This window comes from Ziziphus jujuba, chromosome 7 (assembly GCF_031755915.1).
Source record: "Ziziphus jujuba cultivar Dongzao chromosome 7, ASM3175591v1".
In the NCBI taxonomy this organism is placed as follows: Eukaryota; Viridiplantae; Streptophyta; class Magnoliopsida; order Rosales; family Rhamnaceae; genus Ziziphus; species Ziziphus jujuba.
The window spans coordinates 3,353,244-3,570,505 of NC_083385.1; the positions used below are offsets into that span (position 1 = coordinate 3,353,244).

At 34.4% G+C, this 217,262-nt stretch overlaps 30 protein-coding genes, 4 long non-coding RNA genes, 2 other non-coding genes and 2 pseudogenes across 49 annotated transcripts; 17 read left to right on the forward strand and 21 right to left on the reverse strand.

Annotated features, from left to right (window-relative positions):
• Positions 1-24,353: 24,353 nt before the first annotated feature.
• On the forward strand, positions 24,354-28,113 carry LOC107424155 (mitochondrial adenine nucleotide transporter ADNT1). The gene is made up of 8 exons (XM_016033895.4): positions 24,354-24,801; positions 25,415-25,463; positions 25,659-25,822; positions 25,968-26,005; positions 26,414-26,526; positions 26,770-26,883; positions 27,152-27,496; positions 27,732-28,113. Exons 1-8 carry the CDS (start codon positions 24,635-24,637, stop codon positions 27,813-27,815), a joined length of 1,074 nt encoding a protein of 357 aa, XP_015889381.1. The 5' UTR covers positions 24,354-24,634; the 3' UTR covers positions 27,816-28,113.
• Positions 28,114-28,394: 281 nt separating this feature from the next.
• On the reverse strand, positions 28,395-30,485 carry LOC112492577 (uncharacterized). Its single transcript, XR_009639499.1, has 2 exons — positions 29,143-30,485; positions 28,395-29,011 (listed from the first exon to the last, which is right to left on the reverse strand). It is a non-coding gene; the product is annotated as an uncharacterized LOC112492577 (long non-coding RNA).
• Positions 30,486-30,667: 182 nt separating this feature from the next.
• Positions 30,668-36,050, forward strand: LOC107424156 (protein SUPPRESSOR OF PHYA-105 1). Of its 2 annotated transcripts, XM_048479914.2 has the most exons (8): positions 30,670-30,815; positions 31,601-33,001; positions 33,325-33,482; positions 33,614-34,442; positions 34,526-34,672; positions 34,840-35,157; positions 35,264-35,323; positions 35,422-36,050. In XM_048479914.2, the coding sequence occupies exons 2-8, from the start codon at positions 31,760-31,762 to the stop codon at positions 35,611-35,613; spliced, it is 2,946 nt and encodes a 981-aa protein (XP_048335871.2). In that variant the 5' UTR covers positions 30,670-30,815; positions 31,601-31,759; the 3' UTR covers positions 35,614-36,050. The 2 variants fall into 2 exon arrangements, with proteins under 2 accessions (XP_048335872.2, XP_048335871.2); XM_048479915.2 differs by lacking the exons at positions 35,264-35,323; positions 35,422-36,050 and having other exon boundaries at positions 30,668-30,815; positions 34,539-34,672; positions 34,840-35,126.
• LOC107424157 (uncharacterized) lies at positions 35,978-39,602 on the reverse strand. Of its 2 annotated transcripts, none has more exons than XM_060818661.1 (3): positions 39,280-39,602; positions 37,023-38,939; positions 35,978-36,851 (listed from the first exon to the last, which is right to left on the reverse strand). In XM_060818661.1, exons 2-3 carry the CDS (start codon positions 38,914-38,916, stop codon positions 36,703-36,705), a joined length of 2,043 nt encoding a protein of 680 aa, XP_060674644.1. In that variant the 5' UTR covers positions 38,917-38,939; positions 39,280-39,602; the 3' UTR covers positions 35,978-36,702. The 2 variants fall into 2 exon arrangements, with proteins under 2 accessions (XP_060674644.1, XP_048335873.2); XM_048479916.2 differs by having other exon boundaries at positions 39,255-39,602.
• Positions 39,603-43,605: 4,003 nt separating this feature from the next.
• On the forward strand, positions 43,606-44,246 carry LOC112492571 (uncharacterized). Its single transcript, XM_025076523.3, has one exon. The coding sequence runs from the start codon at positions 43,621-43,623 to the stop codon at positions 44,002-44,004; it is 384 nt and encodes a 127-aa protein (XP_024932291.3). The 5' UTR covers positions 43,606-43,620; the 3' UTR covers positions 44,005-44,246.
• Positions 44,247-44,948: 702 nt separating this feature from the next.
• On the forward strand, positions 44,949-49,996 carry LOC107424158 (tubulin gamma-1 chain). 4 transcript variants are annotated; one of them, XM_016033898.4, is made up of 12 exons: positions 44,949-45,376; positions 46,200-46,400; positions 46,648-46,759; positions 46,985-47,385; positions 47,567-47,620; positions 47,700-47,804; positions 48,145-48,219; positions 48,465-48,509; positions 48,657-48,785; positions 49,079-49,183; positions 49,266-49,340; positions 49,528-49,996. In XM_016033898.4, exons 1-11 carry the CDS (start codon positions 45,248-45,250, stop codon positions 49,332-49,334), a joined length of 1,425 nt encoding a protein of 474 aa, XP_015889384.1. In that variant the 5' UTR covers positions 44,949-45,247; the 3' UTR covers positions 49,335-49,340; positions 49,528-49,996. The 4 variants fall into 4 exon arrangements, with proteins under 4 accessions (XP_015889384.1, XP_015889385.1, XP_015889386.1 ...); XM_016033899.4 differs by having other exon boundaries at positions 49,688-49,996; XM_016033900.4 differs by having other exon boundaries at positions 49,734-49,996.
• Positions 49,997-51,663: 1,667 nt separating this feature from the next.
• Positions 51,664-52,739, forward strand: LOC107424161 (arabinogalactan protein 20). Its single transcript, XM_016033903.4, has 2 exons — positions 51,664-52,052; positions 52,451-52,739. The coding sequence occupies exons 1-2, from the start codon at positions 51,926-51,928 to the stop codon at positions 52,552-52,554; spliced, it is 231 nt and encodes a 76-aa protein (XP_015889389.2). The 5' UTR covers positions 51,664-51,925; the 3' UTR covers positions 52,555-52,739.
• A 186-nt stretch (positions 52,740-52,925) lies between these two features.
• On the reverse strand, positions 52,926-57,326 carry LOC107424160 (mitochondrial carrier protein MTM1). 3 transcript variants are annotated; one of them, XR_001582012.4, is made up of 11 exons: positions 56,725-57,326; positions 56,143-56,217; positions 55,702-55,827; positions 55,530-55,589; positions 55,227-55,397; positions 54,849-54,948; positions 54,453-54,544; positions 54,217-54,366; positions 53,921-54,064; positions 53,523-53,581; positions 53,254-53,323 (listed from the first exon to the last, which is right to left on the reverse strand). XR_001582012.4 is itself a non-coding variant. In XM_016033902.4 (10 exons), exons 1-10 carry the CDS (start codon positions 56,965-56,967, stop codon positions 53,188-53,190), a joined length of 1,212 nt encoding a protein of 403 aa, XP_015889388.3. In that variant the 5' UTR covers positions 56,968-57,319; the 3' UTR covers positions 52,926-53,187. The 3 variants fall into 3 exon arrangements, 1 of the variants encoding a protein (XP_015889388.3); XM_016033902.4 differs by lacking the exon at positions 53,921-54,064 and having other exon boundaries at positions 52,926-53,323; positions 56,725-57,319; XR_007242631.2 differs by lacking the exon at positions 53,921-54,064 and having other exon boundaries at positions 53,307-53,323; positions 54,120-54,366; positions 56,725-57,325.
• Positions 57,327-57,600: 274 nt separating this feature from the next.
• LOC107424146 (uncharacterized) lies at positions 57,601-58,799 on the reverse strand. Its single transcript, XM_016033886.4, has 2 exons — positions 58,409-58,799; positions 57,601-58,114 (listed from the first exon to the last, which is right to left on the reverse strand). The coding sequence occupies exons 1-2, from the start codon at positions 58,649-58,651 to the stop codon at positions 57,692-57,694; spliced, it is 666 nt and encodes a 221-aa protein (XP_015889372.3). The 5' UTR covers positions 58,652-58,799; the 3' UTR covers positions 57,601-57,691.
• Positions 58,800-59,863: 1,064 nt separating this feature from the next.
• On the forward strand, positions 59,864-65,353 carry LOC112489255 (uncharacterized). The gene is made up of 3 exons (XR_007242644.2): positions 59,864-60,218; positions 60,975-61,047; positions 64,497-65,353. It is a non-coding gene; the product is annotated as an uncharacterized LOC112489255 (long non-coding RNA).
• A 6,903-nt stretch (positions 65,354-72,256) lies between these two features.
• On the reverse strand, positions 72,257-74,130 carry LOC107423725 (ethylene-responsive transcription factor CRF4). Its single transcript, XM_016033340.4, has one exon. The coding sequence runs from the start codon at positions 73,661-73,663 to the stop codon at positions 72,674-72,676; it is 990 nt and encodes a 329-aa protein (XP_015888826.3). The 5' UTR covers positions 73,664-74,130; the 3' UTR covers positions 72,257-72,673.
• A 2,494-nt stretch (positions 74,131-76,624) lies between these two features.
• LOC107424154 (ubiquitin-conjugating enzyme E2-17 kDa) lies at positions 76,625-79,322 on the reverse strand. Its single transcript, XM_016033894.4, has 4 exons — positions 79,146-79,322; positions 78,069-78,196; positions 77,695-77,799; positions 76,625-76,977 (listed from the first exon to the last, which is right to left on the reverse strand). Exons 1-4 carry the CDS (start codon positions 79,213-79,215, stop codon positions 76,834-76,836), a joined length of 447 nt encoding a protein of 148 aa, XP_015889380.3. The 5' UTR covers positions 79,216-79,322; the 3' UTR covers positions 76,625-76,833.
• A 3,313-nt stretch (positions 79,323-82,635) lies between these two features.
• Positions 82,636-84,716, reverse strand: LOC107423718 (NDR1/HIN1-like protein 6). Its single transcript, XM_016033332.4, has 3 exons — positions 84,397-84,716; positions 83,526-84,285; positions 82,636-83,071 (listed from the first exon to the last, which is right to left on the reverse strand). The coding sequence occupies exons 2-3, from the start codon at positions 84,254-84,256 to the stop codon at positions 83,056-83,058; spliced, it is 747 nt and encodes a 248-aa protein (XP_015888818.1). The 5' UTR covers positions 84,257-84,285; positions 84,397-84,716; the 3' UTR covers positions 82,636-83,055.
• Positions 84,717-88,308: 3,592 nt separating this feature from the next.
• LOC107423721 (exosome complex component RRP41 homolog) lies at positions 88,309-91,167 on the forward strand. The gene is made up of 12 exons (XM_016033334.4): positions 88,309-88,486; positions 88,576-88,622; positions 88,759-88,819; positions 88,941-88,979; positions 89,120-89,187; positions 89,305-89,383; positions 89,521-89,557; positions 89,775-89,891; positions 90,054-90,139; positions 90,315-90,404; positions 90,523-90,588; positions 90,666-91,167. Exons 1-11 carry the CDS (start codon positions 88,433-88,435, stop codon positions 90,568-90,570), a joined length of 726 nt encoding a protein of 241 aa, XP_015888820.1. The 5' UTR covers positions 88,309-88,432; the 3' UTR covers positions 90,571-90,588; positions 90,666-91,167.
• A 711-nt stretch (positions 91,168-91,878) lies between these two features.
• Positions 91,879-91,950, forward strand: TRNAM-CAU (transfer RNA methionine (anticodon CAU)). Its single transcript has one exon. It is a non-coding gene; the product is annotated as a tRNA-Met (tRNA).
• Positions 91,951-92,271: 321 nt separating this feature from the next.
• On the reverse strand, positions 92,272-96,363 carry LOC107423734 (putative glucose-6-phosphate 1-epimerase). The gene is made up of 8 exons (XM_048479873.2): positions 94,972-96,363; positions 94,664-94,738; positions 94,059-94,115; positions 93,812-93,975; positions 93,476-93,610; positions 93,093-93,195; positions 92,876-92,975; positions 92,272-92,667 (listed from the first exon to the last, which is right to left on the reverse strand). The coding sequence occupies exons 1-8, from the start codon at positions 95,080-95,082 to the stop codon at positions 92,474-92,476; spliced, it is 939 nt and encodes a 312-aa protein (XP_048335830.1). The 5' UTR covers positions 95,083-96,363; the 3' UTR covers positions 92,272-92,473.
• A 2,056-nt stretch (positions 96,364-98,419) lies between these two features.
• LOC107423733 (common plant regulatory factor 1) lies at positions 98,420-104,969 on the reverse strand. Its single transcript, XM_016033348.4, has 13 exons — positions 104,700-104,969; positions 102,730-102,880; positions 102,437-102,499; positions 102,235-102,330; positions 102,029-102,106; positions 101,595-101,630; positions 101,343-101,503; positions 101,114-101,162; positions 100,942-100,990; positions 99,740-99,981; positions 99,554-99,631; positions 99,296-99,421; positions 98,420-99,204 (listed from the first exon to the last, which is right to left on the reverse strand). The coding sequence occupies exons 2-13, from the start codon at positions 102,790-102,792 to the stop codon at positions 98,962-98,964; spliced, it is 1,284 nt and encodes a 427-aa protein (XP_015888834.3). The 5' UTR covers positions 102,793-102,880; positions 104,700-104,969; the 3' UTR covers positions 98,420-98,961.
• Positions 104,970-110,587: 5,618 nt separating this feature from the next.
• Positions 110,588-113,822, forward strand: LOC107423694 (GDSL esterase/lipase At4g01130). 3 transcript variants are annotated; one of them, XM_025076094.3, is made up of 6 exons: positions 110,588-110,845; positions 111,036-111,255; positions 112,256-112,477; positions 112,591-112,748; positions 112,899-113,169; positions 113,279-113,822. In XM_025076094.3, exons 1-6 carry the CDS (start codon positions 110,834-110,836, stop codon positions 113,545-113,547), a joined length of 1,152 nt encoding a protein of 383 aa, XP_024931862.3. In that variant the 5' UTR covers positions 110,588-110,833; the 3' UTR covers positions 113,548-113,822. The 3 variants fall into 3 exon arrangements, with proteins under 3 accessions (XP_024931862.3, XP_048335834.2, XP_015888793.3); XM_016033307.4 differs by lacking the exon at positions 110,588-110,845 and having other exon boundaries at positions 110,902-111,255; XM_048479877.2 differs by lacking the exons at positions 110,588-110,845; positions 112,256-112,477 and having other exon boundaries at positions 110,900-111,255.
• A 611-nt stretch (positions 113,823-114,433) lies between these two features.
• On the reverse strand, positions 114,434-116,514 carry LOC107423697 (uncharacterized). The gene is made up of 2 exons (XM_048479878.2): positions 115,854-116,514; positions 114,434-115,574 (listed from the first exon to the last, which is right to left on the reverse strand). Exon 2 carries the CDS (start codon positions 115,572-115,574, stop codon positions 114,576-114,578), a length of 999 nt encoding a protein of 332 aa, XP_048335835.2. The 5' UTR covers positions 115,854-116,514; the 3' UTR covers positions 114,434-114,575.
• Positions 116,515-117,530: 1,016 nt separating this feature from the next.
• Positions 117,531-119,747, forward strand: LOC107423741 (protein CURVATURE THYLAKOID 1A, chloroplastic). The gene is made up of 5 exons (XM_016033357.4): positions 117,531-117,843; positions 118,611-118,702; positions 118,838-118,945; positions 119,049-119,120; positions 119,506-119,747. Exons 1-5 carry the CDS (start codon positions 117,696-117,698, stop codon positions 119,569-119,571), a joined length of 486 nt encoding a protein of 161 aa, XP_015888843.3. The 5' UTR covers positions 117,531-117,695; the 3' UTR covers positions 119,572-119,747.
• A 593-nt stretch (positions 119,748-120,340) lies between these two features.
• On the reverse strand, positions 120,341-121,276 carry LOC107423742 (eukaryotic translation initiation factor 1A). Its single transcript, XM_016033358.4, has one exon. The coding sequence runs from the start codon at positions 121,053-121,055 to the stop codon at positions 120,618-120,620; it is 438 nt and encodes a 145-aa protein (XP_015888844.1). The 5' UTR covers positions 121,056-121,276; the 3' UTR covers positions 120,341-120,617.
• Positions 121,277-122,104: 828 nt separating this feature from the next.
• On the reverse strand, positions 122,105-125,709 carry LOC107423740 (BTB/POZ domain-containing protein POB1). Its single transcript, XM_016033356.4, has 6 exons — positions 125,074-125,709; positions 123,946-124,074; positions 123,750-123,871; positions 123,600-123,663; positions 123,221-123,500; positions 122,105-123,007 (listed from the first exon to the last, which is right to left on the reverse strand). Exons 1-6 carry the CDS (start codon positions 125,321-125,323, stop codon positions 122,197-122,199), a joined length of 1,656 nt encoding a protein of 551 aa, XP_015888842.1. The 5' UTR covers positions 125,324-125,709; the 3' UTR covers positions 122,105-122,196.
• A 12,001-nt stretch (positions 125,710-137,710) lies between these two features.
• LOC107406866 (uncharacterized protein At5g41620) lies at positions 137,711-141,691 on the reverse strand. Its single transcript, XM_016014079.4, has 3 exons — positions 141,068-141,691; positions 140,568-140,693; positions 137,711-139,406 (listed from the first exon to the last, which is right to left on the reverse strand). The coding sequence occupies exons 1-3, from the start codon at positions 141,467-141,469 to the stop codon at positions 137,871-137,873; spliced, it is 2,064 nt and encodes a 687-aa protein (XP_015869565.3). The 5' UTR covers positions 141,470-141,691; the 3' UTR covers positions 137,711-137,870.
• On the reverse strand, positions 139,854-140,561 carry LOC132804518 (uncharacterized). Its single transcript, XR_009639702.1, has 2 exons — positions 140,303-140,561; positions 139,854-140,188 (listed from the first exon to the last, which is right to left on the reverse strand). It is a non-coding gene; the product is annotated as an uncharacterized LOC132804518 (long non-coding RNA).
• A 1,808-nt stretch (positions 141,692-143,499) lies between the features above and the next one.
• On the reverse strand, positions 143,500-147,538 carry LOC107406864 (phosphatidylinositol 4-phosphate 5-kinase 10). 4 transcript variants are annotated; one of them, XM_048479578.2, is made up of 9 exons: positions 146,984-147,538; positions 146,487-146,567; positions 145,952-146,102; positions 145,662-145,830; positions 145,463-145,579; positions 145,039-145,229; positions 144,792-144,883; positions 144,480-144,618; positions 143,500-144,080 (listed from the first exon to the last, which is right to left on the reverse strand). In XM_048479578.2, the coding sequence occupies exons 3-9, from the start codon at positions 146,092-146,094 to the stop codon at positions 143,783-143,785; spliced, it is 1,149 nt and encodes a 382-aa protein (XP_048335535.2). In that variant the 5' UTR covers positions 146,095-146,102; positions 146,487-146,567; positions 146,984-147,538; the 3' UTR covers positions 143,500-143,782. The 4 variants fall into 4 exon arrangements, with proteins under 4 accessions (XP_048335535.2, XP_048335536.2, XP_048335534.2 ...); XM_048479579.2 differs by lacking the exon at positions 146,984-147,538 and adding an exon at positions 146,769-146,971 and having other exon boundaries at positions 145,039-145,192; positions 145,471-145,579; XM_048479577.2 differs by lacking the exon at positions 146,984-147,538 and adding an exon at positions 146,769-146,970.
• Positions 147,539-148,457: 919 nt separating this feature from the next.
• LOC107406865 (F-box/kelch-repeat protein At3g61590) lies at positions 148,458-151,688 on the reverse strand. Its single transcript, XM_016014078.4, has 2 exons — positions 151,111-151,688; positions 148,458-149,894 (listed from the first exon to the last, which is right to left on the reverse strand). The coding sequence occupies exon 2, from the start codon at positions 149,869-149,871 to the stop codon at positions 148,654-148,656; it is 1,218 nt and encodes a 405-aa protein (XP_015869564.1). The 5' UTR covers positions 149,872-149,894; positions 151,111-151,688; the 3' UTR covers positions 148,458-148,653.
• A 6,343-nt stretch (positions 151,689-158,031) lies between these two features.
• Positions 158,032-159,596, reverse strand: LOC107423736 (uncharacterized). The gene has a single exon (XM_016033351.4). The coding sequence runs from the start codon at positions 159,269-159,271 to the stop codon at positions 158,477-158,479; it is 795 nt and encodes a 264-aa protein (XP_015888837.2). The 5' UTR covers positions 159,272-159,596; the 3' UTR covers positions 158,032-158,476.
• Positions 159,597-159,694: 98 nt separating this feature from the next.
• LOC107423735 (BAG family molecular chaperone regulator 6) lies at positions 159,695-164,856 on the reverse strand. The gene is made up of 3 exons (XM_016033350.4): positions 164,644-164,856; positions 161,979-164,017; positions 159,695-161,549 (listed from the first exon to the last, which is right to left on the reverse strand). Exons 2-3 carry the CDS (start codon positions 163,962-163,964, stop codon positions 159,837-159,839), a joined length of 3,699 nt encoding a protein of 1,232 aa, XP_015888836.3. The 5' UTR covers positions 163,965-164,017; positions 164,644-164,856; the 3' UTR covers positions 159,695-159,836.
• A 3,554-nt stretch (positions 164,857-168,410) lies between these two features.
• Positions 168,411-169,585, forward strand: LOC107423724 (acidic endochitinase-like). The gene has a single exon (XM_025076779.3). It carries the CDS (start codon positions 168,500-168,502, stop codon positions 169,397-169,399), a length of 900 nt encoding a protein of 299 aa, XP_024932547.3. The 5' UTR covers positions 168,411-168,499; the 3' UTR covers positions 169,400-169,585.
• A 1,223-nt stretch (positions 169,586-170,808) lies between these two features.
• On the forward strand, positions 170,809-171,899 carry LOC112492603 (basic endochitinase-like; annotated as a pseudogene).
• A 9,275-nt stretch (positions 171,900-181,174) lies between these two features.
• Positions 181,175-182,376, forward strand: LOC125423697 (uncharacterized). Its single transcript, XR_007242401.2, has 3 exons — positions 181,175-181,795; positions 181,906-181,971; positions 182,089-182,376. It is a non-coding gene; the product is annotated as an uncharacterized LOC125423697 (long non-coding RNA).
• Positions 182,377-185,979: 3,603 nt separating this feature from the next.
• LOC112492640 (acidic endochitinase-like) lies at positions 185,980-187,198 on the forward strand. The gene has a single exon (XM_048478573.2). It carries the CDS (start codon positions 186,046-186,048, stop codon positions 186,943-186,945), a length of 900 nt encoding a protein of 299 aa, XP_048334530.1. The 5' UTR covers positions 185,980-186,045; the 3' UTR covers positions 186,946-187,198.
• A 751-nt stretch (positions 187,199-187,949) lies between these two features.
• LOC107423703 (basic endochitinase-like) lies at positions 187,950-196,247 on the forward strand (annotated as a pseudogene).
• A 1,118-nt stretch (positions 196,248-197,365) lies between these two features.
• On the forward strand, positions 197,366-200,052 carry LOC107423729 (uncharacterized). Its single transcript, XM_016033345.4, has 9 exons — positions 197,366-197,798; positions 197,908-197,973; positions 198,110-198,215; positions 198,374-198,416; positions 198,700-198,772; positions 199,047-199,134; positions 199,358-199,414; positions 199,506-199,584; positions 199,809-200,052. Exons 1-9 carry the CDS (start codon positions 197,728-197,730, stop codon positions 199,820-199,822), a joined length of 597 nt encoding a protein of 198 aa, XP_015888831.2. The 5' UTR covers positions 197,366-197,727; the 3' UTR covers positions 199,823-200,052.
• Positions 200,053-200,582: 530 nt separating this feature from the next.
• Positions 200,583-208,302, reverse strand: LOC107423728 (uncharacterized). The gene is made up of 14 exons (XM_025076870.3): positions 207,334-208,302; positions 207,023-207,109; positions 206,558-206,667; positions 206,086-206,136; positions 205,643-205,814; positions 204,997-205,311; positions 204,716-204,919; positions 203,820-204,305; positions 203,481-203,690; positions 203,066-203,254; positions 201,903-202,066; positions 201,630-201,782; positions 201,460-201,538; positions 200,583-201,295 (listed from the first exon to the last, which is right to left on the reverse strand). Exons 1-14 carry the CDS (start codon positions 207,775-207,777, stop codon positions 200,852-200,854), a joined length of 3,108 nt encoding a protein of 1,035 aa, XP_024932638.3. The 5' UTR covers positions 207,778-208,302; the 3' UTR covers positions 200,583-200,851.
• A 1,406-nt stretch (positions 208,303-209,708) lies between these two features.
• On the forward strand, positions 209,709-209,780 carry TRNAG-UCC (transfer RNA glycine (anticodon UCC)). The gene has a single exon. It is a non-coding gene; the product is annotated as a tRNA-Gly (tRNA).
• A 338-nt stretch (positions 209,781-210,118) lies between these two features.
• On the reverse strand, positions 210,119-213,122 carry LOC107423737 (UDP-D-xylose:L-fucose alpha-1,3-D-xylosyltransferase MGP4). 2 transcript variants are annotated; one of them, XM_016033352.4, is made up of 4 exons: positions 212,135-213,081; positions 211,622-211,783; positions 210,767-210,982; positions 210,119-210,653 (listed from the first exon to the last, which is right to left on the reverse strand). In XM_016033352.4, the coding sequence occupies exons 1-4, from the start codon at positions 212,612-212,614 to the stop codon at positions 210,435-210,437; spliced, it is 1,077 nt and encodes a 358-aa protein (XP_015888838.3). In that variant the 5' UTR covers positions 212,615-213,081; the 3' UTR covers positions 210,119-210,434. The 2 variants fall into 2 exon arrangements, with proteins under 2 accessions (XP_015888838.3, XP_024932290.3); XM_025076522.3 differs by having other exon boundaries at positions 210,433-210,675; positions 210,716-210,982; positions 212,135-213,122.
• Positions 213,123-213,307: 185 nt separating this feature from the next.
• Positions 213,308-216,529, reverse strand: LOC107423738 (protein ABIL1). Its single transcript, XM_016033353.3, has 9 exons — positions 216,159-216,529; positions 215,313-215,395; positions 215,003-215,153; positions 214,821-214,920; positions 214,635-214,727; positions 214,407-214,491; positions 214,254-214,306; positions 214,059-214,159; positions 213,308-213,857 (listed from the first exon to the last, which is right to left on the reverse strand). The coding sequence occupies exons 1-9, from the start codon at positions 216,249-216,251 to the stop codon at positions 213,699-213,701; spliced, it is 918 nt and encodes a 305-aa protein (XP_015888839.2). The 5' UTR covers positions 216,252-216,529; the 3' UTR covers positions 213,308-213,698.
• Between the last annotated feature and the right edge of the window lie 733 nt (positions 216,530-217,262).

Here is a 217,262-nt window from a genome sequence, read left to right on the forward strand (position 1 = left end):
GGAGCGTTTGGGACCCATCCATATATATATACAAAGAGATATTCTATAGTAGAACCGTCCGTATGCGGACAGCCCAAAAAACAATATTTTTTGAAAAATTATTATTGATTTTACTATATATATACACAGTACATATATAAAATCATAATTTTTAATACAATTTGTATATGGATGCTTTGGTGATATTGCTTATATCTTTTGTGATTTGACTATCTTTGTTTAGATTTCTTTTCTTTTCTTTTCTCTTTTATAGATATATACTGCCTTTATTCACCCAAAAAAAAAAGATATATATACTGCCTTTATTGTTGTTTTATCAGTCACAAAAAAATTTTACATCCTAATAAGGAAAGAAAGATAATTTATTCATCAATGATATTAAAATTAAAATTGTCAAAAAAAATTGATAGTTAAATGTATTTAAGTATTTATAGTGTCGATTGACTAGTTTCATCCTTATATTAATGCATGCTTCTTTTATTTACTCATATATTATTCAAAGAGTTATTTTCATTGACAACGAAAAGGATATTAACATTCAAACTATGCGAATTTTTAGAAATATCACCCTTTATATAACTATTTCAAAGCTTCTACTTTTTCATCAATTGCATCCACTTAAGTATTTACAGTTTTTGAAACCTCGGTCACATGCATATATATATATATATATGTTTTTTTTCCTATACTATTTGCCTTCATTTTTCAAATTTCTGTTAATTTTTTTATCATATACTACTTCGTATTTGTTATTTTAAAACCATAAATTGTTTCCTCGCCCACATCTTAGTAGCTTTTTTATTTTCTTTTTATTGGTTATTTTATTAATAATAAAAAAAAATTGCATTATTAATTGTAGGCCTTCCTTAGGACAAATATTAATTATAAGCTGTGAAGCACTGCATTTCTCTTACCAGTTTGCCTCTTTTATTGTCGGCAGTACATTTCTTTCAGGAAAAATAAATAAATAAGGAGAAATTTTACCCTCTTTTTCTGGGAAGGAGAAATTTTACTCTCTTTTTCTGGGATAGAAATTCCTAAATTTAAATTTTAACAAGTGTTGTCGTTATAAAGTTACGCCATCGAGGAATTATATATTATTATCTTACATTTATATTATATATTATAATAATTTATCTTGTTACGTATGCGGCAGATTTGAGGTACTTTGGTCAACATAGATAATTGTGCATTTGTCTGTTGTTTAGTAATAAGATTAGTTTATTACCCAAAAAATATTGTAATAAAATTAAAGTTTTTCTTATAAGCATGCGAAATTTAATAATATATCTTGGTTATATAAACTGATTTTGACTTTCGTACTCATTTATGATTGTTACAGAGCAACAAATATCTTTTTTACACGCAACTTTTTAGGTATATATACAGTTTTAAAGGCAACAAAGTTAATTTTCTCTTATCTATAAGGTATTTTATGATACGAACAAAGATAACAAATACTTCAATTTAAGGAGAAAAAACAAAAAAAACGCAAATACTTCAAATTCGTAATTGGTATAACTGCTTCTTTTTTTGCCCCCCTATCTTAATAGCAAAAATTATCAGAAAAAGACTGCAGTAATAATGTATCCAGAACAGAACCAGACTGCTTCATGACAACAAAAATTTGCTCGCTAATTTATTCACACATTCATTCAAGGAAAAAGAACGCTAGAACACTCTTAAATCTTATCAAAATTTATTTTTACTTCGATAGAAACACACGCACACACACACACACACACACACACACACACACGCACACACACATATATATATATATATATATATTATATATAGCTTCCACTCACAGTCAGGATCGAACCTTGACAGAAGACTTGGCAAAAATGGCTATTGCCGTCTTGGCTGCGGCCTCGCCGTAATGTACACTCATACACTGTTTTAAAGATTTGAGAGGCTTTAATTTAATTTTTTTTTCCATAAATCCTTCAAGTGGCCCAATAAAGGTTTAAGAATTACGCAAAAAGAAAATTCATAGATTCATTATGAGATAGAGGATAAAAGCTATATAAAAAGGTATTATAGTGTTAGGCAGAAGCTAGAAGTGGTGGTATGTATTTGCTGTGGGATAATAATTATGTGTCCAGCTACCCTTATCATTTATTCTATATAAATATATAATAATTAAAGGGTTGACTGTACATCACATTGCATGTTCTAAATCCAAGAATTTTCTTTCCATGCATTACTCATTCGGTTTTGAAATAATAATTAAATAAAAACATTATTTGAATTACACCAATTTAAAAATAAATAAAAGAGTCTACCAATTTGACCAGCAAAAAAAAGTAGACCATTCAAATGTGGTACAGATTTACAACTGCTACTATTGTATATTCAAAGAGACAATAAAATAATTTAACAAAAAAAAAAATAATAATAATAAAATAAATAAATAAAAATGGAAGGAAGTATGTATGAGGACAGAGTCACATTTATTATTTGTCATATATCTGTCTTGATTTCTAAAGCTCTCTGATTCCTTATCCCGCTTCATTCCCTTTTGAAATTAATTCCTGTATTATTTAGAAAGCAAATTGGTATTTAATGAGAAGATGTAAAACTTTGGAAAACTTGTTTGTATATTATGTTGAATTGGGTCATATTAAACGATGGATGGATTTCATTTCACAGGCTTATATAGTGTGTTGATATACCCATAGGGCCATTACCATATACATTTATTTTTTTCGAAATTAACTTTCTAGATAGGTTACAAAAAATGGACCAAAATAATACCAGTGAAAATATTCCTTTTTCATTGTAAAATATTACTTATTTTATTGATGAACGTCTTTAATGAAATTTTTATATCATTTAATAATATAAATGATTTTCTAATAAAGTTTGCTATTCTATATTAAATTTTAAAAAATAAAAATAAAAAAATCAATACATAATTGAACACAACGAATAACTTTGTCTCATTAGTAATCATTAATACTAGTAACAAATTATAGTAAAACTCTTTTACAACAGCAAATATATCAAATAGAAGGTGGGGTTTTTGCCAGTCATCATGTAGCTGGTTTGAATGGTATTACTTATTATAGTAGTCCTTTCAGTAACTATTTGTCAGCTCTCTCTCTCTCTCTCTCTCTCTCTCTATATATATATATATATATATATAGAGAGAGAGAGAATATAATATGTACACCAAACTTCATGTCTCAAAAAATTAATGTACAAAAGGTGAGCGTTTTGTTTCTCATTAAAGGCAAACGACATTAGATTTCTGGCTGGCTACGGTGTTTGTGCTCGGTTTTGCAAGAATGTCAATCAGTTTGTTTGCTTAGTCGTTGGTCACATTTAGCAGGCTGAACCTATAAAAGTCTTTCCTTTTGCCTAACAGCGTGTAGGATGGACAATATAAGACAACTGACTTAGCACAGAGGAGGGATAAAATATTAAAATGAATATGAAAAGTATAATAATTTGATTAAAAAAAAAAAAAACTGTGTTTCATGAAATAAGCACTTATGAATAACTGAGGTCTTTGAGTTTTATCTTTTAGATTGCCAAGCTCTTGAGCTATCCAAATTTGAGATTTGGCATCTAATTAGTTGATCCACCAATAAAATTTATCGTTAGAGCACATGGTACCCAGCCAGCTATGGACATTTTGCGAAATCGGGCAATTTCATGGGAAAATGGACTATGAAATTTGATGCGGTTTTGTCATTTTCCATGTGTAATTGAGCACCAATCCAATAGGTCGGTGGCCAATAGCCTTCCTCAACAGTGTTATATATATATATATATAAAATAAAGTGTAAATAAGTAAAAAGTAAAAATATTTTCTAAAAAAGAGTGAAAAAGATGAAAAACGGTAAAGAAAGAAAAACAAAGTCTCCTTTGAGATGTCTCAAAATTTAGATGAAACTGATTTGGAGGATTAAATTTCTTAAGGAATCAGTTTTTTAAGTTTTGTATTATAAATTAAAAGTTAATACGCATTTTTTAAAAGTTTCATAATTAGATTTTTAAGAATTATCAAAATAACATATTTTTAGAATTTTTCTCATATTTTTTCTCTAAAATTTGAAAATATGATTTTTGAATCAATATTTTTTTTCATTTTTCAATAACTATCCTAAATGAAATTGACTTAGTTTCCAAACTATTTATAACTTATGTATGGAAGAATATGGAAATTTTTTGTAAATTATAATATATATATATATATATTAAGTTGTTATTTTTTTAAGAAAATTAAATTTTTTTTTTCTTATAGACAGGAGATCTAACTTTACCATTTACTAAATAGTGCCAAAAGTTAGAGATGCTATGCCAATCAAAAAGAGAAAGATAATAATAATTATTAATTAACAATCACATAGTAAAGATTTAGATTTGCTACCAGATGTCCCATTCCCATATTTTCAGCAAAATGTTAAACGTATGCCAAGTTTGCATAAAAAAATAAAATTGAAGGTGACCCTGATATGTGATAACCTCAATGCAGCAGATCTATTCTTTTGAAAACTCTTGATAAAGGCCCTTGCGGCAGCACATAAAGATTAAATTAATATCATAATATCAATTCAATTATAAAATTTCAAATAAAGTATCGTTTACTATTATTTTATCTGGCTAAAAAATAAAATTTATTGATAAAAAAAAAACAAAATTTATTAATTTTAATTGTTTTATATAATAATATCCAATCGTAATCAATGATATTTAAAAAACCTATATAATAAAACCTCAACTTTTATTCTTCTAATATTTACTGTTACAGAGGTTAGACAGAGAGTTACTTGACGATCAAGCAAATTCTATGTTTTTAATAATTTTTTTTTATTTTTTTATTTTTTGCTAGTGTGGCTGGCCCCCAGGCTTCCCCCAAGGCTCGATCCCGAGCACACACAGGCTGGGATTAATGGTATTAAAGCCAATTATAAAGTGTTTTTGTAGTGACAAACGAATATGCAGCTTTATTAGAGGCGTGCCGGGGGAACGAATTTTGCAACACCAACTTTTGTTTGGAACTAATAACAGGTTTTAGTAGTACAAGTCCACGAGGAAATTTACTGCCGACTCGTACTTGATGGGGAAAATTTTCAGCTCAATGCATGCCTTTTGTGATTATTTTTATTTTTTAATTGTTTTCCGATGTGATATAGATAATTAGTAAAGTAAAATATCATACGTCACCATCATTGTGTCAACTATCGGCTAATCACAAAGATAATGAACATCCTTTTTCCATCTTTTGCAACCTGTTTTCATTATTAAAAAAAAAAAGAAAGATAAATATTATTTTATTATTTATGATTATCGTTAATGCAACCCTATATTAATATGTGAATTAGTAATTTAAATAGCATCTGTCTAAAGAAATTTTATTTTTTTCAAACTAACGTTTTAAAATAAAAAATCAATATATTAATAATTATTATGTTGGCAAGAAGGGATCGAGTCTTGGAGGGAGGGGAGCCTCGGTGCTCAGCCACACTAGGAAAAAGAAAAAAAAAATATTATTATGTTGGCAAGAGTTCCACTGACGTGACAATTATTACCGATAAATAGCAAAACTTGTAAAATTGTGGTAAAAGATGTTAATTATAGTCCTGCTTTTCATAATCTCAAAACTTTTTCAAAATTTTCAAACTTATCGTTAAAGTGGACAATCAACAAATATTTTAAGTCCAACAGCAGCCAAAAGTAATATCTATATCTATATATATATATATATATATATATATATATATATATATATATATGAAACAGGTGGATCAAATGGACAAATGGCTTTTTCTGTCTAATTGTATGTTGAAAGTTGTTGTTGTTTTTTTTTTTTCTTTTCGTTTTATTTATTTATTTTACCTTGGGATAATGGCTCTTCTGTCTTATCGCTTTGATTTGTTTAATGTATTTGTTTATTTACGTTTTGAAATAGGAAGATTGAGTTTAGAAAATTAGTTGGCGGCTAGAGGTGCATGTAACTGGCCGGGGAAGAAGCTAGATTTTCTCCCACGTTACCATTTTGGTTTTATTAAAGAAAAAAGTGCAATTTAATTAGTTGCTAAAGATGTTAGATTGTCAAAATTCAAGTAACTTTTAATACTCAATGTATAAAATTCTATTTTTATTTTCACAAAATGAACATTTATATCTTTCAAAATAAACACTTATTTTATGATTTCAGTGCTTTCTAAAAATAATTACGATTATTATTCATTATTGTGACAATAATATATTTTTTTTCTTTACTGAAAGTATTGTTACAACAATACTTTAATCAACATTTAAAATCAAGCATTGTCACGTTTTTATTCATCTAATCTTTCTCATAATGTGGTATTTATATTTGTAAATTTGATCCATTGAAAATACATCTCCAGAACAGAAGATTCAAACCTCAATCTGTGTAAAAATTCCTCTTCCACCAAAAAGTTGTAATAAAAATAAAAAATAAAAAAAAAGTTTCTCATAATGTATGATTAGGCTTGATAAAAGAATCAAGAAACAATGAATATTTGTTTGAAAAGTGAAACTTCATTAGTTAGGCTATACAGTTATTTCTTCTATTCAGAACTGATGAATGACTGGTTGATTGGCCTCTTATTCTTAATTATATCATACTTATTATATTTTTTTTGGTCAAATAATTATATCATACATAGATCCACGTTTTGTATGCAGTGTAATGCATTGGCGTCCACACATTGTTGTTACGAGGTCGATGCCCATAAAAAAATGATCTTTTAAGTCATTTTCCAGTGGTAATACATTAAATTTTGAATATGAAACCCTAAGTTCAAAATAGTCAAAATATATAGGTCCAAGTTTGCTTCTGATTTTATGAATTTACGCTAGATTTTAAACTATACTTAATGTCTACCTTCGTTTTACGTTAAAGACTTTTGTTAATTATCTTACACGGCTCTATTTAGGGTAAAAAAATCATATATATTAGTTTTTGCTAACAAAAAATCTTATATATGTTGTAACATATAAATCATATCTTCTTAATTCAGCCTAATTAACAACAATATAGAGGATGGAATTTTTTCAATAAAAGTGTAGAAAAAAAAATCAAATTAATCTTTTACATTGTCATATGTGATGTTCTTATACGAGTAACCCTAATGCTTAAAATATATATATATATATATATATCTTTTACATTGTCATCAGAAAATATTACAAATTAATTTATATAATAACATAGTTTTATGTTTTTTTTTTTATATTGATTGACCAAACAATAAAAATGGGTTACTTTCTATCAGACACTGTCAAACTCAAAGTATACTTAGTACTTTAATTTAATCTTAAGAAAGACGGAAAATGGAAAATGATAGAATTAAGAGAGAAACCTTTGAGATTGATTGAATTGGTACACAGTTGACGTAAAAAGAGGTATGCTAGGTAAAAGGTGTAAATTAACGTAGAGGATGTGTGCATTGTGGGAATGGACCACACCACAGCGAGTGTCAATGGCAGGCACAGCATGCAGTCGCTCCTATCTTCTTTTCATATGTCATCTTCACAAAATCAATATTGGAAAATCTCTAAGAGAGATAAGTTTTCTGCCACCCACATTTCAAATCATGGGTCAACTTAAAGAATTAATGTGGGCGCTTGGTTTTTCTTTCTTCTTCTTTTTATTAATTACTAATTTTCTATCCATAATATTACACATAATGTTCTACAGCTCCAGACGCACTATGCTTATCATCAGTCATCAGCAACCAAATCCCTCCTGATTGGCTAACTTATTTTCTAAATTTACCCAGTTTTCAACAAATATTTGATGAATTTATATTTATAAGAAAGTATCTTATGTACAAGGTATATAGTTAGGCCGTATCACGTTCAATTTAGTGTTGGCCATGAAATTCTTTTTATATATTTATTTAATATTAAAATCTTGAATGATAAAATAAATCCATCCAACATGTAGTAACTAAATTGGAAAAAGATATCACCTAGCTGTAACATAAAAAAAGAAGAAAAAAAAAGTTTTTATCTTTATATACGTTGCCAACAAGGTTAACAAGAAGAGCCTAGTTGGTAAAAGAAAGCCTGGTTTGGAGGATATTCTTCAATGAAATAAAAGATTATTGAATCAGAAGGAAGGAGATTCCCTTTTTGGGTCTGAATTATCTTTTAGCTGGAAACTTGGCTTTTTCCTCCACTTTGGGTATTCCAAATTAAGAAGATTTTTATTGCTTTTTATTTTTTTATTGCTTTTTATTTTTTTATTTTTTTATTTTTTTTTGTGGCCAAATAAGATTTTTATTGCTTTTCGGCTATAAGGAAAAAGATGATGTATGCGCCTACGCAAATAAAGAAGAAGATTTTTTACGAAAAATAAAAAATAAAATAATTATGAGAAGAAGATTGAGATGGAGAGTCACTTTTAGACAAAGAGACTCCATCATCAGGCGCTAGCTGTAAGAAAGAAAGATATGCGATATTACTTTGTCTGCAAAAGAAAATAGCTCATTTTGGAATGTTGGAACACACATGGAATCTCAAATAGGAACCCCAAGAAAGAAAAAAAAAAAAAAAAAGTCGTTTTAATTCATTGCATTGCATTGTATGACTCAGAAATCCCTGCATTTTTCCTCTCCATCATTAATTGGCCCCTATGAAACAACCAGTCTATGTTCCTATACGAGAACTCCGTCACATCTCGAATGGATTTAAATTTACAGTGTTATTGCTCAATTCTAAGCACTTGGGATTCATTTTACGCTTTTTTTTTTTTTTTTTTTTTTTGGAGGCGAAAAAAAATAAATAATAAAAAGTGCTTTATTATAAATTAACTTTAATCGTTTAGCAAAGAAAGAGACATGCAATAGATAAATAAATTTGATTGAAAATAAAGTATTAAGCGGCCCTTGGTCCCGGAGTTATAGGTGGCACATACTGTTGATCAATTGGAAGAGTACTAGTCAATATGTTGGAAGCTTGAACCCCACAGATTGTATTGCTGCTCTATAGACGCATATGTATAAATGGTCCAGCCACTACCAAATTAGTTTGTGCAAGATACACCTTTGTCCTTACAAATCTCATCTACTTGCTCAAATAAAGTCAATTTCATTGCATTTTCTCCATTTAATTTAACAGTCTTTATTTATTCATTCATTTGTTAATTAATATTATTGACATAGGACTCTACTAGTCACTAGCTTAACATTGTAATTATTGTTATTGTTATTTTGAGGTAGGAAAAGCAACATTGAATATTAGTCCTATTTCAATTTTACGGCTTAATTTACTCGGCATTATTCTCAAGAAAAAATTATTATACAGAATTTTAAAGTTTTGCTGCTTTATTAATTAATTTCTACATCAATAGCAAACACTCCTCTAGGCCCTATAGCAGGTAACTTCGTCCAACAGTCTGAGAAGTTATTTCATCAAGGCCAGTCCTAATCATTCAATAATTAACTATGGCTTTCAGCTATTTTTGTAGGGATATTGCCCCACCGTCCAAATAACAAAGAAAGGATATATATATATATATATATATACATATATATGAAATTTCAAAAAAAAAATTATTGTAGCTTTGCAGCTACCTTCTGAATCCAATCAAAACTCTTGTCCTGGACTCTTGAAGAGGAGATGAGACAAAATTAGGCAATACTGAAAGTTTTGATCAGTTTGACGAAAAGGAAAATATCGAAATAAAAATGAGAAATTCTGAAGGATATGGGAGCAGAAAAGCCTAGTCTCTATGGACGGAATATAAGCATATAATATTTTGACCCATTCACCCAACCAAAAAAAAAAAAAAAAAAAAAAAAAAAAAGAAAGCTAAAAATTTTGAGCCACTTGCCGAAACCAAAAAGGCATGCCACTTTGTAAAGTGTTGTCCCTCTCAGCAGATTACGGATACATCGTCTTCTCCTATGACAAAAGTGCCTTCTCTATTATGTCTATGTGTCCATTCAATCCATTACCCAAAAAAAATATCATATATACACATACACACACACACACACACACGCGCGCAGTGCCCATTCAATCTAAATGGAGGTTCCACTTCGTATGTATTCTCGTTTTTTCTTTGTCAATTTCATATCAAATTAAATCAATTTTCCCTTTGCTTTATACATTTATGTCCTGTAAGCTTCGATTCACCAAATGCATTGGCAATTGGATTATGTTCTTTCCTTTTCTAATTCATTTTTCATTGAATTTAAAATCTTTATTTAAAAATCAAAAAAGAAAATTACGGGAAGAAAATGGACCCCTCACCCCCATCCCTAAACCACATGAATAAGAAAGTGAACCATACCTTAAATCAGTAAAACCCATGGAAAAAACTACTATGGTCCATGTGAATATTGGATTCTATACACATACTTTGTGGGCTAAATGGGGCCCCTGTTAATAAATAAATACATACATAACACGTGACTAACGTTTTGCCTAAAAATGTTTATGCTGTTCCTTTTCTTAAAGCCGATTCACTTTATAGTACCCGCCAAACCAAAGCGCTCAATCTCATTGGCAAAAGCCAAAGATGGGGTTGGGTTTAAATCCAAATCGGAATTAGTTACCATAACTATTTCATTACTCACAGCCACAGTCAGCTTTATTTATTTTTTATATTTTATTTTATTTTTTATCCCATAAAGCCTTCAACACTAAGCAAAGCTCTACCATTCTGAGTGTTTCTTTCACTGAAATTAGCTATATATCGATATATTACTAGTAATGGTTCACTTTTTCCCACTTCTGGTAGTGGTAGAGACTGGGTTAAATCAGAACTGTGGTTGAATTTAATATTCTATTATTATATTCATTACATTTTGAGAATTGAAATTAGAAAAAAGTTTGATCGATCACCCACCATAAATTAGTTGCTTTCAAAGGCATTATATTACATATATATATATATATATATATGTAATGACAATATTAAAGGTATAAATTTTTCCAATCACTACCGAATTTTATAGGTAATTTTCTTTTATAATATATGTTTTTCAAAAAATTTCTCTCCTGCAATGTAATAACACTCTTTCTATTTTCAATACTCAGCCGTACCTATAAAACTTTTAAATTAAAATAGCATCCTTTTTCTTTACGATCCGTTAATTTTTTCGAACTAATTAACCTAGGATTCTTCTCCAATAATGGGAGGCCAAGGCATGTTATATATGATTATTTTTTTATTTTATTTTTTTTGGGTAAATGCAAGCTATATGTGATTTGATAAATTAAGCTTCCATCCTAGCGCATGAAAAATGAACTAAAATAAACTATTTAATTACAATCCGATATGACGAATATTAATTATCATGTCTTTAACCCCTTTTTGATTTGTCTTTTCAATATAGACACCTATATATCTTCCCTTCTGTCATTTCAAACGAAGGAAAGCCCATGCACCCACTAGACAAGTGAATTTTATGAATAGATTAGTGTATGGAGCTTTTTGGAGGGCGGCTACACTTAATATGGTACTCAAAAGTATATTATGATTTAAGAAATGATTCCATTTTTTTTCTTTACATAGATAAGAAAGTCTGCTTTTCACTGCCTTCTCTTCTCCACAAAGAGTGCCATTCAGCCGGGAAAAGAAATAAAATAAAATCAAAAACAAAAAATTAATTGCCGACAATTTATAGTCACATTTTGCTCTTCTATTTGGGGGGGTTTGCATTGAATTTGCGTACGTAAATCATTCTGATAAGCTTAATAATATTAAAAGATGAGTTTTTATATTTTTGTCTTCTAGCAAATGTGGATCGATGTTCATTGTTATGTTTATTATTCCTTCATAGAACCCAAAATGAGATACGATTTTTATGTCGTTGTTAGACACATAACCAGCAACTATAAACTTGTTTTAAGGCCTTTGAAAAACAAAAAAATAAGCTTCTTAGTCTTACACATAGATTTATGATGCGCATGCAATTCAAAGCATTGCGATCACAAATTTGAAATTCTCATCTTTTCACTCATGACTATAAGATCAAATTAGTTCTTTTCCATGCTTATTATCATAAAGTTTGCATTATCCCTTTCGTCGTTTTCCTTATTTAGGATAGAAAAAGGTTCAATTTTTTTTTTTTTCCCATGGTGAAATTTTATGTACAGCCATATTCTAATTAAGTTTATTCGGTCGGTGTAGATAGAATTAATTCCCTTTAGTCCTTCATAAACTTGATGCAATCAATCATAGGCAGTTGAAAGAGAAACATGTGTGCTTCGTCACTTTCCATTGAGCTGAATTTTCTACTACTCATGCAACATTTATTTATTTTGATTTCCGAATATAGGGCATATATTTTATATCATACATCATAATCAACCAGATTCCAAAATGCCTTTCTTCAAGGTTTTCTACAGAAAGGTTAGTACTGTTATGTCCAAGGTAATTTGCTTTACAATTTATTTATTTATATATTTATATTCTTATGTGACATTTTTTTTTTTTTGGGGGGTAATAATTGTGACATTTTTCTTAGCGCTTGCAAAACTAGACTAGTGGCAGAAAGACCAGCCAATTATTCTTTCAAATGGAATAAGGAGACAAGCTTTTATGCTGCCATAAATAATATCGAAGGCGGACCCGTAAACTACACGAAACGATCAAACTTGATTTTGAATCCAAAATTACCCTTTGAAAAGGGAATATATATACAGCCCTCAACCATCAATTACTGTCCCACAAATTAAGACTCAGTAGTTATATCTTTGTATTTCTCTTAAGTTCTTTGTACGTTGCTTTTATTGGGTTTTTGGAAGCATAAGAAAGTGTCTTCGTAATAATATTAGGTTTTGAAATTTAAAGAATCCACAGAAAAAAACATGGTTACATATCAAAAAAACAAGGTTACGTATCGAAAATTGGTCGAAATTAAAACATGTACAAATATGTCAACTAATGAGACAGATATCCACAGGACCATAGGCAGCTGAGAAGATATGAAAAAAAACCTAAGGACCATACACTACGCGAAAATTGATATCTAGCGACACTTATTTAGCGACGCTATGAAACAAACATGTCTGAAAAAACAAAACCGCGACTCTGAGGTTAATGCGTCAGTAAAAATTCAATAAATATACGACGTACTATATAGATTGTGCGTCGCCTGTTCTCTCCTCCACTTTTTTTTTTTAGTTCTTTTAATTAATCTTAATTTAACAACAAATAATCCATAAAGATATTAGAGCAACATAACTGAGGTTGATTTTTTTTTTTTTTCGTTTTTGTTACACGTTTAACAGGCGACCCACAGGCGACGCACCAATAAGATTGTGCGTCGCCTGTTCTTTTTTTTTTTTCAATTTTTTTGTTTAAACATTTAAAAAAAAATCAAAATAGGACCATAACAAGAATTGAACCCAGGACCTCTTACACTCTCAAAAAATCACCACACCACTAGGCCAAATCACTTATATGTACTAATACAGCAAAAAGTGGCTAATATAGTGTTAGGCGACGCATTATTCAAACAATGCGTCGCCAAATACAAGAACAGGCGACGCATTCCTCAACAAATGCGTCGTCGCCTGTTTTTTTTTTTTTTTTCAATTTTTTTGTTTAAACATTTAAAAAAAATAAAATCAAAATAAGACCATAACAAGAATTGAACCCAGGACCTCATTCACTCTCAGAAAATCACCACACCACTAGGCCAAATCACTTATATGTAATAATACAACAAAAATTGGCTAATAGAGTGTTAGGCGACGCATTATTGAAACAATGCGTCGCCAAATACAGGCGACGTATTCCTCAACAAATGCGTCGCCTGTTCTTTTTTTTTTTTTTCAATTTTTTTGTTTAAAGATTTAAAAAAAATAAAATCAAAATAGGACCATAACAAGAATTGAACCCAAGACCTCATACACTCTCAGGAAATAACCACACCACTAGGCCAAATCACTTATATGTACTAATACAGCAAAAATTGGCTAATATAGTGTTAGGCGACGCATTATTCAAACAATGCGTCGCCAAATACAAGAACAGGCGACGCATTCCTCAACAAATGTGTCGCCTGTTCTTTTTTTTTTCAATTTTTTTGTTTAAACATTTAAAAAAAATAAAATCAAAATAAGACCATAACAAGAATTGAACCCAGGACCTCATTCACTCTCAGAAAATCACCACACCACTAGGCCAAATCACTTATATGTAATAATACAACAAAAATTGGCTAATAGAGTGTTAGGCGACGCATTATTGAAACAATGCGTCGCCAAATACAAGAACAGGCGACGTATTCCTCAACAAATGCGTCGCCTGTTCTTTTTTTTTTTTCAATTTTTTTGTTTAAACATTTAAAAAAAATAAAATCAAAATAAGACCACAACAAGAATTGAACCCAAGACCTCATATACTCTCAAAAAATAACCACACCACTAGGCCAAATCACTTATATGTACTAATACAGCAAAAATTTGCTAATATAGTGTTAGGCGACGCATTATTGAATCAATGCGTCGCCAAATACAAGAACAGGCGACGCATTCCTCAATAAATGCGTCGCCTGTTCTTTTTTTTTTTTCAATTTTTTTGTTTAAACATTTAAAAAAAATAAAATCAAAATAGGACCATAACAAGAATTGAACCCAGAACCTCTTACACTCTCAAACAATCACCACACCACTAGGCCAAATCACTTATATGTACTAATACAGCAAAAATTGGCTAATATAGTGTTAGGTGACGCATTATTGAATCAATGCGTCGCCAAATACAAGAACAGGCGACGCATTCCTCAACAAATGCGTCGCCTGTTCTTTTTTTTTTTCAATTTTTTTTTAAACATTTAAAAAAAAAAATCAAAATAGGACCATAACAACAATTGAACCCAGGACCTCTTACACTCTCAAGAAATCACCATACCACTAGGCCAAATCACTTATATGTACTAATACAGCAAAAATTGGCTAATATAGTGTTAGGCGACGCATTATTCAAACAATGCGTCGCCAAATACAAGAACAGGCGACGCATTCCTCAACAAATGCGTCGCCTGTTTTTTTTTTTTTTCAATTTTTTTGTTTAAACATTTAAAAAAAATAAAATCAAAATAAGACCATAACAAGAATTGAACCCAGAACCTCATTCACTCTCAGAAAATCACCACACCACTAGGCCAAATCACTTATATGTACTAATACAGCAAATATTTGCTAATATAGTGTTAGGCGACGCATTATTGAATCAATGCGTCGCCAAATACAAGAACAGGCGACGCATTCCTCAACAAATGCGTCGCCTGTTCTTTTTTTTTTTCAATTTTTTTGTTTAAACATTTAAAAAAAAATCAAAATAGGACCATAACAAGAATTGAACCCAGGACCTCTTACACTCTCAAAAAATCACCACACCACTAGGCCAAATCACTTATATGTACTAATACAGCAAAAAGTGGCTAATATAGTGTTAGGCGACGCATTATTCAAACAATGCGTCGCCAAATACAAGAACAGGCGACGCATTCCTCAACAAATGCGTCGCCTGTTTTTTTTTTTTTTTTCAATTTTTTTGTTTAAACATTTAAAAAAAATAAAATCAAAATAAGACCATAACAAGAATTGAACCCAGAACCTCATTCACTCTCAGAAAATCACCACACCACTAGGCCAAATCACTTATATGTAATAATACAACAAAAATTGGCTAATAGAGTGTTAGGCGACGCATTATTGAAACAATGCGTCGCCAAATACAAGAACAGGCGACGTATTCCTCAACAAATGCGTCGCCTGTTCTTTTTTTTTTTTCAATTTTTTTGTTTAAACATTTTAAAAAAATAAAATCAAAATAAGACCATAACAAGAATTGAACCCAGGACCTCATTCACTCTCAGAAAATCACCACACCACTAGGCCAAATCACTTATATATACTAATACAACAAAAATTTGCTAATAGAGTGTTAGGCGACGCATTATTGAAACAATGCGTCGCCAAATACAAGAACAGGCGACGTATTCCTCAACAAATGCGTCGCCTGTTCTTTTTTTTTTTTTCAATTTTTTTGTTTAAACATTTAAAAAAAATAAAATCAAAATAAGACCATAACAAGAATTGAACCCAGGACCTCATTCACTCTCAGAAAATCACCACACCACTAGGCCAAATCACTTATATATACTAATACAACAAAAATTGGCTAATAGAGTGTTAGGCGACGCATTATTGAAACAATGCGTCGCCAAATACAAGAACAGGCGACGTATTCCTCAACAAATGCGTCGCCTGTTCTTTTTTTTTTTCAATTTTTTTGTTTAAACATTTAAAAAAAATAAAATCAAAATAGGACCATAACAAGAATTCAACCCAAGACCTCATACACTCTCAGGAAATAACCACACCACTAGGCCAAATCACTTATATGTACTAATACAGCAAAAATTGGCTAATATAATGTTAGGCGACGCATTATTCAAACAATGCGTCGCCAAATACAAGAACAGGCGACGCATTCCTCAACAAATGCGTCGCCTGTTCCTTTTTTTTTTTTTTCAATTTTTTTGTTTAAACATTTAAAAAAAATAAAATCAAAATTGGACCATAACAAGAATTGAACCCATGACCTCATACACTCTCAGGAAATCACCACACCACTAGGCCAAATCACTTATATGTACTAATATAGCAAATATTGGCTAATATAGTGTTAGGCGACGCATTATTGAATCAATGCGTCGCCAAATACAAGAACAGGCGACGCATTCCTCAACAAATGCGTCGCCTATTCCTTTTTTTTTAAAAATTTTTTTTAAACATTTAAAAAAAATAAAATCAAAATAGGACCATAACAAGAATTGAACCCAAGACCTCCTACACTCTCAAGAAATCACCACACCACAGGCAATCCTTCTTGAAGAGAATACGTTGCCTATTCTCTCAATTAACAAAAACAAAAATTTTGAAAGACATGCAAATTTTATAATGAATAAAGGTGTACTTGAAAAACAGAAAAATAAACAGCAATCTTCGATATTTTGCTTCGCATTTTTAAGAAATATTTTCAGTTTTTATTTGTAGTTGAAAAATAAAAATATTAATCAAAGAAAAAAAATGCAATTGGGAGAAAAGGCGCGTTCTTGCCATTTTTTGAAAATTTTTGGCGCGTTTTTAAATTTTTACGCGCTCCTTTAAATCCATTTTTTCTTTTTTAAAACTACATCAAGTACACCACCTAATCGATATTAGATTTGGAAGCAATCTAAGAGAGACTTGAAGAGTGAGATATTCCAGGTTTCATTTTTCATTTGCCTACGTTGTCGTCGGCCGAGAAGCTAGATTTCTCTTTGTCGCCCTCGTGATTTTTTGGTTTTCTTCTTTCTTTATCTCCGTCGTTTAGGTGAGTTTCTTTTTTCTTAACATGAGGTGGGTTGTTTTTTTTTTTTTTTTTTTTCATTTTAACTGCAGCTTAGGTTCATTGGGTTTTATTAATCTTGCTTTTTTAGAAATTATGTTTGTGATATTGCTTGACATTATTTTGCTAAGTTCAACAAGTATTTTGTGTTGAAGATTAACTTGAATCAAGATGGTCTATTGTTTTAACTTCACCACAACATCGTACGGTTGTTGAAGAAGATGTTCTTGGAGATACAAAGATGGCTCACAATCCATTTGTCATATAGTTGCTAAGTGTCGATGAAAATGATAATGAGGATGAATGTGAGAGTGACTATGTTTGTAATGACTATGAGGGGAGAAATGTGATTCGTTAAATCTTAAGAACAATGGTAATATTTTTTAAATTTTCATTTATACTAAATTACAAATTTAATAATGATTAATATTTTATTTATTTTGCATAAGTGCATGCTAATAACTTTTTTAATGTTTCCATATGCAGTATGAGGATGTAATATCGTCAACAAGAGGTCAACTTCCATCTCAATGAATATGCATTCATGGAAGTTTAATTAATATTAAATTTGTTATGAAAAATACAATAGCTTACAAATTATGTAAAAATATATCAATGAGATGATATTTAATTTATTTGATAATTAATTTGTTATGACAAAATATTTATTTAAAATTTTTGTATTCTATTTATTTTGGATGAAGCTAGTTTTCATTTTTTTGTATTTTAATTATTTTTATATTTTTACTATTTTAATCACTTTTCACAAAATTTAAAAAAATTAAAAAAAAAAGAAGGGGCGACGCATTAAGAAATAATGCGTCGCTAAAAGTGTCGATCCGTCGTTAAATAGGCGACTCTATTAATGCGTCTCTAAATAGGCAATTCTACTAATGCGTCGCTAAATAGTCAACTCTATTAATGCGTCACTAAATGGGCGACTCTATTAATGCGTCGCTAAATAGTCACTTTATTAATGCGTCGCTAAATAGACGACTCTACTAATGCGTCGCTAAATAGGCGACACTAATAATGCGTCTCTAAATAGTCAATGCGTCGCTAAATAGGCGACTCTATTAATGCGTCGCTAAAAGTAAATATGAGTCGCTAAAAAGTCAAAGATAGGCGACTCTTATAATGCGTCGCTTGTTGTCTTATAGATTTAGCGACAAGACATTAGGCGACACCGTGCGATACGTCGTTATTTATTTTGTGCGACGCATTTATTGCGTCAGTTATCAACGCGATTCTAGTAGTGATAGGCAGCTGAAAAGATAAACTAGATATGAAAAAAAAGCTAACTAGCTTATTTAGTATTAATGGCTAGCCAGCTAATTTTTTTTTAGCAGCCAATTAAAAACTGACTACTATCGATGGAAAAATAAATAAATAAAAAAATAAAAATAAAAATAAAAGGTCAAAAAAGATATATATCATACAATGTAATGGAATGGAAAAATAAAATGCAAATGCAAAACCACCATTCTTCCCAAATCAAGCAGAATTTTGGTTAGTTTAAAGCATGTCATATTCATTAGGAGAAACCCATCGGAAATGTCACAGTCTTTCCTTTTCGATGGCTAGTCAAAATAGTAATAGAATTTAATGTTAGATTGCAATTCATGCACCTTTGCCTTTTTGGGTGCATTTATTCAGACAACATTGACGACACCTTTTTCTCAAAACCACATTATTGAAAGACTTGACTTATATGTATATGTATGTATATATATATATATATGTCAATTTAATCAAATAATCAAAACTGTACCTGGTAATTCATGTTTGTGGATCGTTTTTGTGTCAATCCGTTTAATAATAGTGTCAAAAATATCTAACCCGAACACGACCTATTTATTAATCATGTCAGATACCTAAAACACTAACCCGACTTGTTTATAAACAGGTCAACATGACATGACCTGTTTAACACGATTATTTTAATGGATCGTATTGACCTATTAACCCTAAAACTAACCTATTAATCTGTTAATCCGAAAATTAACCTATTAACTCGAAATTTTTTTTATTTTTTTTTATTTTTATGTTTTTGTTTTATTAAAGATGTATTTTTTGTTTTTAAAAAAATAGTAATAGAAAATTATTTTTATAAAATTTTTAATTTATAATTTTTTTAGTTATTAAATATTATATTAGTGATAAAATATTAATTTAAAATTAAATTTAAATGCATTGTAATAGGTGTATAATCGTGTCGGGTTGAAACTGACACGTTTAATAAATGGTTTGTAACGGATCAATTTCGAATTAAACAGGTCAATCCGAAAATGATACGATTAATATTCGTGTTAAACAGATTGATCCGATTATAATCCGAATTCATTTATAATAAACCAAAATCTATTTATTTCATATCGTTTTCGAATCGTGTCAATGTGCCATAACCCAAATTGCGATCTAATCAAAATCATTTTCATATTTCTTAGCTCTCCGTAGAAAAGAGTATGATAGAAAACAGTATGTGGAGCGGTGGTGTGGGGACAGAGTCACGGAGACAATCCTACAAAGTCTACTCTGCCTTTGTCATCCCGAATTTCAGTACCAATATCATTATCTCCACCAACTGTATATCATTAATTCACTGTATTCTGTATATGTAGTCTTTGTTAGTTGTTTTATAGAAATTTCCCAGTGGACCTGGTCGGTTTCGACCTGGTTGGTTTCAACTTTGAGTTGAGGCTAATGAAGAACATGTGATATAACATCTGCCAATATTCCGACCGCCAGTAGAATTTTGTGTGCCCAAATTAATGTCTCTTTTTAATTCCAATTAATTGTCTTTACTTAAACTCCAATTAATTTATCATTTATATTTGTTTTATTTTTTACAGCGGCTGGGCTTTATAGATCACCTAAGCCTAAATCCAACAACTAAATAACCTAAGCCTAAATCGAACAACTAAATAACCTTAGTATAAAATTAAGTGAAAAAGAAAATTCAAATTATTTACTCTCTCGTCAAATGAGTTTAAATCAATTGTTAGACCATTCATATTTAAGCTTTGAAATTATGAATTTCTTTTTAATTGTCAATCAATTTTCTACTTTCTTCCGTTTCTGCTACCAAAGTCGAACAACAGCGATGAAAAGTTAATCCTTCATTTGTTCTATTACCCGTCTACCAAAAACAGGAAAAAAACAAAATTGGTAAGTCAAAAAAAAAAAAAAAAGTTTTTGATAGCTTGTGATAAAAACAAACAACAAAGAAGGATTTCCATTAAATCATGCAGATTATGCTGTCGGATGTTCGTATTCCAGCAAATGATAAGAAAGTTGGATCGATCTAAGATGTAAAATTGTCTTTGAGGAATGCAACAATAAAACGTGGAATGAATCTTTGGAAATTAGTGATCTCCTTGTGTAGTGATTTCCATTAATTGGTTGAAACTTCAAGCAACCCCTTTAGCACAAAATGCAAAAACAGGAAGAAAAGAGAAAGCTCTTCGGCAATAATTGGGTTGAGCTTTTTTACACGTGCAAACGTTGAACCTGTAAGTTAAGAGGAGAGTAATTAAGAAAAGAATGTGGGTAAATTTAATGTATCTGGTACATAACTTTTTTTTTTTTTGGATAGAAATGTATCTGGTACATAACTGGTAAAGAAAGTAAAAAGAAAGCGATATAATTAAGTGATTAATTGTACCAGATCACCAAAGATTATGGTTAAAGCGATATAATTAAGTGATTAATTGTACCAGATCACCAAAGATTATGGTTAAGGTCCGTTCCATGTCTCATTGATAGTTACCTAACTCCCCATTTGCACTTTTTCACTGAGATAATATTTCATTTGTATTCAGATTAAAGATTCCTTGTCGTTTTCGCTTCAAGTTCAACTTTACATGGGTCCCCCGCAAGTTTACTGAACTCAAGCCACCTAATCTTGTGGTTAGTATAATATTAATGAAATTGAATTTGAAAGGTTTCTAGGCTTTTATTATTGTTATTATTTATTTGTTTAGGATGATTTTATAGAGTTTTATACATTTTCTAATAATGGATTGTCTACTTTGGCCTACCGAGAATACACTTAAGTTGAAACTAAGAATAGCCCCACAAATTCTCTATTTTATATTATATCTCAAAATGAATATTAATATACATTACCGATATGTTTGGGAAGTATCAAAGTTGAGAGAAAAAATAATTCTCAGTATTTAGTTTTTTGGGATTCAAATTTCTGAAAATTAAATTTTTTCTTGGTTTGTTTGGTAATTAATAGGAAAGTTGGAATTTATAAATAATTAAATTTAAGATTGTATAATAAATTTAGAATAAATATATATTTTAAAAAAATTTCAAAACTAATTTCTCTGAATTTTCAAAATGACATTTATATATGTGGGAAAGTTGTTGCTACATATTTTCCTACATTGGTGGAAATCTAATTCCCTGGATCCACACTTTTCCACCTTACAATAAATATCCAAACAAAAAAAAATTACACTTTTCTAAAAAAATTACACTTTTCTAAAAAAATTAAATTTTCACTAACTTTAATTTTATCCAAATATATTGTAAGGGAAAATATTACATAAATTTACTTAATTTGGTTTTTTACCAATCTTGTCATAAAATAGTGTCGTACATATATTTAAAAATAATTAAAAAAATCTATCATAATTATTAAATTATGGCATAAAAAATCACGACGACCCTATGGCTTGACTTAAAGATTACCTCGTATTCCTTATTATCTTTTAAGAAAATAATAAAGTTCCTGAAATCTTAATATTACTGGGGTCTAACCCGGTGTCGTTCCGAAGTTCCAAAGTCCCAGTCAAGGGGATAATTACAGGCCGGAGGCCCAATAAGCTGTGAGACTGGCCGAAACTATGCCATGGACATTTTTGGTAAGGCCTGGATTGGATATTTGGGCCTTACTTCTGATAGGCTAGGCCTTCCCAAGGTTCGGATATTGGGCCTGAAAAAAATAAGGCTCAGGCTCTAATAAATAATAAGAGAAGGTAATCAATATGGGTTTTCCCTTTTTCTTTTTTTCTTTTTTCTTTTTTTATTTTTTTTATTTTTTTTGGGTAAATTGTAATTTACAATATTTTCCTCTTTAACACGTTATCTTTTTTTTTTTTATTTGGCTGAGACGTGAGTGATAATAATAATAATAATAGAGACGCAACCCATGTTCTTTACTGAATTTCAAATCTATCACTTACATCATGCAACAGCATCAGGAAAGAAAAAAATATATAGAGCATTATTCTTTTTTTTTTTTTTAAAAAGAAAATGAAATAACCTTCCATTAGGTAGAATATCTTTCATTCATTATAAAAAGATATGCTAATATTGACTAAAGAACAAATGCATTTTAGATACGAACATCTGGATGCCTTTTTTTTACACGTTCAAACCGTATTTTACTGTCTAAGAAAATTAATTATAAAAGTGGAAACCTTTATTAAACAATTTTGCCTTCAACGTGGGTTTATACATGTATCATAATCATTCATTAGTCAAAAAATAAAAAATAAAAAATACATTAAAAAGTTATAAACTTTGTATTTATTCAACTTTTTAAATCTAGAAACATAACCTTTTTTGTTTTAAAGACCAGTATTATTTAAAAGGGATTTCACCCAAAAAAAAAAAAAAGCAAGTATTTTTTAAAAGAGAACATTTGGTAAATGATAACTTTATGTATTTATTTATTTTCACATTAAATAGTTGAGAAGCTCTTATTAATATATTATTATTATTATGCGAACTATGTGTCCCACCTTCCAGTCTTGGCTTCCCGCGACCACGAAACGTCGTCAGGTCAGGTCTTTAGGTTTCCGTTAGGGTCAGAAGCCACGAAAACATAAAAGGAAAGTGGATGTGGTTCCAAAATTTTCATACGTCAATAATAGAACCAACCCAACCTCCAACCGGCACAGCACTTTCTGTTCTCATACATTTTCGTAATTTCAGCTGTCCAACAGAGTAATCAACTGCTGCATTGACCACTTTTTGTACTGTGTACCTCTCTCCATTATACGAGTCAACATTCAACAATGTCCACTCTCGTTGGCCTCAAAATGGCGACCCAAAATTGGATTTCTCTTATAAATAATTGTTTTAGGAATTGATCATGATATTTTATATAGAAGCTATATATTTCAAGATCAATGTTAATTAACCAAATAAAACCTTTATATCATGGGATATCCCATATCTTATTACAATTTTTTCAAAGTTCTTAATCATGTGCAACACATGACTTTATTTATAATAGCTTTATTTAAAATTTAATTACAAGATTTTACTTAAACTTTGGTAAATTAATTTTCCAAGAAATGTTAATACAGGGTAGTATATATATGTGGATGTAACTATTCTTTGTATTTATAAAAATATTCACTATTTATTTGATTGTAGATGCAGAATATATAACCACATCTAGTTTTGTATAACACTTGTCCTAGATAAGAAAAGTTAGGAAAACACTTTTACATGGCTTTTTAACTTTTTTATTAATCGTGAAAGAAGTGTTTTATCATAGTTAAAAGACAATCATCAACCAACAAAGCCATTTTTTGGAATATGTGCTTTTTTTTTTTTTTGTATGTGCTTTTGATTACATTATTTGGAGCCATTATTATTCTTCCCCCCCTTTTTTTTTTAACTATACCAAAATATAAAAAATAAAAAACATTGAGAACATAAATCAAAATATATCAACTAATATAAATTCTTTATTTATTAATTTTTTTTTATGGTATAAATTCTTGACTATGAAAAGGTGAAAATTCACATGTTTGGCATGGCTGTGAATGCCGAGGATATTACTGCAAATAAAAGAAATATCTACTCGTCCTTGGTAAAGTCAATGCTGAGAGGGCTCTGATTGGGGTAGCCCTCCAAGTCCCTCGTGCACCATATAGCACTTGATTATTTCTCATAGGCCCACGTGTAAACCAAATAGAGCTACTGTCACTCCATTGCATAGCAGGTGCTAAAACCTTTCTGTGTCTCAGAGAGAGAGAGTGAGACTATAAATATAAATTTACACTAAGATCAACCAACGCCGTCACTTCTTGAGCTCGTGGTTTGCCCTTCACTTTCAGCTACCAAAGCCGTCACCACAAACGGTGCGACCGTTTGTTTGTGTGTTGTGTGTTGCATAGAGGATGAAGTAGACCCTCGCTTTCTCATAAACTCCCGGAGAATCTCACTGTACCGAATCGATCGCCGGCTAATTCCGTCGGGAACTTAGATCAACTGCGCCGACGATCTAGGGTTCCGGCGAGGATTTCTCTTGCTTTTAAAATGGCTTCCGAGGATGTGAAACCGAGCGAATCTGCCGTATCCAAGATCGTCAATTTGGCCGAGGAGGCCAAGCTGGCTAGAGCGAGAGAAAGCGTAGTGAAAACTCCAAACTACGCTATCCTTAGTATCTGCAAGTCTCTGGTGGCTGGTGGAGTCGCTGGTGGAGTGTAAGTTTCTATTTTCCCCATTTCTCGTGTTTGTTCTTTGCTGTGTAAATTTAATTTTACATTCAAAGGCACCGTTTTTTCTTCGAGGAAAAAAAAAATTCGGGCAAGAAAAAAGAAAAATTCAACTTTTTAGTTATTGGTCTGAGTGTGAAATTGATTATACGGTGAGTGACATCTGTATAATTTAGTGTTGTAGTAATTATAGATCATTAATAATAAAATTGGTGTTCCATTTCCATACGGAAGAACTGAATTATGAACAAACTGTGCAGTAGGAAATAAATATTCTTGTGGCCCGTTTGAATTTGTCTAGTGGTTGGAAGAGAAAACTGTAAAATCAAATAAATGTGTTAAATATTTGTACCGAGTTGTTGTAAATTTTTAAACAAGAATTAGGTGAGATCTCGAATGTTCCTCATTCGCGCTTTTGATTTGTTTTCTGAAAGTAACTCATAGTTATCTTCCTGTCGATGCTGTTTTTTAGTTACTTTTTTTATTTTATTTTATTTTATTTTCCTTGGTTACATCATGTAGAAGCGGAGTTGGAAGTTTTTAAAATCTCAAATAGTAAATTAGTAAATTTTAATCTTACAAATTTGAAATGTCGATGCAGATCACGCACAGCCGTTGCTCCACTGGAACGGTTGAAAATATTACTCCAGGTTTGTTTGCTTAATTAGTTTTAAATGTCTTCTATAACTACAAAATGTTTCATTTTGTTTATTCTATTATTGAGTAAATTGTCTGTAGCTGAATTCAGTTATTTATGCACAATGCATCCGCTTAGATGCATACTCTTGGACAAACATCTAGGTTTATGACATCTTGATCCATTGATTAGCTCCTTTTTTTTGCAGGTCCAGAATCCCCATAACATTAAATACAATGGAACAATTCAAGGCTTAAAATATATATGGAGAACTGAGGGGTTACGTGGATTATTTAAAGGAAATGGTACTAATTGTGCTCGTATTATCCCAAACTCAGCTGTCAAGTTCTTCAGCTATGAGGAAGCTTCTAAGTATGTTTCCTTCAAAATTCACTGTTGCATTTATTAATTTTATTGCAAATTCACACTCCTTGCATTTATTAATTTTATATTCTAACTTCTTGAATGTTCATTTTCTCCCTCCTTTCTGCTGATTATTTCTTGCTCCTTATGACAGGGCAATATTGTTGCTCTATCAACGGCAAACTGGCAATGGTATGTCCAGATTTACCCTTTTTTTTTTTTTTTTTTTTTCTATTTTTTTGTATATCAACAACTCTTTTATGTTGTCTTCTGATTTCATAGAACATTCGATTTTGAATTAAGGCAATAATCTTTTTGTTGGTTTCATATTGGCATTTCAAGACATCATGCTTTTTTATGCACATTTTTCAGGTTGCATATGGTAATCTGACAAAAGAAACCATACAACTGAAAGAAAATCTTAGCTTATGTTTCGTGATATCTGACTTCATTCACTAAATCTATCTAGCTTCTATGCATTTGGTCATTTAGTGATTTTACATGGGGACCTAAGTGGTGGAACGATGAATAATGCAATAGCAAAACTAGTGATTGTTTCTTTTGTAATTCTAACTTTCCTTTTACTCTTGTTTTCTGCAGATGATGCTCAGCTCACTCCTCTCTTACGACTTGGAGCTGGAGCATGTGCTGGAATTATTGCTATGTCTGCTACATACCCAATGGACATGGTCCGAGGAAGGCTAACGGTGCAGGTATATATTATGGTCCCTTATTCCTTTCGTTTTAAAGGAAGAAGTTGTTGCATCATTGGTCTCTACCATCTATCTTCATGATTGATGCTGCTGGAAATTGATTTGTGTTTCTAGAAAGAGCCCTGTAGAATAATATTTATAGTCATGAGATTCAAATTTCATTTTTGTGTGTGATGTAAATCTGCATGTTTCCTCTTGGATTTACCTTTTTTTTATTTTTTTATTTTTTTTAATAATCTACAGACGGAGAAGTCTCCATATCAGTATAGGGGAATGTTCCATGCTCTATCAACTGTGCTCAGGGAGGAGGGCCCACGAGCTCTCTACAAGGGCTGGCTTCCTTCTGTTATTGGAGTTGTAAGTATTTTATTTTATTTGTGTTATTGGAGATATCTGGGATAAAAAGGGTGGTAAACATCATATGGACCAAAAGTAATTTAATTTTGTTTTGAGCATATGCTCCTGTTTCATTGATCAATAGATGCATAATTCGTTATCATGATTTGTTTGGTACTTTTGATTGTTTGTTTGTTTGTTAGTTTTCTGATATAACCTTGGGATGGTTTCATATCTTTAGTTGCTTTACAAGGTAGGTGGACCTTATATCCTCCTTTATTTGATACAGATTCCATATGTTGGTCTCAATTTTGCTGTATATGAATCTCTCAAGGATTGGTTAATCAAAACTAGACCATTTGGGCTCATTCAAGATTCTGATTTGAATGTGCCAACACGGTTAGCTTGTGGAGCTGCTGCTGGAACTGTTGGGCAAACTGTCGCCTACCCTCTTGATGTTATTCGCCGAAGGATGCAGATGGTAGGATGGAGTAATGCTGCTTCTGTTATCACTGGGGATGGTAGAAGCAAAGCTCCACTTGAATATACTGGCATGATTGATGCCTTTAGGAAAACTGTTCGACATGAAGGCTTTGGGGCATTGTACAAGGGTTTGGTTCCCAATTCTGTCAAGGTCAGTCTTTTTTTCCAACTTCTCATTTTCCTTCTTTTTCTTTTTCCTTTTGCACGTGTGTCCGCGTGTCCATGCTCTGAAACCCCATATGATTGGATGTGCTGGAATTTTAGCATGTTGATTTTTGTCAACTTTGGTGATAAAGACATTTTTTCCTTGGGTTCAGTTCTCATAAAATACGAGGGGACATATCTGTGCCTGAAATAATGGCATTGTTTGATTTTGCTTCTTTCAGGTAGTTCCTTCCATTGCAATTGCATTTGTGGCATACGAGACGGTGAAGGACATTTTAGGAGTTGAGATCAGGATATCAGATTAAAGTAGGGTAAACTCCATGATATTTGTTTACATCTGTGGTATTTTTGTAGGCGAGGGGATAGAGAGATGGTAAACTAGGGGTAATTTTTTTCCTTTCTGTCTCTTCAGGTTAGAAGCATGATTGAGAGAGAGATGTGTTTATAAATTGCTTTTCCTTGTTTCCTGTTAAATGTTTCCTTGTGAACACATCGTAGATTGCAGCTCATTCATATGCTGTGCTAATAAGTATTTTGACAATGCAAGAAAATGCATTTGTATACCTTTCATAAGAGTTAAGAATGCGTTCCCTGTTTGCAATAGCATGTTACCCAATAAGTGAATTGTCACTTAGTCGATTTTTGAGACATTTTGGGCATGGACACATTTTAAGTTTGATATGTTGTAGCGGATAAATCTCCATGCTTAATGATTCAGTATGTTCTTTTATTACTCTGTTTAATAGGAACTCAATTAAGTTGGCAAGATGCATCTTGTTTATCTGAGCATGGAAAGTCAAAAAATTCTCTACGCACAATTTTATAGAAGTAGAAATATTCATCATGTTTATTTTGCCTTAGTTACATGGGAAATGCATTGATGATGATGATAATGTAAATGTCTATTTGATAGAGTTAAAAAGGCCATACCTTAATTTTACTAAAAATACAGTAATAGTACAATATTTATCATGACGAAAGTTGGAAATTTTTTTGTTCATCTCTGGCGATCCCTCTCCTCCGTGAATTCATGGCTGAGATTAACGCATTACATTCGTTTGCCATGCCTGAAGCTCAATATTCAAGTCAAAACTCTGATGTTGAAGAACAGAATGCATCTCTATCTATATTCCATGTAAATGTAGGCAAGAGACTAACCTGAAATCTTTTATACTTGTCTGGAGCTTGTGTGTTCTTCTTCCAACAAACTTGGTTTCATGTGTTTCTCGTCTTTTGGTGTGTAGTCTCGGTATGTAGGCTTTAGCTTCATGATGTTCTACTATTTGTTTCTGACTCCCGGACAAAGTTAGGCTTTCTTCAGTTGATGAGGAAAACAATGAGAAAAACACGATTAGGAGGTTCATATCGGTCAGAAAACATGTATCGAATACTTGATTGGCGCTGCATTCTTCATTCTGCTCCTTTTCTCCATTTTCCTGAATTTGCTCTACTTCATGCTCTGTTTCTTTAGCAGGTTCTCCCATTTTTGAAGTGGCTAAATCTGTCATCCATTCAGTTAATGCTTTAGGAAATGGGTATAAGAATTATGTTTATGTTCTGCATGACTTATAAAATGCTCTGCGTGAAAAACTAAAATACAAATACTTCTAATTTGAATGCCTGGAAACTTACAGAAACTAGTTTTTTAATCGAAAAAGCATTGCAGGAGGTAAGGAAAATAAATAAAATAATAATAATAATAATAATAATAATGCCGAGAATGATCTCTCGCCGGGAAATGGTTGATCTGTATATGAGAAACTTGAATTCAGAGCCTCATAGGTTTGAAACCTGCAGGGGGGTTTTCAAAGAATAACTTGATGTCTGTTTTAGCAATTGCATCGTATTCTACAGCCCATAATCTACCCGTTTAATCTATTTCTGGTCTAAAGAAACATTCGTTAACCAAAAAAAAATAAAATAAAAAAAAATAAAAAAAAAATTTAAAAAATGTGACGCTGGCTGGCTCAAAAATGAATAGAATCCATGTGGGATGAGAAATTGCATTGGCAATAATTTAGAGAGCGTGTGAGGCGGATGCAATGTTGAGGAAACAACCCTGCTTTTGCCGCAAATTAATCATCGTCCGTTGGTAAATTAGGTTTTCTATTCACTCATAATTTGGTGGGTTTTGCACATGAATCCTACCTATTTTTTTGGGCCAATAGGAAAGGACCCTTGAGTATAATCATAAATGGGCTGATGAGTTGGGTCAAACACAGCTAGCCCACTGGAACAACAGCAGCTTGCAACTTGCAAAGATGATGGAAATGGCCTGTGCACGTGCGAGTTAGCAATCACGACCTACTACGCTTGTTGTAGGCCACTCGTTCCTTTTGTAATCGTGGTGCGCTATCCTCCTCCAATCGGGAACAAACAGCAATGCGTACTGCCCTGGATCTTCAGCCAAATTACATAAATTGCCACCGATTTTACTGTTATCATTAAATCCATCCACCGGCTGCTGAGACTTGTGGGAAGAAGAGGTGGGCCCCGCCACCGAATTTCCTAGGGAAATAGTAGGCGGGCTCGTTCCTTTACGACGAAAGCGCCAACGTCGTTAGTCTTGATGTGTTGAACCTGGCTGGCCCTGACAATCGAAAAGTTTGGACAAGGATAGTTATCCATTTCAATGTTTGCCACGCGGCATCGATTTGGCGGTTATTATTCTACGTCTTTCTTATTTTATTTTATTTTTACTTTTTAATATTTAGGGGGTGGTTTTATTACACTTTGTTTCTATCAACCATATTGCTCAAACTAAAATAACCATATGGTAATTAGGAACAAGACAAGATCAATGGCATATTGGAATAATTGAAATGACCATGGTAATGATCCAAATTAAACTTGTAAAAATTAGTTTATAATTTTAATAGTAAGAAGAAATAGTGGATTAAAAAAATATTAAAAATACCAAAAACAAAAAAAGAAAAAGGTAAATGTTGAGGAATTAATGATGGAATTCCTCTAAACGATGTGGGACGTGTGGTGTGGAGGTTATAAAATCAGAGGCAAATTGTGTTTGACCGGACAAATTGACAAAAACTTATCAATCACGTAACATAATATTGATCACAAGTTTATTACATGTTATTTTTGTTAGTGGTGTGAGAACCGGGGACGAAGATATTTTGGCATAGCAAGCAACTTCCTGACTGACTCAGTGACTCAAAAATTTAGGCTCGCTCTCTCTTTTTCTAACATTATAAGGCCTTCTCCTCTTCTCTGTCTTCCATTTTCTCTGTCTCTCTCTACTATTCGTTATCTGCCATTTTCTCTCTCTGCTGCAATTCTTTCATTTGGTAAGTCCTTTCTTTGGTTCTTAATTTTCTTTGAGCTTAATTTTGATTGGTGGTGGCGGTGGTGGATGTGGATGTTTATATATATATATATATATATATATATATTTTTTTTTTTTTCCTCTGTGTGTGCTCGTTATGTTTTAGATGACGCGTTGTCTTTCTCATCTTTCAAACACTCTGTGAAAGCAAGGCCATCTTCTTGTTTTTGCCGCTAGCTAACTTTATTAAATTGTTAATACTGATGCTTATTATGATGTTAGCCCTCATGAACATATATATGTATATGTATATATATATATATATATATGAAAGATAACTGCTATACATAAATATTGTCCAAAAACTATGAAGATTAATATTGTCAACTTGGGGTTTCAGTGTGGATCATTGACACTGCCAAAAGCAAAATGTTTACACTCTAGAACGATTGAAGACTAATCATACATCATAAAAAAATTTTCGTCGACTCTCATTCTCTAACATTTTTCCAAAAAATTTTTGAGCATGCCATGCCTTTTCTGGGGTACAATATCTTCTTTGTAATTAATGGGTTCGCATGCATTGTACCGTTTTAAGTCTTAACTTCACTGTTTCTCCCAAATTGCCCAAGTAGAAAAAACACCAACTTGTAAAATTTAGAGACGTAAATTATGAGTTCTAAATTTTCTTATCTCCGGTTATGAATTCATCTATCTCCCTCCCATTTATGGTTTTAAAATTCATCTTTGGAGGGCCATTTTAGTTGCATGAATTGTGATAATTTGATGGTATGGATTATGAAACAGATGGTGGATTAATGGCTGCAAGTGTATTGGTAGGGAAAGAATCTTAAACAAAAGAACTCTGATCCTTCTCTGAAACATTTTGGGATCAGCATTGTCTCTGTATAGGCAAGGGACTTTTTGGTCAGAAAGCTTTCAATAATTACACTATTGTTTTCCAATATGATGAAGGATAAGGATTTAGTGAGATTTGTAACTTCTTTGGATGGATCTGAACCTCCCTGTACTAGCCTCTGTTCTATCAGTGACAGAAGGCCTGAGATTGAAGAGTTCAAAGTGGGAAAATATAGCCCAAACTTATCTTCTTCTATTAGTAGTCCAAACAGTTCTAGGCAGGGCCTTTGGCAATATCAATATGACTTACCAACTGGGTTTATCAGTAACGACTCAAAGAATGACGATTCTGAATCTCAGGAAAGGGAGCAGATTTTGTTGAGAATCAGAGAGGAGTTCACAAAAATGAATTCTGACACCAAGAGTTTGTTGAGTAAGCATGGTGGGAAGGAGGCAGATGAAATATCTGCGTATTCAAGAGTCAATAAAGGCAGGAACATCTTAACAAATAACAAACTGCATATTGGCAGAAAGCAATTGAAGACCGTGTCCACTACCTCTAGCCTTCGTCAGTTTCTTATAAATAAAACATTGAAGGGAAAGGAGATTGTTAGTAGATCTCAAGAAGCTGGCAATGGTTTTGGCAGTATAGTTATGGACCAAAATGATGAAAAACTGGGATGTCTTGCTGAGGTAGCTTGTGAAGCTCATGTAAAATCAGGTGCAGACAATGATCAAAGTTCCTCACATGAGATTGTTAGGTCTGATATAAAAAATGTTACTAAGGGGATCTGCCTGAGGGAATGGCTTAAACCTGGGTGTCGAAAAGTTGACAAAGTTGAAAGCCTGCTCCTATTTAGGCAGATTGTGCGGATGGTGGATTTCGCTCACTCTCAAGGTATTGTCTTGCAGGATTTGAGACCATCTTGCTTCATTTTGTTGCCATCAAATAGGATTAAATATACTGGTTCTTCAGCCATGGGGAAATTAAAGAGTGTCAAGCATCATGATTCGAACAAGAAAAGACCGCTGGAGCAGATTGCCTGTGACAACCATATTTTGAAAGGAAAGCAAATGAGGCCAAGTGAGTCTGTGAAATCTCTAAAATATCAACCTAGAAATGGGAATGAAAATGAATTTTGCATTCCTGGACAACAATATTCTGGGTACAATGAACTTCAGTTGCGAAAGCATGCCAGCATCGATAGTACATTGATTGCAAGACAACAGAAACCCATTTCTCCAACTTCACAGTTGGAAGAAAATTGGTATACTAGTCCAGAGGAGCTTAATGAGACAGGTTCAACATTTTCATCCAATATTTATGGCCTTGGGGTTCTTCTTTTTGAGGTGAGGATGTACTTTTGAACTGTTTCCCAAATTACTTGTTATGTTAAGTTTAGTTCTTAAGATGTTGGTTCTTGGCTTACAATTTAATTGTTTAACTTTATCAAAGTAATTTAACTTAAAAAAGTAGATTTCTCATTTGCATAATAGTCTGCGATCATTTTCCCTTTCTCTAAAAACCAAGAACCTATCACTCAGTTGCTCCTTTTTAACGGTTCAATTTGTTGTTATACTCAAATTAGTTATTTATTTTAACTTCTATATTTTAATCTTAGGAGTTGGAGTAGAAACTCTATTCCTCGACTAATGTGGGCTGTTTATATCAGTTGCTCTGCTGTTCTGTATCATGGGAAGTGCATTCTGCAGTGATGTTGGATTTGCGCAATAGGATTCTTCCACCAAATTTTCTTTCAGCAAATCCAAAAGAGGCTGGCTTTTGCATATGGCTTCTTCATCCTGAACCTTCAAATCGTCCAACAACAAGGTATGGAAAATTAAAGCAATTCAATTATCTACTGCCTTTCACTTTAATTGTTGGATGCAATGGTCTCGGCCAATGAAATGTATTTAAATGGAGGACAATTTTGAAGCTTGAGTTTTCTCATGTGTCAACAGAGAAATTCTACAGTCTGAATTCATTTGTGGGTCTGAAGAATTATATTCTAAGGAAGTCTTCTCAAAGTCTGCTGACAATATGGATGAAGAATCAGAGCAATTACGTAGTTTTCTAATTTCATTGAAAGAAAAAATGCTGATGCGTGCCTCTAAATTAGTTGAAGATATAGGGTGCTTAGAAGATGACATTAAGGAAGTTCAGAGAAGGCACTTGTCTGGGGCAGCATCATATTTTTCCACGGAAAACAGAAAAGAGGATGGTCTTTGCACCAGTTTTGATGCTTCTTCTCAATCATTTTCAGTTTCAGATAAGGATAAGGCAAGCTTGACGAGAAATATTGATCAGCTTGAAGATGCTTACTTCTCCATGAGATCCCAAATCCGTCTTACAGATACTGTTTCTGCAGCACGCTCTGATAAAGATGTGTTGAAGAACCGAAACAGGTGGTGTCATTTAAGGAATGAGAATGAAAGTCCAAGCCTGGAAAAGAGCTCGAATGATATTCTTGGAAACTTTTTTGAAGGCTTATGCAAGTTTGCTTGCTATAACCAGTTTAAAGTGTGTGGGACATTAAGAAACACAGATCTTTTCAACTCTACCAATGTCATTTGCTCTTTAGGTTTTGATCGCTATGAGGACCACATAGCTGTAGCTGGAGTGTCAAAGAAAATCAAAATTTTTGAGTTTGGTGCCCTTTCAAACGACTCTTCTGCTGATATCCATTATCCTGTGGTGGAGATGTCAAACAAATCTAAACTCAGTTGTGTATGCTGGAACCCCTACATAAAGAACTATCTAGCATCAACGGATTATGATGGAGTGGTTCAGGTACAGTGTTTGTTGTATTTAAGACCCTTACTCTACCTTTTCAGTGATTCTTATTGTTTAATAATAATATGGATGGATTTCAGATGTGGGATGCAGGTACGGGTGAAGGTTTCTCCCAATACAAAGAGCACAATAAGAGGGCTTGGTCTGTTGACTTTTCTCAAGCTGACCCAACAAAGTTTGCTAGTGGAAGTGATGACTGCTCTGTCAAACTTTGGAGCATTAATGATGTATTCTCTCTCTCTCTCTCTCTCTCTCTTTCTCCCTCTCTCTCTCACATGTCTCACAGATAGCTTAAGCATGCATGACCATGCAATTTTCATCACCTGAGATTTTCCTTGCATTCATTATATTTGCAACTACATGTTAATCAATCACTCTCTACAAATTTGTGCAGAAAAGTTCAATTGGCACCATCTGGAACCCAGCTAATGTGTGCTGTGTTCAATTCTCAAATTACTCTACCAATCTATTGGTTTTTGGATCTGCTGATTACAAGATATACGGCTATGATCTTCGGCACACTAGAATCCCTTGGTGCACATTAGCTGGACATGGAAAAGCTGTTAGCTATGTAAAATTTTTAGATGCAGAAACCCTTGTTTCTGCATCCACCGATAACACTCTAAAACTTTGGGATCTCAATAAAACACTTTCAACTGGGTTATCTTCCAATGCTTGTTACTTATCCTTTACTGGTCATACTAATGAAAAGGTTTCTTCTCTACTCTACAATCTAAAAATATACTCTTCTGGACATTAATAACATATGTATTTAGAAATATGTATATATTTTAACTGTTCTTCTCCTGCTTGCTCAGAATTTTGTGGGCTTATCTGTTTTGGATGGATACATAGCATGCGGTTCAGAAACTAATGAGGTTCCTACATTTGTTTAACATTTCAATTTCAACATAGCTTTTACTCATTTTTACTCTAATGTATTTTAATGACGTAATTATCTGTTCTATTATTTCAGGTGTATACTTATTATAGATCTCTACCAATGCCAGTTGCTTCACATAGGTTTGGATCAATAGATTCTGTTTCTGGAAATGAGATGGGTGATGATAGCGGACAGTTTGTTTCAAGTGTGTGTTGGAGAAGAAAGTCCAACATGGTTGTTGCTGCCAACTCTACTGGAAGTTTGAAACTGCTGCAGCTGATCTGATAAAAAGCTTTCTAAAACCATTCTTGGGATTGCTTCTGCCTGCTGTTGTCCTTTTCTGCTTGGGGTGGAAATGTGAATGGAAAACTGGAAATTTTGCTACTTTCTTGTTGGATTGAAAATGTGCAGTGGTAACAGAAATTATCCAGTTTGAGGATTATAGTGGAAAGAGGGTAGTAATGGAGATATGAAGGTGGCATTTTGGGCTTGGCTTTTTTGAGTTTTGACTTTGGTTACAAATCGGGATTTGGCAGGTGTTTTTTATTTTTTTTTTATTTTTTTTCTTCCTCCCTAATTCATTGTAGAGAAATTTTGGGGACAAATTGATATATTAATGTGTGCGAGAATTGGAAAGTTGAACCGCATAAAAAACTAACTGCTTTTAACTTTACATTTAAGAAGAATTTATTACCTCAGATCATTGTTTATCTGGATTACAATATCATGTGGCTATGCTTTGCCATCTATGTTTTAGGAGTAAATCAATATTTCACTGCTGAACTTTTTTATTTTTTATTTTAAATACAGATTTATTGTATATTGCAATTATATTGCTAACTATTTTGTAATTTGTACAAAGACTGCTGAATTTTAAGTTCCTGTGCAGCATTAACATAGCAATTAATCTCCATTGCTATAAGAAAATTGTGTCATTTTCTACATGGATTTGCATTTTACTTGGGTTCACTGGCTATGACTCATAACCTGTACTACCACATGATTACTTATCACCTGTCAGACAAGAAAAATGCTTGCAGTCTTACCCTGTGCTCATTTACATTGAAAAGAAACCTTCTCTGTATCTAAATTTTGTTAACAAAAGGAATGAATGTCATGTATGAATTAAACTGTAATTCTTCAGTCCAAGTAATGATACAGTGCATGTAGTCAGTCAGAACTAAACTAATCCTACACATTTTTCAACATAAAACTTGTGATTGGCTACATGAAAAATTGATCCTATGAGTGTGCTAGCTCTATCCTGGATTATCTTGCCCGTTACTATTTGATAAATCCATTCTCATTCTGTCTGAAATTCAGAGTGGAGCTGTATGTTTTTCTTTTTAAGCCAATTATTTGGTAAATCAAGGTTCATGAGATCTCTGAATCTGATGCATGACCAGATGATGTTCTTCGTATTCTTGGACTCATTGCCATTAGCTGGCTTTCTGAACTCATTCGCATACTACGCCCACAAGGCGACATTTGTGGAGGCCTTACTGATCGTCCTCTCGGTGTCCCTGTGGGTTCAAAGCCACAACATTCTATACATTATCATAGCCAAGTTAAAGCTTTTTAATGGAATTTGTGAAATATCTCTTGCTTCTTTCAGTTTTAAGAGTTGTCCTTTAAGTTGACATAGAGAATGAAGAAGAAATAGGATAGGCTTATTATAGAAGTTAGGAGCAAACCTGGTAGTTTGTTCAGTCTTGAATCTGGAGATCTCTTAATGGAAAGTTTTCTGTTCGTAACATCAAGTGATGCTAAAGACTTCCTTTCTGGTATTGGTGATGATGGGAATGGATCATCCACTGTAGTTATATGATCATCCCCGCAAACTGAAGCTCCATCACTTCCTGATTCTGAATTATCTTTTAGGCTTGCACTTATTTTTTCTTTTTCTAAAATTCTATAAACAAACATCTGAAATGGGATCTGCGATACCGATGATTGGCAAGATGGGAAATTCCTGAGAAGCCTTGACTCGATGTCACAGTAATCTACATGGGGGACGGGTGGATCAAGCTGAATATTATGATCCGGATTCATTGCTAGAAACCTCTTTATGTAACGAAGAATCCTACAGATAGATGTGAAGCTTGGCCTTTGATTTGGGTCAGTATGCCAGCATTTCTTTGTCAAATTGGTCACATATTTTGGTGACTGGAAAGTGAACAGCGGCCTCTCTCCTGCCCTGATGTTTCTGCTCATTTTGTCACCTTGGAGATGACTATCCTCAAAAGGGACTTTTCCGGTCAGAAGCTCAAAGCAAACCATCCCAAAGCTGTAAACATCTGACTTCTCTGTATACTTTGAGTTCTCAGCAGCTCCAGTTTGTTCTTGTTCCTCCAAAACTTCAGGAGAATACCAGATGAATGGAAGTGTTCCATTATGATTAGAAGGGCTTTTAGTGGTAAATCTCCTAATAGAATTTAAGCCAAAACCTGAAACTTTTGCATGCAAGTTTCCTTCTGAGGAAATACCTCTTGGTCTTACAAGTATGTTGGAAGGATTTAAATGACCATGGAAGATTTGCTTTGAGTGAAGATATTCCATCCCTCTTGCAATTTGAAGCATCAGATCAACCGCAACAGGAAGCGAAAACGGGATTTTTTTCCTTGGCCCGCAAATCTCTTTGTTGTAGCTGCTAAGATCTTTGTTCATTAGTTCAGTGATCAGAAAACACTCTTTCTTCTCCTCATCAGTAAAACCACAAAGATAGTGCATTATGTTTGGATGGGAAAGAGATAGCAACGAAGTGATCTCCTGCTGAAGGGTTTCGATGTCACCAAAGAAGTGTCTCAATACAAAGCTTTCACCTAACCATAGGATCTCTTTGTATTGGCTGCCACTCCCTAATCTTCGTCTCACATGGTAGTCCTTGGATCCCACAAGAATTGAACAGGGGAAGAGCCTCCCATTCAATGGCTCCAAGCCATCTAAGCTTTTGAAAAAGAGGTCTATGAGACGCTGCTCGTATTTCGTTGAGCCTGAGATTTTCTTTTCCCTGATTTTGTTAAGCAAAGTCCATCTATCTTCTTTCCAAACAGTGTCAATCCGGTTGCAGAAATCCTGAGTGATCAGGTACTGCTTCCCAAATCTCCACTGGAAAAGTTTCCAATCTCTGTACTCTCTCCTGTACTTGTTGGAGTAGACATGTTTCTTCTTTTGCATCACATCCTGATCCAATCCGGAGATTTCTCCAGCAGTTTCAATTGCCTCAATGACATTTGGCATGCAGCAAAGCAAGTTGTGAATATGGAACTCAACGCAATCCGAGTTCTGATAAAGAGTTATGGCTTTTGCCCACCAGTCCTTTGTTTCCAAGCATTGTCTAATATAGGTTTCTCCTTCTCTAAATATCCTGTAGAGGTCTCTCAATGGCTGCTCAAGAATTTTCCATTTCGTGTGCTTCTCTTCGAATCTGAGGTTATGTTCCATCTCTTCTGCTATTGATTCATATGCAAAGCAGAAGATATCGAACAGGAAAAAGCATTGTTTCTGATTGATTTGGATATTACCTCGAAATACCATTATAGCTTTTAAACTTCCTAACACCTCTCCAATATGTCGAAATTGCTCCATTTGGAGGATTTGACTTTAAAGATCTGAAAATGGGTATCTGAGTTTAAAAAGGATGTACTTATAACAAGAAAGCAATATTGAAACAAAGAATATGAAAATTCAATATAGAAAATTTATTGAAAAGACATTGGCTTAAGCTGCTATTGCTAACAGGAGATTGATGGACAATGAAAATGGGAATGACAATACATAAATATAAATGCGGGATTAAAAGAAACACAAATCTCTGCGTAATGCTATAGCCACCACCACTGCTGAGGATTGGTTGAATCCTCTAACACCCTTCCAAAATTTTCTTAGCTTCCAATTAAATAAATAAATAAATAAAAATTCGTTACCAGGTTTTCCAATAAGAGATCCTACCAAATCCTCATAGAACTCGATAAAATTAAGTGAAGCTCATGTATAAGTCAAAGTTGAAAAGAAAAAAAGAATGGAAAATTCATCACGGGTGGAAATAAACAAGTGGCAAAGGGGTGTAGGAGGTGGGAAAGTTGTGGTTGATGTTGATTAAGTTAATTTGGTTGTTCTATTTTAATTTTTTTTTGGGTAAATAATTGGATTGTTGTTAGGAAGTTTAGGGATGTGCTTGGGTTGGGTGTGCGATCCAACGCTTGTTAAGACATGGTTTTGATTAAATCAAATGACCCTTCATGTGCGCCTCTCTTTTAAGTGTTACCGTGACTTTCGATGTTTTGCCACTATATTTTGATAACTGTTGGCGTTGCTCAACGGTTTTAATGGATTTTCAATTCTCTTTTCCCCTTTTTTTCCAGCCTTACATATCTGCTTTTGTTAAAAAAATAATAATAATCATAATAATATTTATAGTTTAGCCTCTTATTTAGAATGGCCTAATGAATTTATTAGCTTTTAAATTTATTTCTGATAAAATATTATAAAGATTTAAATTGCTTTAAACATTAAAATTTTTAAAAATATTTTTTATTAATTTATATTTAATTATATTTTTTAAACTCGCTTATTAATATATAAGTTATATTAAAATATTAGTCAATTAAATAATATCATATATATATATATATATATACATTTAGTCTAAAACAAATCAATCCAATCGAAAGTGAACTAAATTTGATAATTCTAGAATTATTATATATAAAAAAATTTAAAAATAAAAGCTTACCTTCGTCTGCCTCTTTTGATGGGCTACGTCGAGATGGCCCGTGGAGTGCATAGAATTCTTCAGTTCAATAAATTCAATACAATAAAAGTAATAAAAATAAAAATTTAATTTAAAGGGAGGCTTATCTGATTTACAATGAATAAACAAAATTAAGAGCATGGAAGAGTATACTAATCATTAAATACAAGAGGTGTTAATAGAATTTTCATAAATTATTAATTATTATTATTATTTTAATTATTTAAGGGCGGTTCAAATGTGCAAAAGGATTTGACAAAATTTTAAAACAATTTTATAGGTGTTACATTTTAGTTTAAAGGGTTATCGCCTGAAGAATCTAACATTCTAGAGGTTCTCAATTATCCCATTATACCCACATAAATCTTAAAGGAGTCTTGCATTTTACAAGTCCATTTATATATATGTATATATATATATATATATTTTTTTTTTTTTTTGATAAATGTATATCTTTCCTAATGTAGTAAATTTATGTTTTTCTTATACAATATTATACATATAAGTATTTGGAAGATGAAAAAATATTATAAGAATTTGAAAGATGAAAGTCTAATATACGAAGCTAATTAAAAGAAAAGGCCTATCAGTTGCACTAGCTTGTGCCTTCTACATGTATTTTACTTCTTAAACCAAATGTATACATGGAGATAGTATTACTAAAGTTAATTTGTCCTCATCCAAGGAAGAACAGATGGATGGTCTTTATTTTTAGTTAAGTTTCCCTTTTTTTTTTTTTTTGGGTAAAGACTAATTTTTTTACTGCTGCTAGGTTAATTATTATTAATTTATTTTTACCAAGATGTATATTTTGTAACCAATTGGAAATTCGAACACTAAAAAATTGTGCGTGCTATATGTTTTAATTTTTGTTTTTCTGTGTTGAAATTTCGGTTAGTGATGATATGAGCATGACCTATATACTAATGAACCAGGAAAAAAAAAAAAAAAAAATCTGAAACTTGATGTACAGTGGGCATATAGTTATATTATGTATATATCAAGTGTTTGTTGGGGCATGCCTTGTGTGGTGTAGCATTAAAGGGGTCTGTTACGTCCGTGGAGTAGATTTTGGTGGGTCAAGTGGTGGTGGTTGTGGAGGAGACTTCAGTGGGCTTGTGAAATAATCATGCTCATCAGGGACAATATTATTGTTAAACTTGTTATCGTGGTACTTTATGATTGGTTGCTTCACGAGGCAGGGTACTACATTTAATTGCTTTGAATATGATTGGATTCGGGAGCATCATGTGAGCCTTATTGGTTCGTAAACCCACTAATTAACTCATAATAAGTAGCATAACTTTAATTTAGGTTAAGATACCATAATGGTCTTGAAGTCTACCTATAACCTCATATAATTGGGCAGTGGTAGTATGCATGGACAAAACCGGTTTCGTTAATGCGAATTAATGCAAAGGGGTCATAATCGGCTTAGGTGCATGTATGGTCCTGTCAAGATTAAATGTTGGCTTAGTTTTGTAGGTAAGAGCGTTTTTAAAAGCTTTGTCTTCTTTCTTTTTAATGAGTTAATCTGTGGAAAGACAAACTCGTTTTATATAAAACTTTTAATAAGGTAAATCATAATTGTTTTATAGGAAATACAAAACAAAAGAGTAATTATAGGATGTGTTATTAGAGTTTAATAAAAAAAAAATATTACTCTATTCTTTTAAAATTCTTCAAAATACTTTAAAATTATGCTTTTCTAAAATAAAAAACACAGAATTATCACAATTGAGGTTTCTAACTTGAATGAAAAATATGTGTGGCAAAAAAAAAAAAAAAAAAGAATTTTGAATTAAAAATGCATGTATGGCATTGGCTTTGCATCTATTTTCCGAATTCAAAATAGTTATAAACTATGCATCAAGATGGTGGAACCATTCATCACCTGCTTTCCCTTCTCCCAAAGTTGAATCAGAGATGGTTGAGAAACAAATTCTATGGGCCTTGGGGAGACAATAGGATCTTGCTTCTGGATTCAGTTGGTCTCTTAATGCTGGAATTTCCCTCCACCCACTCGAGGACAAAAGTATGAAATATTTAAGCAAACATATGTGGCTCAAATTTCTCATTTGTTTATTTCAATGTCATTCCGAAATTTTTTAGTGGTTTATTTTTGAGTAGGTGAACAATGCATTATTTATCAGCAATGATAAACTGACAGTGGCAAGAAATGTTCATGCATATGTATTGAATGCTCTCTCAAATGTGTATTTATGGATAAATACAATAGCTTTCCATGCCTGAGGATCTAGTATGACCAAATTGTGTGGATGATAACAAAGAAGGGAGCATATACTAAAATAAATGTACAAAATGGTTTTATTAAGCTTTTGCCATCCACATGATCTCCAATTTAGTCAGTTTAATATTAAAAGTTGCTATAGTAAAGAAAAATAATAAGACATAACTTAACATACATAATAAATCTATATTCTAATAGTTTAACTTTTTGAAATTAGTAGTAATTTAATATAATATTAGAATTTAAAATTTAAAATTTTTAATTTGAAATTCCTTTACCATTAATTGAAAACAAAACCTAGACAGAGCCTCTGCATATATTTCTTCTTTCTTAAAGTGCATTACTACTTCATGAGTGTGGACTTTTTTTCTTTTTTTTTTGGGGCGTTTTGGTGAGGAATAGTAATAAAACTATGGAATTATTCAAAAAACAAAATAATAAAACCATATAAGCCCCTCTGCTTTCTCTATTATCAAAATAAACCCCCATCTTGACCCGATTTAATTATGATTTTTATTTATTTTCTCTTGCCCTCCGGAGCCCCATAAGCTTCAATCCTTTTAGTAGCTTGTGGCAAGCATAGAAGGGTATGTGCTTATGCCTATTAAATGATATTTTGGCTGACAACATATATAATGAACCATTTTTTTCGACTTGTCATAGAAAATCTAATCACTTCCAACCAACAAATCTTTGATTTTTTTGTATATATATATATATATATATGTATCAACGTTTCTAAACGTCTAATAAGTTGGGATAGGTGTCCTCACTAGAGTAGGTTTGATGTTCCCAAGAAAAAATTAATCAAATTGATTAACTTTACAAGAATATTATATGATATTACATTTTAAATAATGTATTTGAGTTTTTAAATTTGTAGCTCGTTCTGTTAATATCGAAGGAGTTTTCAAGTAAATTATATTAATTACAAGGTAAGCATCGAAGAATTGCTCCATTTATGTTAATAAAAAAAAAAAAATGGTCCACATATGGTCCTTATATCTATTAAGAAATAGACATATAATGTTCATTTAATTCATATGAGTATGGCTTTGAAAGATACTTCAACCAACACTCATTTAATTATGCGATATTTTGGACGTCTGCCATCGTCATTTTTTAAATAAATATTTTCTTTAAGAACGAACTTATAATTTTGTGAAAGTTGAAGGACCACATGGCATTCAATATGGAAAAACTGAGTTACGTGGACTTCTCTCGTAATTTAACTTCGTTTTCTCAGTTAAGAAAATTAAATAATTAAAACATTTTACAAACCTCGACAATGTTTGCTCGCATTAACATTCCAAACAGAGTCTTTGGAAAAATCTCTATAAATAGCGAGGAAAGCTTGGGACAGAGACAGAGAGAAACAGAGATCAGGGAAAAGGAAAAATTAAAGAGCAGAGGAGGAGGAGGAATGGAGTCGGTTGCTAGGCCAGCAGAAGGCAAGATAGGAGGTGGAGGAGGGGCCAATGGGCCATATACAAGAGAGAGGTGCGGACACTTTCAGATGCCGCTGCACTATCCCAGGTACAGCCGAGCCGACTACGAGACCATGCCGGAGTGGAAGCTTGACTGTTTGCTTAACGAGTATGGACTTCCCATCACTGGTGATGTCCACCAGAAGAGGAAGTTTGCCATGGGAGCTTTCCTTTGGCGTTATTGATTATTTACTTCTTCTTCTTCTTCTTTTAATTATCTAACTTATGCTTAATTTTTACCTTTGTTTCTTTTAATGTACTAGTTTATTGTATATTTTATGTATCTGGCTATTATTTAGCGTGGTATAATGAATAATAGTTTAGTTCTGTTTCCCGTGGCCAGATTTTAGATTTTGGTTCTAATATATGTATGTGGATTATCGTGATGATGAATGAAAATCCGGTTTTCTACTCGTTGTAAATTAAAGTGTTTTTCTCTTGGAATGTGGGTTTCCAATTTCTGATGATAAATTTAGGTGGATCCGTACCTCGTGCAGTTGAATCAATTGAAGTTACAGATTTGTTGAGAGGTACTAAATGGAATAAAAGATCAATCATATACAATTTACATACACACACACAAAAAATAAAAAGAAGAAGACCATTCCTAAACAATATATGGGAGGGAATCTCGTTTCCCCCCCCCCCCCCTTTTGTGCACATTTACTATTCCTTTTTTTTTTAATTTTTTTTTTTTACCTCTTTTTGACTTTGTATTTTGTTGGATAGTGATTTTTTTTTTTATAGAAAATTGAAGTTACTACTAAATTTGGTAGTTCTACTTTTTCTTTCTTTATTTCTTTTTAAGTTTTTTTTTTTTTTTTTTCCTATAGCCGAAGAAAGTCATTATTGAAGGAAAAAAACAACTACCAAACCAAAGAGGAATCAACAAACATATGAGAAAACGAATCTGTACTAAAATTTAAAGGGAAAAAACAAAAAAATGCCTGATCCCAAAAGGGGAAAAGCCCATCATTAAAGCCTAATTAAGGAAATTAAGCCCAACATTTAGTACTATTCTAGCTTTCCAGCCCAACTTTGCTTTTTTAAAAGCCCATCATGGCCCAACATACCGTAGACATATTCCGCCTTTTTTATTTGCGTGGGTTGATAAATTGCGCATTACAGGATTAAAAATTAGGCACTTACCATAATTTGCCGGCACAAGCACTCCACCAGCAGTATAAAAGCCGCACCAAAGTCTACTCAGAACTCAAAAAAAGAAAATCCACAATTTTCGGGATTCATTTTCCTACACTTTCTCTTTGCTTCCCTCGCTTATCTCCCTGTTTTTTCAAAAAAGCCTCCGCGCCAGACGAAAAGAAAAGAAAACAACAATTCGAATTCGTCGCTTTTTACAATTGTTGCGATCCAATTGAACCCTAGGTTTCCCGAGGAAAAAAAAAAAAAAAGAAAAAGTGAGAGACAATGCCGAGGGAAATCATCACGCTGCAGGTCGGACAATGTGGGAACCAGATCGGAATGGAGTTCTGGAAGCAGCTTTGCCTCGAGCACGGAATCAGCAAAGATGGCATTCTCGAAGATTTCGCCACACAGGTCTGTCATTCACTCCTCCATATAGTCGGATGAGTCTGCATTCAAATGTTTTGGTTTAAATTGTGGAAGACGAAACTGATTTTTTTGTTACGGAGCCAAGCCGAGAGTCGTTTTCGGCTTATTAGAAGTGTGAGTGTGACAACCAGCATATATTTGAAATCAGCTTTAATCATGTAGGAATATATGTTTATATGCATATATATATATATATATATATATATCCATCGAAAATGAATTCTTTAGGTACGTTTGGCTGTTGAGTAAGTTTTTGGATCAGAGACGAATGAAATATTCAATTTCCTAAAAAGAGTTTGGTGTTTTAGGCTTACGGGAGGAATAATTTTCTTATGTTTTAGGTGTCAATCATTTTCAATTTCACTTTGCTTCGTTCTTAATTCTTACTGCTCCCTAACCTAACATCTATTTATAAGAGGTTTGCTTTAGGAAGTTTAAATCATTGCAGTCATTAACTACTTATCCTAACTTATTATTGTATTCTTAAATATGCTCAATCATTTTATTTTATTTTATAATTTTTTTTTCCTGTTTTATTGAGAAATTTGCTTCTATTCCCGTTATTCTTTCCCATCAGGCCTATGCATGAGATACCAAAATTAGGCCAATTCTAACTATAGAGGCGAAGAAACTCTAGAAATTAATTGATGAAGCGATAATCTGCGCCACTTGTGTCCTCAGTTGCAGCAAGGCAATGGCCATTAGGATGTAGTTGATGTATACAACCTTATAGACTGTTGGTTAGGAGTATTTTCTTTTGTTGTAAAATTAGATTTCATTTGGTACACTTCGAAATTGAAATGTGCAGGGAGGTGACCGCAAAGATGTGTTTTTCTATCAAGCTGATGATCAGCACTACATACCACGAGCTTTACTAATTGACTTGGAGCCCAGAGTGATTAATGGAATTCAAAACAGTGAATATCGGAATCTTTATAATCATGAGAACATATTTGTTTCAGATCATGGAGGTGGTGCAGGAAATAATTGGGCAAGTGGATACCATCAGGTACTGCTTAGATTTTCTGTGGTGTGTTTGGAAGTTGCTTATTTAATTAATGCAATGCCTTAGAATGCACTACCATTTGACAAGCTTGCTTTGCACATTAGTAACAACTCTTGGAAGCCACTCATGCACTACCAACAACTCATCTTTTGTGATGTCAAATTGCATGCTTTTATCATATTATTCTTGTGTAGCAAATGCATTTTGATTTTCTGCACTTGCAAATCATATAATGTATATTTGTTAACAGGGAAAGGGTGTTGAAGAAGATATAATGGACATGATTGATAGAGAAGCAGATGGAAGCGATAGTCTTGAGGGTTTTGTTTTGTGCCATTCAATTGCTGGCGGAACAGGCTCAGGTTTCTTTACTTCTCTAATGTTTTTTGCATCAACGCCAGGAAAATTTACTAAAATACAAAAATTTAATAAATCTTAGTTAGAATTTGGTTGTCATGTAATGCATTACTAACCTAAGTGTCATCTTTGCTATCTGCTCAAAATTTGGCTTTGTTATCATGTTGTACTTGGTATCATGTACATATTGCCTTCTTTGTGACTGCTTAGAAATGGCTTATGTAATGCAGGTATGGGTTCATATCTGTTGGAGACTCTGAATGATCGTTACAGCAAAAAACTTGTTCAGACATACAGTGTGTTTCCTAATCAGATGGAAACGAGTGATGTGGTGGTCCAACCCTACAACTCACTTTTAACTCTTAAGCGACTAACACTCAATGCTGATTGTGTTGTCGTTCTTGATAACACTGCATTAAATAGGATTGCTGTTGAGCGCCTTCATCTATCAAATCCCACCTTTGCTCAAACAAATTCTTTGGTTTCTACTGTCATGTCTGCCAGCACAACCACTCTTAGATATCCAGGATACATGAATAATGACTTGGTTGGTCTTCTTGCATCTTTAATTCCTACACCGAGATGCCATTTCCTAATGACGGGATATACACCACTTACGGTGGAGCGCCAGGTAAGTTTTAGCTATGCATGTTGAGTAATATTTATGTGTATATATGTATGGAGGTTGGGGTGGATATGGTGAGATGGGGGATAAATGATTTTGGAAGGAAAGTTGAATTTTCCTTTTTGGTGCTTATAAATGTATTGTTTAGCATTATCTAAATTTTAATGGAATATTTTGTTCATTTCAGGCCAATGTGATTCGTAAAACCACTGTGCTGGATGTTATGAGAAGGCTTCTGCAGGCAAGAGGCATTTCTTATAAATTTCAGTCAAAAATGGGCAGTTTTCTGACATTCTTTTATTCATTTTTTGGTTTTGTAGACAAAAAATATTATGGTTTCCTCTTATGCTCGAACGAAAGAAGCTAGTCAAGCAAAGTACATATCGATACTGAACATCATTCAGGGAGAAGTGGACCCCACTCAAGTATGGCAATGTTAATAATAGTGTAATTTTTATTGAAATTCTCGATTTAATATCTTGTACTTGATAACATGTGCAGAAGCAATGCTTGACTGGTTGATTTACTGGTTTGCTCCTCTTATGTTTTTATTTGTATCTGTTCTTCCATACTAACTTAGAAATCTGCATGTTCTTTCTTCCTGATTTATCAGATTTAGGTTATTGTAGAAATTAGAGTTTTTCATGTTTGTTTATATGGCAATAGCTTTTCTTTTCTTTTCTTTTCCTTTTTTAATGGTAAACTGGGAATTGCTGTTAATTCAATTCTTCTGCATTTTGATATTTCCCTTTTTTCTGTAATCAGGTTCACGAGAGTTTGCAGAGAATACGTGAAAGAAAACTTGTTAACTTTATTGAGTGGGGCCCTGCAAGTATTCAGGTTTTTTTTTTTCTTTTAACAGGTCCAAGTATTTGTCATATTCGTTCCTTCATATCAATCTTGTGCCCCAGAATTTGGGAATGTGACTTGACAGATAAAAGTAACAACCACAAAATCACCATAAGGCTTTCTAAAGATCGACAAGCTTTTAACTATCCACAGGACTTTCACCAATTATATAGGGTAATAAAAAATAATCCAGGGACTTTATTTTGTCTCTTACTTATTTTCAATGCTTTTTGTAGGTTGCTCTGTCTAGAAAGTCGCCATATGTTCAAACTGCCCATAGGGTAATTCTCTTATCCTCCATATGTTCAAGCTTTTGATGAATGAGAAATTTTTTTGTTTATCTTTTTATAATTGCAATTTCAGATTAATGACCTGTTAATTATAAAGATTATATTGAGAATTAATTTGTTTTGTTATGCTTCTTCTAGGTAAGTGGTCTTATGCTAGCAAGCCATACTAGTATCCGGCACCTTTTCAGTAAGTGTTTAAGCCAGTATGAGAAGTTGAGAAAGAAGCAAGCCTTTCTTGATAACTATCGGAAGTTCCCAATGTTCGCTGTAAGTTGCCAACCAGAAAAATATTCTATAGTTTCTTTTCAAATCTAATTTTTCTATTCCTAGACGCTGCCATAATGCTAGATTGTCTGTCTCTTAATATATATGCCATGTTTGCCAAGGAGTTATTTACTTGTTTAAGGAGTAGAATTTGGTTGTTTTTATACTCAATACCTTCATAACTAGTGTGTAAAATTGATGATGGATAAGACATTCTTTACAGGTTGTGCCAAAAATGCCTGCAGTATGTTTAACTTTTTGGTGACTTATTTCAATGAAATGTAAAACTTGGACAGGATAATGATCTTTCTGAATTTGACGAATCAAGAGATATCATTGAGAGTTTAGTTGATGAATACAAGGCCTGTGAGTCGCCAGATTACATTAAATGGGGAATGGAGGTGATTGCCCTACTTGATCTGAATCTGCCTACATTTGTTCATTTTCAATTTAGCATAACCATTAAATTATTTTCTTTTGCAGGATCCAGATCATGTTTTAACAGGGGAAGGCAATGCTAGTGGAACGGTGGACCCAAATTTGGCAGTTTAAACAAACGTAAGTAATAATCAACACTTCCCAGGAATTTTTCCATCTTTCAGAGGCGTTGGGTTTCATTTGTTAACAGGGGATTTTAAAAGCATATTTTAGGTGGGGGGTTGCCCAAACCTTGATTGATTCTTATGCATTCTGAAACCTTTTTCTTTTCCCTTCATATTCATTATGAATGGATTGGAAACTACAGGTTGCAGGTTAAAGCCCCAATGCCGAGGCTTTGTTATTGTTGATTGTTGATAAGATGTGTATTTTTCCTTGCAAATGGTTTGTAGGGTGATGTGTTGGGTGTTTTAATTGGCTAATTATAAGCTCTTCGTTTAACGTATAAGAACACCTCACTGTATCAGGTTTTGCTTTCCAATTTTAATATCGCTTGGTGTACCTGGAATCTAGGTAATCCAGGCCAGTCATGTGGCGTGCAGGATTATCATAGCCTTGGTCTCCATTCCTTGGCGTTAGGTAGTTGTTCTTTTTTATAATTTTTTTTTTTTTTTTTCAAGGAAAATCATGCTTACCACACCATGTGGTGGGCCAAATTTCAGAAACACCATGGTGCATGCCTGCATGGTGGCATGTTCTCTGATTGCTCATGATTGGTTTGAGATTTATTATGTTTGTATTTTCAATGGGTAAATATTTTATTAAATTATGGGTTACTTATCAGCAAGAAAAAAAAAATTCAATTATAGTTACTAACGCACTATGAGTTATGCAGAAAACCCTGGAACCAACCTAGACCGGTAAATAGATTTTTGGTTGTCACTAAAAAAAAAAAAAAAAGAAGGGAACATTATTGTTGCCCCTGTCCTTGACGAGTATCTTTTTGAATTTTGCTCTCTATGCATGGATGTTGTGAGTAATGAATCAACCTTTACTAAATTCTTTATGTCAAGCGTTTTCACCAACTGAATATGCCGTCAAAAAAATCCAGCAAGAACATTGTCAAAAGTCGTTGAGAGTTGAACGCTTTAGGCAATCTGACTGAATTATTTGAATTTGAATTTTGAATTTTTAAATTTCAAGTTGTGCCAAACGAAGTTTGCCTCTATCTGTCTGGATGATTGTGGGCCCAAAAATTTGATGACGAATGCAACTAGTAAAGCAATAACGGCTTCTTCTGCGCCTGGGATGCCTTATATGTACCACTGTTTGAGAACAGCACGAGTCCGTTCAAAGCAACGGAATTATGCATGGCTTAAGAAAAATGACTTTACAGAGTAATTACTGTGCAAATATTCTTGATTAATGTGAGATATTTCATTTGATTGGGTCAAAATGGCAAAAAGTAGTACTGGTATAATTTTTGGAAGATCTCTAAGACGCAAATATTTTATTGTTTTGTTGTTGTTTCGGTGTCAAATATGCGCAGCCTCCCGCTTGAAGCTTTGCCATATGAACTGAAAAGAGGCAATATTTCATTCTCATAAAAATATATATATATATATATATGTATATATAAAATAAACTAAAATAATTAACTGATAACGAGCTGGTAAATTGTTTCAAAATTTCCCTTTTTTTTTTTTAAATTCATATTGTTTGAAATTTGAACAAAATGAAAAATCATGATTCTGGAATATCCCACCTCAGTGAATAAAAACATCTTTTCCGTAATGGCTAAAAGATAAGTCAAAGCTTAAGGTTATGGCTTTTGAATTGAAAATATATTAGTCTGTCAATCTAGATTTGAACTTGAACAATCTTTTTTAGATTTTTTTTTATTTTTTATTTCAATTGAGATGGAGTATCCAAATCTAATTCAAAAAGTTTTTGTATAAATGAAAATTATATAGCAAGACTGTGATTATCTATGTGATAATAAATTATATGTCAAAAGTTAAACAGAATTAGAAGTCAGTATACAATACAATTATGTTCATGGACCATGCCCCAAAAGGTAAAGAAGAAGGTCTTTACCACATATAACGTTTTCTGCTTAAACCATCACAAAACGTGAGGAGAGAGAGAGAGAGAGAGAGATGTGTGTTAACCGTTAAACCCGTTGCGATAGCAGTAGCAGGGTGGGGCCCAGTTGAGTCGTAGAATCCGAAAGGTGAATGAATAAAATCCCAATTCCCACCTAAGACGACCATATGATGACTCAGCGACAACTTACATTGACAGACTGTCATGCCCGATAAGGAAACGCAGATACTACCACCACATGGGTGGCTTTGTAATCTCAACTTAAAAAGACCTCATCACCCACATTGTTTATACATAATTCCTCAGCTGTCCAGTCCCGCCGGTCTTTTTTTTTTTTTTTTTTTTTTTTTTATAAATTAATTAATTAATTAATTCCCATTTCTTTAACATACGCATACATAGGCACAGAGATGCCTTTTATATAAGAGAGACTCTCTCCTCCTCAAAAGCTCCCACGTTCACCTTCTCTTTCGCTTTTCTCTACCTCTCTTTTGTTGGGTTTTTGCTCAATTTAATTCTCTCTTTCTTGTTTTCATATTTTCTTTGTCTCTCTCTCTCTCTCTCTCTCTCTCTCTCTCTATATATATATATATATATTGTTTCCCCAAATACCACCACCATTTAGCTTCAATTGTTCAGAGATATACAACCAGAAAGAAATGGCAGCTGCTGCTTCGTTTACCAGGGTTTCACTTAGAGTATGGGCTTTCTTTGCTCTCCTTTTTGGCATTGCATTCCCGGCTCTTGTTCAAGCTCAATCTCCGGCTCCTGCCCCTGCTAGTGATGGTATTCCTCTCTCTCTCTCTCTCTCTCTCTCTCTGCTTCTGTTCATTTAGATCTGGCTTTACTCAAAGGCTGAGGCTTTTACTACAAGGACACATTTTCCTCACGAATTTTATTTCATTATTTATTCTTTTTTTTTATTTGTTATTTTCTTTCATTTATTTGCTTCATCATCATCTCAGTACACAAAGGCAACTGTTAAGACCTGATTTAGGGGATGAAGAACACCCAAGATCTGCTTTCCTTTTAAATTAGCTCTGATTATTTTCTTCCTTTTTAAAAAAAATGAAAAAAAAAAAAGGAGATTAAACGCTTAAGCAAAGATAGCGTGAATTGAATTTGCATGATGGTTTTGTTAGTTGTGTATGGGATTGATTTTCCTTTTAAATTGAAAAATTCAGGGACTTCAATTGACCAAGGGATTGCATACGTGCTGATGCTGGTGGCCCTCGTGCTTACTTACCTCATTCACCCACTCGACGCATCTTCCTACAACTTCTTTTAAGCTTTTGCTTTCCATGAATTTAGAAAAGCATGGATTGGGAACGGAATTCATTGCCTTATTTTGGATACAATTATCAGTGACCCAGAGGATAATTCTTTTTTTTTTCTTTTTTTTTTATAAATTCTGAGTTGGTGGTGATTTTGTATATGTTTTTGACAAATTGATTGGTGGTATTGTTGCTATTATTCGTTTGTCTCTCTATTGCTTTTTCTCCTTCTCATCTCACTTTCTTGGGGTTCTTTGCCAGTGCATTTTTAACTTTTGAAAGGTAGTTAGTTGGATTTAGAACTAATTATTTCAAAATTTGAAACATTTTTCTTCAAGTCCTTATCAGGCTGATCAATCTACAATACAAAATAATAATCATCAAGTTGGTAAATTTTCGCACCCAATTTGGTACCTTTTATTTAATTTTATTTGAATGAAAATTACGAACTTTACATGTGTAATCACAATTGTTTTTCTCGCAACAAAAACGAAATTAACAACAAGCAAACTGTAAAACAACGAGCTTGAAAAGGGAAACTAACAAAGACCTGTAGAGGCAAGAAATGTGTTGCTTTTTTGTTTGTTGGGGAAGAAAACTAGCTGACATTCACATGGAGTGAATGATATTGATTTATTCCAATGAAATTATTGATTAAGATGGGTATGATGGTGTAAAGCATATTTGACAACTTCATAGAAGGAGACAACTATTCCAACAGAAGGGCCAGCACGACCAACACGGGGCCCAATTCCTGTAAACAATCCTTTCATTCCTCCATCCCTGTTTCCAACCAAAGGATTTGGGAGCCATCAATGTCGATTCACTTCCTCACATGTATATATTTTGGACACTACTCTATCAATTTCATCAAACTGCTTTTCAATGAATATACAAAACTCTATGCGAAAAGTTTTGTTATGGATTCTAATTATATTAAGGAGCAAGGACTTTAAAATGTGATCAGGCTCTTGAATCTTACCTCCATATTTCTACCAGGGTCGATCTTGTCGTCATCTTGACCGCTCTTGATGGATCCTTCTGAAATAACATAAAGAAAAAAAAAAAAAAATTTGAAAATGCTTACAGAATCCAAATGGAAAGGGAGAAAAGGACTAAGACAAGCATGAACAGCGAACAATATTAGATTCAGATTCACACTCAAGATAATGAAATAGGAGCCACTGAAATGTTGGATTCGGTCCTCCCGCTACTCACATGCAATGCATAGGTGAACACCAAGTTTGCTAATTGATTGCTTCACTCTTCGCTCAAACAATTAATTTATATAATGGACCAAAACAAAACTATCAATTTATATTAAAAGTCTTCAAGTCTGGTATTTGAATTATGACATTTTTTAGTTTACATGAAAAGTACCATTATAGGTGTTTAAGATGTCCATAATACATCGGATGTTCGAATGGGTTTTTCAACAATTAGCTGTTCCGTTTCTTCGTATTCTTCACCACATAAAACTTTGTTGATGTGGTTTTTGTTTCTCCAATATTCTTTGTAGTATGACTGTATAAAAAGTGGATATATAATCAAAAAGAAAGGAGGGGGGGCGCGCAGATACCCTAAAAGTAAAAGCTTATGTATGTTGGTGGTGAAAAGTGAGAGTTGGGCCTCTGCCATGTAAAGTGGTAATCAATAACATAGTTTGGAGAAATAACCTCTATCTGCCTTCGAGTTCTTGCCACATCCAGCGGACATGTAAAAGCAGCTGCAAGGGTTCCTGCAGCAAAACCAGCAGAAAAATTTGCCCCAAAAATGATGGGAAGACTGGCTTTATCACCCACCATATCAAGAAATCTTCTCCTTATCTGCATAATGGAGGCAGGACAAGTAGAATCAAGTTGAGCATATAAACTGCAATCCAGTTGAATTGCTAGCAAATATGATATCTCACCGGCTCAAGAGTTGACCAGCATATCGCAGAGAAAGGAACGTCACGAGCAAGTTGTGCTCCAAGGCCAGTCCATAAGATGCGGTAGCTTTGTACTGTTGCAAAATAACAACATCAGCAAATTAGCCAAATGGTAGCCACTAGAACCAGGTCAATAAAAATATTAATTATCCATCCAATTCTGTCATTACAACATATTTAATCATATTCTCTTGATTGGCTTAGTTGATAAGCCACTCACTCCTACAACTAGGAGTTAATGGGTTCAAGACACCAGGGTGAGGGGGAAAATTATTGTAATAATATCCTCTTGGTCAACATAATCATCAAACGAAACTAATTTATGAGGAAAGGAGTAAAAAGGATATATCAATCAGGTAAATACCAAAGAGAGCTTACAGTTTTGAAGGAAGTTTGTGCTCTTGGCAGGGTCAACAACCCCAAGAAGTGTCTTAAAGACTCCTGGAGGTTTCACACCAATCTGAGTTTCTATAAATGCCTACAATAGAAAGAGGAAACCAGAATGAACATTTTAACCAAATAATGATTCTATATAATATCTAGAATTAACAGAATAGGTACCAGATCCTTAAACTGTAATTGATACTCAAAATTGAAATTCACGTCAAGCATGGTCTAATAATGGATATAATGGGAACATATCAGATTATAAACGAGGACACCATTAGACAACAGTAAGTATTTGCATGCATGTCAGTAGATATAATGGGAACATTTCAGATTGTAACCAGGACACCATTAGACAATATTAAGTACCTGCATGCGTGTCCTTGCCAGTTCAATCGGGTAACAAGTAAGACAAGCTAATGAACGTGCAACTGATCCTGCCACTAATGGGACGTATGGCGTCAAATTTGGAGCATTCTGAGTTGTGAAATCTTCCATCAAATTGCGAAAAATGTCATAGCAAGGTAAGTAGATTCCCACCTGATTGACAATAGAAGACAATGTCCATTAGCAGCAAAGCATCTGAAAATGAAGACAATATCTTGCATTAACCCAGTGCGTTGGCATTGAATGTAAGAGGAGATATAGAGATGGAGACAATCCATGACTCACAGTTGGTACAGCCAATGCTAAGCTTGCATTTGTTCCTCTCCACAGTCTTAAAAAGCCTTCCTGCACAAATATACTCCTTTGAAATCCCAAGTAAAAGTAATTTACATTCAATACTAAGACAATTGATTGCTTAACAGCATAAAGTTTAAACAGAGCTAATACATCAACAAACCTGACGTATGACTTTGTAGAAGACATCCACCGTTCCTTTATACTGGCTACATTCTGGACGACACACAGGTTCAAGGCCAAGATTTGAACGAACGCTTGATGCAGAAGATTGTAAATTTGGAAGAATCTAACAACAATCCAAATCCAAAAAGTAACGGGGTTTCATCTCAGCACACAGTAAAAGTACACACAAGCTTTTAAAGAAGCACTCTGTTAAATTTAAATAATGGCTTCAATAGCAGTAATCTTTCAACTTTTTAGAGATTGTCAAAATAGGACTTTTGGATTGAGATCGACAAATTTGTATTTAAAAGAAAGATTTAACACAGTGATCAATAGAAAGCTATGGTAAGGTATAAGTTCCCCACCGCCTTTCTTGGACAAAAACCAAGTTCAAAATCATTCAACAGATAAAAGGAAGCATAGAAAACAGCATACGTACTGTGTTTGCTTCGGAACATGCAGGATAACATAATCCTTGATAAGGAACTCCGGCAGCTTGTGCTTGTAACCGTGTCTGGATTTGAGACAATACAAAATGCATAGCAACAATTAATTCCCACGATTAAAAACTTGTTGAATTAACACAATAATCAAAAGGACTTACATCCCAAACGAATCAGATATTGTGCAACAAGGAAGAAACATAAAATTCATTTCAAGACCCAAAAAGAAAAAAAAATTAAATATAAAAAAAATGATAGAAGATATTTAAGGGAAGCGAAAAAAGAAAAAAGAAAAAAGAAAAGCTAAGTAAAAAGCCGAAAGAAGTGAATTAATGCTATAAGATAAAACCAACCACCCACATAATAATCAACATTATAGTTGGCAGAGAGATAAAAGAACTGTCAACCAGAAATGATAAACAACACAAGAAAAGGAAAATGATTAAACAAAAAGAAAGGACATTCAAACACGGAACCTCGAGACGACATTAACAACATCCCAAATACGAAGAAACTAACAATGGGTATGTTCCAATAAGTTCGGAAATTGAACATAAAAAACATAGGAGTAGGAAAACCTTGGCAACATCAAGGGGGTTGACGAGGATAGCAGAGAGAACAGCAGCACCAGCAGCAGAGAGAACTCTCCCTCCAAAACCCAAATTGGCATCAGATAGTGGCGGTTTGGAACGGTGCTGGTGTTGCTCCAAGGAACAACCATCGTTGCCATCTTTGAGCATCTTCGATGGGTTGGCTTCAAAATCAACCCTGGTTGCCGCTGCGCTTAACCATGAAGGTATGCTATGCCTCGACCACACCATTCCTCACTCACTCTCTCTCTCTCTCTCTCTTTCAAAGGTCTCGCACCCAGCTTCTCAAACTCCTACCTCTCTTCTTCGTCTTCGCAGTCTTGTCCGTCAAGAAAATGCATGCCTGTTATGGTAATTTTCTGGAAGATTGGATTGGGACAAAGAGCGTTCGTTAAGTTTCCAATACAAACGCAAGAAACTGAGAAAAGAAAGAAAAAGCGAAGTTTGGTTGGTTATTATTTTGTTGGGAAAGAGAGACAAAACAAGTGTCTGCGTGGGCGTTCGAGGAAGAGATTCGTGGCGTGGATTAGAGGGTGCCAATTAATTGGGTATTTTCTGAGCTTGTACATTTTTCACTCCCTATCGTTTTCATTTCATGGAGTGTTTTTTTTTTTTTTTTTTGACATCTCATGGAGTTCAACCCTTTTTGTTTTATTTGTTTTCTTTTCTTTTGCTTCTCTTCGGTTGGACTTGGGCCTTATTTGGGCTTTTTTTTACTTTTATGGGCTTTGTTTGTTAATAAATGGGTTAAACAAGCCGGCAACATGAGTTGATTTTGTTGCCTCCCTTGGCCTGGTTGAGAAAACCATGAGATTCTGACGATGGCAGTGTAAATTTTGGCATGCCATGAATTTGATGGCCAACTTTAAATTAATTAATATTTTTGCGTATCAATTCAATCTGAAATATTTGTGGACAGATAAAAAATATAACAAAATGAAAACCAAATTAAGCCTCATCCCCTGCCATAAAATACATCCAGAGGGATCTTTCTTGGTCTTCTTGTTGTTGAATCCACCATACATATTGAAGGAATTTTTGTACTTGAACTTTTAAATAAATGCTTGATACGATAAGAAGGAACCAGAGAAGATATGCTAGCAGAGACTAATAAAAATTTGACTGCGATTCCAACAACATTTTGCCACTTCCACGGAACAATAAACTTTCCAACATTATTGCAACAACTTAGAAATTTTTCGGTCTTCTTCCTCTTCAATCTCTCTGCATTTTCATTGCCAAAACATGCATACAATTCTCTTACCACATCTAATTCCCTTCCTGGATATTTTGTCACCTTTTCTATTAGATCTAATCTCCTTTCTTCCAGATGGGTCAGCGCAGCATGCCTTTCTCTCACTTGCCAAGACCCTAAACTCTGCATACATAAATATAATAGATAGCCGTAAATAGTGTCTGAATTGAATATAATAGATGGAGCTTAATTGAATAAAACTGACTTAACACTAAATAAATCTACCTTAAAGTTGAAGGAAAATGTATAATTTACAAAAATTATTTATTAAGTTATAGCTTGCAAGAATATGATCAGCCTTATGAATGTAGATTGTAGGATTTTGTAGCCGATACGAGTTCGGAATATATATAAATGAGGAAGGCGTAAATAAAGAAAATAAGGATGATGATGATAATGTGAAGGGACATTTTTTACCTGTAAAAACATTAGGTTGTCTTCAACCTCCTTCAGTGAATCTCTAATGATAATCAGTCTCTCCCTTTCATCAAATGGGGTCTCGGCAATATGAAAGTTTCTACCATGTTCTGGACAAAACCTGCAGAAACTGATGCTGTTTTTGATTTCACCATTGAGCCTACCATGTAAACTCCATGCTTTCTCAACCAGAAACTGCAGGTCTTCTTTATTTAGCTCCATTAAAGGGGAAAAAAAATACATTGCCCATCAATCAAATCCCATCAACAATAAAATATAATAGCTTTCAGTTTTATTCTCTAACTCTTTTTCAAATTTTGCTAGCTTTTGCTTTCCTTGCTTGTGCTGGAATACTCAACCAAGACCATTAGGAATATAATGGAATGTTGGTCTCTTTAGTTTGCCGCAAAATCATTTTAGTCACTTTTTCTTTCTCTTTTGTTTGTTTCTCTTTTTTTTTTTTTCTTTTTTTTCTTTTTTTTCTTTTTTTTTTTCTTTTTTCTTTTTTTTGGTTTTCCTTTAAAGGGAAGATTTGCAAAAAATAAAACTGAATGGCTGATCTGTTCTTGGCCCACAGCCACATGTACATCACGTTGACCCATATGCATGATTGATTGATGTCATGCATCTACAAGCCAACATCATAACATGTTATGGCATCCAGGGTCTTGAGATCCATCCAAATTCCAAACCACTGAAAATTGATAGATTGATGTCATGCATCTACAAACCAACATCATAACATGTTATGGCATCCAGGGCTTTGAGGTCCATCCAAATTCCAAACCACTGAAAATTGAATTACCAATTTACCATTGGAGAAGCTCTTAGCTTTCATGAATGTGTAAAAACAACCATGCCACATAATTATTACATCCCACCATCCCTCGTTATATTATATCATCACATCACACACATCACTAACAACATCATGCTTAAAAAACTAAAATAAAATTTATTTATTAAAAAAAGAAAAAAAAAAGAAAATGAAAAAGAAACCATCAACATGGGTACCTGCACCATGTTTGAGACAGCTCCAAGAATCATTTTCACCACCACACAAACTGGGCCCATCCCGGCAGCGCTTGTTAGGCTTTGTTTGAGTTAACACTTCATAGACGATAGGCCAGAGACCAAGAGAATACCCATTTGAGATTAGACCATATTTAAAGGTCCTCGTTCTGACAATTCTCCAAGTCAACCAACGGCTATATTTTGTCCACCTAATGTATTACCCCTTTAAGAAAAGGAAATTTGGCTCAATGCCCTTATTTTAAATGGCTTAATAAAAAATACTCCTTTTTCTTTAAACCTTTTTTATCTACCTACGTTTTTTTCAATATTCCAACTCTACCTTTACCCTTTAAATCACTTACAATTTTTTTCTATCCCACCTACCACATTTCGTATCTAATTTCCTTCCCCTCCCCCCCCCCCCACCTCTCTCTCTTCTCTCTCTCTCTATTTCTTATCTATTTTTTTGTTATTTTATTTGATACTTCTTTTGCTCCATTCCATTTCCTTTTCCTTCTTCTCCACATGATTCTTTTCCCTCTCACTCTCTCTTTCTCTAGGATCCATTTCCCTCTTACAATAGGAGCTCTTAAATTCTTCCAGCAACTTCTTCCCTCTCCCGGCGACTTTTCTTTCTTATCTTCACGGCTTCGGTTATCTACAGAACTTATTAGTAGGGCAAACGGTGGTCGGAACCTATGCCGTGTCAACACAACCCCTTTTTGCAATCTTCCCTCAAACCTATTCTCACTCACGATACGTGTTCTTAGGGAAGATAACAAACCAACCACAGCAGGTAAGCATTGCCCTTTCTCCTTTCATCCCTTTTCGACTTTTTTCGATTTAGAAATTCTGGTCTTGTTTATACTTTGAATGCATGAATAAGGAGATAGTATTATGTTTTAGAATTCCATCATTATCATTAAGCTGTTAAGTAGAACATGTTTTTTGCCAATGGGTATATGGAAAGCTTTGGTGCGACAGAGGTGAAGATTTTTCTTCTAGAAGTTTAGCATGTCATTCTTTACAATGACCCACTAACAAATTTTTTCATCAAATGTTAAAAAGTTAACCAAGTCTTTTTTCATTAGTTTTCATTATATTATCACTTTGGACCTGGACTTCCAATTAATTTATGCTGGCCCTTCGGACCTGGACTTTGTCAGTGGACATGTTTCATAATAGGGTCCTATAGATTTGGTGGCTAATTTTCTTCTGTTCTAGTGTTTAATTGGCCAAATTTCATATTCATTATGTGCTCTTTTTTATATTTTCTTTTTAATGCTCATTCTTGATCTGATTTCTTGAACAAGCTATTGGTACTTCAAAGAGGCATAATGAATTAAAGAAATTGTTTTCCCTATAAAGTGGATACACTAGTCAAACAGAAGAAGAATTTGTGAAAGAACTAAAACCCTAAGCAGCCGTCCAAGAAAATACATTTTTCATTACTGTTATTATGATAATAAGTGTTATTTATTAAATCTGATTTCCATGTTCTATGAGGTTTTTGTGTTCCTCAAAAGGTGTCATTTACATATATTCTATACAGGGGAAAGATGGGCGCATCACTTCACAGTTCTTCAAAAAGACAGGCAATACAGTTAAAACCTCCATACCTTATGGTAAAATTTGTTTTCAAAATCTTTTTATTTTGCTTTTATCTTATGAATACACTTATTTATATGGTGAAAACTGACACTAACTTTTGTAGCTTGTGCATGTATGTTTCATTCTAATATAAAGAGAAATCTACCTCTTATTTTGTACATGTACTTTATCTTATTTTCTGTTTCTCTTGGTTATTTATTAGCGTGCATTTCTTCCGCCATATTCGAAGGACAATTTGTTTGTAAGTTATGTCCTGTGTCCACTGTCTTCTTAGTGTCTACTCGTTGAAATTTATCTTTTAAGCATATCTTGATTTTGCAGCCCTTTTTTGACATGTTTGGATATGGAGGACCTATTGCATCTATGCATTTAGTAGGTATGAGTTGCTTAATTTGTGTCCTCATTCTGATTGAATATTTCTAAATATTTAGCTTTACCTTTTTTCATTTCTTTGCCCTATTCTAGGCATGCTCTTTTTTCTTCAAAGACAAAGACTGCCAAGTAGAATGCTTGATGCAATGTCTTGAAGTAACACATCAGAATACATTTTTCTAGTTGAGTTGTTGAAGAACTTTTTATTTTTCCTTTTTTACTTAATCATGCTTTTCTATTATTTGATAATATTAATTTTAAAAGTCAAGATGTTCATCCTTTTTGTTGATTGATAATTTAAGTTTCTTCCAATGAGTTATGGGTGCATTGCACTTTATGTGATTAAAAATAACCTCAATACGTTGTCTTCCGAGGTTCCTACACGAGCTACTATAATTGGCTACTGCACAAAATATCATATGCATCATTGTGGTATATATTCATACAAGTTCTTTGACATTAGCAAGAAGGTTGAGTGAAATCCTTTAATGAGTACATAGAAGAAGGAATTAAGCAGATAACCTTGAAGAACTATACAAGAAAATTTATGTTGTTGTCTGTACTGATCCCACGGTAAAGAAATCTGATAAGGAACCACCCAAGGGCACTATAAACGTTTATGGTACACTTCCCTATCACCTTTTTGATTAAAAATTCAAAACCCACCACTTATTGGTGGAACATTTTCTCAAGACTTTACAATTTTTTATTCCTATTTCATTTTTTGGTTGCAAACCCCATTTTAGGTCATTTCCTTGTTTTTTTTTTCTTTTTTTTTTTGTGAGCAAAGACTAAAAGAACCATAATAATGGTAGTGAACATAGAAATGATAAAAATAAACAATAAGCATCCCACTTACTATTTCATTCTTGTTAAAACTATATGTTTTTTTAAAGCTTAAATTTTTGATGTTGATAATTATTTAATGTTAACTGGTCTTATGTTTGAATGTGCTTAACCTTATATAATGTTGTCTAGCAAAGAAAATATTTAGTTTAAATCCTAAGCCAATATCTACATATGTAATTTTGTCTAACATATATGTTGTACTTGGGAAGTGGAGTGAGAAAATGGAAGTGAGGAAAGTTGAAGCTAAAAAGTTGAAGCTCTGAAATTTGGCTTCTCATTCTAACGGGGAACTGGAGAAGTAATAGAACTCGACTACAAAAACTATTGTCAAATATTTGTTAAGGCTGTTGAGTGTTTGCACTGATGCCTTTTAATGTTTTCTCCAAAATAGTTTTGTCCTACAAACAATTGGAATTCTGAAGCTGTTGTTAATTAGATTTTCTATATCTATTCTTCAAGTTTTGGAGTCCACTTTCAGCTGTTCCTTTGGTAGCTTTAGTTGGATTTGGGCTCTACGAGTTAAGTTTTCCTGGGGTAGTGTTATTCTGCAGCATTAATCATGGTTTACGAAGTGAATTGTTTAGCGATATTGTTTTCAGTGTCTTTCTTTGAGTTCTATGAATGAGTTTTTCGATTTAAAGTATTTGCATTCATACCGATTCATAACACTTAATATCCAATGTAAATGCACTTTGTTTTTCCTTTATTTTTTTGTATCAGCATGCATTTTTCTTTCTATTTTTATTTATATTATTATTATTACTTTAATATCTTTTATTCAAGTAAATTATTCTTATGTCAAAGAGATACTTCACAAATATTGTTCTCCATTTTCTTTGTTGATATTTTTTGTATTTATCCCCTTCTAATTTAGTCATTTCTCATACATGTTTATTGATTTAAACAGTCCATTGGGGCTTTCATTTATTGATTTAACTCAAACTCCAGTTATGATGTTGTGGAATCATTTCCCTCTGCACTTCATGTTAAAAGATGCAATGATAGGTTAACGTATGATAATAATAGAAAACTATGGAAGCTGTGCAAGGAAGACATTTTATATGAGTTCCTCGGTTTGGCTGCGAATCAATTATGCTTTTTGGAAGTTAGCCACCACTATATTATCTATTGTATTGACAAATACACACACATTAAGGGGAAAAAAGCCAAGAAAAGATATTAGAAAACAGGCAAAATCACAATGAATGTAAAATAAGGTGTTCATATGAAAAAACGAGTAAACCAATTGAAATTGCACAAATAGATATCAACATTTACATGCACTTCAAAATTTAGATGCTGCTTTTCCTCATTTCATCATTAGCCAGACTAAAAAATTTAGATGTTCTGAATTTTGGAGGTCCATTTGGTTCCTATATTGGTCAAAGTAGTGCAATAGTATTATTACCTATATTCTTCTTGTTCAGTTCATATTTGCTACCTTCAAATTAAGGTTAACATTGAGTTCCTTTCATTGTTGTATATTTGTACATTCTACACACAGGGAGTTGGCATTTTGATCTCTGACTTGGTTGGAACTATTAATGGATCCTCATTATCTGTATAACAATGTTCAAATTAATATCTATGCTTTAACTTTCTACTTTATTTTACCGAACCACAGAATTTCCACCTTTATCTAAGAACCTTTTTTCTCCTGTGCACTTAATAACTAGTTTTTAGGATTTTAAAAATTAAGCAATTTATTTGTCACATGTTTTGAAACATTGTTAATTTTTAAGAAATGCTCAATCCTCCCTGCTATTTATTATGTGGGATGAACTTTTTTCTCTTTAGGGTGAAAGGAACTGGTGGAAGATTATTCACTCAATTGTATTTGTGTTGTCAGCATATTATGATATCATGAAGCTCTTTCACTTTAGGTTTCTATTCAAAATTTTAAGGACCACAAGAACCACAGCTGTTGTGGTTTGGATTATTGGTAGTTCCATGGTAGAAGCCACATTTGATGATTATTATCTTCTTGGGAACATATTAAATGTTTTATATGAGAAGTCTACTTGTTGTTGATGTTTTATGATATCTAAATATCCACAGTTATATTCTTTAGTTAACTTTTAATGCTTTTATTATGTGATTACTGTGTTTAATATTATATTGGTTTTGTTATAATTTAGCAGTTTTTTTTCCCTTGCGTTAGAAGGCATGGTATGCTATAATTATCATGAGGAGGAAGGGCAATACTAGAGTTTGTAATGTTTTTGAGCTGTTTTGTTTGCAGACATGATTGAAGAATTAATCAACAAGGGGTATGAACGTCGAAATAACGCAGCTGCAATGCAAACTCTTGTTACTAATTGGTTGGAAAATATCATGCAAGAGCGCTCAAATAATGGCAAAGGCTTACGTGTTATTCCATTAAACTTATAGGAGTTTCAAATTGTTGGTTATGGCATGTTCGTTGGAGTAGTCATCTTAGAAAATAAGACATGCTCATGCAAGGAATTCGACATTGATGGATTTCCTTGTGTCCATGCAATTGAAGCATGTAAGCATTGACATATTTCTCCATATATCCTTTGCTCGGTGCATTACTAAGTTGACTCACTCTATGACGCATATTCGGAAACCATATATCCACTTGGAGATAAATGTCAGTGGCATGCTTGAGATGATGTCATAAACCAGCTCGTACTTCCACCTAAGATTGGCAAATAGTCAGGAAGACCAAGAAAGAAGAGGATTCAATCTAATGAGAGGAGCATCTTCAATATATATGCAGGGGATGCAAACAGATTGGTCACAGCAGCCGATCATGCTCGGCCGCCGTACCTCTTGATCGCACTACCAACCAACAGTACCATTCAACTGAAGGACCATAAATTGCTCTACGCTATATTAAGCCGATGGGGGCGTGTTATGTGGCATTCGTGTGTTATGCAATGTAGTAGGGAATGCAATTAGTAGCTCAACCGCTAACATGTGTTTTGGCATAATAGATGTTGGTTTTATGTGTTGCTTTGTTGGCAAAGTCATCTGTCGTATTGCGTTTTTAAAATATCATTATGTGCTCAGTTTTTTGTAGGTTTCTTACTGTTTCACGGATGCTATTACTACCCAATGGTAATTACTGATGCATCGTCGGTAATTGACATTTGTCCACCGTTTCCACCGAGAATATGCTAAATTTAGCTTTATTAATGATAATTGTTGACAAAGTAAGAGAAAAAATGACATTAATAAGTGAAAGCATTCAATTTGTAGTTGCTGGAAAAATTATCGTAGGTTTTATCGGTAATTACCAAAACCCCTATGGTAATCACATTTTACTAATTTTTTGGCCCCCACAAGTCCCCTAATGTGTGTTAAATGCAAAAACATGCAAAATATACATTTTTCAATGATCCTAAAGAGAAAAAACTCCAAAATTTCTGAAAAAGTTCTCAAATTGGCATAAAAATTTGATACCGTAAGGCCTTCGGTAATTATCGATGAAACCTACTGTAATCAGTTTAAACTTGCTGGAACATTTACCGAAGCTTTCATCGGTAATTACCGAATGCCTTACAGTAATCACGTTTGACAACTTTTGTGGCCCCTATAAGTCCCCTAATGTGTGTTAAACGCAAAAACATGCAAAATATACTTTCTTCAATGATCCTAAGGAGAAAAAACCCCAAAAATTCTGAAAAAGTTCTCAAATTGGCAAAAAAACTTGATTACCGTAGAGCCTTCGGTAATTACCGATGAAACCTATGGTAATCAATTTAAACTTGCTGGAAAAATTACCGAAGATTTCATCGGTAATTACCGAAGGCCCTACAGTAATCACATTTGACAACTTTTTTGGCCCCCACTAGTCCCTTAATATGTGTTAAATGCAACAACATGCAAAATATACATTTTTCAATGATACCAAGAAGAAAAAACCCCAAATGTTATGAAAAAGTTCTCAAATTGGCCAAAAAACTTGATTACCATAGGGCCTTCGGTAATTACCGATGAAACCTACGGTAATCAATTTAAACTTGCTGGAAAAATTACCGATGATTTCATTGGTAATTACTGAAGGCCCTACAGTAATCACATTTGACAACTTTTTTGGCCCCCACAAGTCTCCTAATGTGTGTTAAATGCAAAAACATGCAAAATATATATTCTTTAATGATTCTAAGGAGAAAAAACCCCAAATGTTAGGAAAAAGTTTTCAAATTGGCAAAAAAACTTGATTACCGTAGGGCCTTCAGTAATTACCGATGAAACCTACGGTAATCAGTTTAAACTTGCTGGAAAAATTACCGACGATTTCATCGGTAATTACAGAAGGCCCTACAGTAATCACATTTGACAACTTTTTTGGCCCCCACAAGTCCCTTAATGTGTGTTAAATGCAACAACATACAAAATATATATTTTTCAATGATACCAAGAAGAAAAACCGCAAACGTTATGAAAAAGTTCTCAAATTGGCAAAAAAACTTGATTACCGTAGGGCCTTCAGTAATTACCGATGAAACCTACGGTAATAGATTTATACTTTTTGGAAATATTACCGATGGTTTCATTGGTAATTATCGAAGGCCCTATGGTAATCAAGTATTTTTTGCCAATTTGAGAACTTTTTCATAACGTTTGGGCTTTTTCTTCTTGGTATCATTGAAAAATGTATATTTTGCATGTTGTTGCATTTAACACACATTAAGGGACTTGTGGGGGCCAAAAAAGTTGTCAAATGTGATTACTGTAGGGCCTTCGGTAATTACCGATGAAAGCGTCGGTAATTTTTCCAGCAAGTTTAAACTGATTACCGTAGGTTTCATCGGTAATTAACGAAGGCCCTACGGTAATCAAGTTTTTTTGCCAATTTGAAATTTTTTTCCTAACAAGCTAATGTCTTCCGGGCCAAATAAAAGGTTCTCCTCACTGCTCTTGTACTCAATAAATTTCAAAGTGAAGACACCACAATCACCCCTACAGAGTAGCATTAATGAAAACCAACCATGTGAATTTCCACACGTAAGCACAATTAAACAGCAGCAATAGAAGTGGTTGGAAATGACAACACATTTATACCCATTATCTTGGCAGGGTGCATCTTTGATCATGGTCATCGTGAATGGCTCTAAAGTGGGAAGCACTTCCGGATTCTTCTCGTAATATCCCCCATACCTCAATAGGTAAGGCAGCATATACTTAAGGCATTTCCCATTGTCTAACTCTTTATTCTGGACATATTTATTTCCCACATTTGGATCGTATAAATCAATATGTCGAGCCTTCAAGTCCACACATGCTGCCAACCAATGGGTGCCTCCATTGTTGACAGGGATGTACACCTGAAAATTAGAACGTAATGTCATTATCCACAAATTGGGAAACTTAGTCAGAATTTTTTTAAATATATGTATAGACTTACATAATCACATCTCCACCATGGCACGCGAAGTTTGGGTGACTTCCCACGTATATAGCTATGAAGTGTCGAATCACATGAATATGTGCTTCGAGATGCCTCCCATATGGGATAACGGCCTTTGATGGATGACTGCCAAATAATTAAATAGATACAATATAAAATGTCATCAATATAACATTCATGAATAAATACCGACAGATGTATTATCACTTACCGCACCAAACTACATAAATGAATATAAAATCTCAAATGAGGAAGAGGAGAGTGGAACGTGCCCTGGAAGTTTGGTGGTTTCTTTCTCAGCTTTGGATTGTTGCCTAGTAGTTCGTCGACGCTTAGAGTTGGGTGCTGATATGCTGCCACCGCGTCTCTTAGTTTGCATCTTCTTAACTCCCTTCTTCGATTGAGATCGCAAATTCCTTTTTGGTACCATTATAAAATACAATCTATAAATGTAACTTGACAATATTAAAAACTTTTTAACTACCTTTAGCCACATAGTCAACTATGTATGCATATATAAATAACCATAATCCTAAATTACGAATACATAATTTATATAATTCTAAACAATACAAAATAATCATTTCAATTTAAATTGCCAATGCTGCTCATTTTCATATACTTTTAAAGTGTATATATATGTATATATATATATATATAACTACGTATAAATAACTTAAAATAACATAAAATTTGATCAAACACATTTATTTATCCAACCAATTCCACATTTTTTATCACTTCCAAAATTAATTTATTTCAGTTTTAATTTTTAAGCTTGTGCCAAACTATAAACCTTAATCAACTCCATATGTTTTTCTCCTTTTGAACCCCAAAACTCTTTATTAAAAAAAAAAAAAAAAAGGTTGACATCATCGATTACGTCAGCAAAACGGCAAGTGGTCTGTTACACATGCACAAAAACGACACGTCGTTTCTAATTAACGACATGTCGTCTTACTAGGACGACGATGTGTCATATGGGCTGGCCGACCGAATGACATGTCGTTAGTAACAGACGACACGTCGTTCGCTTCTCCTTCAACCTCCAGCCGGTAGGCCCGAACTCGCCCGAACAGGGTCTCGTACCCGAATTCCGACCCGGAATTTTCTCCCACCTCCGGCCATCGTTTCAGGCAAAACCGGTCCCATTTTTTTCATCTCTTCATTTCCTACTGATACCCAGTGTCAATCTATCCTAAAACTTAGATTTTAATAACTTCCATATAAAAACCTTAATCTAACATAAATTTCAAATTTTTAACCGCTTTTAAACATCAATAAAGTGATTCACTTTCCTAAACATATCACATTGTACTAAAAAAATGTTATATATTCTTAAAATTCCAAGTATTTGATGTAAATATGAAATCGACACAATATATACATCACACACGGCAATAAACAAAAAAAAAAAAAATTAACTGATGATGCTTATAAGTGGATTAAAAAATACAAAAAAAAATAAATTTTTGTTTTTTAGTTGAAAAGTTAAAAGGGTTTTTCGTGGTATAGGATATGATGTGGGATGGGATGAAGAAAAAGTTTTTCGTGAAAATAGATTGGAAATTAATGTAAAAGGATATGGATGGCTTTTAAAATTATTTTAAAGTTATAATTGATATTAAAAAGTAAAAAAATAAAAATAAAAAATAAAAAGATATATTTAGTTAACGCCTTTGCCAAGGAGGATAAAGGGCCAAATTCCCCTTTAAGAAAACAACCAATTATATTTCAGATTTTGATACTTACGTAAGTTTTTTTTTTTTTTTTTTTTTTTTGAAAAAGATACTTAAGTTGAATTCATCAAATCTATCAATGGAGGACATATTCTAAAGTTAAATAATGTCATTCACAAAAAAATAAAAAATAAAAAAAGTAATTATTGTCAGACTTGCACTTGAGAGTTGAGGGATGAGGCCCAGGCCAGTTAAATAATGTCATTCACAAAAAAATAAAAAATAAAAAAAGTAATTATTGTCAGATTTGCCTTGAGAGTTGAGGGATGAGGCCCAGGCCCAGGAACAAAGTTCATTAGCATCAAAAGCCGAAATAAATAAATAACAAATAAATAAAGTTGAAATCAATGGCACGCAATTATAGACCGTAGACCCCACCAATGTCATAAGCTGCTGAAGATCTCTTGCAAATCTCTTTCCCTGGAATGGACGCAATTGGTAGGTAAAATGGCCTCACTTACCCCACCCATTCTGTAAAGACCGCATGATTAGTAGTAAGATTTCGAATGACCCATATATTAATTAGCAAAACAATTTTATCATCTCTATTGGGCTCACTCCCCTATTGTGACCCACTTGAGTATGAGTAAAAAAAATTGTTAAACGGACGGAGGCCCAGCAACCTAGAGGACGTCGTTTTTCCACCTTCAGGCTCACCCTCTCTCTCGCTTTTGCTGTGTTTCAATTCTCATTTATTTTTGGGCGTTAGAACTTACAACCCCCACGTTATTCTCATGATCAACGGAAGTCAAAAAGAGATGACACATCCTACGCTGCCTTTGTGATTTTGTAGCTAATTTAATAATTAAAAAACGATGTTAGCAGTACAATCTTCCAAATTATTATTATTATTTTTTTTTAACCTAACTGTCATTGCCTTTTTCTTCTTTTTCCTTTTGGGTATAGTTTGAAGAATGTTCCTTGTACCTTTTTATTTTTTTGGCATGTATTTTGGCCTTAAATTAATCCTTTTAATAATGTTAAGGTGATAACTTGGACCGTGAAGTTTCATATAAAGAACATTTGAAGATAAGAGATCCATTCAATGGGTTTCCAAAAATGCCCTGAAATTTAAGAAATGTTCATGTTTAAAATAAAATCAGGATGGGAGGATAGTGATATTCAGTAGAAAGAATGTTAAAATGATTTTGCAGGATCACAAAATTGATAAAAAGAATGGTAGGGACCACACCCACTTGCAGAAAACACAGAAATGTAAGTAGGACCCTCCCAATAACAGTCGGACCCTAATATATTATATGTAAGCTAAGTGACGAACTGTAATCAACAAGAAATCTGATTTTATTGTCCTATTCAATATTGATTTCGTAATGAATTGCATTTCATCAAACACCTTGAGCTCTATTCAAAACTTTTTCGTCTTTTCATTTAGTTTTCTTATAAATTTTTTTTTTTTCTAAATTTTTCTTTTCCCTTATAGCTAGGCCTTTTGGTCTACATCAAAAGGCATGCAGAACAGTATAACTCTGTGAGGTAGGGCAGGACAGCACCAGCCCAGACAGACAAAAATCAGCAAAATGTGGGCTACGTACTGACATAGTTTTCTGATTTTATTTTATTTTTCTTCTGTAGTAACTCTTTCTTTGTTTCTTTCTTTCTTTTTTTCAAATTTTGGAAATGATAAGTCTGACAACCAACCAAATGCTTGTACGCTGATGAGCTTGCTTAGACCATTGAGTTTTTAGGAGCTCGCTACCCAACAATAATGCCATTCTTTTATGAACTTTGACTCTGTTATTGATGTCGCCTTCTCAATTTTAAACTTAATGACAAAAAAGTATCAGCCTTACAAACACTGGGAATTCAGGATGCAGCTGTATCTTAGGCACCCATTATCATAAATGAAATATATAAAAAAGATGGAAGATGCATTCTTTTAATTTAATATTGTTAATTCTACATTTAAATTTTCCTTTTTTTTTTCTTTGGCAACTCAACTTTTAAATATGTTGCTGAAGCACTTTTATTGAAATGCAACATTATGAGTTGCCATTGGACAAAAAGAGTTGAGAAAGGGACCCAACTACAGGCTTGCAATATGGTCTGATATCATCGGCGTGTTTATGCAAACATTTGCAGCGAGAGTTTGCAAGTGGGTCTGATAAAAAGGAAAATCTATCGACTGTTGTGAATGCTAATCTTTCCAACCTACTGAGTCATGCCTGCCGGAGATTCAACAAGCATGCCGGGATCTCACCTGTTAAAGGCAATCAATGTCTTGGAATTTCTACAAAAGCAACGTTCTATATACTTTACTACTTACTACTACTACTGCCCAAAATTTTCTTTTAAAGTTAATTAGACTTTTCTTCTTAGATTGCAAAAGAGTTTTCTACCATTACAAATACAGTTTGTATTTTTTTCTTGGTAAATAATACAGTTTGTACTGTAATTAATTTTGATCAGAGACAACATTTTTTGGTAAATAAATATGTACCAAAATCCATGTTGTGTGGTAGGTTTTGTCCACGTTATATAACCTTTACTTAAGTCCTTTTGGACTCCAAGAAAACCAAACCGTTTTCCAATTACTTATTTTGGTCAATGCATTGGAAAGCCTCATCAACTTCATTTCATTCTATTATAAACAAATATCTGCCAAAACTAGCTACATATTGTATGAATATTCTTTTGCTTAAAGATGTACTTGATTAGAAAACAAACGTTAGAAAGAGCTATGGCTTACAAAATCCTGACGGTGCATTGCGCACCTTCAATATGGGAACTACTTTATTTGCATGGCAGAAACTTTTGACTCGATTCCAATTGACACAGCCCACACAACTGTATTTTATAAAATCTAATGAGAAGAGACATATTAAAGTGGCAAAATCATCAATATTCTTACAATAATAAGGTCCCAACTAATTATCTCTGCGATAAGATGGAAATTTTAAAATTGAAAACAATAATAAAAGAAAATCTAGAATTTCACATTTTTTTAATATTGCTGCAAATTAAGCACAAGAGCCACGAATTTACATACCAAGTAAGTAACAAAATCAAAACAAAAATAAGAAAAAAAAAAAGAAAAAAAAAAGAACATAGTATATAATAAAAAATACAAAAATAAATAATGTCAAAACTCCACTCGGAATCTACCACCTCAGCAAATTTCGAAACTTGAGAAGTTTACCAAATTTTTTTTTTTTTTTTTTTGGGGGGCACCCACCGCTTGAACAGTTCTATCTGGATTATACTTTCCCACACTGTGTTTGATGCTCCGGAAACCATTACTCAGTACTCACTCACTCAATCACACACTTTGGCTGGTTTCATTCATTGCATAACCAAATGATCTTGGAAGTAGTTATCCACATCCCATTTACACGACCCAAAATCTTCATCCAAATCCACCGACATATCCCCGAAACCCTCCTCCTTCCAAACCATAGTGGTTTCCGGTACCAAACTCATTTCGTCCAAAAATATCGGCGGAGGAGGAGTTTCCGATTCCAAACAATCTTCCAAGAAATTCGAATCTAACAAAACAAACCCATCATCATCGGACTCTAATTGTAAAGGTAAAGGTCTCCATTCATCACTCTGCTCTGCCTCCTCCTCCTTTACCTTCTTGATGTTGTTGTTGTTGTTGTTGTTGTTGGATTCGAATTCAACTGGTTGAAATCGTAGAACCGAGGTAGGAGAAGACAGTCTAATTTGGCACTCTTGATCAGAGTCCTCATTCTCTATTTTTTTTCCTTCTCTATCTTTTCCAGGTGGCTTTAAGAAATTGGTGAGAGCGTCTGGTCCTTTAATGCTAATGGCTGCTCTGTCATACACCAGAGCAGCTTCCTCCGCCGTCTCGTAGGTTCCGAGCCAAATCCTGGCCCGTCGGAGAGGGTCTCTGATTTCTGCAGCCCATTTCCCCCATGGTCTTTGACGAACACCTCGATATCTTTTTCCATTTGGGAAATACTGCTCGCTGGCTGGTTGTGGTGGTTTCGATTTCGATGATGCCACCACTTGCTTTGTCTTATTATTATTATTATTCCTACTATTCCTGCACTCAACACCACCATACTCTTCAATTCGTACCTCGTTCACCAGCTTTTTCACTCTGCAAACCGAATTCAAGACTCCGCCTCTGCCTCCTTGTAAGTCTTCGTCTTCACCGCTGGAAGAGTCCGTTGCGTCTTCATCCATAACGGAAATGCGAACGATTCTTGGCTCTTGCCTTTTTACCAGCGAATGGGATTTCACCAATTTGTTGGTTACCGTTCTGTGCTCTGTGTATCTGATGTATCTGACGGATTTCATCTCTAACATATTTATTCGCTAACTAAACCAAACCAAACGGGTAGTGCTCATGAAAAATTTAGTTTGGTTTACTGACGAGTTGGAAAAACAAAAAAATTTTGAAAAGTGGAATGGTTGATAACGATTTAACAACAAAAAACGAGTTGTTGATGATAAAACACTTTAACAAAAGCCAAAGTTAAGGAGGAAAGAGATGGGTTTTGGGTTTGGGGGTGTTTGGATTCGTGAGAAGAGAAGAGAAGAGAAGAGAAGAGAGCGGTGAATGAATTAGAAGGAGTTGAGAAGAAGAAGAAGAAGAGCAGTCAGAATCCCAGGAATCGCTGTTTTATAGGAGTATCCCAGTGGATTTGGATCCTCCCCTTTCGATAATATCTAGTTGGTTTCAGTGTTACCATGCCATCTCTCTCTTCTTCTTTTTTTTATCATTTATTATTATTATTTTAATCTAATGGTCACAATTATTATTTGCGCTAAACCATCGCATTTAATATTTTATTGTTTATATCTATTTTTAAATTTTTTAAATATTGATTTATTCAAAAATTATAAATGGTATTCCCTTGTTTTTTTTCCCCAATGGTTCCGCTACTTTTTCAATTCGTGAACACGTGCTGAGTTTATATTGGTTGATGTTCATTATTTTAATTTGAGAAATTATACATAATTTCGATTGTAATCATGTATTTTTAAGTAATGAAATTAATTAATTAATTAATGAATGTGGGAAATAATGGTAAATAAAAAACGTGTTGCTTGTCAACCAAGCACACGACTCTTCCTTTCCATTTCCGTCAATGGCATCTACTGTATACACATTGGTTATCACTCTTTTTTCTTTTTTTCCGTTTTTCTGCTTTAATTGTTTTTCAGTCTTTATAAATATAACCAACGTAATGAAATATCATGTTCCGTTATTTATTATTTTTTACTATTCACATTTTAGTTATATTATTTATTTATTCATTGATAAAAACTTCAACATAATTTTTCTTTTCGATGTCAACTTTTAGCATAATTTAATATGTATATTGGATTTCGCATGCATATATCAAATTAGTAAAAGCAGAATCTTTAGAAAATGAAAAAAAAAAAAGTTTAAATAAATAAAAATAAATTAATTAATTTGTGAATCAGAGTAGGACAAGTCAGATATATATGGGGTAGAGAATTAATTGAAACCGATGGAGTTTGGGAGGTACAGGGTACAAATTTTGTTGGCTTGGGGTTCAAGAAAGAGCAAGAAGTTCGTTGAAAAGGTAGGTGGGAAATAAAAAAACACCTTGTCATTATCTTTCATTTGCTTCCCGTGACTTCCCTTTCATTTTCTTCACATTTCTCATTCAATGTTGGAGAATTTCAAATCCTATACGGGATATATATATATATATATATATAATTTTTAAAATCCAATTCCTTTCCGTTATTTTAAAAATATTTAGCAAATGTCTAGCACTCTCACTGCTTCGCAAACTCCAATTTATATGGACTGCATTAAATACCTAGTTGCAACTTGGAAGCCAAGTAAGCCAACTGATTATCCAATTTGTTGATTATCTTATAGTGTTTGGGTTTCAATGACAATAGCAAATAAATATAAGTTAATTTATTGGAAGACACAGAGTCACACAACAATACTAAAATATTGGAATTAAAATTATGTTGTTAAAACTTAAAACAATGTTTGTTTATAAAAAAAAAAAAAAAAAAAAAAATTCCTGAAGTATTTATGGAGCATGGATTTTTGAACAATGGAGTCATTACTTTGACACCATGTGGAACACTTATTAAAATTTATAATAATAAATTTGTAAGGAGTGAATTGTGCACGATGCATGATTTATATTTAGTACATGTCCTCTTTATTAATGCAAAAATAAAACTTTTTATGTAAGTATTTATTAATACTCTTGGAACGTTTTGGTTTGATGACGATTCTTCTTTGCAAAGGTACTATATCATATAGGGGTATCTTGCAGTTTACTTTTTTGACCACATCTCTACCTCAGTCAGTCCTCTATGCCTCTGTAATCAGTTTGGGTTTAAAATTCGAGTGTCCTCGTAACACTAGCATGGAAAGAACAACTTACAAAGATAAAATCTCCTCGTCATTTTATTCTTCATGTCGTCAAAAAGAAAAGCTGGCTGCTTTTAAATTTCTATTTCTGGGTCCAACATCATTTTATGCAAGTTGCAACCTTTCTTTTCGTTTCATTTTTCTTTTTTTTTGGGGGAATTCCACGATTTAACCCTAAGGACCATTATCCTTAGCTCTTAAGATAGTTTTAGTCGTTTGATTAACATCTGAAACACGTTATAAACCAACAAAGTACTAGAATTAGCTTGACCATAAGGTTGGATAAGCTTTTCAAACCCAGTGCCCGTAGAGCTTCAAAAAGAAAAAACAATAAAAAGCTAGAAAATTGGTAATAACTTTATTGTATTGGATTTGATGTCACTGATTAAATTCTCTCCATCAATCACTATATGTGTTCCCGGGAGGCGTTTCCTTCGTTATGAGGGGTTGAGGATGAAGTTAAAAATGTCAGCTTGCACTCCTGCAGCGTAAAGGACCAGTCATGGCAACGAAAAGGTAGTAAATTTTTGTGAAATGATTATACAGCCATAGTTTATCACAAGATTATTTTTTAAGATCGTCCAAAGTCCCACGCACAATTCACTTCAAAGGCATCCTTTTGAGCACGGTAAACTTCCAGCAGCATCCTCTTTACACAGTCTTGATGATCACGGCTTATAGCTACCAGTCAAACCGAGGTTTCATCAAGATTAAAGTTATTCAACCATGTCCAAATTGTGTTCTGGTAAAACAAACAATCAGGGCCCGGCGAAATCTCATGCTGTCAATTCTAATAAATAGTGGTGTACAAAAAAGCAGTGCAACATGAATTAGGGTGTGTGAGGGCTGTAAATGTTGCCTAAAATAGGTGTTGAGATAAATATAGAACTTGCACATTCACAAAAACCAAGCACTTGGTATATAAAACAACATCAACTACTAATTTGCATAGTTCAATTTCTTAGAATGGTCTTTCCAAGAGGGCGGCGATATATAGACTATTCTTCAATTCTATTATAAATAGTGAAAGTACAGATCACACTTCTTTTCTACATAACAAGGAATATATAAGTCAACATCCTAAATGCCCTCACCACAAAGCACACTAGCCCATGGCATACTTCTGGGTCCAGCTCCTAGCAGTCGTCTCATACTTGGCCCTGTCTGTCTTGTACATATGAGCGATCTCTGGTACTAAAGGGTCATCTGGGTTTGGGTCCGTCAACAGGGAACAAATCGAGAGCAAAACCTGAAATGGAAACAAGAACCTTTCCCTCCCATTTAAAAAGCAGTAGAGATGAAATAGTGAAGAATGGTGTAAAGCAACCATGCATCTAACATAGGGCGACCATCTATGCTCCCATCCTCAAAATTTTTCCTACATAATTGGAGCCTAACCCTAAGGGATATGTTCCCAAACAAAATCTAGATGGCATATAGACAGCTAAAATAAACAACAATGGAACAAATTTTGCTCAATGTGATTTTACCCTTTCACTTTCTAGTAACATTCTGATCACAGTATTAAATCGGACACATCCAAAACCAGGTGGATGTCAGGAGGGAAATCATGTACCGGTCAGCTCTTTTTGGATCGACCCTTCCACATGAAACTTCTCCCAATTACAGCATGTTACCATTACCAGGTACGCAAGGGACTCAATTATTATAAAATACCACATCAACAAAAAGGGTTTTAGGCCCTCAGTAAGACTACAGGCAAGGGGATCTGAGATACATAAGGAAGCCACCACAGTATTCACCACTAACACACCATTTCCATCTTGTTGCATGGCTAGGAATGGAATGATCATCCAGTCGGGCTAAAACTTCCCAATGCAACTACCATCTAATTCTTGTGGCCAAATTGATCTATAATTCCCGTGCCCATGCTTATCTCGGGTTAGGAAAGTTCAGAAACACATAAGGAATTAAATGGTAAAGAAATCATTTAAGAATTCAGAACCTTGGATATTGTCAGGGCCGGACTCCACTGCTCTTTCAAAATGTCAAGACAAATACTGCCATTGCTGTTGATATTAGGGTGAAAAACCTTAGTTCTGAACGCAACCTGCAAAAAAGCAAACAAAAAAAAATTAGAATAATCTATTATGTTCATTGAAGTTCATTTCTCAATATTAGCACAACATATAACGTAAAAAAGTGTCAATGTGTATTATGATAGAAATCCCATTTGACTAAGAAGTTACCATCACATGATGAACAACGAATTTAGAATAATCCACCACTCCAAGCATTGTTTAAAAAAATAGGAAATTCAACCAAAAAAAATACAAGAAAAACTAAAATCTGAGCAAGTATATTATATCTACATCAGACCTTAGGAGGTTTAAATGGATAATCCGGAGGGAAATGAATAGTAACTAGAAAAACACCCCCTGCATAAGGACTATCCGGGGGGCCCATTATCGTTGCTTGCCAATGGAACATGTCTTCAGCTACAGGGCCTGTCACCAAGGACAAGTTTACATCAAATTGATTTCACAGAGAGGAAGAGAGACAGAGAGCATAATTACATAAGATGTGATGCAAAGACAACTCTTTTACACTGATAAAAACACATTAAGAATCAAGTGTAGGAGGTAAAGCACCATTAAAAACAACCGCCAGAATGACAAAGATGAAAACGTGATACAGATCCCAAAAATCATTTCCAACTCAAACTACATAAAATGCTGATTGCCAAGTCTATCAACATTATTGGCAATGCAATTGCAATTATACGATCAAAACAGCATGAAATTGTTAACTCAACATGAGAACCATTTAAAGCTAAAAGAAACCAACTTAAACATCAACAAGAGGTTGACTACCATCTGCTGCCCCGTCACGTACCCATACCCATAATAAGTATGAATTCAAACAACTTCCACAGCTAACATTTATAACTTTTGTTCCTACTATATATGACAATCATGACAACGTAATCAATCTATCCATCTATTCCTCCATATATATTCAGATTATTCGTAAAACAAATTTATGCCATTAGGCTGATAATTTGCCACGAACCAACTTCAGAAATGGTTTTGCAAAGTCATATTGAAGGCTAGTATAGCTTCCAAACTAAATAACACTGACAAAGTCATGAAATTAACACATACTTCATTTCTTATGCATCATGAAAACACCACACAGAAAACAAAAATATATGATAAATTTAGTAAAATCAGATTGCATAATTTAAAGAAACAAACAAAAAAAATTTGTTCTTTTCTAACGAAAACTTAAATAACAAAATTTAACAAATTCATGAAGACCCAGAAGCTCAAAAGAGACAAAAACCATAGATCGAGTCATAAAAGGAGCTTAGACATGAAAAGCAAAGACAGAGGCTAAGAGCAAAAAGAGTACATGACGGGAAAAATAAATGGAAAATCAAGAAGAAAATTGCACCTGCGCTGCAAGAGGTGGGTGGGTCTTTCTGGAGATCCTTAAGCTCCTTCAAGATCCGTTTCGAAGCCATGGATGAACCTCAAAGATCGTTACGGATCTAAAAGGAAAGAAGTTTAGACAGATGGAGAGAGAGACAGGGGAAAGAAAAAAAGAAAGAATAAATTTGACGAAGTGTACAAAACAGGGTCAGAGAGAGAGAGAGGGATATGTATGTATGTATGTGTATGTACGTGTAGCTGAGAGAGACGTTTAAACTTCAAGTTCGCCTTTCATCGTATGTGAATCTGATTCTGTGATGCCTAGATTGATTTTGGACCGTTTGTTTTAATGACTATTTTTTATCAAAAATGAACACGGTTGTGGTTGGATTAGAATAGCACCCAACGGACATGTGATTGGTCCTTCTGTAGGCCCCACTTCACATTTCAGATACATTTTGATACCATTTGCCAATTGGCCCTCCACAGGTGAAAGATGGACCAAGTAATTATACATTATACAATGCCCACAGCAATTTAGGCTTTTTTTTTTTTTTTAAATGGTTTGTAAATTTAAATATTAAATATATGTTTGGTTTATTGGAATAAATATATTATTATGTTTTAATTTTAATAAATTTTAAAATATTTGGAGCATATTTCGATTTATATTGATTATCATGTATTAAAAATATATAAATAAATATAAAATTTTAATGCAAATTAGTTTTTATTAAATTTAAAATTTTTAGAAAAAATTATTTGTAAAGTTTGGATTTTGATTTTAAGTTAAAATTTTTATCAAACATTTAAATAAAAAAAAATTTATTTTCTATTTCATGAATAATTATTTTTATTTTTAAATAAATTATTATTTTGTATATTAAACGTAATTTAAATTTTTTTTAATTTATTCAACAAAATTAGATAATTTAAATTACGTTGGAAATTTTTTTTAAAATAATGGTAATCCTATATATCAAACTTAATCTAAATTTTTTAAATTTATTTAAAAAATTAAAAAAATTAAATTACATTGGAAAAAATGTAAAATGGTATTGAAAAAAATAATTTAACCACAAAAAGAGGCATGATTTATATGTATTATGTATATTTTAATATTCACGGAAAATAATGTGTATTTTAATTTAATAAGTTTTGTACTATCTATTTTTCTGTGGCTATCAGCTTATTGCTGTTCTCTTTTTATGAAAATAAATAAATAAAAACAATCAAATCAGTACTAGTAAAAGCTTTGAACATGTAGAAGTGGACTAGAGATATATCATAATAGGACTTCAACTAACTACCAAAAAAAAGAATAGGATTTCAACTATAGAGGAATAGAGAATAGAAGGGAAGAACACTCCAGATCAATTAGAATATTCAATATCTCCTATGTCCTTTTTTTATTTTTATTATTATTATTTTTTTTTTTTTGTGTGTGCGTTGTATGTGTGTTCTTTTTCTTTTTTCTTTTTTCTTTTTTTTCTTCTCTTTCTGCATCGGCTAGGCGAGGCGCATGTATTTAGGTTTATAGTTTTATATATATATATAATTGAGCCTTTAATTTAGGCAATCGTGAGACTTGAATATCTAGATTCTTAATTCGAAGGATAAGTTTTTTATCAGTCTTTCTATTTATTTAATCTTTTGCATAGTGTTATTTGTTAATGTATTTAATTTTTTTTTTTTTTTTTGCTTTTCTACTCAACTATTTGTTAAACTTAATTGTTTGTTATTGCTAATAGCAGTTAGAGTTTGTAAATATATTAATTAGCGACAAATATAAAGAAAAGAAAACAAATATTAAATTTAACTGCTAACATAATTTTAAATTATATTTTATTTTGATATTTATTTTTTTATAATTAATTGAAATGTTTAATTAACATTAACAAAGAAGTGAACAAATTACATGACCATCATCAATATGGTAGAAAAAATTAAAAATAAGCACGTAACAAATGCCACTTTAATAAATCAAATTTGTTAGAAAATGATGACCCCAATTTTTTTTTTAAAAAAAAGGCTTTTTTCAAAAAAAAAAAAAAAGAAAGAAAGGCTTTTTTTTTCAAAAAAAATCTGCGGATGTCGTTTATGGGACAGGATAATCAATAATTTTGAATTTATTTTTATCGCAAGCATATTTTTTTTTTTTTTTTTTTTTAGTCTTTTTCTTCAAAATAATCAACCTTGATGAATAAGAATATAATATTTCATTCTCCAAACATTTTCTTACATATATAAAAGAATAGGGGTCTACCGTTTCAACCAATTGAAAATTGATGGGCTTTTAGAACCTTTAGATAGATACACATTCTGCATTTGCCCATGATCCGCGAATGGTCCTAAGCTTGGTATGTTACTTGTTATCGGAATAGCACACATGTTGCTAACAATTTTTGTCTATTTACTTCTATTTTCCAAATTAGTTTCCAAAAGCTTCCTAAATTGAAGTTTAGATTTTCAGGATTAACACATATAAGAATTAATCTGCATATTTTAAACCAACACCATAACATAATTTGGTTGAATATTAAAATATAGAGGACCAAGAATATAATAATAAAAATAATAATAGCAGCTAATTTTTTTAGTTAAAACATGACTCAATCTCTATCAATACGAATTGAGAAAAAAAATTGTTTTCTCTCCCGAAATATAAATATTACGCCTAAGTAATTCTGTTCTTTTTTACTTTTTTTTTCTTTCCTTTTTTTTGTTTTTGGGGGGGGGGGGGGGGGGGGGGGAGGGGGAGGTTGTAAATTAAGTAAATTTCCTCCATTCATTAAATAACAGAAGGAACACAGAATAAGTAGATAATAAGTAGAAAGAAGTACGTAAAAGAATGCTTACCAAAGGAAACCCACCAAACATAGCATTTCATAGGAAAGAAATTTATATATAACTCTACACCCGTCGTTGCTTTTCTTTCCCCTTTTTAATGCCACAACAAAAAGAATGCACACCCAAAGAAAATGCGTGCGCATTCAATTTTAGGCTAAACAATTTAAAGACACGAATCCAAAATCTCTTCCAATTACATCAAAGAAACATGCGTGGTCCAATTTGATTGTCGCTTGCAACCTACTTGTATAGTATGTGAGAGAATAATGGGACTCTTGGCCATTTAAAATTACAAACATTTTTTTCCCCTATGGTCAAACTTTTTTTTCTCAATTAAGCACCTAAATTAAATAAAAGCCTTGTCAAATGGATTAGACTTCTAGAATCTTTCTGTGCATCTCACTCCTACACAAAGCAGATAACCTATATCTATCTTGCTTTTTCATTTTCTTTGCAAGGCGGCCATTCTTTGCAGTCATCCATAAGTTGCATACCAAACTTTCAATGCAACCAAAAGAATATTATGTTGCACCTCATTTTTAAAAATATTACAAATTAAAAAAATGTTACACCTTAATTCGTTGCATTTGTTATTCTTTGCTTCTTTTATATATATATATATATAATAGTAACAATAATAATAAAATTGCAAGCTGTCAGGATACAGGAACCGAATATTAAACCCCACATCAACTACAAGAATCTTTACATTAAAAGATTGATGATAATCAGATCAAAATAACCACCAAAATATTAAATACATGAATAAATTAAATCCCAGTCCCAAATTTTTTTAACCTGTGTTTCCAAAACATCAGAGAAACATCCAAAAGCTTAAAACATGATCCTTTGCAGCATAAAGCTGCTATCGATGATACCCCTTTCATTTCTTTTTCTTTCTCTAAGCAAAGAATATGTTTTTATGTGTTTATTTCTACAAATATATATAAAGGAAAAAAAAGAAAAAAAAAAAAGGACTAAATATAATTACCCACAAATCCAATATTTAAATGAAAATATTCGGCTGAAACTTGCAGGCAGCCACCAAATTGTTGATCGCTCTTCACATGTGAAGGACCATATCAATGTATGTTGATCCTGCAGTCAAACCAACAATCAAAATCAAAATTAAACTTGACACATCAACCCCACCTCCCCTAACACCTAATCAATAAGTTATAATTACTTTATTGTGAGGCTATACTACATACTCTGTTTGAGAAACAGAGTATGATTTTTAGACCCTAAATGTAATTGAGTGTGATACTTTTTTACAGCTCAAGCAATATCTTTCACAGCCAACACATTTAACATGTGGCAATGAAATCTCACTTCCATCTACCTATTTCACATTGCATTGAATCATCCAACTACATGCATTAACATTTGATCAAATCTCTTAAAAAGCAACTGAAATAAAACAAGTCACAAACAAACAAGAAAACTATGTGCCTTCATGTTTTAATAATCTGTTTAATATGTCAAATATGAGCAATCAAAGATTAACTACTTTTTGCAAAAAGTATTAAAAGAAGAAATAGATGTTAATTACCATCTGAGAAAATTGACAGTGCACTTGGGCATTTCACCACCACCGTCAAGGCTCTTGAAGGTCATTCCGCCACAAGACACTGTGACTCTCAGAGCTCCTATTCTCCACCTTCCCACGACATATCCAAGACTGGTGCGAGCCTTAACTCTCACCTCCAAATTCTTGGTTTTATAGCCACTCTTGAGCTTCCGTCCATCCTTATCATCAATTAAACGGTTCTTAGTCGAACTCTCAATCTTTAAGCTCGTTACGTTTTTTATGCCTTGTGTGAAGCCGGCCACTTCCGACTGACCCAATTCGGTCTCGCTTTCGCCTTTGCCAACAATCGCATTGATTTGGGTGCGTCCGTAATACACCTTCAATTTGGTGTTTGGGTTCTTAACTTCGATCCGGATCACCGTGCGGGCATCCAGGTAAGTTGCGTCGGTTTTAACGGTGACCTTGAATTCGGGGATCCGATAGGACTGGAGGTGGAAAGTTGGGATTTTGGGAGAGAACCAGAGGTATGAAACCCCACCCACCACCAAAACGATGATGGTTAGGATGACGATGAAAAAGCAGAGGAAGCAACAACACGTACGGCAACAGCTCCTGCGTTTCCTCTTGGTTCGAAACGAAGGCGGGAGGGTAGGTTTTCGAGGCGGAGGTCTAGCCACGGGTTTTCCGGGTGCACTCGGGTCCCTATAACCGGGCGGTTTCTGGAGCGCCGGTTTCATTGGTGGCTCTCTCATGTTTTTGAAGCTCTTAGTTTTTCACTCCTCTGCCAATTCACATATTAAACAGACTGATTTAAAATTTGAATTTCATTAAAGCAAGCAAATTTGATTTAAATCGGAATGCAAAAGAAGTAGGACGAAAAAGACACACAAACCTTGAAGCTGGAGATGAAAAACTAACTAACAGTGGTGGAACATTAGAAATTTAAAAAAACAAAAAATAAAACGAGAAAATAATAAAAAAGCAGGGCAATGGAACAGGGCAATGCAAGGAGAGAGATCTGCAGTGAGGAATTCTGAGACTGAGGAAAAAATAAATAAATAAATGAAGGAATAGAAAAAGCAAAAGTACTATCTCAAAATCTCAATCTTTGGAAATCGGATCACGAGGGCAGAGTCATTCTATTTATGAAGAGGCTTGCTGCTTGGAGAAGATAGAGAAAGAGAGGAAAGAGATAGAGAGAGAGAGAGAGAGAGGGTGGTGTTGTCTCTTATGGAAAGGATTTTGGAGGCTACCGATGGCACCAATTGAAGCGCGAGATTCACGCGCGGTGTTTTAACTGCTGACATGGCCCCATCGTCTTTGACACCTTGCACTCCTCCTCTACTCACCCACTGCGACCAGTTCTACTCTCTCATTTTGCTTTCCAGCCCTTCGATTATTTGACTGCTTTCCTTCTTTCATCTTCGTCTCTTTTTTTTTTTTTTTTCTTTATTTTTTTTTTTGGTTAATATTTTGTTTCCCGTAATTGAAATTATCCAATTATCCTTTTGTGTGTTTTTTAGTTTCCCTTTATTTGGAATAGTCACTGGCAATTAAGCATAAAACGCCTTGTCTTCGTTGGCATTCTTTTATTCTTTACCCATTTGGAAATTTATTGGTAAACTGGTCTGTATCTGCTTGATTTTTACCTTTTCTTCTTCTTTATTTATGTCTCAGCTCCAATATATATTATTTATCTTCATTTCCATTTAAACTAAGCCAAAGAAAATACATATTTGATTGAATATTATGATCATATTTAATATTTGAAATGGTTATTCTTATCAAAATAAAAATATGTATTCATAGTAATTAAAAAATTGAAAAAGGAATATATATATATATATATTGATATATTTTATTATTATTTTAAATTAGATTTAATGTTTAATCTTTATAAAAAAAATTCATTTCCAAAAATCAAATATGAAAAAAAAAATTAATTACAAAATTTATAATTATTTATGTACTTTTAATTTAAAACAAACAATCTCAAATTAAATATATTTTAAATATGATAAATATTTTTATCTTTAAAAGTAAAAAACAACAATTGTAAAGCTTTTTAAAAGAAATTATCATTTTAAGCTTATTTTAAATGAATGATTATTTCTTAAAATAAAGAATAAATAAATATTCATGTGGAATAAATATTTTTAAAATTTAAAATCTATCAAATATAATAATAATTAATCTTATAAAATAATTATTCTTTTTCTACATTTACTTCATACACCATATCCTTAGACACAATGTTAAAATATCATTAATATCAGCAATTGAAAAATAAATAAATAATCTTGCAACCAAAACTCATAAGATGATATGATTTATACAAAATTAATTACTACAATTCAATAATTCAACTAACGATTTTATGAAATAAAATTACATTATAAGTAAATATTATTGAATACCGTGTAAGGTTCTATATAAAATTGCTTAATATTTCTATAAATCCTGCATAAATTACGTGAGATTAATTATGCTACAAGTACAAATATCAGTGTCATGATTTTGCAAGTGGTATGGACAACTCTTACGAATAAATGAACGTGGGTTTAGAATACGGATAAAAATTTAATGCATTTTGCTTTGAATATATAATTTTTTTTATATAAAACAAAAACAAAATTCAAAAAACAGATTATGGGTATTCTCAAAAAAAATAAAAAACTGGAGGATGTTGTCTCTAGTTGCAGAGTGGAAGGGGATCACTGACTCCAATGGGCACCGCAGTGGATTTATCGAAAGTCCCCCAGGTTCATAAAACAGAAAGGAAGAACAAACAGAGAGAGAGAGAGTTGTAATTTCACAAAATATTGGGAGTAATTTATTAGTATACGACGTTAAAATACAGGTATACTTGTGGATGCTGCATGTTCGTCCACGTGGGACTGGAGCCTGCCTTGCCGTTATCCATAACTTTGTCCATTTCACCCACGACAATCTCCACGAAGTGGCCGCACATTACTCAATTTCTCTATTTATCATTATACCCCTGCCCCTGCCCCTGCCCCTGCCCGCCAAGCTCTGTTTGTTTTGTTTTTCCTCTTTTTTTTATATAATCCGGTGATTGGAAGCAACCAGGTGTATGTTCTCTGCCATTTAATTATTTCTAAATTTTATTTCTACAACAGTTACTGGAATTGTGGAAGAGACTGTTGCTGCTGTAAATGCATGGAGATTATTAGCTTATCATATTGAGTTGGGTGTAACATTCATTGTGGAAATTGAATCTACCACCCACTACCAAAAAAAAAAAAAAAAAAGTGAGTTTAAAACAATCACAAAATAGATTAGCTTTAGTGGTAAAATATTTTTATTTGTGTCCATAAAAACATAAATTCGAATCATATAGAAGACAGAAGACAGAGAAAATTGATAATTTATATTTAAGCAATTTATTTAAAAAAAAATCAAAAAAAAAAAGATTTACTGCACACATTAAATATTATGTAACCATATTATCATAAATAAAAATGTACGGTTTTGGTTTCATTTTAATTTTGTTTAGACTGAATTTTAATATCATATTGATAATTTGGTGATGCTTAATTATCAACCACCTAACTATTGTACCAGCTTCACATAACTATATAATGCACGGCTATATCCAATAGTATCACATAATTTAATTCTTTTCGTTTTTTCTTATGACATAAATAGTAGTACCTAATAAGTGGTTGAGTTTTTTAGATGTGCAATAAGGTCTTGTGGCATTTGCATTAGTGTATGGATTTAATTTATAGTATAAGTAAAGTGAATATTCAATTTGGAATTTGGACAACAGTGTTCCATTACTTAAAATTAATAAAAAAATATATTCGGTCTTGAAATCTATATAACTATAACATGGAATCAATTGTGTCCCTTGATTTAAGATATGTATAAATAAAAAAATAAAATAAAAACCTTTAAGAGATGACTTGAGTGGGAAGATATCATTATATTGGGTTGAAAATGAGTGAGTATATATATATATATATATATAGAGTAAATATAATATTTTTTTGGTATATGAGGTATGCTTGAATTGGAATGATGAGATTGAGGGAGGCGACAGATGTACCAAAATCCATTCCCAAAACTACAATGAATATTTATAACGGGGGTTATGTAAGAGTCAAATTAAAATGGTAATATTTTGCTTATATAGAACAGCCCGATTCTATCAAAAAATGATTCCTTGAATTAGCAAAGTGCAAAGGGATGAGAGACATATATGGCTCTCTATGGGTTGGTCTAAGTTGATGAAATATGCCACCATAACTCTCTTAAATACGCATGCATGTCGTCATTATCGTGCTTGCTTTTCCTGCTTTGCTTGCTACATATAGAGGTGCCTGTTTTATATAAACCTTTTTTTTTTTTCATTTGGCTACCTGTCGATATAAATGTAATGCAATGGTGCACCTTTTTTTTTTTTTTTTGATAGATTAGTAGAGTTCGAAAAAGTCATCCTGATAATAATAACAATAAAAATAAGGCAGTTTCCAAAATATTGAAAAATGAATTGGATGAGGGTTTCTTCATTTTATATCAAACTAATTATTTATAGAAACTCCATGTCACATCTGATAATGAAATGAGAAGGTGGCTAATTATTACGTTATCCAAAAGTATTTTTAATAGATATTAGAAAATAATAATAATAATAATAATTTACAGCCCAACCCATTCAACTGAACAATTGGGCTAAGGTGATATCCAGCCCAATTGTAAATGTTTCCAAGTATCCAATGGGCCATTATTTTATTTTATTTTATTTTTTTTTGTTTGTTTTAAAAAAAAAAAAAAAGAAGAAGAAAAAGTTAAAAATTGAAGCGCCCTAACTCGTATTGAATAGCAGAAGAAACTGTGAGGTTTTCAAAGATTTCTGTGTGAAGCAGAAGCGGAAATTTTGGCAACAACAAAAAATCGTAGAGATGGAATACGTGAGCCCTGAGGGCCTTCGATTAGATGGACGTCGTCCCATGGAGGTAACTCTCTCTTTCTCAGACATTCATTCATTCATTTTTTTTGTTTTTGTTTTTGGGTTTTGTATAACATGTTAGTTTTTAATTCGCAGATGAGACAAATTCGAGGAGAGATCGGTGCCGTGGCCAAAGCAGACGGGTACTGAAAATTTTCACTTTTTCTCTCTTTCAAAATAATAATTATAATAATAAAAAAGATGATTTAAAAAAAAAAAAAAAAGAATGGAAAAGGAAAACAATCAGTGTGATTTTGTGCTTGCATTTTGGAATTTCAGTTCAGCTGTGTTTGAGATGGGCAACACCAAGGTCATTGCTGCTGTATATGGTCCCAGAGAGGTATCTCCACCCACCTTTTATTATTATTATTATTATTATTATTATTATTATTATTATTATTTTTGTTTTGTAGATTTTTTATTCATTCTAAATTTTCGATATTGAATGCCTCACCTCTCAGGTCCAGAATCGGAGCCAACAAATGAATGACCAAGCGCTGGTAACTCCTTCATGTCTTTAAATTTTTATATGCATATTTATATTATACTGTGAAAGGTAATTCGTTTTGTGTTTAATGCTGTCAGAGTAGATTTTTTTTTATTTTTGGTGTTTGTAATTTAATAATAATTTCATTTTTAGGTGCGGTGTGAATACAGCATGGCTAACTTTAGTACCGGTGATCGCATGAGAAAACCAAAGGGTGACAGGTTATTCACCTCCTCCTCTTTCTCTTAAGGTTATGGCTTTATGAGTGTGTAGTAGGAGGACCTTAGTCTGCTCTTTTATTTTTTGTTTTTAATCAATACTTTGTTGTTGCTATTTAGGCGATCCACTGAAATATCTCTAGTTATTCGCCAAACCATGGAAGCTTGTATAATGACACATTTAATGCCCCGTTCACAGGTTCTATTTTCGGCTTCTTTTTTGAAACATTTTCCTCCCTAATGATTTTATTGCTTGCTAAGTTTGGTTTCTCAAGTATTCTTATTTTTATGTTACTTGCAGTTTCTCAAGTATTCTTATCTGTGTGTTACTTGCAGATTGACATTTTTGTCCAAGTTCTCCAAGCAGATGGAGGTAACTACTATTAACTCGAAATTCAGAGTTCTATTGCATGCTTATTTGCATGTTTTGTCTGTTCAACCTGCATCAAATAAAGGCACTGAAGCAAAGTTTTGTGGGTGCCAGCAGCATCCACTTTTTTGGACTTAGGAGTAGGGGCTGCAAACGCATTTTACTTTGAAATCGCCCCTTGACTTTGGATAATTTTTTTGTTTTTTTGGTTTTTATGCAGGAACTAGATCTGCGTGTATCAATGCTGCAACTCTGGCCCTTGCAGATGCTGGGATCCCAATGCGTGATCTTGTTACTTCCTGTAGTTCTGGGTACCTTAACAGTACTGCTCTGCTTGGTATGTTTATGCCTTCTTTACCTTTTTATTTTCTATTTCTGCATCTTTCTTTTCAAACAAAAGAGTGGTGGCGTTTTGCACTCCATATATATTGAATCAGCGTTGTCTGCTTTCTAAGTTTCTTAACTACTAACTGAAATTAAAATTTTGCTACATGGATAGATTTGAACTATGTCGAAGACAGTGCTGGAGGCCCTGATGTCACTGTTGGATTTCTACCTAAGCTGGACAAAGTGACTCTACTTCAGGTGTTTATATCTTTTGATATGTGATGATATATTTGCAATGTTTTGACATGCAAAACCTTTTTTGTATGTTTTCTTATCACGCACTTTGTGAATCTCTATAGTTAAGTCGGTGGATTTGCCACATTTCAATTAAGCACCATATAAGCCATTCATTTGTTGGGTTCATCTGATGCAGATGGATGCTAAGTTACCATTGGATATTTTTGAAAATGTCATGCAACTTGCGATAGAAGGCTGCAAGGCAGTAGCAAATTACATAAGAGAAGTAAGTAATTTTTTTATTTATTTCACCAGTAAACAATTTAGGATAGGAGGCCACATTACTTGGATTTGGCGATGCATGCTTTATTGGAGTGTTTTATAATGGGTTTATCGTATGGCAGTTACTACTGGAAAATACCAAGCAATTGGAGTATCGCCGAGGTGTATAAGACTAATGTGTAATGAGGGTAAAGAAATCTATATAATCCATCAATGCTTCCATTCTTTTGTCTTTGGAAAAAACTTATAAATAACAAAACCGCAGGTATCTCCATTTTTGCTAACGTACCTTGGATGGTTCAGCTTCGCCTCAAATTGTTGTTATACTCCAATTGCTTCAGTCATTACTTGGAAAACTAGAGTAGGTTGGAGACAGACCATGCTGTATTTTTCAATTTTTGTCTCCGTCGTATGAAGCATTATGCTGCAAAGCATGTTTGCTGTCTTTTGTTTTCATGCCTTTAAGGAAGTACTTAGGTTTTTAAAGACTATATCTTCTTAGTATAGCATCTTTTCAAAACAGGTGGGGTTCTGTTATTTTGAAAATATAAATTTGCCTAAGAATTATCAATATTGTGATGAAAGGGACAATCTTATGGCCTGCACATAGAACTTTCTTTTCCGTACAATCACCTCCGGGGTCCTTGGTTTCTTAGGGTCATATTAATTTAACCAAATGAAGAAACTGGTAGTTAATATCCTCGCCTTTTCTTTTATACTCTCTCTTATCTGTAATCAAATTCTGATAGAATGATTTTGTTTTTTTTTTTTTTGTTTTTGTTTTTTTTTTTTTTGTGTGAAAGAAAATTCTGATAAATGTTTAGATGATATATTTTCTTGTTATTTTGTTTAGGAGATTTTGCGATGACTTTGTGTTATGCAATTATGAAAATAACTTTTTCTTTTCAAAATACGCCAATGGTGACGAAACAAATTTTAAAGCCAATGGGGCAGGATATTTTTTCCCTTCTTTTTGGGACTTTTTTTATTATTATTAAAATGGACAAAATAGCTAGGTTGCGATGTTGAAAATATGTTAATTTTCATCCATATATCGTCAACAATTAGAATTTTTTGTTTTGGCAAGAATCAACAATAATCATCAAGAATATTTGCACCTAGCAAAAAAATAATAATAATAATGAGTGTGTATAAAAATAATAATAATAATAATGAGTGTGTGCATATATGTATATGCTAAATGTATGAAATACGGTATAAGTTTTTATTAGTTTTTAATTCATTTAACGTCAACAATCAGTGTGGTGCAGCGGAAGCATGGTGGGCCATCAACAATTACATATTTTTTTTGTTTTGGCAAGAATCAACAATAATCATCAAGAATATTTGCACCTAGCAAAGAAATAATAATAATAATAATAATATTAATGAGTGTGTATGTAACGATGCAAGTACATGGTAAATGTATGAAATACAATATATGGTTTTTTAAGTTTTTTATTCATATAACATCAACAATCAGAGTGGCGCAGCGGAAGCGTGGTGGGCCCATAACCCACAGGTCCCAGGATCGAAACCTGGCTCTGATAAGTCAGAGAAGCTTCCAGTCCCTTTTTTTTTAGTCGTTTTTCTTGGGTCATTTTTTCTATTATTTTCTGGTTGGCATTTGGTTTCCACTCCTACAAATAGAATTGGACGGCTGACACATCCTTCTTTTGGGTCATTTTTTCTCTGGTTGGCGTTTAGTTTCCACCCCCACAAATAGAATTGGACGGCTGACACATCCTCCACATGTATGATTTGCAACCTCCTCAATCCATTTATATTTACTTTTTGTCTGCAAAAAGTGGGAATGATTTTGAGCTTTACCCTTTCAATTTTCACAAGGAAATTAAGAGAAGAAAAGGGGATAATAATAAAACTGAAGAGCCATTCTCTATTTCAAAAAAAAAAACAGAAAAAAAAAAGGAACGGCTTAGACTAATAATTCCATTACAATTTTCAGGATTCTCAAGGTTCCGTTTAAGAACACCTAAGATTTTGTCAACTAACAAAGTACTGGTACTACGTTTGGAATAACTTCCCACAACAACTAACATCTCCTCTAAAAATCTACAGACCAAGATTCTCACTGCAGAAACTTGAAGGCACAACAGAAAGCTGCAATCTTCCTGTCCATTCCTCCCCTGGTTTCAAGCTTATAGGTTTCTCTATTGCTGCTCCATCTACACATAGCATCTGTTTGTATTCCTCGTCCCCAAAATCCACCATTGATTTTGATTTCTTCTCCCATGGGTTCCACACCACTGTGTATATATGTCACACACAAAAGGAAAGTTCATGGTTATAAAAAAAAAAAGAAAAAAAAGAAAAAAAAAGGCATTTACTGATGCATATATTGTTCATGCATGTGAACTCATTCCTATGTATCTGCTTTTAGCAAAGCTTGATCCTTTTTCCACGTACGAGTAGTATTCTGTTTCTTGCTTGGTTCATATAATGTTTGAAGCTTACCGGTATCTGGTAGGCCATCCTTCCTTATCACATATGTCCTTTTCTTTTCATGATCAAGGATCGCAATTGCATTTGGTGAACTAAGATAAACCCTATCCACCTGCCACCACAAACAAACACGGTCAACATTCTAATCAATAGCTGTTATAACACCACCATGAATTTCATTCTTTTGGGTTTAATTCTCAATCGTCAACCCATCATCAAGACAATTTACCTCAGATTCAAACGTAATTGCATCTCCTTGTTCTGTAAAACGTTCTCTTTGGCAAAGGTTGTCTAAATAGTCTAGTGTCTCCAAACCTTCTATTCTCACTTCACTGTCCGTATATAAAATAATCCGAGTTACAAATAAAATGTAAGCGTTAATTATGGCAATGCAATTTTTTTTTTTTTTTAATCATTTTGTAGATTAATCATCTTGGCAGCATAAAGTTAAAGGTCTCATTCTTGCCAAATACGATAAATCTACAAGTGAGATGTAGTAAAAGAGATATCAGAAGAAAATTAGCTAATTTAAGGGGGTTTTCAGTATAAAACTGTAAGGGAAAAAAGATTAATGCAACAACCAAGAAAGCAGATGTGAAAGATTTTCCTTACCTTATATCAGAAACCAATAAATAAGTGTGATAAGCAAATGAGAAAGTAAAAGGCTTGCCATTGACATTCCTAATCCTCGATATCAGGGTCAGATCTCCATCTGTTGAGAGAGACACCCTAAGGCGAAACTCAAAACTGGAATTAAGAAAAAGAAAATTACAGTTAGCAATACAACATTTCTCAAATCAAATATAAATATCAAGATTAATAGAGTTTGCCTTTGATGCAGCAAAGGATCAACGTGATAGCCATCAGTTTGATTCACACTGGGAACATCAAATACAAAACCTAGGTTCTTTTCAGGCTAAAACCAGAAGAAAAAGTTTGTTGTTGTACCTATGGGGCCAGCATTTCAGGTCATCTTCAGATGGTTTAAGGAGCAGATCAATGAAGGATTTCCCATTAGAATCATTGGGGTTTAGAGGTGGAGGATTATCATCGATCATCCAAATCTTGTTTCTGGCAAACCCATGCTGTTCTAGTGAGCCACAGTTCCCAAACTTCAGAAGCATGAAAATATATGTATCAGTAAAATACGGTAAATATAATTGTATACATGCATAGAAGAAAAATTAAATGATACCTGTGGAAAACAGATGGGTATTCCTCCTCGCATTGCTTTTGGGGGCTTGAAAATAGCCTACATGATAAAATCAAATGCATGTAAAGAATTAGTCTTCTCTGTGGGCAAAATTAGTTTATCATTTTTGGTTTGCAACTACACCAAAAGCCCAGCTCTTGGATATTTATTCATAATCTAATCTTATATAACTGACAATAGTTGGGTTAACGTGCACCAGAAACAGTCAATATTACAACCTCTCTTGGTTAAAATCAACAACCAAAAAATCAATTATACTCTGTTCAAACTGGCCAGCCCAAAACTAACTGCATCCCCGTCATATAAGTTTATTTCCCCACACATTGTTTATGCATAGAAACTGGTCCACCATCAATCAACAAGGTCATAGTTTGCTGTATTCTTGAACAGAGCACCTTGCAGAAAAGCGGTAATAGCAATACACAAATAATATAATAACTAATCTGACAAAATTTGTACTTGATTGATTATAATTGCTAGGAAGGTACTAATAAACCGCTAAAATGAAGAGCAAGCCTCATATGTTAGCACATAAAAACGATTACACACTGATTGAAACTCAGTAGCGGAATGAAAAAAAACTACACCTTACTACTAGTGAAAAGGAGTTCTTCCCCCTGTTCGTTCCTCCAAGAAGTGACCTGTCCTCCATGCAAGCTAACCTATATTATCAGAAATTAACATTCCAAAGAAATTAATCAACGCTCCATTTGAAACTACCTAAACAGACCATGTGAAGAAGTTTTTCCATTAACAATTGCTAAATGTAAGAGTGTTTTTCTTCCCTTTTTCTTTTTTTTTTTTTTTTTTTTTTCAAATCGATAAATGAAAGAGGTTCGACTTCAATGCTTTCATCAAAACCAACTGAGAAAGTAATCAGGAAAATAATCCTCACCTTTACTGAAGCCCCTTGTGGGCTTCGAAGCACCACTTGATCGATCCCATTCCAGTCCTTTGAAATCTCAGTTGCCGCCCTATAATCCCATATCGCCGCCGAATGCCCCATTTCAAAAAAACAGGCAGAAAATTGAAAATTCTGCTTCTCTACACTCTCTGTTGTCTTACTAAACGCTCAAGGCTTTTTCAATCTAAAATCAAAACTCTCTCCGACACCCAAAATTACCAAATATTGATGGCGATTAAATGGACCACCAAGTCACATTTGGCAGTTGAAAATCTAAATTCAAAAAAAAAAAAAAAAAAAAAAAAAAAAAAAAAAAAACCTGTATTTTTGTGATAAAAAGACCTCCTGACCAAAAACCAAGAGCACAACTACCAGATTGGTATCTAAATCTCTCTCATTTAGCCCTCAGATCCAGAAAATTCACAGCTCTAAATAACCCCAAATGCCAATGCCTACCTAAAAAATATTTATGGAAACCCCAAAACACAAATACAGAAACTAGAATGGTGGAACATCTGGCAACCGCTAAAGAAACCTTCCGACACCTACCTAAATTTCAAGGTTAAAATCTATAACAAATTTTGTCCCATTTACACACAGATGATGACAATTAAATTAATCGTAAAGAAGAGATTAAAACAAAATAAAAACAAAAATATTTTTAAATCCTGACTTCATATGGAAAACAAAAACCCAGTACCCAGATATGGCGTCCCAATCAGAAAACCAAGCGAGAAAATTTGAAAAATCGAATTTGCTTCTATGAGATTGACAATCGAACTTGGGTATGTATTATGCTTTTGCTCTTAACAACCTTAAAATCTAAACTCTAACAAAAACCATGGAAAATGGCATCAAAATAACCAGAACAACTGAGCCCTTAAAAGTTCAAAAATTTCAGGTATAATCACTCTCTAAGATTTTCTCCACTCAACAAACAAACCCAAAGGTCAAAAACACCATTAATCAGCTTGAAAGAACACCAAAAGCTAAAAACACTTTGTATAAGAAAGAACTCAAATTTTCTATACCAACCCTTATGCTTGAAGCATTCTGTATTTGAAATTTGCTATAAAGAAAAAATATAATAATTCTCAAAAGTAAGCAGAAGAAACTAAGCAGGAAAAGCAATCAAAATTAAAAAAAAAAAACAACAATGGCTCTAAGGATAAAGATCATGGAAAAGAAAAAACAAAAGAAAAAAAAAGATTGTAGGAAGATAAGGAGGAAAAAACGGTCTTTTATGTTTTTCGGTTGCAGTGATCTAGGACGTGGAGATACGAGCAGTACATGGAGGCTGTACAAAACGGTCAAATGCAGACTACGAGAATTTTGTGATATAAACCATTCAGATTTTTTTAAATGTCGATTACATTATCGTTTTATGAACGAAACTCATCCTTAATTTATTGGATACTATGATCAAACTTTATGTGCTTAGCCAGTTGCCCACATTAATTAATAATTAAGTGTTTATAATAATTATTATACAAAAAAAAAAAAAAAAAAAAACTCGTACTTAGACCATGTGAAGCTGGAATAAGAAAGTAAAATATTGTTGGCACTTATATCCTAAGCTTTTTTTAATCCCTCGTTTTGATTTTAATAATATTGGGTTTTCAGCTTATCGAAGTGCTACTGACACTGTATAACTATGCATTCGGGTACTAATTGTTTTTAATTCACAGTCTAATGTAATGGTTATAATCAATTCACGTAAATAATATTGGGAAAGCAAAGATTATTATCTCTCATAATAATAAATTAGGCTACTAATAACTCTTTAATGAAATAATTAATAACTTTAACCCTTTTGATGCTTAAAAATCATTGATCCATAGAGATGAAACAAGCGTCAGGTGGCGGTAAGATACCTTTACATATGAAATTCCTTTATCGTACATGTCAAAAAATAATATTTCTACCATTTCATGAAAAAAAGTACAAAAAGTCTAACAACAATAATAAAACCCCGTCAAAAACAATTTCAAGAAAGAATTCAACAAAACCTTCAAACACTCCAAAAGTTAAAATTTACAAATTTAATTAGCAATACTCTTCAGAAAAAATATTATTAGTGCAATCTAGATCTCTATTAAGTTCCCTTATCACTAATTTATATATATATATATATATATATAAATATATAATATAACAAAGAGTTCCTCACCATTATTTGAAGTGTTATTGTCCTTAAATTATTAGATATTTGTTATTACCCCTTTAAAGTACATTATAATTTCTAATAAATTCCTAAACTATTGTTAGGAAATTGACTACTTAATATGCAAATAACGTTAAATTGAAACATATGACATTATTTGTTTTAATTATTAAATACAGTTAATAAATATATAATCATTGAACCATTTTCTTTCTTTATCATGAATTTGAAAGTTTACTAATTACGGCATTGCATAGAATCAAAGTTGGCATGCACAAAATCGGTGGTTAAAAGCAGGAGGATTAGAAAATGTGGTTGTTTGCAGAATTTGGAAAATGAGGCTTTTTGGGAGCAAGTGGGTGTTCACGTGGCGTGGAGGAGGAAAATAGAAGAACAATCGGACGGGGGACAAACAAAAGCCGGTGGACTTTCAAAAAGAGGGGAATTGGTCCACCTTCTTATGGGTTTTGTGTTTGAATCATGTGGCCACCCATCGTTGGCCTCTTGCGGGCCCACCACGGCCATAGCATCCGATTCTTCTAAACTAATGTCCACCACTCCTGCTGCTAATGTGCGCCTCGTGCATGGTGTTTCCTGGCTCTATTCTTATGGCTTTTAACAACCCAATCTGTGTACTTTCTTGGTTAAAAATATACATATACAGAGGCTTTGTACCTTTCAGGATTGACCACTTGACCTATTTTTTCTATATATATACATATATAGCTTTTCAAATGGCTATTAAAGTTGCAATAAAGTTTTTGTTTTAAATAAAAATTTCCAGAAAACAAACTTGCGGGGAAAGTGACTTCACTGGCATTATACTATAAAAAAAAAAAAAAAAATTTATGTGTCTCATTATTTCGTACATAGGCCCAAAGCATTTTTCAGCCCAGCTAGAGATTGGCTTATTCCAAGCTATGTCGGGAATAAGGAAATTTGGGGCCTGTTTTCTTTCTCACTGCAAAATCTTCAGTCTCGATCGTCTTTGGCAAGAACAAGGTAGCAAAAGAATTCCATGAAAATGCTTAAATTTTAAGGATTGGTAATGTCATCTTAAATCCTATAATGAAGCATTAGGCACAAACACAATTTGGAATGCCAACGATCCAAGACAAGAAACTATGAGGAACATCTTTAGTCCTACTAAACCTAGGAAGTAAACAAGATAACGAGACGGGCAGAAATGGAAACTTGCTACGTTTGCACCGAGAAAAACGCACAAAATAAACAAACAGAAGCCAAAAAATTCATGCCCCTTCCATGGCACACATGTTTTCTCCAAAAGGAAAAAATTTCTTATTCATCACAACTAACCAAATTTGATCAAATAAACGTTTCTCATCATTAAACAATCCCAAATGATGGACTTAAAAGTCCTAAACCCTACCTCATTTTCGGCCAACACTTCCACAAGCAATTACCATTCAAGCGTGGCAAAGGAATTTTACAACGTTTACTAGAAGAAATGTTTCCTCGTTCACACATTGCATAGTGGTCAACACATCACTAGTAAATGAAATTACAGAACAACCAGGCACAATAAAAAGCATTTCCTCCCTATTCTAAGTCTCTAAATCTCTTCAATGTACATTACCTTTCAGTGGCCATTTCAGCACTCTGAAATCTACTTAGGAAAACATCAGTTCTTCCACGAGGGAGCTAACAACTCACACGTAAACATTAGAACATAGGCTTTCATAGACACCAATCCTATTCAGCTGTATCATTCATCAGGCTTATTGTTAGCAGTAATTTTGGGCTTGTAATATGCCAAAACTACATGATTAGACTGCACAAATACTGGTTCCCTGCTCTCAGCCAGCAGCAACAGCATCAGTCCTCGGACTAGTATCCAGAAGTTGATGCAGCTTTGTACCTGAATTTGAGTTTTTTTCATACATTTCATTCTCTTCCTCAGCAGTTCTATCAACGGAACTAGAATTATTTACTCTTGACAATAGATTCTCTGTACTAATAGGCTGTGCCCTCTTATCCTCAATGCTGCTGTTCAAAATGATCTGTTCTGCATGTCCTAGTTGTGCATTTTTGAGTTTGTCCTGCATGTTGTTCATCTTAAAGTTAGTAGAGAGCATAATCACTTGGAAAAGAAAAATAACAAATTCAATGGAGTTATAATTACAGCCGTACCACTAGTTTAGCATTTTCTAGCCTAATTTTCTCCGAGTTCTCTGTTAAACGGTTCATTTCAGATTTTAGTGACACATTCTCAGCATTCAAGGCATCAACCTTGCGAGCAAGTTCTTCCGTCTCAGCCTGAAAATGATGTAGACTCCTCAGATTTCGAACGATGAATACAACCTCAGATTTCCAACAATGAATACACCATACAGAGAGGGTAAAATTAAGAGTATTAAAAAGTGATTATTCCTTTTTTTTTTTTCATACCTGCTTCCTCAACCTTGACCTTCTAGCAGATTCTCGATTGGACTGTTTCCTTCTCTCCCGTTTTAGCTCCCGTTCATTCTAGCAAACATAATCAAATCACCAAATCCTCATTTAGGAAAGCATCTCGTGAAGTATGAGAAGTAAAATATATCTGAACAACAAAAGAGTTGCATTTGCAGAACATACCTGTAACCAGGATTCAGAAGGCAATACTGCACAAGTTTGGGGGACGCTAGTCGGACTAATTTTAGAAGCATTCCTCAGTTCCAGCGCTGTAGTCATGCCATTGCCAGGTGAAACTACAGGTGTGACCAACTTTCCCGAAACACCAGCAGGAGAAACAGTTGCACCCATCTCCATGTCAGAAACCACATTTACCTCCTTAATAGAAACTGGAGTGGCCTGCTTCTCAGCCTTCTCATCTCCAACTGTTCATGCAATATTGAGAAACCATAGAGATCAAAATACAGATTAAAGTAAAACACACCACAAGTTCAAATTACTATTCCTTTCCCATTCTTTTTTTAAGGGAAAAGTTATTGCAAAAAGCAAATAATTCCATATCCCACTGTCAAAGGTGGTGTTTGATAAATATGAAGAACCAGTAGTAGGCAGCGCTGCATTACCCTAAAGTCTCTGTAACTGGTCATATTCATGAATGGAGCAGACCAAGTCATAAATTTTCACCAAACTCTTTAGGAAACTATTTTGCAGCTAAAGTTAATATCCATCCGCTTAGCAATATGACTAATCAAATAACAGTGCCTAGAAGAAAATAACTATCAGAAAAAGCAAAAGGGACATGCTCCATTTGACCATTACCAGCTTGTGCTCTCCAAAGCAATCTTACATTAGCATAACCCAGGCTGGAGTTCTTCGGCGATACTTTTAATCAGGATTACTTGGAAGTCAATATTATCAACTTCTCTTATCACTGTTCTTGTTATCCAGAATACCACACACTACTTTTTCTAATATTCTATTGGTTTTTATAGCCCTTCATTGTTTTGCAGTCCCATGTCTCAGTTCCTACTCAAAGAGTTTCACAAGTATTTTGCAAGAACATGTTACATCCAACATTTGATTGCTTGCACACTTCCAGTTCTATTTAAAAGCGAAGACACCTGCACCTTGATTGCCTCTCAGTTTTTCACCAAGGCTACTTTCATATTACAATTTTAAATATCACAATAATCACGTGTGACCAACTGATTGACAAATCTCCAACTCTCAAATTTGAGCAACAAATACTTGTTTCTAGGCCGTCCTATGAATACTATTTTATCACTTATTGGTTTACTGACCATCATTTAGGCAGTGGAAAAAGTAGAAAATGCAGTCATCTCAGCTCATCACACTTTTACTTTTGGTGAAGAACAGAGCCATACCAGTAGTTGGAGTCCCCTCACGACTTCTCTTTCTTCTGACTTGATTTGTCTGAACATAAAATGCAACTATTAAAGTTCTAGCCAATCCATTATACATATGTTTAATCCAAATCAAAAGATAAAACAGAAAGTGCAGCAAATAGATGCTTAGTAGCAAGGAAAGATTCCTCACCCCAGCAGTATTTTCACCACTTCCATCACTTGAACCTTCAGTCTCAGTACTGTTGACATCATCAAAACTTTCAAATTAGTCCAACATCAAGGAACATTTAGTAGGAAGGATCAATTCTAGATATATCAAGGATAGTCGGACAGCCAGACTGGACCATTAGAAGGTACAGAATATTTCAAATTTGGAAATAAAAACAACTAAGAAAGAAAGACAAATTGGTCTAACAAACCTTTGTGACAGCCTTTGTTCAGCCCCACCCTCGGCATTCTCAACATTACCATTGCCGATTGACATGGCAAGCGCATCAAACCCTCTCAACTTTTTTATTAATCCTTTGTCTGTATTTCCAGCGGACTTTGTAGGTAATTCCATGCTCAAAGGAGTTGCAGCCTGCATTGAACCACAAGATAATCCACATCAGGTTGGATGTCTAGCTGCCCAGCAACACACAAGGAGTTCAAGAGACAAGAGGTACACTTACAGCAGGTGATGATGGAACCCCTTGACCATGTGATCCCTAATCAAAAAAGAAAAGTACCTTCAACAAGAGCTTTGATGTATTAACAATTAAAATTTTGTTGGACAGATAAAAAAGAGAAACAGAAAGGATTGGATCACCACCTTGTGGGTGTGGGGATAGAAATTGAAAGCTATACTACCACAAGAAACTGATGCGTAAACTCAAAATTAACATGGAGAGTTAACAGCAATTGAGATACACATCAAGAACAAAATCATTTATATTTGACTAAGTAACATGAACAACACAAAAAGCCATCTTCCTAGAAAGACATAGCTGTCAACTCAAAATTTTGACAACTTAAAGCTAACACGTCAACCCTAAGCAACAAGGTAAAAAACAACATTGATTAGAATATAGGGTCCACAACAAAAATAGTGGAGATATATACTTACAAGAGGAACAGGATGTGCATACACACTTCCATGTGAGTAAATTGCCGCATAAGGTGCCCCATAAGGTGGCATCATAGTCTGGAAGAACCAATATGCCAGTAGACTATGTTATTCCATAGTTTTAAGTTGTTCTGAAGTCTCAACACAAAATGGGGAAAGACAACTGAAAAACTAGTATACAAATACTTCAATGCCTCGCTACTTACCTGTGGTGGACCCCACATATAGGGATGGGGAGCATGGCCAGAAGCTACAGCTGAGTTGTAATATGGGGGGAGAGAAACTCTGGGACCATAGTATGCCTGTAGGTTACAACAATAAATTTGAATCAAATTGTAGGACAAAAAGGTAATGTAAATCGACTAACAATTTCTTAAAGTAAAACATGAAGATAAATAGGTAGAAAACCTGCATAGCTGCCCAATCCGGATAGACATGTACGTTGGTCTGACCAGCATGATTTGTTTGATCCTGCCAATACAAAAAGGCATACCACTACTGAAACACAATCTCCAATAACCGATAAGTTCACAAAAAAATGTTGAAATTAATGATACCGAAAAGCACAAGCTTCCTCAAATTGTTTTTATCTAGTTAAGAAATTTAAAATATCAAACTCAAATCTCATAAGTAAGACTGGTGCATCTGAAACTTTTAGGGATTTCAGTTTCTGAGAAGAAAACTAACACATCTCCCCTTACCTGTGTAACAGGTGAAGATGACTTTTCACATTTAGAAGACTTTCCCTCTTCTTCATTTCCCATCGATATTCAGAGACTATTCAAGGAGATGGTTCGTGGTTCCCTGATTACTGAATCACTCCGTTCAGAATTGAAAGTCCAACTACCACCCCTGCATCATATGTTACCACGTCAAGTTGCCATCAAGAAGAAAATTTTTCCATACATAAAAAAGCACCCGAAGAGTTAAAGCATGAAGAATTTTATCATGGACTAATTTATTGACACAATTCAGCTATTAATCATTACTATTTCCATCATATATCTAAGTCAGCCAACCTTGGCAACATATGATGACTACTAGATACTACTGTTTGTTAACTCGATGTTTGACCTTTCTTTAAAAGACTATACTTCAGCCGAAAAAGCAAAAATAAACACAACAAACAAGTCTGCCAGTCCTTAAAAGATTCATCCCTACGTCCAAAGTGAACTTTTCTACTAGAACTGACATATAACGAAGTTTATAACTAGGTACCCTCTTAGGGAAAACAACAACCATGATTACATATCGTCAGAGGAAATAGCTGTGCCATTATTGAGTTCAGGAAAGAATTGTTAAGTAATTTAAAGAAAATATAGAATTAGAATACTCTTTGCCACAGCCAACTTCAAGACAAACAAACCAAAACCCAAAACGCAAAACAGCAAAGAGGTTTCAAAACTCAACTGGCAATTCCGATTGATTCACAGCAACACTAAGAATTTTGATTTTGCAAATTCACCAGAAAAAATAGAGTAATCACATCCCCATTAATATGACTTTCCATCAATCAAAATCATCCTCAATGGAAAGAACGTTACCTTGTACAAATTAACAGATAACTGAAGCCCACAAACGACGAGTTATAAAATTTTACAATGTCAAACACTAATTTTGCAACGGAACCTAAGAGTTAAAATAACAAAAGTTTTGATCTATTATTTAAATAACGACATATTAGACCAAAAATAAAAAATAAAAAAAATAAAAAAAAAATTCTAAAAATGCTGTGCACCCGTATTGGTAACAAGCACATGGGTCAATAACGTCTTTCCACCATTTCACTTGATAAGAAGATTGCGAAGGATGGTACCACCAAATCTATCTCAACGGATAATCAGGACGGAAAATGACAAAAATACCCTCCAATAAAAATTAACGAAAATAAAACACTTTATCAGTTTCTCTTCTTTTCTTTTTTCAGGTTTAAGGAAACAAATAAAAAAAATTTATAGGACGTATTTCCATGATTTCTGATCAACTTCTTTTTTGTTATTTTGGGGTTGGTAATAAGCACTTCAGTTTTTTCAGGTTTAAGGAAACAAATAAAATTTTTTTACAGGACGTATTTCCATGATTTCTGATCAACTTCTTCTTCTTTTTTGGGATAATACCAGACCTCTGATTTATTTCCTTATTCCTTCCCTTTTTGTTTTCATTTTTTTCCCTCGTGTACTATCTATACATGCTAACGGAAATTCCAGATTTTGTTTAAGACTACCATGAAAAAACAACATTAATAAGGTTGATAAAAGCCAGTAACCAGGCGATTCAGTTGATGAAACTCAAAGTTTCCGGCAGAAACCTGACGATATTATAGAGATCCATCCTAGTTCTAACCTAATCCACTGTTTGGCTACTGAGAAAACGCAAGAAAACAAAATTTTAAATATGTTACCGTTACAAATTGAGTACTTCCTTATCTTGCCCAGTTTCTTAAAAGAAAAATGTCAAAGTTCCGTAATTTTAATTTCTTTCTTCATTTCCTCGTCAAAGATAAAGCCAGAAAAATAAGTGAATCGAAATTCCTCAATCTGCATCCATTTTCTCAGTAACTAAACAGAATCTTGACAATGAAAAAAAAAACTAAAAACAAAATAAAATATAAAATTGTCTCCCACTGTAATTGCTATAAAGGCAAGAGCTCAAAACTCGGAATTCGACATACCTTTGACTCTAAAATCCAATCTCCAGCCCTAGACGTCCGAAAACCAAAACTTCAAAAAGCACAAAAATTCGCCAAAAGTGCTTTCCTAAGAGCTAGCAATATCTTCAGGAAGAAAAGCGCCTAGTTTTCACAGCGTCTGCATTTTTGTGTCCTGAACTTTCTCTCTCTAGAATCCAAACAAAGAGTACTGGCTTTTTCACACAGAGAAATGAGGGAGAGAAGGGAAGGTGAAGGTGGGGTGGTGAAGAAGAAGGAGAAGAAGAGCGCCAAGGCAAAGTCCACGTCACCATACACGTGTCGTATGTCTAGCCTGCTCAATACGGTACGTCGTATATACAAGGGGTGTGGTGGTTGTTGAGCTGGCCCATCGATATTCGCGCTGGCCATTTTATTTATTCCAACGTCACCTTGGCCGTACACGTGTTGGTTAAGGAGTCGATCTACGCGTCTCTTCATTTAGGGTCTAACCTATTCCACCCGTCATGTGGCTGACGTGGTCCTTGTCGTTAATTTAATCCCTGTATTAAAAGAATTTCCTATTATTTTTTAAAAATTATTAACTAGAATGAATAGGTCCTTTGGAATCCACGTCTGGCCACTTACTCACTGCCCAAATGGGGTCTTGAGCCACGCGCGAGGATTTTTGGGTTTAGATATTCATTAAACTGCCTTTTTTTTTTTTTTTTTTTCTGTTTTGATTTGGCTCATAAATTTCAACACATACTTTACACGTCTAGCTTTTTAGCTATGTGTTATGTGCCATATCCAGTTGTGGCTTTCCTTGGATTAACATTCCTCTTGAAATAAAATGTGACGAATATTACCTTTTTTTTAATCTAAATAATTTATTCATAAAAAGTAAATTAAAAAAGAAAAAAAGAAAATAAAAAGTCTTAGTTGGATATATACCGAGCCAGCTCAATGCCTTAACCAGGTGGCTGTGTTTTGTAGCTCGAGGATACCAATCAAGGCCCCGATCTTTCTCATGTTTTCTGGTTTCCGATTTCATGAACAGAAAATGACTAAGCTCCAGGATATTAGCTTTGAACTTAAAATAGCTGAGTTTGTCCGACTTTGAATTTTCCAATTCCAATATTAAAAAAAAAAAAAACAAAATTATTAAACAATATGATTTGACCTTAGGCATATTTTTATTTTCGCTTTATTAACGTTATAAATCATCTCAAGTATTGTCAGTGATTGTCAAGGTGATAAATGATATTATATTTTATGAATACACTGAAAAGCTCGCACCCTGATCGGGGCATCTAAAAGTAGTTTGCTTTATTAGATATTTTTGTTAATACTGTAATGATAAACTTGTAATTTTAGGATCGAAAATGTAGGAATTTGACACGGTTAGCGAAAGCAGGGGTCTTAATTAGATAATCCTACATCTTCTGTCCAGTTGGGCGGGGATTTGAAAAGATAATAAACCAGTAAAACTGTTTCAAGCCAAAAAAAAAAAAGAAAGTAAAACTAAATTTTATTATTATTTTTTGAATTTTATGATACATAGAGATAGGTTGATTGCGTGTCACATTTTGATAAGGTAGACAAAGCGTGGCATTAATAGAGGACTAAAGTTGTAAAATTGTTCAAAATGAGCGGGGAAGAGGCTGGGGGGCAAGTCAATTGGAAAGAAGTGGAGGGTAAATGGAGTAATTTAAGGAGATGGCATCTCTCTTTCTGACGCGGAGTGCACTCCATGTCTGACGCACCTTATTTTGACTCGAATATCACGCTATCTTCGATCAGGGCCGTCCATTTTTCAAGTGCTGAATCTGAAGCACTTTTCCAAGTCATCTTATCAACGATCCACGTGTAGGCCCACAGGTCTCCAGCACACAAACTCACACAATAAATCCTAATTATATCCCAGTGTGGGAGCCACTCTGACGTCAAGGGGCGTCCAACGGTTGTGGTTTTACCGATCCGACGGATGGGATGATGCCACGAAACCCTGGGAATGAGAAAAGTATGTCAGCCAACGAGGCCCTGCCTTTGCCTTGGTTTCAAAAATATGGAAACAAAGCATCTTAACTCGTACTTGGTAAGTGGTCCCCATAAGCTTTCGCGTATGTCGGTATGAGTGTCCCGGCACTGACGTGTCCCACGCAGGCAGACTCAGACCAAAGTGGGGCCTACAGGAAACAGAGGTTGCGTAGCCAGCTCACTCATCACGTCCCCAAGACTTTTCTAGATATCCAAAAAGTGGTACACGTGTCGAAACCAAATCTCCACGTGGGGAGCTGCATACGTGCTGCATCATTATAGGTTGCCCTACCATCTATGCTGATTCTTTTTTAATATATATATAAATATATATAGAAATATCTTTTTTCACAAAACCGCCTATACTAATTCTTGTACCAATTAATTTTAGCCAAATATCACCTTTTTCTTCTGTTTTTTTTTTTTTTTGCCTTTTCTCTTTTTTTTTTCCTTTTTTTTTGGGTGTTATCCTTGTAATTTAAATCATGCATTTTAGTGTATGATAATTCTCTTATTTTTTAAAAGATACATGTAAATAATATTATGCAATTATGACACAAAGTAATTAAGTGAAAGAGATAAATATTTGTTTACCGAATTAATCTAATGAGTAATTTCTAAAGCTTTAAAAAGGATGCAAATATGATAAAATCAATTTCTATAATGTTTGACCAAAAAAGATCAAAAAATGAAATAGGGATCTTATTTTAAAAAATCTCCCATTTAATAATTATTGATTGCCAAAAAAAAAAGCGCAATAGCAAAGGAAGTGACTCTTTTAACAAACAGACAAACAAATAAAAGAAAGTGATTCATTGAGAATCATATTACCAAACAGGCCTTAGTCCCCATTATGTGCTGCATGCATTTATTTGTCAATCTATTAATGTAAATGGTACAGAGTTCCATTCCCAACCATTTTGATAAAATATTTCATCCAATTGGGGATCATACGGATAATGAAAATCGAAAAAGAGATAGCTTTGTGGAAATGTTTTCACCGTCACGTGCCAAATTTTCAAAATAGTGCTTGAAAAGGATAATTACAATATTTTTTCAGCTAAGAATTGATAATTGGACAATAAAGTCTCATTCTTCACAGGAATGGAAATAATTATATGAATTACCAATGTACTAAAAGTGTATAAAATTACAAAATTCATCATTGCTGGCATATTTTAGAGGATTAAACATTTTAACAATTCTAACTTATAGAATTTTAGGATCTAAAAACAAATATTTTAAAAATAGTGATTTAAAATATAATTTTTAAATTTAATACAAAATTGTCTAATCTCCATTTATAAAAAAACAAAATGGCAAGTGTTCAGTTAAGAAACTCACAACATAATCTATAAATAAAGGGTTTAAAATGTTAATAAATAAGGATGAAAAAAAAAGCACTACTATTATTAATTTATTTTTTTAAAAAATTAAGATCAATCGAATAAACAACGTACAATACATTTAAAAAATTAAGAACTTAAATCCTTATTTTAAAGATCGAGGGCTTAAATCCATCATCATGTGAGATGAGGTTCACAAGTTGGGCAACCCTCTTGCTTCTTTTATATATCGAAGCAACATTATAAATATATTTGGTTTATCCTCCAAAATAAAAATCCAAGAATTGCTCAGTAGTAGATTACAAGCTGCAGTAAGCTGGTAGGGTAATTTCATTTTTATGGTTGAAAAGCCTAGCTAGAAGGGAAAATTACTCCATAAATATTATTTTTATCCTTTTTTTTTTAATCCAAATGAAAGGTTTTCTCAAATTAAAAAAAAAAAAGATGCATTTTTAATGGTTTTATCAGACTGGGTGAGGGATAACAGTGTCTAAAATTTGTAGGAATTGGTATTGTTTGTATTGTTGTATATGTGCAGTACAATTTTATTTTTCATTTTACTTTCTTTTTTGGATGAAAAGTATATGTGCGGTGTATTGTAAAGACATATTCGACCCCCCGTGTCTAGGCTTGTACAAACCTTCTGTTTTTTTTCAATGAATCCCTCTTTTACCCAAAAAAAAATAAAAAATAAAAATTCAACCCTCCCACCCAAAAAAAAAAAAAAAAAAAAAAGAGTATGGTACAGAAACATGTGGGATGGATCCGTGTGGCAAGATTTTCTCGTGGGATGGTAAGAAAGGTCGCACGTGACCGAGACTAGTGGGGTGTGACGAAAGCGTCAGAAGGGCCACGTCAGATAAATAAGTGGGCCGTCGATTCGAGTGGCGGATGAACGGCCATGCGCGAATTGCGGTGGACACGGAAAGGGACATGTGATTGGAGGGGTCTGACGTGGTAGCCTCTTTTTTTTTTTTTTATATCTAATTTTCTAGTGGTGGGCTTCGTCTGACAGAAGAGGCATCGTGACCGACAAGGTGACGTGTCTTGCAGGCACATGGCTTACTACGCAACGTACGTGGGACCCAGTTGACGTGGACTTTAAGCAAATTTCAGATCGGATCTGATTTTTCCCTTGTATTTCTTTTTTCTTTTAAATAATAATATTATTTTGGCTTATCGGTTGCGGTCAAATTTCAGCTTTGCCGTTGTTCCATAAATGCCCATGTTTTTGTTCTTTATGTTACGAAGATAACCCCAGCCGCCGCTTTCTTTGAAAAGTAACTCATAGATCCTAACGTACGTTCACACTGAGACTGGGCATTGCTCGATCACCCGAAGTTAAAAAAGAAATAAAATTAAAATGAGTTTATTATTAACGAAATAAAGTAATTTTGGTCTAACACAACACTAACGAACCTCCTTTAACTCAATCAGCGCAGGGGCAGTGTGCTTTACAAATGTCTCCCCGTCATACTTTTCTTTATTTTCTCGTTTAATTATCCTTTTTTTGGGGTTAAAATATAAAAAATAATATATCTGGACAAAAATGTGGAAGTTTTTGTTATCTTCTTCAATATTTTTCTCTAGATATATTACTTTTCCCCTTCATCACAATCATCAATTGTTTTGTGCCATTTAACTTGGCCAAAATAATAATAATAATAAGAAATAATACTATTGTCTTCCACTGTAACAAAATGAGAAAAGATATAGAAGAAAAGTACTGCTAAATAGGTCTCCTGGTGTTGCAATCAGGAGCATAAAACAAGGATATAGTACTTGTCATAATTTGATATTTACGGGTCACTGACAAACTTTTCATAGTCAGCGAGTCCAGTCCAGTCATTCAATTAGGGAGACAGAAGGGCTGAATGTAAATGGACTAGGCTTTATAATTCTTAAGTGTAAATGGGCTTTCTGGACTAACAGATAGGTTTGGATAATATCTAAAAGTAGGTATTTTTCACAAGCCCAGCAGGCTTCTTTAAGCTTTTATTTGTGATTCATTACATTAAGCAATAGAGCATGTTCAATTAAGCGCTCACCTTTTATACTTGTGGTTTGAAAAGGCAGCAAATACTGATCACTCTTTTTTTTACCATCTTTTTAGCTTTTTTAAAGCCGATGTGCCATGCTACCAAATGGAAGTTATATGTCTAAATATAATTGACATGGTATTGCCTAATTAATAATTATCTACATAACGTATAATTAATGTGCGAGATAAACACTGACCAAGTACAAGAGGAGAGATTAGATATTACATTAACGAGAGAGAGAGAGAGCTATACTTTTTAAACTCCGCGGGATGCTACTTCAAATTATGTACACAATTGGTTGATATTGAATTGTTTCTTAACCCATAAACCCAAAAAAAAAAAAAAAAAAAGTAAAAACTTTCTGGCAAATCCATGGTTCTAGAAAAGGAAAAGAACTACGAAACAGTAGGATATATATATATATATATATCTGTACTAAGGAAACAATTAGTTACTACATGAAACTGTAGCAAATTACTAGACAGAATTGCGATTGGGTTTGGTCATTGCTAATCCATACAATAGTGTATAGATCACCATTACGTACGGTCAACTCTCTTCTTTTTAGGAAAACAAGAAAAAGAGAAAGAATCAGTTTTAGGTTTCCTATAATTTTCCTTCCAGACCGGTGTGGTCCAGATGGCGGTTTGCTGGGGCAACAGTTACAATTGGAGGCCAATTATTCACAGCATGACCGACACATAATGTGAATTTTGCATGCTTCTTCACCTAATCATAACTTTGGACATATATGTCAATCTATGTAATTTGTCCACCTTCTCTCTCTACATCTATATATATAAAGCATAATTGTGCTATAGCCTTGATCACCAAGCTTCCACCCCAAAAAGCGTTTCTTGTTTAGGATAGATATATAATATATATATATATATATAGTCTTGTAGTAGTAATTTGGAATTGGGAAAAAGTAAATGGGTGTGTCTTTATTGCAGAAATTTTTATTGATTTGGATGGTGGTGGTGGTGGAGAGCTTTAACAGTCCACGTAATAGTAAATGTGAATTTAAGGCAATCTTCAACTTCGGAGATTCAAACTCTGATACGGGTGGGTTTTGGGCTGCTTTTCCGGCTCAGTCTGGACCCTTTGGCATGACCTACTTCAAGAAACCGGTTGGTCGGGCTTCTGATGGCAGGCTCATTGTTGATTTCTTAGGTAATTTTTATGGAATTTCTTCCTTTTTCTTACTCTTACCTTATAAATATATATTTCTTTTTTCCCTTTTAGTTGTTCAAAATAAAAAATAATAATAATAATAAAAAAAATTTGTAACCACTACGTACGGGTAGAGACTGGAGTGGAGACATGTTGAGGCTTGAAAAAAAAAAAAAATGAAAATTAGAATAAAAATTAAATACGTTATACTTTAAGTTGTAGTTCTCAAACCCTGGAAGAAAAAGTTTAATATGTTCGAGGCTTTCTAGCTAGTTAGATGCACTTAACCACATCACTGATCATCTTTTTGTAATTCTACTAACATGAAGGAGACAATTTTTATTAATTTCATTACAATTCAAATGTCTGAATTCTTTTCTTCTTATTGTTATTGTTACATGATTTTAGTTTGCTTCAAGACTATACAAAGTGAAAATTCATTCTTTTAAATCATATATTATAATTATAGACAGATTAATTCAAAGTAAACTGTCTTAGTTTTTAAGTTTTGTTTTCTTAATATATATATATATATATATTTTGGACTGAACGAAACTAAAGTTGAGCATGATTTAGCAATTAAGTGTTCGCTCCGCAAACATAGCTTAAGGTATGGCATGAGTGACGACTGGGGAAATGGGTATTATTAGGCAAACTTTTTCCACCAAAGGACAAAGAGGCCAAGCTGGAAAAAGCTTGGAGTGGTCCGTATCATCGTGAAATTTTCTTTGTTGTCTCACAAAACGTGTTAGTAACATAGTTTTTGGATGTATATACCTCGTTAATCAATTATAGAGGCCTCCTGGCTGGACTTATTCGATCTATTACCCATTCTATATCTACAATATGATTATCTTTTCGGGAAAGTAATTTTGGAAACTGGTTTTCTCATTTTCACTTTGCTTAAGAACAACGTAAAAAATGTTTATTAAAAAAAAAAAAAAAAAAAAAAGAAGGAATGTTAATAAAATGTATATATATATGGTGTTGGACTTGGCAGCTTCGGCTTTAGGTTTGCCATTCCTGAGCCCATACCTACAATCCATTGGCTCTGATTACAGACATGGGGCAAACTATGCTACACTTGCATCCACCGTGCTCCTCCCTAATACTTCCTTATTTGTTACTGGAATCAGTCCCTTTTCTCTAGCTATCCAGCTCAACCAAATGAAGGAATTCAAGGTTAGAGTTGATGAGTTTCATCAAATTTCTAATCTGCAAGGTATATATCCTTTTGTTTGCCTGATTTTCTCTTTACATTGCCAAAATTAACCCTTCGGTATTTTTTTGGGCTAAATTTGCTGATTTATTCGTTGTGTGCTTGTTTTTTTTAAGAGTCAAATAGACTTCCTTCCCCAGACATTTTCGGGAAATCAATATACAGTTTTTACATCGGTCAAAATGATTTCACTTCCAACTTAGCAGCTATTGGTATTGGTGGAGTGCAGCAATACCTTCCCCGAGTGGTGTACCAAATTGCGGGCACCATAAAGGTGAGTCATTTTAGTACTATTTATGACCTTGGGCCTAGTTGGACCAAGCTCGATATATAGCCCAAGTAACTTGCAGGCTGAACATCACAAAAGCGGGCCCAATAAAACCTGAAAAAGACCCATTTGCCATGTATGCTGTGTAATGTGCAGGAGCTATATGCAATAGGAGGGCGAACGTTTCTGGTGCTTAATCTTGCCCCAGTCGGGTGCTATCCAGCATTACTGGTGGAGCTCCCTCATAACAGCTCAGACATTGATCAATTTGGATGCTTAATTTCTTACAACAATGCAGTGGTCGACTACAACAACCTGTTGAAACAGACTTTGGCCCAAACCAGAATCTCTCTCCCAAATGCTTCCCTCATTTATGTAGATGCCCATTCTGTTCTACTTGAGCTGTTTCGCCATCCAACATCTCATGGTACATATTTGAATTGAACTGAATTTACCGAATTTGGAATGGTTTGCATATATTTTCCTTATTGGATTGGTTTTTCAGTGTTTTGTGATCTGATATTGATTGAAAGCAGGGCTCAAGTATGGTACAAAAGCATGTTGTGGGTATGGAGAAGGAGCTTACAATTTTGACCCTAGAGTTTATTGTGGAAATACAAAAGTGATAAATGGAAGCACTGTGACAGCAACAGCTTGTAGTGACCCTTACAACTATGTAAGCTGGGATGGTATTCATGCCACTGAAGCTGCAAACAAAATTGTCGCAAAGGCCATCCTTAGTGGCTCTTATTTTGACCCTCCTTTTCCTATTGACAAGCTCTGTGACATCCACTCTATAGATTGACACATCGTTTTTCTCTTCGAAATTTATCAGAGAAAAAAAATATATTGCTTCATAAATATGTTAAAAAAGAGTAAAATACATTATCTTCAAAACACTTGGCTAAGAAGTGGCAAGATGTTTGCTATTATTCTAATGCATATATGGTAATTAAGGTTTGGTTGCTAGGTGAGCAAATGCAAGTTGCTTGCAATTTCGAAGACGAGCCAATCACATAGTTGACAACTTCCTCCAAATTCTTAAATATAAAGGCCTTCGTCGGTTTGACTTCTCTTAAAGATTAGTAGCAGAAATAATGCTTTCATATGCTGATTAATTTGTTTATCTCCCATTCAACACCATCTCTGTTCAACTTGCTTCAAACAAAAGAGTTTTTTAAATCTCAAGTGGAAGGGTACTAGAATTCTTTGTCCAAGATATAAAGGAGCCAAAATTGAATATTCAGTAGGAGTAAATTGTAAAACCGTTTGTTTTCTGCATTGCCCCCTTCTTTTTTATATTAGGGAAAAAACCAACTGACAAAGATAGATTCGTTTGGTGGGTTATGTATGTCCTAGAATAAGTTCAATTTCAAAATGCTTATGGGTTTTATTCCTTTTCTGTTTATAATATTATTAAACTTAAAAAAGTTGGAATTTATGTTCTGTTCTACCAAACGTAGATTCTTCATATAAGTAAGTTTTATATACATATCCTACGAATGTTACGGGCACAAAAGCCAAATGGCCGGCGAATCAACACATAAAGTAGATGGAATGTGGAACAAATGAAATTTAAATGTAATAACTAAACGCATTTTTAATCAGTCCTATCTGTATCCAATTGAGACGGTATTGGTAAACCAAATAAAAAGCAATTCTATCAATGAAGGTGCCAGCAAGAAATACAATTTGGGCAAATAACGTATTCTATCATCATCAGTGTAAGATTCAAGAACAAAGGTATCTTCACAAGCGAACTGGGCAAAAAGAAGAAAATGTACAAAGAAAAGAAAATTGATAAATAAATAAAAAAAGAAAAATAAAATAAAATCAAGGAACATAACCATGTTCAAGGGCTGGCTGAGTTCTAATCATTGATGCAGAAGGCATTTTACTTCTCCCAATCCAAAATGCATCTAAAGGCACACTTTTTTCAGACTGAGTCTCCATTGCTTTAAGTTTCTTCTTTTTAACTAGCTTTGATACGGCTATCACTATCAAAACAATCAAAACCAAACCAATAACTCCCCCAGCGAATCCTAGTACCCACCATTTCCAGTAGCTTTTCTTAGCCCGCTGTGGCGGCGGAGGTGGTGGTGGTGGCCGTCGTGGCGGCGTTGCCGGTGGTGGAAATGGAATAACAAGAGAAAAATGGCCTTGACTTCTAGTGATGCATCCATTTCTCTTGCTCATGCTACTAATTTCAAAGCTCCCATTAGAACCAAATTTGACACATTTTGGAGTCACATTTCCTCCTTGTAGCTCAATTCGAGGAAACCATATTGAAATGGGTTCCTCATGGAAGCTAAAATTGAGCTTTTGGGTGCCTATTACATATGGACCAGGGGAATCAAAGACTGTGAAGCCAACAACAGGAGCAACCAATGAGTGATTGGGCACATGATAGTAATATGAAGACCAATTGCCCAAATTCTCATACACCAAAGCTAGCCTCACCACATGAGGATGCGCTCGAACTTTTGGTGGGATATAAAACGAACTGAAATTAGCTCCTCTGTTACGAAGGCTCCCACTACGGAGTCTAACAAATGTGAGTTCCATGCCTGTGAAGTTAGCAGGAAGAGGAACAGTGTATAAAATGCCAGTGTGGGGCTTCACTATGCTCCTATTTGCATGGTGAACGAAAAAAGCATTCAATGACTTTGGGTCATAACCAATACTAGAAGCTTGCACGGATGAAGAAAATGACAAGAAGAAGGTCACCCAGATTATGCTGTGCCATCTTCTGAAGAACCCCATGAAAATCGACCAGAAAGCTTCCTCGTGTCTTTCTTGTTGGATTCTTGAATTGAATTCGCGAAAACCCATCTGCATTTCAAACCACCCATTAAAGCTCCTCCTTGTTATGCAAACTTCCCACAGTCCGTGAGAGAGAACACATTCCTTTCGCTTCCAATATTAGAGCTTGCTTTCTTCCGTCATATATATATATATATATATATATGTATATTTATATCAAGAAAAGGACATGCGAGCAAACCCCATAAAGGTTCTTCGCAAAACAGAGTTTCTCGTAGCAAATGATGTCAAGAAATAATTGCATGAGAGAAGGTAAACCAAAATCAACAGAACAAAATAACAACTAACAAATGAATTGTGCTTTGAAAACGATGTCACAGAGCCTGAATTCTTCAAAAATCCAATACGTTTGTCGCGATCTTCTTGGATTTTCCTAGAAAATAGAGAGGGTAAATTGATTTTTGGGGGTGTGTTTGGTGATGGAGAGGGTAACGAAAGTGAAGTTATATTCAATGGAATTGGGCGAGTAGTAGCACCCGAACAAATCAAAGAAGAGGAGGGGTCTCTTTTGAGTTGTATTTGGGTGTGTTTATTTTTTCTAATTTTAATTGTAATAAACTTTTCAGATTCCTAGTCAGTTGGGTTAGTTGTTTAGAGAGAGAGAGAGAGAGAGAGAGAGAGAGAGTTGTTTAGAAAGATATGACAGAGAGTGCCAGCGAGGCCCTTTGGAGGGAAGGAAGACGAAACCTCTGCTCCTTTCAACTAATAATGTCTATTTTTAAGCTTTAGTATTTTTTGAAACCATATTCGCTTAAAGAAAAAACCCAGAAATATTATATGCCCAAACAGATCCCAAATTAATAGAAATGCAATTGATAGAAATAGATAGAGGCCCACGAATATGATTCATAGGGCATGTTGAGAAGACAAAATGCTTTTTAGTTTTTACAATTCATGGTGCACACTTTTTTCTCCTTTTTTTTTTTTTTTTTTTTTGGTTGCCATTTTTTGGTTTGTTTTGTTTCTCTGCTTTGTTATTTTGTCTTTAATGTCCGGAGTGTTATGTAATTAAGTGAAGGATTAAATCATAAAAAGCAAGTGGGGGTGTTGTAAAATTTTGTATTAGTTGGTTTATTATATGGCCGGCATTTCTTTTTAAGAGTGTCGTATTACCCGGTCAATTTAATCGGACCATTCAATTGGGTTTTGCTTTACTGGACTATTTTTGTGGCTCTTAGCTCACCACTATGCAATTAATTGACTAATCACTGTCTATTTCTAAGTTCAAGAGACAAAAAGTGTTAAAAAAAAAAAAAAAAAAAAAGAAAGAAACTGAAATCTGAGACGGAAAATGAAATGCAAATTGAATTTTTATTAGCTTGCCAAAGGTGTATTCAGTTTTGAATGTCATGGTATACATCATACCAATGCACCTCTGAGTTCTGGGAAATGGGAGATTAGGCCACATTAGTTAAGGTTTCTATAGTTGGGCACATAGGCAGATCCACAAGTTAATGGGCTAAAAATGTCAAACTTATGGCCCAATCAGATATAGAGGACTTAAAAAGCCAAGGGGCCTTTGACGTTAAAATAAAACACTCGATTTAATATAATTATTTTTCAAAATGCAAAGTATTTAATGTGTAAATATTTATTTATTTATTTACTTTTTGATAAATGTGTGAATATTTATTGACGATATGCAGAAAAAACAAAAAAATATGTATATAATAATTGTGAATAAAAAATGTGTTAGATTTATAAAACGAAATTTTGAAGAGCGAATGGTCAAATTAGTAAGTTGGATTAAATTAGACCAACCAAAAAAAAAGGAAAAAAAAGGTGGGATTAAATTGGTAGAAAATAGGAGGGAGATATTGGGAGGTGAGGGAAAGAAGAGAAGGCCTCAAACGTGGATTGCAGATAGGGAAGTAGCCAATCAAAAGGCTCGAATTGTACACATGTCAGACGGTGGAAGGTGGCAAAAAAAAGAACAAGCATCGTGGATAATAAACAAACCAATACCAAGCACTAAAATATCTGAACAAAGCTTGCACTTTGCAAAACGAAAAAAGTCCCGTTGGTCAATAATCCGACCCAACCATAATTTTGGAGATAGCAATTTTTGGTGAAGCGCATTCATAGTCATAAAGCTAAGCTCCCCGTATATAGTATTTAAGTATATTTATCATGGCAGCAACGGCGGCGTATGCGGCGGCCTCCACCGTGTTGATTCCTCGACTCTCCACCACTACCAGACCCACCCGCTGCTCCGCCTTGCCTCTCCTCCCTCCTCGCGTCTCTTCTCAATCATCTTTCCCCATTAAACAAATTTCAGGTACACAATTTTCAACCTTTTATAGTTGAAGTTGTTGCTGACTTGGAAACAGCAAAAGGGTTGGGGTGTTGATTTTCATTTTTTTATTTTTTTATTTTTTTGGTTAAATGGTATTTGTTGTTCTGGGTTTTCTGAAATTTTGACTTTTTTTTTTTTTTTTTGGTTCCTGAGGAAATGTAGGAGAAAATAAAGCTGTTTCTGATTTCGATTTTAAGTTTCGTTTCTTTATGTGCTTGTGGAGGAAATTTTGAGTATTTGGATTTTTTTTTTTTTTGGCTGAATTCTTTTGAGTGTTATATAATAGTTATGACACATGACTAGAAGTGTTACCCTGGGTTTCCAAACTATGAAGTTGTTATGAAGCCAGCATACCCAACTTGACATATCTTTTACAGGTTCCGACTTTTCTGTGGGATCTAAAATGCCATGTATTGCAGCAAGAGATAGATAGGATATGTTGAAAATGTTAATTTTACAAACTTTTTTGTATTGCCAAGGATTTTGTGCACCTTTGGAACACATGCATTTAATCCAAGGCATGCACATTGAGAAATGTTTGTGGGGCTTGGTGTACAAATTGTAGAATTTGTGCTTGGAAACCCCCCACAAAATAGATAACATGTTGTTTCCACACTTTTTATGTGTTTTTATGCATCCTTAATTGCTATTATCTTTCTCTATGTGGAACTGACTTCATCTATGTTATGAGCTTCTTGCTAGTATGATAACTATATGCATAAAGTACGCAATTTTTTATTTCGAAACAGAGTCCCGCAGGTCTTCGCTGCTTCAGATTAGAGCCTCTTCGGAAGAGACTTCTGTTGATGCTGGAGAGCTTTTCACAGATTTGAAGGAGAAGGTAAGAAGTAGAGCTGACATTACGTTCTTGGGCAAAAATGGTTACGATTTTTATTCGTTTTAACTGAAACAACTTTGACACAGTTAAAGATCAATGTTAAGTTTGAAATGATTTTCTCCATGTCCTCTTTATTAGTGGGATGCACTTGAAAACAAGTCCACTGTAATTCTTTACGGAGGTGGGGCAATTGTAGCTCTCTGGCTATCTTCAATACTTGTTGGTGCCATCAACTCAGTGCCTCTGGTAACTCCATTCTTCACTCTCTCTGTCTAATTGTGAGTAATGATTTATGTTGACTAATAGAAATCAGTTGAACCAATCTGAGTTAAATTTCTTCTCTTACCAGCTTCCAAAAATCATGGAGTTGGTAGGGCTAGGATATACAGGATGGTTTGTCTATCGTTACCTACTCTTCAAGGTAAATGATTTTGACTCCAAACTGCTAGACTCTAAAATTTAATTTTCTTTGTTTTTCCTGTGCTTGTTATAGAACAAAGTTTTTACATGGGGAATTATTTTAAATGTCATTGCAATTTTTTCATATTCATCCCCACTTTAATGATTTGAGGTATCATACCTTTTGCTATTGGTTTTAGTAGTATAAGACCCTGTGCTTTTCATGATGGAGTTCTTAAAGCAATTGAATTGAAACTTTGAAGATGCATCCTCCGGCATGGATAATGTTTTCCATTTTTAAGTTATTAAACTTTGTTCCAGAATTGATATTTTCTTAAAAACACGTAAAACAGTTAGATTAGTGGCACATAGAGTACACAATACAAGTGATATTTTGGTTTTTTCAGTCAAGCAGAAAAGAACTAGCAACAGACATTGAAGCCTTGAAGAAGAAGATTGCCGGAGCCGAGTAGATGCGTTTGGTCGATGAAGATTACTGGAACCAAGCTTTGTCTTTTTATCATCGTTTTATTTTGGTTACGTATCTTCGTATAAGAGGCATTTATATTCTGTGATGTAGAATAGGTTTTGTATCATCAATCCCTGTATTTCCTCACTTCTTCCTTGAATAAAATTTAGACAATTTCTATGTCTGGCTCTTCCTTGAATCGAATATGATATTATACGCTTCGTAAACCCGTTGGGAATAAATAAGATTGCAAAGCGCTCAGCATTAAGATGGCCTGAGGCAAGACCATAACCATTTGCATGTCCAATTCGGAATTCATTATAAATGCATGTAGGTTTCAGATTGCCAACCCAACTACTTTCTACGACCTCCTTTGTTCGATGCGATTAGCCACATTACGAATAAAGCTATTTGTTGTCCACACATCCAAATCTTTCTGAGAATTTCCATTCCACAACTTGAGACATATGGCTTGCTTTTTCTCATTTGTCATTCGGGAACTCATTCACAATTACACACAATTTGAGCCTTCTAATACGCGAGATGACCATAAACCCCCCCCCCCCCCCCCCCCCCCCCCCCCCCCCAAAAGGATACTACCCATCTGGTCATCTCTGTAAATCAGAGCGACTAACAAACCAAAGGTTTAAGCAACCTGCAAATTAAAGTCTACTCAAGTTCCAAATTCAGAATCTTATTTATCGGTGCCAAGTTAAAACTTAAAACACAGTAAATCAATTATTAATAAGAAAGGGAAAAAAAAAAAATTGAAATTGCAGATCAGAACATCTTTGTAATCTTGTTCATATCTTATCTTTCTCGCTACATAAGCAGGCACTGCCGGCAGAATACATAAACTAAAATATGCAAACATCTCAATAATTCAAGCACTAAAGCAAGATTATTAAAACTAATTATTGCATCAAATTCACCATCCAAAACATTTTAAGTCACAGCCATGCATTTCGGAGGTCCAGATACTACAATACCATTCATCAAATTGAAGAAAAAAAGACGGTCAGGGGTATTGAATCAAAAGACAGGGCAAATCTATATCTTATCGATGTCCTCGTCCTCGAACTCGATGTAATCATCGGCACCGCCATCGTCTTCCTCATCCAAGCCAGCAGCGATGCCCTCATTGAGCCTGGTGCTATCGGGCAATTCGCCGTAGGCCTTCAAGAGCCTGGCCTCGTCGGGCATGTACTTAAGGATGACGTCAGCCTTGTCGTCCTGGTAATCCCTGAGGCCAACGAGGATGATGTCGCCGGCGGCGATCCAGACCTTCTTGTGCATCTTGCCTCGGATGTGGCAGAGGCGCTTGGTACCGTCGATGCACATGGCTTCGCAGCGACCGTTACCGAGCATGCGGTTGACCTGGGCGTACTCTTGGCCATCCTCCTTGAATACCAGCTCTCGCTTCTCGTCGTCTGCCTCGTTCTTTCCCCTTTTCCGATTCTTGCCTCCCTTTCCCTTGTTCTTCGGCATCTTTCTTTCCTAAATCAATCAAACCCTAATCCTTCTTTTTCAGTTTTCGCAGACGATGTGCTTTCCAATATTTCTGTGAAATTGCTATACGCTGCAACCCTATGTAGGTTCCGTTTCTTAGTTTTTACGTGCAAGTCACGAAGCGTGCGTGAAACTGAAACTGAAACTGAAACTGAAACTGAAATCTCAAGTGCCTCGCTTCTGCCCTTGAAATATATTTATATATATATATTGCACGTCACGAAGTGTGCCTGAAACTGAAATTGGAATCTCAAGTGCCTCTCTTCTGCCTTTGAAATATTTACGGTGAGAACTGTCCGTTAGGACTGTAATACTGGTTTTTTATTTTTTAAAAAATTACTATTAATATTATAAAAAATTATTATTAATATTATGATTTTTATACACCGTAAAATTTATATATATATATATATATATATTTTAAAAAATCATCATCAATATTATAAAAAATTGTTATCAATATATTTTTATCTTTTGTTTTTTTTCTACCATATTTACGTTTATGGGTTTGTATTTTTATTTTTTTCTTGTAAGTTACATAATTGATTTGTGAGTGTTATTTATTTATTTATTATTATTATTTTTATAATAGGTAGAGTTTTTCTAATAGGTTTTTAATATATTTAAAAAGTAATGATGGGTTTTTCAACCCCCCGAAACAAAAAACTAAAAAATACAAGTCCTACTTCGTTAATGAAAAAAATCCTAACAAACCTCGTTGACTAAAAAAGAACTGCTCATTAAAAATCCATAAAACAAATAATAAAAAAAAAATCAATAAAACAAATATGACTTTTTCTTTTTTTTTTTTTTTTTTTGGGAGACTAATATTGAGGCGGTGAATTATTTAACTCTAGCTCAGACTTCAAATTGGAACTCTCTTCTTCGCCTTTTAAACTTTAATTTAATATTCAGCTCATATTGGATTTGAGTCGGTTTGTTTATCTCAATTTGGGATGATTCATTCTCCCGAAAGTATACTTCTCTATCTCTTAATAACTCTATTCTTATGAAATAAGAAATGGATCTTCAATTTGTAAAAAGAACGAAACATTTTTATAAATGTTATAGAATGCACCCTACAGGATTAATGTTTTCATAATTAAAAAGAAAAAGCCGGTCAGTGCCTGATGGTAAGCTCTGCTCTTAGGTGGAGGACCCCATTTATAAAGTAAGGACTATCATCGGCCATGAAGGAAGTCCATGGTATGGCAAATAAGTTTCTATAACCAACAGCCTTCCCCCCAGTAAATGTGTAGTTGCCCTTGTATTTGCTCACAAAATCTTCCATTGGTTTTGATCTTGCTGCAAATTCATAGTCCACTGCGAAAGTCACTGACCCCTTTTCTTGCATTCCCAGAAATAGCCCGAAACAATGGAATGAACTCTGCTGATCCATGTTGCAATGTGCTGACAAGAAGAACCCTTGTCCACCCAAGTGGAATGCCTGAGAATACACCCGTCCTGATGGGAATAAATTTGCACACTCTTCCCGCTTCAGATCCAGGTAAACAACACATTGCTGCCTAGGAAGTTCGAATTCCACAACCTTAACTGGACGGTACTTGTAAGCCCGTTCCACAAAGTGACGGTTCGATATAGAACCCTCGGCAGCCAAGGTTCGCTGTCGGTGTGGAGCTTCGGCCTTGAAAAAGAGGGCCTCAAGCACAAGTTTGGATGCAACTTCTTGGTCAAAATCATTACAAGTTAAAACCTTCTTTAGCTTCCGACATGTCATGTACGGAAAGCGAATGAAACGTGCAAGTCGGGAACCCAATACTTCTCGCCGTTCCTCCACTTTATGGTACTGCTGCCTGACCCACTTCAAAACAAAGTCATAGACTGCGTCCTCTGATGCAACTTGGAGATCATCACTCGACAGTATAGCCTCTATTCCTGCTAGGGGTAAGCTCATAACCTCTTCTTGAAACCTGGTTCAAAGAGTTACATAAGCACCCCAAAAAGCAAATCAACAATAACAGCAACTGGATATCTATTTTTTATGTTGAAAAAGAACTGTAATTTTGTGGCCAGGGAAATAGAGGTATCTTTCTGATAATTTTGAGCCTGGTCACAAATGAGCAAGGATACTTGTTAAATTTATTAAGTTCAAGCCAGGCAATCCACATAAAACAGAAACTTACTTAGTTATGTCCCTGTAACGAGTGGCAAGATATTGCTTTGCTGCATCAGTCAATGGCTGGACTGCATCAGCCATCAAAACACTGGAAGGAAGCTCAAGGTATAGCAATGCTGACTCAGGTGTCATAGACATATTTCGCAATTGGCGGCTGCAATGCCTCATGCATGAGGCAACCTCAAATTTGTCAGCAGCCATTAGCACATCCAGCAGAGCAGGTGCTGCTGTTGCCGATAATGTACCACTATACATAAAATTCAGGAGATCCATGAGTGCAGCTTCCTCTGCACCAGGAAAGGGAAGTATAAGAATAAATTAATAATTTCCATGGAAGCAAACCAGTAGTATTAGAGATATAAGAAGCTTCTGCAGTCTGTTCCGACCTGATGCATTGATCCGCAAGGTTACATGTCGCTGCTCTGACTCCCTCATCCCATTTGAGAAAAGCTAAAACAAAAGAATACAAGAAAATGAGAAAAATCACCATAGCAAGCAAGACTGGCATTATCATATCAAAATTTGATGATCTGTACCTTATAGAAGAATGGACTTTTGGCTGCCAAAATAGGAGAGCTGATGTGCAATTGTTTAACTCTCAAAACCGTTGAAAAATCCATGCTCCAGTCTGAGTCATTGCTGTTGGCAGCTTCATCACCTTTTCAAAATACAATAAAGCCTTAGAACATGTATAACATGATGCAATATTGACTGGAGATATAGCCCAAATACCTGAAGGTAATTCTTCAACCATTGCAACAGCATCCTCATCTTGATTTTCACAGCCCTCGCAATCATCCATATCAGGCTGATTGCAATTCAAGATTTGTTCCTCTGGGCAGACTGTTGATAGATCTACAACTGAATCCAAAGAAAAATAAAAATAAAACACTAACCAATTTCACCAAGAAAGCACACCAATTAACAAACAAAATGCCCCAAACAGCAAGGAAAGGAGAAGCATCTATGAGAAAGATTGAACAGAAGAGCTGATTGTCAGCAAATAGAAGTCAAGGATTTAAATTCCCATGAACAATGAGATGCACCAAACTATAATTACAGCAACTCCTAGCATAAAGAAAAGCTAACAATTTGACAATGAAACAAGCAGCCACATATTTTTGGTTCCTAAAAAGCTATGAAGCCAACTCAAGCGAATAAGTCTTTTGCATTTATTTGTCTAAAGTAAGTGTCCTTCTTCATTCTCGGGAGCCATTTGTCCTTCAAATTCAACCACCGTTTTCTATCTACCCATATAAATAAAGGAAATAAAAAGTTTAGAAATAAACTTTAGCTGCTCCACATTTCTCCATTTGCTCCAATAAAAGGCAAAGAAATAAAATATACATCTTCTTGTTTCCCCATTATCATTTTTTTAATATATATTTAATTTCAAATTATCTTAAAGGTAAGGAATCGTTTGACCATGATCAATTTCTCAATCTCATTTCCTAACTTTCTCAAAAACCAAGCAAACTTATAGACCTAAAGATAAAATCTTCATGGGATTTTCCATAACTAGAGGCTTCTTCTCCTCAAATTGTGATGCATCAACCACGGAAATGCAACTGGTCTTCAGCTCGGTAAAAAAAATACACTAAAAACACAGCATTAAGAACAAAAACCCCAATATTTCCCTTGCGGATTTTTCACACGACAGTAATTTTCATTCTCCATTTTTTGTGAACTATCTCAGCAACCAAAAACAAAAATTCACCATTGAAAGCCACTTCACCGAGCTGCTTTCAAACAAAAATTTAAAGACTAAACTAAGCCAAGACCAAAAAATTAAAAAAATAATTTTTTTTTTTTTTAAAAAAAAAAAAAAAGGAAGGGAAGACTGAAGAAGAAAGCTCATACCATTTTCCTTCTTGATATCCTCTCTTCTGCGCTTGCGGTGACGAGCCCAATCAGCGATGCTAGTGCAGGCCTCTGAATCGGGTCTGGTTTCGTTCATATCACCCATGATCTCGATTCGAAGCAGGCGGTCGGAGAAATTACTATCGTTGAAAGCGAAGCCGAAATCAGCGTCGGACGACGCACCACCGCGTGAAAAAGACGCTTCCATTGCAAGAACCGGGTCAAACAGATCCGAATTCGAATCCCTCATTTACCTAAAACCGCCGACGAAATACCCAGTAAAATACAGGAACAGCAAAGAGAAGAAAACAAGGAAATGAATTGAGGAAAGCTGTAAATGGTGTGAGGTGGCGATGTGTTAGAGAGGTAGGACGGGCGTTTGGGTGAGAAGGAGGGTGAGAGCAGCGAAAGCTTTGAAGCAATTAATATACGGATCAGAAAGATGAGTCTTCCAGGGAAGAGATAGAGGGGTAGGCAAATTGGCGTAACTAAAAACCCCGAGCGGACCGCACTCGCTTTTTGGTTTTCTGTTTGTAATTGTTGATATGGTTGGGTTTGTAATATGTATTATGCATCTGATTAACATTATTTTTTTTTTTTGTCAAGAGGTTTCCAAAATAACTATGAATTAATTTTGCAGGCTAATTGCACAATTTTTGAAGAGTCAATTATGGTGGGTATTTACTAAAAGTCATGTTATAATAATAATAGAAGACTGATCTATCATCTTTCTTTTGGCGTTCTTTTTGCTTTTTTGGAAAATTAATTTTAATTTTATTACCCAATTATTCAAGATGTGGGAAATTTTCTATCACGTTGTCCTTCATAAATGAAGGAGATATTGTTGGTCTACGGAAAAAGAAAAAGGAGGTGATACATCTTTATTGTTATGCTTCAAAACGTAACATTTAAATTTTTATTATTACAAAATACCATGTTTCTTATTCATGATTGTTGATATAACCTGTCCAACGAAAAAATGAAAAAGTCGCTTGTTGATATGCAAAAACTGAATGATAGGTTATTAGGCAAGTGAAAGGATATCGGATTTTGTTTTCCAAACTGGAGGTTTATTTTCTTAGCTTTTTACAGATTGGAAAACAAAATAGGGAAGTGCATGAGTATGGTAACAAGAAAACTAGTTCAACAAGTAGAATATAAATTTAGAAATGACTAAAATTCAATTTTTTGTTTGGACGATAACTACAACGCAGTTTGTCAATAAGAAATTGCAGTAAAAAATAACCAAGTAACAGATGACAGAAATAAATAAATAAATAAATAATCTATGAACTTAGGGATTGTATGATACGAAACGAATGAGAGAATAAAATACGGTTCTTTCGTTGAAGGCGAACAGATATTGAAGGTCATCAAATTAGATGCCATTCCCATTTTCTAAGTTAATATAGTTTTTGACTTATTCAGCAAATAATATATATATATATATAGTTTTTTTATTTTCAATGGGGAAGACAAATAAAAATCAAACTAATGGGAAGACAAATTAATGAACATTACGAAGTGGTCATATTTGTCAAATTATTTTCTTCCACTGCCTAATTACTAGAATATTGTCACTGTCGAGACGTCAGGCCGGCTGATATTTAGGTCTGTTTTGGATGTAAATGTTTTTTTAGATCTGAGATAATTATTATTTGCCTATAAAAAAATTTAATTATTTGACGAAACAAAATTAGTACTTTATTTTTCATTCTTGCTTCCATTCTTCTTCACCATCACTTTTATTGAGAAATTTAATACAAATTAAACAAATTTGCGTAACAGAAGCCACTAATAGTTCTCAATTAATGTTTACAAAATGGTAATTGGTCTTCCTAACTTTCTTGATTATGACATCCATACAAATAATACAAAACATGACTTTGAAAGACTAACCAAAACACGGGTTTCTACTCCATTTTCCGGGTCCAGAATTCCATATTGCTTTTAGTTAAATTAAAAAAAGTCCACAAACAATTTTATAATTTATTCTCACTAACAAATTAACAAAGGACTATGTTGCAAAAAATAAAAAATAAAAAAATTAAACAAAGGACTACCAAATTTATTGACCAAAAAAGGCGACTACCAAGAATTGTTCCATACGAAAAATCCGAAAAATTAATGGTATAAAACTATACTCTGAAATTGTATACATGCACCTAAACAATTGACATTTATCGATTTGTTAATTATTATTTTATAGCGCCTATCATGCAAAGCTTTGCCCAATAATGGGATTATAATAAACGCCGAAAACACGCATAAAATCATTCAAACATCGCTCGTACAAACAGCATTAAGTAATGTACGAAGAAAAGTGAAAAATAAAAGCATTAAGCAATATTTTGAATGATAACCAGACAACGCACAAAAAGTCTTTCTAGGGTTTATCTAAAACATAATTGTGCATGAAAACTAAAATATTTAATTGTCGCAGGGTTTGCGTTATCTTGTAAGAAAATTCATCGAACCCGTTTTCAACTTCAAATGTCTCGATCATATCCAGATCTTATTCATGAAATTAAGTTAATTCCTTTAGCAAGTTGATTCCATGACCAGCGCAACTTTAGAACAATAATACTCTAAAACACGAGTTAAAAACTCGCAACGGCTCATTTGATAACATCTTTTAAATTTTAAACCAGAAAAATCAAAGTACTTCTATTGTAAATTAACAATATTGCACAAGATCCACTTTAGAGGAAATTAGATACAGATTTAAAAAAAAAAAAAAAAAAAAAACCACTAACAATTTTGGTTTAAATTTAAACAAAAACATGGATTAGAAATGCTAATCCTCACATTAAATATAATTGGAGCCTCGACCTGAACTTGATTTATCCCATTTCTCGTAGCGACGGTATAAGAAGCAAGCTTCGATTTATGTTTAATCGATTACCAGCAATCCAATAAAAACCCACAACACGATTAAACGAGAGTCAACTGGATCCCTCCTGCCCATATAAAAAACTAAGCCAAACATTAATTTATAGAAAGAGGTGCAACGACAAACCATATTGTAAATTAAGCTGTCTCATTCACCACATAATAAAGATTTTCAACATCAGACCAGCAAAGTCATGCATGTACTTATAACACGTAGAAAATCAATTACATAATATAATATATACATAAATTATAAATAGACAGAGAGATATGAGAAAGAAAGAAAGAAAGAGACCACTGGAGCTCCCTTCAATCCAAGTAAGGAAAGGAGAAGCCAAATCACATCTCCTGAGTCATGCAAACCCTTGAAACTGCTCATTTAATCGGCAGTCCAGAGGTATCCATGAACCAGCAGCAGTGCAAACCCTCTCTCCTCCCTCAATTGGATCAGAGGGAGCTCCCAAATGGACTTGTTACCTACGTACCCACGCTAAATATTAACGAACTTCTCATTAACCTCACAAACCAATAAACATAACCAAATTTAATTAAGCAATTCTAATCAATCACATTTATATAACTATAATTAATTAACAATTAGAAAAGAGAGGAGGATTCACTATTCAGAGAGATTTAGGCAGTGTCTGCACAAGTTGTAAGTAGAGGGCCAAAGGGGAGTATATATAGGGGTAGAAGAAAGGGGAAAAAAAAAACCCTAGTAGGTGAGAAAGGACCGCTTGATTGGACTGGGAAATGAATATAGATGGGCACATTAAACATTAAATGTTGGGGGGACTGGGGAGGGTGGCTGTGGAGGAAATCTGTGTTGATAGATTTTCTCTTGAAACGAATCATGGGGATGGGATAGAGAGAGGAAGGAGAGAAGGGGTGTATTTAAATGTCTGACAAAAGTGGAAAGATGATATGTTGGGTTTGGGAAACCACATGCCGATAATGGCGGGCAATGGCATCTCTTCCCCCTTTTTCTCTTTTTTCGAAAAGGGAAAGGGAATCCTATGGTACCACCCCTTACCTTCATTCAATATTACTACTCTGTTTGCTGCTTAATTAATATCAGACTTCACACTAGCTATCTCTATATTTATGTTACAACGTATTTTGTAAGGCTTATCATCTACTTTTTAATTTATTTATCTTTTTTGCTAAGAAGGGTTTAAATTCATTTACCAAAAATTAAGCAAATAAATAAATAAAAAAGAAGAGCTTACATGAAGCTACTTTACTAAAAAGAAAAAGAAAAAAACATGTCGCTGAGAGTAATCATAAACAATACGTTCTTATAATATCTATTAAATTTTACGTAATCATGCAGTTAATTATTTACAAGTAATTATTAGCGTAAAGAATTTGTTTCTATTAATTCTATCATTTGTTAATTATGTATTTCAAAAATATGTTATTTTTCCATTTTTCTAACAGAAATATTCAGCTTTCTAAAATATATTTCTTATTGTCACTTTGAGTAGATAGTACCCGTGTATATTAAAAAGCCCTTTGTTACGAGTTACAAATATTTCGTCAAATTATACTCCCAACTCTCCTGTGCAAATATTTAATAAGCATCCCTTTCCCCATCTGTATTATAAGAAATTAAACTCTTTCAACTAATTTTAGGACTTTATTATATATGTTGTCTTTATCTGTTTTATAAATAAACAGCTAACAGCTAATTAATTCCTTCAGTTGATCTAAAGAGGAAAAAATTTCAACTGCTTTTTTTTTTTCTCTTTTTTTTTTTTTTTTTGGCTAATAATTAGAGCACCACAAATTTGCTCACCTAATGGATAGGGTAAGCAATAGTCCTCTGTCGACTAACAGTTAATCAACTGATATATGTGATGCTTAATCAAGCACCATATGGATCAGGATTCATTAAGAAAATATTGGATTAATTAAGAAGATAATAAATTTGTGTCTTTTTTTTAATTTCATTTCTTTGTCTGCACCTTTGGAATAATAAGTTCACATATATAGTTTTGCAGGAACTTTCTAATACTTATTTCGATTTTGTTTCTCCTTTCATTATTCTTAAGAATTTTGCAGATATTATAAACCAGAAAAATAGTAGGATAACCGCATCCTGATTTTTTGACAGCGCTTTTTTGTTTGCCTTTTTTAATTAATACAACTTCCCATTCAAGCAAAATAATAATAATAATAATAATAAAATAAAAAATAAAAAAACCTTATGGACTAAAAAGAGATATCCTTAGGGATACTTAATGTAGATGCAACCTTAACCATTAGTTTTTACCCCCCCAAAAAATAAAAAAAAAGTCATTAACAACTGATTGGACCATCACTTGCCTGTCAATCGTTACTTGCCTGTCAATCGTTTTTCTGTAAAACTAATGGTCAAAGTTTAATTTTTAATTTTTAATTTTTAATTTTTTATTTTTAGTTTTTGTTTTTGTTCAAGGGCAATATTTTTTTGTCTTTTTAGTTTTTGTTTTTGTTTTAAGGGCGATGTGGGGGGCGAACACGATCGGCGGCCTAATTAAGGAGGCAACACACGAGCTAATCCTAAATTAATGACATCGTTTTTTTTTTTTTTTTTTTTATATACATATAGAAATTAAGGCTGATTTGTATTCACACTGAGATTAATGTCTATAATCTTGGTTTTGTCTCATATATTACAAACCAAAACAAAGTAATTAAAAGACGGTTGATTGTGCATTTAAAAACTGTATCCAAATCACATTTATTAATTTGGCAAAAAAAATGTTTCCGTTGAAAACTGAACTGCATAAAAAATTATTCCCTTGTTTGCGTGTATGTTTCGTTAATATTCAAACCATTCGAACATTATCTAATCCTCTTCAAAATAAAACTGCCACGCTTACGTTTCAATTCCATTTTTCTGATTTAATCTTTTCCTTAATGTTCTTTCTACTTGCAAAAAAGGGAGAGAAAAAAAAAAAAACTTACATAGAAAAAATAAATTAAGTCCATTAATCAGTTTGTTACATGCCAATACAGATAATAATAAGAACTTGATTACAAATATCATTTGCAAAACTCTATAAATTTCATATCGAATACGAACTCAGGAAATTATAATTAATTTGGACCCAATAAAAATAATAATAAAATAAAAAAAATATCTATTTGATCAACCAGACTTTAATTTGCTCCGCGGTATGCGCCAGTGAAGGAGCCAATTAGCGAAATCCATAGTTAAGACCTGAAAGCAAAAAATCTTAAAAATGAATTGTAAGAAAAACAAGATAATTAAGAAAAGAAAAAAAGTAGCAGAGCCTTTGAATTTATTAATAAGAATTTGGATGGGGATGGTGATTGGAAAGGTAGAAAATATGGAGACCATGATATATTTTTTTCCCTTCACCCCAAACCAAAAAGATCTAGGAAGCGTCGTCTCTAAGGCCATGCAAACCCTTAGGCTGCGCACCCATTTAGATTGTTATTATTAAGTAATATACATTGTACGCAACGCAGGGGTGTTCATGAACTAACAGCCAAGGCCTACCATCACCTCCTTTCAGTTTTGGAGTAACAAAGGAGCTCTCTGATTAATTCCCTTGCATTATTATCCCAATTTTCACTAATTAATTGATACGAAAAATAAAAAAAGGGGTTTGTGAGAGGAGATGAATTGTGATTGATTCCTTTTTATAGGCTCATTCATGGATCTGGAATTTTGGACTTTTATATTCAAGAATGATATGGTTGTCGTATTTAGGGTAAAATCTGTCAAGGAGATTTACTTGTCAAATACTGCTCAGACGTAGAATTACAGTCCTAAATCACAGCCAATAAAGCAGAGCCCCTTTTAGTAATTTGACATCGGTGAATTTAATTACTCAATGGAGACGGAGTGTTACCTCTTGCCAGTTTCCACAGTATCTTCTCAGCATCGCCAAATTTAAAAATGCAATCGCTTAAAAAGGATATATATATATATATATATATATTTGGCAAGTTAATTAGGGGACTTAACTGTTTTACAATTTACAGCGGGCCAAAATACAGAGGACTACAAAGGAAAACTAAAAAAGAAAAAGCAGTTTCTTCTCCAATTTTTTTAACCATTCAATTATTACACGTGCGGTTGTTATCTGTACCTCACCAGTTTTTCTTGTCTTAAAACTCATGACTAGCATTTTCTCCTACTTGTTTTATTTATTAATTTATAAAATACTCAAGCCATTAAGGGGCTAGTATATTTGTTCTTTTAAAATCACAACTTAAGTGGAGTATAAATGAGTAGAATATTGCCGTTCTCAAGCTCGGCTTTTGTAATAATTTAGTTTAAATTTGCAAAATTAGTTCAGTTTATTCATGACAAAATTTGAATTTAGTCTAATATGAATTTAATAATATATTAAAATTATATTGAGAAAAAATAAAATTGTATAGGTATGTTTCATTAGATAAATTTAAACTGCTATCTAAACTGTCTAAAACAATTAGGGTTGTTTAAATCTAAATAAATTTGGATTCCTAATTAAAATGTTTTATTTTTTAAGTAATATTTTTGTTTATTTATTTTATTTCCTACTAAACACTGATTAAAAGCTTATATACAAGGCTTTAAGCTGTTGTATAAAGTAAAGTATGAAGGAATAATTTTTATATAAGCCTATTACTATTTCTCTTTTTTTTTCATAGAAAGTCCAATAGTTTCTTCTAACTATAGCGTCAAAGAGCTTTTGGATGCCATTATGCCAACGCCCCAAAAGGCTTTTAACGTAGTTTTTTTCTATTTTACAGGCTTACAAGTTCATCAATGGCAAAAGAGATGCACAATCTTTAATTGTCGATTTTTGCATAAACAGAAATTAATTAATTATAAATGCATTTTTAAGTTTAAATTCTTAAAACGATTCAATGGTTGATAAAAAAAATTTTTGATAGTAAAACTATCAATCTAATCTAAGCTTGGTTTTGTATAGATAACAAATTCAAATTACTCATAAATTATTCCAATATTCATTCATTTGTTCAAGACGAGTTAAGTTCAAACAAATTAAAAATCAAGCTAATTCGTGCTTAAGTCGAAGAATATAATAAAACTAAAATATGTTAAATTGTGAAAGATAAATATTAAATGTTGTTTGATAATACAAAGGTTTTTTTAATTTATCTATTTATTTGTAGGTATTTGTTTATTTTAAATATTTATTGGTATTAATTAGTATTTATTAGACTTTTCAATTAAATATGGAGTTAAAATAGGGAAAAAATGTAAATATTAAATTTTATATAATTTCCAATTGTGTTGATTTCTTTTTTTTTCCTTCAAATTTATGTTCAATTGAAATATTTAATAAATTCTACTATTATTAACAAATACAAGCAAACATTTGAAACCAAGTTAATTTCATACATTTCATAAAGTTTGACTTAAATTCAATTTAATATCTTCAATTGGAAAAGTATTATTAACCTCCTCCATCAACTTTCAAATATTTATCTTTTTTCATTCCCGTAAAAAATATATATATATATTTATGTTTTTCTCTTGCTATCGTTTTATTCACGTCCTTTAAATAATTTTACCAATACCTCTATACATAGAATTACTAATTATAACTTTTAAAAATTAAAGTAGTAAATTGAAATTAATAAAAACCTTAAAGACTGCTGATAAAATATTCCCTGTAAAAGGAGTAGATCACACACAGTTGGAGAGCTAAAAACAAAAATAACAAATCATCATGTTACCAAACACCATGGCACCAATACTCTGAGTGAGACTCATGGGACAATGTATAACGATCGTTTATGGAAAATGGTACAGAAGAATAATAAACTCATAGGAATACGATGCTCTGCACAGATGAATCCGAAACTCGTGAATGGTTTTCGGATCCTCACCATTCATTAAAGTTAAGAAACTGATACTAATTGGATCATGTCGGCGCACCTGAGAAGATCCAAGCCGCCCACCATTAGAAGGTCCACGCCTCGTCTTGGGATAAGCCCCAGCCTGGAAAATTCTGGAAGCAGCACACACTTTTTCATGTTTTCTTAAATTTCTTATATGTACCTCCGCACGACTGGAAGAAGGACATGTAAAAGATCACATAAACAACTCATTGTATTTGTAAGCCCCATACGCCATAAGCTGCTCCTCCTTAATCATATATACAATACTCCATTGGTAGTATTGGTACCCACTATTTTTTTTTTTTTTTTTATAATTAATGGCTCTATTGATTTGTTACAGATTCAAATTTGAATAGAAAAAAATAAAAAAATATAGTCTTTGCCAACTCAACTAATTATATTGGTATCTATTTAATTAGAAATTAGGTTGCAAGAATGATATGTCATTAATTGTTTTTTGTAGCACTTGAAGGTGAGGTTTTGAATTTGATGAAGTAAGCGTGCTCTCTATAAAAGGTAACATGGCCAATCAAGTATTACTCACTAGACACAATCTTAATGCATGCTTCATTAAGTGATTATCCATCTAGTCAATGTAATTATCCCATATAATACCCATTAAAAAATGTTACACAAACCAAGTATATGATTGGTATTAAAATATGGAAGCCACTCAGACCCTAAATAGTTTTTTTTTTTTTTTCTTTCCCTTTTTTTGAAATAGAGAGATGATGTATTAGCTATGTAAAATAATTACATCATATCTATTATATATGTATGATATTGCAACTAGTTGGTGCGAAATAAATCCATAAGATGGAAATACGATTGAATTAACATATATTAATCAGTCTTGAATTAACATATATTAATCAGTCTGTTTTAGGATTGGACTTTTGTCGTCTGCATATTTTAAGACACGCTAAAGACCCTCTAAACAATAAGAGCCACGCACGCTTCTCCACAGAAGAACAAAGTACTACATCATAAGAAGAGAAAAAGTTTGCCATTCTTTTAACATATAGTAAAGCTCCTTCTATGGAACTCTGGGTCAACCCTTCATTGCAAGGGTCAAAGTCAAAGTGCAAGTCATAATAATAATAATGATAATAATTTTTTATTGGTGAAAATGATAATAATGATTATCTGAAAATAGTTAAAATGATAATTAATGGGAGGATTAATGAATATGCAATAGAAGGAAGACAAATAAATTAATAAGAAAAAAACGTTTAAGAATAAAAAAGAGCAGGGAGAGGTTTGGAGCTCCCTTCACTCCAATGCCAAAAGGATCAAGGCAACCTCGTCTCCTACCTCATGCAAACCCTTAGAATGCACCATGTAGAGGTTAAGTGGGCATCCATGGGTAATCATGAACTAGCAGCCGTGGTTTACTGTCACCTCCTTTAGGGGTTGAAGTGAAGAGAGCTCCATTCCGACCTCACCTAATTTAAAACTCGCACCTTAGGAATATTTCAGTGGCTATGTAACTTTACCTAGAAATTGCTTATGACAATTACTTCTACTTGGAGGGTTTCTTATATAGGGTGGTTTAGTCATAGTTCTTTACGAAATCATGGCCATTGGATTTTTTTTTATGTTTTATATTAAAGAAAGAATCTTGGTATAGGATTTATTTTTCATTTTCTTGTCAAGAATAGTTTGTATTAGTTTTTTAAAGTATATAAAGAAAATGGTGGAAATGAGCATATATATATATATTTTTTTTTCCTCTCAACTTTATATTTACTGGTTACTATTGGCTGTTGTAATATGTAATCGCATTCAGAGAAAGTGGTCAGTGTTGCAGTGCATACAGATGAGGGCTGTATAATCTGCGGGTCCCAAATAAAGAGGGTGCTTGCGTGGCCTTTGACCGTTTGATTGGTAGATTTCCTCTTCGGTCAAAAAACCAGTTTAATATAGATTTGGTGGGATTGGTGTCACATTATATTTCCGTCCTACCTTTATTCCTTAACCCACAAAAAAGGAAGCCGTTTTTTTCTTTTTAACTATCCATACAAAAATTTATCCAAAAAAAAAAAAAAACTATCTATACAAGAAAGATGCTAATTAATGGCCATTCGTAATTTTATTAATGTAAAATTATTTATAGTTTAGCCCTTGTTATGTAGTTTGAAATTAGGCTCTCATAGTGACATTTTTCGATCATTAACAAGATTGTATCATTAAATTTGATGGAATATGAAACTTATCATAGTTTTCCGTAATTATTGAAATTTTACTTTGAAGTTTGCATATTTTAATTGATTATTTTCAGTGACAATTGATGAATCACCATTCAACTTAACCAATAGCTGAGCAACGTAATTGGCATTTTCTGAATAATTTGCATTTTAAAGATGATAATACATGTAGAACCTGTTTTTTTGCGCTTTTTTCTTCTTTTTGCTAAAACATATAAAACAAGTTTTTACGCAGCTTCTAAGAATTTTTTTTTATTTTTTTATTTTTTCCAATATATACTAATCATCTAGATACCAACGGTCCTAAGCAACGATGTCATCTCCATTATTTTTTCTTTTCATATATTTATTTTCTTTTTCCTGAAAAAGTGACTGCATCATCACCCTGAGAGTATATTCTTATGCTAGTAGCTTTTCATAGTGGTCCACTACTTACAAGGAAAAAAAAAAAAAAAATTTGATATGCTTAGATTTTCATAACCTTTATTGCCATTTTTTATAGCTTATAATTCAAGGTGACTTGTTCCCAAATAAATGGACAATGCATAGTTTGCACATTACCAGCCACAACAGCCAATTTAAATCTATTTTCATGGCTAAAATATATAGCTCATTGGTCTGTAGCAAGAGTTTTGTGATAAGAAGAAAAAGGCATGGAAGTTAGGATTAGGAATGCCATTATTTCTATGTATTAATCACTTTTTTCCAACCTTATTTGATGATGGTGGGTGGTGCAACAGTTTTCTTTGTCAAGTCTTTTCTAACAAAGTGATTCTCTTTAATGCTTTGCATTTTTGTGAAATAAAAAAAAGCAGTTCTTAGTTACTATAAATGAACATGGAAAACCACTATACAATATACCCACCAAACAGCTTCAATTTTATTCTGCTTTTCGTTTTTTCTGTATATATATTTTAGATGTTGGATCACTTTAGGGGATCAAAAATAGATCCTTTTATGTAGTCAAAAGCATTTAATCAGTAGATATTTATTCACTAGCAGATGTTAGGAAACTATCAATCCAAGTTTTTTTTTTTTTTTGGGATAAAAACTATCAATCTAAGTTATGATAGCTAGTGCGGGTATATGATCTCCCTGTTTTTATCATGAAAGGTATCATGGTCTTAGACTAATCTAACATTTTTTCATATTTGGACTTCTCAGTGTAAGATGGTCTGGATCATTGGATTTTTATTTTTATTTTTGTGTTTTTATCGGCATTACTATATGTTCTAAATTAAAAAGAAAATCTGTATCAAATCAAAATCTGAAAGTGTATATTATCAATAGTTTTACCAGTGAGGCAAATCTATGAACATCAAAGTCTAAGGTCAAGAAGTAACCAATCAAGCAGAAGTTCTTACATTTTAACAAATCCCACAAAATCATTGTTCTTAGCGTCGAGTGAAACGAGTAATAAGATGGCCAATAAATTGACGAATCGCTGGTTAGTTGGATCTTAGCACACGCTGTCTTTAAAGATCGAGAAAAAGAGATCAGTTTGAATGGAAAATGGAGTTTGAATCAGCCTTTTTGGCGGATTTTGTGTGTGGCATCTTTCATCAAGAGAACAACAATATTTTTTCAGATTCATAGTTGAATAAACATCTCAATTAACATAAGCAAAATTCATTTAAAAATAAAAAAATAACAGAAGCAAAATATGACCAAATCAAAGATTTCAATCTAAATCACTATGTATGCGAACAAAATACAATTATCATGTACAAGTGTAATCCGAAAGTTGCATGAAACATAAAATTCTACCATATTATTTAGACATATTGCAGTACAGACTAGAGTAAAATCTAGCAGTTCTGCAATCTAAAACGAACCTCTGGAACTCTTTGAGCGATCATGCTTTCTTCCCTCTAATCTGGCTTCTAGTAGTTTTGCCATCAAAGTATTTTCATTTAGCTCCTGAGGCCATCTGAGAGAACATTCGGATTTTTTGAAGTCTGGGGCTGTCAATCTTGACTTCCATTGCTGTATCGGACTAGCATTCCCTGTTAATACAGACTGCACATGATGAGATTCTTCTCTTGAGTTACTGTCAGGGTGTATCTTATTGTCTTCCAATGAAAGTGAACCATTTCTGATCAAGTTTTCGAGTAGATAAGTTGATTTCAGTCCATGGTTCCCAACCATTTTACCGTGTTTTTCTTGCATACCCTGTTGAACAGTTACAGAATAATCAGATTTTTCAAGATCCTCAAGTGCTTCTTGTTTCTCTAGTCCTTCCATATCTCCTTCATTATCTGCAAACTGAGTCTTGTTACCATTACATGACATGGTACTGGTCAGATGTTCCTCAAACTGGGCCTCCAAACTGGAATGGCTACAGCTCTTTATTATGTCCTGGGGCCTTACCTTTTTCCTCATGGAATTGGATTTCACTATTCCATCCTGATGACCTCCTGCAGCATCACTGCATGTACTATGTTTTCCACTAGCTTTCTTGTTGGCTTCTAGACAATGGGAAACACTATCAGTAGAGTCTTCACCTGCTGCATTTTGGGGTGCACTAATAGCCTCATTCAGCGGAAAGGACTCTAATGAATGCCGACGTGAGCAATATTCCTTTGTGTCATTTGGGGGTAGCTTACCGTTCTTCCTTGATTCCACTACTCTTATAGCTTGAAGAAAGGTCTCTATATCAAAACCTAACTTGTCAACAATTATACTTTTCTTGGTGATATCATCTCCACCTCCTGTTAACTTCATTTGCATTCGCTCATCAAGCCATGCTTCTGAAATGTGGAGAACTAACCTGTCAAGTTTCTCCATACCACTTCGATCTTTCTCGGGTTTGTGCTTTAGGGACCTCACCTCTTGTTCATACTCTTTAATTCCCTTTGCAAACTCATCACACAAGTTTTCTAATAGGATCCGTGCCTTCCTCTCTCTTTCAAGCTCTCTCAGGGCACTGGAAAAAGAAGATTTCAGTGAAGAAAGCTCCTTAGCTAGTTTACGATGTAGGCTTTCTGAATGCTTTCTCATCTTCCTCTCATCTTCTAGCTCCTCCTGAATTGATTGAACTGCAGCTTTGATTCGATCTTGCTCCTTGTTCTTCCTAACAAGGTTATCTTCTGTTACCCCCTTCACCAAGTCCTCCATTTCTTGCCTATCCGTTTCCTTTTCTTGTAGCAACTCTTTAATTATTGCTCGAGAATGATCTAGTTCCATTTTCAGAGCTTTCACTAGTGACATATTAGATGCATGATGTTCTTCAAGACTCCATATCCGATTGAGTACCTTGAGTAATTCTGTGGATGTTTTAAGGCTATAACTTTGATCTCCCTTCTTACCCTTAAAGTTCAGTGGACTAGTGGGAGTGAGTGCAGGTTTAAAAGGTGCCACCTGTGCATGAAAAAAGATATTTAAATCTGTCAAACTAAAATATATAGGCTGAATCAGCTATTGAATTAAGACCTATTTTTGGAGAAATGAAAGAAGTAGAGAAGGACAAGTGACTAAGTTGAAGTCGTGAAGAGACCAAAACCAGATAATAGAATGATCTGCAGCTAGTTAATCAATAGAACACAGAATGTTATGTCCATTTTTAGGAACAAGGAAAGCGTGGAGATAATGAGAGCAAGTTATTAGTAACATGAATTACTGTTAAGCATATCTGATTTCTCGTCTTGCAAAATCAGGATAGTAAACATGCTCCGCAAATATGAGATAGCCCAAAAAGGAAGGCAATTTCCTGATATGTAGCCAAGTAATAAATAAAAAATATTGAATTTGAAGTAACAAACTTAGAAAGATATTTTACAATGGAATTGAGAGTTTGCTGAAAAAGTCTTCCCGAAAAGAAAAACAATATTATAACGGATGCAGCATAAAAGAACTTAAACACAATCAATAGAAGCTTACAATATTCTATTGAGATAAGCCATAACTACATTCACTCATGAAAGCCACATGAAAAGCACTTATCACTTTCTTTCGTTATCCATCCCAATCTTCTTAAAGTGATCCCCAACAATATTCCACATTATTATTTTTCTATTTCTTCATTTGTTTTGATGAAGATACAATCTCAAGGCAGGCTCTTAAGTACCAAATTTCTTCTGACACTTTTTGGGAATGGAATTAATTTAGTTTCTTCTGATGGCTTGAATCTCTCAATTATCAAACTGAAATCCATTCCGTTTGTCAGAAACCTTAAGAATATAGAAGCGACAATATATATATATATATATATATTGGCAAAAAGTTCTAAAATTAATCATTTAGACGAAGGGTATTACTCCATAAAGTAGTCCACTAAGTCAATTCATTGTTCTTTTAAAGGCGGTGAGGAAAGATGCAGCATTGACGTAGCATTTTTACTTAGCATTTTTAGTACACAAGGCGTCGCAGTTCCCAATGAATTAGCCCTTTCAAAATCCAAGGGCAGTGAATGAGGAGTAAAGTTCACCAACTAGAATTAAATCTCTCAACCTTTATGTCACATTCACCAATATTAGCATTCAACAATGGAAACTACTTTTGCAGGACGGCAGAGATGTTTACCTCCATCGAGCTACTATAACTAGCAGGAGATAAAGGCTGAAGAGCATTATTATTCCTCTCAACCAATCCATAACGTTGTATTACTGATGCTGTAGCATTCCTCTCCAAGCATCTCGCACTTATTGGCTAGAATAAGACAAAGGGCAATGATCAGCAAATCCTTGAGATTACATATGTGAGATGACATATAGGCAAGCAATCCCCAGAAAAAGGAAAGAAAAAAAGCATAAATTTTGCATATAACCTCATCACTGTTATTCATGGAACTAAAATAGATAGGAAAAAAAGAGAAAGACCAACAAGAACACAGGACAAGAAAACGCCAGGGGCCACAAAAGCAAGAACAATCCAAGCAAAGTAAAAGACTTAAAATTGACAAAAACCAGGAAAAGCAAGAAACCCCCCTTTATTTTTCCCCACACACAACAAAAACCCAAATGGTAAAAGAAAAAAAAAAATGCCGGGGAAAAGAAAGGAGATAGAAATGGCAGCGGAGGTACCTGGTGAAGAGGGGGGCTGTTAGGAGGGTCGAGCAGATGAGTTGGGAGCTGAGACCCATTGTTGTTATGGCGTTGGCGGCGAGGCCTAGGAGGTCCCTTGTTCATTTTTTTAGTAAGTGGGAAGTTGTGGTGATGGTGGTGGGGCAGGACCTCCCAGAGGTTGGCACAGAGCTTTCTGGCAGAGACCGTTGGTTTGGTGGGAAAGTTGAGGAATTCTGTAACGGGTTTGTTGGTGGTGGTGGTGTTATTGTTGTTCTCATCAGCTGAGAATTCAAGCCTCCATGTCGGTGGTGGAGTAGATGGGCCTCCTCTTTTCCCTACCAAAATACCCCGTTTCAACTTTTTCACCATTAAACCTTGCTTTTTTCCTTCTCTTTCCCGACCTTTTTCTTTTCTTTCCATTTTTTTTTTTTTTTCCCCTTATTCTCTCTTTTGCCTCTCTCTATCTTCAAATTTCAAACTCTAGCTGATGCTCCCCATGCTGTTGCTGTTCCTCTTTACAATGAAATTATTAGTCTCAAGTTGAAATTTCCACTTGCTCTTCACTCTAAAGTTGAGGCTTCTCATGGTATTGTGCTCTGCTCTATGCTGTTGATTGACTTCGCTTCTCCTTATTTTCCTTCCTAACCCCCCTAAGTTCCCAACATTTTGTCTCATAGCCTAGCCACGTCATCATTGATGAACCGAAAGGAATTGGATTATTGGAACACAGACAGAAACAACTGGTCCCACTGACCCAAAATTATTTTTTTTTCTATTAGATTTTTCTCATCATTAATGTATATATTCTTGTCTTTCGAAGAATATCACATTATGATGAGTAACAATTTATAGTTGATGATTATAAAATAAGATAAAAATAAGTTTTACACATACTAAATATTGATTTTTCAAAAATACTTGCCTTGGCCTCGTGTATCAGCTCACTTTGCTTTATCAAAAATGACGATTATGCTTGATAAAAATAATAATTAAAAAAAAATGGGAAATATATATTTCAAAAATAAATAAATTGGGAGTTATGTGCATCATGGAATGGGACCCTTTTAGTTTCACATTTGTCGTTATGAGACTCTGGTGAAAACTAAATTCAAAGCAATAATGACTTCTTTTTCAGTGTGTTTTCTACAAATTAACATGTGTCAATATCATGTGTTAAATAGTGGAAAGAGATCAAGACAAGCATAGAGAGTCCCCTAGTCCATATGCTTTTTATGATTTATTTGAATAGGTTAATTGCATGAATTAGATGCATAATTAGGGATAAAAAAAAAGGGTTATGGGGAACATTAAAAGGGGATTAAGCTTTAACCATGCGGATTATGGAATGGTGCGATATGCAATCTATCACCGACGGTACGAATTGGAAGGGTGGGGCAGAAGGCCGAGGTAAAAAAAAAAAAACAAACAATCTGCTTTCTCTGGTGAGGTTTTGGTGCACGAGTCTATGGACCCATGTTGTCCCTAACCCTAACATTGCCATGCAATGTGTGGCTGGGTTTGCAAGTGCCACAGCCAAAATTCTCTTCTATGCTGTGGTCCAAAACCAATGTGGTCCCTAACCTATCTTCATTTGGCTTCTTCTTTTTATATCTGCATGCACAAGATGTGTCAGCCAGATTGAGCATTACTTTTCAGAGAGTATATGTCAGCTTTGCTATTTTGGTTCACTAATTCAGAAAAATAACAATAATAATAGTGGTATGTCTATGTCGTATTATATAGATTTCACACTTTTATGACAAACGAAATTCTACAGATTAATTAATGTTCATAATACAATATATATGGTCCGTCATTTCAGTTGATGAAGAAGCTAGTTGGCTTCTAGAGGCACTTTGTGGTTGGAGCCCCAATAAAAAGAGAAAAACCGTCTTCAGCTTCTGTTTTACAACTACGACTACTACATCGACAAAACAACCACTTCTCTGATTAACTTTCCGACAGAACGGACCACAAAAACTTGAGGAATGGACCACTTGTGTGGTTTGGGTTTTTATTTTATTTTTTCTTTTTGTGTTTCTTTCCAGACAAATTGTGGTCCAGAAGCTTTGCTTCTCATAAAAACATCTACTACATTTCATTATCCAACATGGGCAATGATTTGAGTTGCCAAGAGCTACGCAAATAACTTCTTCTTCCATATATGCTATTGTACCTTTGAAAATTACCGTTTTATTTCACTGACATTTTCAGGGGTTTCCAATGTTGGATAAGCCTTCTCTCTATGGAAAATTGGATTCCAATGTGCTTTTCGAGGCCTCAAGTATTGAACTCCGCCCGCTACTGGGCCATGTCTGCTATAGACTTGATCATTCTTTGTTGGGCCTCCCATAATTCTTGCTCGTGCATGGAGAGAATACCGATGCACACATGGATTGAACATTTCAAAGAGATCTTTCATCAAGTTTATAAGAAAAATCTAATTTCCATTTAATGGTATATTCATAAATCACATTGTCAAAATTACATAGATAATGTGCCCTCTGTGTGTTAAAAAACTTGGATACATCGTTTTCTTGGTTCTTAGATTTCAAAACTTACACAGTGAGGGCATGTAATTCTTAGAGTGGCTCATCATCTACTCATCCATCTATCAATTCGTAACCTTCTTGACCGATAAGTGCAGGAAGATGAAAATAGACGATTACCAAAAAATAAAAAAAAGGGCAGATGAAAATGGAAAAAAATTTAAATCAGCTCATAAGTGCCTAACTATTCCAACTCTATATCTTCTCGGAGTATATTGCTGCAGAACTCCAGAAAACGAGAAGAATAGGCTTTGGGGTTCACACATGATATTGATTTCGAATCAAATTGAATGGACTTGTAAGCATGCTCAAATCTCTTGGTCATATTGTAATGCTTTAGAAGATCTACGATGGCAACGCAAAGAGTAACATCCTGGCATTCCTCTGCTTTTGCCTTTCTGTGCGTTGGTGTACTTCCTGTTTCATGCAATGGATGCTGCAGTGCTCGTGCTGGCATTTGGACACCAAATCTATGATCAAATCTATATCACAACAATTGTTGAAGTTGCACTTGTTAGAATATTGCCTTCATATATATATATATATATATATATATATATATATATAGAGCTTCTACAGTGCGAACAATCTGCATGCAGACGCATCCAAAACTGATGTTTTTGGATGAAAGCATTGGCTTCTGTACACCGAGGTTTTCATCCAAAAAGCATCAGCTTTGACTGCGGTTCTCATGCGGACCCTCTACCGTAGAATTATATATATCCCAAGTTTTACAAACTTGATATGGTTTGTGATTTATCCAAAACCGTCCTAATGAGAACCAGCACAAAACAAATTTCCTTTGTATGTGTCTTCTTCAAAGCCATATGGTCCTGATTTTCATGAAAAAGTATTACCAATGAGGTAATGGTGACATATACCTGTCAGGACTGGAGTAAAGATCAGCAAAGGTTAACTCTGTGTCCACTGTATCCACTGAGTCATCAGCATCCTCATCATTTTCGGAGATTTCATCTTTGGTACTGGAAGTACTTGTTCCATCCAAAGAGCATTCCGTAACTAAAAAGGTTATTTATACGATTATTAATCTTATTGTAGGTAGGGGGGGAGAAAAAATTACTCCCTACTGTAAATTACAAAGACCTATAACAAGTAGTAGTGGGTCTCATAGAAAATTAGAAAAAACAGTAACTATAGTCGGAGGAATTAATTAATGGGAGAGATCAAACCACCTTCACTTGAAGTTTCGAAGTGAATTCCAAGTAAAAGACTGTAATTCATAATGTTTTCGGCTTCCAAAAATTCGCAATCATACTTGATTTGCCTATAAAACAAAAGTAAGGCAATCGTTGGTCTTTATGTATTTGAACCCAAAGCATTAATATGAGCAAGCTCCTCTTATTCACCAACAATAACCATCAAACTAAATTCAAAATTTTCTTCTTTCTTCTTATAAAAAGGTAGGAGCATTGGACTTACCCAAGAATCCGAGTCCTGAGCAAGGGATGAAGATAAAAAGAGTATTCCAAATCCTGATCCTTATGTATGACTTTCTTATCATGGCCTACCTCTTTGTCGAGGGTTCGACCTTTTGCTGTACCTTTAAGATCGAAGTACTTGTCCAAGGACATATCTGTTTGCATTGCGTTCGACATCACAACAAAGTAACACTGTTCATGAAACATGATTAATACGTATAATAACTTCAAAATAAGATTGGCAAGATAAAATTAAACATATAATTGTCTTTAAATGGGGTTTGTTTGGCTAATTATCCACAATTAACTTTTCTTAAATGGGGTTGTTTGGCTTATTATGCACAATTAACTTTTCTTTCTATACAATTTTTAATATGAAAACTTGAACTTTCAAAAAATAGTTATACTGAGGAGATCATATATACCTTACAACCTCCAACTCCAATGGCCGTTACAACATGAAGTCCATACACCTTTGTTAACAGTGAAGATTCATTCTTTTTGACATGCCGATAATAGTTTGGTAAAAAATCTAGGCATACCTGCATTGAAAGGTAAAACTAAGTAAATTTCCAAACCAGCAAAATCAGAAAGGTTTTTATTTGAACCACTGGATTTCATTACCTTCAATTCAGATTTCCGCACGGTTTTTATGACAAAGCGGAGATCCTTAGACAAAAACAACAGGCTGCCACTTTTTCCCCGTGATTGAAAAATCAAATTTAGTGTCTCGTCACAACAAACTGTGGGAATGTAGTCGGCACTATCAACATCTCCAAGCTGAAGAATTCGGCTGCAGATAATGCAGAGGTAATTAGCTGACGAATCAAACATGTGCTATAAAGCTTTCTTTGTTTTCTTCTTCATCATAGCTTGTAATAGTTAAGAAACCAAAAAGAAGAAGAAATCAAAACCTGAAAACTGCAGGACAGTAATCTTTCCATAGGTAGTCGGTTATGCCAGGAATAGGCTGAGGATCGTTTTTGGAGAATCTGATCAAGTGGCTTTTAGTAGTTTTATAGTCAGATATTGTGGGGTCCTTTTGGTGCCGTTCCATGTCTTACCCTGCAAAATGCACCTATGTTGCTATGAATTTGTAAATCATATTATATTCTTGCTTGAAGGTTTAAAGTTGAGAATTAAAAATATCTGACAAAAGCAAAGATACATGTAAGAAATAAGTTAAAAGAGTGAAACCTCTCTCATTTTCCTGTTTTTATAAAACAATTCTTTCTTTGTCATATCATAATCCAATTCTGATTCGTCCATTATAATATAAAAAAACTTATGGAATGGAAGTACTTAATGCAAATGGGTTGTGAACAACCTGACAAATTTACAACAACGGTAATACATATATGTAAGTTTTCAAAATTTATTTATAATTGCCAAGTCAATTCAAATGTCTCTTCCTGTATCAGATCTCAATAAGATGACGATGAGACTTACCAAAATCAATCACGCTGAATCCCTCCCTCAAACAAAGAGAGATGGTGAAAGATCCTAGAGACAAGGAGCTACCCAAGAATCCTGCAAAATTTGTTCATAAGAAATAATAATAATAATAAAATCCAATTTTAGATCAGCAAAATTGAGGACATTACCAAACCAACTTTTAGAGCTCCATTAGAAAATGAATGCTTAAATGGTAAAAATATTAAAAATCTAAAAGAACCCTTTTCCTTTAAAATAAAACCCATCAAGAAGAGGAACATGAAGTGAAGAAATTACCCTCGGCCAGAAGATGTAATTCAGAATCCCAAAAAGACAACACAACCGAGGAAGAAGCAGAGAAATCAATGGGGGTGGGTTTCCAAAAAATCTTAAAGCATCCCAGAAATGAAAATTAGATTTGGAATTACACGTTACAAGTTTATTATGTTTATTATTCGACCTTCTACTCCATTGAATGATAATTGAAAATGAAGCAGCCACCCATAGATTACCTCCAGGCTAGGCTCTACGGGAAGGTTCCCTCGAAACCGATATGCGGTTTTTGGAATATTAACTGCAATGAAATTCCCAATCTGGCATGGTTCTTCTGGAAATTGTCACAACACCGGAAACACAACAGTCTTACTCTGAACTAATTTAACCGTTTTGGACCCCACTCTGTTTTTAGATTAGATTTTCACGTTTATTATTTTTTGGTGAATGATTTTCACGTTTATTAGTTTCTTTTATATAAATAAATAATAATGAAAGCTAAGAGGAAGTACCTTATTATAACAATGTGCCTTGTTGTACTCTACATTTGTTTTTCCCCCCAAAAATAAGCATTATTATATTAAACTTCACTTTTTAATATATATATATATATATATTAAAAAAAAAAATCCCATTAAATAAGAAAGAAGTGAAATGGTGGGCGTGAGCAAACGGGGAAAAGCAAGTGATTTTGGTGGTGATGGAGACGTTTGCATGTCACATCTACACCAAGCAAAATCCACCATCGATTAAAGCAAAAGTGTGGACCTCATCACTTCTCCTCCACCAACCCACAGATGGCAGCTTAACTTCAACACCTCCACTTGTTTACGTTGAAGCCACCCGCACAGGCACACACGGACAAACTGAGAGAGGAAGAGAAATATTAAAAAGAGGAAGCACTTATTTTTGTATACGCATGGTATTGGTTCATTTGCCAAAAATCAAATCCTTTGAGGACCAATCTCAACTCCTTAATGCATAAATGTCCTTACAAGATTTCTAACCAAACCCAAATACCCATTTGGACTGCTTCTTTGAAAAAAGTGTAAAGAGTTATTTTCCGATTTTAAATGCAAATGAATTTGGCTTAAATTTTGAATGAAGCAGGGGAAGAGAAGAAAGGTCACAGTCGTCTATGTAAGGAAAATCAATAGCATGGCAACCCATATCTTGATTTATGAATTTTATTTTATTTTATTCTATTTTTTTGGTTCTCCATATAGATTATGATCTGGGATGGAAGAATTACTAAAAAGCACACCAACCCCAAAATTTCCTTGGAAATTGTAAGAGATAGCATTTTTCTGGAAAATCAGAGTTTTCCATCTGCAAGTAAATGACATCCGCATTATGTTAAGAGTGCTCAGCGACCGGTTTGTCAGCATTCTCATTTTTCCGCAAGAAAACCGGATTTTTTGGGCCAGCTTATTAGAAAGAAAATTGTTACTTGAGGAAGAGATAAGAACATACTTTTACTGTTAATAAAGATATTATCAAGCAATTCGGCCAAAGCCTAAAAATTAAATATATAAAATAAAATAAAGTAAGAAGAAAAAATATCAACCTTAGTTTAGTATTTCCAAAGAGGCAAAGAATAAGAATCCCACATTCATTGATTAATAGCTACTAGCGAGGTAAATTACCAACATTATTTTATATATATATATATATATATATATATATTTTTTTTTAAAAAAAAAGCTACAGGCGTGGTATTTCCAAATGCAAAGAATAAGAATCCCATAATCATGAATGAGCAGCTTTCGCTGCAAGTTACATTTTGTAATAAAAATTTCAAAACACTGATTTCATATTATAAAGGAAACAAATAGGTAACAACTTCGACAAAAGGGGAGGAAAAGCAATACTTTGTCAATGACACCACTTGAATGCACGGAGAATCGTATTAGGGAGCAACTTCAAGTCTGGGCTCAAAACAAAAACCAGTAAAGAGCTGAAGTGGGAACCTCTTTGTCACTGGGCATTTCTGTGACCACTTCCATTGTCTCTGGTTCATGTCAAAGGTAAGTAGAGCTGGAGCTCCGTAGCTCTGAATGTATATGAGATCATCAGTACCACTGCTAGCAAAAACATCATCTAACTCTCCAAATCCTTGGAAAAACTTATGGGGCATGCGAGCAACCTCTTGCCATTCCTTCCCATTTAGAACCCAGATACCAATCCCCTTGATTATGTCTGGCCGATCTGGCTTACCGATTCCTCCTACCATTACTAGCTTCTCCTTCAGGTTCATCAACCGACCACATGTAAGAGGGCATGGTACAGGTACAAAACTCTTTATCAACAACCCATGGGAAGATCGGGTAGAGAGATTGTATGCGATTAGGCCATGACGGTTTTCTGGTGCCCCACCGCCAGTGGAGTAAATCAATAAGTACAAAACCCCACCACATATCACACTCTCGTCCCCAGCTCTCCATCCTGTCAAAACCTCTGCTAAGGAAGTCACCCATATCATTGTTTCTGAATCATATAAATGAATGGAGATGTCCCATTGGAAAAAATTGCCCGGGACTTGCTTAGATTTGACAATCGAGATGGTATAACCATGAGACATCCTGTTGGTTGAAATCGCAAGTGCACTGTAGTCAGAAAATCTCAAACCAGGTGGCTCCTCAAGCTTCTTCCACTGTTTGGTTATAGGGTTGCAGACGCATAACTCACTTCTACTGTCGTTATCCATGGAGCAAACCAAGCCACGAGATGAAGCAATGAACCAATTGGGAGCACGGATACAAGGGAGTTCAATTCCATACCACTTTCGAAGTATGGGATCATAGGCATACCCGATTGCTTCATTAGAGCTTGTAAACATATAATACCATGGTTTTTGTGGTAGAACATGCGCAGAGTTCCACAAAAACCTCCCTGAACTGACAACCTCATGCCATCTTTTGCAAACACAACCTGCTCTGAAAATGCTAGCTATGGGAAGATAGGCTAGGATCCGTTCCAACAAGTCATCAGGCAGAATCAAGTCCACAGAAACTACACTAGTTTCCTTATTGCCTTCATCACTAAGCTCTGAGAATGAATCAAACTCACCAATTTCTCTTGTGATGTCATCAAAGCAATGGCTAATCCATGATGTTTCTCCCTCCATGATCAAGAGTACAAACAAAAAACCTGAGAAAGAAATAGAGATAGACATATGTGACATGAAAAAAAAGGTCTCTTTTCCATCAAACAAGATAAACATATTGCAAATTAGTAATTCAGTTCCACCTGAAATATCTAGAGCATCAAGATTTTCTAAACCTCAGGTCTGTATTTACGCAAATGACAACTTGACAGCATAAAATATAGGCAATTTCAGATGTCAGAAAGCAGAAATTACAATTAAGGAAACCTTTCCCAATGCAGCTGAAAGTAAGCTAACTTGCAGCATCGCAGTAAAAGAGGAGTTTTACACTGACAAGGAGCACTACATAAGAAAATTCCATCTATGACAATATCCAAAACATGAACCCTATTGGCTACTGCAAACGTTTCAACTACCTTGAAGAACTCCATGGGGGAAAATGCTTAGCAATAAGTGTAGAACATTATAACTAGTAATTTTAAAGTGCATGTAATTGAACAACAAAAGTCCAATAAAAAAAGAATATATATATATATATATATCTCTTCCTGCAGAAACGAAAACATTCAGCACAAGACCGTACCTTTCAGATATTCAGATACTTACATTCATACCCAGAAAAAAAATAATATGGGATTTAGACAACTAGGAAAGCAGACATAAATTACCCAGAATGCAATGAATATCAAATTGGAATAATTAGCAGCTAGATATGAAATTATACGAATATGCAGATGAGGTAGTATCAGAAAACGAACGAAATTTGAATACCAAATACAAATTTTGATAAACCACCAGCAAACTTGCAACATTTTAGAAAAAATCCAAATCATCGATCTATTACCAAAAAGGGTAAAGCCAATTAAAAAGACAACTCCCAAATAATAGAAAATGGAACATTTTTGAACACCCGATTCTAAAATGAGACTATGTTAAAACAAAAACAACTGCTGTTTTTCAAAGAAAAAAACTTTGTGCATAGTCTCAACATCAAACCCTAAGAGTGATTAGTGACTAGATAAATAATAATAATAATAATGTTAGGTAGCGGCCGATTCGTCCATGGATACCAATTAATCAAACATCAAACCCCCCAGAACTAAAAAAAACAACAACATCAACATGCTGAACCAATACCAGAGATTAATAACAAAAGCAGATCAATGAAAAACATAGAGAACAAACATAATCAGAAAGACAAAAAAAAAAAAAAGAAAAAGAGAAAAATAGTTCCGGAAATGAAACCCATCAAGAGCACACCTTGCTTGTTGGTTCATCCACCGTCACTGATCAAATGGGTTTGTCCAGATTTGTACAGAGTCGCTAGATTAATGCCAGTGGCGAAAAAATGGCGCAGAAAAAAATATATATATATTTTTTAAAAAAAAGATAACAATGGACTTACAGACCAACCCTACTGTAGGAAATGATTAAACTACATAAAGGAAACAAAATGAGCTAGGAGCAAATTTTTCCTTCAAATGGCAGACAAACATGAAATGGGTTGCTCTAGATTTGGCAGATATCCATGCCTCGGCAACCCATTCAGCGAGAGAGAGAGAGAGAGAGTGAGAGAGAGGTTTTTTGTTTCTTTTCTTTTTCGTTTCTTTTTCGATATAACAAAAACGACAGGCAGGGAATGAAGTGGGAAGGCGGTTTTTCTATAGATGTAGCTTAGAGAGAGAGAGAGAAAGAGGAAAGGCGCGTGCAAGTGCGTGGGTTCTGATTTTCTTTGCAAATGGATCGTATAAAGAGTGAATGAAATTTTTGAGGTGTTATTCAAGCAGTCCATGGATTTTTAATGAGAGAAACAGATACAATAAATAAAATAAAAAATAGAAACTTTTGGATTTTCGCTATAATCAAATTTACCAAAAACCAAAAAAAAAAAAAAAGAACCTTGCAACTTATAATGCTGTCTTACTCACCACCACCCCCCATTTCTGACTTTATTTTATTTTATTTTTTTATTTTTCCCCTTTTTCCCCCTTGTTTTTATCTTTTTTGTTCACCCTTCCACTCCTATTTTTCCCACCACTTTCTCCTTTTTCTTTTTCTTTTTTCGTTTTTTTTCATTTTCCATTTCAATAACTTGTTTTTTTTTTCCTTGGAATTTGGTATATACTTTGCCCACCATTACAAGATTGTCCAAAATACCAGGTCACATGGGGTAACCTTCTTTTTTATTCCCCAATTAGCTTTTAAACAGTAAAAGAAAGGTGCTGGGCCTTGGGGTCCTTTTAGTTGGTTAGAGAAACTCTAAATGGGCCTTCTTTACCTAACAAAAAATCTAATCACTTTTGCTAATTTGCCGAGTCCTAAAACAATTTCTTTCCCTCTGATCCTTACATATGTCCAAGTGCTAAATTGTCCACTACAACAGTAATTCATGCGAGTTAATCTCGTTTTTCAGTTAAAAAAAAAAATTAAAAAATTAAAGTCTCATAGGGATGTATTCAATTTAGAGTTTGATGGATTTAAAATGAATTATAGATTTTAAAAAATTTGATGGATTGTTATGGAATTTTACAGACTTCATAAAGATTTTGTAAAAATACAATTAAATCTTTGGATTTAAAGATGGATTTCATATTGACATCACAATTTCCCTGTTAAAATCCTTTCAAATCCATTAAAATCCATCATTTTTTAAAGTCTTTTAAAATCAATGACTTTTTGAATACCACCAGATTTTAAAAGAATTCTATAAAGTTCTAATTGAATACATCTAGATTTTAATAGACTTTTATAAAATCCATCAAAATCTGAATTGAATATCATTAGTTTGTATGGACTCATTTAAAATCTAAATCGAATACCTCAAAACTTTAAAAGACTTTTAAAATCCTTCAAATTGTAAATTGAATACATCCCCCTCAATCTTCATACCTTTAAGCTTAGTGGCTTAGGTTATTTGCCCCATCAAAATAATCATTTATGGTCTTAATCAACTAAAAGAATGGGGAAAAAAAGCATGAATAATGCATATTAATAACATTATTCTAAATTTATGAGTGCTAATTATTCTTAGTGGATGAAAACAAAATTCCCATGCATTTGTATATAACTATATTTGAAAGTTCATTGACAAGATGATGTAAAGTGTATATCCTAAAAGTTAATGGGGCATTTTAATGGCATATAGCTACTGTATATTCTTTTTTTTTTTCCTTTTTGTTTTTGTTTTGGTGCTTTCGTTTTTTATGTTGTTTTTTGGTTGATAAGAGAACGGTTAGGAAGATAAAACAAGAGAAGGAATAGAACATATACTATAGGATATGCAATCACAATGCTTACCCCTATAAAAACAACCATTTGAAAACATAAAGTTGTATTCATTTTATACATATATATATATATGTATTAGTGATACAATTAATGAATAATACAAACAAAATTGTTTAAATTATGTAGAATTTTATAATCATCTCCACTAATGGGTTGTACGTGGAACCTCATCACCTATCGGAATCAACTCTCTGTTTTGACAATGAAAAAAATAAATAAATAAGAAAAGGGGAAAAAGATGGCTCAAGAGGGAAACCAAGGATCACGCATTTGGGTTTCGTTGACCTTTTTTGAGAAGTGAGTGTTTGTACTTGAAGAAGCAACTCAAAGAAATGGGTAGTGGCATCACCACTATAGCGGGCTAGCAGCCTCTTTCCAGCAAAATCACCCTGTGCAACATTAAGTCATGCCTCACTTCTAATAGTTTATTCACATTCTTTTCCCTAACAATTTTCATAATCAAGTCTAGTTCTTCTTGTTATGCGCGCCTAGATTTTGTCAAGTAAAAGCCACCTTTGCACATTTGAATTTTGTAACATTGAATGAAAGAAAATTACCAAACATATTGAAAGTGATTTATATATATATATATATATATTTATACATTAATATAAGTTTTCTTTCAAACAAATTCTTCTAATCAAATTTTAGCCTTAAAATTATGTAATTTCTCATTCCAATTCCAATAAAAAGAAAACGATGATATTTCTTCTTTAATTTTGTATTTGTAGTTTTTTTGAGTTGGAGAGAGAAAACCGACAGCTTATCGAATAGTATAATGAGTTATATTATATATATTAGCTTAGAAAACTTGGACTTCTAGAGAGTTTGACTCATATTCACCAAAAAAAAAAAAAAAAAAAAAAAAGGACTCTGTTTGACCAACTTTTCCATATCTGAGCCTGGTCTTGATCATGCACCTAATACATGATAGAAAAAAGGAGGGAGTAGTGGAGCTACTGATCACGAAAAAGTGACGATTCATGGGTTGAATATTATTGTAAATTTCATGGGGTTGAGAACAATGAGTGAAAGTAGGCTCAACTGTAAACCAAAGTACTCCTAAAATGCTTAAAGTCTTATATTAGCACAAAATTGTGAGTGTGGTGGGAAAAGGAAGAGAGTTGTGAGTTTCACAATGTGGACAATGTGAATATTTATGATTATGATTAATTATGCTTGGATACAAGATTTCCTTGTCCATGTTCTGGGTATCTCAGCTATGGACTACCAAGAAACAGCTTTTTACCCATGAGTTGGTGGAATGCAATTTGTGGGGTCTTTTTGGTGCACCCACATCCACTTTTTTTTTTCTTTTTTTTAATATATAAATTAGAAACTTAAGGATCCCACCAAATGTCATCTCGTAATTAAAGGATTCTAATAAAACTTTGTTTGGTTTCCATTCATTTAAAAAAAAAAAAAAAGGCTTCCAACGTCTTAAAACAGATAGACTGTGAGATAAAAAAGAATTGAGAGAGTTGAAAGGTCGGCGTATTCTTCCTCCTGACAAAGGCAAAAAGAAGAAGAAAACATAAAAAGTGTTTTTGAAAAGTGGTTTCTCTTCTCTCCCAAGCATAAATATATAAAATATATATTTAAGAATGGTGGGACAAAGCTTTACTTCGGAAGCTGGTAAGGGATACCAATTTGGGTTGACAGAAAAACAAGTTGCCATGTTATTGAACTCTACGCCTTCCAACCTAGAATAAAAGAAAGAAACTAAAAAACATATGCTGATATGACCTTATCCCGAAAATGAAATCTCAATGAGAATTCCGTTATTGAAAAGTAAAAATAAATCTAAGTTTTCTATTTGGATCTTTTTCATTAGCTATAAAATTGGCGAAGTAGAAAATTATAAGTGTACTGAAATAATCCTGCCATTAATTAGCAGTCAAATTTTCTTTTTTTGGGACATAATTCCCCATCGAAAGTTTCTTTTTAAAAAAGATCAGCCGAGTAACATGCATATATATTCTCTCTCCCTCTCTCTCTCTCTCTTTGTTTTTTTTTTTTTCTCGTTCCCTAACAATGCATTTATATTCTCTTGCAAAATATAATTTCCAACTTTGAATTCCAATTGTTGACCAAAATAGAACTTCAAAAGTCAATCCAAAAAAAAAAAAAAAAAGACTCAAATTTGAAAGTTAATAAGAAAAATCCATTTTGGCATGTGGGTGGGTGATATTGCACCATCATAAATATTGACAAGTGAAGTAAGCTTAAAGAGAGAGGGATTTCTCAAAATTAATATGCAAACTGATCATGTGCCAACATCCATGACAGAAAACAGAAAGCTTTTGGGTTTACTTCTCCTTTTTTTTTTTTTGTTTGGGTCCTCCTTTGATTAATACGTGGATTATATTTATGTGAAATTTAACGTAACTTGACATGAATATATAATATTAGGATCTTTAGTTTTTTGATAAAACTTAATTTTATCAAAAATAAAAATAAAACTTAATCAGTAATGTTGTATTTATGATAAATAAAATTAGCTAATAATTATTACCAAAGAAAAAAAAAAAAAGGAAAAAAAGAAGGCTGATATAAAAGTTTTGGTCATAGGTGTGATATTTGAAACTGTACCTAATAAATCACACACTTGACGCACGGGCACACAAAGAAATAAGAAAACCAAGAACAAAATAAATACAAAAAGAGAATAACCCAACGTTTGATGTATCATATAAATTGTGTGGAGGATGATATATGAGAGTTCAAGTGTGGTGTAGGTGAAATGTGATCCGTTGAAAATGACCCTCAGAATAATATGAGACATAATCATACAAAGTCGATACGGGTCATGGCATTGAGGATCCCACTTTCACATGCTACAATTATTCTATTTTTGAAACTAATATTATGTTGTCCATGCTACCATTATTGGTGAAAAACCTGCCACTGCATAATTCGTCTCTTTTTTATTTAATTTTAATTTTTTTTATTTTGTTCAAAAAATGATTTTTATTTTATAAGTTGTAGTAAAAACAAAAAATTTTGTAGAATGCTATAGTACAGTTTTTCTTATTATGTTTTTTGGTTTTTGAATTCTATAATCTTGAAAAAAAAAAAAAGTAAAATATAATCATCGAGGGGTAAAAAAGTGAAAAGAATAGGTGAAAGAACAGCACCCGAAGGTCCAAAAAAAGAAACAAACATGGAAGCGGACCAATAAAAAACCAACACGTCATGGAAATCCCGAACCCAGCCTAGAAACGAGGTTTATATACCAGCGGCAGACAAACGTGGAAGTCATTGCTCTCAACGCCTCACCACCTAAAACTAAACACACATGTGATACACCAGTCTCCAGCGGCAGCAGCAGCGTATAGCTGAGTCGGCGCGAATTCCGGATATTATTATTATAAATCAGCATTCGGCCACGAGGTGATCAACATCATCCTCACTGCTGCAGTAGTGGTCTTCAGACCCTCCTTGCGTCAGAGAAAATAGAAGAAGAAGAAAGAAGAAGAAAAAGGAACATCAAAGATTCAATCTCATAAGACTCATCATCATAGATTCATAGACTCATAGAATGCAATCCCACCACCCACCCCTCCCATGAAAATAAATATTGTACCTTATTATGTGCTTTTTTTATTATAAATTAAATATTTGTGTTGACCGTTGACTGTTACTGTTAATTTTCCCCGATGGCTGCAATGCCAAGCAAATCAAACTCATCAAATTCAAAGGGATTGTATCGTATTTGGCAGTGAAGTCAAAGTAGGTGTTTACTTTATTATTATATTTGGTTTCATTTTCAATCAATCAAATCACTTTCCCTCCGCTCTCCTGTTTAAACTTTTAAAAGCAACGCCCTCTTTCTTCCTCTATTTACTTACTTCTCTTCTGTATTTAATTCCTGTGTCAACTTATTTAGTGCATTTCCTTTTCCTTTATCACCAAATTTACCACTCTAGCTAACTCATTCACTCAAAAAAATCCAAACCACATTTACCAAAAAAAATAAAAATCCAAACCACTCTTCACGGCCTTTTTGGTTATTTGTTTTTTTCCAAATTATTTGCAGGCAAGGCCTGGAGAAACGAAGAACATTCGGTTTTGGGTACTTGACTCCCAGACATTGTGTGTTTTTTGCACACTGAGATATCTATCGTTTGTTTATACGGACAATCTAATTCATAATTGGGTGTTTTTGTCGTATCGTCAACAAATTTCTTATAATGCCGCTTCGAATGAGTAAACCAACCTCCTTGTTAGCCATATTGTGACACTTCTCATATGAACTACATTTTTTTTTTTTTTTTTTTTTTTTTTTTTGATATTGCACGGCTAGCTCATGCGACTTTAAGCCTACTCTATCTTACGTTTTCAAGTCTAAGGCGATAAGGCCTTTAATGGGAAATGTCATTTTCATTGGCTTTTTCCAAACTCAATGAATATATAAAATTTCTAATAATCAATATCAATATCAATATTATATTTTGACATTGCGTTGTTAATTATATAAATTAAAAAATAATATAAATTAATTATAAATATTATTAAATGATACCGACATCCATTCTTATCAATTAAAAATAAAATTACAATAATTAAATGATAAAGTAAAAAGAAAATGTCAAATAATGATGGGCCGTACAAATTTTATTATAACGAAAATCACTATCATATGTTCTACCTCACCTAGGCTCGTTTTCATTTCTCAATACAAAATTGGGTCTTGGTTAAGCCCACCAATTGACTACTACGATCCAAACACCCAAATGCTGACCAATTTTATCAAAAATAAAAATATAAAAAAGAATAATTGAAAAATCAAATGTAGACCAAAACGCAATTGAATATGAAAATATAAATGTAAGGTTGCATCACAATTTCACAGTCTATAAGACATGTTTTAGATGTCCTAACTCCAAGGGGTAATGTGTGTGTGTATATATATATATATATATATATTCACCTACTAGTTTCGGATATCAAATAAAAAAACCAAAAAGTGATTAGTTTAACAGAAAAAAGAGATAATATACATACAAATTAAGGGAAGAAGAAGTAACGCATTGCTTTTTATTCAAATCTTAGTAAAAAGAAGAGAAGACGATTTTAGTATTCTTTTCTTGTATGGAAATCATGACCACTCTACCCACTATAGCCTGGTGCCTACTCTACAATTACAACTTTTACTAGGGAGATCAAAGTCGAATGGAGCATGAGGGTATTCGATGTCTGCAACGTATCAACTACATCTCCACCTTTCAGTCTTCATTGCAAATTTCTGATCCAAACGGTGAAAATCTAAAGATTTTTATTTTTATTTATTTTTATCTTTTTATTTTATTTTATTTTATTTTTTTCTTACCCTTTTTCACCTATCTCTATTTTCGGGCCCACCGAACGAGTCCATATTCTGATCGCACGGACCAAGATGGACCTTCCTTTGCAACAACAAGCCGCACAAGAATCCCGAGGCGTAAGATGAATTCTTCAAGCTCTTGTTTCCCGCCACATCTCTGATTGAATTCCAATCCTTGAGCGCCGTCGATGCAGCTGACGACGACGAGGTCGATGATTCGCTGCTGTCCGAGCAGGCAGGCGATTCAGCAAAAGACCGATCCGAAAAGCCGCCACAAGAATTCTCCTTCTCCGATTCCCTCCGGCGATCCTTCCCGCGCTTGTGTCTGTGGCTTTTTCCCATCAGATCGCGGTAGCTGATAGCCGAGATATTTCGCAGGGCGGGGAAATCCGAGCGGTCCATAACCATCGCGCCGACGTTCAAAACGCCGTGGAACCTGCCGGAAGGTCGCCGGATTTGTAGAGCCGTGAAGGACGGGATTTTGGCGTGGATATTAAGGAAGTTGCTGAGGAGGAATCGGACGGTACCGATCAAGTTGTCGCGTACGCAACTTACGCCGTAAATCTCGACTGAGACAGCAGAGGTCTCGCAGGAGAGGAACTCAGGGGAGACTTGGAAGAGGAAGCGATCGTTCCAGGTAGGGTTCTCGCCGCCGACTCGATCGACTTCGGTGCGAAGCTTGATGGAGGGGTCGATCCAAGCGAGCGCGTACGTCTGCATTCTCCACAAGTGCCCAGACGGCAATTTGATGCCTTGCGCAGAGATTAGGTTAATCTCCAGCACGCATTTCTCTTCTTCTTTCTTCATCGTCCGGCGAATGTGAAAAAGCCGTGAATTCGTTCAAGAAAGGTAGTGAGCCTCCCCAACTGCCTATCTCTTGAACTCAAGAAAATGACAGTTCCGGCTTCACGTGCCGGTGAAGAAAGAAAGAAACGAGCAAGAGAGAGAGAATAAAGAAAAATGAATATACGACGAAAAGGAATATTGGGGAATTTACTCTCAAGGTTGTTTGGGTTAGGCTGGGCCGGAACAAGGTTTGTTTTTGTTATTGGGCTGTGAACCGTTGAATTCACTCAATTAACTCACTCAATTACTCAAATTAGAAATTTTTTTGCTTTTTTGTTTGTTTGTTTGTGTTTTTGATTTCATTAAAGGCTGTAGAATTGTTGCCTACAGGGGCAAAAGCCCAACGTCCAATAAAACATATAAAGTTTCCACATAACTAGAAAATTACGCTTAAAATATTTTAGCTCTCTATTATTTATATATATATATAGAAAAACATAACCCATATTAAGATGCAACAAAATTCAAGCTCATACACACTGTTATCCATTAAAAAACCAAAGAGACAGAAAAAAAAAAAAACTGATTAAACTGCAACACCAACGACCCTCCCCTTGATGGGTGGAACATTTGACCGTTTGACGAGCCTTGTCCTTGGTTTCTTCTTCCTAGTAGTTGCCAGTTTTTTCTCCAGGTCTTTCACTCGTCCAGTGAGGTTGGATATACAATCTAATTGTTCCTTCCCTGCTTCCAATAACTTCTCCATCATTTCCTTTAATTTCGCATTCTCTTCTTTAAGTTTTTTATTGGTTTCGGACTCTTTCCCAGTTCCATCAACGGACAGTGGGCCGTCAGTTGGTGACGCAGGCAATGACTCTCCTTTCTGTTCGACATGTTCAACATGCACTACATCCTTGGTCGTTTCAAATCCAGCTTCCTGGTCTTGAATCTTCTCATTTTCCATATATTCCAATTCACCGCCTTCAACTACATCTTTTCTCTCTTGTGTCTCTTTTCCCTCCTCCTCCATGGTTGTTATTGACGGCAGATCGTTATCTTGTTCGTTATTCTCAATTGGCTCTTCTTTACCTCTTGCAGTATCTTCTGGATTTCCCTTCTCAAATGAGACCATTAGCTGAGATTCTGCTGGTTCTCGGACATGGTTAACGATTTCATTTATTTCCTGATGCTCTGTTTCTCCTTCAGGCGCTAAACAGCCAGGGAGTTCCTTATCATCCTCACATACAACCTTTACACATTCCTCTGGTTCAACAACGCTAGGGTGCTCAGCTGCTTCATTTGGCTGCTTACTTTCCTTTTCAGTCGGCAGCTCTGATGGATTTAAATCAATAGTGCCTTCACATTCATTTTTGACTAGTACATCGTCATTCTTCTCCATTTCAGCTTCTCCGCACTTCCCAAGCTCAGACAATGCAGCGTCTCCATCAATTAATCCCACGGGTACTTGTTCAATCGACATATCTGCATCTTTACTAGGAGCCATTGCACCATCAGTATCTGTTGGGGAAGTTCCTTCCAATACACGTTCAACTTTTGAAGCCTGTGGAACTTCATTCTTGTCCATTTCAATTTGTTTGTCTACTTCAAACTCTGTTGTAACAGGCTTGTCATCAATCATTCCATGAGGCAGTTCTTCAAGATCTTTTGTCTGCGTGCATGTCACATGGGAAGCCTCCAAGCTAGTTCGTTGAATCTCAGAATCAGTTGTTACTTCTACTGCTAATGGAACTTGGACAAATTGGTTGGGGTCAGAAGCATCCTCTGGCTTATCTGTCTTTGTTACCATCATTGAACTAGCTTCAAGCTCTCCATTGACTACCTCATCTCTAGGTTCCATTAAGATTTCTACATTGCCTTCTCCATGCTTGGTTTCATCAACTGCCATCGGTAGAGTTTGAAGATCATCTTCCACATTCGTGGGTTGGACATTATTCTCAGAGAGAGAATCTGAAGCTTCCTCAATTTTCAAACTAGGCTCTGAATCAGTCACGTGAGGCAGCTGAGCTTCGCATGGTTTTGTTGAATCATGACTGCTTACATACACATCCTGAAGTGAACTTTCCTTCTCATCATGTTCTATTGCTTCCTGTTTTTCCTGCTTTTGCATGGATTCTCTGTTTTGGACTTCTGCATCAATGTTTTCCGCAAGTTTAGAGGTAGAAACCTTTGTTTCAGGTTCTTGGAAATTTTTAATCACAAGAGAGTCGAGCTTCTCCTGAAGAGTTACAAGCTCTCTTGCCAAGGATTTTCTGATGTCTCTTAGACCTGGAGGCAAACCCTATTAAACCAAAACAAAAAAAGTTAAAAATTAAATAAGCATGTATTCTATCTATTGGCAAGAGATGTACAAATAAAAGATGCACATAATTAGCATTTATAAGACATTTCAAATTAATGCATTATTCTGGCAGACTCTAAATTTTACGACATAAGAAGAATAAAAATATAAAAAAAAGAAGTTATATTTCCGTATTCTTCTACAGCAATAAGAAGTTATGAACTAATCCAAAACCTATGTCAACAGTTTTTTCTATGTGTTACTCATGCAGACTTGATGTGGACATACGTGCGAGTTGTGCCGTGACTGCCAGCTTAATGGATTATGAATATATATTATTAGACGAGTTTTCTACGAGTTAATAATTTTCACAAGATAATGGTAAACAGCATACCAAAAAATATTAACAAAAACCAACAAAATACATACCTGAATGGCATCCAATTTCAGCAGAAGTCTCATTATGGTCTCTCCAATTACCACTTTCTGCTTATTATCAATTTGGATGTTGTAAGATGACTCCAAAGCTTGAATGTGGTTTCGAACATCAACCAATTGTTCACGAATTTCAGCTATTTGTTTCAGTTTCTTCAATGGCTCCCATCTTCTCACATCAAACCCACGGTATGCTGACTGAATAGCAACAGCTGCCTCCACATCTGATAAGGTCTTCTTTTCAAGCTTCCCTTCCTCATGAAGTGATTTTGCTGCGTCTGTAGCTTTTCTTAACTCTTTTGCTTCCTCAGCTGCTGCATTGCTCACCTTGCTTGCTTCTTGATCCTCTTTAATCGGACACTCAGTTCCCTCTTCCCCAGTTTTATCAAGAACTAGCTTAGTGCAGACGTCAGCCATGGGCTGCATTGGCAGGTTGATAGGAACCTGGGATACATCCATTTGATCTCCATCATCGTTTCCACTGATTTCCCTTTCTGTACCTTCAATTACCTTTTTCTCCTTTTCATTTGGTTCTACCTCATTACTGCAGCTGGAAACCTGTTGTGCTTTTTCATCTAGGCAAGCAGAGGCACCTACAGTGTCATTTGTATCCTTTTCTGAATGGCTTTTTGAATCAGGACTCGGAGACCGCGAACTCCCCTTTTTCTTCCTTGGCAAAGGATCAACTCTAAGACAAACAGGTGGCAGCTTAGGCGTTTTGGGTGGGGATGAGGATCTTCTGTCATTGCTTTCTGAAGACTTATTCACTGGAACACTTCTTCCTCTTTCCTTAGTTTCTTCAGACTTGTCCACCTCATGTTCATCAATTTGTTTCACAGGAATAATTTTATGATTAGCAATTTTCTTCTTCTCTACTCCACTCTGGGCAGCGAGGTTCTCTTCGTTTACTCCAGACATGTGGGTGCTGCTGCCATCACCAGGATGCTTCTCTGGAACAACATTGAATGTGGATGGTGGATTTTCTTCATATTTTATATTGCAGTTTACATCGTTACTACCCTTCTTCCCAGCATCTTCATGCTTATTTTCCAAAGGAGGCATCCAAATAATAGGAAATGGAAATTGTTTCTTTATTTCATCGCTTTGCTGATCCTTAGCGCCATTCCTATCCCTGCTGTCATCCTGTTTGTCATCATTCTTTCCAACTTCATCCTGTTTGTTATCATAAGGCATCCAGATAACAGGAAACGGCAGCTCCTTCTTTTGCCCCTTACCCTGCTGATCATGCATTCTCTTCCCATCTTCACCATGCATTAAAGACCTAAGGTTGTTTATTTCAAGAGGTAACCATCCATTCCTGATTCCTCGTTCCTGTTCACTAGATTTTAAACTCTCACTCTCAGGTTGCTTTGTTTTAGGTGGAACCTTTTCCTGCTCTCTTACTTCTGGCTCAATGGACTTCCTCTGCCCTTTATTATGCAAATACTCTTGAGGAATCCAGACAATAGGGTGTGGCTGGTTTTTCATCTGAATTGGGACCACAGAGTCACCCTCTTTCTTTTCCACAACGTCTGGTTCTTGTTCCTCAATCTTCACACTTTTTTCTTCCTTGGGGTTGTAGAAATGATGAGGGCAGCCACAGCAGTGGTTGCTCCCGGGCACGTTCTTTTCATATTCGTATCTAGGCAGGTCTACGGAATAATGCGGTGGGGGAGCATAATAAGCAGGATAGGCTTCACCGTATGGTGTTGGGTAGCCTCCACAGAAGTGCATCGGTGATGGCATCGGAGCCGGAACATAAGGTCTGGAACCATAATAGCCAGAGAAGTTACCATGGTTGCAGCAGGAATGACAAGGCATTGTATAGCCATAGTTGCCACCGTGAGGCCAAGGCTCATATATGGTACCAGGCTTGGCTGGATCCACTGGCATAGGAGTTGGGAAGGCCTGATATGGAGTGAAAGGGGTTTGGTTTCTTTGGAAAGGGTACGACTCCATGCATCTATAGTGAGGCATCATCTTCACCAACTCCTTTGAATTGCAAACCACCAAAGATAAAAAGCTTGTTGGCTCTGATATGAGAAAAATAAAAAAAATAACATAAATCAATACAAAAACTATTTCTGGATACACCGGATTACCTCTTAATAGAACATCATAAGGCACCTCTTAGCAAACAACACCGTTCGTGAAATATTGAAAATATAGAAAAATCAAGTTCACACAAACGGATCACCCCTCTCTTAACAAAACAAAGTTATTAGAAACCCTCTGTTTCTTATGGAGTTAAAGTCTTTCATTTTTGTATCACCTAAAATCCGCAATGGCAGCCAATCAAGAATACATTTCGGATCAACATATATATATATAAAGAAAAAAAGAAAGCAGACATTTCAATTTAACAACAGCGAAATGAGTTCTTTTTTTTTTCCATGAGAATCGAGAATAAGCCAAGATTGCAGAATAAAAAAAATTCTGCATTGACAACCATTTATCAATCACATCTCAATAAAAAAACTCTATTGAGATATTCTGATCACATTTATGAGAATCTAAGTTATGTCTCATTTCAATGCCATTTTCATATCAATAAAACAGAGAAGATATAGATGCAAAAAACTTCAATTCTAAGGAAAGAAAAAAAAAAAAAATTTAAAAAAAAAGAGAAAAACTACGAGAACAGAAAAGCTAAACTTACAGTTTTGAAGTTGCTTGAGCAAATTATAAACGCGTTAGAAGAAAGCGAAGTGAAAGAAAATGCTCCAACCAAACGGTTCCGCAATCCAAATGACTCAGTTGTCGGTGCAAATCGGTCCGCAAACCCGAAGAGGAAACAAACACGCTTTTTTGTTCTCTGTTTCTCTTTTTCGCAGTTTCTGTCTGAGATTTTGAAGCTCTGGATATTAAACCTTTATATTACGAACGTTGAAATGGCAAAAATAAAAAAAATCTAATCCGTTGTCTTCAACTTCCAGAGGTTTCTCGCGTCACCTAACGGTGAACAATCTGGATATTTCTTTACACGTAATACCATGTCGTCTTCATCCACGTGTCAGCTGATTTGATCATCAATGCGGTCGTTCGTATAATTTGTCAAGTGGCCATCATATACGCTAGAATTTTCTGGACGTTTCATGGACATTGATATGGCTATATTTCTAAATTCATATTAAGATCTATTCATGCTTCATAATGTGTTCAAAATTGAACAACTAAATTCTCAGGTTAGATATTTCAATTTATATGGTTCTCTAATGTGAAAAAAAAAAAAAAGTATAATTCATAACAATTAACACAACGATATGGCTCTTAAGGGAATTTTTTTTTTTTCAATTTTTTTTTTGTTTTGTTTTTTTGGCTTCAATTTAAGGAGTTCTATCTATGCACTTATCAGAAAGTAATGTACATCATATAGGTATTCAGGACATTACGTACATATTAACCAATAATTTTAAAATCATGGAGTGTCTAATTAATTTTCAAATCTCATCCTTTATTTCCAATTGTGGGATGGCTAATATACGACTAGATAAACTTTTATTATCGTTTTCTTTTTCTTTTGCAAGGAACAACTGGATAAGCTTAAACTAGAAAATAGTCTTCTCCATTAAATTTTATCAATAAAAATGCAAAGGCGCAAGGGCAACTCAGTGCTATAACTGTTAATCATTCATTTGATGGAGCTTGTTCTTAGGCCATATATTCCTAATGCCCATGAATATATATAGCATGCACGCATGTTTAAATTTCAGTCACAATATAAAAAAAAAAAAAAAAAAGGTAGTCCAATTTAGTGTGGATCATTGACAAGTTGATCTTGTTATTAAGACACATTATCCGTAATAACTATGAATATATAGCATATGCATGTTGCAAGTAGCCCCAGCAACAAGGTAGCCAAGATCTAATATAAGGGGTGGCTTGATAAGTTTTTTCTTTTTTTTCCCATATGAACTTTTACAGTACAAGGTAATTTTATTAATTAAGAGTACACAAAGTTAGTAGAAGAAGATGGTGAATTTTGAATATACATATAATACAATACATTAATTTCGTTTTAGAGTAACAATAGTGAACTTTACCTTTAAATGTATACGAACACAATACATTAATTTAAAAAAACGAAAAAGAAAAGACAACAATATTATATATGCATTATTATTTATTTATTTATTTATTTATTTATTTTTTTGAAGAGGATAATTATTTGAGAAAACAGTGCCTAAATTATTGGACTGTCCCATAGGAATATATTTTACACCAATTAATACTATTATATATATCTATTATATCAATAAGTAAACTATATAAAATATATATATATATATATATATACTATATGGTGATATTATTGATATTGTTAGTATACAACATTATTGTATTTTCTTTTTCATTTCTTAAATAAATGTATTAATTAATGATAAATGATTTAATAGTATCAATTGATGATAAATATATTATTAATATGTATCAAATACAAATATATGGTCAATGAATTATAAATATTTTTTGAGAATAATATAATGTCATATATTTATTTATACTATATATATATATATATATATGTAGATATATTTTTAATTTAAGTTGGGTGGGCTTGAGCCCATCCTGGCCTTTGGGAAGTTCTGTCTCTGATTAGAATCCTGCTCAACTTGAATATTTTGATAACCCAACTTTAAAGCCTCGTTTAGGCCGTAAAATAAAAACCCCAAGCTTCAGCAAATATGCAACTAGGTTTACCAATATTAACAGTAAAACCACCAAAGCCAACAACCATTGTGATCTATAATCATCCTTCCAACACTAGTTTCATTTGAACTTGAAATACAACTCCCAGCAGTGCTTAGTTAACAAAAAACCATATCAGGAGCTTTCCAAGCTAGACACCATGCCTCCTTCCTATCACAATCATTTACAGGAATGTTATTTTTATGCATAGCTTCTAATGACTCTCTCATGATTATTTGGCCACATGAATCCTTCTTCAAAAATGTGCTTGCAAGGCCATTTTTCAAATCAACCAACAACCCACAACAAAAAGCTGATCCCAATCAACCAAATCAGTTGAAGAATCCAGCAGCACTTTAGCTTAATTTTTCCTTCAAATTAGTTAACATTGAGCTAGCCAATCCTCACAGTTATAACTGAAGAAAGATGAATCTAAATCAATCATACCTAATAAAACTCAAATTTCTTTAGCATATTTGTAATCTCTTAAAGAGCTCAATCTGTGTTCTTCAAGACAATAAAAAATAGAACAACTACTCTCCAAAGCCAGGATTTGTTTCTTTCTATTAGCGTTGGTAAGGATTTTGACATGAACACGGAGGCAACAAAAATATTGAACTCTAGGCAAAACATTCAAGTTCCAAATAGAATACCATTCCCATTTAACAATATACCTTATCAAAATTCTCCCGACATATTGTATGCACATTTTACAGTAAAATATCCCATAAAAGATAATTTAAAAAATATGTTCATCTTGTCCTCTACGTCGTCGACAAAACAAATGGGAATATTGAAGATATCATGTGTTACGTGACTAGGAACTAACAAATTAATGTCTTCCATTTAGCCAAAAAAAAAAAAAAAACAAAAAAAACAAAAAAAACAAAAAAAACAAAAACAAATTAATGTCTTCCGACATCTATTTACGGTACTTTTATCACATTTTCTACTTTAAGATTCCAATCAATATTAAAATTTATTTAATGTCTTGGTCATCTATGATGAGGCTTCACATTTCTACACCATGGAGATACCAGAGACGCACGCAAATTAAGTAGTACCAGATCAGCAATCCAATAGTGATCCTAATTATTTTTTTTGGAATTCTGAAAGCGAAATAGTCCACATATTTTTAGATCTTTTAGCACTGGATTTATTGGCTGGAAAGCAGTAAATTATTTAATTAGCTAATTCACATGATTTATGATTTATTTTACCAATAATGTTAAAGTTATAAAAATATTTATCAAATTTATTTATTAAATGATATAACAGATGATGCAGAATTATTTATTTGATTTATTTTTTTTATTTATATTTATTTAAAAATTTATTTTTTTCATATTTAGATTATTTGAATATATTAATTAATAATATTTTATCACGTATTTTTTGATAAATAAATTTGTTAAACATTTTGATACATGTATCATTACATATTTTATATATATATATATATATATATTATATATATATATATATATATATATATATGAAAGAGGTTTATAGTTTATATATTCCAATAATTATGTTCCAATTAATTTTGTAATCTAAAAGCAAAAAAATGTATTCATTAATATAAGAAGATATGCACTAATTCATATATTTTCCGCTGCCACAAGCTCAGTTTTTCCCACAGATATTAGTGCTCCCGATGAGATAGTGTTGTATCCATTAAGTAGTGTAAGGATGACCTTATGAGGTCTAGCCAGTAAACCCGCGTGCCGACAAAGATATGGTCATAAATTCCAATTTTCCAAATGGATCTCTATAAATAAGTTCGTCCCTTGCAATCCTTTGATATCAATCTCGTTAATATTACCATGGCCTGCAAAAGCAAATTACTTTCTCAAACCCTTCTTTCCCTACTGGCTTTACTTGCCTTGTTTTGCAAGTCAGATGCTGGAAGCCTTGTGATCTACTGGGGCCAAAATGAAAAAGAAGGAACGCTGACCGATCTCTGTGCCACTGGAAGATACAACATTGTCAACATAGCATTCCTGTCAACATTCGGCAATGGCAAAAAACCACAAATCAACTTAGCCGGTCACTGCGATCCCACCATAAAAGGCTGCCAAAGAGTGAGCACTGACATCCGATACTGCCAAAGAAGAGGAATCAAAGTCCTGCTCTCCATCGGAGGAGGTGACCGTACCTACACTCTCTCTTCTGCATCTGATGCTCGAACCGTGGCAGACAATATATGGAATAACTTCTTAGGGGGTCAATCGAATTCCAGACCACTCGGTGATGCAATACTGGACGGCGTAGATTTCGACATCGAGAGAGGTAACACTTACTATGCTGCACTTGCTAAGAGGCTATCGGAGCTTAGCAAAAATTCAGGGAGGAAATACTACTTGAGTGCAGCACCGCAGTGTCCATTTCCTGACAGTGACCTGAATGATGCACTTTCCACTGGCCTATTTGACTATGTTTGGGTTCAATTCTATAACAACCCTCCTTGCCAGTACAGCTCTAGCAATGTAAATGCTTTCGAGAATGCATGGGAACAGTGGAACTCAATTCCCGTTGGCAAGGTCTTTGTTGGACTTCCGGCTTCGCGTGCAGCAGCTAAAAGTGGTTTTGTGACGCCGCAGGTGCTTATATCACAAGTACTGCCTCTTGTTAAGAAGTCTGCCAAGTATGGAGGAGTTATGCTTTGGGACAAGTATAATGACGATCAGAGTGGATATAGTTCCCAAATCAAGAGAAATATCTGAAAGTTCAAAACCCACCCCTTACTATTCTAAACTATGTTCGGTTTTATATGTAAGTACTGCTAATAAAATGACCTTCAGTAATATTGGGAAGGTCCTTCAGGTTGGTAGGTGGGTGAGAAGGTTACGTTGGACTACTTGTACCTTTTTATTTGCATCTCTGAGTAATATATGAACAATATTTTGATATCTTCACAACTTAAAATAGGATTTAATAACAAACAGATACTACAATTTACATATATATATATAGTGATACTGCTATTTTAATGTTTTTGGTAAATAATGACGCTACTGATTAAACAAATATATAAGACAAACAAGGTTACATCTTGGCAGAATATTTGATGAGCAATATATAATTTGTTGATGACGGGGTTAATTCACATAATGATCTATGAATCTTGCAAGGCATCCGGACCGACCTCTGTAACTATATGTATAACTTGCTCCCAAATTCATGGCTTTATGTTCCATTTATCAAAAGATATGATTATAACTTTAAATAGCATCGGCTAATTCAACATGACTATTTAGTTAATTAAAACTTGCCAATGAAAGGCATATGCACCAAGTGAATATTTTGACTGTATATATATATATATATATTATGTTTCTTAGTTATCGATCGAGGCCGTGTTTATATCACAGTAGGTAGTAGCTGTTATGAAAGCGAGGTATAGGACACTCAATTACAGCTGAAGTTGGAATGAAAAAATGACATAAAATATTCAAATAAAATGTACACAAAATATGGCAATTGTAAAAAAATTTTATTATAGCAAAAAAATAAATATAATTGATAATACTCTCTTTTTTATAGTAGGAGAAAAACAAACACTCTCTCTTACAAAGAAAAGATATAAATATTTAGGAGAAAAGCCCCTTAATAATTCTCTCTCTAATGCTCTCCTCTTTCTCTTTGTTTTCTATATTTCTCCCTCACCAAAATAGACTCACTTCTATATGAGATGGAATCACTTTCCTTCTAAAATGGGATGATGTATATATAGATATTGAAGACGGTAAAATTGATGAGGTGAAGTATTTTAATTGAAGTTGAATTTCTAATGCAAGCTGTCAATAGTGGAAAACATGCTTTGCTTTAATTCCACCTGGCCGGAAACGCCTTAGAAGAAGCAAGAAGAAGCTTGCAAGCTGTTTACAGCACCTACTTCCGAGTCAATTTGCTTAATTGATAAGTTTACTTGCCACCACAGTAGCATCAGTATAGCAACGGAACAGAGCACTCTGTCGGGTTGACTGTAAGTCAAGCAATCCTCGTCCACAAGATGAACTTTGAAATGCCGAAACTTCGAGGGAAGTTGATTTATAAATATCTTTAGGAGTAAATTTAAAGGGCCTGGATCTTAGTTCTATAAAAGTACAAATCCCATTCTGTATAAGTTTCTTATCCATAGGAAACCTTGTTACAATTTGTTAGCATGGCCAGCAAACTTTCCCAAATCCTTGCAATCTGTCTACTAGGGCTACTTGTTTTGGTTTCATATGCATGAGCAGGACAACTTGTGATTTACTGGGGCCAAAATGAAAAGGAGGGAAGTCTTACAGATACTTGTGCCACAGGAAGATACAACATTGTCAACATTGGATTCCTCTCGGCATTTGGCAATGGCCAAAAGCCTCGAATCAACTTAGCCGCTCACTGTGACCCGGCATCAAATGGTTGCCAAAAGGTGAGCAGGGGCATAAAAAATTGCCAAAACAAAGGCATCAAGGTGATGCTCTCCATCGGCGGCGGTGCTGGTACCTACACTCTATCTTCTGCAGATGATGCCAGGAGCGTGGCAGACTACATATGGAACAACTTCTTGGGGGGTCAATCAAATTCCAGGCCACTCGGGGACCCCATACTGGACGGTGTAGATTTCGACATAGAGAGAGGTGAGACCCATTATGCTGCACTTGCTAGGAGGTTATCAGAGTATAGACAAAGAGGAAGGAAGGTCTATTTGACTGCAGCACCACAGTGTCCATGTCCTGATCGATACCTGAATGGTGCGCTTTCCACAGGGCTATTTGACTATGTTTGGGTTCAGTTCTACAACAATCCTCCTTGCCAGTATACATCCAGCAATCCAAACGCATTCAAGAGTTCATGGAGACAGTGGAACTCCATAAAAGCGCAGAAGATCTTTGTTGGACCTCCTGCTTCTCGCGCAGCAGCAGGCAGTGGTTACATTCCTACAAAAGTGCTTATTTCAGAAGTGCTGCCTTTTGTAAAGAATTCTGCCAAGTACGGAGGAGTTATGCTTTGGGACAAGTATAATGATGACCAGAGTGGATATAGTTCCAAAATCAAGACTAGTGTTTGAATTGTTAATTCCAAACCTCTTATATTATGTTTACTAATCTGGTTTATGTTTGGCTTTGCACCGCATAGTTACTACTAAATCTCGAGGTGTGTTCACCGTTGAGTAGTAATATTTAAACAAAAGCAGTTGCATTTTCACTTAATGTTATGATAACGAATAATTTTCTTTATTGGATCTAGAAAAGAAAAAAAAAAAAAATTCTTCGAAATGGAGGAATAATTTTATGGCATGCTTAATTCAGTCCCTTAATTGAGATTCAGGGATTAATCAATTCTGCTTCGTCAATTCGACATTTTATTCCAAAACAATTTATCATTAACCAACGTGATCATTAATAATCCAGTTTTCGGTTTTGTAGTGCACGTGAATAGATACAACTACTGCTAATAAATCTGACTTCACCAAAATAATATTGGGAAGGTTGATCAGGTTGATAGGGGTGTGAGAAGGTTACGTTAGACTACTTGGACCTTTTTATTTATATCTCTGAGTAATATATGAACAATCTAATGATGTCTTCTCAACTTGTAGTCAAAGCAAGAATTTGAATAAGGTAAGGTATGAGGTTGATAGGGGTGTAAGAAGGGAGAAATTATTCAGTGCACGTTGTGCACCAGGCTGGATTCCGATTTGGTGCTCGTAATGATTTCTTATTGAGGATATTTTCTCCAAAAATAAAAAATAAAAAAATCAAAGACACAAAAAAGGAAAAAAAAAAATGTTGCTGGATAACGAAAAGCGATAAATTTAGCCTATATTAGAAAGAAAATTTTCCATATCAACATTATAGATCCACTTTTTTTGAACCCAATGAAAGATTTACCAATGTAACAATGTTTACATTTATTAATACATGTACGTACCCTCTCAATTTGGAAAATTTTTCTTCATTTTTAGGTGGAGTTCCACCTACAGTACAGATTGCACTTTAGACAGTCCCTATCCATATTAAAATTACCAAAAAGTCTGAACCTCCTACCACTCTTTTCTAGCCACAGTGGTTGACATTGTTCGACTATTTCTTCTGTGCTTGGCCAGACGTACGAATGCGTTTTCAGTTAATCTACGACACATGGATTGTGCTCACTGTCGGTTACTAATGGTGGGGGATCCACGATGGCTTATCTTTTTTTAATTAATTATTAAATATTATCAAGGAAGTATTTTATATATATATATATGATCCTGCTTATAAGGCAGTGCTGTTGTAACTGGTGTTTACAGTTTTGTAAGCTATATCACGTGTATCTTTTAGCTATCACATTTTTGTATATATCTCCTCTAGCTAGGCTTATTCTATTATACATAGCTATCTTATCCATTCATAACGTGTATATATATCAATTGATTAATAATACAAAAATGCCTTTTTCACCTCAGTCAAACGCCTTTTTATGGTATCAGAGCCTATTCGCTCCACCGAGATCTTCTTTTTCTTTTCTTTTTTTCCACACTATGTCAAATCCAACCACTCCACTTTCGAAAGGGTCCACTGTCCGTTGCTGAACCTTTACCCATCAGTAATGAGCAAATACTTGCCAATTGTACCTTGGTAGTCATCAATGTTGCTACCCAAGCTCCATTAAAACCCACTGAAATAACATATTTCCCTGGGAAAAAGCAATTCGATGCTCTTTGGGTTGGCTATGATCTCTATGGGTTAATTGATGGGACAATCCTTGTCCCTCACCAACTCTATTAGATAACTCTTCCAACCCAGATTATCTTTTTGGGTACGTCAGGATTCCTTGCTTCTTGGGGCTCTTCTTGCTTCCTTATCCCCTGAAGTTCTCCGGTTTGTGTCCACTGCAGATACATCCAAAGAAACCTGGCAAAAACTTGCATTAGTATTTGGCAAACCCTCACGGTCACGTGTTCTTCGCCTAAGAGAAAGGCTTATCAAGGCTCAAGGCTTGCGTCCAGTTTTGGACTATTTGAATGATGTAAAAACAGCAGCTGATGAACTCACCTTAATTGATCAACCTATGACAGATGATGACATTACACTATATATTCTTAACAGACTATCCTTTTTGAACTTGAAAGCATCTCTGCTGCCCTTCGCTCTAGAGATACTCTGATCAGATTTGAAGAACTGTACGAAAAGCTTGCTGAGCATTCCAACTATATCAAACGGCATGAGCTGAAACTTATTGACTCTCCCGTTACTGCCCATACAGCACATAAATGTGGCTCTTCCTTCTCATACCCAAGCAAAATCTGTGAAGTCCAGCCGCACCAACCAACCTCACCAACCACAGCCGCACCAACCACAGCCACCATTGTTGACAGCCACCATTGTTGATCAACAATTGTGGGCTAAGATGTTGAAAAGTGTGGCCTTGTAAGCCTATAAATAGGCTCCTTACCTTTGCATGAAAACCAAGCCAAGAGAGCAATCTCAAGCCTCCCAAGTGAGGAGAATTGAGAGAAAACTCCAAGAGTGAGAGTTGTTTAAGTTCCAGAGAGAACTTGAGAGAAGAGTGAGCAATTCCAGAGAGAATTGGAGAGTGCAGAGAGAGGTTCCACGAGAGAATCCTCCATGAGAGAAGTTTTTATTTTTGTATTCTATTTTTAAGAGATTAATAGAATTCTTTTATTTTCTTCTCATATTTCTTCTCTAAAGTGGTCAGAGAACCACAACAAGTGGTATCAGAGCCCCAGATCGAGAGCTTGGGTTCAAAATTTGAAGAAACAGAGCCATTGTTCTTCAAGTTGGTGTTTCGGAAAGTTGTTCAAATAATTAATTTGACAATCCCAGGTGAAAGTACCCGACGAGAGGAGAACAACGAAGTTCGCCGGAGAGAAAACGGACGTCCCACGCGCCCGCACGCGCCGACTGAAATTTTTCTGCAACTGTTCACGCGCCCACGCGCCGTCTGGAGGTTGAAGACGACCACGTCAGCAGCCACGTCATCAGCCACGTCAGCAGCCACGTCAGCGAACCCCTGCCACGTCATCTACCACGCCAGCGACACGTCGTCAGCCACGTCATCTGCCACGTGGTACCACGTCAGCACCATCTGCCACGTCAGCAATATTTTCTGAAATTACGGAACGGCCCCTGAAGTTTCGGAAATTACGGAACAGCCCCTGAGTTATTGGAAATTACAGATTGACCCCTGTAGTTTTCTGAAATTACGGTGCAGCCCCTGAACTATTGGAAATTACAGATTGACCCCTATAGTTTCTGTATTTGCAGGTTGACCCAGAAATTTTGTGAAATTACATTTTTGCCCCAAAATTTCTGGTAATTATATTTTGACCCCGGAAGAGTCAAGTCCACCATTTTCGGCCGTTCCGGACGCAACGGTTAACTCCGTTTTGCCAAATTCAGCTCCATTTTTGGTCAAGCCATAATGTCAATGGAAGAATCATCTTCGGGAGCTATGGTTAAGCTCACTGCCACAAATTATACACTTTGGAGACCTCGGATGGAAGATCTCCTCAATTGTAAGGATCTGTTTGATCCTATAGAAGCTAAAGGCGAAAACCCCGATCCCAGCAAAGTAGCAGAATGGAAGAAATTAAACAAGAAAACGATCGGTCAGATCAGGCAATGGATCGACCACAGTGTCTTCCATCATGTAGCAAAGGAAACGGATGCATATGCCCTCTGGACAAAATTGGAGGACATGTACCAGGCCAAGACTGCTCGGAACAAAGCCCTGTTGCTTAAGCGATTGGTACATCTAACATTACAGAGTGGAACTTCTGTAGCCGAGCATACCAGTGAGTTCCAGAGCTTGGTAAATCAACTATCTGCTGTGGATTACCAACTAGGGGATGAGGATCAGGCCCTCCTACTTCTAAGCTCTCTTCCAGACAGTTGGGAGACATTGGTAGTCTCTCTCAGCAATTCGGCCCCGAATGGAAAACTTACTATGGCTATGGTTAAGGATGCCCTATTTAATGAAGAGGCCAGGAGAAAGGACATTGGCATGGATCAGTCACATGCCCTCGTCACAGAGAGAGGAAGACAGCAAAGAGGTGGTCGAGATAGGGGGAGAGGCAGGAGCAAGAGCAGAGGCAGATCTACAGACGGCAGAAAATCATCGTATAAGTGCTATCATTGTGGCCTGGAGGGTCACATGAAGAAGAATTGCAGAAAATTGTTGAGAGAGCAGAGACTCCAAGGTAATCAGCCGAAGAAGGATGGAGAGACACTAGTCACTTGTACAGGAGAAGTGGCGCTCTGCTCCACCGAAGAAGAGACATGCCTTCATATATCAACCCAAGATGTTGAGTGGGTAGTCGATACTGCAGCATCCTACCATGTCACTCCACATAGAGATTTCTTCAAAACGTACAAAGCAGGAGACTTTGGTACGGTAAAGATGGGAAATTCCAGTTTCGCAAAGATTATGGGAACTGGTGATATTCAGATAAAAACGAATGTTGGTTGTACAATTACTTTGAAGGATGTCCGTCATGTTCCAGATCTTCGGCTTAATCTACTTTCGGGAGTAGCCTTAGACAAGCAAGGCTATGACAACTATTTCCGCAAAGGCACATGGAAAATGACGAAAGGTGCCATAGTTGTCGCCCGAGGACATATTTGTGGAACGTTGTACAAGACTCATGTGAAGATATGTGCAGACAGCCTCAATATTGCAGAAGGAGAGGCGTCTCAAAATCTGTGGCACCAGAGACTCGGTCACATGAGTGAAAAAGGATTGTCCACTTTGGCAAGGAAGAAGCTTATCACTGTTTGCAAGGATGCTGCGCTAGATCCTTGTAATCACTGCTTGTTTGGTAAGCAACATAGAGTCTCCTTCAGTTCCTCTGCATCGAGAAAATCAGAGTTGCTTAGTCTGGTGCACTCTGATGTTTGTGGTCCCATGGAGGTGGAATCATTAGGTGGCAACAAGTATTTCCTGACCTTCATTGATGATGCTTCACGGAAGGTGTGGGTATATTTCTTGAAGACAAAGGACCAGGTACTGGATTACTTCAAACTGTTTCATACCATGGTAGAGCGTGAAACAGGAAAGAAGCTGAAATGTCTCCGCTCAGATAATGGAGGCGAGTATACTTCCAAGGAGTTCGATGCCTACTGCAGAAGACACGACATTCGACATGAGAAGACGGTCCCTCGCACCCCACAACATAATGGAATAGCAGAAAGAATGAACCGAACCATTATGGAAAAGGTCAGAAGTATGCTCAGTATGGCTAAGCTGCCAAAGCCATTCTGGGGAGAAGCTGTTCGTGCCGCCTGTTACTTAATCAACAGATCACCGTCAGTACCGTTGAATTTTGAAATTCCGGAGAAAATGTGGTCGGGTAAGATTCCCTCCTACTCTCATTTACGAGTGTTTGGTTGTATAGTTTATGTACATGTATCCAAGGAGCTCAGACAGAAGCTCGATGCAAGATCTACTCCATGCATCTTTATAGGATATGGAGACGAAGAATTCGGATACAGGTTATGGGACCCGAAAACCAAGAAGGTTATTAGAAGCAGGGATGTAGTATTCCAAGAAAACCAGAAAATGGAAGACATTGAAAAGCCCAGAATGTCTCCTAATTATAGTTCTAGTGCCGAGAATTTTTGTCCTAATCCAGCACCAGCACAAATAGCCACAGAGGATAATGAGGTGCATGAAGATATACCAGAAGCAGACCAGGAGGAAGAAGGGGATAATGAGCAGGGGGAGACTCAATCCTCTCAAGCAGCTGCAGGGCCATCACAGCGGTCAGATGATGGTACACCTCCTGAAACCAGTGGTTTACAAGTTCGGAGATCTGAGCGAGGCCGAATTCCATCAAAGAGATTTCCAGAATCTGAGTATATTCTGCTTACTGAAGAAGGGGAGCCAGAGAGTTTCCAGGAAGCTGTTTCTCATCAAGAGAAGGAAAAGTGGCTGCAAGCAATGCAAGATGAGATGGAATCCTTGCAGAAAAATCATACTTATAAGTTGGTTGAGCTTCCAACAGGAAAGAAGGCACTAAAGAATAAATGGGTGTTCAAGCTCAAGAAAGATGGCAGCGGAAAGGTGGTGAAACACAAAGCCCGATTGGTGGTCAAAGGATTTCTTCAGAAGAAAGGAATTGACTTTGATGAGATTTTTTCACCAGTGGTAAAAATGACTTCAATTCGAGTCATTTTTGGTTTAGTAGCAAGTCTAAACCTAGAGCTTGAACAGATGGATGTGAAGACAGCATTTCTTCACGGTGATTTACATGAAGAAATCTACATGGAGCAGCCAGAAGGATTTGAGGTTTCAGGGAAAGAAAACCTCGTATGCAAGCTAAAGAAGAGCTTGTATGGCCTCAAGCAAGCACCAAGACAATGGTACAAGAAGTTTGACTCGTTTATGGTGAGTCAAGGTTATAAAAGGACTGCAGCAGACCAGTGTGTTTATATTCAAAAATTTTCAGGTGGAAACTTCATTGCACTTTTGCTATATGTGGACGACATGTTGATCGTTGGACAAGATGCAATGAAGATTAGTAAGCTGAAGAAAGCATTGTCTAAGTCCTTTGATATGAAAGACTTAGGACCAGCTCAACAAATTTTGGGAATGCAAATAATCCGAGACAGGAAGAATAGAAGGTTATGGCTATCTCAAGAGAAGTATGTTGAACGGGTGATAAAGAGATTCAACATGGATAAAGCCAAACCGGTCAGCATTCCACTTGCGAATCATTTTAAGTTGAGTAAGAGATTGTGCCCCTCATCCAAAGAAGAGATAGAGGAGATGGCTTCAGTACCATATTCTTCAGCGGTAGGAAGTCTGATGTATGCAATGGTGTGTACCAGACCAGACATTGCTCATGCAGTAGGTGTTGTGAGCAGATTTCTTTCAAATCCTGGAAAGAAACACTGGGAAGCAGTCAAATGGATTCTCAGGTATCTTAAAGGTACATCGAAGCTGTGCTTGTGCTACGGGGGAGGTGATCCAATCTTAGAAGGCTATACAGATGCAGATATGGCCGGAGACCCTGATAATAGAAAGTCTACATCAGGTTATCTCTACACTTTTGCAGGGGGAGCTGTGTCATGGCAGTCAAGATTGCAGAAGTGTGTTGCTTTATCCACTACTGAAGCAGAGTACATTGCCGCAGCGGAAGCGGGTAAGGAAATGTTGTGGTTAAATCGTTTTCTCACAGAATTGGGCATCAAGCAAGAAGACTACAAGATACATTGTGATAACCAAAGTGCCATGGATTTGAGCAAAAACTCAATGTATCATTCCCGTACAAAGCACATTGACATTCGCTATCATTGGATACGCGAAGTAATAGGTCAACAGTTGCTGAAACTGTTGAAGATTCACACAAAAGAGAATCCAGCAGATATGCTAACAAAAGTTGTTACTCAAGAGAAGCTGAAGCTATGCAGAGACATAGCTGGAATAGATGGCAGATGACCATCAGTTTTAAATGCGGCTGGAGGGGGAGAATTGTGAAGTCCAGCCGCACCAACCAACCTCACCAACCACAGCCGCACCAACCACAGCCACCATTGTTGACAGCCACCATTGTTGATCAACAATTGTGGGCTAAGATGTTGAAAAGTGTGGCCTTGTAAGCCTATAAATAGGCTCCTTACCTTTGCATGAAAACCAAGCCAAGAGAGCAATCTCAAGCCTCCCAAGTGAGGAGAATTGAGAGAAAACTCCAAGAGTGAGAGTTGTTTAAGTTCCAGAGAGAACTTGAGAGAAGAGTGAGCAATTCCAGAGAGAATTGGAGAGTGCAGAGAGAGGTTCCACGAGAGAATCCTCCATGAGAGAAGTTTTTATTTTTGTATTCTATTTTTAAGAGATTAATAGAATTCTTTTATTTTCTTCTCATATTTCTTCTCTAAAGTGGTCAGAGAACCACAACAAAATCTCTCCTCGATCTCATCCCCATCGATCCACCTCTTCTTCCACTGGAGGTTACAAAGGCCGTTGTCAGTTATGCTCCCAACATGGTCATTCAGCTCGTTTTTGTTCTTTATTAACGCAGCAATGGACCTTCACACCCAAGCAACAGCAGCCGCCACCTATGCCTCAAAATTTCACTCCGCAAGCTTTTCACACAGGTTCAATATTAGGCCCGGCTCCTCATCATCAACCACATTCTCAACCATGGCTTCTTGATTCTGGGGCCTCTCATCATGTGTCACGGGATCTTCAGACTCTCTCTCTTCATTCTGAATATGTGAGTAGCGTGCTGTAGCCCATACTACCTCTAAATTATGTTGGCTTATATCTCTTCTTGCTGAGCTAGGTGTTCATTCTACAATCACTCCTACAATCTACTGTGACAATGTTGGAAACACATATGTGTGTGCTAATCCTAAGCTTCATTCAAAGATGAAACATGTTCGTATAAACTTTCATTTCGTATGGGACAAGGTGGCTGATGGTTCTGTACGTGTTTCTCATGTTTCTTCTCAGGATCAGCTTGCTGATCTTCTCACCAAGTCAATGTCCAAGCATCGGTTGCACGCTCTACGGTCCAAGATTGGTGTTCGTAATTGACCCACCATCTTGAGGGGGCATGATAAGGCAGTGTTGTTATAACTCGTGTTTACAGTTTTGTAAGCTATATCACATGTATCTTTTAGCTATCACATTTTTGTATATATCCTCTAGCTAGGCTTATTCTATTGTACATAGCTATCTTATCCGTTCATAACGTGTGTATATATCAATTGATTAATAATACAAAAGTGCCTTTTTCACCTCAGTCAAACACCTTTTCACCTGCCTACCCACATGGTGCCATAATTGCAGCCAAAAGCAATCGTTTGGGTGGGTTATAATTTGGCTATGAGAGAGGTTGTTGTGGTTATGTAGACTGGCATGTTTTGGGTTGATTGATATGGGTGGTGTCATCTCAGGAGTTTGGGAATCTATTGGTGTTGGTGGTAGTGGTGGTGGTGGTTTACAACTCTGTGTGATAACTGTATAAAGTACCCCAAAGGTTAACGTTTAGGGTGTTTTGGTAATTTCATCTGGCTAGGAAGCTGCATAAAGTATATTTGAAATTGTTTGGGAATCTACTGGTGTTGGTGGTAGTGGTGGTGGTGGTTTACAACTCTTTGTGATAAGTACTGTATAAAGTACCCCAAAGGTTAACGTTTAGGGTGTTTTGGTAATTTCATCTGGATAGGAAGCTGCATAAAGTATATTTGAAATTATAACCCACCCAAAAGCAATCGTTTGGGTGGGTTATAATTTGGCTATGAGATAGGTTGTTGTGGTTATGTAGACTGGCATGTTTTGGGTTGATTGATATGGGTGGTGTCATCTCAGGAGTTTGGGAATCTATATTGGTGTTGGTGGTAGTGGTGGTGGTGGTTTACAACTCTTTGTGATAACTGTATAAAGTACCCCAAAGGTTAACGTTTAGGGTGTTTTGGTAATTTCATCTGGATAGGAAGCTGCATAAAGTATATTTGAAATTGCAAAAAGAAACTCTCTTTAGGTGGCTTACGATCAAAATAAGAAGAAATTAAAAAGGTACAAGTAGTCTAAGGTAACCATCTCACAAGGCAGTCTTCCCAACTCTTATTAAAAACAAAAATTAACGACTCTTCGACCAAGCAACAGTTCAGTTTCCACAAGTTGGGTTTGTAACTCCAACAATAAGAGCAAGATAAGGCCCAATTTTATCCCAAACTAATAAAAGCCCAAAATCAGCCCCAAACATCTTCATGCAGATGTTAGCAGAAAACAAGATCCAATCTAAACTGAAACTTATTAAAGCCCAAATTCGATACCGCCTTGAGGCCCAACCCAAACAAGACCTAAGTATGTATGTCCGTCTTCTCTCTCTTCCTCCTCTGTAGTCATCTCTCTGGCTGCGACTGTCGAACCTCGCTTTATCTCTGTTCCTCTTCCCTTTGTCTCTCCGTTGGGGACCAACTCGCCGGCGCTAAGTGGTTTATATTGTTGGAAGTAGAAAATAGGAAAAAGCTAGTCGTTTTTCCTGGTTTTAAAAGAAGAGTCCAAGCTTTATCGTTATAAGTTGCTGCTATTGATTTAGTCAAGGAGACGGGGAAGGCAAAGAAAGGCCCTAAATTTGCAGTCATGAAAAAGGTCATAACTTCGAAAGCTATTAAAAAGTACGCTCTTTGGTTTTTTTCTCTCCCCAAGTTTTCTTTTGCTTTCTCCATCCGATTCTAATTCTCTGTCGTTTTATTGATTTCCTCTTGTATAACATATTGCTTTCCAGCTACAAAGAGGAGGTTTTGAACCCAAGTAAGAAAGATCTTCGAAAGGATAAGCTCCCAAGAAACGTGTAAGGCCTTCAAAGAATTTTTTTTTTTTTTTTTTGTGTATATATATATGTATAATTATTTTATGAGAAAGATTAAGTTTTCATTATAATTGCGAGTGTATTTTGTGTGAATTTTAGGCCAAATGTTTCTTCCGCGCTTTTCTTCAAACATAACACCGCATTGGCACCGCCTTATCGGGTTTTGGTTGATACCAACTTCATAAACTTCTCCATCCAGAATAAAGTGAGTGTTTCACGAGGCTGTCATTCGTTATTTTTATTTTGTTCTGGTTATTACTCTTTTGGATCTTTGTACCAAAATTTAAAAGGAGAAATTCTTTTTGTGGATGTTAAATCTGTATTCTCCATGGCACCTTATGCAAATTCCCTTTTTTTTCTCAAATAAATGTATTAATTAATAATAAATGATTTGATAGTATCTAAATATATTATTAATATGTATCAAATACAAATATATGGTCAATAAATTATAAATATTTTTTGAGAATAATATAACATAATATAATTATTTATCTAAATATATAGATATATATAGAAATTTTATGGTGAGGACGGTCCGTATGAGAACCGCAGTATTAGTGATGGTTTTTTATAATATTAACGATGGTTTTTTAGAAAATCATCACCAATATTATAAAAAACCATCACTAATACTGGTCCGCATGAGAACGGTCCACATTATAAACGGACTGTATATATATATATTTTATACATTGGTCCTTGCTATCATCTGGTCCCGGACCTGAAGCTATTATCTCCTATCCAAAAACGTGCAATAAAATATGGCCTTCAATGAAACGGCTGGCTCAGATTACATCCTTCCTTTTCTCCTCCCAAAGCTCTCTCACGTGCCTTCCCTTCCTCTTCTCCTCTCCCTCCACCCTTCCATTAGCCGCTCTCTGCCCAAGAGTAAAAACTCCACTACTCCTGACTGACGGAAATCAAAAAAAAAAAAAAAAAAAAAAAAAAAAACTTTCTCGAAATAAAGGGTTAACGCTAACAATTCATTCCTTCTCTGTTATTCTCAACATTTTCGATTCTAAATGTAGTAATGATGCTTCATTGTTTATGCCATAACTTCTTTAAATGAGCCTAGTCACTCAGGGCTTTTTATTTTTATTATTATTTTTACTATTTTTAGTTTCTTTCGTATTTTTAAAGATTTCTTTTCTAGAAGCAAGAAAAAGAGCCCAAATCAATTACATATGTAAAGAACAACTCAGATTGTGTTCTTGCTTGCGATGCTCATTCATTACATCGATTGCCATTTAGGTGCTAAAACCAATTTGTTCATTACGTTTAGAATATTTTAAACAACTTCAAAAAATAAAAAAATAAAAAAAAGGAAAAATCGAAAATTCCCTAACAATCATATAGAATCCCATATTACAATAAACTAATTGGAACATTTCGGAAATAATGTAGAATTTGTGTCAGCCTCTACCTCCAAGTTGCCTGCACTTTGAACGTTTGGAAGTCTCTTGCTCTCGGCCTCGCTGCACATTAAATGACCTATAACAAGCTTCAACAATAGGGATTTCAACTTCAAGTTGAGAATTTCTAGAGAGAGATCCGAAATTGTTTTAAAAAAAAAAAATTTCTGATAATCCAGTAGCAAGAGATCCGAATGGATTGCACATAGAGAATTGAGATTTTTCACTGGGTCCCAGGTTCAGATGACAAGCAGAGGAAGACGATCGAGATTCCATTTTCTAAGCATTAAACAGCGTTTTCAGAGCTGCTTGGTTAGATAGCTGATGTGGTAAAATTGCACAAATGTCTAGGAAGTGAAAGCATATGAGATAGCTGCTGTTGGAAGGGTGGAAGCAGAGGAGAAAAGGAAGGGCGGAAGGCGAAGAGAAGAGGAAGGGGAGGCATGTGAGAGAGCTTTGGGAGGATGAAAGGAAGGGTGTAATCTGAGCCATCCATTTTCATTTAAAGGCCATATTTTATTGCAAATTTTTGGACCGGAGATAATAGCATCAGGTCCGACCTGATGATAACGAGGCCTTTTATGCATATATAGAAATTTTATGGTGAGGACGGTCTGCATGAGAATCGCAGTATTAGTGACGCTTTTTTATAGTATTAATGACGGTTTTTTAGAAAATCGTCACCAATATTATGAAAAATCGTCACCAATACTGTGGTGCGCATGAGGACCGTCCGCACCATAGACGGATTGTATACATATATGTAGATATATTTTTAATTTAAGTTGGGTGGGCTTGATCCTATCTCGGCCTTTGGGAAGTTCTGTCTCTGATTAGAATCCAGCTCAAGTTGAATATTTTGAAAACCGAACTTCAAAGCCAAGTTTAGCGCATAAAATAAAAACCCCAAGCTTTAGCAAATATGCAACTAGGTTTACCAATATTAAAGTAAAACCACCAAAGCCAACAACCATTGTGATTTATAATCATCCTTCCAGCACTAGCTTCATTTGAACTTGAAATACAACTCCCAGCAGTGCTTAGTTTACAAAAAATCATATCAGGAGCTTTCCAAGCTAGACAACATGCCTCCTTCCTTTCATAATCATTTACAGAAAAGTTATTTTTACGCATAGCTTCTAATGACTCACGATTATTTGGCCACATGAATCCTTCTTCAAAAATGTGCTTGGAAGGCCATTTTTCAAATCAACTAACAACCCACAACAAAAAGCTGATCCCAATCAACCAAATCAGTTGAAGAATCCAGCAGCACTTTAGCTTAATTTTTCCTTCAAATTAGTTAACATTGAGCTAGCCAATCCTCACAGTTATAACTGAAGAAAGATGAATCTAAATCAATCATACCTAATCAAACTCAAATTTCTTTAGCATATTTGTAATCTCTTAAAGAGCTCAATCTGTGTTCTTCAAGACAATAAAAAATAGAACAACTACTCTCCAAAGCCAGGATTTGTTTCTTTCTATTAGCATTGGTAAGGATTTTGACATGAACAAGGAGGCAACAAAAATATTGAACTATAGGCAAAACATTCAAATTCCAAATAGAATACCATTCCCATTTACAGTATCCCTCATCAAAATTTTCCAACATATTGTATGCACATTTCACTGTAAAATTCCCATACAAGATAATTTAAAAAATATGTTTATCTTATCCTCTACATCGTTGACAACACAAATGGGAATATTGAAGATATCATGGGTTAGGTAACTAGGAACTAACAATTAATGTGTTCCAACGTATTTACCGTACTTTATCACATTTTCTACTTTAAGATTCCAATCAATATTGAAATTTATTTAATTTTTTAGTCATCTATGATGAGGCTTCACATTTCTACACCATGGAGATACCACAGACGCACGCGCAAATTAAGTAGTGCCAGATTGAGCAATCCAATAGTGATCTTAATTATTTTCTTTGGAACTCTGAAAGCGAAATAGCCAACAATTTTTTAGACCTTTTAGCACTGGATTTATTGGCTAATGGAAAGCAGTAAATTATTTAATTAATTCACATGATTTACGATTAATTTTACTAATAATGTTAAAATTACAAAAATATTTATCAAATTTATTTACTAAATGATATGATAGTGATGCAGTATTATTTACTTGGTTTATTTTTTTCAATTCATATCTATTTAAAAATTTATTATTTCCATATTTAGATTATTTGAATATATCAATTAATCATATTTTACTATATATTCTTTGATAAATAAATTTGTTAAACATTTTTATAAATGTATCATTACATATATTTTATATATATATGAAGGAGGTTTATAGTTTATATATTCCAGAGTATCAGTAATTATGTTTGAATTAATTTGACATCTAAAAGCAGAAAATTGTAAATAATTTGACTTTTTCATTAATATAAGTAGATATGCACTAATTCATATATTTTCCGCCCCCACAAGCTCAGTTGTATTAGTGCTCCCGAGAGATAGTGTTGTATCCATTAAGTAGTGCAAGGATGACCTCATGAAGTCAAGCTAGAAAACCCGCGTGCCCACAAAGATATGGTCATAAAATTCCAATTTTCCAAATATATCTCTATAAATAAGTTCGTCCCTTGTAATCCTATGATATCAATCTCGTTAATATTACCATGGCCTGCAAAAGCAAATTACTTTCTCAAACCCTTGTTTCCCTACTGGCTTTACTTGCCTTGTTTTGCAAGTCAGATGCTGGAAGCCTTGTGATCTACTGGGGCCAAAATGGAAAGGAAGGAACGCTTACAGATCTCTGTGCCACTGGAAGATACAACATTGTCAACATAGCATTCCTCTCAACATTTGGCAATGGCAAAAAACCACAAATCAACTTAGCCGGCCATTGCGATCCCACCATAAAAGGCTGCCAAAGAGTGAGCACTGACATCCGATACTGCCAAAGAAGAGAAATCAAAGTCCTGCTCTCCATCGGAGGAGGTGACGGTGCCTACACTCTCTCTTCTGCAGCTGATGCTAGAACCGTGGCAGACTATATATGGAATAACTTCTTAGGGGGTCAATCGAATTCCAGACCACTCGGCGATGCAATACTGGACGGCGTAGATTTCGACATCGAGAGAGGTAACACTTACTATGCTGCACTTGCTAAGAGGCTATCGGAGCTTAGTAAAAATTCAGGGAGGAAATACTACTTGAGTGCAGCACCACAGTGTCCATTTCCTGACAAATACCTGAATGATGCACTTTCCACTGGCCTATTTGACTATGTTTGGGTTCAATTCTATAACAACCCTCCTTGCCAGTATAGCTCTAGCAATCCAAATGCTTTCAAGAATGCTTGGGGACAGTGGAACTCAATTCCCGTTGGCAAGGTCTTTGTTGGACTTCCTGCTTCGCGTGCTGCAGCTAACAGTGGTTTTGTGACGCCGCAGGTGCTTATATCACAAGTACTGCCTCTTGTTAAGAGTTCTGCTAAGTATGGAGGAGTTATGCTTTGGGACAAGTATAATGACGATCAGAGTGGATATAGTTCCCAAATCAAGAGTAGTGTCTAAAAGTTCAAAACCCACCCCTTATATGTATATATGTTATGTTTAATATTCTAAACTATATATATATGTACATATATTTTGTTTACCATTCTAAACTATGTTCGGTTTTGTAGTGGATGTGTGTATGTATTATATATAACTACTGCTAATAAATCTGACCTTCAGTAATATTGGGAAGGTCCTTCAGGTTGATAGTGGTGTGAGAAGGTAACCTTGTACTACTTGTACCTTTTTATTTGCATCGCTCAGTAATATATGAACAATATTATGATATCTTCTCAACTTAATTGAGGATGTAATAACAAACAGATACTACAATTTACATATACATATATATATATATATATATATATATATATCCCTATATATAGTGATACTGCTATTTTAATGTTTTTGGTAAATAATGATGCCACTAATTAAACAAATATATAAGATAAACAAAGTTACATCTTGGCAGAAAATTTGATGAGCAATATATATTTGCTGAAGGGGTTAATTCACATAATGATCTATGAATCTTTCAAGGCATCCGGACCGACCTCGGTAACTATATGTATAATTTGCTCCCAAATTCATGGCTTTATATTCCATTTATCAAAAAACATGATTATAACTTTAAATAGCATCGGCTAATTCAACATGACTATTTAGTTAATTAAAACTTGCCAATGAAAGGCATATGCACCAAGTGAATATTTTGACTGTATATATATATATATATATATATAGCATGTTTCTTAGTTGTCGATCGAGGCCGTGTTTATATCGCGGTAGGTAGTAGCTACAGTATAGCAACGGAACAGAACACTGTGAATATTTTCCTACAAATTAATACATTAATTAATTGTGTCTTCCCGCAAATTAATTTTTTCTTTTTATATATATATATATATATATATAATATATGCACATTGTGAAGGACAAAAGAAAAAGATTAATCATACAATTGCCTCGTAACTTTTTTTTTTTTTGATAAAACAATTGCCTCGTAACTTCTTTCCTTGCAAATGTCCGAATTAGCCTATAGTATTTCCACATGTTACTGTAGCTTCTGCTGTACAGAGTTTCAGAACTACTTTTTGACTTTTCGTGATCGAATATAAATTAGCCGCATGGTCTAATGGTCTTCTTTACTTTTCAATAATTACTACGTACTGTCGGGTTGACTGTAAGTCAAGCAATCCTCGTCCACAAGATGAACATAGAAATGCCGGAACCTCGAGGGAAGTTGATTTATAAATATCTTTAGGAGTAAATTTAAAGGACCTGGATCTTAGTTCTATAAAAGTATAAATCCCATTCTGTATAAGTAAGTTTCTTATCCATAGGAATACTAGGGCTACTTGGTTTGGTTTCATATGCAGGAGCAGGACAACTTGTGATTTATTGGGGCCAAAATGAAAAAGAGGGAAGTCTTAGAGATACTTGTGCCCCAGGAAGATACAACATTGTCAACATTGGATTCCTCTCGGCATTTGACAATGGCCAAAAGCCTCGAATCAACTTAGCTGTCACTGTAACGATAAATAAATAATTTATGAATTTAACATAATCAATTACTTACTTACAGGATTTATTTATATCATTAATGGAACTGATTTATTTTATTATTTAGGGCCTTTGGTCATACACTTTCTATAAGACTCCAATTGGCCATTAGACTGAAGGACCAACTCTCTTTCAAAGTCCAATAACTTATCCATGTTTTTTCTAGTATTATTATATTATTAAATTATTAGTATTTTGTGTGTGTTAAAATTAATGGGTAAGTGTGACTTGCAGAGACTATAAAAGGTCTAGGGCAAGCAAATAAACATATGTCATACGGTATTTTGATATTAGGATTTTCAGAGATCTGTGAGTGGTTTGAGAGTAGTGTGTCCATAGGCACTACTTTATATTATTTTCTATTTTACAGGATTAAAGATTTAATTTATCAATGGCTGCGTTTAGAGGTTAGTAATTTATGATTAATGGAATTTATTATATATATTTAGATTCATAAAATCTAACAATTGGTATCAGGGACTAGTTAATATGCATAATAAATTTCTTTGTGATTAGTCTTCGTTGTATCTATGATGATCGGATTGAACAGCATAATTCGGCCATTAATCATCTGTACATTGATTACATGATATTTATTTTTTTTATTTTTTATTATCTGTTCTTCCTTTATTAATCGGATATTATATGTTGATTGTCTGTGAAATATAATCCGACTGTTATATACTTAATAATAATAATAATAATAAAATAAAAAAATTGTAAAATTTTCGGCCATATATTGCTTTTGCAATATATTGAGAAAATTGTGTTTTGTATGAATTTTTTATCTGGGTATTGTGGTTCTTTGTGGAATTTCTTTTCTAGATCGAATGGAATATTTTGAGTTAATTTATGTTTTAAAAAAAAAAAAAATGGAGTTCGGCGGCCGAATTTCATTATGATTGGGTGTTAAAATTTCTGGGTCTTTAGGCCAAATTGATCTATGAATAATATTTTCCACACTAAAAGGAATCTATAGACACTGAAATTGAAGAAAACGGTGGCCCTTTTTTGTGGTTTTCCGGCCGAGTTGGGGAAGCAGGTCGCGCGACCCGTTAACCAGGAATTGCGACCCGGCTCAGTGAAGAAGACGCTGACGTCAGCGTCCCTCTTGCGGACGTCATCAACCTAAATTACAAAAAAAAAAAAAAAAAAAAAAAAAACTTTTTTTCTTTTTCTTTTTATTTTGTTTATTTATTTATTTGGTTAGTTGTTTATTTATCTATTGTTCACTCTTATTAACAAAAAAAAAAAAAGGATGTTATTCATTTATTTATTTGTTTATTTATTTCATTCCAATTTTATTGAATTAAATTTAAATATCTATGCATGAAAATTTTGATTGTATTAGCTTTTCCTAAAGAGGCTTTGTGCCTAGTTGGTATAGTAGTGTGGAATTTTAAGTACTCACCTATCGTGAGATTTATTTTATCTGCATTATGTGTACCAATGTAATGTATGTTGGCATAGTGGATGGGATGTTTTAATATTTGCCTATTTCATGAAATTGCCAATATGTTATTTTTCTCCCACTTATTAACCAGGATCTATACAGATAACTAGGCTACCCTGTCGGTAGTTTTAGTTGCTTTGTATAACACCTTGAATGGCAGTGGAAGTTAATTAAATATCATGTATTGCAGGTTCTGAGTTGCCCTGTCGGTGATTCAGTTCAATGCATTTGATTGTGGTTATTTGGTTGATTGTCTTTGGCCCGCGAAAGAGTATCTTTAGTGCTACAAAGACCCTAGCGATATTGATATTTTATGTTTTGTATTAAGGGGCTGGAAAATAGTTATTGTTTTATGTATATTAAATATTTTATTGTGCTTGCTATTTTCACAGTTAGTAGCACCCCGAACGTTCTGTCTATGATTGCCATGATGAAATTGGATGGGACAAACTATCAGAAGTGGAAGAAGACTTTAGTTATGAATTTGACATTTATGAAATTGGATTTGGCTTTAGAGATAAATCCACCAAAGATATCAACTGATGAGAATAGTGCAGCAGATAGGAAACTTTATGAGGATTGGAGGTATTCTAATAAGTGCTGCATGATGATGATGGAGAATTATATGGACGAATCAATTTATGCGAGTATTCAAAAGGTGGAAACTGCAAAGGAACTTCTTGAAGAGATAGAAAATTTTTTTATCAAGTTTGATATGAATGAGAGTCATCATTGCTTGGACCTTTTGAATAATACTAAATATGATGAAATTAAAAGAGTAAGGGACCATATTATGTTACTTGCTTCTTATTATAATAAGTTAAAGGACCTTAAGATGGACATTGGAGAGGAGTTCTTAACCTATTCGATAATGAAGAGTCTTCCATCTCAGTTTGATAATATAAGGTTTAGTTTGAATACTAAGAAAGAAGGATGTAGTTTGGAGGAATTAACTGGTATTCTTGTAAAAGAGGAAGATGATATTAAGCTCAGTAGGTTAAGATCTATTGCTATAATTTCACATCAAGTAGATAAGTCCAAGAGGGTTTTCCAAAAGAAAGGACAAGGATTTAAGCCTGGACAAGGATTTACGTCTGGACAAGGATTTAAGTCCAACAAGAAGAAGTTTTCTGGTATGAAGCCAAAAGTGCCTAGGGATGGAGCTGACATAGAGGAAAAGAAAGCCTACTTCAATGGAAAGTGTGGCTACTGTAATAAAGTTGGACGCAAGAAGATAGATTGTTGGCATTTGAAGGGAAAACAAGAAAAGAAAGGTAATATTTTAATGATTGAGACTAATAATATTGATGTGCATATGAATACTTGGTGGTTTGATACTAGAGCAACAATTCATGTTACTAATTCATTGCAGGGGATGATAAGGCAAAAGAGGCCAAACAATCTTGAGCAGCACGTTTATATGGGAGATAACTCGAGAGTGAAGGTGAATATCATGGGAACAATCAAGTTAAAGCTTACCACTGGATATGTTTTAGAATTACAAGAAGTTTCATATGTACCCTCAATTAGGAGGAATTTGTTATCTATTTCACTTTTGGATAATCAAGGTTTTAGTTTTTTGTTTGGGAATAATAAAGTTGAGATGTATAAGGATGATAAAGTTGTTGGTTTTGGAACTTTATGTGGCAATTTATATAGACTTGATTTATTTAGTAATGGTTTCAATTCTTCTATTAATTTTGTTGTTGACCCTGTTATTGCTTCTAAACGTCCAAGAATTAATGATAATTCCTCAATGTTGTGGCATAAGCGTTTGAGACATATTTCTAGGCACAGGATGGAAAAGTTAGTGAAGGATGGAATACTTGCTAATCTTTATTTCTCCGATCTGTCAACTTGTGTACAATGTGTGAAAGGGAAGCTAACTTCCAAGGTTAGAAAGGATAAGAAAGTAAGGTGTGGAGATGTTTTGGAATTAATCTATACGGATGTATGTGGACCTTTCATTCCAACTGCTTTGGGTGGTTATAGATATTTTATTACCTTTATTGATGATTTTTCTCGTTATGGACATGTTGAGCTTATCCGTGAGAAGTTAGATTCTTTAGTTGCTTTTAAGGAGTTTAAGGTAAAGATGGAGCTTCAAAAGAATAAGAAAATAAAGGCTGTGAGGTCTGATAGAGGTGATGAATTTTATGGCAGATATGATGAACTCAGGGCCATTCGCAATTTATTTACGTGAGTGTGGCATTGATGCGCAGTATACAATGCCTGGTACACCTCAGCAAAATGGCATAGCTGAGAGGAGAAATCGCACTTTGTTGGACATGGTGCGATCTATGTTGGCAAATTCTAGCTTGCCAGATTACTTGTGGGGAGAGGCTTTAAGGACGGCTGCTTATATTTTGAATCAAGTTCCAAGTAAATCTGTTCCTAAGACTCCTTTTGAGTTGTGGTCAGGGAGAAAGCCTAATTTGCATCATTTTCGAGTGTGGGGTTGCAAAGCTGAAGTAAGGATTTATAATCCCCAAGTTAAGAAGTTGGATCCTAAAACTATAAGTGGATATTTTGTTGGCTATTGTATAGAATCTAGGGGTTTAAGATTTTTTTGTCCATCTCACACCATGAGAATTGTTGAATTAGACATGGCTGTTTATTTTGAAGATGATTTTGGATTTGATGATAGTAATGGTCCAAGGAAGCTTCAATTTAGAGAAGAAAGTATATTCATTCCCAGTGTTGTAGTTCCTGATAGAGACATTATTAATCCAGTAGTTGATGAACCAGTAGTTGATCAGGATGAACCCATCATTGAAGAGCAGAATACCCCAGCTATTGTAGATGCTGATGTGCCTTTAAGAAGGTCACAAAGGACTAGAAGGTCAGCTATTCCTGATGACTATGAGGTTTACTTGCAGGAGCATGATTTTGACATAAGTGATGATTCAGATCCAGTCACTTATGAGGAAGCCATAAGCAGTTCGCACTCAAACTTTTGGTTGGATGCAATGGAAGATGAAATGAAATCCATGGCATCAAATGATGTTTGGGATTTGGTTGAGTTACCATTGGGTAGCAAGCCTATAGGGTGCAAATGGGTCTTTAAAACTAAAAGAGACTCTAATGGTCAAGTAGAGAGGTATAAGGCTAGACTTGTAGCCAAAGGGTTTAGCCAGAAGGAAGGAATTGATTACACAGAGACATTCTCTCCTGTATCCACAAAGGATTCTTTTAGAATCATTATGGCAATTGTGGCACATTATGACCTAGAGTTGTATCAGATGGATGTCAAAACTGCTTTTCTGAATGGTGATTTATTTGAAGATGTGAATATGGTTCAACCAGTTGGCTTCCAGCAAACAGGAAATGGTAATTTGGTTTGTAAGTTTAAGAAGTCAATTTATGGTCTTAAGCAGGCTTCGAGGCAACGGTATCTTAAGTTTGATGAGATTGTCATCCAAAATGGCTTTAAGGAGAATGTTGTTGATAGATGCATATATATAAAGGTCAGTGGGAGCAGTTTTATATTTCTGGTGTTGTATGTTGATGACATACTTTTGGCTGCTAATGACACTGACCTGTTGGCTGAGACAAAGCAGATGTTGTGCAACCATTTTGATATGAAAGATCTTGAAGAGGCTTCTTTTGTTTTGGGCATCAAGATTGTTCGAGATAGGACTAATTATGTGCTGCAATTGTCTCAAAAAGCCTATATTGATAGAATTCTTAAGAGATTTGATATGCATAATTGTTCTCCTGGAAGTGTACCGTTCACAAAGGGTGAAAGATTTTCTAAGGATCAATGTCCCAAGAATGATAAAGAGAGGATGGCAATGAGAAATGTTCGTTATTCTTCAGCAGTAGGTAGTTTGATGTATGCTCAAGTATGTACTCGGCCTGATATAGCTTTTGCTGTGGGTGCGCTTGGTAGATTTATGAGCAATCCTGGTCCTATTCATTACCAACAAGTTAAGAAGGTCTTTAGGTATCTTCAGCGTACTAAAGATCATATGTTAACATATCGACGTACCAACTCCCTAAATGTTGTTGGTTATAGTGATGCAGATTATAAAGACTGTGTGGATGATAAAAAATCTACCACTGGATATATATTTATCATGCCAGGAGGTGCTGTATCTTGGCGCAGTGCCAAACAGTCAGTGATAGCATTCTCGACTATGGAGGCAGAATATGTGGCGTGCTATGAGGCTACTCGTCATGCAGTTTGGCTTCAAAATTTTATTCGTGATTTGGGAGTGGTTGACTCCATTGAGAGGTCTATTATGATGTACTGTGACAATACTGCAGAAGTATCTTTCTCCAATAATTTAAAAAGTACCCCTGGTGCGAGGTACATTGATGTTAAGTATTTTGTGGATAAGGAGAAAGTTGAAGGAGGCCTCATTACTGTTGTTCACACGCTTACTTACAGCATGGTGGTAGATCCACTGACCAAGGCCTTACCCGTAGGCATATTTGAGGAGCATGTGTCCCATATGGAATTGTTAGACAGCTGAAACTGCAGTGGGTCAATGGGAGTTTTTTGTAATTTCTGCAGTAATATCCTTGTTGAGTATTATTTATTTATTTGAGTATTTTGATACATTGATATATGTGGATCATTATTTATTTATGAGATGATTTATTACACATATTATTGCTCCTATATTTACAGGCCTGTTGAGACTATTAGTCTATGTATATGTGTATGTTGATCCACAGGTGCCATGGTGAGTCTCTACTACCTAGTTTGGGTATATTGTTATATCCTGTCGATACACTATGTGCTCGGATGAAATGGTATTTTTGTGTTAGGGGATTGCACGTGGCTAGGTAAATCTTTACTACCTAGACTGAGTTTATGGCATGCAAAGTACTCAGTTGAAATGGTATCATGTTTTGGGAGACTTACTGAGAGAATCTCTACTGCCTAGTCTAGTATATTGTTGTGTCCTGTCGGCATGCTATATATTTGGATGAAATGGTATTATGGTTTGGGAGATTCTGTAGTAAGTGAGTTTGGATTATATATGATGATGATTATGCAGTCCAAGTGGGAGAATGTTAGATAAATAAATAATTTGTGGATTTAGCATAATCAAGTACTCACTTACAGGGTCTATTTATGCCATTAATGGGACTGGTTTATTTTATTATTTTATAGTAGGGCCCTTGGTCATAAACTTTCTATAAGACTCCAGTTGGTCCATTAGACTGGAGGACCAACTCTCTTTAAAAGCCCAATGACTTACCCATATTTTTCCTAGTATTATTATATTATTAAATTATTAATATTTTGTGTGTGTTAAAATTAATGGGTAAGTGTGACTTGCAGAGACTATAAAAGGCCTAGGGCAAGCAAATAAACATATGCCATACGGTATTTTGATATTAGGGTTTTCAGAGATCTGAAAGTGGTTTGAGAGTAATGTGTCCATAGGTACTATTTTATATTGTTTTCTATTTTGCCAGATTAAAGATTTAATTTATCAATGGCTGCGTTTAGAGGTTAGTAATTTATGATTAATGGAATTTATTATGTATAATTAGATCCATAAAATCTAACGATCCGGTGTCAAATGGCTGCCAGAAGGTAATCAGGGGCATAAAAAAATTGCCAAAACAAAGGCATCAAGGTGATGCTGGTAGCTACACTCTATCTTCTGTAGATGATGGCAGGAGCGCGGCAGACTAGACTATATATGTGTTGAAATACAAATACCACTAACTCCAAAATATACCAAATTAAAATACCATTTATTCTAAAATTTAAACTAATAAAAAATAAAATTTTATTTTATTTATATTTTCCTCTGGCAATATGTAACAACTTCTTTGGGGGGGTGGTCAATCAAATTCCAGGCCACTCGGGGACGCCATACTGGACGGTGTAGATTTCGACATAGAGAGAGGTGAAACCGATTATGCCGCACTTGCTTGGAGGCTATCAGAGTATAGCCAAAGAGGAAGGAAGGTCTATTTGACTGCAGCACCACAGTGTCCATTTCCTGATTGATGCCTGAATGGTGCGCCTTCCACAGGGCTATTTGGCTGTGTTTGGGTTCAGTTCTACAACGATCCTCCTTGCCAGTGTACATCCAGCGATCCAAATGCATTCAAGAGTTCATGGAGACGGTGGAACTCCATAAAAGCGCAGAAGATCTTTGTTGGACTTCCTGCTTCGCGCGCAGCAGCAGGCAGTGGTTACATTCCTACAAAAGTGCTTATTTCAGAAGTGCTGCCTTTTGTAAAGAATTCTGCCAAGTACGTAGGAGTTATGCCTTGGGACAAGTATAATGATGACCAGAGTGGATATAGTTCCAAAATCAAGACTAGTGTTTGAATTGTTAATTCCAAACCTCTTATATTAGGTTTACTAATCTGGTTTATGCTTTGGCTTTGCACCGTATAGTTACTACTAAATCTCGAGGTGTGTTTACCGTTGAGTAGTAATATTTAAACAAAAGCAGTTGCATTTTCACTTAATGTTATGGTAATGAATAATTTTATTTATTGGATCTAGAAAAGAAAAAAAAAAAAGAAAGAAAAATTCTTTGAAATGGAGGGATAATTTTATGGCATGCTTGACTCAGTCCCGTAATTGAGATTCAGGGATTAATCAATTCTACTTCGTCAATACGACATTTCACTCCAAAACAATTTATTATTAACCAACGTTGTCATTAATAATCCAGTTTTTTAGATTACATTAATTATTCCCTATTATGTTTACTGATCTAAATTATGTTCGGTTTGGTAGTGCATGTGAATAGATATAACTACTGCTAATAAATCTGACCTCACCAAAATAATATTGGGAAGGTCGATCAGGTTGATAGGGGTGTGAGAATGTTACCTTAGACTACTGGTACCTTTTTATTAATATCTCTGAGTAATATATGAACAATCTAATGATGTCTTCTCAATTTGTAGTCAAAGCAAGAATTTGAATAAGGTATGAGGTTGATAGGGGTGTAAGAAGGGAGAAATTATTCAGTGCACATTGTGCACCAGGCTGGATTCTGATTTGGTGCTCGTAATAATCTCTTATTGAGGATATATTCTCAAAAACAAAAAAACAATAAAAAGGAAAACAAAATGTTGCTGGATAATAAAAAGCGATGCCTATATTAGGAAGAAATTTTTGCATATCAACATTATAGATCCACTTTTTTTTGACCCAATAAAAGATTTACCAATGTAACAATGTTTACATTTTTTAATACATGTACGTACCCTTTCAATTTGGAAAAATTTTCTTCATTTTTTGGTGGCTTACGATCAAAATAAAAAGAAATTAAAAAGGTGAGGTACAAGTAGTCTAAGGTGACCATCTCACAAGGCAGTCCTCCCAACTCTTATTAAAAACAAAAATTAATGACTCTTCGACCAACCAACAGTTCAGTTTCCAAAATTTGGGTTGTAAGTCCAACAATAAGGGCAAGATGAGGCCCGATTTAATCTCAAACTAATAAAAGCCCAAACTCAGCTCCAAACATCTTCATGCAGATGTTAGCAGAAAACAACTTATAAAAGCCCAAATTCGACACCGCCTTGAGGCCCAACCCAAACAAGACCTAAGTATGTGTGTCCGTCTTCTCTCTCTTCCTCCCCTGTAGTCATCTCTCTCGCTGCGACTGTCGAACCTCTCTCTGTCTCTGTTCCTCTTCCCTTTGTCTTTTCGTCGGTGACCAACTCGCCGGCGCTAAGTGGTTTATCTTGTCGGAAGTAGAAAATAGGAAAAGCTAGTCGTTTTTCCTGGTTTTAAAAGAAGAGTCCAAGCTTTATCGTTATAAGTTGCTGCTATTGATTTAGTCAAGGAGATGGGGAAGGCGAAGAAAGGCCCTAAATTTGCAGTCATGAAAAAGGTCATAACTTCGAAAGCTATTAAAAAGTAAGCTCTTTGGTTTTTTCTCTCCCCAGGTTTTCTCTTGCTTTCTCCATCCGGTTCTAATTCTCTGTCGTTTTATTGATTTCCTCTTGTATAACATGTTGCTTTCCAGCTACAAAGAGGAGGTTTTGAACCCAAGTAAGAAAGATCTTCGAAAGGATAAGCTCCCAAGAAACGTGTAAGGCCTTCAAAGAAGTTTTTTTTTTTTTTTTTGGCGTTATTTGTTTATATATATATATATATATATAATTATTATTTTATGAGAAAGATTAAGTTTTCATTAAAATTGCGAGTGTATTTTGGGTGAATTTTAGGCCAAATGTTTCTTCCGCGCTTTTCTTCAAACATAACACTGCATTGGGACCGCCTTATCGGGTTTTGGTTGATACCAACTTCATAAACTTCTCCATCCAGAATAAAGTGAGTGTTTCACGAGGCTGTCATTTGTATTTTTATTTTTTTCTGGTTATTGCTTCTTTGGATCTTTGTACCAAAATTTAAAAGGATAAATTCTTTTTGTGGATGTTAAATCTGTATTCTCCATGGCAACTTATGCAAATTCCCTTTTTCTTTGGTAGTTGGATCTGGAGAAGGGTATGATGGACTGCTTGTATGCAAAATGTGAGTTTTCAGACTCTGTTTCTTCACTTATTCAGTTCTTCCAATTTAGTATTTCGAGTTTTATTTGTGAAATGCATTACTTTGATCGTAATTCTTACGTCTAAATGTTGGGAGTGTTTACACATTATCAGTATAACTTGTCAATTGATAGCTTTAACAATAGCTAATGTTTCGAAAGTCAAAGCATCTATATAGACTGTAGGTGAATATATCATTTAGCGAGATAGAACTACATATTTTTCTGTGTTTAATTGATGTTTTCTTTCTCTACTTGGAATTGTAGGCACTCCTTGCATTACAGACTGTGTAATGGCTGAGCTCGAAAAGCTAGGTCAAAAATACCGTGTGGCGCTAAGGTTTGGTTTCATGTTCTATACTTTCTTATGTTTCATTGTTAAAACGTTATTATGAATGTACATGTGCAAAGCAAAGCATTCATTGTTCTTTTTATCATACATTCAGCTAGGCAACAAGCGCTTGTGCATTTCTGTATTGTTTCTTTCCGTCTTCATCTACTCTTGCTTCACGTGTTGATGTCTTATTTTTATTTGCTGCATATTAATTACTGCATGTAGTTAATAATTGTTTTCTAATAATGAGAATTAATTGTTAAACTTTCTAATATGACAGGATTGCTAAGGATCCTCGTTTTGAGAGATTACCCTGCATTCATAAAGGAACATATGCTGATGACTGCATTGTTGATAGAGTTACCCAGGTATGATTCAAATCTAGCTATACTAATTGAATTCTAAAGGTGATAGTGAAGATAATTTATTTGGATTTTAAAGTTCCTCCATTACAAATTTGAATACGCAATAGCATAATTTTTGATTAATCATTGTAAAAATGTTTCTTCAATGTTAGCCAAATAGCAGCCCAGTTGCTGCTGATCAAATTTTGCATTATTTTGACCCACTTGACCGTTTTGTTTGGAACAGCACAAATGCTTCATTGTTGCTACGTGTGATCGAGATTTGAAACGAAGGATCCGGAAGGTGCTATATTGAGTCAATGGTCTTTAATATGTTGGCACTGTATTATGTGACATATGACCGTGATGCATAAACTTTTCTCTGTTGACTGCAGGTACCTGGCGTGCCAATCATGTACATCACTCAGCACAAGTATTCAATTGAGCGGTTGCCAGAAGCAACAATTGGTGGAGGTATGCTCAATACTGTATAGCCTCACGACATATTTTACTTAGATTTGTCTAACTGAAGTCTGAAGGTTTATTAAACTAGCCAAAATTTACATGTTCATTTTGTTTAATTGAGTGGGAAAATTATGTAGTAATGCTAGTCTGGTTTTGACATTCTGTGTTCTTGGATTGGTTTATGGTTCCTTGGGACCATTTGCTCATATGTATGCATGGTTTGTTTTCTGCAGCTCCAAGAATTTAAAAATTGGGATGTTATCCAGCCCAATGAAGCAAAATACCCTCTGTTGCTGGTTGGTGAAATTTTGACCAGGCGCTAGTTGGAGTATCCTTTTTTATTTCCTTCTTTTCTAAACGAGAAAGTCGACAAGTAGCTTTTGTATAACAATGCATTTCCTTATTTTACTCCCCTTATAGTTAGCTTTATTATTTGTTTTGTAATATTATTCAATTAATATATGAGTTTTTATCATAGTTTTCAAGGTAACCAAAAAGTATAGTTATGGATTTTGTTAAATGACTCTTAAAAGTTTAGTTATTTCACGAAGAAAGATTTATAGGCAGTTTTAGTGAATTTGCAGTCCAACTTCTCCATATGCAAGCAATTTCAACGTGGGTAACAAGTTATAATTTGGTAAAATAAGGTCTCCTTTCCTACAGGCGAAAGAAGAATCCCATTCCAATATTATAATTAGCAAAGAAAAATTACTAGGTTTTACTTATTAATGAGATTTCCATTTATTTAAATTCAATGCAAAACGTTGTACGGATGTCTAATATATTGTGTCTCGAGAGTCTGAGTCTCCATGCTTAATGTGCAATGCTTCTAATACTAGTCTTACTGTTACTTTTGTTCGTCCACTAATTTTACATCCATTTTTTCACCTCCAGAGAAACAGAGCAGTTGCCATGGCGCTTTCATCGTTGTTCCCCCTTTTTTTTTTTTTTTTTTTTTGCGGCCTCTTTACATGCATTTTCTTCCAGTAAGAGCATAAGAGCTAAAATTCCTGAAATTAGGGTGGGATAAAGGGGAAACAAAAGAATTGAAAGATTCAACGTTTTTGTACAATTCGCGCCATCTATCATCATCAATAACCAGAAGGATGCAAACTCTACATACAAACCCTCACATACAGACTTCAAATTTATGCATCCTTCCTCACAAAAATTACAAAAATGAAAAAATGAAATTGAAAAGAAAAAATTGACAAAGAATTATCAAATGAGCTTCTACTTGCATAGATGACCGAATCCCATGCTATTAGTATCAGAGTCAAATTCCTGTAACTAATGTCGTGTTTGAATTTTCTGTCTCCTCCGGTGGTGGCTTCACATACTTTCCTATTACTTTCTGGCGATTCCGGCGCCTCATTCTGTTCAACTTTTCCCTGCTCTTTTGCTTCCTCCTCTCTTTCTGCTGATTCCGTAAGCTCCTCTCTCTCTCATATAGACCATGCCAAAAAACTTCACCTGTTGATGGCCATAACCACCGTCTTTTGGGCTGATCTGAATCTGCTTCCTCAGCCAAGTCCTCATCCATGTTCTTCAAGGTTGAGTATGAGAACCATTTAATCCAAGTTTGACCTCTCCTACTCTTGAACTTGTGTTGTTCTTGCATCACACCGGTCTCAGGGTTCACATGTACCATCCGCCTTGCACTATGGTAAGCCCAGACATTTATAAGCAGCTCAAGAAGGCGTGAGTAGCAATGTTTGTCCTGCAAAATAAACATATACACTAGAACAATTATCAATGGCAACATGCATTTCATCTTTGACTAATTAACACCGTTGTTTAAAATAAACTGCAATTTTGCAGATCTTTGTGATACCACAAACCAGGGCAAAGTTAGTCCTTTTCTAAACAGAAAAAGCAACTTACTTTGGATAAACTCAGATAACAGCGTCCGCTTGAATGGTGCTCATCATACATTTCAGCATCCAATGCATCCACAAACATTCTGCAAAATCATTTTCTATCAATCTTTCTTATCTCGTGAAATAAGCTTAAATTGATACCAAGTTGAAGCCACGAGTGAAATTCTATTATACCTGGAAAACATTACGAACTCCAGGAAGGACCTAGTTGGCAAAGCCCAGCTATGCATCACAGACCATGTGTCCCCATCAGCAGGCATGGGAGGTAAGGAGTCAAAATTATGCTTTAAGCCATACATCCTCTTAAAAGCCTCAGAGAAAGCAAACCTTCAATTGCCAAAACAGTGGAGAAAATCAGATAAAAGATCAACGAGAGAATCTACAAGCATGGTGTGAGCATTTAGTCAACAGTATTAAATAGGAATGACGAGTGAGCTGAAGTTTTACCTGCAATTTCCAGCATTTATAGAATCACAGAAGGACCAAAAATCTTGTTTCAAAGGATTTCGTACATCAGTGTCCATCCGCACCCAAAAGTAGAGTGCATCCCCATGCCTTCGAGCTTGAATAGCATCTAATAATGCATTTTCACCAATTCCAGATAAAGATGCCTAGAAGCACCAATCATTATATTATTAATACAAGCATATTTTAAAAGGCATAAAATATTTGGAAAAAAAAATTAGTCTGTTCTATTTTATTGCTATTATTTTTATAATTATTACTATTTTGATAACAAATTTTATTGTTATTGATATATTTTTTAGGAGAGGTGCATTATAAGCCTGGGTTTTCTTTTACCAAAATCTTCAAAATAAGTATTTAATTGTTGTCGGTTTTGGTGACATGTTCCGATCAAACTGGGTTGACACCCAAAAATACTTTCTAATTCTATCAACATGGCATTATAAAATGAATTGGCATCAATTTACGTGTTCCTACACCTCAGATGAGGAAAATGGGTTTCTTTTAGTGGTTGGGGTCTTAGAGATGCTTTTGTTGTAAAAATCAAAAGAAAAGAAACGGAATGAGAAGGTTTACCCAAAAAAAGAAGTAAAAATCAAAAGAAAAGAAACGGAATGAGAAGGTTTACCCAAAAAAAGAAAACAGTTTGGAAAGAAGAAAGAGTAAAACTGCGGAAAAGTAATGTCCTGTGCATCTCCCTTTTTGGACATTTTGTGTCGGCAAGAAACCCGAGTAGATCGGTTACCGGTAGCAGCTGACTTTTCATTCTATTTTCTTCCCTTTTTTAACATTCCTATCACCACGTGTTCTCTTTCACCCCTTTTCTGCTTCTTCTTCTTCTTCTTCTTCTTCTTCTTTATTTTTTTTTTTCTGTTTTCTTTTTCTTTTTCTTTCTCTTTTTTTTTTTTTTTTTAAAAAAAATCCTTTTTTATTTCTTATTCTAACTCCTTTTATTTGCGTACATTTTTTTTAAAATATATCATATGTTCTTTTCCTTTTATTTATTCATTTTAAATTCATCTTACTTTTCTCAGTTCTAAGTTACCTATCCTTTTTCTTCTCACTCTCTGCAATTCTGATGAGAAATAAAAAATAAAAAACAAAGAATGAAGGAATAAACAAAGAAAGAGCTATGGCCGTGATACCTTCCTTGCAGTCGCTCTCCAAGAAGAAAATCCTATCCAAGCATTTTTGTGTATCCGGTCAATCCGGTTTGCAATTGCGAAAAAGGCTCCATATTCACCAAGTATATCCCGATAGTACGCATTATTAAGAAGTGCAAGACGAGAAGATCCATCAACATCATCTGTCCCAGGTCTTCTACCTTTACCCGACTATATATAAACAAAGATCCAATTCATAAAACCAAAATCATTCTGGATTCCCACCAAAGATAAACAAACCAGTAAAAATAAGCAAAAACTACCTAAGAACTCCACTTCAATATATGCCGTTAATTGTGAACTAAATTTTTGGTCTTATGATATGCACAGATAGTCAGATATGATTTAGGGAAAGAGGCTGAGGAAAAGATGTAGAAACATGAAAATTAGAACTCACCAACCCAATTCCTCGATAAAGAGAAGTTTGGTGCAGGAAGGGCCAAGTTCCTTCACCAAAATAAGGTTCATAAATGCACAGCGGCTGGCCTGTCCTTTCAAGCTCCCCTTCATCCCTTTCGTGCAAATCGTTCTTAGTTCGATCAGTTCTTTTTGCATTTCGATATACTTCCTCCCATGTTCCATGAGATTGATCAGTTCTATCCTTTAACTGCAGCAAATTCCAAGATGGTACTTTAAACAAATGCCCAACACAACATTAAAAGGAGGAGACATTATAACTTGTTCCATCAATATACTAACTGAAACATATATTATATCTTCCCACCAGCTCCATTACCTCTTCTTCCTCTCTTCTTTTTCTGGAATTAGCAATCTCAATTTGTTTTTCATCCTCCCATATGCTGTATATAAACCAATCATCAGCTGCAGGAATAGGACGAGCCTTCCCTCGTTGAGTTTGGTTCCACTGCTTCTCAAAATTGTCCAAAAATATGCTGCTTCTCAAAGTTGTATTTAAGGTTTTCAAATTTGATACTGCTTCAAACAATTGCCATTGCCATTCTTCTTTCAATTTGAGAGGGATCTCTGCAATAGCCTTGGGTGGTGCAACCTCTGATGGGAGCCTAAGAACATTTTCAAGAAGCGAAGCATATCCCTCAATGCTTTCCAGCACCATCAGGTTCTTTGCAGTATCTCTTCCTGTCGAAGCCATATTTTGAGCTAGCGGTGATAATTTTCCATTTGAGACCACTTGCAGTACAATTTGCGAAAGAACGTCAATATCCTCCTTAGGGTAAAGGTAACCATTCACCCTGTCATCGACCTAATTGTTATTGCAACCAATACAAGTTAGTAGCAGTTTACTAACGAAAAAATGATACACCACAAACTCAGAATATACAAGGAAATAATAATGATTCACAAATATCATGTTTGAGATGCACAGCAAGTAAACATAATAATTATATATGCAACAGAAACTATACCTGCAAATTTGGTAGGTTAGTGCCTATCAGGTTCCATATTTTCAAAATTCTACAGTTTCTAAAGAGAATTGACCACTTAAGTCAATTGGTGGGAAGAATACTTAGAAGTAGAAATCTATTAGCAATTTTATAGATTTTTCAGATTTTTTTTTTTTTTTTTTTTAAGGCGATAGGTAGTCAACATGTATCATTTGCGTTTATGTATAGGTCAATTTGTGGTTGAAGACAGCAGTATTGAGAAGCTTACATATTTCCTGATCATGGAGAGATTGGGGGCAATGACTGGTTTCCCAAGGCACATTGCTTGAATCAAAATCTCAGGAAAAGATTGTTCTTCAAGGAAGGACCCATAGATTACAACATCTGATGTAGTTATGACACTGTCTGCATCTGCATCAATCGGGACATGCTTCACAAGGCCATTTGGGTACTTCAAGTGAAGAGCAATGGCCTAAGAAAAACCAGATTATTAGGTTTCAAGATTAATTTATCAACAAACAACTTGAATAAGGGTTGTCTGAATCATACCTCCACAACCAAACTGTAGTTACTCATCGAATCCCCACTCAGAACAATGATTTTGAGATAAGAAGAAGTATTATATAAAGAAAAGTCCTCAACAAGTGGTATTAAAGCTCTTAGAACAATGGTATGCTCCAACCATAAACCCCGGTACAAAAATTCACTCCCAACAATTGTAACAACAACATCTTTGGGACCATATCCCACCTTGGTGCGCAAATAACCTTTGTCTAAGGCCATTAGACTTTCTGTCTTCCATGCTTCAGCAGGAGAACCCGGAATGACAAAAAAGTTTCCAGCATCAAACGTGGAATAAATCATCTGTCAGAACAAATCAGACCAATAGAAATAAGATCCAACTTCAACACCAATAAAGAAAGCATAACTACTTAGCCACAGTCACAATTGTCCGAACCATTTATAGCTACTGTGTTTTCTCACTATCAAATGATTTTAAATGAATGAAGGTCATCGATCTGAAACTAATATCTACTGATTCAGACACACTCTTTCCCCATCAATAATATATCTATTACATAGAAAAGTCAGTCCATGCAACTGGAACCAGTAAGCCACCCTTTAATGTAAGCAACATCTTCAATAAGACTAATAAATTTAGAAACACTTGTATATATATATATATATATATTACCGGGAGAACATAGTTTGGGAAGACAACAACAGTAGAACGGTTGAAGACTCTTTTCCAGTCATTTAAAAGCTCAATCTGCCCTTTTGAAGTATATTTTCTTGAACGAGTAGCAAGTGCACTTTCATGGACAGTCCATATAAGAGGTAAAGATTTGAAAGGTTCCTGCAAAAAACTGTAACAAGTAAAATCATTCAATTTAATTGAGAAGGAATTTTCTGATGGCAAGTACTTCAAAGCATCAATTAACATAATGAATGCAGCATGAAGCAAATAGGAATTCTAATAAGTTAGAAAAAGAATGAATAATATAATAGCAAAAATAAAAAACAAATATCAGTTTGCACATTAATCTCTCTTAACAAAAAGTTGTTACGAAAAACAAAAAACCAGCAGTATTAGAGGATGCTGATTGAAAATAATATAAATAATATGGTAAAACTTACCAGGAAAAGATGCCTTTTGCTTCAAGAGAATTCACAAGTATACCATCATAGCTGAAAAAGATTTACATAGCTAATTAGATACAAGCACAATTCACCAGATGCAATGCAATTGAAGTATTGAAAATACACACAAATTATTTGTCACACTGCATCCATGTGGGTTATTTAGACCTAAAATGAATGATCAATTATGGAGAATTAGATTTATTCAAAAATAAAAATAATTGCTTCATGAAACGAGAATGGGCTTTAGCCTCAAAACTGCTAAAGGAATTTTGAAAAGTGATGCCCAACATTAAAGTATTATTTGGTATGAATAAGAAAAGCAACCTAGAACTAAACCTCCTTAGACCGTATCTCTAATTGATAAACAACATAATTCATGAGCAAAGATGGTCCTCGATAGTGTTTGAATATCACAACTAGTGTAAAAGCTCATAGATGTAGAGTAACATAAGGATGACAAGCATACTTTAGCCAGTCTACAATATTTTCTGCCCTGTCACAGGTTTGAACTATGCTAACCGGAAGTCCTAAGTTTCTCCAAACATTAAGCACAGGACCATCTTCAAGTGAATAAACCTGCAAAATCGTAAAGAAACTATGAAGATAAGTTTATACTGATCTCCTCAAGTGCTAAGAGTTAAATTTTCAGCATATATACCTAAAACTGACAATGTATTCTAAGGAAACTCCCTTTATCTAATCAAGTAATTATTCAGTTTAAGAGAAGGAATTTGTTTGCTGAGAAACTGACAACAAGAGAAAGAAAACCAGTCTTCTAGCAGTCATTGACATATATCAGTGGGACTCCTAACCCAAAGATGTTGAAATGAAGTCGTTCAACGAGTTAAAACGCCTTCGTATTTATAGAGATTGAAGTTAAAAATTAAGTTAGAAGCCATATAGAAGAAGAAAAACATGAACGTAAAATCACCTGAATTACATATCCAATCTCCCGCAATGCAGCTGCAACAGTCACCATCAATAATTGCTGTGAATCAACAGATAGATCGGCAAAGACCTTCGAACAAAAACCCAAATCAATCTACTAGTATTACATTCACAAAATGCAGCTATAATGCTGAAAACAAAGAAGATATTAAGTCAAGCAAAAACCCATATCTCGGCATAGCCTCATAATCCCATATATTACTAGAAACAGTCATCCAAAATAAAATGCAACCTTAAACAAATATATATATATATATATAGTGGTGGGAAGTAGGATAGAAGTTGAATGTTTACCAGTGCAAGCTGTGGACTCCTATTCCCGAAGCGTTGGAGTGTCGTATTGAAAGCAATGGAAAATTTTGCCTCCTTAGCTTCTTTCTGGAATTTCTGCAAAAGCTTAGAAGGTTCAAATCTAATGTCATCCCCAAAATCCAAAAGACCAGACTCCTTAAGAAACAGCAATTCATCTGAACTGAATTCCCCATCTCCCAATGTATTCGCCGACTTTTCAATCACCGAACCAGGTAAAAACATCTGGAAAAGTACCACGAAGAATAGGAATACCGCGACAGTGCAAATCCATTGGAGATAATCTAGCTTTTTGAGGAAGAAAAACCTCGAAAACCTCGATCTCTGTCTCTGTAAAAATGGGTGTCTCTCAGCTCTACCAGTTGACGACGAAGAGCGAAGAAGAGGGTGGTCCCTCTTCAACGTAACCCCACCTTCCAGAGAACCCATTTTAGCTCCCCATTCAATTTACAGTGAAAGACGCCTTTTAAAGCTCCATCAAAATCAGATCAACAAGGAATTCAATCCGACTTAGAAAGCAACCGTACGGAGTATTTTCAGATAGAGCGTTTAATTTTTCTACAGAAATGCTCGCTGTGAATGTGAAGAGAGAGAAAGAGAGAGTAAAAGAAAGGTCAGAGAGGGTCTGCGGGCGAGCGAGAGCGGAGGTGAGAGAGAGTGAGATGTTGACGTGGACTTTGGGAAGAGATTTTTAAGAGATAGTAATCGACAAGATATTAGCAGAAATAAATGGGTTATTTGTGATTTCAGGTAAGGACTGGAAGATCATTATCCACACCACAACGACATTTGTGATCGCTGAGTCGTGACCTCCACAGAATCTATTAATCCTTTTTTGTAGATTAATTGTCCAAAACTCTCAAAGCATCACCTTTCCCTCTGCTTCAAACTCAAGGTCAAATTGTTAAACTTCTAACTTCATATTTTCTAATTAAAAATTCGTCCATTTTCATAACTAAAAACCTTTATGTCGGTTTCACTATACATCTAATTAATTTTAACATAGAGTGCAATTCAATTGCCAGTCTTAGAGAGTTAGATATAATACTTTTTCTTGAAATTATAATCAGCCTTAAACACAAAAAATTTAAAAATAAAATAAAAATCACATCCTTCTTATTTATGGGAAAATTTCTCATATCCTGAAATTTTTAACCAAACCGCATATATCCATCGAGCAATGGTACATTTACCTCCGTTTTCATTTTTGACTAATAACAAATAAACAATTTACCATAAAAAGACTAATTAGAAATAAAAATGTATTATTATAGAAAGTTAATAAAATGTGCATAAATATTATAATTACTATAGCATCTTACTATTTGACATTATTAACTATCATCATTTCATATATTAAATTTTAATTGAAATATTTAATTTTTTATTTTTTATTATAAATTTTTAAAAGTTATAATTAATTAAATTATCATTTAATATATATATATATATATATATTATCTGTGATTATTTTTCATTACTATAATGGCTGAAACACACATTTATTTTTATATATTTACATTTCATTTTATGACTGCATAGTAAAAATACAATTTGGTACCATGTTGGCTTTTTTTATTTCAGTTTTCATTTTTTTCCAATTAATTATATATAATTTGTTTCCTTTAAATGTCTAATTTAATAATTTTTTCATTTAAATACACTCTAACCATTATTAATTAATACTAATAAATATTTAAAATAAATAAATTATTTACAGCTAAATAAAAATAAAATAAGAAAGAAAAAATAATAACTAACACGTTACCAAATAAGACTTAAACTCTGTGTTTATTTGAACCTGCTTTCGAAAAGGGTCAGAATTTGGACTGTATTTCTGTAGTGAGTTCGCTAACTAAACCATCTTTTGTGTTTTGCTCGTATGTATACATTTTATTTTATTTTATTTTTTTATGACAATTTTGTTGGTATGGAAGAACAAAGTGAATTTTTTCAAAAAAAATAATAATAATAACAAAATGAACTGACATTGCATGTCAATTTTATGAATGTATTACATTAGAGTATGCCCATCTATATTTGGGTATTAACATTTTAAACGTACAGATGAAAGTAAATTATCTTAAAATAAAATAGTTTCATGGATATTGAATGATCAATAAAACTGGACCTTATACCATACCGAATAATTGTTATTTTTTGGAGTAAAGCGGCCAATTTTTCTTTTTGACAAATAGTAAAGCGTCCAATTTGATTTGGGGCCTTGCAGCCTCCTTTATATTTGCTTCGTTCAATCCCCGTCCGCTAACTTGTTGACAAAAAAAAAAAAAAAAAAGAAAGAAGTTGCCGACAATTTGTTTTGCCAGCCTTAATGTTGTGTCGAGCTATCACACCAGCAAGCGTTTGTAGTCCAACGGTTAGGATAATTGCCTTCCAAGCAATAGACCCGGGTTCGACTCCCGGCAAACGCACGGTTGAGTTTTTTTCCTTTTCACTAAACCTGCTTTTTCTGACCAAATATTAGATTTTGGCAAGCATCAACGAACGAACATAAGGCAGATCTTATACGTTTACGCCAGCTCTTTGGTGAAGTTTAAACCCCTACACCACTAGTAGGGGTCACCATCCATTGAGGAGAAAAAGTTATGAACTAACATTGAGCTTCATTAAATAAAAGAAAGGTGATGAAAAAGGTATAGCTAGTTGACAATTCCAGAGCCTAACGGTATTATACGTTTATGCCAGCTCTTTGGTGAAGTTTAAACCCCTACACCACTAGTAGGGGTCACCATCCATTGAGGAGAAAAAGTTATGAACTAACACTGAGATTCATTAAATAAAAGAAAGGTGATGAAAAAGGTACAGCTAGTTGACAATTCCAGAGCCTAACGGTATTAAAAATCTAGCCAAAAGTGAAATTGGCTTAAAAATCCTGGCCCTTTAATGGTTGTTTTCAATCTTGAAGAAACTGTAAGTCCCAACAATTCGCATGATGATCCGAGGTGCTCTCCCATACAGTCTTGCCGCAATGGCCCTCAGACAGGAAAGGTCGAGCAAATTGGTAAGAACCGTTTCATGCAGGTTTGCACAAGTCTTCTTGCATAGAATGGGAGATCTATGGTCCCTTAGCCTTCTTGTAATTTGCCAAGAGGGGATTCCAGAGCATGATCATCTACCAGCCAGAGACCATAGTCTTTGAAGCGTTTGATCTTCTTTTCGAAACCTGTGATATAATTATTGTGGATTATAACATGCCTGCCTTTAGTTTCCTGCACCCATGTCTGGTTCTTGAAGTATAATCCTCCAGTTGGAAACGCTGCTTGGGGCAGCAGGTAAAGATCCACCTGGACAAAAATGATCAAACAACTTTAGGTTTGGGACTGGTATATCCGCAGCTTCAGCCTGCTATTAAAATTAAAGTAGAAAAGCAATAAAAGAGAATGGAAAGACAACAAACCTCTCCAGCAGTTTTGTTTAATGCCCAGTTAAAGCCGGGCTGATCATTTGCTTTTTTAGCTTTAGACCATGGCTTTGCTTGAAGTTCATCAATCCACTTCTTCATAACTAGCTTCGCTCCATTTGTTGGCCGTAGGAAGATCATGCAGCTGCAGATGTAAGTGCGTCCTTTCTTCCCTGGAGGTGGCAAATCATGAGAGTGGTTCAGAGGTTTCACCTGGGCACCAAAATAGAACAAGTTATTGTTTGTTTCTTAGGTTGAAAAGAACAAGTAATAGTTGGAGATGACAAAAAATAAGCAAACATACAGATTAGGAAATAAACATTACCACCAAGCCCTTAAAGCCATAACAACTTCGCTTAACAATTATTTAATTATTATCCAATAACTAGCCTAGTAAGAAAGAAAGTTGCGGATCACACATGGTGGTGTTTACTACTATACTTGCCACCAAAGAACTAGTTTAGTCAACAAAGTTCGAATGCATGCAGCATCGCAATACACTAAATAATTTTAGGTAACTGACTACTGAAACCAGCATTATTAGCCATGTCGACTTGGGTTACAACCACTAAACAGTTTCCATTGACATGCCTGCAAATATGTGCAAGTTGGTATGGATAATTTCCAATCAAAAGTGTTGTTTATCATATCAAATTTAACCAGTTAGAAAAGAGATGACAATTTACGTACATAATTACCAAAAAATGACTTCTACCCACGAAAGAAAAAATTCCCCCTACCATGAGAGGGAAAAAGCAAAAAGAATATCTTGGGGATATTAGATATTCATCAGATATCCTATTTCCAGAAATAGCACATATCGAAGCTCAAACCAAAATTGATGGTACTTACTTGGGCCATATCATCAGTAAAGTACACATCATGGTTCCCTTTCAGGTAAGGAAAGGGATCAGCCAACCAGATCATATCAACATCATTGTACATAACATTGTAACCAAGCTCCAAAATATGCAGTAGATGCCGTGGCCTTCGGGAAGTAAAGTTGAAAAATCCCTGAATAAAAAGGAAAAAGAGAAGTCAGTATTACTTCACATTTGCAATAAGTCAATACCTTCAATTACCAGGATTATGGAAAAGAGCAAAACCAAGAAAAGAAATGAACTTTAATTATAATACGAGGAAAAATCAGAGCAATTTGATAGACGAACAAGCATCAAAACAAGCATACTATAACCCTATTCCTATTTTAACAAACAAACAAACGATCAAAGCAAAATATATATACAGCATCAAACAAATCTACCCAAGCACTATATGACAACAAAATCTTCTTTCAAGTACTTTCCATTTTTTGAACTAAGCTTATAATTTAAGCATTTAGTAAGGAATAGAAACAAATCCCACCTGAGAACCAAACTTATGGGCAGTTTGAGCATCAGGTGCTGGAGGGACGAGCACGGCATGGCCAGGCCAGCGCTCGTTGATCGTATAGAGCGTCGCATAGTCCTCGGCGATCACAAGAACCTTATCCTGGTGCTTCTGCCTAGAAATGCTAATCAACCAGTTGTTAAGAAACGGCAGATAAGGCTGGCTCACAGCGCAGACGATCACGGTCCCATTCTTGGCCACAAAAGAAACTGCTTGAGCGAGTGTGTAATCCCGCCACTTCGTAATTGACGGCTTGGTAAGCGAGAATAGGCCCTCCGGCATGCCCGCCCATGGCAAAAACACACCCAGAACCACCAGGAGAGATAGCAAAACTAGAAGGCTGACGGGGCTGAAAACCGAAAAGGATCTCTGGGAATTCGATGAAGAACGAGGGGATTTTGAATATGGATCTGAAAGCGGGTTGTGAATGGTTCTTTGGTGCAACAATGCTGACATTATTCCAGAGTTGAAGAAGAAAATAATCGAAATCGAAAAAGAAAATCAGAGAAATGAAATATTTGATTCGATAATTGGAAACTATATACTTTGGCTAAAATTCGAGATGGGTCTTTGAGAAATCGTTGAAAGCTCGTAAAGATCAAAACGAGAGCTATATATTATATACGTATATCAGAGGCGAAACGAGAAAGCTCTGTTCTTTGGAATTCAAAATCAGGGTTTCTTTACAAGAAAATCTGAAATTACAAGTAAAAATTGAGCTCACTATGTACTGCGCATAAATTTGGAGCGAAGTGAACTGAAAACATTAGCATGATATTGAAATATTTGAGATCGGATCTACATGGGTTATTATTGGGTATATAGCAACCACACGAGGGAAATTGGAGTCGGCATATCGAACGGCTTTGAAGCAAAATAGAGAGTGACTTTTCATTAGCTTTTGCACTTCCGGGTTTTGAGGGTCGGGCACGTCGGTGCTCGGGTTGATCGGTAAATGCGTAAATAATACGACTCCCAGCGGCCATTTAAGTAATACTGTCTCCCAAAAAACTTCATCTCATTTTTGGGTTTAGACGAGCACCGTCGTTTTGGTGATTAAAGTTCTTCATGATTTTTGAGCAAAATATTAATCATTGTCAACATATTAAATGCTGCTATGTAGCATATTCAAATGAGTTGTGATAAAGATACATTTAAAACATACAACATCTTCATAATAACAAACACATTTTTACACGTTAATGTGGCTGAACAACGATAATTGAGATGACATATAGACAGAGAGACTAATTAAGTTTCTGCACAAAGAAATTAATTCAATGGGCATCCAGCAAGCAGACAATCCTGAACATTTCATTAGGGAACTTCTATGCACAATTTTCTCATTATTAAGCAGCCAAAAGAGAGGCCTGCGTATGAAAAAAAATAGTATATTGATTTTGATATGTTGAAACATCAAGTGCCAGAGAAATCGCTCATCGTCAAAGAAGCATGAGAGGCCTTGCCTTTACGAGCAACTCAACCCACATAGAGTGAGAGGTTTGCAGGATGGCACTTCCAATTTGCTTTAGGAAGATACTCACGAGACAGACCCAGCTTTCATCTTAGTTGTTTTCGTTTTGACAAAGAAAGCTGATAGCACACTTTTGCTGCGAACAGGAACTCGTACAATCTCACGGCGATTTTGGTTGTCAAACGATCTGAATGCTGTCAAAGGTCTGGATCCATCGATCTGATCCTGTATGAGAAAGACTTTACATATGCTTTCTAATCTCTCTCAACAATACTATTGAAATAATCACGGAGAATGAGGAACTGATATTGAGAGTTAAAAAAATAAAAAATTCCTAATATTGACTTGGAAGAAAATCTTCTATCTCTATCAAAAGTCTAGATTAAAATGATATTAAACAAATCAACAACTCTAATTGGAGATTACCCTGCGTGCCAAAGTTTGCATAATTGCAGTAGAAGCAGGAACTCCACTTGATAGCTGGAGGTGAGCAGCTGAGGATTTTGTTGGGATACTTTCTCCATTATCTACATGACATGAGCATATAAAACACGAGCATCAGATAAATAATTCAAAACTGGAGCAAGTTATCCAAATAGACAAAACTCTGATATTGCATACCTAAAAGATTGAAAACACCAGAAGTTTTACCAGAAATATTTGTGTCCTCAGTGCTGCAAATAAAAATGATTCACTTAAAAGAATGAACAAACAAAAAGAGATGTTTTAACAATGACATAAACTCTGAAAGATTTCCTTTCAACTTTTAGTAACCTGGTTGGAGAATGTGAAGCCCCTTTCAGTGTAGACTTTGTTTCTGATGCCAAGTGCCAGGAAAGAGTTTTTGATGCAGGGCTGCCTATTATATCATATTGAAGTAACAAAGATTCACTTTACTAATGTATGAGAAAAAGATATCAAAACAAAAATTATGAACCAAAAAAACAAAAGTCACCCAACTAAAACAGGAATTTAAAGAACTTCCACAACTTGTCTACATACTCGAAGGCTGAAGACGAGACCTTGCTTGAAAATGTTGCTGCCTAGCATCAGTCTGTATGAGGGGACTGAAATGTACCTTCTTATTGACAGAATCTGCCCAGAGGAAAGGAAAGAATGAAAAAGGAGAGCGTTAGACTGAATATTACAAAATCACTTCTATAAGATGCTAATAATATATAAACTTACTTGGTAAAACATAGTGCTTGTGATGCCTAGGAATTATTGCCAACAGTTGTTGCTGCCTAATACCTTCTTTATCCGTATATGTTTGGCACGTAAGAAGTTGCTGATACCAAAAGATCAAGTTTGTAAAGCTCCATCCATTTGATATTCTCTCCATGATAACATAGAATAAAAGAGAACCTCACCTGATTTACACAAGTAACTTTAAGCTCCATGGATGAAACATCTAATGTTTGCTGCTCAAGAAGGTCAGTTAGCTTATAAGCTACAGTGCCAAGGTGATCAACAGCATTGACTAGGGCTCGAACAGCATAATCTTTCAGGTTGTCCAGTACCCTAGTACATGATCAATAATTTTCAATTACCACTCATCAAACAATCTGGGACTATCTGGAGAGAATAAGCCTTGGATTTGCTAGCTAAAAGTTTTAAAAGCTGATATGTACCAAGTATTTCTGTCAAAAGAAACATATAAAACGAAATAGAGAGCCTTACATCTGCTTCTGCTCACTATGGAGATAAGACTTCTCACAATATTCTGCTGCAGAATAAAGTTGAGGCCTTAAGTTCTTGAGTTCCTGAAAATAAACAGGACATAAGGATCAAACTATCATGATGCAACGTTTTTATCTTTAAAAAGCACAAACATGTTAGATTGAAAGAAAACCATTGCTATGGGGTATGAACAATCGCAAAAATAATTCAAGCAAAAGAAAACGCAATAGGAATTATAGTTTTCAGGCAAAAAAAACTTAATAATGATCAGTAGCTACCAAAGAATTAATGCCTAATGCTAAAGCAGAATATAAATATAAATCGTCTTCACAATAACCATGAGAGAACATAAAGAAACTAAGCTGTGCCTGTCATCCCAAGTACGGAGAATTAATTGCAGACCATGCATTGCTAAAAAAATAAAAATAAAAATAAAAAGAATTACTTATTACTTAATAAACAAAAACATGCATGGGTTCTCGGATGAAATAGCTTATAACTACGCTGTCTGGATATCTTTTGAGATTACATAATTTTGCACCTCAAATTTTACCTCGTCTATCGGAGATGAGCTACTCGGTATGCTTCCAGAATCAAAGCATTAAAAAATATGTCCAAACACAATAAGATATCTAAAGTCAACCAATGACTCGAGAAAACCATAAATCCCCCAAAATTAGGAAAAAGAAGCAATTTCGTTAATTACGAGGAAAAACACCAAAAGTGACGGACAGATAAAGGAAATACGAAACTAAAATCAGATCTGTTCCCAAATCAATCAACAAATCCAGATAGATATAGGGAGACAAAGACAGAGACAGAGAGTAAAAGTGTAAGAAAATGAACCTGTAAGGCCTTTACGAAGTTCTTGCTTCGCTCCATGGAGACCTCATCGAAGGTCATGGCCGGATTGACTGGTCTCGGCTGCTCCACTTCCATATCTAACCACAATGAATCCCAATCTCGACCACCACTAACACAGACAAGCAAAAGCCCTCGGGTCCTATACCCTTAAAACCTTACAATTCCAAGGAAATAATAATTTTATATACATAATTACAGTAGAGGTTTAGATTTTGGGGGTTAGGTTTTTGGTGAGCTATAAAGAGAGAGAAAGAGAGAGTGAAGTAGAAGCAATTCCGGGAAGTGAGATTTTTATTTTTAAAATTTATAATTTTTGGGTTTGGAGTTAATTGCAAGTGAAAATGACAGACTATTTATTACAAGCCTTGCATATATGGGGGGGTGGTTGATAGACGGTTTTCAAATATTAAAGCCAAGCCAACGGTGGCTCTTTGAAGAGATAACTTCGCTAAAAGACCGAAATGCCCCTGAATGGGGAGGGAAATTCAGGCAGTTTGGTAAAAAGTGGATTCCATCATTCCTTCATGATCATGTTCTTTTAGCATAATTTTTTATTTTAATTATTTTTTTTTCCAATTAGTGAATTCAATCAAACAAAAATTCTGTGTACTAAAAAGAGTCCAGAGCAAATTAAGATGAAAATTTTGTCCAGACCGACAGATGTTCTAAGTCAAAGGGACAGATCTATGGCACCGATCCTAAAATTCGGCAAAATTAAAGGGTTTTTTTTTTTTTTTTTTTTCCCCTCTAGAGCTAGCACTCGCAAATTGAAATTGAACAAAATTTTTTTTTTTTTCAAATAAAATAAAGTAAAAGATAAAAATAAAATATACAATGCACTAATTTCTGTTTGTGGTAATAATACAATGCACTAATTGGAAATAGGGGACAAAATCATAAAGCATGATGGCGTAATAATGGTTTTTGTACCTAGGATGATAGAGCAATTAATACTTGATGTGATCTCCTTGCCAGAAAATTGATGAATAGGATTTATTGGCGACATGGCACCGCCATGCATGGTCCACATCATTGATCATTCAACTTCAGCTCTTCAAGTTTGCTTCCCGCCTTGAGTTTTTATTT

Excerpts from the sequence above, each read along its gene's own strand:
- LOC107424155 (XM_016033895.4), top strand. The coding sequence starts at position 24,635 with ATGGCTTCCGAGGATGTGAAACCGAGCGAATCTGCCGTATCCAAGATC. Across the intron at positions 25,464-25,658 it reads GGTTGAAAATATTACTCCAG|GTCCAGAATCCCCATAACAT; the intron begins GTTTGTTTGCTT and ends TTTTTTTTGCAG. Across the intron at positions 27,497-27,731 it reads TGGTTCCCAATTCTGTCAAG|GTAGTTCCTTCCATTGCAAT; the intron begins GTCAGTCTTTTT and ends TGCTTCTTTCAG.
- LOC107424156 (XM_048479914.2), top strand. The coding sequence starts at position 31,760 with ATGATGAAGGATAAGGATTTAGTGAGATTTGTAACTTCTTTGGATGGA. Across the intron at positions 34,443-34,525 it reads ATTATGATGGAGTGGTTCAG|ATGTGGGATGCAGGTACGGG; the intron begins GTACAGTGTTTG and ends GATGGATTTCAG. Across the intron at positions 35,158-35,263 it reads CTGGTCATACTAATGAAAAG|AATTTTGTGGGCTTATCTGT; the intron begins GTTTCTTCTCTA and ends CTGCTTGCTCAG.
- LOC107424157 (XM_060818661.1), bottom strand. The coding sequence starts at position 38,916 with ATGGAGCAATTTCGACATATTGGAGAGGTGTTAGGAAGTTTAAAAGCT. Across the intron at positions 36,852-37,022 it reads AAGACTGAACAAACTACCAG|GGACACCGAGAGGACGATCA; the intron begins GTTTGCTCCTAA and ends TTGAACCCACAG.
- LOC112492571 (XM_025076523.3), top strand. The coding sequence starts at position 43,621 with ATGTTTGCTCGCATTAACATTCCAAACAGAGTCTTTGGAAAAATCTCT.
- LOC107424158 (XM_016033898.4), top strand. The coding sequence starts at position 45,248 with ATGCCGAGGGAAATCATCACGCTGCAGGTCGGACAATGTGGGAACCAG. Across the intron at positions 46,760-46,984 it reads TGCTGGCGGAACAGGCTCAG|GTATGGGTTCATATCTGTTG; the intron begins GTTTCTTTACTT and ends TATGTAATGCAG. Across the intron at positions 48,220-48,464 it reads GGGGCCCTGCAAGTATTCAG|GTTGCTCTGTCTAGAAAGTC; the intron begins GTTTTTTTTTTT and ends TGCTTTTTGTAG.
- LOC107424161 (XM_016033903.4), top strand. The coding sequence starts at position 51,926 with ATGGCAGCTGCTGCTTCGTTTACCAGGGTTTCACTTAGAGTATGGGCT. Across the intron at positions 52,053-52,450 it reads TCCTGCCCCTGCTAGTGATG|GGACTTCAATTGACCAAGGG; the intron begins GTATTCCTCTCT and ends TGAAAAATTCAG.
- LOC107424160 (XM_016033902.4), bottom strand. The coding sequence starts at position 56,967 with ATGGTGTGGTCGAGGCATAGCATACCTTCATGGTTAAGCGCAGCGGCA. Across the intron at positions 56,218-56,724 it reads ACCCCCTTGATGTTGCCAAG|ACACGGTTACAAGCACAAGC; the intron begins GTTTTCCTACTC and ends TCTCAAATCCAG. Across the intron at positions 55,590-55,701 it reads TCTACAAAGTCATACGTCAG|GAAGGCTTTTTAAGACTGTG; the intron begins GTTTGTTGATGT and ends ATATTTGTGCAG.
- LOC107424146 (XM_016033886.4), bottom strand. The coding sequence starts at position 58,651 with ATGTATTTTTTTTCCCCTTTAATGGAGCTAAATAAAGAAGACCTGCAG. Across the intron at positions 58,115-58,408 it reads ACAACCTAATGTTTTTACAG|AGTTTAGGGTCTTGGCAAGT; the intron begins GTAAAAAATGTC and ends TTATGTATGCAG.
- LOC107423725 (XM_016033340.4), bottom strand. The coding sequence starts at position 73,663 with ATGTTAGAGATGAAATCCGTCAGATACATCAGATACACAGAGCACAGA.
- LOC107424154 (XM_016033894.4), bottom strand. The coding sequence starts at position 79,215 with ATGGCTTCGAAACGGATCTTGAAGGAGCTTAAGGATCTCCAGAAAGAC. Across the intron at positions 77,800-78,068 it reads ATCCATTTAAACCTCCTAAG|GTTGCGTTCAGAACTAAGGT; the intron begins GTCTGATGTAGA and ends GCTTTTTTGCAG. Across the intron at positions 76,978-77,694 it reads CGGCCCTGACAATATCCAAG|GTTTTGCTCTCGATTTGTTC; the intron begins GTTCTGAATTCT and ends TTTCCATTTCAG.
- LOC107423718 (XM_016033332.4), bottom strand. The coding sequence starts at position 84,256 with ATGAGAGAGCCACCAATGAAACCGGCGCTCCAGAAACCGCCCGGTTAT.
- LOC107423721 (XM_016033334.4), top strand. The coding sequence starts at position 88,433 with ATGGAATACGTGAGCCCTGAGGGCCTTCGATTAGATGGACGTCGTCCC. Across the intron at positions 88,487-88,575 it reads ATGGACGTCGTCCCATGGAG|ATGAGACAAATTCGAGGAGA; the intron begins GTAACTCTCTCT and ends TTTAATTCGCAG. Across the intron at positions 89,384-89,520 it reads ATTTAATGCCCCGTTCACAG|ATTGACATTTTTGTCCAAGT; the intron begins GTTCTATTTTCG and ends TGTTACTTGCAG.
- LOC107423734 (XM_048479873.2), bottom strand. The coding sequence starts at position 95,082 with ATGGGGCATTCGGCGGCGATATGGGATTATAGGGCGGCAACTGAGATT. Across the intron at positions 94,739-94,971 it reads CACAAGGGGCTTCAGTAAAG|GTTAGCTTGCATGGAGGACA; the intron begins GTGAGGATTATT and ends CTGATAATATAG. Across the intron at positions 93,976-94,058 it reads TACCCATCTGTTTTCCACAG|TTTGGGAACTGTGGCTCACT; the intron begins GTATCATTTAAT and ends ATGCTTCTGAAG.
- LOC107423733 (XM_016033348.4), bottom strand. The coding sequence starts at position 102,792 with ATGGGAAATGAAGAAGAGGGAAAGTCTTCTAAATGTGAAAAGTCATCT. Across the intron at positions 101,504-101,594 it reads GGGTTCCATCATCACCTGCT|GCTGCAACTCCTTTGAGCAT; the intron begins GTAAGTGTACCT and ends GGTTCAATGCAG. Across the intron at positions 100,991-101,113 it reads GTGGTGAAAATACTGCTGGG|ACAAATCAAGTCAGAAGAAA; the intron begins GTGAGGAATCTT and ends TTTTATGTTCAG.
- LOC107423694 (XM_016033307.4), top strand. The coding sequence starts at position 111,015 with ATGGGTGTGTCTTTATTGCAGAAATTTTTATTGATTTGGATGGTGGTG. Across the intron at positions 111,256-112,255 it reads GCTCATTGTTGATTTCTTAG|CTTCGGCTTTAGGTTTGCCA; the intron begins GTAATTTTTATG and ends TGGACTTGGCAG. Across the intron at positions 112,478-112,590 it reads TCAAATTTCTAATCTGCAAG|AGTCAAATAGACTTCCTTCC; the intron begins GTATATATCCTT and ends GTTTTTTTTAAG.
- LOC107423697 (XM_048479878.2), bottom strand. The coding sequence starts at position 115,574 with ATGGGTTTTCGCGAATTCAATTCAAGAATCCAACAAGAAAGACACGAG.
- LOC107423741 (XM_016033357.4), top strand. The coding sequence starts at position 117,696 with ATGGCAGCAACGGCGGCGTATGCGGCGGCCTCCACCGTGTTGATTCCT. Across the intron at positions 118,703-118,837 it reads TCACAGATTTGAAGGAGAAG|TGGGATGCACTTGAAAACAA; the intron begins GTAAGAAGTAGA and ends CCTCTTTATTAG. Across the intron at positions 118,946-119,048 it reads CCATCAACTCAGTGCCTCTG|CTTCCAAAAATCATGGAGTT; the intron begins GTAACTCCATTC and ends TTCTCTTACCAG.
- LOC107423742 (XM_016033358.4), bottom strand. The coding sequence starts at position 121,055 with ATGCCGAAGAACAAGGGAAAGGGAGGCAAGAATCGGAAAAGGGGAAAG.
- LOC107423740 (XM_016033356.4), bottom strand. The coding sequence starts at position 125,323 with ATGAGGGATTCGAATTCGGATCTGTTTGACCCGGTTCTTGCAATGGAA. Across the intron at positions 124,075-125,073 it reads GGATATCAAGAAGGAAAATG|TTGTAGATCTATCAACAGTC; the intron begins GTATGAGCTTTC and ends CTTTGGATTCAG. Across the intron at positions 123,872-123,945 it reads GGTTGAAGAATTACCTTCAG|GTGATGAAGCTGCCAACAGC; the intron begins GTATTTGGGCTA and ends TATTTTGAAAAG.
- LOC107406866 (XM_016014079.4), bottom strand. The coding sequence starts at position 141,469 with ATGGAAAGAAAAGAAAAAGGTCGGGAAAGAGAAGGAAAAAAGCAAGGT. Across the intron at positions 140,694-141,067 it reads ACAGCCCCCCTCTTCACCAG|CCAATAAGTGCGAGATGCTT; the intron begins GTACCTCCGCTG and ends GTCTTATTCTAG. Across the intron at positions 139,407-140,567 it reads GTTATAGTAGCTCGATGGAG|GTGGCACCTTTTAAACCTGC; the intron begins GTAAACATCTCT and ends TTTCATGCACAG.
- LOC107406864 (XM_048479578.2), bottom strand. The coding sequence starts at position 146,094 with ATGGAACGGCACCAAAAGGACCCCACAATATCTGACTATAAAACTACT. Across the intron at positions 145,230-145,462 it reads TTGGAGTTGGAGGTTGTAAG|TGTTACTTTGTTGTGATGTC; the intron begins GTATATATGATC and ends TTTCATGAACAG. Across the intron at positions 144,884-145,038 it reads CTCAGGACTCGGATTCTTGG|GCAAATCAAGTATGATTGCG; the intron begins GTAAGTCCAATG and ends TTTGTTTTATAG.
- LOC107406865 (XM_016014078.4), bottom strand. The coding sequence starts at position 149,871 with ATGGAGGGAGAAACATCATGGATTAGCCATTGCTTTGATGACATCACA.
- LOC107423736 (XM_016033351.4), bottom strand. The coding sequence starts at position 159,271 with ATGAAGAAAGAAGAAGAGAAATGCGTGCTGGAGATTAACCTAATCTCT.
- LOC107423735 (XM_016033350.4), bottom strand. The coding sequence starts at position 163,964 with ATGATGCCTCACTATAGATGCATGGAGTCGTACCCTTTCCAAAGAAAC. Across the intron at positions 161,550-161,978 it reads TGAAATTGGATGCCATTCAG|GGTTTGCCTCCAGGTCTAAG; the intron begins GTATGTATTTTG and ends TTGGTTTAATAG.
- LOC107423724 (XM_025076779.3), top strand. The coding sequence starts at position 168,500 with ATGGCCTGCAAAAGCAAATTACTTTCTCAAACCCTTCTTTCCCTACTG.
- LOC112492640 (XM_048478573.2), top strand. The coding sequence starts at position 186,046 with ATGGCCTGCAAAAGCAAATTACTTTCTCAAACCCTTGTTTCCCTACTG.
- LOC107423729 (XM_016033345.4), top strand. The coding sequence starts at position 197,728 with ATGGGGAAGGCGAAGAAAGGCCCTAAATTTGCAGTCATGAAAAAGGTC. Across the intron at positions 198,216-198,373 it reads ACTTCTCCATCCAGAATAAA|TTGGATCTGGAGAAGGGTAT; the intron begins GTGAGTGTTTCA and ends TTTCTTTGGTAG. Across the intron at positions 199,415-199,505 it reads TGAAACGAAGGATCCGGAAG|GTACCTGGCGTGCCAATCAT; the intron begins GTGCTATATTGA and ends TGTTGACTGCAG.
- LOC107423728 (XM_025076870.3), bottom strand. The coding sequence starts at position 207,777 with ATGGGTTCTCTGGAAGGTGGGGTTACGTTGAAGAGGGACCACCCTCTT. Across the intron at positions 206,668-207,022 it reads AGATTGGATATGTAATTCAG|GTTTATTCACTTGAAGATGG; the intron begins GTGATTTTACGT and ends ACGATTTTGCAG. Across the intron at positions 201,539-201,629 it reads GAGTTCGTAATGTTTTCCAG|AATGTTTGTGGATGCATTGG; the intron begins GTATAATAGAAT and ends ATGATTTTGCAG.
- LOC107423737 (XM_016033352.4), bottom strand. The coding sequence starts at position 212,614 with ATGTCAGCATTGTTGCACCAAAGAACCATTCACAACCCGCTTTCAGAT. Across the intron at positions 211,784-212,134 it reads CCCATAAGTTTGGTTCTCAG|GGATTTTTCAACTTTACTTC; the intron begins GTGGGATTTGTT and ends CTTTTTATTCAG. Across the intron at positions 210,654-210,766 it reads TAAACAAAACTGCTGGAGAG|GTGGATCTTTACCTGCTGCC; the intron begins GTTTGTTGTCTT and ends ATTTTTGTCCAG.
- LOC107423738 (XM_016033353.3), bottom strand. The coding sequence starts at position 216,251 with ATGGAAGTGGAGCAGCCGAGACCAGTCAATCCGGCCATGACCTTCGAT. Across the intron at positions 214,492-214,634 it reads GTCTCGTCTTCAGCCTTCGA|GCAGCCCTGCATCAAAAACT; the intron begins GTATGTAGACAA and ends ATGATATAATAG. Across the intron at positions 214,307-214,406 it reads GCTTCACATTCTCCAACCAG|CACTGAGGACACAAATATTT; the intron begins GTTACTAAAAGT and ends TTTTATTTGCAG.